Source organism: Apteryx mantelli, chromosome 23 (genome assembly GCF_036417845.1).
Source record: "Apteryx mantelli isolate bAptMan1 chromosome 23, bAptMan1.hap1, whole genome shotgun sequence".
NCBI classification, from domain to species: Eukaryota; Metazoa; Chordata; class Aves; order Apterygiformes; family Apterygidae; genus Apteryx; species Apteryx mantelli.
In genome coordinates, this window is record NC_090000.1 from 823,928 (window position 1) to 1,112,285 (window position 288,358).

Sequence of the window (288,358 nt, forward strand, 5' to 3'; positions counted from 1 at the left end):
ACGGGGCCTTAATTTTTCATTTGCAATCAAGGCCATGTACACCTTTTCTTAGTCACAGAAAAACACTGCCATTCTCCTTGTTCCTTTTCAACAGCAGCATTACCCAAAGAAGGGAAAATTATCCAGACATAATCGGGCTGATTATGAACAGGGAACAGTAGGGGAAAGAAAGCTCCTGGGGTTGCAGACAAGACACTTATGACAAACAGCTCTCTAACAGGTGGGTGCTGACAGGAATCTCAGTCAATTGTAGGTACAGGTCACTGTCAGAGTAACCCTCCCATCACTGTGTCCCCAGTGTCTGGGAACGCGTTACCTCTGGCGTTTTACAGGGGCCTGCATTAGAGCAGTACATAAGAGGAACTCCAAACTCCTCCTCCTGTAGGTAGCTGTAATGATGACGAGAGTTTGACAGCAAAGACTGCTGCTTGGTCACAGCACGTGGCCTGCCAGGCATGGAGTAAGCTGCCCCTCCTCTGCGCCTGGTGTGGAGCTGTCTAGGCTTAAGGGTGCAAGGTCAACTGCCATGCTCTTACATGGAGAGCATGGGAGCTCTGTTTTGACAAGCATGACTTGGTTTACCCAGTGCTTTTTGCAGTGAGCTGTGAGTATGGAAAGAGATTAAGTTTTCCACTGGGGCAGAGGAATGAGACATGAGTGTTGGTCATGTAGGTAGGTCTGGCTGGTACGAATGAACTATCATGATCTGTCAGTGTGTGAATGGATTTGTTTCAGTGATACAGCAGATAACCGATCGCCAAACATTAACTGTTAATGACTAACAGACAAGAAAAGCAGGATATGTGAACATAGAGTAGTCAGAGCTGAAGTGTTGGACTCTAAAAATGACTCTGCTACAAAAACATGAGCTTACCTCAGCTCCCTAAAATGCTCTATTCTGGTTGAAGAGTTCACCTATTTAAAAAGGTTGTTTTCTAATGCTGGAAAAAAAAAATCGATTCAAGTCTCACACATGAATTATGGCTCTGCTAGACTTGCTGAAAGGACTGTAGTAAGAAGTGTTGGTGCCAAACCGTGGTCTGGAACACTTTGGCCAGCCTGCAAAAAGTGAAAGCCTGGAGCATGGAATTAATAAGATACATGTCTGAAGAAACAGTCTAAAAGTTGGAGGCAAGCTTGCTTTATAAAAGCAGAACAGCCTGTCAATTCCTGAAACCTCCTCTGAGATAAGTGGCTGAATAGTTCCCGTTTCCCATGAATGAGGTGAAATACCTGGACCTGGTCTCTCTCTCTGGTATGTGGGAGAGTTGCAGAAGGATCAAATTCAGTCTGCATGAAAAATGGGAGAAGATGGGGAAGCAGTTGTGCTATGCTGTTCAGCCACACACATTGCTGGCTTCCAGCATTACACACGGGAGAGCTTGTTCAGGGATGAAAAGGGTAAGAACATCAGTGATCAAATTTCCTACCACTACTTGAGCAAGCATAGATGGTCACCAAGGTAGGTAAGGGAACTGAGAATCAGGATTTAAGGGGTTTCATTGGGCTTAGAGAAGAAAGGCCTGAGGAGACTCAGAGAAAGACTGCCCAGACCTCTTGGAGGAGTGCCAGTGGCTCTTAGGGAATATTATAGTGACTGAATGTAGTCTTCTGCAACTAGGTCGCCCCTCCTGATGATCACTGACTTTTAGAAGTGGTTTTGTTGGGTGTAGGGGGAATGTCTTGTCTGGCCAAAGGCAAGAGATGTCTCCAAGTGAACAATCCGCTTCCAGCGGTTGGCTGGTCAGCCTGCCAGGACATCTTTCCCAGTAAAGCAGACACAGTGAATGGTGACACTGGGCAGCACCTGTGTTCCTGGCGACAAGCAAAAGGATCAGACAAGTCCTGGAAGAAGGAAATAGAAAGCTCATTATGGGAATACAAATACAAAGCAGTGAAGAGGAGATGGAAATATAGAGAGGATGTAAAGGAAAAAAGAAAGGAAAACATGCAGAGACTCACAGGCTTGAGGTTACCTTCTCTACCTTATTGATATTCTTCTGCAGCTGCCATTTTGAGTAGCTGTTGCCAAGCCTGTCGTCTCTGTGCAGACAAGAGTAAGGTTGCAGCACTCACAGGCAGTGAGGTGCCAGCCCCGAGGGAGGCTGGAGAGCAGAGTACAGAGAAAGAGGAGGGCGTGTGATCAAATATTCCTTTTACTCCTGGCAGCCTTCATATCTCCTGGTTGCTTGTTTTATGTGTGCCTGATCTGATTGCTCTCAGGCAGGTGAGATGACTCCAGTGCTGCTCACCCTGCTTGCTGCAGCAAGGAGGCAGTGGCAAGGGCTCCCAGAGCAAAGAATGTGCCATGGTGCTCTGGAGAAAAGGAGAGATTAGCTGATGGGACCCTTAACCCAAGGTATCCAAGCAGCAGGCTGTATAACCAAATACCAACTGTTAATAACCAGCCATCAGCATCCAGACCAATTAGGTAGCATTGCAGAGAGCCAAAGGCAGCAAGGGAATCACATTTTTCATCTAAGGAGAGTACTTTGTTGAGAAAGGGGAAGGAACCCAGCTCATCCCAAAGGGTGTTGAGAGCAAATATGTAGGAACTCAGTGGAAATGTGAAGGGCTACACTGTTAGTGGTTGGACTTGAAGTAAGTCCTTGTTTGAGCTATTCAGGGGAAAACAGGATTTCCAGAAAGCAATCAAGGAGGTTACGATGGAGCATTCCAAATGTCTAGCAGATCTTTTAAAAAGATACAGAAATAGTCCCTGTTTTTATCTAGCACTTGGTATCTCAGAATCTTTTTAACCATCAGGCACTCCTTCCCGCTTTGTACTCTGAGATAGAGAAAATGTTCCATATTTCACAGGAAGAGAAGCGGAAAGAGAAGTGAAAGACTCCAGTCCAGCAAAGTATTTAAGTGCATGAAGAATCTCTGTGCCTACTTAGATATTTAAAGTGGAGTATGTGCTTACCTGTTTTCTGGGGACAGGGCACAGGACAGCCTCAAACAGCTCTGCAAAGCAATTAACTGAGAACAAAATGGGGTAAAGGCAGAAGTGTGTCTCATTCTGTAGTAAAGTCATGGGACAGGAATGATACCCTAGGGAGCTGTTCAATACCCTCACTTTTCTGAAGGTACACCACTCCCTTTTAATCTGGAGGTCAAAGTTCCCCAGACTAAACCTAGGCTGTCAGGTACTGATGGTTACTTGCCTGCCTTTGATCTTCTTCCACTACTGGTTGAGGAACTGCTAAATTGTATCTTTCTGTATCCATTCTATCTATATTACTCCTGTCTATATTCTATCCTGCTATTCTATCTATACTACTTTTAGTACCCCGCTACTATTCTGCAAAACAGGATCAGAAACTGGAGCGAGACATCATGGGTTGTGAAGTAGATGCACAGACACACGCAGGTTAAAACCGATATTAATTTAGCTACACCTTAGCTGACAGGAAAAACAGAAGTGCTTTGTAGTCAACGTCTATATGTCTATACGAGAGAAAGACTGACAAGTTCTTAGGAACAAAGCAAGGGATTCAATCAGTCTAACCGTGCCCTGGTGAACAGCATGGCAAGGCAATTAAATGAGAGTGAAATGGTGTAAAGGAGAGGGAGAAAAGGTAAGGAGGGGTGAATAAGGAGCAGACATTACACAGGACAGGAAAAAATTGTAAGCAGATTGAATACAAGGTCCATCTGTTCACCATCCCACTCATTCTCTATAGGCAGCAGTAATGCAGGCAGCTGCGATAGGAATAGGGGAGGCGATGTTCCTAGTCTCATAGCTTTTCCGAGGGGTTTGTCACTAAGAGAATATACAAAGGAAGGGATTGCTCTGCTCTCGTCCTCTTTCTTGTATTTTTTGCACATTATCAGCAGTAAAGCTGGCGTCCCACTGGTGTACATAAGCATGCCTCCATTGATGCCAGGGCAGCTGTACTGATTTTACACTTGTAAAGCATCTGGCTGTCCAAATTTGAAGCAATTGCCTCCCTCTCACCCCCCACCATCTGCAAGCATGATGGATCTAGGTTGCTCTTATCCTCCCGTTTCCAGTGCTGCAGATGTTTGGAATACTTTGCTCAAGAAGTTCAAATGAGGCATCTGCTAACTCTGCCTTGCCACGGGCACCGGTGCCAGTCAGGTGAGAGTTAAACACTGAACTGAACAAATCTCCAGACACCAGTGCAATTCAAGCAGTTTGTCAATAGGCTGGAATTAGGCTATTGGTGCTTAACAGTTAAAAACTGAATGGAATTTCTCCAGAGTCTGGGGAAACTATATTACTGTTTGGAGGGGCCACTGCCATAATTGATTAAGCACCAGTCATGCTTACCCCTGCCCCTCTAAAGCTGGAGACAGCTGATCAATATGAATCCTGCCGTATGGTTCAGCAGCAGCCAGCCGTAATAGGGAAGAGCTTAGAGGGAAGCTGGGCTTGTTATCTGTACCTCTCCGTTTAGGTGGCAGAGCTTTAATTTCTGCGTGCTTATTTATTTATTTAATTGTGCCAAAAGTTCACCAAGAAACTTCTCCAGTTTGCAAGACAGCGGCAGGGCATGCAGAGCTTTGCCTGTGTGCATCTTTCCTTCCAGGGGAGGCCCTCAAACCTTGCAGTTACTGATCTGAAGGACTTAAGATTAGTCCTGCTGATCAGAATCACTTTTCCTGTACTTTTGTTACAAACGGTGACATTGGTGAGAAACTTACCACTCTAACTCTGCTAACTATATATTGATATTCTTCTGGAAAAGCCTGAGACGTACAATAGAAAATGTCTCTGCTACTGCCATTTGAAATAGGACAAGGCTAGTTTAAAACTCCTCTTGGCTATTAGACTTAAGTTATTTTCTCTGTTATACTAACTTAGATGTTGAAGTATTGGCCTAAGCTTTGCCTTCTAAGTTGGAAACTTGTTTTTTTTTCCCCTTCACTGAAATTATGCATCCAGATAAAGCAGCATTTGTTTAAGGAAGATCAAAGAGGATAATATTTGCAAGATAGATAATCTTTTGCAAATGGTTGGTGACTTGGAACTACCACAATTATGATCTTGTTCAGTACTTGTTCTTACTGCCCCACTGCTGCAGAAAAGCACTAGTTCTTTCCCTTTTGCCTGTGTCTTCCCCTTGGTGGCCCACCTGAGGAACACTGAAAACCTATGATAGTTAAAAATTCATCTTCATACAGGTTATATGCTACTTAGCATAGTTGATCCAGAGTCAAATAATTAGAGTTTTTCTATCATTGAAATGATGCAGGGAGATAAAGCTTCATGTTTAAGCTGAACTTTGCTGTTGCTGCACACTTCCTGGTAAGAGTCAACATGCAGTCAGGCAGTTGAAAAAAACCTTACAGTTCTGATCTCTAAAGAATGATAGTGCTGCCACACCACTGCATCATTTAGTTGGTCAGGGCCTCCTTTGAGCTTCTTCAGTAAAGTTATCTGAAATGTTAGGACATTTTTGGAAAAAAAAGGACTCCTGAAAACCAACCATACACCAATACTCACCACCCAGACACCTTTTTCAGAGGAATAAAAAGCTAAAGAAGTCTTTGAGAAATACATGAGAACCAACAGGGCATGTTAGGATTCTGTATAGTCATCACACTGAACTTGAAACCCCTCAGGAGTATGACGTTTGTTTCATTTCACATACATATTGCAATTGCTTCCGTTTCAGTGGCAGCGATGCTGCTTCAGTTCCTGTAACATCTTTGCAAAGAGATCTCAGAGGACCCTTCAAACACCACATCTCACTGTTATTGCAAAGGTACGTTTATAAATGGGGATGACCGAGGAAGGAGGAGTTAGTGACTTGTGTCTATCATGCAATCAGGAGGGAGTACTAGACATGCAACTGGGCTAATTGAAGCCATGCTGGCATTGCTTGTATGCTGCTACTTCCTGGGCCTGGGCTTGTTCTGGGCACCTCTAGGGCCCTCTCTAAGTCTGCAGGCTCTGAGGCACAAACCGTTCCTTCTTTTGTGTCCAAACAGCTCCAAGCATGAGAATCCCTACCCCGTGCTTCCTCTTGTATCACAGCACTATTCCAGCATCAGCCTCATGAACCCATAAATTTTTAGTGCAAAGGGCTAGCACAGTACTGCCCACTCCCCCAGAAACTTGCAAACCTGCAGGGCAGCCTCATTTGCCAAGAACGTTGCTTCTATCCAGTATTTGCAGCCTCTCTTCTTCTAATCCAAATCCTTCTGCAACCTTAATAAGGGGAGAGGAGAGCTTCTTAAAATACTAAATGCAATGTTGCAGTCTTAAAAGGATAGTGCAGCGTCAGTTTCTGAACATATAACTTCTCTTCATTTTTGTTACTGAGTTTGCAAAGGCATTAGCAATGGAAGTTCCTCTCTTACTCTGGGAATTGCTTTTTTTTTTTTTTTTCCTTTTGATATTTATAGCAAACTAAAGCTCTTTCATGGTATCTTTTGTTCTCTAGAGCTGCATGTATTGGAATATAAAGCAAGAAAAACAGGAAGCCATTAGGTATGGCATTAACAATAGCTAAACAAATAAGCACACCAAAACAGAGAACAGAATCTGTCACTAATGGGGGAATGGGGAACACAGTTCAGAGTATCTTCTTTGTTAAGAGTTGAACAGAATCATGGAAGAATAAGGAACTGAAGTCAAAGGGGGAGGGGAAAAAAAAAAAAAGAGTGTGTCACAGTCAAATCAATACAGTATGGAACAGATATTATCCCATGTGGAACACCTCAAGCCACTGCCTAGAAAATTTGATTGGATCTTCAGAAAAACCTATTAGTCTGTTGTCAAGACCTTCTGATGATAACTGACTGGCCAGCTCAAATCAATGCCTTTGAGTTTACAGTGCCACCTCTCCCACTTTTTTTTTTTTTTTTTTTTAAACAGAAGTATATTTCAATCACAGACCTTAAAATTCAGGTACATTTTACTTAACATAATTTGTCATTTATCACAAATTACTTTACGTAGTGTAAGGGTTCAAGGTCTTGACTTCTAGCAACATCAACGTGGCAGCAAGGGCAGTAATTACAGAAGTCACAATTGTTTACTCAGTAAAAGTAATTCCTCACTATACTTGGTAAAGGTTTTATGAATTCTGTTACTTACCTCATAAAATAATTGTGCAATTAGTATCAAATTACTTATGTGACTTTTGAAAATGTTAAATTCAGGGCAAACACTACATTTTTATTTAAAGTAATGATCATTCTCTTCAATTTAATGAAATCTAGAAGTATCCTTAGATCCTTTTAATTAAAAAGACTCAACAGATACAGGGTTACATCCAAAGAGAAAGAAATTTCTGTAGTTGGTTTCTAGGGATATTAGATTCATTAAGTCTAGTTTTTAAATGTTATTCTTTTCAGCTTTATCAACTTTTTTACATCTTGAGTTATCTTGAATGTTTGAAAAGTTAATGCAAAGCATTTCATCAAGAAACTGGTTTTGAACATTACATTTACAATTTCTTTTTAAGTATTTGTATTGTCTAAATAGGGACAGAAGAGTAGAGAACCCTTCCCAAACTGAGCATGTCAAAACAGGAAGCAGGAACAAAGAAAAGTGATACTAAATAGCTTAACACCCCCCCCCCCCACATACACATAAAACCGAAACAGATCCTTGCAACCAAAAATGCCATTTTCCTCCTCTTTGAAACAAGACCAGGTAAGCTAGAATAATCACACACCGAGGCTAAAAATAATAGTCTGAAGCTGGAAATAAGTTCCAAATCCTTCATTGGAATAGGTCATCAGTGGCCTATTCACTGGCGTATGGAGAACGGATGGGTTTTTGACTCAAATGCTCTTGTTCAGCTGCTGATTACTGTCTTGTAGCACTTGGTTTTTTCACACTAGAGGCCTTTTCCTGGAGTCCTACTGCTGTGGCAGGCCCCAGAGAACACGGCCCACCAAGCAAATGCTCATTGCCAGTCCAAATAGAGCAGAAATACAACTACAGAGAGGAACCACTACCAGAAGTCTATTGCAGAAGTTTATTAGTGATGGAGGTCAGTAGAGGCAAAGGAGAGCCGAGAGACATGGAACACTCGGGCTAGAAGTGAGAAGAAAATAATCATGGAAGATTTGTGGATAAGATCACTGATGATACATTATAGGCTTTATTTTTGTTTCCGAAAGCAACTGAGGCAGTAAGAGGCTTGTTGGAAGCTATTTGCTTGGATGTTCAGCAGCAAACTGTGTTTGGCTTGCAAGGCCTAAGTAGCAAAGAGTAAAGGAGAGATATTTAATGTGCAATCCAGGAAGTGTGGAAAATTGCTTCAACTTTTTAAGCCTTAGCAAATGAAATCATGAAGGTTTCTGAGCAGATTTAGTTCTCTGCATGACACTAAATGGCCAGACAAATGAATAATGCAATCATTTGCAATATAACTTTAAAGTAAGATACTAGATGTTGACATAAGTATGTTTCAGTCATCCAAGAGACAGGGTTAAGCTCCAGTTGTCCCAGGCAGACCTTCTTATTCCCTGGGATGTAATGAGGTATAAATAAGAACCTTTTGAAGTTGCAACTGAGTAAATCTGTGATCATTTCAAGCAGCACTTTCTGTTTGGGTTTCTTTTTCCAAACAGATGGATACTGCAGCATGAAATTGCCAAGATTAAAGGGAGCAGTAGTTTAATACACATGACTGGGGAAATAGCTGGGCCATTTGAGGAGTTGAATCCAAAGTCTTGGCAAAGGCCCTGCTCAACATTCACAGAAGGTAAACAGCCCAAGAGCAAAGCAACTGCATTTCCTTCACAGCACAGAAGAGTTGGCAAATGCAAAAATAATGAGAAAAGCTCTGATTTGGGGAATGGTATGAATGAGCCACACATGTCCATAAATAAATCATGAACTCTCCAACACGCAGCTTGTTTGTTCTCACAAAAGCTGTGGCTGGCAGCATTTTCACTAAGCAGCGTTCACAACTGGATTCTTAATAGGCTATTAATGTACAATCAAACTTTTATCAGTTTTACTCTGGAAATTGAGAAGTGGCCATAACCAAATGGCTCTTTGTCCTTTCCCCATCTCCTGCAGCAGCCTTGCTATGCTCACGCAGGCTTGGCTTTTCTAAACCATTCACTAGATCGCTTTTGAGCGCACCAAATTATTGAGAAGCTTAGCAGCAGCAGCAGGACTGTGTTTAAAGACAGGCCATAGCATTAATCACAGCTCAAAGCTCTCAGGGAAGAGTGCGGACTTTAGCAAGTTGGTAGCCAGAACAACACATCAGGTTAGGAACTAAGAAAAAAACTCCCCTCATTCCAATATGCAGAGATAGACATTTAAGGCATTTCACAACAAAACAAGTGCAGAATAAATCAGGTTGTGCTATTCATGAAATGTCCACCTATTGGAATATTATGCGCATCACCGAGAGAAGAGCTGCAGGCCAGCTGTAGTTACCAAGGTATTGAGAAACTCTCTAGATTCTTTGCAATGACAAACAGTGGATACTAGCCTTTTCTCCCTGTAGGTGTTTGCATCATCTGGCTAACAATACAGCTCAAAATAGTACATGAATGAATCCATGCGGTCCCAGTCAGATACAGGGAATCAGGGCATCTGAAACATTAACATGTTAGCTGCTTCACTTCTCAGCAGAGTGAGAATGTCTGGGCAGCCGCAACCTAGGAACTGCACATCTGCCATCTATGAGGGAATTTTATCTGGCACAAAATGCCATCCCTCTTTCCCCAACTGATGTTCTTTTCAGGCAAAATAAATAAGATGCCATTATTGAATACAGCTAAACAATAATCTGGTAAATTCATGAGATAATAGTGTCGCTCTGTGTTTTGTTATTTTTACAATCTTTATAGTATTTGATGGAGTTATTCTGCCCTATGGAGAACTCTCTAGACAGAATAGGACTAGAAGATGATAGCGCTTAGGTCACTCTGACTTGGCAGTTGGGTATGCATTAGGTATTTCTGAGTTGATGGGCTTGTAATAAAATATATCATGAATGTCTGCCAAGGAGCTTTATAGCGCAAACATGAAGGGCAGCAATATAAATGCAGCTCTGGTGGTTTGGAAATCAGTATTTCCAGTGTAGCGTCTCAGATGGCTTATGTAGAGCTTTCAAGTCCTCCTTTTTGGAAGCAATGCTGATCTCATTTGTCATTTTTTTCACGTTTCTCTTGCACCTTCTTCTCTCACTCCACAGATTTTTTTTCTTCCATGGAATCAAGATCCCTGAATTTTTCTTTCATCTGTTCTGCTCAAGTTGCATCACACACATGCTACTAACCTGAATCGTAATGACTGTAAAGCATTCAAAGTCAAGGGCAACAAGGAACAGATAGGAAAGGAATCCAATTGCATACCTAACACTATAACCTTGCTTTTATGCAAGCGTGCAATGCAGTTATGGTTTTGGCTTGAAGAGAACAAAAGCATCATGAGCCAGCACCTGATCTGTGATTTTGAGATCTCATGTAAATTTAAATAAATAGCTGTGTTAATGATCAAAAAACTTACATTCACATGCATTTCTTATATCGGAAAAGGAACATCTCACTTGTTCTACTTTGCCCTGAAGTTTTTTTCCACAGTGTCATAGTTTCTCTGACGAAAACTTTGTTTCCCAAAGGCCAGCATTTGAGGACCAACTGCTGCTTGAGAGCTCCAAATACCAGCCTTCTAGCATCAGCAGCAACAGCCTTTGGTGCATGAGCCAAGTAAATAAAGCCTCTGACTTGAATATAGTTCAGTTTGTTTACATATGGACATTATGATGATGTACCTCTCAGTAGTATCAATTCACCAAAAAGAATTGTTTTTCCTCTTCATTCTTTGTCCAAAATACAAAAGATCGATGCTTCTAATTTCAGTACTATGGCTGCCTCTTAGCCACATCTCCTGAAATCAGGAGAAGGGAAATGTTCAGGGAGAAATGAACACTGGATTTATCACCTGCTATACTGAGACTGATTAGTGCTGAAAAGAATTCTTGATGGCAGTACTTTAATTCAGGCTTGGTGTTTCAAGGCAAATGGGCTTTACATCTTACAGTGCTGAAATCCTGAGCATTTTAAAGGGAGGAGTAAGAAAATTTGGAAATAATCAGAACTGAATTTGAGTTAGGTATAGGGTGAAGAAAGCCACATATTTCAGCATTCACCTACCTTTCTAGGATTTAAATACTTGCCTACTATAAAAGCCTTTTGCAGTGGGCTCCCCCAACATCAGCTCTGGAAGATTGAAATATCAATTACAGATCAATTTTCTCCGTAAGTAAACACTAATGCAGGATAAACAGTATTAGAAGATGCAATCGTAACATTGGTGACTTCAGGCTGGACTTCCTGCTGCTCACAGCAAGTTTAAGCCTACAGATTAATTAACCTGAGAAGATATCACTTAAGGAAGATTTAAGGCTATCATGTTGGGAATATGAGTGAATGAGAAGTTGTGCATGCTAACAGGAAGGCAGCAGAGCCCTAGAAAGGCATAACATGCTTTGATTTTTCCCATGGTTACCTTTGGTTTTCCTCAGCACTGACTGTGTGGCTTTACAGATTAGGTTTGTGAGACTGGGCGAACTTTCTTTTCATGGCTAAATGATTGTAAAACCACAGGCTGCTGAAGTAATTCCCAGTCACGACTGAAATAATTGTGCAATTCTGAGTGCTGGTACACCTGTGACATCACCTCTGTGCAGGCACTTAATGCTAACAAATCCCTAGTGTTTTTGATATCATTTGTTTCATTCGTTACAGACTGTATTCTATTGCTTTTACTCCTCAGTGCCTTTATTTATCTTGCTATTCTAAAGAAATACCTACAATTTGTAAAATAGTGCAGTGACGCATTGGAAGCTTTTAAGCGAGGCCTGGTGAGCCTAAGCAAGGCCAGAAATCCATTTCATACTCTGCATGCGACTTGTGTCATTCCATGGGGATCACGCAGCATGAGGCATAGCACATTTCTCAACCTCAGACATTTAAAATTGTGGGTTCTCCATCCCCCAGTACTGCATAGCAGAGAAAATGAATGATAGCTACTCCGACAGCTTAGGAAACCTGCAGTGGACTTCCTTGTGCAAGACACCCTCCTCTGTATCCTGCTTCCTCCTTGGGATATAGAAAAACAGCACTTCCCAGGTGTTGTTTGTGAGGATTATTGTAAGGAAATAGACCTCTTATAACAGGGGTTTGGTTGTAATTCCTGTAATTCTAATAGAAAGAAAATAGGTTGTGAGGCAGAGGTGGGAAAAGGCTGATACTGAACCATAAGGTGAGAGGCATATGACAAGGGAACGATGTCATTCATAGACCTGAATAACTAGAACTACTTAATGTTGATGATAAAAATCTCGCCTTAAGGGATTCCAAAGCATCTTTCAAACTGTTCAAGGCATCAGGGTCATTCAACCAGTAATAAAATGCAATTGCAAGAGCCATTAAAAGGGTGAGACTATTAGAAAAGAACATATCCAGGTGAACTATAGGGAAAATATAGGTAAGGGTTAGAATTTGGCCAGCACCACAGGTTAATTTGGCTCAGAAGACAGTTTGAGAGATTTTTACCTAACTGCTCACGTTTCCCAGTTTGTTCTGTTTCCCAGTTGTCATACTATGGATATTTTTGCAACCAAAATTTACAGACTCACACAGAACAAGGTATCTTTCAGGAAAACAGTCTAAGAAATACTCCCCATTTTCAAAGGCGTGGCCCATCTTTGTTTCCAAGACCCCTACGTACCTCAGTGACCTTTTTTTTCCCCCCACAAAGAGGGTCAACTTTAACTTTTTATAATGCAGTGGCAAAGAAACCTTTGTTGTGTTTCTTTTTTGCTACAGCTCCTTTCTCTATGGGTTCTTAGTTGCAGTTTCATTGGCATTCTTTACACTTACAGGTCTCAAAGTCTGTCTTCTAGTTCTGAATTTCAATTTTTACAGAAATTCTTCAGTTCAGCATGGTCTTAAGCTTAACATAACTTAAAGCTCCCAAGGTTGTCATTTCACAATTACCTGTTACATCCCAGTCCTTATCTTCTGTGAATGTTTTTGTCTTAGGAAGTATGCTGGACTTGTTCTCCAGGACAAAGGATTGTACTTTGTGTTTGGGAAGCGTATATTCCTTAGCAAACACTATCATAAATAAACATGAATATTTTGTAACCCTGTGGCTACCTTTACTTAGGGAAAAAAAGTGCTGTGGGACTTGACCTCTGTTTCTGAATATCTAAAAGTCACCTAAAAGACAACATCCTATATAAATCCTGGAAATCTGAACTCAGATGTGAGGAACTGTGCAACTAAATTGCCAGCTCCATTTTCTCCAACACTTGGAGCTTGATTTAAAGGCAAGCTCCACTTGTTACTCTGAGCTATTGTGATCTGCAAAGATCAGTCTCAGAATTAGTTTGACTGCAAAATCATATGGTTTTTTTCTAGGCTTTTCTTAATCCCTGAAATCCAGGATTCCATGACTGAGAATAAAAATTCAATTTCATTGACAACTAGAAATCTCTCTATGCAACATAGCCTCTTGCATTTATAGTATGTTCTATCCCAACAGACTTTGTCTGTCAAGAAAGATCACATCACTCATACCAATGAAATGTAATCAGCACCCAAGCAGAAGACAACAGTTTAGCATGAAGTACAACATTGTATGACAGCTTTGGACAGAAAGTGAAGAACATGGCTATTCACAGTGGAACACCAACAGGAATCTGAAAGACTGAACACAGGTACACAAATTACTCTGCCAAATATTTCTCATCTGGGGATTAATCCTCCTCAATCTGTGAGCTGTAAAACACAAACAGACCTTTCACAGCAAGGCCTTTCATGCATGCATCAGTCCAGCATTAGGATGGTGTTTAGAAAATAACTAAATTAAATAGAAACTCAATTTAAAAACTTTACTTATGCAAGACATTGAGCCTTCCTTAAAACAATTCATGTTTTTTAATGTCAACTACCATCTTAAGGAAGCAACTAGAAACAGTCAGCCTTAGCTGTTCTGGTGCCTTGAAGCTTTCTCCTCCTTTGGCCCCTCTTTAGAAAATACCAAGTTGCCAAAATGGTGTAGGTACAAGAGTTCAACGTGTGCTGCTGTTCCTTATATGCTCAAAAAAATCCCACTTTTACAGTTACACAGGCCAATTTTGATTTACAGCATTTGCTGAGTTTCTGAAGAAATATTGCTTGGAAAAGGGAAAGTCACTGTAGAACTCCAAAGCACTTCTCTCTTGCAAGCAATTTAAAAACAAAAACCAACGTATATTCCCTTTTGAAAGGAAAACTGTAGCAACAATACTGTGGATTTAATGCTCTGGAAGAATGCATCAGCGATTTCTCAAAGGAGCGAAATGAGCAAGGTTCCTTTTTCAGACTTGTAGAGGATACCGAAAGATAGCATCAGCAAAGGCTTACGAGTCACCTCAGGGCTCTATCCATCATACTGGGAAAACTCATCAGCCAAAACAAGAATGAAGATGGACAATTCCCTTCTCCCCACAAAACATTTTATTCCTGTGCTAAAAAAGGGGAACAACTGGCTGGAGGCTTTAAGAGGGCTTAAAAAAAAGATTTGAGAGCACATATTCAGAAATAATTTAGAATAATAACAGCTTTAGAAATCTTTTCCCTGTTTTGGGAACAAGGAGTTTGCTTCTGCGTATTGTAAAGTTAAGAGCAATTTTCCTGAATCTTCAGGGTTTTTTGGTTTTGACATGTTGTCATCTACTGCTCTCACTGTAACAGTAGCTCTTCCAGGCTAATCTGGAATGAAAGGGTTACCTATTTAACCAGCAATGCTTAGGTCAGCTTTGTAGGAAATGGGTTTTAAAAAATAAAACATAAAACCTACAGGTGGCTTGTCTCTGCCCCTGTCAAATAGCAGTTAGGAAAAAGGAGATAGGCTGTTGTTAGTGAACACCTAATTGAGAAGGATTTCTTCATCGTAAAGATTAAAATGAGCTTTAAAGTATCCAAAATAATAAAAATCCAAACTAATAAAAGACAGGTGACTTTACAAATGTAGATCTTTTCATTATAGTGTTCTGTTGTACTTGGAACATCATCTTCCTTGCCTGACTTGGAAAGGAGCAAGGCTTTCCTGCCAACAGCTCTTTTTGATAAAGAATAGCACAGAATTGGACTATAGCATCCACCAACTCAAATCGGCTGTCAGAGCAGGGGAAAAGATGATGATAAAACACACAAGGAAAGTAGATCAAACCTGAGAGTTTAACTGTTTGTCACAGTTTCCTTTTTTGGTAATTTCACCAATCAGTAAGCCTAGAATGAACTTCACTATGATTATGGTCTCCATAACAGCAGGAGATAAAGAGTGCAAATGAGATTTAAAAATAGTTTTGTAACATTAATTTTTTTTTATTAAGAAGACAGATACTTTATAGTACTTTTTTCTTTGTAAAAATGGTATACATGAACCAATACAAAATGTGAATGGGAACATATGGATATGTATTTTCTTACATTGTAACATCGTCCATGGACACCTTAAAACATAACTGACCTAAGGGGAAAAAATAAAAAGGCTAGGTGAACAAAGAACAAGATTGTTTAGCATCAGTTACGCATCCTTCATTTTTAATATTCCTTTAAACAAGTTTGTTCTTCCTTCACACTTAAAAATCCTAATGATCTAAAGCTGTACAAAGTAATACTCAACAATACATTTCAAACAGTGCACTGTATACTGAAGAAAAAATACATAAACCAATATACAACTAAAATTCATAATTTCCTGTTTTTTTATTCCGTTTTTTCCAATGTGTGGGGCCGAAATTTTGCAATCTACCTGAGACGGAAAACACCAATCAAAACACATGAACCTGAGACATGTCAACATTTTAAGTCAAAGTTACATCGGTAACACTGCACTACTGTACACTTTCAAAACAGAAAGATGGGCTGTTCAAAAACAGTATGCCAATTCTGTGATCAATGAGTAAAAAAGCCCCCCCCCAAACTCTAACATGCTGAATGCTTTTCACCATGATGTGATTTGGCAATGGTGCTGAAGGCTCAGAAAAGAGCTGCACTTGACAAAATTTGCTCAGAAAAAAAATTCTTTGTGATTTTCTTCTTGTATAAAGGGGAAGGACAGAATACTGCTCAAGAACGGATTTATTTTCTGTTTTCATGCCATCCCGTTCCCAAAAGACTCCTGCATTGTAATGGTTCTGCCAAAAACAGTAATTAAAAAAAAAAAAAACACACAAAAATGCTCCCCAAACCCTAAAAAACATTGACACTTAGATTACGATGTTTCCTTTAAATAAGTCAGCAAACATTTTCCACATAACCACAGTAAAAAAAAAAAAGTATCTTTCAAAAATCCAAGATTACTCAACCAAAAAAATCTCATTATATAATTTTAATACCATCTTCTCTTTGTGATCTGCTATCTGTCACTTAGAATTCTAATATACCTAAATTCTTTTCACCTATGGCTTTATAAGTCAGTTAGCATTGTATTTTTAATGCAAATTCCCACATTTAATTTATCAGATAAAAAGGCAGTTGTCCAGTTTCTCTCAAGGTTTTGGATCTAAAACATGCTCAAGGTAACTTATTTTTAGTTGCTATGTACTATGGCTGCCATCATGCAAGGATCAGTAATTTGTTGGCAGATGGCTCTTAAGGCTGAGGAAAGAGGCCAAGGCTAGAGCAGGAAAAGTAGAGATTAAGAAAAGCAACACTCAACATTTGAGTTTTGATTAAGTAACTGAAAAAGCCTACATGCTGTTTTTTCCACCTCTGCTCTGACCTTTCCAGAACCAAGATACAGGGCAGGCCAGTATGAAAACAATATCAGACCTACTTCGCCCCTCCTGCCTTCGTCAAATTCAAATCTGAAGGAATGAAAGTTTCACCACGCCTCTTACTGGTTCTCTCAGCATGACAAATATCTGTAATGTACAGTACTTGCAGGCCACGTCCTACTGCCTTCCCTAGCAAAGCACAAAAGAAGGGGAAAAAAAAAGAATGTAAAAACTGCTCATTTGCAGCCTTTTGCACCCCACGAAGGCTTCCTTTCTCTAGCAAATTAGGGAGAAGGCCAATTGGGAAAGCATAACAGAATTGTTTGCAACAAAAATAATCGGAGCAGAACTACCTTCCCCCCTCTTCGCCCCCTCCTGTGGCAAGTCAAATTTGTCCACTTGCATAAAAGGAAGAGCCCTCATCTGTCAGGTTTGTTTAGGTAACAGTAAGGAGGTTTCCTGCGTGCTCCAAACCTGTCCAGACAGCACGAGGTGCCCTGTATTGAGAGCAGTCTACAGACACAGAATTAAAGACAGATTCAATCACATAGTGACATGCCTCACTTGCAGATAACCCTGTGAAGTAATGTTTCTCTGCAGCTAAAGAGTGCATTTTCTGAGTTGCAGCCTATTTTCTAGTCTCCACCATCTAAAGCATTTGAAACACGGGCAGCCACAAACAGGTTCTCATTGTTTGTTTATCCAAGCCTTTACGACAATAGAGAAAATGGAATATGGATACACTGAATTGCAAACTATGAAATCTAAAATGTGCTGGTTCTCCTCTGATGAGATTGAGTTTTGAACAGAAAACAGTGAAGATAAAACTAAAGGAAAAAAAATTGTAAACCAACCTACTCCAAGGGGTCCCAGCAGGCAATTCCAGAAACAGAATACAAAAGGGGAAACAAGAAAAAAACAGAAAAACAAAAAGAAAGAATGCGTACAAGCCCCTCTTCCTTCCCCATCCTCCCCCCACAAGAAAAACCCAAACAAAAATAAAACAAGGCACAGAATTTTCTGCGAATGACTTCACTAAACTAAATCCAAGCTGGACTTGGCCAAAAAAATAAAACCCAAACAAATTGAGGTGTCGAACAGCAGAGTGTACTTTACGAAGAATATTTTTTACACAGCAAATCCCGGACCCTCCCAGTCTCACAACTCTCCACCCTTTTTTCTCTTTAAAAAAAGACACAAGCTGGTTGCAACTTCCAATATCACTGTCTCTTTATCGTTTAAATTGGGCCAGTAACTGTCCACGGTTGGACACCTCATTGAAACCAAGGCTGTTCTAGATGAAGTACTCTTTCTTTTCTTCAGAGTTGTTTTGTCCTCCTTCTGCATTGATGATAGCTGTGTCTGCGTCAGCCGCATCATCTGCTCCTTTGGCTTCATGAGTGAAGTACGTACCTGAAAATGAAGTGGTAAGGTTCTGTGACTCATTGAAGGTCTCTGTAAATTGCTAGAGAGTTAGCAACAAAGTCACAAGCAGAAAGGGAAATAAATGCCACCAGGAAAGAAATGAAATCTGAATCCAAGGCCTATGCAGCTGTTACTCAGGACTAAACAGCTGTGACACTAATCAATCACCAAGGCAACACAACAGACCCTAAGACATCAGGGCAGAAATTTTCCAGTCTTGCCTGGGGCATTCAGATGCACAACTCCTGTTTATTTGAATAAGAATTGGGCATTCAGCCTTCTAAAATTCCAGGCTAGAGGCCTGAAAAATAAGGCTGGGTTAACAAAGCAAGCAAGGCTGATCCCATCAGATCTGGGAATGCCATTTCCAAGCCTTGTCACGTTGCCAACCCCAAATCAACGATGTGTTTGCGCCAGCAGCTGAAGCCCCAAGCAGCAGCAGTATTGGCCGTTGTGTTCAGCACAGGCAAATGCTTTCTAGAGCGTCTAGGCAAGGTCATTGCTGGCAGTTCTCACAGGACACAGGGCCTCAATGGTTATCCGTGGATTGGGCTTCCATGCCCCTACTCTGAAATTGTTGGGTAGTTGTTTTTATAATGTTTTAGTGCACAAAAGAAAATAGGCCACAGAGCTATTTTCCCTCCCCAAACACGAAAGCAAACAAATACGGTAAAATTCTTTTGTGCACTTTAAAGGGGACAAACCTTTTATCTACACTTTCTCTCCTAACATGCTTTAGTTTATCTCCCTTTCTCCTCTCTTCTCAGCATTATTCTCTTTGCCATAAGCAGTCTCCCATTCTTCTGTCAGATTTTCTAAACACGCCAACTAAATGCAGAGTAACATTAAATTTTTTGTACAAGTAGTCACACATACATATACACACAGGCTGGAACAGTCATACTACTTGTGGGTTTTGACTTGTTCTCCAAGTTGTAAAAAGTTGCTGAAATGGGCCATTGTACAATGTAAACCACTGACCAAAACAATAAATGACACTTCTGTATGAGCGCAGGACAATTAGGTTTTGTAGTGGTGCAAAGTGCTGCGAAGGCTGCAGAAATGCTGACTGCAAGCTTCAGGAATTAGTTGCGTTTGTGTACCTCTGCACACCATTATACCCCACAGTTGCCTGTAACACCTTGGACTGTAACAAAAGGTACTATGAGTGATGGAGTTCCTTGTGAAGAACTCAGTATATCTCAAGCCAGCTGAAGAACAGATGCTCAGTGTCAGTTCAGAAACAGAATGTACCTCATTTGTCGGGTATTCTGTTGTACCCTCATACTAAGACGGACTAGAAGGGATAGTGCCTCACAACTGGTATGAACATCTAGAAGTCTACTAAAGGTATCACAGGTAAAGTCTGGATCTTGGGCAAACCGCTGTTCCTTATCTTGAAGTCCTAATGCTCAAGCCCCAGGTACACAGAAAATTCATCACCTACTGTAGTCTTCCTGTTTTTTCATTTGGAAGGCCTTTTAAGAGACTTTCCAGAGCAACTAAAAGGTCTCTCGTATTAGACAGAACAACATCACAAGCAAGGTGAAACATGACAAGTCCTTTGATTTTCTAGTTGCAGTCTTTGTCTTACCTTTATGTCTTGCAAAATATCGCCCTAAAATGATGAGCAGGCAAAGCATTGCAAATACGACCACGGCCACAACACCACCAACCACTGCATGGTCCACAGTCCTTATTGACCCTTCCTCACCTGCACGAGAATCTGTTGAGATTAGAAGAGGAATAAGAATTTGGGACTTATTATGATGTAATTTGAAGGTTTTGGCTGCAGCTGCCCTCAGGATTGGAAAAGCCACCCTTTTGCTTTCAAAAGGAAAAGGGATAAAGCACTGAGCTATCTAGACAGATGAGTTCAAGCAAAGGAGCAGGCAGGCCCGTCCAATGTAGAACTGATCTGGCTAATCAACTTGCAAGGTATTTTCTGCTACAAGCAGCAGCAGCACTATGCTATGCATGTGGAACAAGCTAGGACAGGGAAAGAAAGAGGAAAGGAGACATGGAATCATTGGTGGATATATATTTTTGAAAATTTCCCTATATATTGCTCCTTAGATTTAAAGGGAGGAATAGCAATACAATATATAAATATTAATCATTAGCTGTAGAAATGACAATAACAACCACCCTGTTGCTAACGTTTTACTCCAGCCCAAGGAACTGCATGACCAAAAATTAATCAGCCAGGCTTTCTAAATGCATTTACAACCATTCTTTCCCCCCACCAAAGAAACCCTGAACCCAAGATTAAGTAATTAAATACAACCTTTTCTGTTCAATACAATTAATGATGTGTGAAAAGAAAAAACTCTTAATCCAAACCATAAAAACCTCTTCAAAAACAGATAGTGAGCAATAATTGCACATTGCCTCCAACTGCTTTATTTTATTTAACACCTCACCGTGCGATTAATTTTCTTTTATAAGCATCTCTCCCTTAGGATGCCATCACCCAGGAGAGGAATGACTTATTTGGCTGAGGAACAACTCCAAAATGAACCCAGAATGAGCTATTGCCATGTAAAATGAATGTATAGCAGTGTAAACAATTTTAATTTAAGAAAGCAACTACATCAACCCTCACTGCAATTCTAGTGGCAACTGAGATTTATAACGTAGTAAAAAACAATTATTCTCCCCTTGATTAATACATTAACATTTTGGAATAGAAGCTAAACCATTGTCTCTCTTTTTTTTGTTGAGTCAAGCGTGACACCTCCATTAAAATGATTTACTAGCCATACCTTACAATTTAAGCACAGCAGCAACAGAAACGGTAAAAATCTTTTAACTTTACATGATTTGTGAAGTCATATGTGAAGGATTTACCATTTAAATCTTTCACTACAAGAAGCACATGGCCTATAAATCTGTCCTGCATGCAGTTGCCCAGACACCTAAGAGAAATGCATTTCACCAGGAAGACTGAGAGTGCAAATTCAAGTCAATTTTTAAGAAAGATTTATCTCCGTCTCTCTCCAAAGAACAGAGCAAATCTCTGAAGCCTCCACCTCTAATAATATTTGAAGTTTATCGATCAAGCGTACAGATCCGTGACAGCTAAAGGTAATGGTGCTCTTTTGAGCCAAAACCTGATACAATGCTTTCAAGCAGGAGCCCAGGATTTATAATTTCTATTGATATTTCCAATTCTGTTCTAAGATTAAGTACTAAGGGATGTAAGTAAATAACTTGTGACCAAGAGCCCTATAAAGTGCATTTTAATTAAAACAATTTAACTCCAAAAAAAAAAAATTCACGTATTTCTTCAAATAACCTTTTAAAAGCAGTAGCTTTGGCAAAGGCTAGGGATGGCAGGGTTTAATTAGGTCAAAGTTAGGTGCACATTAAGCAACAAAACAACAGCCTATTAACACCGGATTAAATGAATCCCCTTCAGCAATTTATCCAATAAGCTAAACTAAGTGTGGCAAAAAAAGATTCCCTTGTAAGCCAAAAATATTTGCTTCCACATAATCTAAATAAGAGTCATTTAACTGTGGTAAGAACATGCCAGGAAAATGCGAAAGCACATTAAAGCCTTGTGATCAATCCCCTGCAATAAAATGTCTCCCAACAGCACATACATCACAGCCAAGTTGTTCCTTAGAAATTCATGATTAGAAAAAACAAAATGCAAAAAATGAAATGCAGAATTCTCTCTTACATTATAATGACAAGTGCCCTCAAAGGACAAACCTATCAGGACAGCAACCCATAAAATATTTTACTCACTTGAAAAAGCATAAACACAGATCTCTCAATAAGGAGAATTAACTAATCTTGAGCTATCAGACAGCTTCAACTCCAATGAAAATTACTGTCTCTCAAGTCAGTTTTTCACAGCATTCTAAAGGAGACAGATAACTAAAAGCAGTTAAGAAAATGGTGTGCATCCTGGTAAGAGCATGGAAGGATTCCTAGTTACTGTTTGAAACCACCAAAAAAAGCCTCCTCTACAAAGGGAATTTTTCTATAAACTAGTAGAAACCGACTGTGTCGTAAATACTTCCCAGCATTTGCAGCTTTGCAAGAAGCAGAATATCCCTGCGAGTTGATAGGAAAGCTGCCCCACAGATATGCAGCTGTTTGACAAGGGTAGACTACCCTGCCGCACAGTAGACTTGGTCATCTTTGTCTGGAACAGCAGCTGAGGATACCAGCTGCTTTAGGTGATCCAGGTAGCTCACGCTCAAAGTGAAATCTTCTCATCATGACTTTTAGCACAACTAATCAAGGCCTTTAAAGATTTGCTTTCCATAAAGCAAGCAAATCTGGCTCATCCACTGCAGTAGCTGCTTTAGACAAATTCCATTTTATTTACCAGCACAACAAAAATTTCAATTTATCTTCAAATGAAGCATTCAGTGCACACACTGCTCAGTAACTTGCCAATAGTAAAAAGTATACTGGGTCCAAGAAGTGTCTCTTTGATCTGATGTTTGACTAACCTACCACACCGAAGTCCCTTGGCTGTGTTCACTGCAGCTACAGCTATCGCATTTTTAGACATTTAACACCACATTATGCTCACGTGCTCTAAATTAAAGACAGAGGTATCCCAAACTAGGTTGAATATCTTGTTGACATTTGGAACAGCTGAGGAGAATAAACACACCATATTGACTCTCTAACATGTTCAGAGCAAGATTTTACATCAAGATGCTTTTTTTTTTATTATTAATCACCATTAATTTAAAAAGTTCTGGGAACACAAAACCTGAACTTTTCATTTGGTGCACCTCATCCTAGCAACAGCAGCCTCAATACAGTTGTACCAAATCACAGTTGCAGAGAATCAGGTCTGTATTATTTAGAATGCTGTGCTGAAAGCTGTAAGTTTGACAGATCTTTTTATGGTTTCTGCTCAATTTACAATTAAGGCAACAGTACGGAGTCAGTGTTTCCCTGAGAAGGGATTTTTGCACAAAGCATGAGAAACAGTTCTGGCCAGAAGAGTTTATTAAATATGATTTCTTCCACTAGGACATGCACTACCATTATTTCTATTAAAACAGAGCTTTGCAAAGTGCAAGCTGCAAGTTTATTTCATTATGTGCATAGCTAAATAATTCACCTTCAAGTTTATATATTAAATAAAAATTAAATGTCATATGCTGAGGACGTCTAGTAGTTGCAAACCATCTAATATCAACTCTGTGAGGCAGTCAACAGCATACTTTTGCCTTAAAAGATAGTAGGTTCATTTTTAGCTTAGATTATCAACTGAAAGGAATGGTTCATGTCCAACTGCAAATGCCCTCAATATTTAATCCCTGGAAGTGCCGTACATATTAGTCAAATCTAACAGCAAAATATATTCATACACCTGCTTCTACTTTACTGCTTGAACTCATAAAATTTTTTCACCTGAAGGATAGTATATTGGCCAAAGTAACACTGCCAATGCACTTGCACCTTATCTGCCAAGTCTCCCACAAAACTGCCATCCCTTGGCCTGCGATGTACTCATCTGTATCTTGCAGCTTGGCAGGGAGGGAGGGAGGGGGTCTGTTTTCACTGGGACAGTGGTATCGTGATACAGACTGTTAGGAATAGTGAATGCCTGGTGACTCCTGCAACCCAAAGAGACAGAAGCTGTCTTTACAATAAATGTGTCATTAAAATACTTGCACTCATCAGATCTTCCTCATATTTTTTGTATGTTGCATCAATTTGGTCACTGTTGGCATCAACTGGAACTATCTGCAGCTTGTTTTAAAAAAATTATATTTTTTTGAAAATTCATGACTTGGGAGTCTCAGGGTTTTTTTTTTTTTTTTTTTTTTTTTTAAACAGAAAAATAAGATAGTAGAAATCCTCATTAGCCCACAAGCTCTGGGACTCCCAGGAACTTTTATTGTCTTGTTTTTACTTTTTCAGCATGGTGCTTACCATGTAAGGCCACTAATCTAAGACAACCCCTTACCAAATCAGAAGGCTGCTGTGATAGCAATCTGAAGTTGTAAGATTACATAGCCAGAAATTTTAGATAGTCCTGCAGAGGAATCAGTCCCTTCTGCTTTTGTTTCCAGAGTGTATTTATGAATGAGGTTTTCCAGAAGAAAAATCCCTGTCTAGTGGCAGGACTGGTTTCTGTTTAGTTACTTGACTATCTAAAGGTCATGATCTTTTTCTGTTTTCCTCTTTTGTCACATCTTCATCTGCTTCAATTATTCCTCTTTCATATACAGCCACATTTACACATCACTGTTCTCCCCTATCCACTTTTAACAGCAACTCACAAATGTCAAGTGCCTGATGTAATGGTAAAAAACCCACTGGCTGCATCAGGTCACAGAAACACAAAAAGCAGTGTCTGAAGATGCTTTGAGGCGCCAGGTACTGCAATCCTCATGGCAAGGGCAACTATGTCTACATCATTCTTAACAGTGGTTTGTTAATCTAACTCTTAAAAGTTTCCCAGTGATGGAGATTTTGCACCTTCCCTAATCAAGTTATTCTGGTGTTACACCATTCCTTTTGCTAGATACTTTGCCTTTACTGTCCATCTAATTTCCACACGCTTTATTTATTCCCATGATGACTCCGTCACAGGAGACTTTGTAGCTAACATGAATGGAAGTTCTGACTTTCCATGCAGAAGGCAAGCTAAAGCCAATAGCTGACTGTTACTCTTAGATATAACCAATCTCCAACAATTCTGGACACCTCTAGAAGCAAATCAGCATGCGCCACAAACAGTAGACTGGGCTATTTCATTTTCTGTAAGCACCCCATTTCAGAAGAAAACAATATTCCCATGCGAGGTGGGAATGCAGCCAGCCTTTTGATATGTATAAGCTTTGTCAATAAGGACCTGTAGCCCCAACCCATGCAAACTCCACCACCCCATTTTTGCATGTAATGGCTGCTGTAACAGAACCCAAAATGTGTAAATTGCACACAGAATCCTAAAAATGCCCCAGCTGACAGTGGTGACTGCTGGGCTGCAGTGGCTTCCTTACTTTAACAGCTCCATTACAAACTCTGAAAAAGGGGTCTTATTTCAGCAGTAACACTAAAGGCTCAAGTGGAAGATTATTTGATACTGGATAACAATTAATAATTGATGTCATACACCGTTTCTTTGGTAACTGTTAGGCCTGTGAAGCAGGGAGTAATTCCCCAAATTTGTGCCAGGAAAGAGAGACTTGACCTTAAAAACAGGCATCTGCTTTAAAATGCTGTTGCCTATTCACTAAAGCTATTCCCGCTTCATATCTATGATTAAAAAAAGAAATCATAACTTTATTACTGAAGAGGGAACAGACTAGATGGCAGGAGCTGACAAAATGCCACATTATTTGCTAATCCTAATATGTTATTCTTCTTTAAGATTTGCTTTTCTCAGCACCAATTCAATTATAGATGCTACAAATCCTTCTGACATTTAATTCCCTCTCGTCAGAGAGTAGTAAATGTATACATGCAGAGCTTTCCCATTAAGATGTTAATATATACTGGAGCATGCTAGCCTTTAAATCGAATATTTGGGTTTTTCTGTTATGGTCTTATTTTTTGGTTTACTTTTTTGTTTTTTAAAGGGAGGGAGTAGAAGAAGGGAAGATATGCAAGAAGGTAAGAAACAAGTAAACATACAGACATTGCTGCATGTTGTGAACCACATGCAGACCTATTTTGCTACTCTGCACCTCAGTCAAATCAAATTTCATAGGGTGGTCCTTTGGATTATATCAAAGCACCTTAAAGGAAAACTCCAGTGATCTGGTACAGCCCACTTCGGATAACTGAATATATGTGGAAAAAAGCAATTTTGTTTTTAAACTGTTGTACTGTTTCCCTTGAGCAAATACCGTGATTGTGCCTTGAATTAGGGGGATGTCGTAATCTTATCTAATGCAGCAGTGTACTTCTCCGCATGAGATGCGGAGCAATATAAAGCAGCAGAGCACACTATGATCCCATTTAAAATTGTGACCAATAAAAGACTTTGGTAGCTTTAAATTAGGTTTAGTTTATTATTTTAAACCAACTGCTATCTTAATCAACAAAAAGAAATTATAGCACTCAAGCAAAAAACCCTGAAGTTTTCCTTTAAACAAAAAGGTGTAATTCGTGAAACATTACATACACAGCAAATAAATGCATTTTTGACTAGTTCCTGTATGACACCATTCTAAGTCAGGTAACTTATTTTTAGAATCCTGAGCAGAATAGATTAAATACTTAACAGCATACACACAGCAGACTCCAGTCTGTCCAATTTCATCACTTCGCCTACCTGTTTTCCTGGCTTAAGGAAAAAATCCATAGTGGTCTCACTTTTACCTCCTGCGAGAAGGAGGGCAGACAACAAGAAACAATAGTTGTAAGCACCGATATCTGATTATGCAAAATGACTCAGGGAAATCATACTGAGGAACACATGGCAGACATGCATGCTGGTTATTTTTTCCATGTAGATACCATACCCAACTAACACCTGGATTTTAGACCTGCAGGTTCTTAGTTTTGCTTTTATGTTTTTTTTCTTGCCTTTCTTTTTTAAAAAGAAAGGTATAAGTGAAATCAAGTTTTATAAAAAATTTTGCAGTTGTAAATGTTTATAAATAACTAGTTTATTGCAGACTGTCTCAAGAGTATGAAAAAAGGCTGGCAGATTTTAATAGCAAAGTTCTAACGATGTGGGTCAAACACTTAAAAAGCAAGGTTTAGATGTGGAAGATATTTTTTTCCTCCCAACTACTCAATAAAAAGGTTGCTTGATTGTTTTTAATGGGGCTTTATATATGTGTACATATATGCACACATTTTATATACCTGATATACATTTTTTTATATATACATAATTCTATATATAAATATATAAAAAATGTTCTAGCTCTCAATTTTGTAAGTGGCAGCATGTCAAGATTCAGAGAAAGACTAGATTGGATGAAGCTTACTTTACTTGCTAGTATTTTAAACCTCATTCATATCTGATTTAAAAGCTTCAGACCTATTAAGAACAAATCAGTTTATTTTTAAAGCCTGCAGCAGAGCTGAAAAACTCCAGACTGACCAACTTCAATCCTCAATGAGTTTCCGGACCAGGTCATTTAAAGCTCAAAAAGCCAGATTTATAATGAGCTTTGTCAAAAAAAGCTCCATGCACACAGAATCATCCTCAAGTGCTTCAAGGCAATAGCTGGACAGTGGAGAAAGAAGTGAGGTTGGTTCCTTCCCACAGGATCTGAGGTTGACCTCCAGCATGGACCCCTTGGGTCAGGTTCATCTTTAGGACAACTTCTGGTATTATTATTACTTCAAACAATATATCTCACCCTTTTCCCTTTGTGCTCCCACACTGTTTCTGACTAAGGCTCTATTTTTAAACACCTGAGGCATGATACAAACAAAGCACTTAGAGACATAACCTATTCCATATTGACACAGGAAACAGTGTTTTGATCTAACAGTTTAATGGACCTGCTGTGTGGGAGTTCCTGTCTCCCTCCTCTCTCATCTTCCTTCCTACTTTATATTTTGTAGACTAACATTTTACAGCATTTTGGGGTATCTGTGACAGCTCTGAAGCTTATTCTATGCACGTTTGCACTGTAAAAGCAGAAAATTGATGGAGCTTTTTGTGAACATGTAGAATGGCCGTTAATTCTGACATACTTGAATTTATTGCTGCACGTCCACAAAATTTTTGTGGACTAGGTCTTCCGTTTCTTGGGGAAAATTATTTTAAGCTATGGATGTAGGACAATGTCAGTATGTACATGCATACCCATTAACTCCATTGATAACTACAGTGCTTCTCAGATGGTAATGCAATATTTGGATCATGTGAGGGAAAAGAAAAGCTAAATACATTTCTTTGAAGAATTTTTAACTTAGCAATCTTTTTTCTCATGCTAAAGTTTTAAACAGTTAAAATATGAAAATGACTTAGGCTCCCACATCTCATTATTGGCCATGATTTAGGTGCTAATGACATTAAGTCACTTGTGTGCTTCTAAAATACTGGTAAGCCAACTTTTCCCTCTGCTAATCATGAGGAAACTTAAGAAAGCTAGCACCAACATTTTCACAATGAACCTTATTTTTAAGATTTTCTGGCTAAATTTATTTTGTGGAAAGAAGTTTTAGAAATCACCTAAGGTGGCCAGTAAATGGAGCAGTACTAGAATACATGTGTTGAGGGTTTTTTGGTGGGCAGAGCAGAGGGAAGAGGGGGTTGTCATTATTTCAGAAACTATAAAATATTTATCTACAACCAGGGAGGACAGAAACCACTACCCTGTATATGACAGGAGGAATGATAATATTATTCATTACTGTAGTTCAGCATTAAGCGTGCTACCCCTACTCTAATTTATTGATGGACTGTTAAAGAGTAGTGTTAACCTGTTTGTCATACTATAATTGAATTTGGTCTAATTTAAGCTAGAGAAATTCAAGGAGTTCATCCTTCTTCAATCAATACGCTCCCCTTCAGTGACCCATTTCAAGATCACTTCATAAAAAAGAATGCATTTTGTTTTAATAAATTTTATCACTATGACAGGTGCTCAATGTTTATTGGTTGTTTCTTCAGACTTCTCTCTGCTAGAAAATGGAGCCACACTTCAGTCAATAGTAATCGATTAATCAGCATCCCACTTGAACAAAGGTGCTAATCAGGTTTTGATTAGTTAATCAAACCAGATGTAAAGGCTACACAGGTCTTTCTTGATTGTTCAGTGTTTTACAAGATGTGTATCAACACTGTTGAGCAAAACAGAAAGACCATAATGCACCCAAGGGAAGTGCGTGTGTGCATACACACGCATGCACATCCATCACCGTGGCCTAGGATGTGGGACTGAGCACTGCGGGTATATCTGTAACCCTGTACTGGGCTGAAAAAATGCTGAAGAAGAAATCGCTCTGTGTTGCAGAAGTGCAGGACAAACCATTTCTATACAGTAGGATCTTTCTGTTACGAACAAAACATTTGAGTGGTATGGACATACACAGCTCAATCGGCAAAAATTAATACACCGCTGGAAACTAGCTACCTGGATATAAGGCAATAGATGCATTACTTAATTGTACAGTTGGCAGAGCCTCCGTTGAACCATTTAGCAGGATACGAGCACCTGAAATGAACAGCACACTGAGCAAACACTGCAGCAGGACGGACACATTTAATTATACTACATTTCAACAGTGATTCACAGTTAGGAAGGCATTCCTGGACAGTTCCTGGGGCAATCTAAGGTGGGAGCATACATCTTTGAAGCCTCACGTGCTGAATGCTGGTTCCCAACTATTCCCAACACCCATACGTATGGCAGATGTGACTGAACTTATTCCAGGAGTGGAGCTTCAGGGGAGCGGGAAGGGGTGGTATTTCTGACAAATAGCTTAGCTGCATAACTCACCTGTACTACTAGTCTGACAGCTCAAATTTGCTGACATCAGTTCACAAATAGGATCTTATTTCAGTTTCTCAAAAGTTTGGGCATGAGTTATCTGATGGAGGACAGAGTTCTGTTCATAGTAGAGAATGCTGCGGGGCTGTTTCTCTGCTTTCCAGCAACACTGGCATATCTGACTTGGTATAATTCCCTTTTGGGCATAGATAGCAACAAACAAAATTTTGAAACTCTTAGGAAACAAAAATCAGTATTCAGAACCGATGCTCCAAAATGGGTGTATGTTAGTGCGCAAAGGATGCTTGCTCACCTGCTTGATAGGGACAGCAGATGTGCTTGCACAACATTGTGTAAAATTTTAAAGAAATTCTGCCATACATTTAATATTCACAAAAATAACAAAAATGAAAAAGTTAAAAAAATATTTTCAGAGAAACATGCTAGCCATTCAACACATCCACAACCTTTTGAGAAAAGAGAATGTGTCACTGACTGCAGCAAAAGTGTTATAGCAAAATTAAACAATATAATCCCCCCGCCCATGCCCCAGGCAGTCAGTACTATCCATTTCTCAATGGCATGCTACACTTAACTTGTGCTGCTACCACAAAGTTGAGAAAGATTCACTTAAGGGAAAGACAGGACTGCTAGCAGACACCCATTTTGAGGAATTCCTTTGTGGAATTGTTTCCCGTTCTTCTGTTCATTCACCAAAATGTGTATTTTCTTTAAAAAAATACAAATAAAAAAATAAAGCTTATCAGAGCAAAACAATTATTTTCCGTCCACATAGTGATATTTAACAGACACCTAATGCTTCTTACCTACGAGGTCTGGCCCAGGCCTGCAATAATAATCATTAGTATTGCTCAGGTGTTAGAATACATACTAAATCAATCAATCATTTCTAACCTCTTGGCCAAAGCATACCTATAGTAGCTCACGGAAAGAGATGCTGCTGATTAGATTAGAAGAAAAAAGCATTCCATGAAAAAGCATTCTTTTTGTTTTTCTTCACTTTTTAAACTAGAAAAAGGAGTAGCATTGGATTAAAGATGTTCTTTGGTAGGGCTCTTCTCTGTGCTCCCTTTGCTCATTAAGGGCAAGGAGTCTCTCAAGGAGAGGGACGAGTGTTACTTCTTTGCGACTCTGTCGCAGGCAAGGCCCTGTCCCCACTGCCTGAAGGGGGACTTGCGCAGCCCACTTCTTGGGTTATTTAAAAGTCCCACGTGATTAAGTTGGCAGACATTTAGCCTCAGAATATGCATGTTGTTAAGCCTCGCAGCCAGACAAAGGTTACACCGGGTCTGCAGAGACAATAAAAAGTGGAAAGCACAACACGAAGGGCTAATTTCTAAAAGTACTTATGAAGAGAGCTTCTGACAACATTGGAGGACCAGATGTATACAATGTCTGCACCACAGTTATAACCCATATTTTGAATAATTCATCCCCAAATCATCCACTCAAGATGTATTTATTTCTTAATCTGAATTAATGCTTATTTTCAAGGACCAACCATAAAGATCTATTTATGTAACTTTCAGTCTACTGTGGATAAAAAAGGTTCATTTAATTGATTTTGCCTCAGATGACAGAACTATTGCATCCTTTTTATCCCCATTCTGATATTCATGTTATGAAAAGTTACCAAGCAGCCTTGATTTAGTGTAGGCTGTATTTTTATGGACAGTTGCACAGATTACAGCATCCTTGTGTTTTACAAACATAAAATTTCAACTCAACCATTCTCTAAATTAGCATTCAAAAAATTATCTCAAGCCACTGAAGTCACAGTAGCTGGTAGACAACCCAAAATATAAATCATTGTTTTGCATACCTCCCACTCAATTTTCAAGTATGTTTTTTATATAAAGAGTGCCAATATCAAGAAGGGGAGGAAAATCCCAACAGAGTAGTAGTATACTAAGTGGAAAGACTTAACATTTAAGTAATAACTACACCATAGCAACTATATAATGCAAAATGGCCAAGATGCAGAAATTAAAGTGGAACCAGTATCTAGATTTAATAGTAGTGCTTTACCTAATTACTAGCCCTTACCTGAGAGATCCCCATAGTCCAGCTCCTCTGCGGAATTTGGCAACTGAGTAAAGCCTTACAAGTAAAAACAAACTCATTTTTCTTTGTATTCCTCAAGTGACAAAAACAACACACTTAAGAACTGAGGATGAATTTTTTGGGGAAAAAAAATGCGTCAAACACTTGCCATCTTCTGATGGTTTGAGCAGATTAACTTGTAATACAGTTCTCCAATCATTTACTTTTATTACTGATAGACTGTCAGAAACATTCCTCAGTCTACACTGTTAACACATGAAACATGTAGATGAATTAAAATCACTCATCCATAACAGCATGCAAAAATCCCTAAATTCAGTCTTTAAACTGTCAAATGAGGACAATTTCTCAACTTATTCCAGATCTATTTAGTATGTACATATAAATATATATGTATTAATGTAAAACTTTCTTCCAATTTTCAACACAAATTGAATTTTTTTTGGCAGTGTTAACAAGCATCTAATTTATCGATTAATGAGTATTGTGGATCACTTTTCAAAACTGTAAGGCATGTGCAAATGCAAGTTGCAGGCTATATCTTCTGTGAATAAATCTGACAAAAACGTTTGTTTCATCTCCCAAATTTGATGTATTTGCGGAAGAAGTATCTATCCTCAAGGCTGATAAAGCAGTTGGACAAGGAAAAACTTGCGACAACGAAAGGCAACTAACATTGTAAAGACGTTATCTGTTATATTTTGTTTGAAAAACGCTGTCAGGGGTCCATAGGAGGACAGAACATTTAGTGAGGACAGTCTTACCATTTACTACTTTATTTACACTGACACTTTTCAAAGGTTACAAGGCAAAACAAAGTGCCTGAAGGTCAGAGAAATCTATTTAATTAAGGGATAATATGCAGGGTTACTAAAGAAAACTGGTGCTTGCAATAAATTACCCTTGCAGCTGCCTGGATGCTAAAGCTCCAATGCCAAACATGTTACTGAAGAAAAAAATATTTTCATGACTAGACACTCCTCTCAATACTCATTTGGAAAACTGACATCGGAAGCTTGATGACTGGTTAAAATCCTCAAGTGCTGGGTCAAAAATTAGGGAAAGTTTTAGAAGGGGAGCAGGTATACAGTCAGTTATCAGTTAATATATCAAGTGGCAGCTAAATATTAACTCCATACTAGCAAAATATCTGTAAAATGGATCAAATGAGTGCTACTGGATGTTGATCTGAATTTTGGACTTATTTATGATGTGTGGTAAATACACTCAGGTGTTCAGTTGTTATAAACTGGCAACAAAATGCCTAACGTAGTTTTAATGTGCTGAGGGATAAAGCCAGAGAATGAGCTCTCACAGCTACAGGGGCTGCGGAGCACAGAGACAATTTACCTGCAACCTAAAAAAACGAACGGGCACCGAGGAACAACAGTCTCTCCCCCCTCCTTTGCTTGTTACATTTGGGAAGGGGGCCAGCAGTAGGGGTTAGAGAGATGCAACTTTGCTAGGCTTTCCTTTAAATAACAACTATGTTAACATGCAAATTTGTCACCCACTGGAAGGCAGCAAGCAATATATATAGCTTGTTAAAAAATAAAACTCATTTTCAGTGACAGTGTTTAAAATACATCAAGTCACCTGGAATCTTATCTGAATTATCTTCTACAGTGGGAAGCCATTTAGATTACCGGCAATAAATTTGGTTTTGCACCACTACTGGATTTCAGGGAGCCACCCATTTTTGCCATAACATAATATATAAATGTAGCTAGGGTTGACTCACATAAGCATTGGACATGAAAACCTGTGCTCTGAAGAGGAGCCATTCAATTTTTATCTCCCTAAAATTGCTTCTGTACAGTCTTCCCTTTCACTTAAAAGAAACTACATTTTCTCAATAACGAAAAAGGGCAACGTTGCATTTTTTATGAAGCAAAAAAATCTTTTTTTCCAAGAGAAAATTTAACAATTCAGCAATTCAGTTTCTACCTGCACCTGGTATACTTAAAAATGTCACTGAACAGTATTAAAACGTGTTGTGAGGCATTTTAAGTATGTGGTAAATTACTTCTTGATTTTTCTCATTAAACTTTCATATCAGCTATTAAAGTCCCTTCTTTTCACTTCTGATCAGAATGTATTCGAAGTCGGCTGCAACTTCTTTTATATAAAGGAAAGCTAACTTTTCACTCAGATACAATTTCTCTGTCAAATAATAAATCTTAAAAGGGTGCAATCAACAAGCTGCAAGTTGCATCTCCTACAGACTGATACAGATATTTAAACAATTAAATGAACACACCATTTATTTACACAGATTTATTGACAGAGTAAGGCCCTGTACTTCTTCCAAAGTTATCTCTAATTTTAAAGCAAAATGTAATTTCTCTTTTGTATGAAACTGTAAATACTGATTATGAATTCTGTTTTGTTATGTATTTTACAATACTAAACAGAGATCTTAAAATGTGCACAGATTGTGATGTTTTATTCAACTGCCCCAAGGATTAGGTCTGTAAAATATATTTAGAAATATTTTCACTATTAGTTGCACTTTTAAGTAGGACATTTTTTAAAAGGAAAAAAGGCAGTTGGACAGTCACGACTGCTTGATAATGTTCACGTACTGAGGCATTTTTTCCTTGCATGCTGTATAATTTGGCAAGATTTGAAAAATGACTAGTGCTCTGGCATGGCTGAGCTTTTGGCTTCAGCCTGAGACAAGGTAAAACTAACTTTCAGAGACAGCACTATTAGAAAAAGAAACAAGAGCTTAAAACAGTAGTGTTAAATACATTATACAAAACTTTAAGATCATAATTAAAAATCCACGTGGGCTTTCTGGAAAGTATTTCCTGCTTATAAGATGATAATTTCTCTGTGTTATGCTATGGACAACATATTTTCTTGTCACTCTTCATTCCTGTTTTGCATATTTTCATAATATTAATCTTTACTACAGACTTCCTGCTTTGCCAGCTTCAGAGGACTTTTTTTCACCCTATCTTTTCATTAGTATTAGCAGAAATTCTGCCCATGCTGAAACAGCAAGATCTTGTTCCTGCCTCAGTGAGGGAGCTGAAGTACAATTTTATGCTCCCCCTGTCATCCAAACACTGAGTTAAGGTGCGTCTTTGCAACACGTATGTTTTCAGCAGGAATCTTCAGCTGAAGGTCATTTTAGTGTATGCATATATAGATGCCCAAAAACATACACACATAATGTATGTAGCAAGTGTAATTAATTGCAGTGTGCATTGTTTGTGGTTTTTCAAAAACATTAAAAAGCCATTTAAGGTCTTTGCTTATAATAGGCTGGGGTCAACTTGGAAAAAAGTTATGAAATTATTTCATTACTTTTGCTGTAGTAAAGAAATCAGCATGTATAAGGTCATGGCTTTTTATACATGTTTCTTATACAGGAGACAAAAAAATGAATTGGATAGTCCCATGAAAAAAATCCTTAAAGGGCCGGGACCCTATAAGACTAAGCTCCACAGCCTGCTAAGGAGTAATAATGTTTGAGCAATTCAGCACTTACATTTTGATTTTTAGCAGGGAAGGGGCAGGAGAGAAGAAAAGAAAGGGAACCAGGGAAAAAAGAAATTCTGAATTCAGCGGTGGTAGGCGTTCAGAGGCATCACTGTCATTGCTACACCAAGTTCAGCCCTTGCATTGACTGCACAAAGGCAGGGAACCGAGATTTCAAAATGCACCAGTGCTTCAGCCTCACTGGCGCTCTGACACCATGAAGTACAAAATAAAAGGAAAGACGGGTTTTAAGTTCAGTAAACCCAGTTTACTGCAGTGCAGCAGAAGCACAAGCCTTCCTGCTGGCCATGACCATGCTGTTATTGGAGTTCTGGCAATGAACAGTGCAGAGAAAGGAGAAAGTGCATCAGAAAATTTAGTTAAGCTCTCATTTTTAAACAAAAGAGTTAACAATGTTCGTGCTTTAAGTCACTCATGCATTGCTGCTGTTAATTCCATTCCATAAGGAAACAGGAATGGCAGGGATTTTGCTACCGTTTTTTCATGCATACACATACAGGACTCCTTTTCCCCCAGTCCTCTAGGATACACTCCAAAAAATTCAGTTACTCAAAAATCCTTTCCCAGATTGAAGTATTGTGCTGGTTCCACACTAGCCTTACATTTCATTTTCTTTGCTATCAAACTGTTGTGTCCCCCCACCTCCCTCCCTCCAATTCATTTAAAATTGTTTTTGGAGAAAATCCATTTGGCTTTAGTTCATGCCCATGCATTTCTAGTCATTCACATACATGCTCACTCCGATTGGTAAGAACAAATGGCCAACATACATAAACACCTGGTATACTCCATACACACTCCAGCAACACAAGCTTGGAAAGAAATCAAAGTCTTCATGGGAAAAGAACCCCAAGAGGACAAATGCAGTGGAGTTTAGAACAAAACAGACTGGTTTTTAAGGCAGAAAAGTTTGTCACAGCTAATTTGACTAGCATTGCTTGTCATTTAAGTTGTCAGCCTCATCACAGAAGCAGTCCTCCCACACAGAGGTTAAAATACTCAGATAGAGGTCTTCCTTGAATTAAATACATGCTTTTTGTTGCTTTCCTCAATATAAGGAAAACTGATCAAACCCATCAGGAATTGCATTAAAAGTATGGACAACTTGGCTGCAATGTTGTGTTTTCCCCTTTTGCATCATCCTGTGTGAGCACTTCACTGTTATGGCTACAGGGACAATTCTGATCCAAGTTTTTCTTCATGCCCAGTCTAGGTTCTTCCAAAGGTTAAAGGAAATTTTGTGGCAGAAAAGGGTTGCTGAAACATTACACAGAAGTCACATTAGCATCAGAACTGTCTGAGCTTTCCCAAGTTTGGGAACTAACATCTATCTGTGCATTTCTAGGGTTATCTGATAAAAACAGAAAAAGATGGGATTGTGCCATCTTCTGATGTTGCAGTGTGCTTTGTTCTTCTAACTGGATACCTCTACCTGCTCTTTGCAAATTCTAGCACAACAGGCACAGCATCTCAGCCAAACTGAAATACTACGGTGGCAAAGACTCTGGCCTGACAACTCTCTGCCTTAAAGTGCTGATGGATTTCAGTGATGCCTCGTAAACAAATCTGTATGGCACAAAGTATCCACAAGAATTAGTATTACAGGGGCTACTGACAAAAACGGAGACCATTTGGCTTACTTTCAAACTACGCCCTGTCTCTTTCCTGAGCTTCCTTTTTCAGATACTTGTAAGCAAGCAAAAGTGCTCATCTGTGACCTCCAAGAGCAGTCAGACTCTTACCACCTGAAGCAGTGAAATTGAGAATACCCGTCTCCTTGTTTCAGCTACAGCTCAGGGGACCACTCGCAAAATTTGCGCAGCCTCTGATAAGAACTTGTAATGCCCCATGTATTTGCTGTAGGCCTTCACTTATTCCGGGATCAGTATGCCCCCATCCTAAAGAGACATGTTCTGTGCAACAGCCTCATCATGAAATCAGGAAAGGAAGAGGAAAAAAAATAAAGGGGGAAGGAGGGAGGGGAAGACGTGCACAGGACTGCAAATTTCTTCGGAATAGAGCAGCAAAGCCAACACTAACTCTGCTCAAAAACATCACCTTACTCAAGTGCCAGCTCAGGGTGTTTCCAAACCCTAAAACTCCTACTAAAGTTTTCAGGGGAACTGCAAAGGCCTAAATCAAAAGACAATCTAAGCAGTTCGGCTGCATGGCAACATCCCCAATGGCCTGGGAGAAATTCTAAATCCAGCTGATTTAGTCACTGCATTTAGTTAGTACAGCGGGATCTTGGACTACTGGGATAAGTGCTTAATGAATCATCCATCTTTAATTACATTACATGTCATGGAAAATAGTGTCACCTCCTTGAAAAACGCTAAATATTTTATCTGTATTTTCCTGTGATTTTATTCCTAGTGATCAACCCTTTGCATGTTCCAAAACAATAATCTACTGTGGTTTTAATGATTACCCCAAGCTACCAAGTTCTCTTTTCAGCTGCTACTTAACTAAACTATGCTACCGTATTCATATTCAGTTCTTTAAGGATTTCCCCATGGGTTGATAGTTGGGCAATTCACATTTTAGCTTCACCTGACTGTTACAGTTGTTAATGTAGTGCATGATGAGATGTCATTTGGACTTTAGTTATTACTTTGCAGTGACATCCACTGCAGTAGCTATGAAATTATTTGCTTTGAATCTTGACAATCTACAACATAATATACATGGGGAGATCAGCAATGTATAGAAAACATAAGTGTGCCTGAATGCTTTGATTTTTTTTAAATGCATCCAGGCAGACAAGTTATTTGGTACAGGAACTGCTTTCCCCTCCTTTTGATATGCAGCAGCTCTACTTAACCATTGCCTTACTCAGTCTTCCCTTCTGTCTATAATCAAAGATACATCTTGATAGGAGTAGGCAGAAAAAAAAAGTCTGCATTATAGATGAGCATGAAATATAGCTTGGTATTAATTAAAATTATCAGAGGTTTTGGTTATTTAGCTTAAAAGTAAGTTTGTGCCAAAAATCTGTATGCTCAACTTTCAGCCTGAAGTGATTATTTAAGCTTGCTTTAAAAACATAGGAAGCTATGGAAGCTGTCAAGCTGTTAGCTAGACTTACTTGAGCAGACGAGAAGGGTTAGTTTGCTAGACTGCTATACTGATAAGAAAGTGTTGCTATTTGTTTTTAAAATCTCCTTCTGCAGTGCAATAATGAAAACTTCACTCCTGACCTATGAGATGAGAGGTTCTTCTGTGGAACAGCTACAGAATACGAAAAATACTACTCATCTCCAACAGCTGAAGGATTCAATTTCTTATAAACTTAAAGAGAAATGCTGAAAATTTCATGCATCTCTTAAAAAATTAAATTTGAACTCATATTTTCAAAAGCCAAATTTCTTTTTAATGTTTGTTTTTGCTGGGGTAATCATTTCGATTACTGAAAAAAATCTTTTGCTTCCTTTGTGCTACTCTTCTATGCACATGGTTTCCATTGGGTTTGGGAAATTGGTACTTGCCTAGAACTGTAACAGTTGGCTGTGAAACTTGCAACAGAAATGACAAGACTAAGCATCCTTTCAAGCCTTAAAAACTATGTTATATTTATGAGATCAGTCCACTTGAAACATGAATTTCCCTTGAAGACTACATTTTCCTTTTTTTCCTTCCCCTTCCCAGGCTTGTCTTGCCACTCAGCAGTGCTGAGAAATAAGATAAACAGGAATGTGATACCAACCGTGAACTGCCGGTTCTGTCGTCGCCGTTGTGTCTACACACGGGAACAGAGGATTGGAGGAAGGGAAGAAACAGGAGGAACAGCATGCAAAAAAAGGGAAAATGGAAAAAATGGAACAGATAATATATGAGCAAGCTTTCAAAGAACATTGCGTGACAAGCAATAATAAAATGAAAGGCAAAAAGCATTTGAAGTGAGTTGCACTGTTTAGAAGACATGCCTCGAGTTCAAAAGCTATAAGCCTGAGGAAAACAGTAAATTTTGCATTTTTTCCAGGAGCCTTGGCAGCAGAACAATTACTGGTGGTTGCAGAGTTAGGGAAACACGAGATGGGGCAGGGACACACCAAAGCCAGCTCTTTAGCTGGTAAGTACCAAACAGAGGCTCAAGACTAGGACAAGAGAGCTAACACTGGAAAAATAGTTTTTACACATTCAAACATTGCCTTCACCAGAATGTTCCCTCCAGTGTCTGCTCCAGTTACCTGATTATTAGTTAGAGGTCACTGAATGAATCAGTTTCAGATTTCTCCTCCTTCATTCAATGCAGGAAACTTCCAAGCACTTTAATACATGGCGTAACTTCTGCATCCAGACCATTTTAGAGTTGGGAAGCAGATGATAAAAATGAAAAGACTCTTAGAACTCACACATCTAGTATTCTCATAGCATGCTAAACGTATAAGTGGCCTTTTTGCCTTGGCTATACTGAATCACACACCAACAAGATGCCTGATTTTTCAAGGTAGAATAAAGTTATTTTAGAAGTGCAAGTAGCTATCATCAGTCTTTCTGCTGAGAAAGACTTCGTGAATTCTGGACACTAGTTTCAGTTTTCTGTGCTAAATCCTCAAGTGAACGTGCATGTGTGCATTTTAGGTGGCTAATATATTTGAATTACAAATCACTTCTAGGGTTGTTAATCTGAAGCTGACTTTACTTCCTATTTATTGCCTGCCACAGGTCACTTCTTGGAGTTGCTACCTTGCCAACTGAGAGACATTTCATCTCTTCACAGGCTTTAGGAACAGGCAGTTTTAGAGACTGACCCGAATTCAAAGGTCCTTCTGAACAGCTCTATTCTGACAGCACCCTATATTATTTTCAAACTCTTCTATACCAATGGGTCCAATCACATTTCATTCCCATTCTCTATCATACTGACTTATTTATTGACAAATTTATTTCTTAGTTTTAATCTGGCTCTACATATCTTTGTTTCTATGATGGACACAGCATTTCCTTTTATCACACGCACGTGCTGGGCTGCCTCTTAAGAACATAACCGTAACTTTGCAAATGCCTACAGATACTCTGAAGCTGTCAGTAAAGCCTAGATGTGCTCATTCACATCAAAGGCAGGGTTTCACAGAACTCTGCTTGGCTCCATGCAGGCAATGTTTAAATGAATAAAACTGTAAGAGTAAACGTAGAGAAGCACTCTACAACATATTTCCGCAAACTAGCCTAGAATTTTAGTTTTGTAGCAACAAAAGGCACTTCGCATGGCATTTCCCTTCAGTTAACGTGCTGTCCAGAGAACCGCAGGAATGGCAGACTTTCTGTACATTCAGAAGCAGCAGCAGAAAAATGAGGGCCCGTTCCTTTGTAATTTAGCTGAGGACAGCCTGAGTCTGAATTTCTGGAGCACCAATGAAGACAAGAATCATACAAAGAATACACAATACTTACAAAGTCTGCATGCTTTAAATATCAAAACAAATAAACCCTGCACAATTTAACAAATTGCACCAAGATTTGCATAACAGATTATCAAGGCATCATTAGTCTGTTCCCACTGCCAACATATACTGTTCTCATCTTGGCAATCAAATCTAACACATACTTAAATATGCTAGCGCTTGTTCTCCTGCTGGGAACTCTGGTGAAGGCAGTAAGAAAAGCCTTCCAAAACAAAAACGGGAACAAGAGGACGACTTTTTTTTTTTTTTGGTAGCACTACCAAAATAATGCCTCATTTCAACCAAGCAAATGGTGGTGGGGGGAAATGGTGGTGAAGGCAGGGGGGAGTTGTGTTTAAAAAGAACTATAAAACTGAGTATTAATTCCTGAGATAGCATCTTGGCATCTATAAATAGTCTCAATTTACTGTCTTCCTGAAATAAAAAAGTTATGTCAGCTTTTACACTAAATAGAAAATCTGCTGAAAGCAAACTTGTATTCACATGCTGGAAGAGATATTAGTCAAGAAACAGTGCAAACTGGACAGTGCATCTCGCTTCCCCATCTGGGGACAGAGACCAACAGGTTACAAAAATAAAGTTCTCAAGCGGTTATAAGTGCGAACAAATATCCAAGTCAAACAACATGTTGGCTGCAGCTGGAATGACAAAGTTATGATTAGCAAATGGTTTGGATGATCGCAATAGGAAACACAGACCAGTTAAAGTTTAGAATGAATTTTCTGGAAGTCCATTTCAATCCCAGAGTCTTCTTTGAGAAGAAGGATTGTATATACACAGTGCACCAAAGAGGAATAATCTCATGTTAAAAGACTTTCAATAAAGCAAAGAATCCCCACCACCACCACACACACACACTACTACAAAGGAGAGAAAAATTGTCACTGTTGCTTTGGTATGAAATTAATGAATATAGGTAAAACTGCACAAATCACTTAAACTCCACCACTGTTCTGCTTTACGTAAGGAGGAATATCCCAGACCCTACAGAAGTCAGTGCTAAGACACCCTATAATTTTAACAGAGATTGGCTAACTTGAAAAGCACTTTTTTGAATTCCAGGTAAACGCACTGACGTTTACTTCATTTTCAAGAATAATCACCTTTATATGTCAAACTAGAAATATGGAATGCCAGAGATTAGATTTCTGTCCCTGAATCTGGGAGAAAAATCATGTCCCCCCTCCTCCTCAAATGCAGAGTGACAAGAAAGTATTTGCTATGTTTCTGCCTTAACTAAGGTTCAGCAAAGCCAGTGAAAGACTTTGCTGTCATCGAAAAGCACGGTCCTGGTCCCTAGCGATAGGTGTGAACAGCAGCCACACAGCGTTTATGCTTATCATTTAAAATGATTAGTTGGTGCTAAACAAGGGTCATTTTATGAGATGAGGCAAAGCAGAGAGGAAGTAGAAAGTCCATAAACAAAGAGGTTCAATGTGGTACTTTCCATCTTAAGATAAAAGAAAGATGAGGCTTCTTTGCTTGATTTTAATCAATAAGGCTCAACAAAATTTACTTTATGCCAAAAAGTAAAAACAATGCAGTCGTCTCAAAATCTACATGTGCGTAAATAGTTTTCACTAGATGATTGTTTTATACTGAAAGAAAGACAAGATTGTTGGCCTCTATAAAGCTCCATGTTTCACTTAGTCATTTCTTTTTAATATTGATCATAAGGACTCGGTTTACTGCGGCCAGTTCTTGAGTAAAGGCACTAACATACGATGTGTTGCGATAGAGATGTTATCTGCCAACTAAGAAAATTCTGGCAACACCCAAGTTTTTAGGCACCCACCACTGCATGAAATATTTACACACACACACACACACCCTTTTCTATAAATATATGTGTGTGTATAAAAATTATTATAATACAATTATTTATAATACATATAAAAAAATTACTGCATGAAGGCATCAGTGTAAGAGTTGCGTTACAAGCTCCACCTCTGCGCCTTTTTTCATTTGGATTCTCTCCATCATAAAACTGTTCACTGAGTGACAGACTCGGCCTTTTAAACTAATCCACGAATTCGTTCACAATCTCAAACTGAATGTGCACTATAGAGGAAAATTAAAATCCTAGTAACAAAATTAAATTCACAAAATTGCTTATTTCTTTCTTCAGTTGAACTGCAGTTCTCCCACCTTATACAAATACACTGGCACTTAAAAATTCACCAGTGTGGTAGAGCATTAGAATAGCACCTAATCATCAAAATGGCAAAATACACATTTCATATTTAAAATTTTTCATTTAAGGAGGTATAAATAAGTATAGATATCCACTCAATATATTGCTTTCTTAACTAAAGACAAAAGCCAATCTGATAACTGATTTGTGGAGCTCAATTCTTCCCAATTTTCTAGACTATTTCTTATTTACTGACCAGGACAAGCATGAATTCCTTAATGTTACTGTTTTCATAGCAGCCTTAAGTATCAGTGTTCAGCATTATAAACAGAAGATTATTACTGCTTTATTTCAAATCCTTAAGGGTACTAAAAAAATTACAAAAATCCTCTTCATTTCCATTGAACTAACACCTGTTAGGTATGAACTTAACAGATATGTTACACTTCAATTACGCTGCAAGCGGAGAGAGGCAAAGCAGCTCAAAAAAACACAGATCACACAAAACTGCAGCAGTCCCTTCCCTCTCTGAATATTCCTCCGAAGAATGGATGAAAATGTACTTGGCGTTGGGATAGTACAGGAGGATTCTCTGCAAGTGATTCCAACCTGGGCTGAAAGCTTTTGTGCACGGGCATGTTGCAATGCACCCCAGAGACTGCCTGATTTGCAGACCAGATGTTTCACAAAAATAATCACAATCTGTACAGAAGTTTGGTGTGACAAGAACAAAAATATTTCTAGATTAGTGCTGCACTTCAGGCTATGATTTTTAATGCTTTTTTCCATAAAGCTCTGTAATGATTGCATGCTTATTTAGATCCCAACCTTGTAAATACAGCCATAAGCAAACACTGTACCTATCCAAAATTTCATGGAAAAGTCCACAAGGTGCTATAGAGGCATGGTACTCATTCACACCATTCTCATTGCTTAAACTGGACTGCAAGTACCTTGTGATTTTGAGTGATGGCTCCAACACAACACCAGGAGTCTTACAAAAGCCTTGCAGACATTGACCTCTGCTCCCCTGTATGCCAATGCTCAGATCGCCTCTTCTCTGAGAGGGGACGGGGTCCTCTCCACAGCTCCCTCTAGCCCTCTTCTTTCAAAACATGCAAGTTTCCAGCAGAAATCACCATTTTATTATACAGCCCTTGCACTTCCTCTTCAGGGACACCACCACACGTGACAGTACTGTGCCTGCTATTGACTGAAAGAGGTACTACAAGACTGACCTAGTATTTCTTTACGGGCCTGTCAGTTCTTCCCTCCTCCTTTATTCCCTTTAATGTGGGCACATACTGGATGAAAAGCGTCAGAAGAGCACAGTGTCATCTGTAAATTAACTTGACATTTTACCAGGGACACACAGAAGCTTCAACTGAAAGCAAGATTTTAATAATAAATAATTTGGGAAAACAAGTAGCTAAGCTGAGTCTCTGCGCGGCATGAAACGCCTGGACACGGTGCAAGCTCACAGCACAACACGAGCGCCTGGCGGCTCTTCCTCGCGATTCTTGTATCCTGTCCTGCAAGTCTTGCCCTGTGCATGCATTTTTAACGTGCCATTAAGAAAAGGAGGGCGAGAAAGCCATAAAAAGGGGATAGGTATGGCACAGAGCCAGGTTGGAACTGACCGCAACTATCCATGTTTAATTTGACTGGGGAACAAACACATTTTCTATTTATGATTAAATTCTATGTGAACAGCAACACCAGTAGCAAATATCAGCAACCATACCTGATTAGATATAAAGCCTATGATTCCACTAGGACATATGTACTTTAGTAATCCCCACACTGCCTCTTCTCCTCCCACAAACCTGCTGCAAGGTAATTTGAGCAAAGAATGATTTTTATTGCATTCTTCCCACCCACCACCTTTTCAGATTACTGCTGGAATAAATCCCATATAACTGTAGTTTGTCACACAACCAGCTGTAATCAGAAAAGAACAAACTTCTACTGAGAATAAAATTGTTTTCATCATTTTAAGGAAGTTTTCTGGCATGTGATTCATGGTTTGAAAACATGTTACACCATTTCTTCTCAATAATCCATTTTCCATGCCTTTTTTTTTTTTAAGTAGCTAAGGAGATATAAAAACATGTTTTTTAATAAACCATACACACTTGGCATCTACACAGTCTTTCTCAAGTAAACTTGAAAGACCTTTGCCCTCCTCATTCAGAGCCACTAGGATACTGCATGGCTCACGCTGGCAGAAAGGTGAGCTCAGCTAGGACATGCTTCTCCCAAGATCTGGTTTTCAGACTCGGCATCACTTAACAATTCCTGCTTTGGAGCTCATTTGTTTCCGAACAGCTTTGAGTGGAATAAAGCTTGCTTAGGCCTGCTTGCAAAAAACCCAACCTCAAGAAGGAACTTGCAGTGTTTCTACAGCAAGAGCTTCACGCTTTCCAAACATTCCTTGCAATTTTTAAGCTAAAAACCACTAAAAACACTGCCTACGATATCTCAAAGTCTCACCCGCGCCTAAACACACACATCTGCTACACTGTATACACTTTAAAGAATTAGTTGATTTTAAAATATAGTCTAAAATTGCTTTAAAGTCATGCAATGGTTCAGACTGCCACTTGGCATTGATATTGTTGCAAGATGGACAGTAGGGGTCCTTGAAGAATCAATAACATCCCATGCAAGGCAAACAGAAGCACGTAACTTAAATAGTAGGTAATGTACGTGTGTGTCACCCCCCGGGTCTCCGCTGAACTTGTTGCCAAGACACCGGCAAACTCTAGCTGCAGAGAAAAAGTGTAATAAATGCAAATTTCCATATACAAATAATTCTATAGATACTAGGATGTGAGGGTGTATGTGCTAAGCGAGTCCAGCAGGCAGCAAAATGATGTTTAAAAAGGTAGGCAAAAATGCTCCACTCAATATTATGTCCGAAGAGGAGGGTTTTGTTATTATTAAGAACCTTCATCTCCCAGGAAACAACAGCTGACCAAAACCTGTGTTTCAAGTAAGGACTCTAGGGGTAATTCAAATTATGCAGTTTGCTCTGCTGTATCATATCGTACATCTTAATGAACAAAGCCACAAGGACAATTTGAACTGATTAAAAAAAAGGGGGGGGGGCTTGCCAGTGATAACAGCTGAAACACCAAAGGATGGTCAGAATACCAATGCAGTTGGAGGATATATGAAAAAGAGCAAACTGTCATGCAGGAAACCTTTACAAGCACCTACACTGAAGCAAAGCAACAGTGACAGAGGAAAAGCTTTAAAGGTCGTGCTGTTTTGGAAACTTCACTGTTCAGCTTCTCCTTTTCCTGCAAAAAAAAAGTATGTTAGCTCTGCAGAGTTTTGCCATAGTCTTCCCCCAACACCTCTGTGCCATTAAACCACTATCAACTCAGCACGTCTTTGTAGGTCAAGTTTATAGCAGCAGTGATGCAGGATTTCGATTTGTCAAGCAAGAGTGGCTGAGAAAGGGACACTCGACTCTAGACACGGGACCTCAGTGGGTCTGGGGAGGGAGCCTAAGCATCTCGGGGAGTACACTGCACAACAAGCTTTGGGAATAATGATCAGATTATCATGCACCTAAATATATATAGGTGTGTCTGTACACATACATATAGATGCATGCATATATATACAGACACACCCCTAGCTATATATACACCTCCCATACCACCTATATAAACCTGTCCTCTCCTACTTGCTGCACTGACTACTCTGGCTCTTACTTGCTGAGCAGTATCTATCATTATTCAAAGGTAACTCTTTGAGGCAGGAATGCATCTTCATGTCATGTCTGAACACATTTTGAGTAGAAATACTTTATGTAAGCAAGTAAAAATGTCTTACATTTGAATCTGCACAAAATGAATAACTTACCATGCGTGCAGAAGTGCAAATGGAGCCCTTTTAACTAGTTCTATTAGTTTTGATAGGGAAAAATGAATCCAGAACAAACTATCTCCAATCACTCAGTAAGAATACTTCCAATAAGAACACTTTATATGGGGCAGCTCCCAAAGATGGCAGCATAAACACAGACATAAGCTTTGGACATGTAAAACTAGTTTAAATGCAGGTTGGTCTCCTTTTATTTTATTTTATTTTTATTTTTTTAAAACGAAGGACATTGTTTTTTGGTTGGTACACTCCCCCACGGCTTCAGGGGACGCCAACTGGGCCAGCGTTATACAAGAAAGAGAGGGGAAGAGAGGTGAAATAACATAGGGTTAAAATCCTCCTCATCCTAAGCAAATGTTTTCAGCATGGCTGGCTAGAAGACTACTCACACCTAACCTGATCATGGAAACAAGAAACATTCCCATCTGCCAACCAAGTAATTATGTCACAGCAGACGAATATTTCAACATTTTGGTGATGACAAGAATTAAGTTATCAATTGCCTCTTGAGGCTTTAAAAAGTGTTTCAACATGCCTATGCTACGTAATTCTAGAGATTATGTTAATTTGACCTAATTTTTTTCAGATACAAAACCTCTTAACTACTAAAAACCAAAAGTAAGTTTACGCAGCTTTCTACTGTTTGCTTTTGAAGCTTTTATGACCAACAATAGCTAGTAACTGTGAATTAATCAATGCCAGCCAGAAGTAGGAATCAATTTTGCTATCCATTTGTCAGACTTGGCTATCAAGTTACATTTAGCAGATTGCCTGGTCTCTGCAGAAACTCAGATTGAAAATGTGTTGTTCTATAACCTTTAATCTGCAGCAGGAGGAGCAAATGTTAAATTCCACAACTGCAACCTTCAGGATGAGATAAATACATATATAGCTGCTTGCCAAACACACAATAGCTTCCATCAAAGACAGGGATTTTCTAAAGCAGGTCTGGCAGCAATTTTGGTTCAAAAACTGCCCTAGTGCTAATTCATTCATTAGTGCAAAGCCATTTTGTGCAGAGAGGGAATACAGCTCCCAAGATCAAGAGGTTAAAGCGGTTGTGAGATTTCTTCAAATCATAAGCCAGGAGTCCCATAGTGAAACATTCTGAAAATAGATACCCGGGCCACAGAGCTGGACATGCCCTTAGAGTCAAAGAAAAAAAACTACCAGCAACTACTAAAAACCTAAATCAAACAACAGCTTCTCTCCCAGCTTGGCTGCATTCACACTGACAAGTTGCACCAGATTTGTTGACAAGGATAATGACAGCGCATAAACAGTGTTCGAATACTATTTTGTGAATATCAGCATAGAATCAGCCTTTTTAATATGACTATTAAAAAGGTAAAATTCTATACTGGACCATCCATTTTACTGGACGACAGACAATCATGTCACTTGGTTAACGCAGAAAACAAATACACACATTTATACACAAAGAAATGAGACTAAGCCTTAGTCATTCTTTTGAGGGAAAAGCATGCTGAACTTGTGGGCAGAACGTGTAAGGCCACATGTCAAGAAGATCCAGTGTTAAATCAGTGTCAGGAAAGCGAATACATAGATTTCTCTTACAGCTTCTTATTAACAAAGCTTCTTCCTACAAATCACAAGCCCTAACTGCTGGTATCAGTGAAAAATATTACTTTTTCATTACATTTCTGTCCTCCTCAGCAGTTCAAAGCCAACACAGAAACGCATCAGGGAGGAGAAGGAATCCTGCCCATGCTTTGTCAACAGGGTGGCAACAAGCTTGGCATTGTAGATTCTCCATTGCTGAGGAGAGAGAAAGGCGTGAGAAAAGCAGTCTGGCCACATGCTTCTGATTCCACCATTCTGCTTGTGAAGGAAATAAATTAAGAATTGCCCATCAGTGAACCTTTGTACGTGCCTGCAATCATTTTTTCAATTTATTCATACTTCCAATCACTTCAGAAATGGTAGTCCTGATCCTCTATTCAAGGAAACAGCTCATTCTGATGGAAAGTTATTGAGAAGAAATAGCTGCAAAAATTTTATGTCAGAAGGCCCTCAGTTCCTGAAGGACCTTCATCAGCATGGGGTCAATTCTTCTCAGTAGCCAGAACCCACTAAGCTCAGTGGGATAAAAAGTAAGGAGCAGGGATTTCACCTTAATGAACATAAATGTCCTGGTGTTTGAGCACGGGGAATTATTAGATGGTGATAACTCACCTACTGCATGTGGGAATGTCATGTTGATAACTCTCACATGCTAAGGAAATCCTGTGATCCTCACATGTCTCTCAAGAAGCTCTAGGAGCCAAATTTGTATTACCAGGGTTAAGGTTTGAACACTGCCTGTGATATGTTCCTCAGCATAAGGGGAGATAGGCTAGAGAGGGGAGGGAGGAAGAAATTGCTTGGAGGGAGACAAAAACTGAGTTTCTTCACATCCTAAGGAAAAGCCAGCAGTGCTCTGGTGCGCTGGGAAGAGTCACCAACACACAGGATGGGGGAAACAGCCTGCATAAAGATGGAGATTGGGAAGATCAATCTGCATCTGTCCACATTCAAAGCAAACTTGTGTAGGAGGACTTTGAAAGTGGTTTATTATTGCTAGAAGTATGGACTCAGAGGCACCCTCCTTTAATTACAAGGGCATTGAGCCAGCTCCTCCATAGGTAACGGACACCACTGACTAATCAGCAGGGCAGAAACACTGCTGGGCCCAGCATCAAAACCAAGACACACAAATATAATGGTTGGAATATAATTATGTTTTAAATCAACTCAGAAGGAGGAAATTCATAAACAAATTTCAGCGTTTGCAGCAGTAGAGCAAACAATACTGCTATTTATTATTAACAGCCACTGCTTCAGAGTTTGAAATAGCAGGTGAGTATAGTATGCACCTTTAAAGGAAGTGTGAGGGTGATCCCTAAAACAACATGCTGATAACAATCGAGTTCCAGGGAAAAGGACAATTATTAACAGCAGTGGGCAACTGCCATAACCATAATGGGGTCAAACAAGCATAAAGACAAATTCTTCCTTCAGCTTTCTATAATACACTGAAAGCATTAATAAATTATTGTAAAACAGAACTGTGCATGTTCATTTACCCTGAGGCACACTGGACCAAGTTTCTCTGCAAAAGGCTCTTAAGGAGACTTTGAAACAGTAAGGTAAAAGCTTAAAACACATTCTGAAACAAAAACTGGTTAAGAGATTAAAAACAGAATTGAAATAAAATGACCACATCACAAAATAGGAAGACATTCACTGTAGAGTGCCCCAAGTATCAGAACTTGGGTGCCTGGAGTTCAATATATTAATGACCACCTGGAAAGAGGAAGACAGAAAATGGCAAAGTCTGGACAACACAGTGGTGGATGGAGGACAGTACACAAAGTGCATATTAAGGCACATTGGAAGAAAAAGACTTCAATTGCTTGTCCATGCTAGTAGAGTCTGATCTGGTTGTAAAAGTCTCAGAAGGAAAAAAGCCACACAACACCCCGAACAGGACAGTTAGAATCAGCTGAGCAAAGTCATAAAAACAAATAAAGTGTAACCTATTTATAAAGGGGATGGTGTACAGCATCAATAAACATTATGCCATTAGATACTCAATGGTCCATTCGCACCTTCAGTTTGTCACACCTCTACCTCAAAAAAAAAAAAGAAAAGAAAAAAAGTAGCAAAAGCAGCAGTTGAAATAGAAAAGATCAGAAAGTGACAATGAAAATGATTAGAGAGAACTCAGAAAGGCCTTCCTTATGAGTGGACAGAATCAGGTCTAGCGAGGAAATATGATGGATGTGTGTAAAATAGTAAGAGGTGTCTCATGATCAGCTGAGTTTTTATTCATCTTTTCTTAGAATACAGGGGAAAAAATCAAAATTCTAAAAGCCAACGCTTCAAAAATGGTCATATAGATCTTTTTTGATTCAGTGTAAAATGACTGGTGGAATTCATCTTTCTAGGAGTGAAGTAGACAGCTTATTACAGTGATTCAGAAAAAGACCAAACATCTACATATGAGAATAAGCATCTACAGTCATAGTAGGTGGAGTAAATTACTAAAGACCAAACTTCATACTTCCAAGTATAAATTGCTCAGAAATTGCTACTGATGGGGTTGAGAATGAAATTTATGACCCACTCGCCATATTAAATGAGTTTTAAGGCTGTTTATACCCTTCATTTCAAAGTACCCAATATTTGCCACCAGTAACTGCATTAATAGCTTTTTCTGACATGGCAATTTCCATGTTTCAGAAACACCTGCAGTCAGGATGATCCAACTTGAACTGCCAGATCAGGACTCATGCAGTACAGTGAGTGCATTTGAGAAAAAAATTCAACTGATTTGTTTGTTGTTTTTCCCCAGGCTTCAAGCTCTGCTTATAAACATAAAAAGACAATACGCATTCAGGACATTTCCAATGGTTATGAAGGTACCATACCTGTGATGGTGGTAGGGATGGTGGTGGTAGTGGTGGTGGTTGTTGTGGGAGGAGGGATAGTTGTGGGGGGATCTGGATAAAATATAAAAAGGAAAATAATAAAAAAGCAAATTAAGAAAAAACAAGCAGAACACAACAGCGATCAATAATGATCAGAGAAAAACAAGGACACTAAGAAGCAGCATGGCTGTCAGAAGCCTTTCCTCCTCTAAAACCAGGTGGTGACTTTCCAGCTGGCTTTAAAGATCAAGGGCCAGATCCTCAGCAGCTGTAAATTGTTTGAGCTCAATTCACATCAAAGGAGCTCTGCACAGACTTACTCTAGCTAGAAAATCTGGCCCAGAAACTCTCTCCCCCTTTTGCCTTCTGCAATGCTTAAAAAATAAATAAATAAATAAATAAATAAATAAAACCCAGCATAAATTAGTCAATGAGAAAGAGAGAGATGGAATGGGAGAGCCATAAGAAAAATAAACTGCACACTTTCCATGACAGGAAAAGAAAAAAAAAAACCAGTTTACCATGTACGGAGACAGACAATGGTGCTTTGTTGTTTTTCTACAAATACATTTGAAAATCCAGGTGGGAGGTTTGTGCGAGGGGCCCTGCTGTGCTCAACAGACTAAATATCAACAGCACATGAATATATCTCACTTTTTTCCCAGGGCTGTTAACTTTACACTATTCTTCCTCAATGAATACACGTCAGCAGGATGTTAAAAGCTACTTCTAAGATAGTAATAAATAAAAAGAAATGAGAATGTCATTACTAAATATCAATTTCAAGGCATGGAAAATTTCACCACGATCTTTTTTATAAAAAAGCCAATATTTTTCTGACAATTTTAACACAGTTGCTTTTGTTAATAGAGCATCCTTAGTGTAAAACACAAGATACTGAGATATTTCTTTGTAACTAGCAACTATTTCTACAGAAGACTTGACCTGTTAAAACTGATAAACACTGCCACTCTCTTTACAGTATTTATATTATGTACAGGGGCACATCCTCATCAAAACTACTGAGCAGGAGAAGGCAGATATGAGAAGATGCAAAAGAAAACACATATATCAATGCCCAAATGATCAAACTGAATGTGTTAAGTAGTCAGGAAGACTTTGAACTAAGGATTCATTCTGCAATAATAGAGCATGAAACAGTTCTTAGGCTTTTGATTTTAAATTTCCTCTAAAGTATGTCAACTTTTCATCACTAACCCATCTGCTTCTCTTTTATCTCCAAGTGAGCTCTCAGATTCCCTAATTAATATATCTGAACTTGAATTACCTGCTGCACCTTTGTGCTCCATGCAGCTTCCTGAAAGTTAAGAGACATTACCTTGGAGTTTGCTTCACTGTGAAGGCAACTGCAAGAAAGGGGTCATTCATGAGGAGTGCCGCTTTGGCCTACTATATTCAAAACATTTCAGCCTCTGTATTTACCACAGAGAACTTCTTAGTTGCTTCTTTGCCCAGGGCTAAGCCGACAAGATACCGTAGGGTCTCCTTACTAGCAAGGGATAATGAAACAACTTAAGTGCAGGAAGAAAGACCCTATCCTTGTCTACATCCATTGGCATGGTGAAAACTCATCTCACTTCCAAACTGTACTAGGGGAAAATGCTATACAGCAGACTATACGTTGGTAATAGCAAAAAATGACTGTGCGCTAATTGTGCTAGAAGTTTCCAGAATATGCGTCTGCCTGCTCCCACTGGGAGGAAAAGCGTGAAACAAGTTTAAAAAATAAACATGTTTTCGGTTTCTGTCAATGTGATTAGACATGCTTATACCATGTGTGCAACAGAGGAAGGTGTGTTAAGCACAGATCAGCAGCAGTTATTTCGCAAGCCCTGGCCCCTGGAAACCATTTGCACTTAATACCATTTAACTGTAGATGTATTAGTTTTATATGGAGGCTAGTCAATCCTCCTCCTCATGGAGAGGTGCCAGACCCCGAAGCTCTGCTGTAGTTACTGTCACTCCATCGCAACACCTCAGGTGTTGAAAGGCCATACACATCATTCCACCCCACCCGCCGCCAAAATTAATTTGATATGGGTGGAGAGTACAGCACTGACAACTGATAAGTAGTCCTATCTGTGGATTCAGTAAAGGGTGACCATCTAGGCACATCCTCCCATTAATTTTCACACTATCCCTATGGAGACATTTTGGCAGGGATACAGACTGCACTGCCTACATAATATTCCTTGTCTTCTGGCAGGGAGAGGTGCCAAACTTAGTAAAAGATGGAGAAGTAAATGCTTCCCATTGACAAGTGGAGTGAGCTCGTCAGCTCATTTCCACAGAGTGATGTTCATTTTCCTTCAGACAACTTAAGTTAGACTCTGTACCTGAGCGCTTCAAGATGCTAACCACAGCCCAACCACTGCCACTAGACCAACATCTCTGAATTTGGGTCTTAAATTCAGGGTTAAAGTCTTTATGCTGTCCAGAAGTGCTGAATCCTAGTGGGACACCCCCAATTTTGCAGAAATATGACACAATGGGATGTGAAACAATTTGTGACCATGACTTCCTGAGAGACCATGACAAGTCCTCCTACATGCCAAAATGTCAGATGCTGCAGTAGAGTCCACAGGTTACCATGCCTTGGGAATTTGTATTACTTTTAAAATAACACTGTCTCAAATGTTCTCTGGTGAATTTAATCTTGAAGGGGAGAAGTGGTGTTTAATTTCTGTATAGTCTAGTTCTTGTCCACATCACAAATGCAGAATAATTAACAAACATATGAGTTAACATGAGCTCAAAATGGTTTATTCAGACCACGTTTAAAGGTCAGAATGGAGTTCTGTCCCCAGGGCCCACTGAGTCTGCAGGAACAGACACATTTCAGCCAGATCCTTTATAATGGTTGTTCCCAAGCCTTATGCGAACTGGACTAAGACCAGTTCATTTAACATTGGTGAGGTTTAATTTAGCATTCACTCGAAACAAAATAGGTATGTAAAACTAGGCAAGGAATAAAAAACCCAATTCCTCTATGACTGCTTTACTCCAGTAGCTTGCTATAGTTCTAATCTCATGTGGAGTCATGTTTCCTATACACTCTAGGTGCTTTATAGTTTCTCCACAACATTAGCTGTTTCTTTAAACACTTCCATAAATTATTTTTTAATACCATGAGTATATGAATTATTCCATCATAAAAGTACATCTTGTATTTCATTACACAAACTGGAGTCTTTTGGTGCTACCAACACTAGAAAACTACTCAAATGATGCAGTATACAAAGTTCACTTTCAGCTTGATATTACAATTTTGATGTTAGTTTTGGTCTTTGGGCAAGTTTCCAAAACCGGGCCAAAAACTGGTCATGTGTAAGTGGCATTTGGATAAGCGAGCAGGATGTTAGGTTCTCGATTATTTATCTGGATCGGTGCGAACGCAAAAGAATTTGGACTGCAGAGCTCCCAGGGGCTGTTGCATGAAATGAACCTCAAACCAAAGCAAGTTACTGTCCCTTCTGAATAACAGGCAATACCCACCACAAGCTTAGCTCAGCCATGCAGTAACCACCCTAACGGATAAGCAAGGTTGCTAACGGATAAGTTTTTAAATACATAGCCCAAGGGAATTATTCATAATTAAACTAGGGGATCACTCTTCAAGTGCCTACTGAATCTTCATTATATGCAAGACCTCTGTGACAAGAGCACAACAAGGTTTAAAGCGATGGTGAAATAATGCAGAGGAACTGAAGAATTAAAGTAGGTACTTAATAGCACTTAAAAAGATGCCGAGACATGTTTTAGTGTCTGCTCAGCAGCCAAAGATAGGCTTAAGACATCTCATTCCTCCAGTTTATTTACTGGTTTGTAATTATCTGAGTATGCCGGCTGATTCTTCAGTAATTTAACTTGCTATTAAAAGACCTGAAAAAACAAACCCATACCATTGCTGCGGATACTGAAAAAGGGATCAGATGAAACACAAAGGAAAATGAGCTACTGGAGCAAGTCCTATAAAGACTGTTAGGCTACAGAACTTCAAAGTTCTCCCCACGCCTCTGTTCTGATCTTTCTGTATGCTTCAGCTGACATTTTACAACTGTCAGGGTCAGCCCACAATGACAGCACGAGAGAAAGGAACTTACTGGACACTAAGATAGGTTCTGCACCTGATGCAAGACACCAAGAGTTACAGAAGCAAAGGAAATGCTTTTCCAGCCCCTACCCCCTCCCAGTATAATGTAGATGTGTTGGGTGCTGTCTGAAATTCTTGCATTAAGCAAAATGGTAACTTCTTTAAAAGCTTTTAGAGAGCGGTATGCAGCAATTATGTGTAAATGAGTCTAGAAGAACGGTGGTTTTTCTCACGTACCGTATACAAACAGCATGTAATCCGCATGTGATTTCCCCACCGCGTTTGAAGCCTCACAGCGGTATGTACCATTATCTGTTTTGTTTAGGTTACTAATGAGAAGGTTTGAACCAGACACTACAACGTGTTGAGGCATCTCATCATCTACTCTTAACCACCTCATGTCCGTAGGCCTACAGAGGAGGGAGAAAAAGAAACAGTCACATTACTATTTTCCTACGGTAAAGATGGCATCTTCAAAAGTTCATCCACAGACAGAAAGCCCAAACCAAGAAAAACTGTAAAGAAATAACACATACTTTTGTACTACTCAAGCCCAGATGCTGTTGGGCTTCCTGAATTTAAGTGCATTTTAACCCAACTGGAAACTGTATCCAGTCCTTAAGCTTTCTGAAAACACTAATGCAAACAGGAAGAAAGTTCATTAGTGGTTAATCATTTACTTAATCAGTAAACCTGGAATCTTTAAGATCTATGGACTAAACGTGCATCCACCCGGTGCTCTGAGTGCAGATCTGGACAACATGTAACGGAACAAGTACATTTTTATCAACTTCAAACCATTTTACAAAGAGACATGATGGACCTATTTACCTCAATTTTGACTGTGCTGCTTATTAGTAACGTTTTAGCTGCTAGAAAACAGGAACGCCTTTCTTCTCTCCCCATTATGTTTTTCCAATTGGCAGCCTGTTTCCTGCATTCTTTTGCTAATGGAACCAAAATGAGCATCATGTTTACATGATTTAGGGAATGAAATTAGCATGTTTTGTTAGAGCTAGTAAAGAAAACAACCACTGGGGGGGTTGTTTGGTTTTGTTTTTAAGTCTCTGAACAGCAGTAAGGACAAACCAGCTACTCCCGAGACGGCCTTCATCCGTAAGAGAGAGACTGCACCTTTTAGGGTGGCTCAACACTGAGCTCTTAAAAGGGTGGAGATGGGGGGTGTTTGTGCAGTAACACATTCTCCAAACTGCCTGGCTCCAAGGACAGAGCTTGCAAGCCATTTTTTTGCTGGGAGCTAATATGGCTGAAGGCATCAGAATACTTTGGGCTTCTCAGTGTCCAAACAGTAGAGTGCTGTTATGAAATAAAAGCACCTGCAGTTTTGCTATCCCAGCCACACAACTGGAACGGCTACAACACCGAACAAAACCAGCTGTGATTTCAGAGTCCCAACCTTTCAGACGCTGTTTGCTGTACAGTGGTGCTTTTTTCAAAGATGTGTCTTGCACTGGATGTTCTACAAGTGACAATTCCAGTATCTTCCCACTTTTGTCATAGTCCTGATTTTTTGTGCGATCTTAGACAATGAAAATATCTATTATTAACAAAGTTTCTACTTTCTGGTCTTTCATTTTTCTCTAAGCTTTTTGTCACAATGTTTGTGTTGCAAAATTTTGCAGAGAAATGATTTTCACTCAAGAATCATCCCTGTGAATCTTAAACCTCTGTAAGGGATTTTATGAAATCTGTTTGTCATAAGGAGTAGAAGTAAATACAGTCCATTATTTTACTGTGTATTTGCTTAGGTTTGAGACACAGGTGAAGTGAACTACATAAGCGTATTCCTAGCACATCACCAGCATCACCATAATATTAAGTGGCATACTGCCTGGGAGATGCGTCTGTCTTATTTAACACGTATATGTCTTATTCATAGCTGGGGGGTGGGGAGTGAAGAAGCCTATTCATTAAATTCCCACATGATACAAATGGGAGGAACGGCAGCTACCTGTGAGAGGAGAGAAATGCAAAGAGGCTTTGACAGATTCTGAACAGGGAATAGATATTAAACTGGAATTCAGCAGGGGATGTACAAGTCTCTAACGTATGGGGAAGGAATCACCCACATGCTGAATAGAGGAAGCTGGGAAGCAGTAATAAACAAAGTAATTCAGCTGCAGTAGGACACTACAGTGGCAGATGACAGTATCACAGCCTTCGCACTTCTGAGCTGCAGCTACCCTTCCTGTCATTGCCCCCAGAAGCAGAACTGTCAAACTCGATGACTTCAAGTGCAGACTACACCTGCAGTAACTCTTCAGTTCTGGGCACACTACCAAGGAGACACTGACAGTTTTCAGGGATGTTTGCAGAAATCTTATGAACATGATGAAAATAAAAAAGGATAGGAGGTAAATACTTGACAGCCATAAATCCAAATGGAAAAGGAAGTATTTAAGAAAGTCAACAAAACTTGGACAAGAAAATGAAAATGCAGAGGAAAATCTAACCTTCCTCGTCAGGATTTTTCCTGATGCATCAATTTATTAAACTATTTAAGAAAGCCTCAAGGGCAGGGCAAGAAGAGGAGAAAGAATAAAACTTGCATTTCATTTAAAAAACACCACCACCACAAAGAAGAAAGAATCATACGGTCAATACAAGCTGAAAGACAGACTGCCTTACCTTACAGATCCATTCCACTCTTACATGTGTTCAGTTCTTTGGTGCCATTCTTACGCCTGCATACTCGTACATTATTAGGATTGAATATGCAGGCCACTGACCTTGCTTTTGCAGATTAATTGCAACCAGTTGCCACCTAAGCCATTCCCTGGGGGAAGAGATGTACAGTTGCGTGGTACCCATACTACAGTCTTCCCCTTCTGCACTAGTGGGCTTGTTGACAGCAACGCTGTGTGGTGACCATGAAAAGCTCTCCTTGGAGCTTTAAAAGTAGCAATTCCTCAGCCATTATTTACATCATGACAAATGCAATTTAAAATAGATGTCTTAATACTGTAGCTTAGGCTCAGGTGCAGGAAGTATCTCTCCTCATATTCTTTTTTCATACTCCTACATTGTCTTCTCAGCAGAGAATGGCATATGAAATTTCTGCAATAGCAAAGAGGCCAAAAAGTGTCCGCACACTTTTGTAGCGGGACCCAGTCACCGCTGGACCACCTGTACCATCCTTTGGAAGTTTCAGACTTACTGTGGTTTTCCAAAAGCTGCACATGTCAGTTCAAGTGGCTCCCCTTCTCTCGTTAGACCTTGCACTGGATAATTCTGAGAAACCCGCACTTGAGGCTTATCTGCATGAGAGAAACAGTATTTCATAAATTATCTTGTCAAACAGAATCAGATTTGTATGCACCCAGAACCAGAAGTCAGTCACCAGCACTGCTTTCCTCTCTGCCCCTTCTATGCTATTCATCTAATCAGTAAGTGAACTTGGTATTTTCTTCAAACTAAACTGATTAGTAAGAGCAAAATGTGAAACAGAGATAGGAGATTCACACTCCAACGGAAGCACCACTGTTTCCTGGGAAATGCATTTTGCTACACTAGAGTTTATCTCTGAACTCACTCAAGCTAAAAGGAACTCATTTGCCTTCATGCTGAGGTGAAACCAGAGATATTTGTGGCACTCAGAATTGATATGTTTTATCATGTATCATATATTACTGTATGACAATATTAATACGCTTGGGCATAAAGTATATGTTGGGCTTTACAAGAGCCACTTGTTAGAAACAAAAAGAAATCACAGACACTGCTACTTTTCTTTAAACAATGGAAGATTTTAGTCAGCCCAAATGAATCTCTTCTAAATCCTAAAATAAACATAGAATTAAAGCATTTATAGTTAGCGAGCCAGCTCAGAAACATTTTTAGTAAGCCCCTGCAGGGAAGAAGGGGACATGGGGAACAACCCAAAACAACAACATCCACTCCCCCCCAAAATGGAGTCCACAATTACGAAATTTATTACCTCCTACAACCGAAACCCAGATTAAAAATGCGATCTAAGCTGTAGCTAAAATGTTATCAATGCAAAAATCAATTCAATGCTACAAATGCTATTAAGCCATATATATTTTTCAGGAACTTACTCAACTGTAAGGAATAAAGGAAGGCAAAAAAATCAGTATGCATAAAGGTTGAGACAACTTAAATGTTTCTATTTCCTTTGAGAGTAACTGCTAGCAAAACTATTGGCTTGTTGCATTTTATTAACTGTGTTTAACTCATTAACATGCTTCCTATGGAATAATAGAGATTAGAAAAAAAATCCATGTTAGGCTTCAACCAATTTAAACTCTCATAATTTTCAGTAATGGAATAAGCTACACTAGTAAATCCTCTCCTGAGATGCCTATACCACAAACACATTTTGCAAACTAATCCCCATTACAGATGCTTCTTGCAGCTTCATGTCTTCAGGCTTAAAAAAATGGCAGCCACATACAAGTTACCAGGTTATGTGTGTTTTATATTTCTGTGTCATATTCTACTGGAAAAATACGAGACTTTCATGTGCTTGAAAACACAAGCTGACCTCCCTCCTAGAGACGCTGCTTAACGCTAAAGGAGCATGTGGAAGTAGCCAGTATATTCCTGACATGCTTTGAGGAAAAACGGTCACTCTTAGGAGGACTGAAATACCCCAACAAGCCCTTGGACTAAGTCACAAAATGCAGGCCTGGGCCTAGCTAAACCTGGACTCTCCCATTACAGCGGGGTACAGATATGCTCCACCTGGGAAGGCCAAAGGGGTCCACATCTCAGAGCTACAACCCCATCCCAAGAGGGCTGCAGCACAAGCGTAAACAAGAGAGCACAGGAAGGCAAAAGTCATGTCGAAACACCGTAGCGAGCCTGGTGCGTAGTGCTGGGGTCTGCAGCACAAGCACTGAGCAATACGTACACACAGGAAGACAAGTTAAACCAAGCATTATGCAGCAAGTAAATCACAACCAAGATTTTGCGTGCTGTGCTCATGCTTACCATTCTCATTCACAATTTTTTCCCCCCCTTGGCCATCTGCTCACTATTATTTGCTTTCCAACAGTAACTAAGAGTCCACGCCAGAAACATGGATGCTATTATAGTGTGCGTTGTTGGAGTAGAAGCCTTTTCAGCCCAATTTACACGGAAACGCGAAGACTATCTTGTTAGCATACCATGCTGAGAAACTTAGATATGTACAAGATCTTCTGCAGCTTGCCTCTGCTGTTGCTCCAATCCTGTTTTCATTAGATAAATTTTAGTATTTCTAATGAGCTGTTTACCAGCTGTCAATTACTTATGCAAATCAATAGGAATACACTGAAGGCTTGTTGTACTGAGAACGAACTGCAAACTAAGCTTCCCCAAAATGACATGAGAGGAGCCTTTCCCTTTCAGCTTTCTACCTCCACAGTCTTCATTAAATAAATGAAGGAAGCAAACTGAACCCTATACCATTTCAATTTGAAACCGTAGAGATGTCACATGCAATATAAACCCAAATTTTATTAGTACAACATGCATATACTTGCGAAGACAAGAACATTCCCGGAGTCATCACAGTGAATGTCTCCTCTAAGCAGGATCACCAGCATGTGAGTAATTACTGAAGGCACTTAGGAAAATAGGAAGTGCTTCACAATTCTGAAGGATTCAGAAGGATGGCTGGGCACTCAGGAGAACTGACATTTTAATTAGGCTTGTAGTACACAATAACTTATCCTTAAAAACAAAAATTTCACTTGCTTTGGCCAATAACTTTTTTTTTTAATATAGGGTTTGGGAAATTTTTTTTTTTTTTTTTTTTTTTAAGGATGCACATTTAAGTAATCTTTAGCTCTACTTCCACTAGTAAGCATCCTGCCTCTAAGTTAGTCTATTTTCTTGAGATTAGATTCTTAGTAAATGTTTGCACAGTGCCGAGCATCGTGGGATGCTGAGCTCAGTTCCTACATGCAATCCTGACACTCAGCAAACCTACTGCTAAACCGTTAGAGTGCTTTTCAAGGTCTGCAGTAATAGTTTGCTACCTATTAGCCACTTTATTAAAAAGGCCACGTTTCAGTAACGTCTGTGGTAGTATATTCTGGGGCAATTACCATCTCAGACGGCATTCGAGGGCACAAGGCAAGCAGCAGAAGAGTTTTTACTACCATGTGCCTTCCAACAGCCTGAACCACTCGACATGGAACTTCATAATGTCATACTGCTGGATTGCTACATAAAAACAAACACTTGGACCTAGGCATCTAGGCCACAATAAACTCCATTGGCAGCCAATTAGATCTAACAACCTAAAGCTATTTCCTAGTATGCCTATTTCTAGTGGCTTTAAAAAAACGCCTAGTAATTTAATAAGGCACCTTTATTAAGCTAAATTCATTCAAAAGCTAAGAGTGATATACAAGGTTAAATACCAGTAGTCTAAAGGTTACTCTGTAGCAGCAACCAATTTGAAAAACTTATTACAAAATCATTCTGCATTTGATGAGATTTCTTCTAGAACACACATATCGCGTGCCTATAAAAGACATGAAAAGCAGCCTTTAAAGAGGCGACAGCAGAGGCTGCTCTTTGCCCCGTTGGCCAATTACAGCGTACGCGAGCCAACCTCTCGCAGCCTTCCGCCGGCTCCAAGTCAGCTGGAAAATGAAAAACGCTCCTTCTCCCCTTCTCAGCCTCACAACCTATGCTTTAATTTCCCAAGCAACTGGAATGCTAAAGAGACCGCTGGCTGACACATCGCACTGAGATGTTAAACCTGTACCCCACTGGCCAGCACATCTCCCCTCCCGATTTCAGCACCACACCTGGGGCTACACGCTCCATCAGGAGGGCCTGTCTCTCCTGGCCGGACCTGGAGCTTCAGGTCTTCCTCGAGAACAGGGTCAGTAGCATCATTTTGGCAGACAGCCACAGCAGGACTTCTCCTTCAGACAGCCCCTGTTCCAAACAGCAAGCGCTAAGAAACAGATTCTGTCCCCCTCGCCATCACAACAGAGGTCAGAAGACATTTGTACCTTCTAAAAGCTTAGGGGGGAGAAGCTAGAGCCTACCAGGTCACTATTCCTCTGTTACATTACCTAATAATAAATATACGATGTCCTTATATCATGATATTATTCCATCAGGCTGACAACACCTGTATTTCAGCCAGGCTCCATGTTAAGCCCAATTGTCCATGATCAACTAATACCCAAATAGGGCATCCTATCTTAACAACAGGCTGGGAGAGAGAGAACCCACTACCTCCCTTAAACATTTAATTGCAACAAACTTATGTCTTCCTTTCCTTTTGATCTCATCCAATTTAACTTTTGTCCATAGATTTCTATTATGCCTTACACTGCTAGATTATAGACCTCTTTTGCACTCCGTATGCTCTCCCCATGGCTGTCCTGCCATCCCGGGAACAAATCACTTCTTGATTTTTTTTCAGTAGGATAGGTTTGGACTAAGCTTGCCAAATCTCCTCCTGTATGGTCTTCCATGGCATCAAGTCTTTTTTGTCATTCTTCACCATTTTGCCAGCATCCTTTAAAGTCTATGTACCAGGATGCTGTGAACAATTGCAGGACTAGTCTCATCAACACCACAGAGAAAAAAAGGGAGAAAAAAACAAAACAAAACACCACCACCTTCCTTCAGCTGTTCAGTTCATACCTGCAAGGAGGCACTGGATCTTTTATGCCAATTTCTCAGTGAAAACTTATGTTGGGCTTTTTGCCCCCATAGCATTTTAAATATTGTTTTCCAGGATGCAGTCTCACTTCTGTGAATAAGGGATATAGGCCACCCTTAAACACTTTTAATAATTTTAAAATGCTGTGGGTTAGAAGCGCCCAGGCCAGCACACTCTCAAAACACCATGAATTGCTGATTAGTCCCTAATGACAACTCTGAGATCTGCCAGTTAGTGATTTCTTAATCCATTTAAACAGGTGCTCTATTGATAATGCTATCTTATTAATAAATCAAGACATCACGTTATACAGAGTTCAGTGTCTTATGAAAGCCTGAGCCTATTATTTCTGCCCATTTACTTTCATCAGACAAACCTATGATCTTAAAGATGAGCAAGCTCATCATCTCAAAGAACATCACTGGGTTGGTTTCGTAAGCCTTATTTCCTGATGCGTCCCAGCATGAGATCTGACCACACGTGTACTCAGGACACCACGCCGTTCTCGATGAGTCAGAATACGGCCTCAGCTACACATCCCCTTCCCATCCAGTGGCTTAACAGACTGTTCTGGCTTGTTGTCAGCCAGGCTGCATGAAAAACAAATGAAGCCAAGGAAAACTTTCCATCCTCCTTCTAAGCACCTATCTTCAAACGGCTGTCCTTAACCCCTGAAAAATGCACATAGGCTCTCACCTCAATTTCTTCCTCAAAGTGATTCTCAAGCTCTAGGCCTGCTTTTGGTCAGGCAGGTAGCCCTAATTAACTTCACCTTAATGCACAAAACAGGAGAATGCAGCAGAGCCCAAAGCTCCACTGAAGAAAATTTACCATTTTTGCGAACAGACTAAAACCAGCTGCAACACTACTGGAGACAGACCCCTCTGCATGCAATAAGCACTGGGTAGCTGACAGCAGGACAGCTTTCTTCCTAACCACTCATATATTCCCAACTTGGGCACATTCCTTCTCCCCCAGTGCAGTCACCTTTTCAGATGGGATGACTCCATGGCTGAATTCTCAGATAATGCAGCCAATAAGGATGTTAACACACACTAAACATGACTAATATTTGGAAATATGACTGTGTATTTTAAATACAAGGCCATTTTTCTTGGTAAATGCAAGAGGGCAGGTGAAAGTGTGGTCATGTTCTTGCTGATATTATTTCAGAGGAGAGACGTGAGGGCGTCTGCATAACGAGGAAAATGTGTTCAATAAGCTTAATTCTGTGGCTGTAATTTCACCATCCACAAGAACTACTATAAGCTGCAGCAAGAAAAACCCTGCATTACACTCAAGGCACAGTACATGCTCTTTGGGGCCATGCCAATCATGTCAGCGTTGAATCATCACACTCCAACAATCTCCGTTGTAAATGATACGGTTTATACAACGGATGCCACTGCAGCAATTTGTCCACTCTGAACACAAAAATTGCACTGGAAAAGTCACAGTAAAAACATTGTGAAGCAGTTCCTCAACTGGCAAGAGGCTTTTTTGCAACTCAGCTGACTCCTAACCTTTGCCAGCCACCAACAGCAACAAACCAGCGGGCCCCTCCTGGCCAAGACGGTCGCCCCTGCGAGGTCAGGGCACAGCACGGAGCAGGTACTGCAGCGGGTGGCCAGGCTGCCTCATCCTGCCAGGCTGCTGGCCAGCTGAGAACATTACAAAATGGATTCACCCAACGATTCAGCTGAAAACTCGTCTGTTTTGTGAAATTAGTTACTGAATCCAAGTTTTAAAATCCATTTTATGACAACTGTATTAATTTCTAGTGTGCACCTCTGCAAAAATTACAACAGATGGTATACTCAGGAGAAGGTATTTCCAGGTCAACAGGAGTTTTTGCCCACTTTAGTTAATTTTAGCTTCAATATCAGCCAGGATACACTCTATACATCCTTCTTCAGACAGGCACAAACTTGTAAACAGATCCTCATCTCTGCTGTTCTGTGGCCCAAACTAGCATGCTTTTTGCTTCAATAAGTAACAGTGATAAACTTTTCAAAAAATTTGGACTTCTGGCAGCTTCTGTACCTTATCACACTTACATGCTACAGAAAGTTCAAAAGGGATCTATTTTTGACTATTAAAGTCAGAAAAGTTAACATTTATACACAGGTTATTATACAGCTGTCACCTTTATCTTAAAATCAAGTAGGTTTGCTTATCAGCAAATGAAGTCTGCATCAGACAGCAGAAACCTGACAATCTAGTATCTTCTCCTCAGTTTTCACAAGGACAGAATTACTGATTTTCAGCCAAAGAAACCTATTAAACAAATAGATCTCATATTTAAAATAACAATTAAGGACACAACTGGCAGTTCACAATTTGTCTGGAAGAGCCTCACTGACCTCAAATATGACTTTGCAAAAATTACCCTCAAGTAACAGAATTTAAACATTTACATTGTAATAGTAATGCAACTGAAAGAAAAGTCAAAGTCAAGACACTCTCCTTCCACTTCTTGTATTCTTTTTTACACAGTGATGCCTATTCAGAAATGAATGTGATGTTTTGTCAGCCTTGCCCTGCATTTCCACTGCGATCTTCCATGGGAAGTTACCTTTCGTTTAAGAAGCACCTCCTCAGAGGGGAAGCTCCACCACCTTTGGACATCCAGTTGCCATCCACAACATAAGAAGAGTAAACCACCCAAACCACAGGCACATACAAAACAAATGGCTGGTTATCTGGCTTCTGGGGGCAACATATACTAAAGCAAGACTTCAGGCTCAGGCACACTGAGGAGAACAGACAGGTAGCATTTTGAATATTTAACTGCATGCTACTGCTATGATGTGTGCTAAATGTATAGGCCAGCCCTTACTGTATGCTCTTCTTTCCCAACAACATTCCTTTGAGGAAACTTTATTAATGAGCTTGCAAACGAGCACCCAACTGGGAAATGTCACAAATGAGTGGCTAACGCCCCAGAAAATCAAACAACTGAACACTTGGCTGATTGTGGTGCTTTCCATATTTACAAAAAAAAAAAAAAAGCTTTAAATGAAAGTTTCTGAAAGGGTCAACACCTCACTGAACAAAACAACTCATTTATTCATTTTCAGAAATCTCCAGATGATAAATTACATTGATGTTAATCACTTCACTGCATACTATGCAATTAGTGTTTGCACTCAACAGAAATATAAAGATTACTGAAGATATGACAGCATATGTATATGGACACTTTTTAACATAATTGGGTGCAAAAACTCTCCTGTTGTAAGAACAGAGGCCTTAACAGATTCTATGGGGGCATATTTTAGAAGTATACATGCAGACATAAAAACGAATGTGTAATTAATTAGAGCCTAAAAAACCCCCAAAGAACAAAAATGACAAAATGCCAAATCTAGACTTCCACACTTTCATTTCCAGTATCACATAAGAAGATAAGGAAAAGTACCAAAAGACTGAACTTAAATGTCTCTGAGAATATCTGGTTCCATTCAATTCCTTAATGATATTTTAATGCATTTTGTTGCTTCATTTCCTTTCTAAAATTACACTCAACATACTGCTCTTCCATCCCTCTTGAATGATCTGAATCACAAAGAGAAAGCAACTCTAGCCAGAATGAACAGATATTTTCACACCAATACCATGCAACATATTGTGTCCATCCATTGCACAGGGTTATATATTCACTGCGGTGGCTATTAATCAAGCATGAAAGTGTTATTGTTACCGTGAGCACACGGCACCATTTGTCAAACTCTGTTTGCTTATAAAAAACATTACCAGGAGATTTTAATTCATATTACAGGATGCTTCTTTGCAGAGATTTCTTTTTAACAACATGCCTTACATTCATATGGAAGCATTTATCTCAAAACTTCACAAAGGGCCAGATTGTGCCACACTTTACATGCAATAAATAGCTTACTCCGAGTAGGACAAATAAATACTCAGCATGAACAAGTCTTACTCATAGTTTTGCTGACTATGGAAAAACATTCTTTTCCCAAATTCTGAATTGTAGAACTCTGAAAATGAGTACTCATACATAATTTGAGAAAAATTATGCATCAGTATATGCATTGTTCAGCTCCATGTGAACTCTCCATTTATTTTCAGAATTTACTCTATGATATAGTAATGAGTTAACACTATTTTTTTTAATGGAAGCTTATCAGATAACGCAACGGCTCTATTATTTTGCCCTTTGTGGAACCCCTGCATGCATAAAAGGAGGAGCAGGAGATCCATTCTTAACTCTCACTTAACAGCAAAAGATTGTGCTTGTCCTTAAAGATTTTACAGTCCCCGCACTTGAGGAGATGCTTGGAAATAATCAGGGAGAGAACAAGGAAATAATAAATCCAATTTGGTACAACAAGCAACTACCTTATTAAATCTTGGCTAAGACGATACAGGGTTCAGTGCTGCATGTGCATGGGGTACACTGGTGCTAAAAGATTAAACATTATAACAAACCCCATACTTTTTGTCTGTGAAGAGAGTCTGAAGTTATTCCACCTGTCCTCTTCAAGACCATTATATGCTTCCCTCTTCCCAGTTTAGGAAATCTGGAACAACCACAGCCCAAGGTGGTAAAGCCAACAGCCATTCGGAAGTATGTTCTTGAAGTATTGAGAAACTTAAACACCCTGAAGTCTGCAATTTTCTTTGAACTATAACACACAAGAAAATGTTCAAATTAATTGTTTTTAAAATGGAGTGAAGTAGGTCACTTTGCAGACTTCAATTTCTACTTTTTTTTTTTTAAGCAGATGAAAACATTTCAGTAAAATACATATTTATTTTAAGTAACATCTCCAAAAGCACTTAAAGAAGCTGAAGTAGAAATGCTTTAGATTTTCAATGACACTTATGGTCCTAATTTACCAAGAGACATTTAACATACCTAGCTTTACCAAAATAGTTTTAAAAGAGAAAAGGTAAACATTTTGAAGGGAGAGTTGGAGGAAGAAACATCTACCTCCTCTCTGCAGTCTACTACTATTGACCCCGCCCCCGGCAAGCTCACCCTTCAGTGCCTGGAATTTGCACTGTGCATGCTGGATAACATACGGCTTGGCTTCTTTTTCAGGGGAATGTTACAAAAGCCATCACCGTGGCTGCTAAGAACCATGTGGGGAATAACATAAGTATTTTTTTCTTGGAAAATGACCGAACTGTGGGAGAATAACCTGTACAAGTACCTCTTCCATTTCAAGAGCACCTTCCTCCAAAGGCACACGCTGCACTAAGTTCATTCTGCCTGTTCCCTTTTGCAGGTTGCATTTTGAATAATTTCCTATAATGGCAAACACCCCCTTCTTCCCCTCCCCACTTTGCAAACTACGCTATATTTTTGTGTGTGCTGGTGTTTTTTGTTTTGTCTTGTTTTTAACTTTTGAACCACATCTTACAAAACATCTCCATATTCTGAAATTTAGTCAGACAAAAAATACCTCATTAGCTTAGAAGGCTCCATCCATCATCCTTCTGCCCTTCCCCAATGCATTTCATGCTTGAGTTGGATGTGTCATGTGCAGAGAAATACAACATAAGCTGAGAAAATATTTTACTATGCCCTGCTGATGCTCTGAAGAGGTGAATCTGCTGTGCCCTTGGTGCAAGTGGGGAAAACTTGAGAGAATGCAACAGCAGCCACTTAAACACCACACAGCTAACTGATCTCGAGTTATGCCTCTTCATGGCTGCAGCAAGAGCAACTAAAACCACATGCACTAACACAGCATGATCACTGAATGCTAATCGCTGCTTCTTTGGAGATTTCGCATTTCATGCACCGGAAAGGTAACAAAATGGTCAGCATAAATGCATAAACAGCAATTTGAAGAACTTTTTTGCTCTAATTGCAAATCCTGTATCTAAAAAAGCAATTGCAAAATTATCAATTAGGCCTGATTTTCAGAGTACAAGTTCCCCAAGAGGCTAGGTCTATGCCAGCAGAAGCTCTGATCTAGATGTCAAGTCAGTGAAGACAAGCAAATTTTCCAAATGCTCATGATCTCCCCCTATTTGTAACTCCAGTCAAAAATCAGGCAAAGAACTGAGCTGCAGTCATCAGCTTGAAGCAGGAGAACCTCCTAGGGTAACAGCTGGCTTCTTAACTACCTTTTCTTGAGGTCAGGTCCAACAGCAGGTATTAAATGCACACATCTCAACACACTCTCCAGTGTTTGAAGTCCTGGAGCGGCTAATTGCTGGGAGCTGCAAGGTTATCAGTCACTACACGTCTGAAAGAACTAACTGGACTAACGTGGGCCAAGCTCCCATGTTCTTAGGTCTCAGAGAGATTTACCATTAACCTCATTCTAGGAATCGGAAAACTGATGCCTGAAGGAAAATACATGTGATCGCTGCCTCTCTAGGTTCATTGTCGCAAGGAAACGCTACAAGTCAGATCTACCTCAGTACAGAAAAAAACTCACTTCCAAGTGAAAAAGTTTCAAGATTTAGGTCAGGAAAAGGTATGCAGTTCCCCATAGCTCAGATGAAAAAGCATCTTACAGAACACGGAAAGGAAACGCAGCACACCTTCTCCTTCCTTGCTGCACCATCAGCAACGCTCCCAGTGTTCCCAGTAACAGCTCTGAGGACTAGTACTCCGTGTTTTGCTCCAACTATCAAAACACACTGGTTTCTTTTCTGTATATTTTGTACAGACAAAATTCCAGTTCTGGACACTGCTTTTGGGGAAGCCCCTTAGGAGGATTCTGCTGGATAGTCCGGATCCTCTTTGTTCTTTCCGGGCACACACACACTTGTCTATTGATATTGTTTCCAAAAGCTCATTAAAAATAGAAATGAAACTAGATTCAGGATTTGGAAACAGCTAGAGACTCCTGTGCTTCTACAACATCCTTTCCAAAAAAGACTGCAGGTTGTTACCAACTAGAATACGCGTCCATGTGATGATTCCCTTTGGCTATTGACATGCAGATGAAAATAAAACTTATTCTGAGGTATAAGCTTCTCCCTGTCGCTAATGAAACTAAGACAGACCTGCTGGTGTCAAAAGTCAAGCAAGGGACTGAGGCATGACAGAGATTCAGCATGAGCTGAGAACAGCCGTAACAGGGAGGAAAAAAGATCAAGTGATAACTCATTTTATAGCTACCTGGACTAAAACTATCCTGTTGGAACATGAGCATGGAGGCTGTTATCTGATACAGATGTAAGAGTGAGTGTGTATATGTATAAAAAATTATTACTTTTAACAAGCTCAGAGTTCAGTTCAGACCAGAGCATAAAAACAAATCAGAAAGACCCTTTTGTATTTATTCCCTTTCCTTTCCAAGGAGCTTCTGCATTAACTGCATTCCAACAATCATATGCATTGAGCTCCAGAGAACAACCAAAGGGAACACCAAAATTAGCGATAAGCGTAAAAAATTTTGCAACAGATAAAGCCTACAGTGCATTGTCTGAAGGTTGTGCGTGTCCCACAGGACATCCAGATAACTGTAGTTTATATGCAACTTTGCCTTCATTATGTGTGGAACCCTTTGTGTGTAAAGGCCAGAAATGAAAGCAGTCAAGAAGGGATTTCTTTCCTATTCCATATGAAAATACAGAAAACTCCTAAATGCACATGGTAAATTTTTTTCCTAAAACATTGACCCTCCCCATCACATCAGAAAAAACAGGATTGCAATGGGATTTCTAAAAGGAATCCTTAAGATAATCTGACCCCCTTGCAAACAAGTATAAGAAAGCCTGCAAGATTTCAATTTCTCCACCTAATCAGAGATGGGATTTTTTTCCCCAGTTAAGTATTTGATCAAGCCTCACAAAGGTGCTAATGTATTATTAAAGCTAATGAAGCTCTACAAGAAAATGTTAATGGACATTAAGTTTGCATAAATGAATTACACATTAGCACAGTCACAAGAAATCTAGTATCTGCCAATTTAGGTAGTATCTGATCATTTCTGTTTTCCTCATTACAGGAACATTACGCTAGTTTCAGAGATATAAGAATTGTAACCAAGATGTTCATAATGAAACTACATAACGAAGAAGATGAAATAAATTAATATAACCTCCCCTTCCCCTGAATATACAGTTGAGGTGAACCTGCACAAATAGGCACTCTAGCACCCCTCTGAGGCACCAAAGCCACGTTGTGATGACTGCGTGATTTTGGAAGCCATTTTCTGACTGCAAGTGAGTGCGTACTGCAGCCATTAGCTCCATCAAGATGGAAGCCAGGCATGGCTGCACTTGGGACCACAGGTATTTTCAGGTGCCTGCTCATGAACGCTGTTAACATCCCGTACAGGAGAGCAGTTTCTTAACAAAATGAGATGCACTACCTTGTGCTAACACTGAACAAGTTAGGACGCATTACAACAAAAAATGGTTAGCCATAATCTGTGGTATCACTGTGGATTCCACATAATTCACATTGCTCTAATTTAGAAAGAGTTAGTGCTGTAGGCGCACAAAGCCCAAAACAAGCATTTCTTTTCCACAGTGTCAAGTTTTTACCAGTAAGCTTGCAATAGTGGCCAGTTGCTTTACTCTGGTAGTACAGCTACATTTTCAGAGAGAGAAGTACATTGCTAAAAAAACAAACAAACACCTCACACTCAGAATTTAATCTGTTCTGACAACTATAAAAACCCAGCCAGGAACAAATTGGTACAAATTCTAGGTACAGAAAGTTATTCCTTAAGAGAATAAAAGCACATATTGCTTTGTTGCAAAAGGGCTGGGAAAAGTCATGGCTTAATCCATTAAATAGGACCCAACATTTTTATTTTATTTTTTTAGATAACAGGATATAAACTCTGTCTACACTGTAATAAAATCTAATCATATAATCCATGGTTTCCGAACACTTCAAGTGTGTGACTTCATACACCTGAAGATTTAAAAGTTCTGCTACTCACACATGACTTCTAGGTAACGCTGTGTCTGTAAGTCTTTGACCGCAGGGTGATCCACCAAACAGATGACAGGGACCCCATCATCTTCCCGTCCCACTTTCAGCAAAAGCTGACTGGTCACCGTGTACATATCGGACCACTGCTCCACTTCGGATTTGCCTGGTAGGGAGATGAGAGAGAGAAAAACAAAGTGACCATGGGAAGGCACGTCTGTATCTCCCAGATACGTTCACCTGATTGCTTCTGCGCCCAGCAAACACATCCCCCTTCAATATCCAATTTCCCCATTCTACAGCCACTAAAGGTTATGGGAGGGAAGTACGTGTGTAAGAAGTAACACACATCTCTCCATGAAGCTCTTCCAATTAAAATCTACACTACATTACCACAATGATTAATAAACCCATTACACCGTCCCCAAATCCCCAAACTCTTAAATCAATGGAGCTACAAATCCCCTCCCACACTCCAATCAACAATTAGCTAGAAAAGTGATTAAACCAGTTTAATTAAAAGTATTATCGATAGGCTGAAGTGTTTCAGCAGTACTCCTCTTGAAGGTCTATGCAGAGCGTATCAGTGGTGGTTGGAGCAAAGCATAGTTCAGGACTCGCTGCCTGAAAGATGGCGTTAACACACACGGACAAGAAAAAGTTTTCATGAACTCTGTGAACACTTGCTGACAGTGCCTCTCCACTTTGTTTTCAAATATGGTCTTCTGTGGCTTTTTAAGAATTCAGATCGTACAGTCAAAATGTCAAGAGTAACTTGAAACAGAGGTCTTTCAAACACAGACATATTTCCACGTAATATATTAAAGTAAAACATGCAGGCAGCTGCAAAAAAAGCCATCCCTTTAGAGGAAAGACTTTCTGATCAGAAGCTACACATCCACTCTATTCACAACCCACACAATATAAAGAAAATAACCAAGTATTTCAGTATCCCCACTTCTGTTAAAAAAAAAATCCAAAGAATGAGCAGGGTGAACTGATATTTCAAGAAGCTACTACTTGGCTCAGCAGTCTTCAGAGATATAGGAAAGTTGGAATTCAATTGCCAATGCAAGAAAACTCAATCAAGAAGGCAGATAGGTCAAGCAAGAAGGGTCAAATACTATTGCACTGCTGCCCTCCAGAATGGAAAAGGAAGCCAAGGAAGAGATCATCTGAAGATCTGCACAACATTTAGATGGCAACAGGTGCTGGAAGTCGCTGGGACACCACTACCAGTGGCAGCACGTTTTGCAGTCCATCTTTATCAGCATAAGCTCAGCATGTCTCCTTGAACTCGGATACCTACAGATGCTGTATACAAATGGAGGATTTTATTTTGCCCTTGTAGGGATTTAGATTTGAAGTAATGAGTCTGACTTCTGTATAAAGCCCTTTACTGTCCCAGACTGGGTAAAGCACAAAGATGTTGTCAACCAAGCTCACAGCTATGTGCAGACTTAAACTAACAGCATGTCACATGCAATAAGTGTGACTTGTATGCACAAATACTATGAGCAACCAGATTTAAGAGAGTGGGGGATGCCCATCTTGTAGGAATATTCAACTGAACATGTAAAAAAAATGCCCTATAAACAACATATCTAGATATAAAGAAGAATTGAAAAATCTTTACAGCTCAAAAAGCAGATCTTACTCATACCTAAAACAGGGTAGAAAGCTACATAAACCACCACAGAAATAAATTCTCTGCACAGCTTTAGGGTTCCTCAAGGTCACCTGCAATTACAGAAGAAGATCCAGAACGCTGAACTCAAGTCTGGCAAGCAGGCAGAGGACAAAATGAAGTTTAGCCCTTCTGTGTTAAAGAAAGTTGTCATTTATGGCTGCGCACATGCTCCTTTGTTCCTGAGCCAGGCTTTAAAGCAGCTTACTCCACTTTTTTTTCAAGTGGCAATGGAGGACAAATACACAATACTGCAGAAATCATTTCAGCTGTCTGAAAAAGGACAGAGAGGATACATCTATACCAGTCAGCTCCTTGTTTCCTTTGAACCATCTGATTGTGGTGGCTGGTCTGCTGGCCATGGCAGTGCAGTTCAGCTCAATCTCTTCTCCCTCAACGGCAATTTCTTTCTGGATATCAATTACCAAATTGCGTGGTGGGACTAAAAGGAAAAAAAGATAATACAACACACACTTGATGAAAAAACAAGTCAGTCATTTTTTGACCACTAACATAGGACAAGACCTTCTGGAAAGCCCATAAAATATACTACAGAAAACTAGCCACCAGCATTTATTTGATCTTTCAATTGATCAAATCTTTTTAACAGGTAGTTTCATAATAACCATAAGCACTCTCACTCACCACCTAATCATAATAATAGTTTCACAAACTATTACTTATCAAATTGTTAACTTTCAGTTTGCTCTCCTAGGTAGGCACCATTACAAGCAAAAGTTTTACAAATTTGGTTGTGTATGTTGCTATTTAAAAATACCATTTGACTTCATACACATTTCTTGGCTCCTTTTGGCAGGGAGAAGGGGAACAAAAGTTGACATTTCGAAGTGCATTGCTTCCCGTGGTTCCAGCTCTCAGAAGGCAATTTTTCCCTCGTGCTGTTCAGTTTCAAGCCTCAGCCGTAAGGAGTGGAGGCAGGCCAGCAAACATCAGGCTCATTTAAGACTCAAAAAGGCCACTGAGCACAAGACCACAGTGGAATGCCATCACCTTTTAAACACCACTGCCTCTCCCATCAACATAAACCGCAAAGTAAATACAAAACCATCCCAGAGAGAATAGAGGCAACTTTACATGCACCGACAGATACTCGCATCACATGGCAATTCCTTTAGGAGGGTAATTTGCCACTCTCCCCAGAAAAATACCCTCTGCAGATCAAGATTCTTGAAAACAACAAAGCTAGAAGACTATAATCTTCAATGAAAAATAATCCAATAATATTGAGAAATAGCCTAGAGCTTCAGGGGGGATAACCACTATTACTGCACAAGCCAGAGATGTGATGAAAAAGCTTAAAAATTATGACAGAAACTAGATTTTATTTTATTTTTTTAAAAACATGAAAGCACCAGTAGCTAGTGAGGCAAAAAACAGAGAAAAAGTGAACATCAACAGTTAATACAGCAGGGAGTTGCACTCGCAGAGGAAACCTAAAATTTAAAAGGAAACTTAACTTTTTGTTCTGATCAATATGATTAAGCAACCATATAGTTCAAATGTGACTAACATGTTTTTTAGCTAATGAAGAACAAATAAGTATAAATACCATCCAGATGATCAAATGGACTAATTAGTCACTTGTGGTTTTTCCTCTAAAAAGAACAGAATAGACCACATATTTGGGATTTTCACATGTTCCAATTAAGCATGAATAAATCTACATATAGTGTCACTGAAGACATTAAAATACACAGAAAAAGGAGGCAGGGGAAAGAGAACACTATTACAGAAGAAAAATGTGACAGGGTTTAGCAAGCTCTTTTCTAACACTGGCTACAAAGAAGGATGTCTCAAAGCTTTGCTCTGCTCTCCTAACCAAGTATCATTAGAAGCAGGCCAGCAATTCCACTCCTTCCCATTACTTAAAACATAAAGAAGTCTGATTAATGACAGAGATCTTTGATGGAAAATGGATTCCTAGCAGGACCAATGATATACTGACACTGAAAATTACCCCCTTTCCCCCATTTTTTTCTCCTACTTAGGGAGTCAATACTATGGAAGGCGAGACATGTTATCCTCGGCTTCTCAGCACCTTACAGCTAAGTACAAATGCTGGAGAAGACAGACACTCCCCTCCCTAGACTTCTAATAATAGACATCTATCTTTGCTGCCTGCTCTGCGAACTAAGGTTTTGCTCAAGTATGTGATGAAGGTAAAGAGAAAACACTCACTCCTTTATTAGTGTCAGGCAGAGGCAGGCACACGCTGGCCATGCTCCAAATTTTTCTAACAAGAAACTGAAGCACAAAACAAGAAAACAGACTTTTCCCTGAATTCTGAAATACAGTTTATGTTAAAAACAAACAAAAAAACCTCTCCTACAATTGCATTAGTCTCCCGCTTGGAAGACATGCAGTACTTGCTTATAGGTGAATAAAGTAAACGCTTGCACTACAAACACATTGGTAATAGTGAAATTAAAACTAAAAATTTTTGTGCATGTAGGATTACAGTAACAAAGCTGGAAGCAAGCTTCATGTTCATATGAATACTGGAAACTACACTAAAACTCTCAAGTTGTTGGTAAATGTAACAGCTATACTAGAGCTGATTATAAACATTATTTAAACCGTGCATAAAAACCTAAGAAGCAAATCTCATTAAATAAAAGAAGAAAGAGATTTAAACTAATCAGCAAGCGAGATCTTACATTAAGTCATCCACTGTGATTCAGGTTCTCCTATTAATAGGATCTTAAAAGCCACTGCTAATCTGTAGAAATAGCTCTAATAGTATTAGCTACTATTATTGGTAACCACATCAATCATGCAGCTGCACACATACCACAGTCTAGCAAAGCATAAGCAAGTGAAGGAAAGGCAAGAACTCAGCAGGGCTGTTTGGGGAACATATTTCTGTAGCACCTGGGGAAGGGGCCTGGAAATCAACTTCAACTCTGAAAATGGGAATTCCTAAACAAACAACTGTAAGATGTCAGAAGACAGACCTTATGTTCTTTACATGTTAAAACAACAGCTTTCAGTAAAATTAATAGGAAGCTATCGCTTTCCGTTAGTCAAACTTAAGATTTTGCAGAATATATGTCAACCAAGAAACATTCAAAAACTTGCACATCTTCACAATGCCAGAAGATTCACCATCTATGTATGTTTGTAACACTTACCCTTAAGGTATATAAACAGACAGAAGATAGACAAAGATGCTGTCATTCTTCATTATAATCTTCTAAAACTCCAAGTCTCAGAAGAAAATATTTAGTGTATGATCACAGTAGTCTGATTATTGAAAAGAAAATTCATAAACTGAAAAGTTCTACCCTGCTACAAAATATTAAATTTATTTTTCTTCCACATATCAGACACTTATCGAAAGAAATCTATAGCTTTTCCATTCTGGCTGCTTTCATTCCCTTCTCTCCTCACTGAATGAGATGCTACAACCACCACAACTTAACTTCTCTTGCCTATGAGAAATACACTTTCTACAGACCTGTAGAAAAACAAGATACATGATCTAGGAAAGCTCATCTTACACAGTGCACACACTTCTCCAAAGCCATTGACTGGACAGATTTCCATTCCAAGATGTCAGCAGGTTCCAGCTTGCCCCAAAAGCCAAATGATTCATTCATATATTTTAACAGACAGTATGCTACAATTAATCATTGCAGACTGTCTGCAAAAGACAGCTGGTATTAAACCCACTTCACAATGGCAGGAAAACTTGGCAGCATTTAAGTGACTTAATCAAGAGAAAGGCTTAGAAGTGGAAAACACCTCACTCTTACACCTCTGCTTATTCCTTGAAACCAAAACATCCTGGGAACAAAAAGGGCAAGTCCCAGCAATCACCCTGTAAATAAAACATAAGTTACAAAGAGAGGTTCAGGGTTTAATCATAGAAGTGCTGCAAGACAGGCAGAACAGGCAACGGCTATGGCACTCCACTGGACAATTTGCTTGATATTTGCTGGCCACCCATAAAAATTTTGTGCCTGCAGGCTGAAGTATACAACTGAGTTGACCTATGGAAGAGCTGGTCTTCAGTGGGAGAGCACTCAGCATTTAAATACTTGTTTACCACCCTCCCCTCAAAAAAAAAAAATCACTGGTGAGTTATGGCTTTTATTTTGCATGGCTCAAAGAATTATAAAACAATTCTCAAAATAGAGCGTACAAGGCCCACGCCACTGCCTTCTCCACTCAGACCTCATGCACTGAGTGATTGAAAAGTTCACAGCAAGCACCTATTCAGTTCTTACCAAGCACTGTAATAGTGGTATAAATTTCCTGGGGGGGATCAGTGTAGAGCTGGCAGAAGTATCTTCCTTCATCGGAAATAGAGACGTTTGTCAATGACACTCTGAGTTCACTATTGGAGAAATTCACTAGCTGAAACCTGCTGTCCTTCAGCGCTGTGGAGCAAACAGATCATGAGTGATGGCAATGACCACAACAGATGCAGCATCCCCTCCCTCAACACAACAGCAAAGTCAGAAACCTAAAAAAACAGTAGTAGAACCTGGACAATAATCCTATCGGTTCCTGACTGCAACTTCAATCATGTTTCTCACATTTCAGTTTGGGTCTACAAAATACTTGTGTTCTCAAATCATTACAAAGAATCAACATAAGCAAATGCCCTTAGCACAGTACCAAACCTTTGGGTGTGGTGCTCGTTTTCAGAAGATTTAGGGATGTTTAGACAAGCAGTTTACTGTGAAAATCTATTTCCATATGTATTTATTTCTGACTGCAGACTATAGATTTGACAGGTGAGCGGACATGGAGCAGCATGAAACATACATAAGAATCAGCAAAAAGAGAATTTAAAGTTTATTTCCTGAGCAGTAATGTCTGTCCATATTCTTTCAGAAATTCTAAAAGCAAGCATTTTAAATCTTACCAGTGGAAAGCATTTCCGAAGCACCTGTCCTAGGTTTATCTTTTCAGAAAACACCTGTGCTGAACATTGCGCGAGAACATTGAATGTTAGCTCAATGGGAATGAATCACAATCTCTTTTGGCCTTCCACACTTCTAGATACTTAGATCATAAAACGTCTGGAAAATGAACACGATCTGCTATGTGTTTTCCTAATGCTTAGCCCAATGGTTCAGTGTGCCCATGCCCAGCACTGACAGTAACGCAAACAATTTAACATGTTTCATTTCAGCTACTAGGTTTCACAGTATTGTCATAACAAGCAGCAAAGCCAGTCTCATTCACTGGACACTGCAGTGACAGATTTTGTTTTGATTATAAAGAGGCATAGATTGTGTCAAAAATCTCAGTCTTCAAACTAAACATATTACCTCTGAGAACATTGCACTCTCTCTACTTTGCCCTATTCAATTTGTTTGTGTCAGCTAAATATTTGGCACTCAATTGCAATTCACCCTGAATTACTGCAATCAATTCCTATTGCAAAGTAAGACAGTCTGACTTTTAAAAGGGACCATCAAGGTTTCCATTAAGGAGAAAGATTATGATTGCCTGTCTCATCTACCCTCTAAAGAATTGACTAAACTTTAAGTGTCTAACATTAAATTAAGAGAAGAGATCTTAGCAATTGCCTTATCCAGAGAGCAAGCGAGGTGGAGGAAAAGTTGCTACCAAACACCACCGAGATGAAACTTACGTCTGAAATCTCTGAAATAAATCGTCTGTCTGTTGGGATTCAGGAGCTGAATCACTGAGTCATCACTGTTTTTCACTCGACAGCTGATGGTGGCAACATCTCCCTCCACTACTGTCACATCTTCCGTAACCAAATTCTGTCCATCACCTTAAGAAGAAAGCAAAGAAAATATCAGCATCATAAATGACACCGACGAGTTTCATTTGAGATACACAGCACTGCATATGAACAAAAAGAACAAGCTTCTGTCTGCTCCCGCACAAGAAAGGCAGAATTGCCTCAAGTATGAAAAAATTACTGCGCAAGGTGTTGGAGGCTTGTATCTATATGCAGCAGCATCCCAGCTCAACAGGGGTATTTCAAACAGATCTGATCTATTCCAAGCAAGAAAAACTTCCAAGTTTGTTATTATGTTCAGTAACAGTATTTGTCCACAGATACAGAGCAGAAACACATCAAATTTGTGAGGTTTTTATAGTTAAGCAAAGTCTTCTTTTATTTAACACAGAACTAAATGTAGTAGACATCATGCTAGTTACAAACCTGTGTAGAAAAAAATACAATTACAGTCTGTTAACAAGTTAGATAATTTTAAAAGCTTGATCAAACAACTTCTATTGTTCTGATTTATGTGAGTAGTATACTACAAATATTCCAAATTGTAGTCTAATTACTATGAAATTAATCCCTCCAGGCAACCCTCTTACTGGTACGCACCCCCCATCCCTATATTTATTTCATCATCCAGTAGTGTCAAAGTGTTATTATTGGTAAGAAACATACGAAAAAACAGAAGTACTCCCACATCTACAAAGGATATGTTAAAGCGTTCCCTGACAACTGAACCAGATTAGCTTTCAGGGATAAAATGTTACCATCTAAAAAGCTACGCACCACAAAAACAACGAAAGTATCAGCTAAAAAAGTATTAGTTATTTTTCAAGTAAATGATAGACATGGACAGAATTTCTTTTCCTTCCTTTGAAAAGAAAATGGCTTAATTTTAAAAGCATCAAATTGAGCTGGGGGAGAAGATGAACAAGTTTCCAATTTTTTTTTTCCCCCATGGAAAAGTATCAGTTTTTACAAAAACTATACAAGTGCATATATTTTTTGAAGAAAATTCTGAGGTCCAGGACAGTGTTTCTGTAAGACATCTAAAAATACCCTAGAAAAGCCTCAAGGAGTCAGAAGACTGCCTATAGCTTCAAGTGAAGCATAAGGGAAGACTCAAACTTCTACTTTCCAGATACCAAAGTGCTTTCAGCAGCTACCACGTTACTGAGATTTTGGGAGGGATGAGCTTAGGAAGGCAAGGCCTTTTCTTCAAGGCAATACAGGTTCATTCTGATGCAGAACAAAAAAATTCCAAAATACAAAGAGTCCTTTAAGATAACACCCATGTCCTGTCCAGTGCTAACAAGAATCACATGCATATGAAACAGCAACATTTTTCCAAGAGGTCAAGAAGCAGCTCAAGTCTGAAAGCCAGGCACAGAACAGCTTCCTTAAAGGACTTATTATGGTTTGAAGCACTTCTCACACCAACTTTTCTCCACGGAAGTACTGAACTTAAATAAATACAAAGGAGGCAAACATGAAATGAAACATAATATATTTTAATAAAGCTTTCTCCTTCATGCAATCTGGACACCTGTGATAGTAGGCACGCTCCTCAAGAACGTGATTACATTGCAACGCTGATCTCTTACTGCATAAGGAATAGTCTGCCTGGGTGTATTTATCTACCTACGCTTTTTAAGTTAGGCTTTTTACTAGTAAATGTGACTTGTAAACAGAGGCTGTAACAATGAACTACTCTAATTTTTTAATTTGTTGAGGGAAGAGGGATTGGGAGATGGTGGGGGCCTTCTTTTTACTGAACTTAGACTTTGGCTTCATTATGAAGCATAATCTTTTTATTGCAAAGCAGTTATTTTATATTGGGTACATTCTCTTTTAGATGCCTACTGTTGCATTTCACAGACCGACCAAAAGCTGCAGGACTAGGGAGGACTCTCACTGAACTTCAAAGACCCCTCCACATCCTTTAATGCTCATTATCACTTAGCCTCAGGAGAACAAGGTGCATGCCGCACGCAACAACGGAGGAATTTATTTCCTTCTCTCAAAAGATGAGTATTGTTAAATTGCTTTGAAAGAACAATCTGCTGTAAAAAAGTGAGATTATAGCATTTATCCTTTGACTTTATGAGATATACTTTTGGGAACTAGTTTTCACTTACCATGTCTAATCAGCAGGTGCTGTTAATGTCCAGAGGCAGGAAAACAGAACTCAATGCAATTATGCTGTGGGAGTCGTGCAATCACTTACAAGTCATCACCTCAAAAACTCCTCTCTAATGAATCGAGCCATTACATCACATGCACACTGTGAAATTTAGCTCAAGTCTTAAAGAACACAGAGGATCACAATTTGAAAAAAACCACCTTACGTTTCAATTTCTCATAACTAATACAAGTCCTGTCAGGTTAGGAAGAAAGATGAAGAAACACCGAGCAAAGTCAGAACAGCAGCTAACAGATTAAGGGGCCCGAACTTGAGAGGGTTTCTAGCCAACAGAGAAATACTGACCGAGGTCCTTTTAGGTCACGACTTGCATCTTCTTCTGCTTTCCAACTACACAAACATTATGGACAAGGGGCAACTCTAAATAAGCTTCACTTGTTGATGGCATAAAAAGCAAAACAAAGTAGGAGAAATTCTAAACTTTTGATTTATCAAATTAAATTAAAGGGCATCTGATTAAGGACTACAAAATGAACGGAATTGAACCAAAGGAGACATGGGAAGCACCAGAGGAGCCCTCTACTGAATGATGGCTGTATTTACACAGAGACTAGGAGGCAGACAGCCCCGTTGTTAGCTACTATGGGGAGAAAAAAAAAAAAAACACCCAAAACGCACGCCCAAGATTTTGATGAAAACTCAGAATAGGGTTTGCATTTTGGACACCAGCATTAAAAGAAGTCCACAAATAATAAATACAGGGATACTGTTTACACTCTAGTTTCTCTCTCCTTCCCCCCCCCCCCTTTTTTTTTTTTTTTAAAGAAAAAAGGATTTTGCTCATTATTACTTAGCCTGCCTTAGAAAGAAAAGTGTTTAGTAAAGGAAGTTTGGATTGTTTGGAAAGAAAGAGAATGATAAATTGTCAGATACCTTCGAGTGTGTGCAGTCCCTGATTTGAAGTCTGGGCACAGTTTTCTACGCTATTGGCATAAATTTTGTTTCTCTAGATTGAAGAGTGTTAAGCAATGGAGAAAGACATTATCAAACAAAATAAAATTTATATTAGAGTCCCCAAAGCTCACTGGAAGAGCTGCAAAGAGCATGTGGCAGACATTTTACTCTCCCCTACTCCAATTTCTGCAAGATCGCAGTCAAATCTCCCAAATCAGGAGACGAACATCTAGCTATGCTGTATCAGTAATACAGCTTTCTTGAACATTTCTAACCACTATATTGCACTAGTTTGTCACGTATTATGATCTACCTAATCAAACTTAGGAAAAATACAGCTTCCTTCATTGCTTATAGAGTAAAATAAACAAACAAATTCTTCCACTGTCCCAATTAAGTCTTTATATCCCATAAAGTGGGTTTAAAATTGGTTAATTTAATTGTGGGTAGGACAAGCCATTAAAATATTGCCATATGTTGTTGTTGTACTTGCTAGTGCTGAATCTTTATTGAATCAAACACCACTCAACGTCTCCTGCAGCGACGGGACGAGGCGCACATTGCCGCTTCTGCGTTTGGAGACCAGTCTCCAGAAACATTAATTCAACACCACATTGCCCCACACGCCTTATACGGACTGAGGAGACTCCCCAAGAGTTTCTGAACAGAAAAGCAACCGCCCCCACGCGCACTACATCTCGCTGCCCGAAAGAACAACCACTGCAAGGGCAGGGGCGCGTCACACCAGCACAGAACCAGTCCTTAGCACACACTTCTCCCACAGACCGTTTCAAGGGGGGATCTAAAGGAGGCTATGTTTAAATATTTGAAAAAAGGGCAAAGCCAGTCACTAGCCACGCAGATGGCAACAAAAATATTAATCGCTAACTGTTCCTAAGGAACAATTCTATCAATCAAACCCATTTAAAAAAAGCTCCTTGCACAAGGATCAGCTGGATATATTCTCTATATTTTTTCACAAACACAGTATTCACTACAATCATTAACAAAGCTATTAAGACTTGATTTCCATCTAAGCAATTATTGCAGGCGTATTTTTTTTTTTACATTAACTTTAAAAGACTCAATCCTATCTTTCAGTTCATTAAACTGTTCCTTGCACTTACTGAGTTTTACATCAACTTGGAAGCCTATTTGAATTAATAAGAATTACAGTAGAAGTAATTTAGAAATAAATTATTTGAAGTCCAAGCCACTGAAGCTTTTCATGGTGAAATGTTGTTACATTCAGCCAGCTGACTGCTCGCTTTAGGAGTCCGGTGTCTAGGTCCAATCTGGCACCAGATCTGCTCAAAAATATTTATTCTCCTTTCGGTTTGGGGTTAACGATAGGCACAGTGCGCATAAGGACAACGCTGCCTGTTCTGAAACAACCAGCATCTCAACCAATACTTGAATATTTATTCTGAATCAAAGGACGTCTAACCCATCCCTTGTTTGCAAAGATCCTCTTGCCTTGATGACCTATATTTGCTTAAGTAAAAGCACCAGACAGTACAAGTTAACACTTTGTCATCTGTATTCATACTTGCTCCCAATTAACAAGCCAATATATTATTTCTGTGAACAATATCAATTATGAGCTTCAAATTAAAGTACAACATGAAACAAGAGCTCTCTAGACCCATTTGCAGGCCAGCATCAAGTTACTTGCTAAATATTTACTGGCAGTGTATACGCACTCTCAAGAGTAGCACAATTTCATTAGAATAGGTGGTTTACAGCATCACAACATGTTGCCACTGAGAAAAAAGATGGGGGGGGTGGCAGTGGTGGCGGCAAGTTTTAGGGACTCAGTGCAGAATCACAGAAGCTGACAGAAAAAAGGAAAAATCATACTGATGGAAAAGAATTTCTAAAAATATCCTCCAATTAGCAACACCTTTTTGGGGGTGTGCAGTAGGGGTAGGGAACAGGGCAGGGGGCAAATGGAGGGGGGGAAATGAACTCAATTGGATTATACTGGATCGATTTTCATCGACTAAATTCAAACGAAATAAGAGGCTCCATGCATTGCTTTTGCATCAGACCACACACCATTTCCTGCAGCTGTGCCGAATCCTAGGTTAAAGGTCAGTCCTCAGCATTAGCTAGGTATTATATGGGCAGACTCAGCAGCTTCAAAGACCTGACTTCCAATTCCACACAGGGCACAGGATTGCTTCATTAACTTGTCATTTGCTCCTTATAATTCACCCTCCTTTTGCCCTCAGTGTTTATAAAATTATGAAGAAAATAGAGTCTCTACTCACCAGGTGATCTGATCTCCTAACAACAGGGAGCATGCAAGACGAGAGACTTCAGAGTCCAGCATGAAAGAAGAAAAACCCCCAACCTAATATTCAAATTATTGTAAACATACTCCATTTTTAAGTCAGTAGGGCTCTGGAAATGGTAGGAAATAAAAGTCTGTTCATTCTTTAAGTCCTACCAGCACTTCAGCAATAAATCATTTTGTCTGTACGCACACATAACCTGCGCTCACAGGTAGGCCGATTTTCAAAACACGCTTTCTTGGATTGAGCTTTTCATCACTGTCTACAAAAACCGGATGACTTACACTTTACCTAAGAGGCAAGAATGTCCTTGATCTAAAGCGTGAATGCATCTCTACTGAGGGAGCAAAAAGGAACATGAAAGCAGCTCACCTGCAGGGGTGGGCTTCAGGGGGACCTGCCATATATATGCAATATACATACATATATATATAATATTTATGAGAAAGTATAATAGCTGAAATAGATATCTACAATGTAACAGGAAGGAGAAAAAAATGCTATGCATGCTTCATTACCTGAAGGAGCTGTCTGGCCTCATTTACTGAATCTCTGTGCAATGTAAAAACTGACGTATTTTATACTTACTGGAAGGGAGAGAAGATGGAGGGATGCAAGACTTAAGGAAAAGCTTTGGCTATAATCTATGCAATTAATTTTTGCACCTATATTTCTACCTGAGGCCACAGCAATATTTGTTTTTAAGACTGCAAAGTAAGACACAGTCCAGTAAACTGCATTTAAAACACGTTTCTATTATGTGGACACAGCACAGGGACCTTGGCTCATATGCAGTGGTAACATTTAAAATTAATTCTTTTTCTACTTGCAGCACTTCAGGATAGAGCGAGGAGTAGTGGAGAAGAGAAGATCAGAGATACGTGCTTGTGAGAATCATTCTTCAATTTGCAACCAAACACTAGCCAGGGGCACTTCATCATGACCAACGGGGCTGCTGAGTCAGTACACAGAATACAGACACAAATGCTTTCAAAGAAAGAGTAATTTTCATGATACTTGAACTATGTAAACCCATAACTTTAAACAAAATTCCTCTTGATAAATTGAATCAAAGGAAATAACCCTCACACAGACTACTTGTTCATGGCTTTGAGGGGGAAAAAAGGACATGATGATCAACCCACAAAATTAAAGCAATGTTAACATCAAAACTTATCTATCAATTTCAGGTATCTTAAAAAGCCTGTAGTAGTTAGAGACCCAACAAAACTTAAGATAAATATTAAGCGAGTTTTGTACACATCTGGCAAGCTATTTACTCTAAGGGCTTTGCTTCTTTGTTACTTCTTTTAAAGAAGAAATTTCTATGCTTTTTCCATCCATCAAGACGACAGTATCTCTTTAAAATAAGCATCACAAACCATCTTTTCTGAAAGACTACTGTAACTGAGCAGACGTTCTGCTGCGATCATATATATGACCTTACAGAGCAGGAAAGGTAAGGAAAGAAAAATCACCTTTTTCTGCAAGTTTGCTTTAAGGAAGGAAACCAAAATTTACAACCATGTGCTGAAAGAAGTTGCTGAAGCTCAGTGCATCTGGTCTTGAAGTCTTAAGAGACCATTTTAAAAAGCTTGAATTGTCACACTTGAACTTCTGAGCAGACCGGACAATCCCTGCTAATTGTGCTGGCAAAGAAAGGCAATTGCTTTCTGTGGAGTTAATTTCACAACATCTCTTCATGGGCAAAACGATGATAGCCGTCTGAGATTAGGCTGTCAGCAAAACACGCATACAGGCGCACTACATGACATCCAGCATGCGCAACAGCTCGTGCTGCTGAAGAGGTCCTGCACCGGTGATAAAAAGGATTGGCTCGGGATAGCAATGCTTAAAAAGTCAACAAGAAACAGACTGTATTCCTCAGGATGATGTATTCAAAGTACACGGAAATAGGTATGTTGTAACCCACTTGTATAAAACAAGCTTATTGTGAAAAACTTCAGAACGAAGGTACAGAAGGAGCAAAGGCAGCACGCTGCTATTTATACCTACACATAAAATCTACTGGCTTTTACAATCCGGCCCTGGTAGGAGGCTTACTGGCACGCTCAGAACGCTTTCACCAGTCTTCAGATATTGCAGCGCTAACAACAGACCTTTACGCCACTCATGTACCTCAGGACTGTAAAGCAGTAACAAGACTTAGATCTTCTGATCCCTCAGTAGCTTCTAAGATGCAGCACGGCCAGAATTAGCTCTGGGAACAGATCCTAAATCAGGGTCTTGCTATTTAATAGGGGTCCTTTGCATTAAGCCGCATGATCCTCCCTGCATGGCAGCTGAACTCCAGCTGCAGACGTTTACAATACCTGCTTCAAGGGCATTCATTAGCCCTGACAGTCCAAGTGAGTAAAATTGCACTGTAATATTAGTCTCGGCATCTCCCAGCCCGTTTTTCCTGCTAACGAGAGATGCTGAAAGTCTTCTGAATTTAAAGCTTAAACCTGACACACTGAGCAGTAAGAATAAGTGCCAAAGCACGCTGGACACCAACTCTGCGCGAGTGTCAGCATCCATTGACGTCACTGAAGAAGCAGAAAAGCGAGACACAGGCGAGGAGATGCCCAGTGCTCGCGCTGTTATTCCAAGGAGAATGCTGAGCGGGTGGGAGGAATACATTTTCTTCAAGAGACAGCAGTAAACAAATGATGATAATCATGCTGAATAATACTGCAATGTGAAAACTACTCATATTTCTCATGAAGCTGCCAAGTGGTTTTGGACTGCAATATAAAAGGGTAATTTCTTCGCAGAAAATTGTGTTTTTGTGACTCAGACTCACAAAGTCCGTTGTGATGGTTTGCTCACTTCATCAGCTGTCAGTCACTTACCTGATACCTTTCTACCCTGAAGTATCTCTTCTATGCTAAACCCAGGAAAAAATAAACAGCAGCAGAAACCCTCGAGGCCACAGAATTTAAAGGTGAACAATATCAGAACTGGTGAACAAGCCCAAAATTGTTTAGGGTATCAGGAAAGAAAATTGTGCAGGAAGGGAAAAAGCCAAACCAACTGTTTCAATTACTTGAAGACTAGGGTCCTCTCAACAAGGGTTTTGAGAGCTAAAAGGGGATGGTCCTGGGCAATTTGTCTTTCAATTAAATCTTCACTCTGAGGAAAAAAAAAAAATAGTTTTCAACTAAGATTTGCAACTAGCATTCTGAAATAGCAACTTTCTCTCCTCATAAGTTCTAATTACCAGTTTTGTGACCTTGATTCAAATATCTGAGATGTGTCAACATTCAATGAGCTCTTACTCTCTCCTCAAAATCTTCTCCCTGGCTAGTCAACAACTTATTTTGGACAAATTGGAATTCTATTTCCCATGAGAAAAAGTTCTTGAAAATGAGATTTTTCTAGAATTGTTTACTGCCCTTAAAAAAAAAAGAAAAAAAAAAACGCCTGCCCTGCTATAGAACTCTCATCTTCAGTAAGCTGACATCAAGTTTTGCCCCGTGAAAACCCCTTCCTTACTGTGTACCAAGAGGGATGGCTACTTTCTAGAAAGGCACCACACTCCAACAGCAATTAGGGACATTCCAGGCATTACCTTTCCGATACGTAGCAGCTACACATCCAAAGGTGTCTTTCAAAGACCTGACCTTACCACCTCTGCATCCCCAGGATCAGCATCAAGCCAAAAGTGAGCTCTTCAGACTCCTTTGAAGACAATACAAGCTGACGGTTTGTGTTGATCTTAAATACGGGGGTCAGAAAAGCCTGGATGTATTCTCCAAAGCTTCCATCATCAGATTGAAACTCCAGAGAATCTTTCTGGACCTGAAATTGCTCCCACTGAAGTCCGGGAGGGTGCTGCCCCCCAAAGTACTAGGCAAAGGAGTAAGTCTTCACTGTTTAATGACATCGCACAGTCCTAAGTTTGCACCTGTCTGGCTACTCAAAATCTTTATATGCTGTCATTTTCATATGAATTTTGGTGAGTTTCCCAGACGTTTTCTGCAGGCACAAAAACCTCCCACCATTCAGCATCCCCGGGTGCAAGTTATTTCATTTTCTTGTTTTACTCAGCCTCTGTAATTGCAGGAAGCCTCTCCTCTCAATACATATTTTAGCAAGCGTATACACGTGTGAATGCTTTCAACACCTCTCATCACTGATTCACCCAGCAAGGCAGAGAACTCTTTTGCCTCGTTCTCACTAAACTGCAGCCAACATTTCTTTGCTGGGTTCCTCTGCTAGTTTCAGAGAGAATATGCTAACTTGAGCTAAAAAAATTTATTATGGGGAACATGTTTATGTTATGAATTAGATACTTCAGAGGAATATACTGCAAATTCCAGTGATTAAATTTCTGGAAAAAAGAAAAAAGTGCTATCACAACCTTTACTGTTTTTCTTGCTTAAAGAGTAAGAATAAAAGATGACAATAGCTCCAAACTGATACTTGGGGTTTTATTTACTTTAACTAGTTGTGAATTTCTCTATGATGAAATTGGGGAAATCGTTGTAATAGTAGGTAACCAAAATAGTATAAGGATAGAAAACAGATCTGAAATACTGCTAAAGCAACACAGACAGCTAAGGATTGTTATTCCAAAGGAGAGCAGCTCCTTTGCTGAATCATGTGCCATCCGAGTTATTAAAATTCTTAGCGTTATTTACTCCTCAGGCTGCCAGGCACCGGGAGCGCCTCATTTCTAACTGACGCCTCAAGAAAAGTAACCCTTCACATCCAGGCATTTTCTGGATTGCTAATTGAAAAGAAAGCACTGAAGGAGGTTCAGCCTGCACCACTGTATGCCTGCAATATTCAGGGTCTGAGAGAGAAATTATTTCCAAAAGTGAATCCAGCCTGACCTAAACAACTAGAGGAAGGGGAACCAGTCCAGGACAACCCCATGCAACCGACATGCAGTAAGATCTACCTTTTATACTATAGCACTTGATAAGAACAACATAACAGTTGGTCCAAATCAAATCTAAAAGACTGACTTAAAATATTTCCTTTAATCTTACCTATTGCAATTGTAAATACATACCTTTTTCTGTGATGAAAGCCTATGCTTTTTTTTTGGTCAAAAGATCTTTCACAGTCTAAAGCATTTCCTGATTTTGTGTTAATCAACATCCCTTCACCCCCCCCCCACCTTCTCCCATTACCAGGAACCGCAACAGCAGATTTATGATCCGTCAGCTGTGTTGGGATTAGATGTCATGCTTGTCTTTCTATTACTCAGATATTGATAGATAAAATTCCATGGCCATACATCGCCTGTCCCTTCAAAGGTTACTGTCAGTAGATGCTCAGAATCAATATGGATCTTATCTGTCACTGACCTCGAGAAAGGCACGGAAAACAACACTCACGGGAACGAGTCAAACAGAAGAATCTGGCGTGGCTCACAGGATTACAATTTCCTCACAGCAAAGCCTATTGTTCTGTAAATCTGATCAGTTAGTATTTTATTCCATATTTCTAACAGACTAAAGTCTGGTGAGAGAAGATAATTTATATCAACTGCCAGATATTCAGTCTTTTAGTATATTGTCATATTCCAGTTGAGTGGGTTTTTCCCCTTTGAAGAAAGGATCCTACAAGTCATGCTTGCAATGGACCCTCTGATGCAGAAAAGTAGAATTTACAAGTTCTGCTTCCATGGCTAAGTGGGAAACCTATGTGTTAAGTATTTCCTTTTTACAACTACTTTCTTAACCCATCTGAGAGTCCTTAAATAAGAGATGTGGCTACTGCAGCACATTATTTCTGTTATGAGATTATGGTAACACCGTATGCACACAGATTTAAAAATGTACTTCTCCAAGAATGCGGAGGGATATCCAAACGGTTTAACCAACTTGAAGAATTGCTTTCAAGAAATGGGAACAAACTGGTCTGTTGCTTTTATTCTGGAAGTAGACGGACAGCACACTGTAAGACAACAGAAGGCTCAACTTATTAAAAAGACTATCTTGCACTGGTAAGGTCAGAGGTTTATCAGAGCACTGTCTCTAAAGGACAGCTCTGTGAATAAGTCCTTGGCTGCTGTACATGGAAGACAGAGCCAGGCTGCACATATTTCCAGCGCTGCTTGTGCAGTGTGGCTCCCAGCCCTTGCCAAGCCCCAAGCACTCTGCTGTTCTTCACAGAAGTCTTTCTATTCTAGGCTGTAGGACCTAGCACAACGTGGTCTTGGTCTCTAGGTGCTTTGCTAGTATGATACCAATAAACTTATGAGGATTAAAATGTAATTAAAGTAGTGTCAGTTTCTCTCATCCCTCCCTATAAAACGGTAATAATCCCTCCCTATTTCACATGGTGCTGTGAAGTTATAATTCACTTGTGACTGAGCTACTTAACACAGATTGGGGTCACAGAAGTACTTGGCAAAAATTAAAAGAGAGAGAGAAGAATACCACAGAAGAACAAAAGTGAATCTTGATTCCAGTGTATGTAATTCCTAACACGCAGAGGAAGAAAATAAAGCAATGCAAACACAGAATGGGAGTGGAGAGGGGAGCCAAACCAGAAAGCACACCAAGAAATCACAAGGAATTAACTCCCGTAGTGCCTGTTTTGGGTTAGTGTTTCTTGTGCTTGGGTATTATAAGGAAGGAGGCATAAACAGTTTCTGTTTCTGCCAGAGAAGGAGAACCTTCAAGGAGGAAGCACATCCTTGAACGCCCACATGGACCACTCTGCATACGTGGAAGCCTCTGCTCCAAGATGCTTCCGCTCACGAACAAAGCCATTTAGAAACATTTCAGGTAACAGAAGATGCTCAATTCATACTGATATCATTCACTACATGTCTCAAATATGTGTGTTATGAGAAGAGATTTGAGAAAGGGTATGTATTGGGGAAGCAGGATGAGGAAGTCATTTGCTACTCAGAAGGAAGAATCTAGTAATCCCACTGAGAGATGCCTGTTATCTGAATTGGGCTGTCAAGTGAAAACTAAAGGGAGAAGTGAGGAAGAGTGTGGAAGTGAAAGCAAAAATGCTTTAAAGAGCAAAAGTATGCAGAGCATCAAAAGAAATGCAACATAAGTACCTTTCATAGGTGCTTTGTGCGTATTCCTCCTCAGACTCAGCTGTCATGCTGCAGACTTCATCCCTCAAGGACACTACCTAAAATCTAACAACTCAGTCCTCCCACCAAAGGCAGCTGCTCAGATGCAGCACCAGCAAGGGAGAAAAGTAGTCTGACAACATAAGAAGGTCCCAGCAGACTGCTGCCTCCATTCAGTATGTTTAAATAATACTCAATTAGGATCAACATTCATTTATTATTAATGCTGTTCTAATACAGAATTTCTTATCTGCATTTTATCTGCCAGCTACATCACCATCAAGGACACACACAGCTTAGATCTGAGGAAGGAGACCTTGATTAATCTGTAGTTTGAAATACACATGGTATTTCCTCTGTCTGCCATGACTTGTTCTATTAGTAACTTAAGTCTGATTTACAGCAGGTTGCTGCAGGTAGGAAGAGGAAGCATTAATGAGATGCTCAGTTTTCACAGACAATAAGTGCATTCAGTACCTTTACATTATTAAAACATTATTTAATAGCACATTCTGCCTTACATTCATTTCTGTCACAGTGGGCTAAAGCTGTTGCAGCCTTTGTTCAAAGCCTAGAGCATGAAAGGAAAGAATTTATGGATTTGCAGGTTTGCCACCTGCATCGTCACCTCAGTTTTTGTATCGTGAAGGTTGGCAGCAGCACCAGGCTTCAGATTTACCATAGCACTGGTCACATTCTGAACCGGGGAACACAACTTCTGAGGAATTTCACCCGTCTGCCCTCACCTCCTCCCTTTCCTATGTCCCTCTAACCTACACTACCCCAAACGTAAGTCAGCTAACATAGCAGGAGGGATGATACGGCACGGCAAGATTTTCCTTTTGTATCTTGTCCTCTGCAAATAGGCAAGAGGGGGAAGCACTGGTATGGATGTAGAACACCCAAACCTACGTCCTTCGCCTCCGAGACGGTACTTGTGATTTCCAAGCATTTTATAAAGATACTATCACTATTAATGCCCATTTCTGTAAACTCTCAATTATTAGACTTTACGGTACGTGATCTAGGCACAACACCCACACCCCAACAAAAACCTAACACAGATTTGAAGGATATGATTTTCCCTGAGCAAAAATGTTTTAAGTCAGATAATGGGTATCATTTTATTCCAACTACCAGGTAATTCTTAGAAGCACACCCATAGCCTACTACTTACAGACTTTAACATCTATAACTTTTTTCTGTCAGTAGCATCTGTCACAATGTGCAGTTTAATAATCTCTTTTAAACCCAAAATATCTTTATTTCCATACAGTATCCTAGATGAATTTTGATCAACATCAGCTTGATCTCTTTCATAAAAAAGGATCTCCCTTAACTACCTGCATATGCAAGTAAAAATCATTAGTTCTGCCACTGCAATATGCAGGAAGTAAATGACAAGATTAATAGCATAAACGTGCAAACCTGTAGAAAACTTCCTGAAGCACAATGTGATAATAGATAATAAATTGGAGTACAGTATTTTTCTTTGGGCATCCTGAGCAATTTCCATTCTTTGGCTAAGACAGCATGCAGTCAACTTTAAACCTGCAATGCTGTACTTGCTATATTATATACAGAAGATTTTTGTAAGCATTCAATAAAACACCCCCAGAACTTTTATCCAAAGTATTTACTGTTACATAAAATGGGAAGACAAAAATATTCACCAACTAAAGCAATCCAGAGCTTGAACATCTAAATTATCCTTCCAAGTGTAAATACATCCGATATTGAACGCACAAGGATGAGTTCTGTGCTGTGGATTAAATTCAGTATATATTTCACTCTTCAAAGCTAATCCACAGTATATAATCACGGAAGAAAACCTGATCTCAACTCAGCCAGAAACACTATCTTTTTGAGTTGCTCTGCTAGCATGCATATCTGCCTGCTCGTCTTCATCTTTTTGGACAAGAGTACACACTTTAAATGTCATGATCTTGGATTTCAGTCACCCTGCTATCGTGTCTAAGGACATGCTAAGGACAAGGAACTGCTCTAACTGCACTTTTCTGCACAATGTTTTTAGTTACCTTGTGAAAGAGCAAGCATTCACTTTCCTGATCTCTTAATTTGGGAAGCTACTTTCCCATAAAGTCAGCGCCACAGCAACAGATATTGCCTGTTCCATTTCACAACCAAATGCTTTCTACTGGTTTGCAGATAAAACATTCAAATTCTATATGCAGGATATAAGCATTTTCCATACCTTGGAAAGAGAGAATAAAAATTGCCTATGCCTTCAAGCTTCCACCATTGCACAATGTTGGTGCTCTCAACTCAGGTCTGAGTGTTTCAGATTCACCTATTCCCCTAAGCTCAAGGTGCGGACCTTTCTTTCTGAGAACCTTTGCCCAACTCTATAGCTTAATTTGAACCCAGAGTAGAAAAAAAAATCCAGTTACAAGAGCTGTCTCATTCAGGTCTGCGCTGTTTTGTATCTGCTATTGGGAAGCACCTATACTGCACAGAAAACCACCATTTCTGGGTTCAAACTGGAGGAGGTACTATAACTCCTCCGAAATCACCTGTAGTCGCAGGAGTAGCAACCCCACTCTGCAGCTTCTGGCCCGCAGGGAAGGACAGCACTTCTGTTGCACGATGCCGGCAGATTTTCTAGTCCCGATACAACTGCTGATCTTTCCCAAAGGTGTTTGGAGAGCCTCAGACAGACCACTTTGCTGACGAAGCACGCCAAAACCTCCTGGCCTCCCTCCCCTTGTTGCCTATGGGTGCCAGCCAGACTCTTGCAGCAGCAAGTGTAATTTTCCATTTTGGTGGTCTTTATCTCCTAGCACAGATCAAAACTCTGCTACCTCGACCCATCTTCCAGGAGCTTCTTCCTTTAGTACACTTCATTACTTACAGACTTGAGAAAGGTCATACTGACGTGCATTTGTAAAAAGCATTAACATACATTTTTATCAATTCTTATGCAGTACAATGAATCCAATCTCACTTTAACTACTGCAGTATTTGCAACCTCAAGCATTTAGAAATGGCAACATTATAAGTCCTAAAAATTAAGATGCTCTGTGCCCTCCTGTTTTTGTCAGCCTCTAGAATTCACTTTGTATGTTTTCCAGGCCTCTCTTGGCCATGACAAGGCCAAAAATGCTGCTATCTTTTAAAATAAAGGCTGAGATTCTAATGGAAGCTATTGATTTCAGTTGCTGGAGGCTTAAGTGAAATGACAAATATAACAAGATTCAATAAAACAGTGCAGGATGGAAACAGCATTAGTGTGAAAAGCAAAATATAATTTTAAGATGCTCTGGTCTTCTCAAATACACAGCATAATTCTGAAAACCTAAACTACTCTCTGATGTGCCTATCCAAGGATTACTGAGAGCTTAATCTGATGGAGCTAACCAACAGTGTTATCAACTGTACATGATATAACAGCTAATACAACCAACAGATCCTGCTGCTTCCTTCCCAGAGCAGCTCCCTGCCAGCAACATACCAAAGCCAAATGGGCAGCATGTCAAACTGCAGCAAGATTCATAATGCCGCCTTTGTGAATTTTTAGTATATAACATCAGAGCCTCCAAGCTTGCCAAACGGTTCAAGGGCAGAGCAAGGTTTACACTTACGATTAGTCATTCTTACAACCCGGAGTTTTACCACACATTAGAAAACCTTGAGCAGTGCTGCAGGCCCTTACAGATTTTACATACATGCTTGCAAAACCTACATTTACGGAGGGGAATTAAGGACAGATCCATAGCCTCAACTTCAGGGGTTAAGATGCATCTTCAAAAACAACAGAATCAGCCAGCACTGATTTTGTTTGTCTTTTCTCAATATTTGCATATTCCTCTAAAAGGAGTGGAAAAAGCTTAACCTTACTCAAAGATATTAAGTGAATTCTAGTTCTTTTCAATGTCCTGGAAATCCAGCTAAATGTGCCAGACAGGTCACTTAAATATCTGTGCATCACCTACGCGCCCACAAATTGAAGGGGAAGAAGGGAGAGATTAGAGACAGGATCCATGGCAAAGTGAAAGAAAGATAGAATCAGCTAGTTCCCCCCCCCCCCAAAAAAAAAAATCAAGGGGAAAAAATCTCGGAAGCAGCATTACAATCAAAGTGAGAATTCCCTCCAATTTATGCTCCCAAGAACACACAGGTATATAATAACAAAAGCCTTTAGTCTAGGTTTCCCCTCAGACACAGTGATGGATACCAGCCTAAAGGGCAACGTATTTGTAAGTTTTAAGTCTCTTGCAACACCAACTGTCCTGATTCATCCCTCTGATAAAGGCAGTTCCAAGAGCTATTTTAACATATTTATTATTTTACAGAAGATTAAAAAAATGGAATTGGCCCTCAATCTGCCACCCATCAGATTTATAAACATTAGTGAAAGACTGATGCTACTGTCTATAAACATTAATCTACTCCCTGCACATTTTATGCGTCCTCCCCTTCCGCCCCCGCCCGGCAGTTCCCTCGGGTTTGGGAGGGGGAAACAGCGGGGACGCGACTTCTTTCTGCGTTTACAGGATTTGCTTTGACTAAAACCATGAAAAGAACAGAAAGGGCAGATGGTCCTGAACACATTACTGCCTGCTGTCATTGCTTTGCTAGCTCACTAGAAGCTCAAAGCTCTGATCCAGTGTTTATTTTTATAGAGGCAGCTCACTTGATACATGTTCTTCCTAAGTTATTTTTTAATTAGAGAAGCTGTGTGCATTTCCTGGCTAACATGAGAAAGGTAAAGTTGGAAGGAAAGGAAAAAACATATCTGCACACAGAAATAAAACTATGATTTTATAAAACTATATTAGTCCTATCTCCTTACTGCATCTGGAGTTACAGCAATGGAATCATAAAATAAATATATAAATAATGAGAAAGAAAACATTATCGAAGGTGGCCCTCATCCTATCTTGCTCAAATTAGCAGGCAAAATTTGCACCTAAAAACCTGTCTAACGCTTGATCTACCCCAAAGCAGATAAATTGAGTATCACACTTTTTCTGTGCAAGAAATCTAAAGTTATCAGAAATCAAACAGCACTTCTGTCCTATTTTCACAGATACTTAAGGTCTGCTTCTTCAAATGGTTGGTAGTTTGTCCAAAGTCTGCCAGCTAGAAGACTCCCTTTACTACTAGAAGTTATTGTAACAGGGGTGAACCACTGTGGATTCTTCCAAAGGTGGGAGAATCAAGCCGTCCCACCCCAAACCTCAGGCAGCCTCGGAGACATTGCTGCTGCCTTGGCTGGAGTCTGTACTAACTCATTACACCTACTCAGGGAAACAGAAAAACACGGCTAGCTTCCTTCTGAAGTGAAGGGATTTGGTGCCTCTATTCTTGAGCATAGTCAGGCTAGGGAAACCATGGGCTAATAAATCCATCATAATTAATAAATAAGCCATTTTCATCGAATTTCCAACCCAAAGGCCTAGCACCTTGCTGAATCTTTTATTATTTTATAAATCGCACAACATACCTTTTATTCTGCTGTTGCTTCCAAAAACCAGCCCATTTCACTATTTAAAAACACCACCCTCTGTATGCTTACAAATATAAAAGTCAGTTATTGATGATGATTAAGAAATGCAGTAATATGCTCCTTAAAAACCATCAACTTAGAAAAATACTGTTTCAGTCTCAAAGAGGCATGACATTTTTTTCTAAAAATTTGCAAAAAACCTGCAACAAGAATAGCAATATCAAGACGAGAAGAAGCGACGTGGTACTGGCAACAGTTCAGCAGTAGGGTGATGCGGTGCAAAGACCAAGCAGCACCTAAGCATCAAAAAGCATCACCACAGACTTGTGCTTAGTGCCAGAAAGGTTCTGAATGACTCTAAACAGTGTTTCACTAATATGTTTATTTACTTTAAAGTAAGAACCCAAAACATGTTGAAACTAATTCAGGCAGATAGCTACATAAGTGCCACTGGCTAAGCCCGACACACAGGATTGATAGGTTCCTCTAGAAAACAATTTCAGCTTTTAACGTTAAGTACATTGCTCCACAGAGTGGTAACTACCTTACAGTTAACCCTTAATGGGCCCCGACTATGAGGCTGCCCCATGGGATTCATCCGGCTCTGAGAAGAGCACGGTAAAGGACAGTTTCTAAGATGTTTAGTGCTTTTGCCAGTTAAGTGCAGGCCAAGAGAAAGTAAACCTTAGGAGTTTGAGTTATCCACTAGACTCTCCCCCTGCTGTTCCTTCAAAGAAACTTTAAGAACAAAACAATTTGACAATATTTCTAACAATATTGACCAGTCCAGGCCTGGACTCACCAATATTAAAAGCCTGGATAGTGAGACACCCTGCTGGTCCCCTGCCAAGCAATGGATGCCACCCCAACTCAAATTTGAGCCTAAGTCAGTAATGGAGAATATTGCTTAGCACTACCCTAGAGTGGCAATATAAAGAGATGAGGAGAAAAAGGGTGAATCTTAGGAAGACCAGGTGAATAAGGAAATTATTCAAACATGAGCCCAATACTTCAGAATTCAAAGCATGTAATCTCTCATCAAGCACACTTATTTTTATCACATATTTCATACAAAATTGCATTTACCTTTTAAAAATACATTGCATTTAGTTTTTAAGTCTTCATCTTTGTATAAAAACCATAGGCCTTAAGGTTCAGATTGTCATTTTAAACAAAAGTAAAATGGTAGATGACTTTTACATGCAACACCATTAGATATAATTAAGCAATGGGTAAAGCATGCATTGTGCTATAAATGTCATTTAGTTTTACAGTTAAACTCATCAACATTTATCAAAACACTGCCTTAAGAAAGAACGCGACAGCTACAGCTAGTGACTTCAATTCACCACTGTCTTTGAAGCAGCACGCTCTAAGGCAAAACTACAGCAAAAAGCCTTCACATTTCGTATTTTCATCTTTTTGACTGAACTGTTAATTTTCTCATTTCTGTACACAGTAAGATGGACAATGTTTTACTACTGCACACAAGCACCAACTGAATGGGGTAGGGGCTGAAAGACAGAGGTCAGAGGAAAAACCCCTATGTTTAATTACACCTTCTGGAAGTTATATTCTGAGCATTGGTGCACGATGAGCTGATGACATGTAAACAGAAAGAAAGCCAAAGACTGACTTTGAGAGCAGGTGATAGCCACATACACACTGGACAAGGCTTTCAGCGTCATCTCACGTTAGCAGAAAAAAGGTGCTCTGCAATCTTTGCTGGTTTGGGGTCACTGATCAACTGCACTGCCTTTACCTAACAGCTCAGTGTTTCAATTCTTATTTCAAGCTTAAAAAAGGGGTGGGGGGATTTAAGTGTGGTCACATGCAGAGCTCTAGTTTGTATGTGTTCTTTATTATTTTGCTTTACCCAAATTTTGTTCAGAGCAACTTAATACAAAACCTTGACAATGGTCCAAAGTAACAGCTATCAGTCACGTTTCTGCCAGATTAACACCTGCCATGTCTAATGCTGCTCCTATAAGCTGGTCAGAAAAGATGCAGAAATTATTTACTGGACTTCAAAGGGGTGCAGAAAGTGTCAGCAGAATCCAACGTATTTTGCTTTTATGTTCATTATGACCATGTTTTGTTCTAGCACCTGTTTTGCTTTTAGATTCTTAAGCTAGATATCTCTAGCTCCCAATACTGAATGTAAAGTAAAACCAGAGACCAGCCAAGTACCTTTGTACAGGGGACAGGGTTGCCATTGCTCTTGGATCTAATGCCACAGTCCTACTTACAAAAATGAAGCATAAAAAAAACAAAACAAAACCCAAACCACACAAGCATGTTGCCAGCTCTTCCTGCCTCCCAAAATGGCCAAATCTCCCCCCTCCCCCCCCAGCAACCTTATTAGCACACGGATCGGTCTGATGGCAGGACCATGCCACTGCCTTCTCCCTAAGGAGAAGGTGACTGTCATATCTCTGCAGTGCATCGGGCTGCCCATTTTGTATGAACAGAGCTACATAATGGATTTACACTGCAATCCCCACAGTCCTGCGTATGCACAGTGTTCCCGTTACAGCAGATAGGAAGTCTAAGATAAAACGAGGGGTTTTTTTGCGGATGCTTTCTGGTTAAGGGTACATTTTAGCTAGTACAAAAGGGAAGCAAACCATAAAGAAAAGAAAACACAAGCAATGTACGTTAGAAGATACTGGTGTGCCTGTTCTATTTAAAATCTCAACATCTCTTGTTTTCTCCTGGGAAGCATTAAAACATGCGAACTGAACCCATTAGAAGCAATTTTTAGTATACTGCTCCTCCTTGATATTCACATGGTAAACACTGGCAGGTATAAGATCCATTAATAAGGAGAACAGGCACCTAGTTATCTGTAAACTGTGTCAAGCTTTCTGACTTGGCAGCTTTAGACAGACGGAAAGGCAAGAAGCAGATTTGAAATTGATGCGTTTCATCATTACCCATCATTAAAAAATTATGCTGTTGTACAATTTCAGAAGTAGCAGGGAGTGAATATTTAATGTTTCTGCAAGTATTTCTTAATTCCCCATTTCTACAGTTCTTTAAATGAGTATTTCTAAATTACTGAAATTCTCTTCCTTCTCTCCCCCTTTCCCCATTGACCTAATCTGCTTGGCATTAAATTTCTACTGTAAAAGCAACTGTGCCTTTGCTCAAAAGTCTCCTTTACACCCACAAATCCTGCAGAGTGTTGGCAAGGCAACAGGCACTGCAGGACTTCTAGGAAGCGAGTCCCGTGTGCAGGCCTGGATAGGAAAGAATGGCAGGACACAGCATCAGTGAGAAAAACAGCACTTCTAATGGTGTTCCCAAAACTACCCTTTCCTGGCATAAATTCTGTGCCTGCCCCTACAGCACAGGCATACGCAAACGGAAGAGAGGCAGCGAGTACTGAATAAAGAAAACTGAGCAGGAGTAAACTGCCTGCACGTGCGCTGGGGGTTACATTAAAGCGTGCTTCGGGACAGCGCGCTGCCGGGGCTGCGGGCCGGCCTGCGAGGCCTTGCTCTTGGGGAGCCACCGCCACGCTCCCAGCAGCGCAGCAGCAACCAGTATGGCACCAGCTCCACTACCGGACAGTTTGCCAAGACAAAATACTGTCAGAAATGACAGGCCTGCTGCACAGATTCTTCAGGGCAAGAGAAGAAGAAAGGTCATGATTAGATGAAACTGTAGGGATGATTAGAAAGGGGTAAAAGATTTTTGCCCATGCTGGAACCCTGCCAGGGCACTGTACCTTGCTCCCCTGGTCTGCTAAAGATTATTAGAGTGGAATAATTTACACAAAATTAATCAAGAGCTAATGCTTTAAATACCTGACTTTAATCTTGTTTTGCATTTGTACCTTTTCCGAAAGATTTCAAGTCATTCCCAGCACAGCTCTGCCATGATGCTTACAAGGAACAATCTGACAAACTGACCATTCGGAGGAGCTGTGGGAAACTGTTTGCAGCCCTTATTTCAATTCACAAACACCAGTATCAAAATAGGCTTGTTACCAGGACTAGAGCAATTACCACCTCAGCCATTCTGCTTCTGCATTTGCCTGCTTCACCTACCTTTAAGCATTTTCATTTCTGATGGGAATGCATATCGGGACAGCAATGGACATGAAACAAGTGTCTGATATTAAAAGAGTCGAGAACAGTGAAAGCTGTTAGGTGCTTGCCATCTTTAGAAAAATAAAAATAATCTGTGAAAGTATCCAAGACACTCCTTTTTCCTCTGGAGCTTTTTGCCCTTTTGTTTCTCCACAACATTTTTTCAATTTCTTATCGCAGTTTTTTCCCGGAGATTCTCTGCTTGCGAGCAGCACTGCACCGACGCTCCGCCAAGGGGCTACGCTTTAGCCAGCCGCAGAAGAGCCACAGCAAGGGGCGGCAGTGCACGCTCTGTGTCGCACCGCGCCCAAAGCCCAGGCTTCAGAGATGCAAGAGAAGTTTGGTCAGTGTTTGTACCCCTGCCCAGCAACCCTCCTCTTCCCCACCCCATGGGACAAGAACAAGTTTGGACAACCTCCCCCTCCCCCCCAAAGGCTCACTGCTACGTCTAGGCAGAAGTAAGGCAGAGATCTTCGAGACAGACGCTGTATCCCAGCACCAGTCCTCTGGGCCACCTCATTTGACAGTTATGGGCAAACGAGGAGTTGGAGCACTCCACCAGAAGTCTGTTGTCTTAACTGCTTGAAACCGAATTTAAAATGCACATATGCAGCATTCCTGTCTGTTCGCTAGCCTGAGTTTCTCCTTTGGCCTTGTGATAAAAGCATGCAGGAAATTAGCCAACCACCAGCCTTGAAAAAGGGAATTAATTACTACGAGCACAAAGTGAGCGTTATTGCAATAAACCAGCGCAATCCATTCAAGCACAGAAAGTGTGGAAAAAAAATTTATTAGAGGCTTGATACCTTTCTAGTCATTCATATTGTGTACCAAAATGGATATTATGGAACAGCTGTGCCTGAGACTATGATAAAACCAACATTATCTCCAGCATTGTTAGAACTAAATAAAGCTCCTCTTCCCAAGCATATACAGTGCCACCGTGGTCAGGATAACAAAGCCATGTCAAAAACCCCGCATCTTCTTTCAACACCTGGCTTTATCACAGACTTTACTCTTTTACCTAGGATGGAGGATCTCGGAGAACAGCAACAGGAGTTCCTCAAAGCGACAGGACAAACGTGCTCAAAGCAAGCCATCTAAAGCTGTTTGCCTGATGCTGCCGATCAGTTTTGTGAAAGCACCGTCAACTTCAGGTGCCCGAGATTGTACCAAGACAGCGACACTGTGCATCCCTCCTGCAGGTACCGGCTAACGTGGCTTTTGGAACCGGGGTCGCTCTGCCTCGCTCTCTCCTCACCACCCGCCTTTCTCTTCCTCCCTGTAAATTCCCATCTTCTCTTTGGCGCAAACCTGGGTGATGGCAGCCACCAGAAGAACTCTGATAAATATACTCGGACAGCTAAACAAGACAGAACAAACCCCACCGCCTCACGCCAGGCCTGCCCAGCGGTGAGCAGCCTCTCCGAAGCGCCGCGGGGTTCGTGAATCCCCCAGCCAAGCTCTGCTTCGATAACGCAGCACAAAGCTTCAGCCGAACGCAGCTCTTGGGGGAGATTCTACGCAGATGTCTGGGAAAGAGAAGAATTTCCAGAAATAAGTCATCTAAAAAGGAGTATGCAGGTATTTAGTAAATAGATAGCATACCTCCTTATTTGTAAATAAAATAACTGAATTTCAAAATCGGATTCTCTGTTGCAGTTTATCCTTGTGCTCCCGTTATCACTGCTAAGCACACAAATCTTTCTGCTGACATGCCACAAGAGAAACACGAGACCTTTTACAGATGTTGCTAACAGAGCAGCTGAGAATCTACTAGACATTTGCTTAGCATTTCTTCAAATTATACACAGTCTTCAATTCTTTTCTCAAACCCCAACTGTCTGAAGAGGCCTGCTTATTTTTGCTGGCTTTTAAGGATTTGAAAGATCAGCCTGCCTAATACTAGGCACATGAAGGGCAGAATATTTAAAGGCAAAAGAGTAATTTGTAAAGGAAGCACTCTGCAGTAAGTAACACTCAGCAGCACAATCATGAAATTTTAGTTTTCAGCAGTTGACTCTTATTCAGGAGTTGCATTTGCATTCCTTGCAGAATTAATGACGTTCTATGCAATGTCACACAGTGCCCTTACAACAGCAGTGCTTCCCATGGAAGCTCTTCCTTCCTTAAGCCAATAACACGCACTTTTTGTTGCAATTTTGCACAATCCATCCATAGTAAAATGGTCAGATACAGTAATGGACAAACACCATACAAAGAATTTTTAAGTGTTGATTAGCAAAATGTTTGTAGGTAATATAAAAAAATCAAGCCAGCACTCCTGCACAGCTGTTTTAATACATACATTTGTAGACAGTGTTTTCTTCTTTAAAGCATAATTTCTAATTTTTATTTTCTTACCATCTTGGGAATTTACCCATCCCTTTTTAAGGTTAAATAGCTAACAGGCAGGTTCAAAAATGCTAAAGAGCACTCAGGTTTCCTAGGCGTTCAGTCCTGGGAGTCTGAAGCTGGACGGCACTGTTTTACTACTCCAACCAGAACGTTAACTGATTAAAATGCAAGTGACCTGTTTTTGAGAGCTTTATTAAGAAACTCTGAATTATACTCAAGTACTTGTCAAAAATACCTTTTCTTAAAGCTAGAAACCCAGACCTTTCAATAACACTGTTGTAAACGAACTGTATGATGCATCATATTTTGGAGCTACAAATATTAAGTACAATTCATCATGGGCATTTTCCTAGTAGGTCACTGAAATTACAGTCCGGATCAATCTGGCTTTTAAAAGCCATTTATAAGCTTTAAAATAGCTTTTGCTGAAATGCCACTTGGGTAACTGGTATTTCTGTACCAAACATATGGGTGTTTTTGTTTGTTTTTCAAATTGTCAGTGCTGCATACACAGCTAAAGGATAGCCTACACCATACTTACAAAAGATGAAAAACTGGCTTAAAAAAAATCATTTCAGTAAAAAACAAAACAAAACAAAAAACAGGTTCGGCCTGTCAGCTGGAACAGTTACACTGGTTTACAGGTAACTTAGTCACTTCTGCAAGGCACTCATGAGATTTCCATCTACAAAGTTACATTAATAACTTTCCAGATTTGAAAAACAACATGCTTTCTGCAACAAGTATAATGTGCAAGTACAAGCAATCTTAACAGCTAACCTCCCCAGGTTGCAACTTGAAATTCATTACAATGGAATAAAGATCCTGTGAATGGAATTTATTAAGCTCAGCTGACGAGATAAAACACTCAGGTTTTGTGGAAAAACACTTTGACATAGACACCATATGCTTAACACTGAAAACGAGCTAAGTTACTTCAACCAGGGAAATTTCCTTTTCTACTGCATATATTTAATTTGGTAGCAGCTCGTCCTCCTGTCACAACCCTGAATAGGGAATCTAAGCAGCAGGCCTGGAAATGGATCAACGAACATGTGCTTTTATTCAGTTTGGGATGAATTATCCCTCGCATGCTATCCTGAGACAGCCACGAACAGCCTTTACAGCTTTGATGAATGGCTTTTTAGTTTAGGTTGCATTATGAGAACAAAACAAACGATCATGAATCATAAGATTTTATGGGTATGCTGTTTCTTATAATTTCCTAAAAAATGAATTACATTCTGCTCATTAACAAACCTTGCTGCATATAGCTAGGTATTTTGAGAACGCACAAGCCGATTATAGGGAGGTAGTGTGGGGGACAACGGATAATGAGTTAAGTCAAATTCTATTTTAATATGCCCAGAGAAACAACAGTGTAATCAAACGGGGGTAGGGAATTAGAAAAGAAAGTAGTTTAGCTGCCTTACTCTTCATTTCATTCTGAAATGCAATATAATGAATTAAACTTGTCACTCCAACTGTAAACTGCCAGAAGCCACTTAATATAATCAAGTTGCAGGCTGGGACAACAGATCTGTAAGAGGCTGATTTTGACTACTGACACATTGAACCAAGCAGGCCTTTCTGTGCTGCAATTTCACAAAAGCAAGGTTCAATGACCAAGGCATTTATAAATGCTGGTTTTGAAGATGGGAAATATTGATTCCTCCTCATACCAAGAGCAGAAGACAACACTGTCATCTCACTTGCCAGCAAGTTTATTTAAAATTCCAGTTTCACCATCCACACAAACTAGGACAGGCCTAGCCTTGCAGCTGATGCACGCGACATTTGCTGTCATGCAGGCAGCGGCCAAGCTCCACGCTGCCCTCGCTGCGAGGAAGCCACCTGCCCACCATGGCAGGGCAGTAGCGCCCACCCGGCAGGAACTCCGTGCTCTCTGCGGTGCTGCACAGGGGCACGGGGCACCTGGCAATTTGTTGAAAATACACCCAACTGGAGGTGGGGGGGAAGAGCTGTAGTTTTTCAGTGTAATATTGAGAATTTGCATTCAGTTATACAGGCTTTTCAACGGCCAATAAAGCTACGCAGACATACAACATTATTAAGGAAACAGCAGTCCTGCTATACTTCAGATTGAATTGCAATATATACTATACCTGTCATCCTATTCAAATTCCTTGAAGGATGAATTTTGCATGTTAGCTCAGAGGGTTTTTTCGTTTGTTTTCTAAAAAACATCAGCAAAATTTATGCTGCATTGAGAGATACACATATAGACACAAACACGCCCTGTCTCTGCACAGAACCATCCATAATTAACTGAAGAAGCCAAACTGATTTTTATTCAAACTTGACTTTTTGTTTGGTACCTGCCAAACTCCAAAGAAAATGTTCAAAAGCAGCAAGCTTTAAAATGCTGAAATAACATGATCCAGGTTTTCAATAGGTACGTACAAAAGAGTTTTTATTTAGAAAGTCTGCATTTTAATATGCACAATTTCTCATCTAAAAATATTCCATTGTTGCATCTTCCACATAGGATTATATGAACTTTACATTTCTGTTTGGGATTATGTTCAAATAGGAGTTTAAACCCAGTTAACTGCAGACCTTGCCATTTTCAAAGCTCCCTTGTTACTCTAAAAGAGAGGATTTTCCCCAAACTACCCCTACTGATTTGAAACAACAAGGTTTTGCTGCTTCGTGAATGGACTCCAGCCAAGAATGTCATTCAAGGCAAAGCTTTTGTACAGTTCAGTAGTTCAACCCCGTGGCACATTTCCCCTAAGCATTTGACAGCCACATCCCAATGCTTTCTGACAATACGGAGAACAGGTAGTTTCTTATACGCTGATAGGCCAAACGGGACCTTTGCCATGAGCCACAGAAATAGTTGCCAGCCCTACGTGACCCAGCTCCAATCACCAGCCTCAGGCAATGATCTAGCACAGGTCCAACCACTGCCCTTCTCCACTGGCCACCTGAGTCCACCCTCCGCTTCCAGGCAGCTCACTACAGCCAGCCTGAAGACATGAAAAAGGCTATGAAATTTAAAAAAAAGGAATATAATTTGTGCCAAATAAAAATGCAGGCCTCCTCTGTAAAAGAAACCTTATATTCTGTATGGTAACATTGCTGGGGAGTAGAGAGGGCCAATATACCCTAGCCAGCCTGTCACGTCACTGCCTGCCTCGGAGCTGCTCGTGCTACAGGAGCTTCTCTGATCTAGTTTTTCGATTCATGTTAGTGCTCAAGCAGAAGCAGCTCCCTCACTCCAGTTCTACACAGCCTCAACGTTACGATTTTACAGCTCTCTTTTTGCTAGCAATAGAGTACAAGCTACTGCCAAACCTGTACATAATCAAGTATTCCCGATTTCTTTTCGCAGCCTTCCCTGCACTCCAACTGGTCGTTATTTTGACCGTAAGTTTCTAAGAGAGGGACCTACGGGGGAAACCGTGACCGCGAATGACAAGCACTGCCAACAAAGCTTCCCCATCTCCTGTCGTGTCACTGCTAATTAACATGGTGGTGAAGGTAGAGAGAGCAAAGCAGGGTCCAAAATACAGTGTCATCTTTCTCCTAGAATGATACTCACTTAGTTGAGAAAACTCCTTGGAGTACACGCTGTAATCTGAAAAATGCTCCTATTGCCAAAAAAATCAGTAACAGCAAACTCAAAAAAGCTTTTCAGTCATATTTTCCTTGCTAACGCCACCCTCCCCCACTCCTGAAGCTTGGGACACATAACCAAAGCTAAAAGGAACGTTATTCTAAAAGGCTATCCCAATTAACAAGCACACATCTATTCAAGTTAAAGGGTTGGTAGCTTTCATTCAAAGTCCTCTTTTTTTTTTTTTTTGTCTTCCCGCCATCCCTTCCCAAAGTAAGGGCTCATTATTGATGTAGACGAGTTTTATAATTGGTTGGGAATGTGTCTCTTAACACAATACCCTGGAGAGGCCGTTTTATTAGGTTTTCTAATACTACTGAAGAACGCAATAAAAAACCCAAACCCAGATGTCTGGCTCAAAACCAGGAAACTTGGCTGGTCCAGTGAGATTTCCATTATACTGATATTGTACTGCTACAGCATTGCCAAACTATCATACTTATGTAAAGAAAGCATTCACAAATGAATACTGTAAAATAGAGCGCGTAATCACTACTGCTTTATGCTCGCTTTCGTTGCAGAAAACAAAAGATAGTTTAGCTCTTGGCAACAGTATTTTACTAGCACTGCACAGCAACTTTCTGCAGGTGAGGCTATGCCACATTAAAGTGGAAGGGAGACTAAGCTTCATAAGAAACATAAGATAATACAGATGATGTATAAATTTGCACCTCCTCATGTCACTGATATATCAGACCTCAATGCACTATTTAGTTAAACAGAGGATGCTCCAAGGCTCTCTATTACTGCCCAAAGAATATGTTTTTACAGTTTGAAGACTGCATCCTTTACTACTTCATAATTCATATACTAATTCTCAAGAAATTTAAAAAAGTTTTGCACAAGTGTGATGTTATCTTTGGTCCAAAGACAAAGAACAGTCAAAGCATCCTAAATAAAGATAGTCAGTAAAATAATTTCTAAGGGAAGCTGTCTGTTGAAAAAGAAAACACAGATGAAGCCTAAATTTAAAGTGAGACTATATTAGCCAGTATAATACCTCTCCTCTCCTTTGTGGAAGTCAGAATCATTGGAGTTGCACTGACCTAAACAGTAGCTCATCAGCTGCTCACTATGGGAGACCAGTACATATTACAGCAGTCCCAAATGAGAGGAAAACAGTATTAGGGGCAAGAGCTTCAGGACCAGGAAGATGAGTAATGATTAAGTTTGCAAACCAGAGACAGTTCAGAAAACTGTCTCAGAGGTGAGGTGACAATTGTGCATCAACATCGTTCCCCCAGAAAATGCAAACAAAACAATACAGTGAAATTATCCAAATTAATCTTAGGTCATGTGGAACATAATCACGGTAGAACCCAAGCTGCTCAAACAGAAAGAGAAGGCATGAAAAAACAAGGGCAATGAAAGGAGAAACTACCAGAAAGCACCCTTCTACCACGTGAAACAAGTCTTCACCCTTTAAAAAACACATTCCTTTCTAATTTTCAAGGACAGCTGCAAATTTACTACACAATAGTATGGGCATTCTCTCCAGTAAAATGAACGAGAATATTAGAGTCCTGTTACAGGAATTTAAATACTACTGTTGTCTACAGTCACTTCACTTCACTTGCCAAAAGCACTCTAGGAACATAAAATAAATGTACGAAAGCTTCCGAGTGGGATTGCCAACCTTGCAAAGCAAGTCTTCCATTGAACTAACAGAGCAGAGCCATGCAGTACTAGGGACTTTCCTCTGCACATCCTAAAGCTCTATCAACACACCTGAAGCAAATGCAATTTTGCTCTACAGGTGAAAGGATTTTGCTTATTTCAGCCTGTCTTCTACTCCCATTATTTTTGCCATTCGAGTTATAGTTCCTGAAATCTCCCGGTCTCCAGAGTCCCTCTGCCCACAAGGCAAACAGAACTTTCCCCCAGTCCTCAAGAAAAAGATTTCACTTGGAATGAGAGGACTCTTGGAAAAGCCTCCTCCTACTCCGGGAAGCAGGAAGCACAGGAGGTGGAAATGCAACCAGATCTCTGGGGAGCTTTTCCTGCTGCCACCTGACAAAAGCTGTGAGAAGGCAGCCTGGGGAAGAGGCAGATCAGAGAAAAAAACAAAACTGTGTATTTAGCAAAAAACCATCCTGAAATACAGTGAAACTCAGAAATCTGATAGAACATATGGCAATTCACATTTGCAATATACATAGCAAAATTCAAAGCAACAAATGGAAGCAGACAGTCATATAGTATAAAACAAGACAGCCTACAGAGAATGTGCTAATGTCACACATGCAACACACTGTTTGCAACCAGCACCCATCCTTTGGATCTGCTACCATAAGTCTCAAAATATACCTCATCACGGACAAGAGAGGCTAAATAACATCCTGCTGTTCAATGCGCACGGTAAGTCAACCCTCCTGAGGTTACTATCGCACCGGATAGGAACGCTTCAAGCCTGGAATCAAAATGCAAAAACAACACAGCAGAGTACCTGGAAAAATAAGGTACAGAAACTCCGTAGGCTGAACAATTTGCCCTGAGAAGGCCTCTAATGAGAATGCTAATTCCGTATAGTGTACTAGATCACAGGAAATTTGCCTTTTTATAGATTTAAAGCAAATCTTTGTATATCAGCTAAGATGTAATCATTGCGTTCCTTTCCCTAGAGGCTTTATAGAAAAGCATGTTTTGTGGAAATAATATCCATGGTGTTTGAAAGATAGTCTTTTTATAAGAAACAAATTTTGGATTGGGTTACTAAAAGCATCAGCCTGCTTATCAATCTAAGAGCAGCATCTTTAAAGGTCACAAGCGAAGGAAAATCAGATACTCAATCTAAATCCTAGCAAACAGGAGCTCATTTTTCACAAATCCACCCTGCAGTGCTCAGTAACATGACCTTTCACTTACAAAGAGAACAGCAGATTTCTGTCTCTCATGTGTTAACCTCCCTTTTTTTCCATAAATTAAATGCAGTTTTGATAGCATCATAACATACTTCTCCAACAGTCCCCTTAAATTTTCCACATTCCAACTGTTTAACTTTTGGACTTACAGTGGGTTTGTAATATCTCTTGAGCCCATGGAAGCATGGGTAAAAAAAGCAAAATACAAAATTGAAATGAAAAATTCTCTCACACAAAATCTGTTGGGAAAATCTGACTATTAGCCCCAAAGCTATTATATAGCATGGATAAACAGCAAGGTGCTTTTATTTACGCAAGCTATTTCCTTCTTGGACCTGAAGCACAGGTGGTCTCAAAGATGATCCAAACCACTTCAAATTTGGTAACACATTATCAGCATGACATGGGCTTCTCAGAATATGATTTTTTTTTTTTAAATTATACCTAGTATTTATGAAGACAATACAAGGCAAGGAAACTTGACAATGAAAATAAGACCTGTCCTTTGAAGCTGTTACTTGTTTAACATCTCCTAAAAAAATAAATAAAAAAATTTTTTTAAATCAAAATGAAATTTAACACACACTTGGAAGGCAGGGGTTCTCACTTGTGTCCTTAGACAGTGAAGCAAAGGAACAGCTATTACCTCACACAGAATAACTCACAGAAATATACCCAGAGACAGGCTTAAAATGATTTGATTAGAAAACCACGTTTAATATAATTACTATATTTTGGCAGCTAAAACAGTCCGTCATACTAAGATAGGTTGATCTTATACTTCCGTACTTACTCATAATCATCTTTATCAGTTGCATGATCTTTGCCTACTTGTTTGCACTACTTCATCTCTTTTACAGAAGCAGAACATATGACATTTACCACTACTGCTTTGTAATTATCTCTTTAGTTAGAGGTATCTAAAATGTCAGCATGGGATTCTGCCCACACCCATTGCTGGCCAATTCGCTTTTGGCCAGAAGTCTTCACACATCCCCATCCTGTGTTGCAATTTCTCCTCCATGACACATTAGCTTGAAAAGGAGTTCACACTGTCCTAAAAAATGTCATTCTGAATAGAGACGATCAAAAGTATGTTCTTGAGGGACAAGATAACCTTCACCATTCAAAGGAGGACACGTCCCCAGCATTGAGCTGTTTTTGCATGCCAGATTGTTAGTATTACTGCTCATCCAAGAGAGCCAGATTCTACCAGCAAACTTTTTATTCAAGGTCATGCCAGGCTGGACACTGGGCGAGTTCTAGAAGTGAATCTTCTCCAACTGTTAATCTCACACAACGTTTATAATGGAGACTGAAACGAAAAACTGCCATGCTATCATTTATGCTCTCCTAGGTCTCTTCTGAATACTGTATATGCTTTTCTCTATTAAATGTACTATCATCAGGTGACTAATAGAAGTATGATTTGCCAATTTGTAATGCATTTTAGTAGCAGCACATAGGACTGCTGACTTCCGATTACTGTCACTATTGTGTAAACAGGATGTGACTATTATCTACGACATGAATTGGCTTTCCAGGAGCTGAGTCAGATCTTTTCCATCATGTAAACCTAAAAAAAGAGCCCCCCGGTGCTAATTTTTTAATGCAAGACTTCCACAAAGTTACAGGAACTTCAGATTTGCTCAGCCTGACTACAATTCTGCTGTATCCCTACTATGAAAACAGAAATGCTGTAGTAACGAAGATAAATTCACAAACACAACTATTCCAACAAAGATCTATTTGCATTAAATGAATATGCTTCTCCATGTCTGGCTCCCCCCTTGTGCTCTACAGTTTTTGAGTTACCTGAAAGGAATGAGAGGAACGAGTTTCTCTTCACTGTAGACACAGCAGTCAATTAGTGCCTCACGGACATGAGACGGAAGCAAAGACCCCATTGTGCATATCGGTCCCACAGAAGAGTCTGTTACCATTGATCAGCAAGGATAAATGGCAAAGCTGCACAGACAAAACCACCTATGATCACAGGTATCTGTGAATCAAGATGAAGCAACAGGCATACAGACAGACAAACGTTCAGCTCCACAGTAAGGAGCAAGAGAGTATGAAAAGATTGCTTTGATCCTTTTACAGATTGATTTAATAAAGCCCTAAGTAACCATGACTGCATCTGTCAGCTCCCATCTCCAGCAAATGTTTTATGTGGGGTGAGGTGGGGAACAGAGATATAAAATGCCAGCTAGAGAATGGTGCACAAGTGCACTGACTGGCCCACAGCACACATGTGGGTCCAGCATTGTCTTCGTCTCTCCCGGATCTGCTGACAGATTCTTAAAAGGGAGAAATGAGGGAAGAAAAAAAAGAAAGAAAAAAAAAAGTATTCCATATCCATCCTCACTACCGAAAACATAAAACTAGTAAATAGAAACTAGCAGCAATCTTCACTATATTACCCTTACTAAAGAGGGCGAGTGAGTGGGCTCTACCAAACTATCAGGACCAACATTATTTGAGTGTTTGCGAGTGACTACATTAAAGCTAAAGGCAGTGTGTAGGGAGTCTGAGGGAGGTGAATAGCTAGCATTTGCATCAAATTTTACCAGTTCTGGAGAGACATCTAGCAGATGAATATAAGCTCTCCACCTCCAACCTACTAAAAATCCTTGCACAGCTTTGGTAAAAGGTGAGCATCTAGCATAATGACCACGCTAAAGGAGATGAACCAGTCTAGCTAAAATCCTTCTTCCAGAGTCAACAAGTTACCTCATCTTAAGAGTAAATTCAGTTCCGTATGTTCATGAATTATTGATCTCTGCCATTGTAGCAATAAGCAGCAGGCAAATCAAATCACAGGCAATTCACACTTTACAACAGGGAGAAAGCAACACTGAAAAGCTCAAAACAAGAACAAAAAAAAGTCTTGTTTTAAGAAGTTTGGTTTAGTTATATAATTCCAACAACTCTCCATCACTATCTTTACCATCATGATCTTATATTAACTCCATGCTTTTAATTCTACTTTGTCTAGAAAATATTTCTCAGAACATTCTTTGTTCAACACCCACCCCTGTAAGGCTGTTGCCAGCTCTCATAGCTGTATCACAGACAGCGTGTGCCAGATGAAGAGAATGGCATGTACCTGTCAGTCTTTGTGAGAGCAGCTATTTCTGGATTGGATTTACATGAGCAGTCTCCTGCACGTTGCTCAAAATCTCCATTTTATAGAAAAATTTGATTGTTACCTGAATCCTGTCAGGTCAGACTGCATCAGAATACTAATAGCAAGCGGACACCACCGTGGCACCTATCGGTTGAGTTTAAAGGGGCTAACTATAACGCTTAGCTCTTGTCTCATTTCTTTATGGATTTAACCAACTCAGATGACTTTAGTCTTAGCATTTTCAAAGCATTTCCTACCTCAGACTAAGAATAAGGGCAGCAGAGCTAAACCTCCAGCCAATTTAGAGACACTACAACGCCAATAGATTAAAAAAAATGCTGTTTTGTGCTCAAACCTTTTATGCTCAGATGTTTTGCATCTGTTTCGTACTTAAGAGCTCCAAGAAAATAATCTGTCCTATGGAAGCCTTTTGGACAAGCCTTTTTGATTCAGCTTTCTGAACAGGGGCCTTGAATGACTAAATACTGCACAAAAAAACACTTACCCATGCCTGTTCAGAGAATGTTTCAGAATGAAAATTTACTGCAAACTCTGCTCAATTTACACCAAGATTCAGCTTTCTCCCATTACTAAAAACAAAAAGGACAAAGATTCTGAAAATGGTAAGGGCCAAAAGTGAGCAAAGAAAGGCTCCGTAAACACTTTAAGGCAGAACAGAATACTAACAAACAGGTTCTTTCATTTAAAATCCAGGCGCAGTTCAGAGCGCCTGTCCACTAGCACTTAAGGCTTCGTTATTTTATAATTCAGTGCTATATTCCTGCACTTCTGCTGTTTGACATACTTCTCCTGAGGTTGGACTGCATTATACAGTCCTATTGAGCAGGAGCAAGCACGAGATGGCCTTGGAAATCATCACAAACATTGTAATCAGTCTTTCTGATAGAGGTGATACTGAGCACTGTGACATGCTAGCCACCGTTTTCCCCTAAAACGATTCTCATTCTTATGAGAATGGAAACAAGAACTCTGTCTCGAATTAGCAATGGTTTAACAAAGGCAAAAGAAAAATTTGTTTTCACAATATTCACAAAGTGTGCAAAAGAAATCAAAATTGGCAAAAAGAGTAAACACTTGACAGTAGCCTTTGTATAGAAGCAGCCAAAACTCTTTTGACAGAAAACCACAGTTTCAGATTAGCTACTTTAAATGTATGGTAGAGGCAAATATAACCATTTTATTTTTATCCAGTCTAAATTAGGTTCTAAACAGGGATGCTAACATCTCAATTGATCCAAGAAGAAAAGTATCACTTTTGTATCATGTGAATGAGCTGCATTTCACTCACTGGATTCTTAACAGAAACATGAGCTTCATGGTAGTATTCTTCTTCCCTGCCTGAACATTTTTTTCATGTAGATACCCTTGACTCATTTTATATTTGATCATTTTTTCTATTGGATATATTCACTCAGGCTATTTTAAAAACTAATTATACACTTAACATATGAAGATATGGGTAAATGCTCAGAATAAACTTCCTATGGTCACAGATTTTGAAAGCATGTAAGGTAAAACAAGGTGGGGCTTTACATTCATTTGTCACAGTATATTGGCAAATCTTTTAGGGCTGCAGAGTCATCTCCAGTAATTTTCTGTCAGCTCCCTGACAGATGCACCCCCCTCCTGTCTCCTCTGTACACAGCAGGATTTCTTAGCAAAATACCCCATTTACTCTTTCAGTACTTGTGATGTCCTACTTCTCCCTAGGATAGTAAAGCTACAAGGATGCATCTCCAGGATGCTAGATCAGGGGAGGAGCAGTCAAGAGCCAGATATATACTAATGGACACAACAAAAATCTTGACCAAGTGACCTTGAGCAGGAGGGAAAAGAGTAACTTAATGCCTGTGCTATTAGAAGATGATCTAGAGCTCAGTCATAAGGAATACATGGCAGAGAAACAAGAAAGAGCCAGGAAGGTTATGGCCATCCTATAATTAATTAAACCACCAAGATGTCTAGTGGCAAGGGGCCCAGGAGGGCTCCAGGAGTCATCCTTAATAATAGGAGTGGATGGGTCTGTAAACATCCTCTTATCTCCAAATCTTACCTAGTGACAAAACTGACCACAGGGCCTTTGCACTCCTACAGATTTGGCAATCCATAACTGCAGAGCTTGTAGCTATTTTCACAGTCCTTGGCCAGCTAATACAACTCTAAAGATACAGAGCAGAGGAAGAGTACGAGCCAGCCTGTTGGGAGCTATCGATAAGGCCCTGTAGAGGAAAAAGGTCTTCTGGTCACCAGTATGGACCAGAAAATTCCTGCGCACTTAGGAAAGAGGTGTCTGAACCCTAAAGGCAGTCAGCAACTATTTTTGAAAACGAAGATTATAAAGTCACTCTACATACTCTCTGAAAACGTAACACCACATTTAGATAACTTTGCTAGTAACCCATGTCCTTTCCAGTCCTTGGTCATTCAGTATGACATAGAATTCTTCTTTTTTTAAGTTCTAAAGTATATTCAATGATAACAGACTCTGCTCTTACTTGGCTTGTAATTTGACAATAGTGTAAAATACACTGAAAAGGGTAGCTTCACATTTCTATTCTTGCCCGCCTCGAGGAGGCTCCAACGGACATTTGTAAAGACCAGACTATCATGCTGAAATTGCAACTCAATTTTGGGATTAGCCACTGTCATAGAAGAGTACACAAATGTGATGCCTTGCTTGGCCTTTGCTAGCCCAGGGCGGAATCACTTCAAGGGCTAAGGTTTCCCAAGCACTATAATGCAAGCAATGAAAACAGATGATGTTATTTTACATTTAGCTATCATTTGAAGCCTTTCTGACACTCAGGAAAATAGTCTTCAGCTCCCAAAGCAAATGCTAGCAGTTATCCAACCAAAAGCACGGATGGGAAGAGGTCAGACATGAATGCCTTACCAGGTATCTCATCACTTTCTATCACAGGCCTCCAGTCAAGACATTTCAGCTGCAAAGCACCGTATTACAACACAGGTCACCATAGGCTGCAATGCAGACTCTTCCTAATAAAACAAATAAAACCAGCACAGTAATGCAAAACCACACCACCAACCTCAGTGCAACTTGGATATCCCACCAATAACTCAAGTTTTGTATGCACAAGTGAAGCTATGAAGAATCATGCCACTCAAATTAGAAAAAAAGTCTATGCAAATTTACCATGAAACTGTAGTCTCCCTTTGCAATCAAGAGGTTAGAAAGGAGGACTTTATGGCCCTGCACGTACAGAGTAAAGGCTTTCCAAAAGAACATCCTGAGGTTAACAGGTAGGCAGACCTGAGAAAAATCAAGAACACGGGTGGTGGCGAGGCACAACTTGGGCAGTCCAGGGACTGAGGAGACATGATGATCGTTGCTAGGAAGCCTGAATGCGCAGGGAAGAGCTATAGATCTTGAAAGCTGCCTTGCTCCCTCTGCTCTCCGTTGTCCTCTGCGCCCACCAGTCTCTCAAAAATACTTCCCCAGCTGCTCCTGCAACTCCACCACCTTGTTTGTTCAGCCTATGCAACCTACTCTCATAGTGTCAGGTTCTTTGGGAGCAGGCTTCCTCACCGCCAAGCAACAGCATGACCACTCGTAAGAGATAATAGTGCTAGTGCTACATTTTTTGACTTTTTAGTCTGCTCCCTGCTCTGCATCACCCTCCCTGTGTACAAAGTGAGGAGTCTCAGCTGGAAGATGAGAAGTTCAAACGTAAGCAGCTGGAGAAAAAATTCCAGGGGAGACTGCTCCATTGCATAACTCTTTGGCCCTTCTCTGAAGAAGGAAAGTGGAGATTGTGCTTTAGCTTCTACAGGAATGAGTGTGAAATGCCAACTCACAGGCACTGAGAACCTGGACTGAGAAAGAAACACATTATAGATAGCAGAAACAAAAAAAATCCTCACTCTGCTAACCTTTAACACTTACACTAAGAATCACCACAACAGGCAAGCAGGAGAGCTGTAAGAAAAGGAGATAACTGTCAGAAATCTAAAGACATAGCTCACGTGATCAATTCCATTGGTTCTCCTTGGAAGAGGAGAAATAGCGTAGCATGAATTAAAAAGCTAACAGCATTTGAAAGTGTTTCCTATACACAGGATGCTGTGTAATCCTTCCCCTTTAATGATGGAAAGGATGGAAATGCATTTTTTCATGCTAAAACTAGATGCAGAGATAGAATGTAATCTTGAACAGGCTAAGATGCCTTTATAGCACTGTCATAACCTTGAGTCCTCTAAAGCAGAGTCACATGCCTCACTTATGGCCCTGGAGGGCAATATGTCAATTCTTATTTTGAAAAAGATTCCTGCACTGATACAGAAGACGACACATGCATAACAGTCAAGAAAAATATCCCCTCCTACAGAGTTTCCTTGGTAGCATTCTGGAACACATGGTCTAAGAAAGCCCTTAGGAAAACACAGATGAACAACAGTGAATGAAACATTGCTTTGAAGACTGCCTCCATTTATGATGGCATCCAGCTGGCAACACTGAGCAAATGTATCAGGAGATCTCAAAGTAGCAGCCTAATGTATCTTGGATTAAGGCTTTTCATAAAGTAGCTACAACTCCAAGGGGAAAGGCTGCCAACAGCTCCTTACAAAGATCTCCCTTTAATCTCGGAAGATTACGAAATGTAGGAAGGGATCCATCTGGCAGCCGGTGCTCACGGCAGGTAAGCCTCTCGCTGCTTCACACAACAGCAGCTTTGCACAACTGCTTCCTCCTCTCTCAGTACTCTCTTCCCTCAGCTTCCTTAGAGATGCTTATGTTTCACTGGACTTCATCAGCATAACGAACAGAACAGGTGTTTAAAAAAACCCTCTTCCAATGTAAAAGAGAAGTTGTTAGCATTTCTGAGGTTATGTGGGTTATGGGTTAAAACAGACCACTATAAAAAGTACTTCAGGTTGCTTCACATTGCAATTGGGCAAATTCCTTCAAAAAGTTTCCATCCAAGGAAGGGGAATGAATTCTAGTTTTCTTAATATGGTAATAATTTTCCACTCCATTTGCACAATATGTATTTCTTCTTAGTAATTATTGTAAACTCTGATCATTACCAGAATTCTCTGGTTTGCCTGCACTAACTTCATTTCAGGAGGAAGGCCACTTTCCCAACTGAAATCATGAGACCAGTCTCAAAAATAACATTTGTGTTAACTTCAGTCATCAGTGTAAATTCTTAAAAGCAATTTGGTTTATATGATCTCTTTGAATCAAATGGCTTCAGTGTTTATAATTTCAAGGAGTAGCAACAGAAAAGTCTTTCAAATGCAATGAAAAAAATCCATGCTAAGATTCTGGATGGTTTTTAGACCATCTAATCCAAATTAAGAGCACTAACACCAGAGCTGGATCATTCTTAAAACTAATTGGGAGAGTCTTTCCTCCCTTTATAAAAAGGGAAAAAGAATGCAGCAATCAAAACAGGAGAAGGGTTAAACAGAGGGCACTTTATATATGATTACAAAACTTAACTATGAAAGTTACAGTTGTGTCCACAAGTGCTGTGCTTACTATAATTAAACAAAATGCTGTCACAACAGAAATGAACACAGTAATACTATCCTGGCTCAAGCGTACTCATTTCCTGTGTGACAGCGCTTTTTGTGTAGTTGGTTTTATTTTTCCTTACAGATTCAGCTTGCAAGTTCCTGAAAAGACCATCAGGCAATTGCAGAGGAGCACAACTCGCATTCTTCAAAGCACAAGCCCATTTTGTTTTTTTAATTATTACATAAAGCTAATAATACTTTGAACTCTAGCTCTACATTTAGAAGTTACTTTCAAAATTCTGGGACTTGCAGACTTTTCCTAGAGGAGAGCATCAACACATGCCTTCACAAAAGTGATCTGCTTACATGCAGCACCCGTAACACGAGGGGCACCTTGACACCAGGCAGCCGTTTTGTTCTACAGCTACCACGTAGCCGCACAGCGTTCAGCTACTGGAACGGTCAAACCTGCAAACGCCTACAGCTCACGCAGCAACATATTTTATGCTTTCTTCTATTCCTGTTGGGACTGCCGTTTTAGCCTTTGACAGCACAAAATGTTTACGGGTTAGGAAAGGAACCATCTACCAGTTCTGAACTAGAAAACAGCAACTAAAAACCCCACGCTCTTGCTGCTGGGGCACAAGTTGGTGTTAAATAACCAGAGAAATGCTGCATGGAGAATGCAGAGGTTGTAGATTACTTTGTTCTTCGCTGCCAGCAGAGAACAGCCCTGGAGCAAGCTCCAAACAGTACGCTTCCAGAACAAGTCATTAGGTTTGTAAATGCCTTCCTGTACAGCAGCTCAAAACCCCGATCCCGTGTAGGAAAATAACAGTAACCGTAGCACCCTGGCAAGCGGTCCTTACTCGCCGCACCCGCCCTTCCCGGACAGTGGGAGCACGCAGCTTTTGTAGAATTACGCGGCACAGAGCTGCTTTAGGAAGGCTTTCATTACGGATATGCGAGATAAAGCTGTTGGTTTCTATAGGATACTGACCAAATCTACAGGGATATTACGTACAAATTGTCTGGTTAGAATAATAAATACAGGGTTCACTTTATAATGTCAGACATGCACAACGCATTCATTTGTGATCCAAGCCTCAGATTCAAAAGAGGAAGAAAGGATCCTTGCCTGCCTGGAGATAAACTTAAGTAAATAATGTTTGCCATCAACTCTAAATGAAGAATGACAGTTAAATTTTATAATCATCTTCACAGCTTCAGGACTTACTTTGTATTTTCTCAGGCTCATGACCCAGGGGTTGTCATAGCAACTAGGAAATCCTACCTTATCAGACTCTTACATTTACATTCCTCACGGCTGCTTCCCTTTATGAATTAAATCCATCATGGGCTTCTATTCTCAAAATAAGAAGTTCTTAGGATTATCTCACAGAAACAAGGATCAAATGCTTTGATTGAAACACAACGCAAAAGCTAATTCAGTGGTGGTTTTCTTTAAGGAAAGATTGACTGTGCTACAAATAAATGGCTCCCATCCAAGTTTGCAGTTGGCAGGTTTTCCTCAAAGAAAGTTAGGACAGCAAACATGGATGTTGCAGTACGTTCATGTTAGCAGGAAGCATTTTTACAATTGGACTGCAAGAAGAGTACTTGATTGGCCACCAGGAAGTCTACAGATAAATAGCTTAAAAAGCAACAGATATGGACACTGTAAGCAGAAGTTAATGTGCAATTATTACACATACAGAAATGTACAAAACAAATTATAATTCATCTTCTCAAAAGCCTGTGCAATCTTCCCTGTTGTGCTCAAGTCACCACTGGATGGAGCAGGTGCCGAGTCCTGGAAACAGGGTCACTGCTGCTCAGAGAGGATCTAGCCAGGAGCAGGAAGCTCTGCTGTCCACACAGATCACAGATGAGGCTGTTACTAAGCAGGAAAGAGGGCAAATCTTGCAGTTTTCCCCTCTTCTGAGTGTATTTAATAAATAAAACCTAGGTTGCATGGTTACCAAAGGAGAACTTGTGATTCAGTTTGCTACATTATTCCCCGTACCTTGATTATGTGGATTTTTTTAATTTAAAAGAATTACATAGCTGTTTCTCAAGCATAAAGAAAATGAATCCCTGAAATCCAATTAGCTGTCAGCCAGAGAAGCATATACATACCTGCAACCTATTTACAGAAGGGATCCTAATTTGTGGCTTATTCCTGTTAGTGACCCACCTCTGTCTTTAATTTGCAGAAAGTGATGCAAATCCAGTGCTCCAGAGCAAAAGTAGAAATCTAAACAAATCAAAGGTATGTCCATCTAGCACAGGATCAATCTGGGACACTTACCAGAGCACATCTGTCCACCAGCACTTATTAATATAAATTTCATTGCATACATCTTTTAAGCTTACAGATCCTAACACAATCGGCCAGGATACTTGTAAAATTACACTAAACATACAACTAAATACAGCACTTAAATTCAAAGACAAGATGTCATTAAACAGCAGGAATTCCAGAACCGTTAAGCACCTGGGCATGAAGAAGTTTGTTTCGGATGTGAGACTGTTTAACTGTTTAAATTAAGTTCCCCATTTGATGGGTCCAGAGTCAGAACACAGTTAAGCATTCAGGCAGAACAGCAACAACGCTCATCTCTGTCCTAAACAATACAGAATTAAAACAAATCTTTAATTCCCAGAATGTTTTGATTAACAGAATTCTTATAACCTCTAATAGAATTCATAAAGGCCACTCTACAGTTAGAGACCTACAGGCATCAGGAGTTTAATTTGGTTAACATACTTTTTATTCATTATTGGCCCTCCATAAGAAGCTGATCACCAACTTGTAGAGCACATTGCTTAATTATCCATGCTGCACTTCCTAAAATGAGAAGTATTTAAGTTGTCCATCAATACAGCACGCAGGGCAGCAGCTATGATCGATTTATGCAGTGAGAGCAATGCAGTTAGAATGTCAAAGAACAGCAGCAGCACACTGTTGAGCTAAAAGACCTAAAGAGTATATATTAAGCAAAACAGTCAGAAACTCAAAGACATTTTAAATCCTGTTTCCAGCGATACGATCTTTCTTCTGCATTTGCAGATGGTGAGTAGACTTCAGAACTCCTCTCGCATGCACTGTACGTATCTCAGTTTCACTGCAAACAGCTCCTGAACATCTTGCCTGGGCAGCTTTAAGCAAGAAGTATGCATGTTTTCTGCTTTCTCTCTTTCCTCCATATTGCTATAGGGAGGTGCAACAGTGTGCTCCTTCCCCTGCCGATGTGCTCTCTCCCCTTCAACCTGACCTCCCCGTAAACAGCACACAGACAGGGGCTAACTGAGCATGCGCCAACTAAGACCCATCTAGCATGCAAATATGACCGAGGCAATCACCCCCCCCCCACCCCCCAATAAACAGGGGGCAGCCCAGAGCCCCTTGAGCTCTCCTGCACAGCAGCGGGCTGCACTGCAGAACCTCCTCTCGAGCAGGGACACCTCGCAAGGCTACTCCTCAAGGTTGAGAGATTCCTTTACCCGCAACAGATCCTCGGTAGGCGATCAATAGCACGCTGAATCTTTGCAAAACTTTGCTAAGTTATATCTCTGATTGTTTGTGCACATAATCCCTTAGACATAAACCGTTGACCAAGTCTGAGACTAAGACTGGATCCAGCTGCACCCAGGCTCCTCTCAGGAGTTTGAAAAGCAAGGAGGACCCTTCTGAACCTCGTGACTCAACGGGAGGGTCTCCTTGACACTGTTATCTGACCCTGTCCTCTATGCAGTAAATAACTGAGTGAACCCTGCCATCAAACCTCGTTAAATCACTGTCTTATTTACAATTGAACTTTGTTAAATTGCTATCTTACCGCAATAAAACACAGTGCTGCTTCTCTCTCACGAGTGAAGTGCATTACTCTCCACTCATCCGCGACAGGAGGACAATGAAAATGTGCTTCTAGTCTTCTGTCTGTGCTCAGGCCCTCAGCAAACACATGCTGAAATCAGGACTAGTCTCTCAACAGCACCGTTTACCTTCACACACTTAATGAAGTTTAGACTTAGAACGAATAGCAAACCGATACCAATACCGCCTCAAAGTCAGCAATTCAATAAACACAAATTATGTTCCCTTTATCATAAGTGAACACAAAGATGATGTATTTAAAGAGAAGTAAAAAAGAAAGCCGTAAGACTGACCTACAAGACCAGGCTGTAAAGACCACTCTACGCTAAGGACTAACATTCTGCCCTTTGATGTCTTCATCAACAGCAGAATTTGACCCCCTTATTTTTCCCTTCTCAGTAACACAAGTGATGCTTCATTATGAGTATATTCTTCCATAGTATTTTAACTGATGCTTCATCCCCTTCCACCCCTTTTCAGTCCAGTCTGGGTATACAGTTGAATACAAATAGGAAGTAAGCTTTTGCTAAAGGAAAGCAGGTTTAAGTGTCAGAATAAAAGGCTGCAACTTTCTGGTAAGCAAGAGCATGAAAGTGGTAATTGCAAAACATTACCGAGTTGCCCAGCTTCCAAAGAAAGGCATTACAATTTAATAGAAGAACATTTGTGGATTTTGAGCAATGCCTGTAGGAACAGTGCAAAACAATCTGAGCTCTCTCTGGCCTGACATAAGGGCAGTTTCAGCCTGGAAATGGCACAGCTGCACTAGCCTGGTAGTCTGGACACAGAACTAGGGATTCTCTTTATCTGATCAATTCAAAACAAGGGCAGAACAAGCACGGGATTTGTGTATGCCAGTCTTTGTTGATATGCCTTTACTGAAATATTCAAAATCAATGGATCAATTATTCATTATACAATGTGATCAAAATTAATCCACTGTCTGAAGTCAAAGCTTAAACTCCACTTCAGTTGCAGCACTACAAGGTCTTACCAAATTTCAAGATACTTAGTGCAATCATGAAAGACAAAAATATAATCTGTAGCAATGAGCACATTCGTGCTCCACTGTTCTGAAACCTTCCAATCCGTGTTGGAATGAAAACTATTTACAGTTAGGAGTTAAAATCAAAAGCCCCTTGCAAAGCAAAACTAATTCAATATTAAGTAACATAAGTCAATATTCTTGGTTCCCCTTTCATCCCTTTCAGCCAATATAAACTAATACAAATGATAATGACATGTTACCCATGACCTCTTAAATACGCTCCTGTGTTAGCACTCTAATATTTATTCTCTCCTTCAAGTAGATGACTCAAGTTTAGTGGAAATTTACCTTGGGTAAAGGAACACAAACTGCATTAATGCAATCCTCCTACCATGTCAAAAAACAGCAGAAGCATATTTAATGCACCATTTTAAAATTATATTATGAGATTTGCTATAAAAATCTGTGTTTTACTTTAACAGTCCACGCTATAACTCAGAATGTATTTATCTATAGCATTTTCCACCAACAGTTTCAAGTTCTTAGAAAAAATTTAGTTCAAGTGAACACTGCACTAACAGTACACCGCAGAACTCGCCCTGCCCAATACACATCCTCCTTACTGGAGACGTGCCAGCTCAAGAAAAAGGAGGGCATTTTCAACTAAAAGGAGCGAGTCGAGGACACAGAAGAAAAGCTGTAAAGCAGTTCAGTTTTAAGCAAATCCACACCTTGCAGTTCTCTGCAGACCATAAAGCTCTCTTCCACCCCAGCAAAGCTGCTGAACTCTTGCTTGTGTCAACTCTTCCTTCATGGCTCACTGTTGCACGGAGGGAAGAGCACGCAGGGTCGAAACGCGGAATGATGACTGCAGGCCATTCAGTGGACTGATGCCCTACTCCAAAAACCCGAGCTCAATGAGATTGGATCAGCCTTATCGTCATTCACAAACTATTTTTCAAAGGTGTCACTGTTTACAGAGGCACCCAGAGCTGGAAACATGCAGGACACTAGCAAACAGACACTGAATTTTCAGAATTAAGAGGCAAACTTAGCCTGCACTTTATTCGACTCCCTGCCTGCCTGAAGTTATTTATATGACTATCTACGCTCACAAAAACCTAGTAAGGCATAGTAAGTGTCAACTGGGCAATGCATCTGAAATGCAAAAATTGTGTATCCCCTCGCTTCTTCAAAATCCACTAAATATCATGAAAATTTTCATGCAAAACCCACAGCCACAATGGCTGCTTGTTCTTAGCATAAAAGGCCACAACAGCACACAAGAAACCCTGCTGATACTTAAAAAGCACAGACCCAAGGTCAGTCAGGCTCAGAGCCAAGACTTCAGCAATAAACCATCAGATCTGTTCCGAAGTGGAGAAAGTAAAAGATCTTTTAATCATAGAATGTAGAAGTCTTTCATATTAATTTAATGTTCACCTTGCAACTTTAGCTTTCTTGAGAACCTAGGCACGCAGAGTGATGGCAATCTACCAGGCTGAAGAGGTGGTAGAGATCCCCTTGAGAAAAGTACAGCAATTTTTTTTCCAACATTTAACTGAATGCTAGTCAAGATCATTAAAGAAAGGCAACAAAACCACCACCTCTATTTCTTACAAAGCAAAACTGAAGGAAACTTCACAGCATGTTCCAAGAAAAGAAGACAGTGTTCTGCCACCTTACCTTCTTACCATGCCTTGTTGTAAAAGGGACCAGAATGGAGGAGGCATCAAATGAACAACAGAACTGCATATCAAAACCTTCTGCTCTGAGTACCTGAAGACTTATACCACAAAGCTTCATAAAACTGAGGAACAGCAATTCCCAGACAGGAGACAGCACAGCCTTCACAGAGGGACCACTACTCTTCTGTGCAATGGGATTCAATGAGCTCAGCCCCTACCAAGTCCCAGGGCATTTTCTGTTGGCCTTAGCAGACGCTGCTCACTCTACTTCCTCTCTACAGCAGCAAAGGACTCAAACTTCAGCTGTGAAAGGGAAATTGCCACAACCTGGCTAACCCAGTATTTTTTTTTTTTTAATTACATTTAACATCATTATTCTGGACTTGCATTAAGGGAGACATCTAGCATAGCAGAAGCATTTAAGAATGATTTTACTTCAAGCAACATAGAGAGATCACCAGCTTTAAAAGGAGTTTTCCTGAGAATGTCTTCACTATTGTGACCAACAATAACACTTAGTATAAAAAATGGGGCAGGGAGTATTTTCCAGCTGACTCCTTGTGCCTGTTCTGCAGCACTGTGGCAGGTCACCTTCTTTTCTCTTTTAGGAAATTACCATTTTTCTACAGGCCTTTCACATATGCCAGCAGCAGCAGTGGAGGGTGTGCAGGCACACAGACACACGCTTAGATCAACAGGGAAATTCATGAACAGGGCTAAGCTTAAACACCCTCTTAGCTACTGCAAATTGGTTAGTTTTCAAGTTCACATCACTCATTTCTACATCAAAAAGAACAAAATAATACACAGCAGACCAGCAGTGAGCACACACCTCCAAGAACTTCTGAAACGGACTGGCATTTCTTACGAAAGCCAAACTGAAACACCTCACAGAGATCTTGCTATGCTTTCAGAGCGCTTACAACAGCGCTAGACTTCCACGCAGCAGTAGCTTCCCAACACGCTGAAGTGCAAAACGCTCCCTGCTCCTGCAACCTGCAGCAAGAACAACTTTGCACATTGTCCATAACAAACAGCCAGTGCTGGAAAGCTCTCCAGGTCAGAGGACGTGTCTCTGTGACAGCTCCTTCAGGCTGAAACCAAACAGAGGCGAGACTCCCGTTAGAGCCTGGAGAACACCTCTAGTCTATACAACCCATAAATCGCGCTGCTGTTAATAGGCTTCAGGTAAGTACTCCCCTGCAATACAGCCAGCGACATCCTGTTCAACACCAGCATCAGGCAATAAAATACCAGATACTGTCATCTTACAGCATCGAGTTAAAACCTGATGTATGATACAAGTCCTGCAAAGACAGCTCCGTTTTGCTAAGTTGTAGTATCATCACAAGAGTGCAATGTGTCAGATCACAGACCTTCACTCAAAACTTTGCTCATACAAAGACTACTTCTCTCCCCAAGAGAGTTTATTATTTGTATTAGTGGTAAGAAGGTTCATAAAAGCACAGGATTAGAAAAAAAAAGAACATTTATTTTTAAATAGCAAAAACCATTAAAAAACATTCCAAGTTGTCAGATTGGTGGCAGAAATGTAAAACTGGTCTGTTGAAAATGCCATCGTCCTGTCCCTCTAGCAGCCCCAGAGGCAGAGCTGTTCATCTGCTCAGGCATCAAATCCTAACCCCCTGCAATATTCATGAGCTGAGCTTATTAAGGTAAGCCAGCTCTGATTCTGTTTACCTTTGTATATAAGCATGGGAACTGTGCACCGTTCTCAGATCATCTCTTTGCCACAGGGGCAGCAACACCCCTCAGAGGTGCGGCAGAGCGCCAGGGGCAGTAACAGCGTCAGCTCTCTGATTTGACGCTCCTGCACTTCTATCAGTGCCTTGAAACCATGTCCTATCCCTTCTGACAGCAAAGCATCGAACCTGTACCTGCAAATCTATACACGCTACAAAAATAGTCGCTGTAGGAGAGACTTTGTTCGTAAATTGAGTGAGAAAGTTCATTAAATGATAAAAATTCCAACCAATCTACTGGGATGTAAATCGCATTCATATCCAGAGTTGACACATTAAACAGTTTAATTTAGGTACAGCTCTTAGCAGCATTGGGTGTCTGCAACAGAAACAGATGCGTTGAATCATTTCAAAGTATGCTCCTGTCAGAAATGTCCTTTGTGACACCAAAATCAATTTCCTTCTCCTTTACTAACTACTTTTCCAAAAACAGAAGAGAAAAAGTTGCTTTAATTTTATAACTAGTATAAAATGTGCTTTTAAGCTACTAAAGAACATGGTAGCGTGTAACATGTGCAACTGCTGTAATTAGTACTATTTTGATAGAGTAACTGGCAATAAGAATGAACCTGATCCATCTTCATTATGGAGATCTATAAAACCTTTGACAAGCCTTGTATAAAAGGAAGACAGGCTGCTTCCTTGTATTTACACTGGTGTTTCTATGAAAGACAGCACTAACCATGAAGGCTCTCAAAAACAGCAGGGACAAAACACACACATGCAAGCCCTCGCCTCCTCCTGCATATTTCTCCCTCCCTCTCTCCACGCACACACTTACTTCACAGAGCTTTAACTATTTGAACAAACTGAATATACACGGAGCCGGAATTATTTCATGCTGATGGTCAGCTGAACACCTCAGCAGTTCCAAAGACCCTGCTATGCATATTTAAGCAGACCTTGTAAATTATGCCTTTTCAGTATGTTTGCAAATCCAATTAAAACAAAAGACACTGCGATATAGTGTTGCAGTTTAAAAAAAAATCTGAATATGGAACTTTAAATATTAGGTCAAACATTCAGATGCTGCCTAGTCATTTCACTCCCTCCCTTCAATCTCTGAAATGACTCACCAACTAAAGCATTTTTTCTTCTAAAAACATCATTTTTATTGTGAAAATCCCCTCCTGTTCAGATCATTGTGGAGTAAAAGCAATAGGAAAAGGTTTTGTGTTTTTTTTTTTTTTTAACCTCCCTCCTAGACTCTAGTAAAAAAGCAAAACACCACAATGCATATAGTTAGACTCAAGATTTACTGATGAGCAAAGCTTTCTTGAAGGCTTAGCTCAATAGGCAGCTGTGGACAAAATCCTATGTGCTGGTTAAAACCTGTGCCCCATTTCCCTCTTTCCCACCATTTTCTTCACACTTTGATTCCACCTGTAAAAGGCGGACAACAATACTGACCTTCTTGTGTAAAGCACATTAACAGCTCTGAAAAGAGGTATCGAGAACTAGTTAGTTATTACTAACCAAATTCTAAAACCAGAAGGAAAGATGGAGCAGGAGCAAACAGAAGAATGCAAAGAGGTAAGGTATTTTGGGTGCCTCTTGCACATAAAAGCGCACTGCTTTTCACAGACTTGAAGATCAGCTCAGAACCCACCCGATCCTGCAAAACAGGAGATCTACCCATCAAAGAACTGTCCTTGGATTTGCAGGATCTGCAGGAAGCTACAAAAAACATTGGAGACTCCTGAACATTACTTGCCCAATACCAGTATTGGCATCATTACAGTCTGACAAGGTCACTGGCTTCCTCCATCCAGTACTTTAAGATGTTTGGTCATTTTAACTATTACACCCTGAACACATTAGAAATTTTTCAAGACTTCTTACCTACAAAGACACAACATCGCCAGCTCTTACAGTCAACAGATACCCTGAAACATGCAAACAGGTAAACGTTTTGTAATTTTCTTTACCAATGCAATGGAAAAACTCATCAAGTTTTGTGTTCTGGAAGGAAAAGAGCACATAGGGAAATAAGTTTAAAACAAGTAAAGCTCCAAAAATATAGCCCAAACAGATCCATGGTCCTGAGAAATAAATTCGAACAGAAGTTCGCAGCTGAACAATGAATGAGCTGGCTAAGGGCATCTGCACTTCAAATTAAGATGGTTGAAAAAGGGGAGTTTTAAAGCCATAAGCAATAACATTCACCATCATATTTTAAGTTTATTTTTCCTTGTCTGACCAGTTCCCATAGGGCAGAAGGCTAATGATTGCACTTCATCACAAGTAGCACTGAATATTTACATCCATCCTGTAACTGTGACAGCTGTGTCACTAATTCCCTAACCATTTCCACCACATGAACCAATCATCTGGTATGAAGCTGCAAGATGGAGTGCCCTGAAGTCATTATTCACCAAGCACTTTCATTAACAAACTGCCCTTAATTACAGTGGTAATTGCAAAATTATTTCATAGCAGCAATTATTCTTCTCAGCCCAATCTAAGCTATTTAAGTGGGACATTGTCTCTGAAAATGGCACAAAGCCAACTAATCTACAACCAAGAATTTGCTGTGTTGCACAGTTTCAAAATAGTGCATTCAAAATGGCAGCTTTTGAGAGACCTTGTCTGAGCACACCAGGCAGATACAGCACTAACATTAACCTTCCCTGAAGCAGTATCATTGCAGATGGGCTTCATTCTTTACATGCCAAATGCCTAAACCCTGCCGTAGATTTGAGCAGTGCCTAAACACCTTAACAGTTGGAAGTTCAGATGTTCCAGGGAAAGATCAAGAAACCAAAACAGCAGCAGACACACAGCTACCCCCCCCCTTTTTTTGAGAGAGGGGAAAGGAAAAACCTTTCAATAGTTTCACTTAAAACATAATCAGATCAGAAGAGACCCATGTTTTACACAGGTATTTTCAGTTTGGCCACTGGTAGTTAAAAGGGAGCTACTTTTGTCATTCCCTGGACTCCTCACCATCCTCACGCGTTGCAGCATTCCACAGTAAAAGCAGCTGTAGGAACAACCCCCCAGATTGACATGCCTCTGCCAGACAAGTACTTTCTTCCCGTTCACTAAAGACACTCGCGCCAAGCTTTTAATTGCATGCTCCACCGAAACAAAGTTTAATACAACTCCCAAGATTATTTACAGCAAACCCAGAACAAAACCTCTAAATGAAACACTGTACAGAGAAACTGAAGTGCCATTACGACTTTCCAAAATCTCCCCATCCCCCAAATGAGAGAGGAAAATCAAAGGACAAAAGTGGTCCAAGACGGAGTAGCAGCAAGTCACTTGCAGAAACGTTCTCATGAAGGATACACACGGTGTCCAGTGCGTTGCTGTCTAGGCCCTGCTCCCCTGTAGCACACCAGTGGCTATGGGCACCTCATCTGAGGTGGACCTCACCCCAGTGTCCAAGCATAGGAAGCTGCCACACAGGGGAACACGGAAAGCCAGTGGCTCAGGATACTGGCAGAAAACAAAACAAGAAGCCAGTCCCACACCCAGATTTACAGTTATTTTTCTTTAGCATCTTTGTACATTAAAGTTTTCTGACAATAGAGATATGGGTGCTTGGTCAGAAGCTGCCATATCTGATGCACCCTGGGTGCTTGCTCCATCCATTCTGTAGCCACGAGATAAGACCACCACCCTACAGCAACACTGCCCAGTCAACGGCAACAAATGAAGGCGCCTGCTCTCCAGGAAAGCCTAGCTTTGCAGACACACGAGACCACAATTACAATTTAATACAGGTTACAGTACAATGCATACATTGTACACAGGCCATTGTACAATGTACAGTTTAAGGAGACCACATTATTAAAAGGAAAACAACTTTTTAAGAAACAGAAAGGTCAAGAAGAGACAAAGGGCCAAAGCTGAACCTGAAAGCTTTCTTCTTTAAATATTGATTTTCAAAGTTCACAGTTTAAAATATGATCCTAGATCTCCTAATAACAGCACAAGACTGAGACAAACGGGTGATTTTATCTGAAGAAACTATCTTAAAAACTCCTCATAGATCATTCTTTTAACAACTTTACAGGCAGTAAGCGAACCTATTTCATTTTGATGATTTCAAATACTACATTAATGAGAAAAATCGAGGCACATTAGTCAATGATCTAAAATACTGTGCAAGTACAAGTTGTGTGCCAGGTTGCAAGCAATTCACATCTTTGAAGGTGTCAGGGGGCCAAAAAAGGACAGTTATTACATGCCAGTGGGAGTTACCGCAGCTCAAGTTAACAGTCTGGCAACTCTCCTTTAAGAGACACAGATTGGTGAGATTTGCTCGATTAATTCCATGCTCTTTCTTGCTTCTGCAGGTTTTTAACATCCTCCAGAGTAAATACGATAGGTGTAAGTACGCAGAGAAACACCTATCAGAAAATTTGCAAAGTGCTCTTGCAGTCAGAAAAAGCAAACACAGTAAATCAACTTGTCATCAATTCGGCCGCTCTTGGTTTCCCGAGTCCTCTTGAGTACTTGCATCATGCAAATCATGTTACATGCATCTTTAATGTTTGACCCAGTTTATGTAAGAGAATATTAGAATAATATACTGTTTAATAATCTAGATGTAGCTGAAGTTAGTTGCAACATTTTCAAGTTACTAATTTGCATTTTCTGGCCACTGTGCCTCTCAACTTTTCATCACTACACTGATGATAAAGCAATCTTATCAGGCCTATAATTCCCACAGCTAGATGGGTCTAAATCCTGAAAGATTTTTTTTGGAATCTGTGTAGTTTTAGAAATTCTAGGGCAATCTATTGGTCAATTTTATTAGAAGAATGCTTAAGGACTCATCTCAGTTTGCGGTAGTCAATAAAGCATGAGTACTTCTCCTGCAGATCTTCATATTCAAGCATTCCAGACTAAATGTGAAATGGAAGCAGATTATTCCCCTTCCACATACAGGCTGCTGAGACATAAAAGGTGGCAATTTTTCCAATGCCACACAAACCTTAGCCAAATGCAAAACTAAATACAGACTTCCAGCAGCTTTTAACGTCTCAGTCATGAGTTTGCTTACTAAACTCGATGCATGTTAAATAAAGTTTCACCATACTATGAACACAACAACCTTTATTTCAGTGTGTTGCTTTTTGCAACCTAATTCTAATGCTCTCAGGGTTTTGTTTTTGAAGTTTTTGGTTTTTTGTTTTTTAAAAAACAGACCTTGCAATTGGATTAGAGAACTGTCTGAGACTGATGAGAATTCAGACACCTGGAGAAGAAATGGAAGCAATTTGCTATTGAGGGACACATACAACAACCAGACATTTCTGCTAAACTGATCAGAACCATACTTCCCCCTCAACAGTCGCATGAGCTAAAGGAAGACAGGCTGTAGTTTCTATAGCTATCATTTCTGAGTCCGCAGAGAACCAGGAAGATAAGGTGTCTCCTTAAGGATCTGATTTGCCAAACAGCTAGGCACTTCTGGACAACAAGCAGCTGTAGCTTTGGCACTTGGTTTCAAAAAAGCTGTATTAAATTTAAGGCAAAAAAGAAAATGGTGCAGATGATTGATAACACAGCTGACAACAGATATATAGATACAGATACATTCTCAAATAACCAGATCTCAGTTAAAATACGCTTAAGATTACTGTGTTACTGCACTTCTCAGGCAAACCAGAGACATTCAATAATCTTACAGAAAAGCACCATCTGTTATGCCTTATTGCTTAATTAAACTAAAACACAGGACTCCTTAATTCTCACAGCTCATAAAGATAAAGGTCATCACACAGCTTTACTGTCAGGTATCCTGTATATAAAATGTAGAGGCTGGAATTTCTTTCGTCAAGACATCACTCAAATATTATACAATCCATCTGACATATAAAAACATAATTCTTTCAATGTGACATCGGATCGATGGTGCGACTTTCGGACTGACAGCCGGAGTGAACAGAATGGTAAATTTAAGGCATCGTTTGCTCGTCCCTTCCAGCCCAACGCCAGCACCATCCTTCCTCCCTCCTCAGGCTAGCACACGCTAGCCTTTTTCCTGGTTAGATCCCTTCACATTCCCATTACAAGCTTCGGAGAACACCTTTCCAAAGGCTTGTTCTCACACCTGCAGATGTTTTAAAACATTCTAATTAAAAGCTTTTGCCCAGTCTGTTTTACTGTTTATTTTCAAATTGTCAGGGTTATCTGCACACACAGACAACAGTCATTTGAAAGCTGTTGAGCACTTCAAGTGTGCTAAACCCTGGAAGGGAGAAGTCATTCTTACAGGGACATCCTGCTTAGAAGCTTGTTACGCTGGCTAGAGAAACACTGTCCCCAGATTTGGATCAGAACAATTTATTTGAGCCCATGCTGGAATGTCTGTTCAAATACACCGGTACAGGTGGGTCAAAAATGAGCCTAGCTGATGAAGATTACAGGAATAAAACAGGAACTTAAAGATATCCATGCTTCCTGCAGAGAAGTTAGAGGAGTTGCCCGCATTTTATTTTTTCTTCTGCATATGCATGCAGAGAAAAGAGAAACAAAACCATAAATATGGAACACGACTAAAATAGCATAGCTTAATCCAAAACACCACCAATGCCTGTCACAGGCTGCTTTTATCATCACATTCCAAAAAACAGAAGCAAAACCAATGCAAGACAGCTGCACAGTACAGTTAAAAAATAGGCCTTTAGGTAAAGTAGTAAAAGTTGGTATAAGGGCTGCAGATTCCAAAAGCTGTTATGAATGGGGAGCTGGAGCAAGAACAGCAGGCTGAGAGAAACAGGGAGACCTTCCCCGAGCAACCCGTTTTGCAGACTCAGCTGGAAGAGTGCAAGCATGAGGCATGCCAGGTGTTTCTGCACAGGACATAACTCATAGGCACCACGAAAGCAGTACCATAGGGGCTAACAGCCTAGGAGGTCCCTCAGCAGCCAGTCAACCTTCCCTCTAACCTTCCCCCAGGGCTCCCCTGGCAGCAGACAGGGCTGTGTTTCGAAGGATGTCAATATGCAGACAGCGTTAGGAGCTCTGTGGTTTAAGGGTAGTTTGAGTCAAAATTAACTTTCTAGCATTGGTTCCAGAACAGACAGGAGGGGTCCCATGTTTCCCTTTTCTAATCGTTTTTATGAGAAAAGGGCTTTCTATTGCATTCACTTCTCTGAATTTCCTGCCCAACTTGTCTGCTGTGATAGATGTGAATAATTGACCCTGGTCCTCTGTTCCGATACGCAGACAGAAGATTGAGACAGTTACTGCAACGTTCACCTTCAGACTATTCCAGCCGGACAATGCTTGATATTCCACTTTCCCCAAAGCTATTATTTTCCAAAACCTTTCAGATTATTATTGTTCTCCTCGGAAATATCTGCTTTGTCTTTCAACCAAGAACCCCAGTGGAAGCCTCGCTAATTCAATTACCAACTTGTCAGCTTTCACATTTTCTTTTTAAGGCTTGGGTTACAAGAAAAGGTGAATTAAAATCTGTCTAATGGGTAAGAAGTCTTCAGACCACCACGGTACCTTCCAGTAGCATGTCCGAGTGCTTTATGAAGCAATCAGACTGATCAGATGCTTTACTGAGCTTTTCTGAGAGATGAAGACTAACAGGAGGGATATTGCGCAGGGTGTTTCTTTTTCTTTTCCTTTTTTTTTTTTTGCCTTCTGCTTCCTGTAGGTGGAGGCAAACTCCTTGCTGAAATGAGGACATATGGAAAACAGAAAGCTAAAGGCGTACTGTAGTAGCTACAAGTCAAGTGTCAGTGAATTTTGCTATAGCATCAGTGACTTTCATTCAGAACAGACTCTTCTCTAGTGCTGATCACAGCTGTGCATTGAAACAATTCACCTACAGCCAAATTCAACACAATAATTCACAGTAGCTCCAAGAAGAATGTTTAACAGTCCTCTAATCAGATTAACTTTAAAGCATTAATTGCAGAAGGCTAAAATGACATTTTTGCCTCACAAAACTGAGGACCATTGCTTAATCTGAATAGAGGCCATTTACTGAAATATTTACCTAACCCCACAGCTCGTAGGGAACCGAGATTTTCAAGACAGACCCTAAAAATCTGTTGTCATTTCTGACAGCACACTGATTATGAGGAAATTGGGAAAAAAATCTACAGAACTTGAGATCAAATAAGCAATGTCAGGCCTGATTAGTACTGCCATTTTTGATTACAGTCTTTCCTATTCTCACAATAGTCATAACTGCACGGTTCCTACTGTAGAAAAAATTATGGCATTGGAAATGTCCCGCATCTACAAGTCCCAGCCTCTTCTCAAGACAGGCAGCAGCCTGGACTATAACACTATGAACCATATTACGGCAGCAGAGCTTGTGGATAATGGACTGATATGTAACAAAAAAGGCTCAGATACATTAATATGGTCAAATCCCTGTTATCGAAGGTCTCTTCAACCACAGAAGGAATAGTTTTTGGTTTCTGTTTTTATAATGTAGGCTCCTTCCCATCATGGAAGGTAACTCACTCCAATGCAAAACCCTCTTAGAGCAATTAAGTAGCTGTGAGTACAACTATAACACTATAATGAGCAGCCTAACCTTGCTCCTCTTCTCCACCCAGACTTTAAAATTTAAAGCTCCAGCTAACTTAACATGAATAGATGGATCAAGAACATCACATTGCTCTCAGTGTAGGTGCAGTGCTTTATATATTCATTAATATTTCAGTCTCTCCCATCTCTTCCTATTCCTGTAACTATCCTTTTATTCATATCTGCAGGATACTATTTTTACTTCTTTTGAGTTACTTGCTTGTTTAGAAACACGTTCCTTGTTGTGGGAATACACACTTTCAAAGAAATAAGCCATTCCCATTTATCTGGGGTAAACTGCTTTAATTACATCTTAAGATATTAAGAAGCATAACACATTTTAGCACAGGACTTTGGCTCACCTGCTCATTCACACCACTCTCTCCCTCTCACAGAATCACAGAATCACAGAATCACAGAATCACAGAATCACAGAATCACAGAATCACAGAATCACAGAATCACAGAATCACAGAATCACAGAATCACAGAATCACAGAATCACTGAGGTTGGAAGGGACCTCTGGAGATCATCTAGTCCAACCCCCCTGCTCCACCAGGGTCACCTAGAGCACATTGCACAGGATTGCATCCAGGCGCATTTTGAATATCTCCAGAGAAGGAGACTCCACCACCTCTCGGGGCAACCTGTTCCAGTGCTCTGTCACCCTCACAGTGAAAAAGTTTTTCCTCATGTTAAGATGGAAGTGTCTGTGTTTCAGTTTGTGCCCATTGCCTCGCGTCCTGTCGCTCGGCACCACTGAAAAGAGTCTGGCCCCATCCTCTCGACACCCTCCCTTCAGATACTTATACACATTGATAAGATCTCCTCTCAGCCTTCTCTTCTCCAAGCTAAACAGGCCAAGCTCTCTCAGCCTTTCCTCATAAGAGAGATGCTCCAGTCCCCTAATCATCTTTGTGGCCCTTCGCTGCACTTGCTCCAGTAGTGCCACATCCCTCTTGTACTGGGGAGCCCAGAACTGGACGCAGTACTCCAGATGTGGCCTCACCAGGGCTGAGTAGAGGGGGAGAATCACTTCCCTCGACCTGCTGGCAACACTCTTTCTGATGCAGCCCAGGATACCATTGGCCTTCTTGGCCACAAGGGCACATTGCTGCCTCATACTTAACTTGGTGTCCACCAGCACTCCCAGGTCCTTCTCTGCAGAGCTGCTTTCCAGCAGGTCAACCCCCAACCTGCACTGGTGCAGGGGGTTATTCCTCCCCAGGTGCAGGACCCTGCACTTCCCTTTGTTGAATTTCATGAGGTTCCTCTCTGCCCACCTCTCCAGCCTGTCCAAGTCTCTCTGAATGGCAGCACAGCCCTCTGGTGTATCGGCCACTCCTCCCAGTTTTGTATCGTCAGCAAACTTGCTGAGTGTGCACTCTGTGCCTTCATCCAGGTCATTGATGAAGAAGTTGAACAAGACTGGACCCAGTACTGACCCCTGGGGGACACCGCTAGCTACAGGCCTCCAACTAGACTCTGTACCACTGATCACAACTCTCTGAGCTCTGCCATTCAGCCAGTTCTCAATCCACCTCACTGTCCACTCATCTAACCCACACTTCCTGAGCTTGTCTATGAGGATGCTATGGGAGACAGTGTCAAAAGCCTTGCTGAAGTCTAGGTAGACAACATCCACTGCTCTCCCCTCATCTACCCAGCCAGTCATCCCATCATAGAAGGCTATCAGATTGGTTAAGCATGATTTCCCCTTGGTGAAGCCATGCTGACTATTCCTGATCACCTTCTTTTCCTCCACATGCGTGGAGATGGCTTCCAGGATGAGCTGCTCCATCACCTTTCCAGGGACGGAGGTGAGGCTGACTGGCCTGTAGTTCCCTGGGTCCTCCTTCTTGCCCTTTTTGAAGACTGGGGTGACATTGGCTTTCTTCCAGTCCTCGGGCACCTCTCCTGTTCTCCATGACCTTTCAAAGATGATGGAGAGTGGCTTAGCAATAACATCCGCCAGCTCCCTCAGCACTCGTGGGTGCATCCCATCAGGGCCCATGGATTTGTGGGTGTCAAGTTTGCTTAAATGATCTCTAACCCACTCCTCCTCCACCAAGGGAAAGTCTTCCTCTCTCCAGACTTTCTCTCTTGCCTCCAGGGTCTGGGGCTCCTGAGGGCTGGCCTGAGCAGTAAAGACTGAAGCAAAGAAGGCATTCAGTAACTCTGCCTTCTCTGCATCCTTCGTCACCACATGCTCTTTCAACAACAGCTTAAATTTGGGATATCTGGTATGTCTGCACTAAGACCACCTATGCAAAACTAAGAGCTACGCAAAACGAAAGCAACGACTTTTTACACAGCCACTTCTAGAAGAAGCAAACAGTAAATCAGAACAACGCATTCGACACAAAATCCATGCGTTGCTCTAGTATTTCAGGCTCTTGGATGAGAGGCAGCCTTGCTTTCCGTGCCCCCTTTCTTTTCGAGCACTAGGAAAAATCTACTGCAGTAGAGACCAAAGAGGAGTCTAGAACAGCATTAGGCAAGCACCGACGTAGAGGTCACTGCCAGGCAACCAGAGGCATTCATCAGGCACGTACGCCTCAATAGAGATGTTAATGCTACTGATAAATCAATGACATTCAAGGTGTAAAAATATGAATCCGCTTACTGAGCGTACGTCATCCTAGTAAAAGCACAATCAAATGAGGATTAAGTTATACATGTTAACGCTCAGTATACCAAGGGATATCTGGCAGACTACTCAAATTTTCAAACTCCACGGTCACTTGATAGTTTTCTGACTTGATTATGAAGAAAATTAAATTATACAAATATTTCACTAAATATCTTTTTAAGCCTATTAATATTAATATCAATTCTATCTCCTATGTGCCTGTCATTTAAAAACCCATTTTAAAATCTCAAACTAATTTAAGATTTACATTTAGAATACAAATTAGCAAGTAAGATTCTCTGCTCACTATTTTGCCTAGCACCCATAACTGTCCAGGTAGTCCTAGATGTCACTTGGTAGCACTTAAAGATGAAGAATTTTAAAAGCATGCTCTTGCCTGCTAATATATTATAGCTTTCTGAACACTGGAATTGTTTAAAGCTGCAATTGTACTGAACAAACAAGTCTCTAGAAGACCAAAGCATTTTATTTGTTTCCACATCACTGTGTAACACACAGGTATGGTTTCAAATTAATATTTACAATTCTGAACTCAAAGATTGACAGTGTGTATGTTCGTGCATATGAACTGTGCTTGCTTTTCTGTACCTATCATTTTAAATATAATCTTTAATGGACACATTCAATAAAAGATGGTTTCCATGCTATATAGCCTTTGCTTTCTTCCCTCCCCCGCTATTGAACTGCCTCTGATTTGCATGCATTTTTTTTTATTAAGAGCTGTGTTCTCATGCAAGAACTTTGAGACCCACACACATCTGGTTTTTGTGATCACAACTCTTCATCCAGAAGCATGAAGAAATGAAAACCACCTGTATCTTATGAGCCAACTATCCAACAGATGAAGGATGAACTGAAAGTTTATATAGTTTAGGAACTGGTATATCAAGAACTACAAATGGAAGAGATTCAAGTCATCTGGCCTGTCCATTTGCCTACGCAGAACTGTTCCCTACAGGATATGCTCAGCTTGCTTTGCCCAGTCCAGAAACCCAAGACATTAAATGTCCTTCATTCTTCATAGACTGATCCAGTCTAATAAAACTTTTACTCACCTTGTGTTTTACCCTGTTATTTCCAATTCTCTTCTTGGACAGAGATCTGAGCAACATTCCTGCAATACAGAGACTACAGAACTGTTCCTTCCCTTTGTCTGCAAACCCACCCCGCATCCAGAACTATGCCCGCGAGCTCTGGTTCCAGTATCTAGGCCTGCTCAGAGCAGCACCACTTCAGACACTCTTACCCAACAGCAGGGATTAGCATCCTTCCATAATGTTTTCTCCTGAAGAGACTGGGTCACAATTCCCTACGCAGATGCACATAAATATCTCTAGGTTATTTTAATTTCTCTGTCTCCTAAATAATTCTTCTAGAACTCTATGTATCATTCTGCTCTCCTGCATATACAGCACCTCCCCACCAACTTGCATGAGATTAATTAGTAGGCTACTCCCTCTCTCCCTCACTTCCTTGTATTTAAGAACCTTTACTAACAAGCCAGTTTAGCAACAATCTCTGCAGCATCTCACAGGGCTCCTCCTCTAGGCATAATAAATTCACATTTAACATTATGCCAAACTGTTTTCTAGTCTGTGTAGTAAGATCCAAAATTGAGCCAATTCAAAGTGTTATGGGATAAAACATCATCAAGTTTGACTGAAGTTCAGATATGCATTCACTTACTGAGTACTATATGACATTCAAATTTCAAAGGCTTCAATAACTTTCAAAAGACATTGCTGAAAAATACTCAAATGATATTTTTACTGTTTGCTTTATATAGCTGTAAAAACAAGACACCCCAAAGACCTAACTATGTCAGTACACTAAGTCACACATCTTCCCTCAGAACCTCTTCACAAAGTCCTCACCTGTTACACCCACTTAAACGTGAGCAAACTCCACAGCACGCAATGTTCTGTGCAAGGTCGGGAGAACATTGCTGCCAGCACCATTCCCAACCCCATTATGTCACCTTCCGTTCTGAGGTCTTGATTCTCCTTTCCAGGCCATTTTGCTAGATCAACTCATCTGCTAAGCCTACAGCTCCATGACAGATGCTCTAGATCATGCAGCTTAACTCCTAGCTTATTCACCTAGCAGAGTACCTCCCTTTCCCCCCACCAAATCCCCTCCCTATTATAAAATCAACTCCAGCAACCTTTCTCTCTTGGACTGCTTGCTCTTCCTTGTATCTGAATTACATGGCAACAAGAACCTGCCATCATAAGCTTCAGCAACTGAGTTTTACTTTATTATACCAACAAGATCAGAAAACATTTCTCTATCTTCTTGTCAGGTTAAATGTTTCAATATCTAATTCAATGTTCCCAATCTAAAAATTTATGAATTCAGAGAGAAAGCCACATAATATCTTCACTTTATATCCATCTACTATGGAAAGAAATTACACCAGCCATTTGTCATGACCGTCATTTCAAAGATAAGTAACAACTGAAATAACTTTAACTTACCTTAAGAACTATGGCTACCGTTAAATATATCTGTGTGTGCAGGTTCCGTCATACTATAATAGATTACTTTGATTTGATTTCTCAGAAACAACATTAATAGAGAATGTAAAAAACAGTCCCAATTTATCATACTGAAGAGCCACTGCTGTATTTTGCTCAAGAATGCGTTATCAGTGTAATAGCTAGAGACATGCATATCACTTGTATAAAAGAATCTATAGAAGTCATAATTTTCTTATAAATAGCAATATATGAAAATGAAGAGTTAGGTTGGAGAAATCTAGGTTTCTACCCTATAAATTGAAACATTACATATATCTCATTCCTTTCATAAGCAAAGAGCACAGGTGGTACTATAAAAAGCAAAAAGCTTAATGGCTGCACATTTCAAGTGCCATTATTTAAAGAGAAAATTTCCAGTGCATCCTTCAGCCATGGCACCTTCAATTAATGTTTTTGCTGAGCAGTTTGTACCAGCACAACATTTTACAATAGGTGACAGAGGAACTCTCACCCCATGTCTCAACAAAACCAATACACATCTCCTTAGTGTTCTACCGTTTGTCACAAGTTTCCAGAAACACCTTTTCTTGTCCAAGGAATTTATTAGCACCTAGCATGTCCTAACCTGAGACAAGGGCTGTGTGCCAGCAGTGATGGCTGTCTGAATTTTGCTTTGCATTACCAAAGGCATATAAAAATTACAATATTTACACAGGTGCCTCTTGTTCCAAAAAACACATGTGCAAGTTTAAGTGAAAATAGAAAGAGATAACATTACAGAAAGTCTCATTTTTCAGCTGTATATCTGAGCCTAATAATAGAAATGCACGCTTGCCATTTAAGCAGCATTTTAACACTCACGAGAACATAATTTCACAACTGATGGGGGTTATTTAGTCCTTAGATGTCACCAAGTTCTTTCCTTATTAAAAAGGCAAACCAACTGGCACTAAATGAAAGGCTGGAAAACAATGTAACAATCAAGATGCAGCAAATGCACCGGGAGGGCAGATGAACCAAGTTACTGGCTATTCAAGACTGGACAGAATTCATTGGTCAGCTGTGGGAAACAATTCATCAAGATCTCTTTGGATAAGATGAGCCAGCTGTGAACAAAATCTTTCATAATGCTCCCTCTCATAGAATAAGATAGCCAAATTCAAGTGTATGGTCTCGAGATATTTGAGTTTCTATTTTTAGTGATAAGAGGGGGAGCTTAGGCATGTCAGAAACACCATCTAGATGTCTTGCCTATTTATCTGCTGATTCCAGGTGCAGTTTAAGTAACTTCAATCTGTAACCCTATTCAGAATGGAGCTTGCAACTAGTAAGGGTCAGCTCTGCCTGCCCAAACGCAAAGACAAGGGTTCAAATAAAATCCTGAGGCACGATGACCTCAAAAAATTCCCTCCTCGGGGGTTCAAGCGTGAATAGCTATCACAACACAGCAAAAGAAGTCATCTTTGCTCAAACAATCACGAGCCTAAATTTGTCAGGGAATATCTGAGGAAGGGTGCCTAGAGAAACAGCAAGGCCAACTATGTGCGCAGTGTGTCAGTACTGCAACGAAGGGTTTGATATTCACGAGCATCAGTTCACAGTTACTTGTCCTGAGTCCCCGAGATCACAGTTCTATTGGGCTACGCACCGTTTTGAGATGTGCAGATAAAGCACCTCAAGTCAAAGCAACACAAAAATACTAAATACGAAGGCAGACGGACAGAGGGTGGGGAGAAGCCCAAGAGGGAAGTGTTTTGTCTGAGGATTCACAGCTGGAACAGACTAAAACAGACCTCAGTTACCTAGCTCACAAACCAAGAGTCCTGTCTACCTGTTGCACCTTTCCCAAACAGTCCACTAATGAATATACCAAGAAATCATTAAATCACACGGAACAAAAATGGACATACGCTGCAATCTCTCCGCCAGGCACACTCATATCTGTATAAGCCTCACTGTAGAATCAAGCAGTAACGACACTGCATTGATGGAGACGCACCTGAATTCCCCAGTCTCCTCTTTGCTGAATTCCACTCAAAGTTAACCTGCTGGGTATGTCCATACTGCTTTGACTTTCAAAGGTCACCTCCATCTGCAAGAAGAAAGCTTTCCCTTCTCAAGTAAAAAAAAAAAAGGTCCATCTGAACAACTCAACCCACTTAGCATATACGTAAGAATCTTCATAACATGACATCTGAGGATTTCCATTCATGCAAGGCCTCCAAGCACAAATGCTTGTTAAATTCACACCTCCAGTTAGCCATGGGACAGTTGTAATGCAGTTAAACTAAGTGCTTGCACAGAATAAAAAAATAAAAAATTAGATGTCTTGTCAAAATTGCTTTACAAAACTTCCCATCCGAAGCAGAAACCAAGGGCAGAACTAATCAAAAGAACTCAGACAGTATGACTAGAATGGGTAGCGTGGGGAGGGGGGAAGGAAGAACAGGGGACTTCTCTTATTGCTAAATTTAGTATGATTTTCATCTGCCTTGAAAATGTCAGCACTCAGCAAGGAATAAAACAAGGTTAAAGAATGTGAAGTTGAAAGCGGATGTCTGAGTGTTTATCTACAAAAGCAGCACAACTTTTAACAGCATCATCTCAAGTGAGCACGATGCAACTCTAAACTGCACATTTGCATAATAAACCTGCATGTTCTCCTTATTCCACAGAATAAAACTCAGACTCACCCTCGTGGTTATAGCTCTGCTTAATTTGTCAGGATCTCAGCAATCTACAGTTTCACTTCTTGCCAAACATTACCAGCAAGTGTTTTTGTAGTTTAAATCCCTCTGATAGTGGATGACAGCACTGTCATTACCACCAGCGCCTCTGGCTCAAGTGGAAATGCACCCTGAAGGCCTTCAGGAAAAATCTTTGTTCTGCAGGCTGTCCCCTAAACACTCGACTGCTCCTTGTCCTGACTCTGTCCTCTAATGCTGTCAACCTAAAGCACAGCCATCGCAGCAAGAATGCTGCTGCGTGCTTCTGCCACCTCAAGCACCTATTTCCAGAAAAGCTACGTTGTATAGGGAAATTACAGCAGCACCCATGGTAGCGTAGCTAGCAACAACCAGACAACATTCAGCAGGAGGAGCTGCCAAACTGCCTTCATCTCAGGCACAGGTTGTGTCTAAGGAATGGCTACACAATATTTTTGAAAAGATCAATGGTCCAGTATTCCAGCTGAGGCCTGTTAAGTATTCTTAGAGAAAACAAATGCAAGTTTCCTATCCAAAATTACTCGTCAGGATACTCACCAGACTGAAGCACCACAGATAGGAAAGAGGAGTTTTTGCTTCCCACTTCCTCTTCTAAAGGAGCTGGAATCAAACGCGGACTGCAGATACCCACAGTAAGTTGTCCCTGCTGAGGGGACAATCTTCCCAACGAGCAGATGTTTTCATGTTAAGGCACCACCTAAGTGATTTGCAATATAACCCATCTCACCCACCAACAGCCCCTCTCACCAGCACTCAGCTCAGCTGTGCTGCCTCTGAACCCAGCAGCAGCCACTGAAGCAAACCCAGCTGGCTCCTCACCGAGACACAGAACCTGCTGCTCCAAGGCCTGGGCTGTTGTGACCTCTTCAGCTACCAGACACTTCAGCACTACCTCTTGATGACAGCCTGCAACATCAGCTCCTTTTCTACAATCAGTTTGAGTACTCACATGCCTTTTACATAAGCATAGTTCATTTTAGAGTATAAATCTCATACTGCAGTTATTCAAGGCCTTCTTGTCCACAGCAATATTAACAGACTTTGCAATATTAAAATGCCTACTTCCCAGGCATGTGCACTCCAGCTATTTCCTTCCATGCCTCTACCTTCACTTCTTGGACTTTCAAATCAGTTGCCTTCCTCTCCTTTCCCACTCCTCTCAAGCTGTAAGATACATTTATGAGAATAGCAAGGATTTAAAAGCAGGTTACTTAGGATCCATCTCTTACTAATCAAACCCTCAAGCAGTGAACCTAATCATTTGATGACAGTCCATTTCGTGACCAGTGTCGGATACAGGATTTCACCCTCTCAGCACAAAGTCACTTTGGAATTTTCTGCCCTGCCAGCCAGCGTAATGGCAGTCTGTGTGCACTGCAAGAGCATGAAACGCATCTTACAGCTTCAGCTCCTCAGGAAGATGCAAGTAGATCTGCTAGATAAAAGGCAACACATGTTAAAGCATAGCAAATTCTGTGCTTAGGCTTAATGCCAACAATAAAATGAACTACTCCAGAAATTATGAAACTACAGAAAAGTTCAATCACCAGAACTGACCGGCTCCAATGTTTTCAACATGTCAGCACTGGGTATCCAGGTAAACTGGCAACAGACTTCAGAAAGCTTTGCTCTACAGCTTTTCCTAACTTTTTTACAAGGGAATAGTACAGATGGCTACAATTTTCCCAACATGTTTCTTACCACTGCCTGATAAAAAACCCGAAAAATCCTATATAAAAGCCCTAGTCAAAAACAGAGAACCCTCTCGAAAAGAAATCTTTGGAGATTTTGAACTACCAGCAATCAAAACATGTTAGTGACTCCTCTATAGCACACAACTAGAGAAAGGCACCATACAAAAATGAAATAGATCCTAAAACCTTAATAAGCTTCAGTGAAGATAAGAATACAAGGACTACTTTCCTGCAAAAATGATACCAGCTGTAATAAAGTTATATAAGAGGCTTCTAGTGTTATAGATAAGTTTTGCAAGTTTGTTAATAAAAATTGCAAATTACTGGGCTGAAACCTGTCATTTACTAATCAAACTTAATACTCATTTTCTTCCTGCAGACACAAAACAAGTGATCGATTTCTGTATATCACAATTAGTTCAGAAGCAGCCTCCAATTCCACTAAAGATTAGATTTCTACTCTTAAATCTGCAGCTCTCACGCTGGGGTAACCACAGATGAACTTTTAGGAAAATCTGGAATTCCAAATCATGGGTCATGACCCTTAAGAATTGACGTTAATTTTAATCGTAGATTTTCATATTATTTGCACCAGCTTTTTGCTAAATGCTGAAAAGAAATATCACTGCTTGAATGTTTAAACATTGTGTTATATGCTTGACAGCTTAGAAAGTCTTCAGTTTCATTTTTTATTTCACCCTCTAATGAACATCATTAATGCCTAAAAAACCTTTTGAGCTACTGATTTGGTAATGAAAGGATTAACTATCATAAGCAGATCTCCCTAAGCAGCTGATAAGGAGCCGGTTATTTACAGACATTTCTGAGACTTTTTTTTTTTTTTGGGGGGGGGGTGAGATGGTGGTATTAGACTATTACTCTGCAATATTTCTGAAAAATATATGAAAGAAAATTACTTTAACAGGACTATGCTGTAAGCAAAGTCATTGGGCTACTAAGCTTAGGAAACCCTGAACTACAGTCTCAGCGCTAGTATCTGTTTTCACTGGAACCATATTAGACTAAAAGGGACATGCTAATGTGACATTTTACTACCACAAAGAAAACCCAATACTAAAATTAGAACATAAATCAGGCACAAATATTCTTCCAGACATGCAATCAACTTTGCTTTCCACTTATCCTCCTTTATGCATCAAGGGGTTATATTAAATTCTATTATGTGTTTGTTAACCGTAAGCACTACTCCTTTATAAGTTCAACAGAGGTGCTGAAGCAGTTACAGCATTGCAAAATACATTAGGTTCACTGCAGATAAAGCAAGGTGATTAGAGTGCTTGAAAATATTATTTAAAAAAATCAAGATCGAAATATAAACGCTCCAGAGTCTGGGATATTTGTCCAAATACACTCCACCTGCAAGGTACTACAAAAAAAGAATGACTTTAAAGGCAGCTTGAGCTCATAAAAGCAATAGCATTTGCACTGAGAGTAACATTACAAGCCAAATGACCATGTGGTAAACAACAAACAGCTTGAAGTATAGACTGCACATACATAAACTTTTAATTAACAGTTGACTTGAGCCAAATTCTATAAAATATTATCTAAATGCATACAAGTATGCCCAGACCAGCTCTGCCAGCTAGTACTTTGCTTTCTCCTAGAATCTCCATTTCCTAATTGAGGAGGCAATAGGCATCACACCAAAAACTGACCCATGGTATCCACAGAACCAAAAATAGCCATATCCACTTGAAATTAAGAGCCATTCACCTGATTTTCTTAGTTGCTCCAAAGAGGGAAAAGCCCATAAAATCAGCTGAAATTTCAAGGGTATCACTGAAAGATGCTATGAGGTCTATACCAAACCTAATACAAACTTTGAACCCACATGCAGTGAAACATCAATAGGCCACAACAGGCTTTGCAAATTAAACAGTACATTTTATGGCATATCAGAATGTAGTGCATTAATAATTAACATTTCCTTTGTTCTGAATGCAATGAATTTACATAGTCCTTCAACACTGTTTAGCCAAAGCAAACAAAAAAAACCAAGAAAACCACATTGCTTTATCCAATCCATGCAAAAGGATCTGGATATTCATGTTCAAATTTGCTATCATGGATTAGCTTAAGGCAATTACTTCACTTGCTGAATTCTTTAATTTAAAAAGATAATTCAAGTCTTTTCTAATAAGAAAAATGAAATCCCATTAGTTGTGTCTCCAACATATATTAACATTCCTTTTGTTTAGAAAGGTTAATATCCCCCAAATAAAGGAGCATAGACTGCCTGTTAGAATAATTACATCATGACATTTCAGAAAGGTTGGCAGATAGACATGATTTCAAGCAGAGAAACAAATAAGTAGGCTTCTAAAAAAAATTATCCATGATTCAAAATATGAAAGGCATCGGTAACTCCATCAGACTAACAGCTTTTAGGGAGGCTTTCTCCTACTATACTTTTTGCCCTAAAGGAAACACTTTCAGATCCTGATATCTACTAATTTGCTAAAAGCCAGCCAACATTACAAACATCCATGCTGTTAGCATAGATGTACACAGGATAACCTCAATATTTGCTTTCAAATTAACAGCTTTAAATAGACGTATTAACCACACGCGAAGATCAGAAAGGTTTTCTTCTCTTTATTTTTAAAAACATCTTGGTTCCAGAAGTGCACACATCAGTAAAAAGCCTCAAGCCCACCATCAAGGCAGGTTTACATCATTACTTGAGAGAGACAAAATGGAAGATATGGCTGTGATTATGCAACAGGACTCAGATCCACAGCGCGACACCGAGTTAGATTTGACAGTTATGCTGCATAGTAATCAGAAGGTATGTGGAGAGGAAAGAGGAGGACAACTGCAGCAAGCACGCAAGTTTCAGCAACAAGAATTTAAGAATGATGATTTAAGGCATAAGCCATGAAGTGAAATGGGGAAATAAAAAGCGACTTCAAAGCTTACTTGAGCTTTTAGGATCCTTGTTCTGGCAGCTGCTAGGTTTAGAAAATTACATTCTTCTAACCGAAATCAGAATCTTATCTAGTAGCGTGATTACAGGAGATTGGACCTTCAGCAAAACATTCAGAAACACAAAGTATTCAAAAAATATTCATCCCCCCCAACACAAAGGTTCCCTTTAAAAAATCATACAAGATGCAACAGAAGACAAAGCTAAGCAGCCTGCTCCCATTTACTAGAGAAGCTAATTTTCCCCTCCCTCCCCCCACCAAATTTAGGCAGCATGAGTTAAAGGATCAATGATTAAAAACCCATACATATTTAAATTTTTGTGATTTGAGGAATTTCAACTTAAGAGATTTGAGGTTTTAGTGTTGCTAATGGTGGTACAGATTTCAGCTCCTTGCACCAATATGGAAACGTGAGGCACCTGTAGCTGCTGCAGAACATCATGAAGCAGCCAGACCATGCTGAGAAGTATCACCCTAGATCATTTCATTTTAATTGAAAATACTGCTTGGGAATCTTCCCACTGCTTGAACAACAGAAATTCCTACAGGGAACAGTGAACAAGTGTTACACCTGTTCAGTTTTCATCCGGGATTATGTATGTTAACACCAAGTAGTATGGACAGGGAATCTTCTCCTTCCTCCTCCCCTATCTTCTCAGGGAAGGGGAGGGATTTGCTTTGGGCCTCTGCTAAAATCATGTTTGCTGTAACACATTTTGTTGACTCCTACAAAAATCACTCCTCTGCATTATATGAAATGTTTGCACATTTAAAAGTGTCTCAAACGCAACAAATGTTAGTTTCAAACTAATTTTGGAACATGGACAAATAATTAGCCTTGTCTAACAAATCTGCTTATGACTGCAATAGTAAACAACTGAATTTAAGCCAAACCTGTTTCAGAGACCTCAAACATCAAGGTCCAGCTCCCACTCCAACTCCTCAGTTGAAGCCAGGCAGGTAATTTTTTCTTGGGATTTGTTTGCTTTGACTAAACAGTGTTGAAGGATAAGATGCACTGACTTCAGAACGCTATTAATTCAGCAAGTTCTTAAGTGCAGCAAAACATACTGTTTAGTTCACATAATCTATTATGGCTATTTTGTTTCAGCTTGCAACAGTCCAAAGCCCATCAAAACCAAGATTAGATAAACTTTGTAAAACGCTGTCGAAAGCTTTAGGGTCTATTCTTACCTATGGATGCCTGTATGAAGGTGGGAAGTAATTCCCATTCTAAGCTCCAGCTCAAACTGCATATATATTGATGGGAGAAATTACTGATTCATTGTCTTCTTGGCTGTAATGGAGTAAGTATTACAGCTAACCAGAGACAGACAAGTCATTAATATATTGCTATAAGTTAACTTATGCTATCAAATTTTAAAAGTTACTTAAACAAATCTGCTTATGATTATAATAGTTAGCAACTCATTTTAAGCCAAACCTGTTTTTAAGACCTCAAGTCAAGGTTCAACTCCTACTCAGTAGCACCTCAGCTGAAAGTCATTTCAATAAAAAAAATCTACTCCTACACAAAAAATATTTTATGACAGCAGGGCACACTAACACGTTGCGCTGCTACACAAATTTCTGCATTCCAAAAGAACTTGGAACTGTAAGAGTTGCAGCTCCTGAGCCAAGTGCCAGCAAATGATGGCAGTGCAACTTTGAAACCGTGACAATCTTTAAACTGAAGACACCCAAACAGCTTCAGTGAATAAAAGATGCATCTCATCATTCATAAAAAGCCAATAACGTTCAACAGCTTGCTCACAAATTTTCTTGCAGGCAGAAGCAGCTCTCCACAGTAAGTCATGCATTACATATAGGCAGCAGACCAAACCCTGTGTTTCACTTAAACAGTGGGCTCAGGAACTCCAGATCAAGCAGAATTGTTCTGCTCTGAGGGCTGGATGCTACAGAAGAGGTAAGACCCATCCACATCAAGGGTAGAACAGCTTTCCAAAAGAGAGTGAGAAGTATGGCTCAAACCAGTTTTAGACTGAGCTGGATTCTAGCTGTTTTGTTACTGCAAGAGTGTCCAGCCTTCCTGTGACATTGTTCCTCAGCCATTCACATCCTACTGCAGGCATCTTTAAAACAAAACGAAGGGGACTTCGATACTGGTAAGGTTAACGAAATAGTGAACCAAAACTGAATATAAGCCACTGAGGCAAGGGAAGTATCAGGCAATGGCAGTGTTATGCTTATTGCTCACAAAACATTACAGACTGGGGAAAAGCCAATTTGACTGTCCAAATTAGAAGCAAGTTGACAGGGAAAGGGAACAAGAAGAAAAAGAACATTCTTCAATTGTGACATGAACAAGCATTTCTGGGAAAATGATACAATTGTCACAGAACCCCACTGTTTTTACATACACTCCTTTGAAACAAAGAACACTTCAAAATGTCTTGGTTTAAGTAGAGTTCATTACAGACAGTGATGCAATGTGTGAACAGAAATGTGGAAGGCAGCCATCTTCCGCTTTGATTTTGAAATTAGTAAAGAGAAAATTGGATTTTTACAGACGTCTGTTCAACATGATTTCCACAACAGCATTATTACTTTCTACCAAAATACTAAATTGTAAGAATACTTAACACTGATGGTGAAAAATCAACTTTTTCTTATTACCTGTTCCATGAGTTTGGCATAAAGGTTGCCTTCATCCTAAAGAGATCATGTTTGCATTCCTGGTAAACACAACACTTGTTTTTTCCTTTCCATCCAATACACTGAAGTGAGTCACATCTGGCTGACTTGTCAAAAGATGGACAAAGTTTGAGGAAATGGTGTTCCACAGATGTTACTGACTAAAAATAGCCTTTCCACAAGTGATAACAATTTTCCAGCTCAGTGGCCAAATATACTGCTCAAAGATATGTATTGCCAACAGAGAGTCATTGCAGATGGCAAGCTAAGCAACTCGTTTCTTGTCCTATTAAAACTTCTCTCTACTACCATATTTTGTAAATGAGTACAACAAAATAAAATCATTTCAGAATTTCAAATCCTACCTAAAGTTTATTTTAGAACCCATCTGATATAATAATCTATCTCAATATCCTTCTTTAAAGACACCTTTTCAAACAGATGGAACATTCTTGTGCTACCCATACTAATAAATTTGTTCCTCGCTGAGAAGTAGCAACATCGCAGACTGCAAAACCTCAAGATAAATTATTCATCTCAGTCAATTCTCATCCAGAATTCCAGGCTGTCATAATATAAAATCTAACAAAATAGTACAGCTAGGTTTATTAAAACACACTTATCTGGAAAAGATACTTATGCTGACAAAATTGTTGTTTGACTAGTACAACACAGCTTTATCATGAAAGTCAAAGGTAAAAGCACCAACAAGAGGCATATACAAAAGGGAAATCCCTCACAAGGAATTTCAAGCCTACCTTCCTATATCTCTGCTACTTCAAATCTGCAGTAGCAGCTCAGCAAACTGCAGGAGATTTTGCAAAACTAATGTATTTGAAGAGTTAGAAAAACAGCCATACAGTATCTACCTTTCAAAGTAGAAAACTCCAGTCACTGTGCCAGCTGTTCCCAAGGAGGCTCAAAAGCTTTATTTTCAATGTAGAGTTAGCATGGGACCTTCCTTATGCCTCACCCCTAATCTCGCTCATTCACATAAGCCTGCTGATAGTTTCATCACGGGTTAGTGGCCACTGCTGGGACTAGGTTAATGTTCAGATGCCTCATACAGGCGCTGACAACCCATCCAGCCCCATACTGGAAGGATCTGGCATGCACCCCCACTGCAGACAGTTCTCCAGAATCTTCCCACAACTCCTCCAGTGCTGAGGAGGAGGTTGTACATTTTCCCTACAATACACTAGGAAAATAAAATGATGCAATGTCTCAGCTTCCTGTAGAACAAAGCAATGAGATATACTCTAGAAATCCAGGCAATACTTGCAGGAAATTTAACAGCAATGAATACAGAGTACTACATGTCCAACTTTACAGCGTGGCTGTTCTTACTCACCTTGAAATAAACTGTGTGTCAATCACGTTACCTCAAAAGAAATACTACTTCTGATGCCTCATGCATCTGAGATATACTTTTATAAATATAAAAGAAAATATGCAGCAGCCATTAACCTTTAACTTCCAAAGGAATAATCTTCAAATCAGCTGCCTGCAATAAAAATGCTTGTTCTCAGGCAAATTAACCAGTAGAAGAAAACTGCAGATTTTGCATCTTGGGATATCATCTTTCAAAGCTGTATCTTAATAGGGACACAGAAAAATAATCATGTTATAGTGTGAGCCAATAAATACTACAGAGGTTAAAGCACAGACAAAGCAATTTCTGCCAAACTCTGCTGGAACTGCCTCTACAATTATTGACAGCAGAAAAACTGAGTATGAACAGCATCAGACTGGTAAAAATAGGAACAATATCTTCTGGAAAAAATTTTATAAAATGAATACTGACATCCCATTGGCATCTAACTTAAAACTCTGCAGAGGATAAAAATACTTCAAAACCTGATACATTTACTGTTGAAAATTCCTTACATTCCATGACTAAATCATAAACGCTACAGTGGTATTTCAATCTCAGATTCTGCTGATGTTCACAAACTGAACTGTACTTGTGTGGTTTACGCTGTCAGCAGAACCCCTTGACTGAACACCATGTCATTCATAAGATAAAGTGTCCAAGAGGCAATTCACTGGGTCTTAAAAAGGAAAGAGTGATGACCTCAATCCCTTTAGAAAGGCCGCCTCCCTAAAATACCTTTCTAAAGGGAGAAAAAAGGGTTCTGCAGGAATCTCATCTCTTACTTAAGTAGCCAGCTTTCACATTTAGCATGCTGCATTTTTGCCCTAAATTATTCAGTATTTAAATTGATCTTTCTCCTTCACAGCAGCTACTCATGATGAGACACACAACACAGATTCAGGTAGTAAAGCAGTCAACCCAGTTATAACTCTCTTCTATTCCAGGTTACAGGCTGTTCTAAAGGTATTACTGCAGTAGGTGCATGCGTGCTTTATTTAAGCAGCTCTTCTCCGTTCTAATATACTAGTATTCACATTTATTCTTTGTGATAGCAACTACAAGCTGAGCCCCAGTTATTTACAACTTGTGCGCCTCTGCTTCTTTCAACAGGACCATGATTCAGTAGTTTTGTTTCTTAATGCGAACAATTCAGAATTAATGTTAGTTATTACACAGCCTCAAAAAGTGGACTTCCGTGTCCTTTATTCCCCCATCCACCCTCCATAATTCTGAACTAATTCAGAAATTCAAAGCATCTTTTTTGAGCGCGCAGAGGGGGCGGGGGGGGGGGGAATCAGACAACAGGTTGCTAACAAATGGTGAAATAACCAATTTGCACCACAACCACCAAGACAACTGAAACCTGAACAGAAGGGATTTCTACTCAACATGATCCTTTGTGTTTTGTTTTCTGATTACTGCTTAAATTCACAAGCCGGATAAACATTTGGAAAGAAGATATTTGTTAGATCTTTTACAAGCATCAGTTTAACTGATGGAAACAGGCAGATACTTTTGCTCACTGCTGCACTAAGAAAACACAAAAGAATAAAACACCCACAGCAGTTCCTTCCCTCCAGGGAAGATAGGTATTCAATATTCTTAGTATTTATACAGCAAAACTAAGATTTTTTTATTTTTTTGAAGGAGTTGCGTACACCATATAATGGAGAAGGAAAAAACCTTTTTTCCCTTTCCCATTCAACTTTAAAGGTCAATGGACCCCCCCCCAAAATTTGTCCCCTAACTCCTTAGTACAACTGATACAGACATCTGAATAACACAGTACTAACAGATTGAAAGGTGCAGGCTGGAACAACAGAAGCAAGAACTGAACACCGACTGCAGTCAGTTCTTTATGAAGGTTAATGATTGCTACGCTACTAGAATCTTGATAGAATATTCTACTTTACATCCTGAAGCCTTGGACAGACAACTAGCACCAAAGGAATAAAATGCCTTTATGTGACAAAACCACATTACTTATCAGATACCAGCAAAATTATGCAATTCATTTCCTGATAAACATTTCTAATAAATTGCAAAAATTCATAGTGGTTTTGGGGAGATTGTGTAGAGGTGAACGGAATCTAAAGGGGAAGGAAACAACATTCCCAGCTCTCGATAACCTCGAAAGCGTATAGGAAAACCATGGAATCCCAACCAGTTAGTGTCCGCAGCAGATGAGCTTCCAGTTTATTCTTTAAGAGCTGCAGCAGGCACAGGGACATCAACACCAGAACAAGCCACAAATAAACATCTCAAACTTTTGCAATATCTACTATGCCTGTCACATACAAGTGTTCTTTGCAGAGACAGATGGTCTACGCTTCTATTAGCGATGAATAATGAGATGTGAAGTGAAAGGTGTGAGATGCTATTTAACCTTGCTTCCCCCCAACATCGTAAGTCTTGAACTGTATAGCATTTGATATTTTTGTGGTTATAAAACACCAAGAAGAGCAATAATCACAAGTTACCTACGCACCAGTTATTTCGCTGTCTCTAAAATCAAATTTGTTCCTATTTTAGCCTTCTTCCATATTGGCAAGCTGAACTGTCTGCAATAAAATGCAATAGCCAGGTACAATTAAAAGGAGGTACCTGGTGAGTGACCCATCATCCTTTGACAAAGCAAGGCAATGCCATATCAGCCATTTCTTCACCCCTCATATATAAATTAGCTTCATTTAGTCAAAGGATCCCGGAACAGCTATTCTGACTTAACCCACAATTCCAAAGATCAGCTAAACTAGCAAGAGCTGGTAAAGCAGTCAGCTGGGAAGTCTCACTCTTCCCTCCACTTCTGTCCAGCTGTTCTACACTTGCACAGCTGCTAGCACGGGTCTGATCGCACAGTGAATCAACATCATGGACTGAAAACTAACCTGGCAAGAGCCATAAAAGCAGGTGTCTTTCAGCTGGATCAGTGCCTTGGTTTAGTTCTCTTGCAGTCATGCATTCTCTAGAATGACAAAACCTGTAAGGAAAGACTAAGGAAACTGAGCTTGTTCAGTCTGGAGAGGACATAAGAAGGATAATGGTTTTCAAATACATAAGAGGCAGCTGCAAAGAAAAAGGAAATGCATCACTGCACATACGTTACAGATCTGACAAGCTGCAACAGGTTTAAACCATAGCATGGGTAGGCTTATGCATGGGTAGGCTTATGCAGGTATAGTAGAGTTAAACACCAAAACAGATTGTTTAGGACAGTCACGGAAGTTTTAGAAACAACAGGTTGATGACTACCTGTCAGGAATGGATTGGGTATACTTGATCCCAGTCCAGGAAACAGGGGGAGGGACTAGACGACTTTTGGAGACCAAAGAGTTATCTTCTGCTTGCTACACACTGGCCTAAGCAAGACTTAAAGAGGAAAAAAAAAAAAGGAGAGTTATCTTGACATGATAGATCAAGTTCTTACCTTCATCACTAATAACTAGACAACAGTTCAACCAAGTGACAATTCCCTGCTACTCCTGCTCTCTAACAACTAACAAGATGTACTTCTGTTACATATGAAGCAGGCTATAAGCCTCAAATTAAGAAAAAGGATATGAATGTTTTAAATGGCTTCACATTTTCATCTGAAGTGGAATACTATTACATATCTGCAATAACCTACTGAACAAATAGCTCCCTTGTCTCCCAAGCCCCATCCAAAAGTCCTTTGCCATTGCTATCGTATGTCACAGGCCCATCTTTATCATCGCTGTTCTGTGTTAGCAGAACATGCTCTGTAAAATATACCAAACTGCAAGGAGGCTTTTATTGAAAACAAGTGTTTCGCAATCAAATCAAATTTGAAAAGCTGCATTTGACACACGCAAAGCTACATTCCAAGACTATTAGTCATTTTGCATCTAAGCAGTAGTTCTGTTAACCATTTACCTACTACTTTTACTTAAAAGTGGGGGTTAGAAACCAAGTTTGAGTAGTCAATCAATCCACTAAAATATGCACCTTCTAAATTCAAAACAGCCAAGGAATAGCTGTCATCTACACTGGAAGCCCAACTGATTTTGAAAAACCTAAAGAATGCCAAAATACAGCTAAGTTCTCCAGACTGCTTACTGGTTTAAGAGTGTGTTTGTTCACATATTGCACTTTCCTTTATTAGCTTATACAAATAACCTGAGTAACTCAAGTTATCAAGCCATACACATTCCCCCCTTTTTACGTATCACTAGGAAAATCAACAATTAAATACTTTAGAAAACACTGAACATACTTACACTCAGTTCTACACCCTGCTCAGGAGAGCAGCATTATGCAGACTTGGAACATCAGCGCATGCAGAGATTCCTCTCACGCCCACTACCGTACATGAGAGCAAGCACCAGCACATCTGCTAGTTTGCTACCTGTTATATCAGAGCAAGTAATCTCTCTGAAATAATCTAAAAATATTTAAAACATTTTGTTGAAATTAATGGGCTATTTTAGAGAAAGCACAGTCCCTAGAGTCACGTGGATTTGCAAATGTGCTTTCACAACTGGTTTTAATAATTTGAAGACAAAAATTTGGCAATGATATATTTATCCAGGGAATACACATTATGTTGTTACTTAGATAAACATACATAATAGCTATTCCCCATCTCTTTTCAGCAACTCCATTCCTAGTTTAATTAATAACCATAAAGGTTCCCCACCTTCACTAGGTCAAACCTGCCATGCAGGAAATGATGTTTCATCTTTCAGGTGTACAAACGCTTTACACACTGCTTCTGGGATCATCACAGACACTACTGGGATCAGACGCATACAAGCCTGTAAATAATCTAACAGTGTCACAAACCACTACTACTGTTCCCTACAGCAACCCCTCTGCTCTTTGTCTCTGAATTTCGATGACAGTAAAGATAGGGTCTGTTTTGTCTTTATTAACAAGTAGTGGTTTACAAGAGCAATTCACATTTTTATGGTAGTTCTTTCATTTTAATAGATTGTGTCAGAACTTCAGGGTTTGTGAGCAATTACTCAGGAAAAACAGCAAATTAAGTCTAGTAACACATAAGAACCTAAAGCACTGTGTATCATAAGAGAATGTTCTAGGTCTGAAAAGTTTACTTTGTCCAACTGAATAACTACGAAATAGCAAAATTTAAGTCTATATTGAAAGAAAAAGTCCACATCTGTCATAACTGCTTTATTGGCACCAAGATGTTTTGTTTCCTTCCCAGATTAGCTTTCATACTGATTTCATGCCAATGGACCAACTGGAAATCTACATAAGATCAGCAGCAAAAAACAGAATTAGCAATGCCTCTGTAAAAGTGTGTTACAACAGACTAGATGCTCGTATCCATCCATCTCCATTACCTTTGGAAGACCTGAAGGCACTGCTTGCATTGGCTAAAAGTTCATTAAAAATCAGAAAAAGGAAAGCATCACATGATCTTACTTTTAGCAAATCCTTTAAATCCAAATTCAAGGCCTCACTAAGACCTCAAATGTTAAGGAGAAATAGCCTACTTACCTAGACACAAGTCTATGCCACAATTAGCTGGGATGAGCAAGAAGATTTAATGACAGGCTGCTATCACTGGCCTTTATTCCTTGCAAATTAAAGTCAACAGCAAGAATACAAGTGCCATCCTGCAAAAGACAAGCACTATCCCTTCATCTAACAAAAACCAGAAACATATAAAACCATTTAAGGTTAGTGAAAATTACAAGAGAATATCCCAGTCTTGCTGCCAAACCACAGTCAAACAGAGCATAACTCCCATCAATTCATGAATCCATTTTGTTCAAAAGCCTTTCTCCAAATAGGAGGACAAACTTGAGCAATACTAACGCACAAATGCATGCACTCTTGCTATTTATACATATACGCATGTATGTGTGTGCATACACATACTTATTTTAACAGTGCAGGGCTCCAGCAAGTATAACAAATCCTTTCTTCAGGGTAAATAAAATACTCTTGCACAAGCAAGTTTTTTAAATCCAATTTGTCATAACAAATAGAAAGGCATGAAATACATTATTACCCTTACATAAGACATTTACATTCCTTACTGTTAATTTGAAAAGGGAAATAACATTTCTTTCCGGCAGATGAAATACAGATCTCACAATCTTGAAACGTGTTAGAGGTAGCTGTGTTTTGCATGAAATATGCTTCCTAAACACTGCAGTCAATATTAACGGGTCTGTACATTCCACAGTATTGGAAGCAAAAATTAATCCACCGTAGTTTCCTATAACTTCAGACTTTGTTAATATGTTGCTATAAACTCTTGAAAGTTCATCTAAAGACAATTAGTAAGTAAAAAAAAAAAAACCCACTTCCTACCTGTTTTGAGTTTAAGACTCTACTAGAACGTTCGGCAAACAAAATGTTTTCTTCTGTTGGATTCTTCACTGAAGCTGCTGCAAAAATATTCCATTTCCAAACAGCCTGACATTCAATACTGAGATGTTAAGATCTGACTTATCCTTTTCAAAGCAGTCTCCTTGCAAATGCATCTCTCCCCACCAGCCTTCCCTGTGGCTGATCCCTTTCCTACAAAGTTGCTCATGATTCGAGCAGATAATTTCTGTCTTTAATCTAGACTCCACTGAAAACTAAATTAACTTCTCAGTGCCTCAAATGGAAAGCACTGCATCAGAGAAGTTAAGGTTATCAGATTTACTAATATTACAACAAGGTATTTGCAGAAGCATTCAAATGCTCTCAAACAGGGTACCAAACTGATAAACAAAAATGCACAGTTCTCACATCCTACCTCTCTTTCCTATGCAAATACCATCACCAAAAAGCCAGAGAACTGGGAAATTAGAGTGGTAAAGAGAATAAAAGCAGATGCCATGCTCAGCATAATGAACAAGTTACATCAGTGGTGCTCAGTAGGCAGCTTCCAAGTCATCTGCCAATAAATTAAGTTCATATAGACAGAAACATAGAAAACGAATCATTATCTTTGCTCCAGCTCCACCTGCACTACAGAAAGAGGTTCATCTCTCCTTTCAGCGCTCCAGATATATACCCTTCCTTGCATATGGCTAACCTTCCTGCTTTGCTTCAGAGTAGGGCTGAAGGCCACATCTGCACCTTTATGCCTCCAAGCCGTACCCTGGCAAAGGTGCACGAAGCTGTACAGTTCTGTCTGAAGAGGTATATACTTCAGCTCCCACAGTGGTGGAAAACCCCACTATCTGAGGCTCATCCCTCACAAAGCATTTAAGCTCTGTAAAAGGCAAGTGTCATCCAGCCTTCAAATTCCTTGAGACAACTCACTGAAGAGCTCCCTAGACAGCTCTACACTATTACCTTGGGGAGCCCTGGTGTCCCCAAGAGTCCTGGGTAGCTCCATTTGCCGCCACTCCACCTCATGCACAAGCAGTTAAACACTGCCGACACCAGCTGGCGTTTCCAAAGGAGCCTGAGGGAATTTGTACCCATATCGCATTGTGGTGGCAGCTTGAGCACACAGTTACCTTCCTTCAGGCCCTAGGCATTTTGAAAGAAAATGCAATGCTCAACCTCATTAGCAATCTCCAAGGACTAACAGCAGCCAGTGATTTCTACATTTCACAGATAGGAAAGTAGATACAGAAACTTGACCAAAATCATCATTGGCAAGCCTAATCAAAGACTGTGGGGGTCTTAACCTCCAACCCTCTTATATAATTCTGCTTTTAAAAGATAGTCTTTCTACTGTGCTTAGAAGACCACATTTTTAAATTTGATAAACCAACTCAAAGGTACAATTGCATGTCACATTTCATGCTTGAACTAATTGCAGCTATAGAAGCACAAAACTCATGCCAAAAATTTGCACTGAGGACATTCACTAACAGCCACCATACCCCAAATATAGCGTCCAATTCAAACATCCTGAAATAATGGGAGGGAAACAAGTGTCTCCTCCTCAATATATGTATATCCATTGGCATCAAGAGAATTCATGCACACATTTTTGGGCAGCAGTGGTGGAAGAGGGGACAAAAAACTGCAGGATTAGAACAACTTCTCTTTTTGCTAAGTTGATGTTTGACAATAGCTTTTTTTTTTTAATAAGACATTTGTCATTAACAAACTTTAGACAAGGTTAATGAAAGTTCTGTCACTTTAATGTCTAGTCTGCTTTAAATTACAGATGTCATCTGCCATGACTAAAGAAAGGGCACTGTGCAATAATACCATAAACTATCATCTCCTGGGACACGCAGGTAATTGCATAGCTCATTAAAAAACTGTTTTAATTATTAATTGACCGTGTCAGAGTTGTCCTTTGAAGTCAATTTTAATTTTATTTTTTTTTTCTTCCTTACAAGCATTATGATTCCAAGCTGACCTACAGAACTTTGTCTACTACCTAAAAAAAATCAGAAGGGAAGGTCTGGGACCTGCTCAGAGCATGGTGACCATGTCTACACAGCAGAACTGTGGTACACACTCATGCATATCTAAATTGCAGCAGGAAATGAGAATTAAGCCATGAAGGGAAAAAGACTTAAAACATTTGCCAGACATTGAAACTAGAGAAAGAATAAAAAAAGAAAAATCTGAACGGTTGACAAGCTGCAGCCAAAAAGATTGCGAGACGACTTTTGCTAGCTCCTGCTGGTGCAAAATCATCTGGCCTGTCACCTCTAGGGAGCCCAGGAATCTGCACAGAAGGCCTGTTAGTGAATATCACAATAACTTGCCAGCTGAGTGACAGCAGGTCCTTCCTATTACAAGGTTAAGTCGATTGGTTATCATGAGTTTAAGGGAATAGCAACCAAAAAGCGACAGTTGTGGCTTTCCATTTTGCACTGTTCCTACCTAAGCTCAGTTATACAAGAGAAAGGTTTTGAGTTCCTAAAGCACGTTACACACAACTGAACAGGCCCAAAAACAGACGAGGAGAAAGGGCTTGCTGGATGTCCAATCTGTAAAGCAACACCTTTAGAAAATTTAAATGAGTCATTCCATATTTATAAGAGAAGACAACCTGTATTGTTAGATGACAAAGTGCTTGCAGATTTACTCACAAGCTGAATCTTCAGCAGAAAAGAGCAGAACTCCCAAGTTCACTCCCTTATAAAGTACAAGATTAGCCCACCTACTCTTGCCCACTACTGAAAAACAGTCTCCAAGTAGGGAATACTTGCTCATAGTAGGTAAAATTTAAAATCTTTCACAAGTAATAACAGATGCAGAGTTATCAACACATTGTATGTGGCTGATAAAGTCTGTCTCAAGCAATTCATAAAATAATGACCAAAAAATGGGTTGAAAACTGATACTGAGAATCCAGACTTGTCCATTAGACCATGCTTTACATGTGGCCAAGTTTTCTTCCCACTTTCTGCAAGAAAAGTGGTTTACATCCTTAAGCACGAGATTCAATTACCTTAGCTTTACATACCTATAGACATTGGAGGTCATGAAATTTTCCATGCCAGCCGCAGTATTAAACTGACCTGTTCTAGCCAGTAGCTTCCCAGGATGCCTGTAAACTGCAAACAGCTCGGTTCCTGCAGCCTCCTGCCTTTCTGCTAATCACCCTAGCACTCCTCTTTTAAGAGCAGGACATTATCCCAGTGTTAGCTTTTACTAGAAGACTGCAGCGTGCTCCCCAGAAGAGAAGAACTGGCTAAAGCCATTAAGGGAAAGATGGCTTTGCAACTACCTCGTTAGCTGTCCTGTATTCGAGACCAATGGGGTGGCTGACAGACTTCAGAACACCGAATAGGTGAATTTTAGTAACCAGCTGCAGCTTAAAGCAGAGCTTTTCTACAGCCAAGCCAAAAAGCTCTAGAAAGCCTGCATCTCAAGTCTGTCAAAAATCATTAAGAGGGGCTGCTACTTAACTGATGTAAAATTTTTATACCAAAGACAAAACTTAAGTACAACATAAGGTAAAAATATTGCAACTGACTGAATCATAACTGCACCAGCTACTTACCCTGTAGCCTGGATCTTATTTAATTTAGCCCAATACTGAACACTGAATGAGATTAGGATTACTTTTTTTCCATATTTGCCAAAATGAGGGGAAAAAATAACTGAACACACATAACAGCAATAAGCATTTAGAAAGAAAAATTTATCTACAATTAAAATAGCCACAGAGAAGACAAACATTAACCTTTCACTGTACTACAATCCCCTTTGAGAAGCACATTAGCCCAGGAATTAAGACAAGAGAGTTGTAACTTGAGTAGATTTATGGGATTTATTTTGCAAATTTGGTACCTAAGGAGTAAAATGAACACATACGACCATTCAAAATATTATCCTGACAACAAAGCGCCATACCAGCTTTTGGTCTAAGCAACAATTAATATTCTTTCCCTTCTCTGATAACACAGCAGCGCTAAAGATTCTTGAAACAGGTAGAGAAAAGGAAAGTAAGAGTATTATATGGTTTCCCACACCATAATTAAGTGCTAGACCAGGAGAAAGGTTTCAACTACCACGGGTATCTCCAGAGTGAGGAAGCATCTCACTACTACGCGCTAGCTGTAACTGTGCTCCAACCTGAAGCTGTACAGAATGAGTTTTCAGTGTTGGTAAGTTTTACTCGCAATCCACCTCAACCATTATATTGTGGCAGAAGATAGTTTCTTGATAAGATTTGTTTTAGGCACCAAAAAATTTTACAAGGAGCAATAAAACACGGCTGTTTCTCCTGCCCTCCTGCCCAGCACTGACATCCAAGTAAAAACAATACATGAGCTAGAGCACTAGGATCTGCTCCACATAAGCTTGAAAGATGGACTTTGGTAACTCTAAGGCAGCTGAATGTGCCACGCTTACCAGCCCCATGATGCTCCAGTACAAGCGGCGTCTCAACAGCTCCAATCTGATCTAAAGTAGAATTAAGTGCTGGACAGTAAATTGAATGTCTGAAACACTAAAATTGCCAAACCTGTTTAGAAAATATCTTCTGGCATCTGAAACAATCTGGTACATTTTACCATCATCAACCAAGATAACTCATCAAAATGGATATTTTCATTACACAGTATGCTGGTACAGAGGAAGAATCAGCTTAGCATAGTTAAAGATCTATGCTTCCTGCAGGGTGTGCTCTATCTCTCAGACCTTGCAGGGTTATTAAAGAGGAACATTCAGAGCTTGCAGCCAAAGATTTTGTTTTCTGCCAGATTACTGAAGATTACACTACTGCTTGCACAATTTCTTCATACCCTTAATCAACGTATCATCTGTCAGCTGTAAAACAGTCTTAAAATTGCTACAGTCTGCCACCTAAACTGTACTGTATTCTTAGATATAAGTATAGTTATGGGCAAGATCAAAACCTTAAATACTTTGAGAAGAGGGTTATTTGATGGATGTCAAACAAAATGAATGACTAAATCTCCAGTGGCAACCTGACAACCAACCAAAAGCTAATCAAAAAGAGGCATTTAGGTGCGTTATCAGCACTAGAAAAAAGAAACAGTAGTTCAATATAAAAATATCTTATTAATCTGGCCCCAAATATATTGCAAGACTAAGAAAGTGCTTTGAAAATTGAGCACCTTAACAGGATTTTTATCACTTCAATATCACATTCTACAACCCTTACTCTTTAACAGATAAGGTTTGTTAGGTACACGCTTACTTTTTTCTTCTCTCCCACCTCAAAAGTACCTTCACTGTATCAGCAGTTGGTGAACTGTAGAAAATAGTAACAACTCAGAAGACTGACCTTAAATACATATTTTAGTTTGAGGCGTAGCCAGATCTAGCTACAGTTGTTCATCACAGTATGTTACTTTCTAATGTTTTTCAATTCCAAGATTTAATGATGGACCAGTATTAGTTTAGCACAGAGCAACAGTATGTAGGCTAACTATAGTCAGTCAGGTTTTTTTCAGTGGATCCTCTAGCAAAAGCAGCATACATCTCTGTAGTAGGGCTATCCAAAAGGACAAGCTTTAGCATAAAATGAAATATAGACAAGTGAGTGAAAAGATAACTGTGACACACAGACTAGGATACAGTAAGACATGCTTCTGCAGCTAGGACCATGCAAGGTGAAAGTATGCTAATGACTAATTAAGCTCCTGTATTAATAGGCAAAAATAAAAAACACTATTATAGAATCGCTTTGCAATACTGACATTAATTTCAGCTGTCAGTGTATCATTGATTTTCTCAGAAGCCTAGTGAATGCACATTTCTCCAGCATCACATTTCCAAACGCAGACCACCTGCACTGGTATTAGTTAATTAACATGCACAGTGAAGAGAACAAATAGATCTTAATAAGGAGCAATAGTGTTTCTCCCACCAGTAGCTACAGCCCTTCTCTACAGAAAAGGAAAAAAGAAAAGGAAGAAGTAAATAGAGCATTGCAGGGATTTCAAGCTACCAAGAAGCATTTCTACTAAGATGACTTAATCTACAATGTCAAAAATAGGTGCAGAGCTACACAATTTCAACAGTGCTGCCTTTACATATTAAACCATATGTCCGTTACATATTCAGAACAAGACTGGTTTCTTCTGAAACTTTCTCAGCATGCCCATCCTCCCAATCTAGTTGGATTAAAGCATTTAAGAATACAGCTTGAGTGAAACCTAAATTATTCAAGAGTTTAGACAAGTTTCTACCCCTCCTGATTTCCTGTGTGCCCAAGATACTAAATATCAACAATCCCTTTTAGTCACCAGTTACAACTTAACAGAAGCATGCTTTAGAAAACAAATACTTAAAGACAAAAAAAAGGGGAGTTTGCTTTGAATGGACAAATGCTTTTGTTATTTTAAGCAAAACCAAGCATTGAAAGTATTTGCCTGCAACCCAGTCTATTCAGCACTGCATTTACAAATTTACTCAGCACAGGAAAAAAAGATCTCGGGTACAGAACACATAGGCAAAGCCATGCAGGACATGTTTTCCCACTTTGCAGCTCTGGAACCAAAGAGAAAAACCTTGCTTTCCCAACAGAAGTTAGAAAGACTGGTACATTACCCAAAAGGCATTGACAGATAAGCACTTCCCAACAACAACAAATAAAACCATACAATCAAAAAAATCATGAAGCACTGTATAAGTATTAATTGAAAAGGTGTGTGTAACATATGCACAAAACTTTGCATACATATGCAACATGTAAAGTAGCATAAAAATGCAGTTTCTAGCAGCTTAGAGGTATGTCTTCATTAAATACACCAAATACAAGCCATTGAATCAAAACAGCTTTTAGGAATATTATGTGAATGGGAAGGTTAATGTAAGCGTTTTTATTTTAAAACAATCGAAATCCACAACTGGCATTTCACTGTCCGATGACCTCCTTTTACCCAGTTCTTGTTCAAGCTATTTGCTAACATAATTGAATCCTTCTTTGAGAGTCCTTATATTTAATTCCATTTTGGGGACAATGCTGCTGAAAGACGTTTACCATCCATCTTTCTTAACATGCTTAATGTAAACAGAAGACCCAAATCCAAGATTGTGCTTTTGATAGATGCTCACTCTCTTTTAACAGTATAGCTTAAATACATCCTATTATTGCTCTCAGAAACCTGCATTCATAGTGATTTTAGCTTCTCCTACCAAGCTAGCTATCATACATACTTAGTACAGTACAATTAAAAATGGATAAGGTGAAAGGAGCTGCCACATATAAGAGAGGGATATGTGAACATGCTTAATAGACCCACACACACTTTGGCAAGAGATGTGCAAGAATTTCAGGTTGTAGAACTAAAACATTGTTGCAAGTCATCCAGTCAACACGAGCAGTAATTTTCATTACAATGAAGATCCTTCAGCAGATTCCTAACATGAAAGTATTTTGAACTGGTTGATCCAATTTCCTAAATCAGCAAATACAACTGTACCTCCCACACCTGCCATATAACAAAATACAACATAACCAGCACCAAAGTCCCAAGCAATTCCTCGTGGAAATGTAAGCCTAAAGTTAAAGGTAGAAAGACTGTCCTCACTATTCAGCTGTAAGCTTCTGATAGTTAAAAGAAAAAAATATATATATCATTAGTATAACCTTGCACCCAAACCACCAAAGGAGCTTGAAGCACCATAGTAACATAGCACACGTTACTAAACAAAACTCAGTCGTTCACTTAGTTTGTGGTGGAACACAGATCCACATCTATTCAGCTTTCAAAAGTAGTTTTGTATGTTATGTTGTATGCAAAAAATGGCAAAAAACAGCTATTCGGATAACAAGAATGATGTATTCTTCTGTAACAAACAGCTGGTGGTACTTCACATACAAGGGATTTACTATATAATCACTGGTCAATACTAGCCATACCCTGGTACAAAGAGTATTAAGATTACACACACAATCACATTCCAGAATAGAAAGTGTAATCTGTGGTTGCTGTGCCCTTATTCCTGACAAATCAGGTTTTAGGCTGAACCAGAAGAGTTTCCGTTTATGTTAGACGAATGTCCACCTGGGCTACTACTTTTAATGCAGTATCAACTATTTTGCTGCTGACTGCCTACTCCACACACTCCGGCAACAGCGTTCCTTCAAAGCCCAGCCAATATCATTGTTTTTATTCTAAAGGATGGACATGAGGCTGAAACATCCAAAAACTGGAAGACTGGCTCTGCTGCAGGCTTCCTGAACTTCAATTTCTCACTTGAGTACTTGAGTATCTCTGTTCGTAAAATGGCTACATATCGCTGTACAGTTGTGGGAGGAGGAAGGTTTTGCAGTGACTATTACAACGTAGTCTTACAAATCATTTATTACATGCAGCTTTCCACCTGTGAACTTCAAAGTTCAAGACATTAATATGATGCATTTTCCAGCATTCTACCAGGAATAGGCAGCTGTGCCAAGCGAGCTTCTACCCATCATACTTAACATATCTGGCAGCAGAGCAGCTGCTGAACCTTGGCCCACCAAAGGGTATAGGACATCTGCAAGCATCTCAGGAACTTAAACCAAGTGCCTTGCATCATCTGAGACTTGCTGGAACCTTCATGGAAACATTAATTGTCATTTAAAAGTGGTACCTATGTGTTTTGTTAGGCAAATGTCCACACCACCAGCAGCATTGCATTGCTTTTTTGTTTCCTTTTTAAGGAAAGAAAAGCAAACAAGGACTGTTAAAGAGGGTATAGCCAGATTAAAACTAAATACAAGCCAGACTACTGTAGGTAGCCTAGCGACTAGTAAAGTACGAAGCAGTGCACTTTGGGCAAGGGTAGGGAAGGGCAACTAGCATGCTTATTAATAGCAAAGCAAAGAGCCCCAAACCAAAAAACTCTTCTGTATGTGTTTTTGTTTTAACAGAGAAATGCCCAAATTCTAATTCCAGGTCTCCCACTGACTCAGTGCAGAACAACAAGTTGCATCTCTCCTCAGCGCCCAAGCTCCACCATCTGTGTAGATTTTCAAAAACACATTAAATTTCACATAAATATTCTTCTAACATACAAATGCTGGTCTGAGTACACTAGGGAGCATACTATGGTATACTAGTGAAGCATCTTCCAAGTCTACTGTACTGAAATCCAATACTCGCAAACCACTTCACTTACATTATGCAGGATGAGCTGAGGGGCTGCAATTCACTCTTGAACAAGCTGGTTTCTCCACAAAACTTAAGAATCTAAATGTGTCTTCTCCTGCACAGTACTCGATACACAAGCACACAGGGAGGCAGACAAAATAAAGCTTAGGACAGGGTTAATCACTCGAGCAGCTATATGCCTTTCCTACAAAAGGAAAGGCACTCCTTCCCTTAGAGCCCAAATTAAAATTACATTCTGTATTGCCAGTGCACAGAGATGTCTCCCCAGGAGCCCAAGGCACTGGAACGTCCAGAGACACCTCTCTGAAGAGGAGCAATACGATACAGAGATGGAAGGAAAAGTGCTCTGGGAAGTATCAGAAACTGTCAAATAGCCTTTCCGAGAGAAAGGAGAAATAAAGCAAGAGATCTGCAAGAACAAAGTGAAAAGGTACTTTTTCTGGGGGGTCGGGACAAATTAGATATGCCATTCTCTTCTATCCCTTTAAAAGTTCATTCCTGCTTAACTTCCACAGTATAGGAAAGACAAAAATCAATGAGGTCAACGCTTTAACAGCCTTAGTTCTATTTTCTAGCTTCTCCCAGCCAATGAAATAGTTAATTATAGTTTTTCTGTTGGTTTACTTCAGACAGAAAAGTCAAACACTTCATTTAATAATTTAGTTGAAACATGTCCACACGAGAACATACTAATTTCTCATTCAGATTTCAAATTGAATCAATTTAAAGGCTGCCAATAATACAGCAGCAGAAATGCAAAAAACCCCATAATTGACAGCAAACCAAAGTTAGTCGTTCTTTATAAATTGACAATTGTCTCAAAGCCTGTGAAAGAAATCAATATACATCACTGTCTAGAAACTATTAACCTATCTGCACTAGACTGTAATAATTGAGCACAATTAGACATACAATTTAGAGAATTCATCAAAATGAATGAACAAAAATAAAGAAGTTTTCCACTGAGTTCTTGTTCCTTTTCAGAAGTACGCTGCTTTTACTGCAGGCCAGTTTTTCACCATTTCTTCATTGCATTCACATTCTTTATCAGCAAACTGATTACAAAGGACTCTCAGAGTTAAGTGGTGCATACTGAAACGCAGCTTCGTCTGAAATACCAAGCCTCATCAACAGAGTCCTGAAAGACAAACAAACCACTTGCATTCCGCTACACTATCATATTTTAACATTCAGCTTTTAAAGTCAGATGTCAAGAACCATCAAGACCCACACCAGCAATCAGCTGATACACCTCTACTTAAAACAGGATTGGCACATACTGATTCACAGCTGGTGTCAGCCAGTCACTACATGTTTTCATCACAAGTCTTTGGAATCCAGTCTGGACACAAATCTAGATCAACTTAAACTTCAAAAGGCCTTTTTCATACATGACCATTAGCATTTATGATATTTTGAAGCAAATTGCAATACAATAGCTCAGTGTAGCAGGTCAAATCAGATTCCTTATGCACAGTAAGTCATAAATGAATCTTACTCTTTTCTAACCTCCTCCCACCTGCAGACTACCACAAATCTTCTACGGCTGCTTACACAGCTTCCCAGTGTCCCCAGAACTGGAATGGATTCAGATCCTAGTTCATTTGTCCGGACACAGACTACAGTACATATAGATATTTTATCTTAAGCAATCACTTAACCTCTGCACTTTCAGGACTTTTGAAAATATCCAAAGTCAGCTCTTTGGCAGCCTTGAAAAATGGTCTCATTTATTCACTTGGTAACAATATTCTTTTTAGCTAAAATGCATGTCAATGAAAAGTGATATTTGCACGAAATCCACTTAAAAGAGGTTTTAGACTGAATACTCCATTCCAAGGCTCAGTGCTTTTCTATCCCTTTCTTCTAGAAAGATTTTAACCTGCAACCCATTGTCCTAGAAATCAAGCTACATTGGGTTAACCTGTTATCTATACTCTCCTTCAACCAAATAACCCCAACACCAGTTTGATTTGCCCTGCTTAGCTGCTCAAGAGCTCCTTCATATTTCCTGGAGCCCAGGAATTAACACCTTGACAAAATTATTGAATTGACAAGGGAGGAAGAGAAGATAGTTAAGATAATTCATTGATAGGTGCTCAATCCAGTTACCACTGCACTGAAATTTCAGTAAATGTGCTCAGCCAATAATCTCTCCTTCACTCACCTTCATCTCTCTACTGCTATGGAGTTCAGTGACCACTAGTCAGAACACCTTAAAAATTCACTTCCAATTTAAACTGACTTCTGAAGACATCTTCTATTCAGAGGTCATAAACATGAATCTCACTAGGTTTGGATTATATTTTTAAAAGGTGGTTATTACATCATTTTTAAAGCATCATCACATTTTTGGACACAAGTGAAAGAAGAATTAAGTTAGAAGTAAAAATCATTGCTTCCCAGTTATATTTCAAATTTTTCCTCTATCTTCAGTTGAAAAAGTGCAAGATAAGATTAAAAATGGGCATACAGCACAAAAAGAAATACACCTCAATGTTTTAACTGTGACCCCATATCCTCAGGCTCTTTCCCAGGAGGTAGAAAGAGTTAAATTTACAGTTTCAAATCCTAATCTTTCAGAAGACCAACAATGCACCTGCTCAAATAGACACAGGTTAAGAGTGAACACCTACTAAGAGAGTAAAGATAAAGGGTACTTGTGATGCCAGTGCTCCTCTTCCCATAAATCTGCTTCCTTTTATATTAAAGGAAGTCATTGATAGTAAACAGATTTTTCAATATATCAGACAAATACAGAATTTCAGTGAACTCAGTCATAAATTACCCAGGAGGAGGAAGGCTCAGTGGGGAAGGGGTGGGGGGGAAGACTACAGTTACAAAACAGAAGAGGCTCTGCAAAAGACTAGAAGTGAAGATGCCCTACTTTCAAAGCATATTTTTCTGCTAACTTTGTCATTTCACTCTTCTAAAATCCACCTAGGAAGGATACTCAAAGTGGATGCACGCACCCGCACAAGTGAAAAATTTTCAAACAGCTAGAACCCTCTTCAGCAATCAAGGGAACATGTCAGTGGAGGAAGAAATATCAAAATTCATTGTAGAAAGTGTTACAGCACTAGAATTTTACAAAGCTGTCTTGTTAAGCTACTCTAGGCTGTAGTCTAAAACAAAGTTACACAGTACAAAACATTGCAAATGGAACAACAACAAAAAAAAACATGGAGGAAAAAAAACCTAGCAGACCTACTGCTATTTTCTTTTGAAGTTGCGTATTTCTTAAGGCTAAGCATGAAACAAGATACTCTGATAAGAATACTTTTCTTCATAGCCTCTTTTTTAAAGCCTATCTCCAGAGGGAAAACTCTGGTTTGTTAAAACCTAGCACATGTGAAAAGCAATAACAAAGCAAATAAAGTAAAGGTTTAAGTCACAGGCAGGACTTCATGATTTATGCTATGAAGAGATCCGTACTCTGAGCATTACCAATTGCAAGAGGAAAGTGATGCTTAAGCTCTTTGGAAGTGAGAGGACAAAGACAGTGCTTAGAAGAGAAAGGGAATGCCAAAGCGCACACTCTGCAAACCAGTCAAGCCCCTACATTTTATTTCCAGTACAAAACCCGGGGGTAAAACAGCAAGGGGATGCAATTCTTCCAAGTGCCATCTCAATATACTGCAGAAAATGCCCTCAAGCAATTTTCCATTCAGGCAGTTGCAAGTTCACCTCCCTGCCCTTGCCCCAGCCCGGCCAGCAAGGCAACTCTGGATGAGAATCTGTTTAGCTGCATTTCACTTCCTGTACCTGCCATCCTGCCCCTCCGATTGGCAAGGTAGCGAATGAAGGTATTGCCCGTCTGTGTCCATGCAGAGCATTCACAGAAACAAGTTTGCAGCTGTCTGCAAAGTGTAATGTATGCATATTCATTATTGCTGGCATGGTCAACGGCACTCATTTAAGTTCAAGCAGTGCAGAGATTTTATTAGTACTATAAAGGACTGTATCAAAAATAGGTGAAGTATGCAGACAGTCACACTTTTCTATGTGGCTTCACTGCTTAAGCACCTGCAAATGAAGATAACATTTGAGAAGCAGTAGGCTTTCTATATGCAGTTCTCCATTTTTATCTTTTTGGTTTGTTAAGGATTTACTATTTAGGAAAGGGTAGAGCTCAAAGACAATGTAATGCAAGCAGTTGCTCCAAATTCCATTCACACAGATCAATCAGCACAACTCAGTCTTCTCAGTTTTCCCCATTACAGGCCTGATTATACTTGATTACACACAGCACCTTGGATGAGACTGAGAACTTCAGTTTGGAGGCCTGTCCATAACATCGCTAGCCATAATTATTTGATAAATACCAGATTCCTGATGCCATATTTTAACTGACAGCTCAGTGAAAAGGATCATGAGGAAGTCTGTCAAATTTGCCACAAGATGGCTTCTGCACTACCGACACCAACAGATGCACTCCTATCAGGAAGTGCTGCCAGGGAGGAAAGCAACACAGAAGCCAGCAGCAGACAAAATCATCTCATGCTGACTGCAAGATAAGTGTTTAGAAGATGCTTTCAAATCTACCTGTTAAAAAAATACCTCAAACTCTAGGCAAGCAGCTCACCAAAAACAAACCCAGAAGCAACGGACATTTTTCTTCTCCAAAGGGAAAAAGGCCTACAGAGGCCTCTGTCCTGACAACAGAAGGTCTTAACCCAACTAGAATCCTACGTTATTCCTACAAAGGGAGGAATTTCTTACCTGCTCAGAGCCGAGGAAAAGAGCATCAACTCCTGCCAACGCACTTATAAGGGAAAATTCCTTTCTCAATGAAATTTTATCACATCAGTCTGGTCAGCACAAACAAGTAAAAAAGCATTACGGGTTAAGTGACATGCACAGGTCAATATCCCAGGTATGCAAGAATTTTCTATTTCATCTTATGATCCAAGACACATTATTCACCCATCTCCATGGCAGATAATCAAACATCTTCACCACCTTTCTTTATTAATCCTTGCTTAATCCTCTTCTCAAATTTTAACTTCAATTTAGTTAATGAAAGTCTGATTTCTTCAATGCATAAAGAAAGCATCATCATCTTGAAATCCATTATTCCAGGCCACCATGAACTTGCTTTCTACAGGCAAACAGTTCCACAGCAAAACTGTAGTTAGTACTGTCTCTTCATCTACATATGACAGAAATGGCAGAAAACGGATTCGAGGAGCTAACATTTCACACTATAGAAAGGTGATGTGACCATTCAACTTTCAGTCATGCTTTTCAAATCCTAAGTTTAAAGGAAATGGTCTGTTCCTCTACAAAAGTTCTTTGGCTCCACCACTGCTGCCTGGGATACCTGACACTGCCAGGAATCCCATGCAATAAATAGCATAACTGCAGCTTTAACATAGCTTTATAAGAAAGTTTCTGCAAACTAAGAGCAGAAGACTACAGAAATAACCAATAAACGTGGCTGTAAACACATATACATGTAAGGTAATAAATACACCACAACCCCATTTTCTTTTTGTCTGTTTTGTTTTGCTATATATACACACTAAGTCTTGGAGTTGTTTTTTGATCATTTTTAATATCATCTTTGAACCTGTGTTCTCCTCTTTCGCCATCCTGTTATGAGGTCAGGATACATTTGTGACAAAGTCTCCATGGCAACAGACTGATGACATAAACATAAGATTAGGCTTTCTCTGAAAAGTAGGAGAAGATGGGTTGCGAGGGAGCAGGCTGTTACTCAAACAAATCTCTTCAGTAATAGCTATGGGAATATAGAACATTACTGGCAAAGTAAATTGCTTTTTGTAAAAATGTTCTCTTTTTTGAAGTTTGCCCCCATGTGAAAGTCTCTAAGTCAGAACCTTAACATTATTTTAATGTACTATTCTGTATTTAATAATCTTTTGCTTCAGACACTAGTCTGTTACCATGGGAATGACAGCCGCACAAATACAGGATTATGGCTATCAAGCAGAAGGAGAAAAGAAATTACGAATAAGCTAGTTATGTTCAATAATTAGCAACTATATGAAAAAAACAAAATCATGAATTTAGATTGATGCATTTATCTCAGTGTTTGAATACAATGATGAGTGTGTTATTGCTCGAAATGGGATTCTAACACATTACCCATATATTTTTAACAAAATGGGTCCTACTTGGAACTATAATTTGTTTTGCTCCCATTCCCATTTTTCCCTTCTCATTAACAGACCTCTCCACACGTCTGCTATCTTGTAAGAAAGGCAGGTGTGTAATGCCTACTAAAGCTTAGCATCTGCACTTCTCCACAACGTAGTGGGCTAAGAAAAGCAATCTGTGCTTCAGTGGTCCATGATTTCACACAGCCAAAGAGCACAGCTCATTTGGGCAAGTGCATTACAGCTTCTGCCTATGGCAAGTACCAATGACTACACCAGCAAAAGCCAGCTGGCTATTTCAGGCATTTATGTTATCGCACACACACCCTGGAAAATCACTTATTAGTCTCAGAATTTGCACTACTTCATATGGAGGCTTTCACATTTGGACAAGTCTGCCCAGCTTAGAACATGAGCTACAGTTCACTATAGTAATTACAGCTTTTAATATTTTCTTTAAAAGTTGGAATTAGTTACAGTGCAACCAAATAACTGACCCTGAATGACACCAGCTCCTCAGTTGCCAGAGCATTTGCATCTTGCCAGACTGGCTCCTGCATGCACTCCAGTTTGTGATACCACATCTGAAAAGAAATCCCTGTGTTTTTCCAGGAGCACTGTCCCTAACACACAGCTGCTTAAATAACATTTCCAGGAATTGGATAAAATCCTTTGTTATTTATCTGGATTTTTAGACGCCTTCAGCATCTTTCTCTCTATCACCCTTTATAAGGTTTTGGCATTTCTTGTAACATCCCCAAGTGTTAGTAAAAGAAGGAAATTCACCACTTCATTTAGATGGCTGATCATGATTACACCTCCATTAAAATGCAACACCCTCTCTAACAACCAGCTGAAATAAAGTTAGGGAAGTACATCAATCACAGGACACTCATTCCATTTAAATTTCTTCCTTTATCACAAAGGCTATTCAAAATTAAGGGTGTCAGGTACTTAGAAGAGGGGTCGCAAAACTGACATTCGTTATACCAACAACGCCTGTACAATCAGAAGTGAGGTTGCTACAGAGAGGTTTGGGGCTCTCTACTTTCGCCTGTTTCCAGTAGGAGGCTTTTACACCAACAGGCAAGGACTATACAGTCACACAACCCCAAAAGCTCAAGAGCTGATAAATCTTCTCTAGCTTCAGTGGAAGGCCAGGTTTTATGTTCGTACCACAAAAAGCTGCACCTTTCAAGCGGGGGGGGGGGGAGGGGAGATCGGTTATTTGTCAGTCTGCATTCTTTATTCAGTTGAGATACTTCCTTCTTTGCATATCTGTTGCTATTAAAATTCTCCTTCCAGCACGTAACTCCCTCTACTAGCTTTTCTTGCTTATTAGATAAGACAAAAAGTATTCAGAGAATCTGATCAGAGAGATCTTATTTCCTCCAGGCACTCCTCTGAATTTAATTCTAGATTAAGCATTATTAAAAAACAAACAGCCCCCCCCACCTTCCTGCCTCCTACTTCATACTCCCATTCAACACTAAACTGAAGAACACTGAACCCAAAGATTCAAATTTATTTTAAAATTACCTCTTGAAGAATAATGGTCCGAAATATACTATATACTATGGAAAAATCAGAAACAAAACAAAAAATCACTAAAAGGAAAAGGCTATCTAGATTTTCATAGTAGGGGTGGGAAGGAGGAGGTGTTTGAACTCTCCTGTCCTCACCCAATGGGGAGGATCTCACAGGCACTCAAAAGCTGTTTCTGCTTTTTTGTTTTGTTTTACCAGCCAGCCATCTGAGATGAGCAGCACTTCTCAGGCAACAGGAAAGGCTTTTGCCAATCCAGAGTAGTCACTGAAAACCCCAAAGTTCAAAGGTTGAGAGCGTTCCCAACTAGCGCAAGGCTGACCACCCTGTCACTGCTCTGCAGGTACACTGCCGCTCACGCGTTCCAGTGTTTCTAGACTTACTAATGAAGCATCTCTCTCAGTTGACAAATGTCTTACAATTTCCACTGTCCTGACTCAGTAGCCGTTGAACACGGAACATGATCATTCAACTCGTGTGTCCAGATGCACTCACTTACCTAAAGAAAAAAGGAAAAAAAAATTAGGACAAATGTAATAAGTTAGATATAAAAATCTGGAAAAATGAAAGTTTCATTCTGGGTTTTGTTTTACTCTATAGTATTAAAACATAACAAATACAGACCCTAGCTCCAATCCACATCTTTAGTCTTCATACCTTTCATTTCTTCTAAGCTCTCTGTCACTTTATGCTCCACAAGAGGGGATCTATCTTATGCTTCGATATATCTGCTCTGGTGGCTGTGTGCCCACTTCACTTCAGCTGTGGCTCAATCCAGAACCAACTGCTGCTGCACACGGTACTGATGGCAATGAAACAACAAGAGAAACTGTATCTACAGCTTGCTGAAGTTGCGTGTTTCTATAAAGGTTTATGGCAACTGCCATAAATCACTGAATGGAAGCGTTCAAGACAGGACACGTTTTCTGCAAGAGAAGAGCAGAAGGAGCAGCACGAGTCAAAAGGGTGATAGTTTTTTATAGCAGGTGTTGACAGCCCTTTTTCTGGAAAATGCTTCTCTACTTCAGTACATTAGGCAACAGCACACAGATAACTAACTAGCTAAAGCATTGACCAAGCTTTGGCAGTCAAGTTAAGCCCCCAAAGAAAAGAGGTTAATAAAAACTGAAACAACCTTTGAGGCCTTTTTATTTATACCTACATACATATTAGCATAGGGATTTGATGAATAATACTTCTCAAATCACTCCTACGACATTAACGCTCTTGAGTATTAACTTCACTGTGCCTGAAGGAAATGGGTCAATTTTAATTCTTCAAACATTTCTTACTGGCACAATAACTCATTTCTTCAAGCTTCAGATAGCAAGTTGTGCTTTTGCATTAGGAATCCCAGTACAATTCTAACTGTGGGATTCAACGGGAAGGCAGCAATGAGAGGCCGCGTTTCTTCTCAGAGAGAAGCACCAAGAGAAGCCCTTTGCCGCATTACCAGCCGACCAAAAAAATCCAAACTCAAAAATCAAAAGGTAAAAAACTAAGAACACTTGAATGAAGGATGCTTTGAAAAAGCGAAGACTTTCAACTACGTGCCTTTGTCAACACGCATTTTAATTACTTAAACACCTTTAAAAACACATTTCTGCAACTGCTGACATTCAATCTTTTCTCCTGCCACAGGGATTCTGACAAACAGTAACAAAACCTTTAAAACCCTCCTAAGGCAAGAAATGGGCATCCTCAACATCTGAAAATACAGTCCATCTCAGTACTTTAATCCATTAGAAAAGCCGATTTGACTTTTTTCCAAGAGGAGAGTTTTGGCAGGTATGAACCACACGCACAGAGATTAACATAAATTAAGACATATAAGGTGCCTGGAAAAAAGTTTCTGTAAGTATATTTCAAAGGCTACACATTTCGGTGGGCAGGAGGAGAAACGCAAGTAGGAAGACTTGAAAATAATCCAAACAGACAGCAAACCAAGCTTAACCCAGCACTGCAGCTGGTGCATGGGCACTAAGCAAGGGCACATTTGTGCCCAGACTGAGCCACGTTGAGGATGTTTACACTATTCTAGTAACAAGAGAGCTGAATATATACCTAATGCATGGAGTTCCACACACTGAGGCAAAGCATATAATTTATTAATGTTTTCAAGAAGAGAGCCACTTTAATGCTTCCTCCTACCACTTTCATTATGACAAAAAAATCCTCGGAAGGCAATTTAAACTTGGCCTGCATTTCCTCAGGAACATGTCCAGTGCATCTTTGACTAACACAAACAGTACACAGATAGAGAAGCAACAACTTTACAAAGAGGTCTTTCAATAAAAAAAAGACCAGGTCAAAACGCACAAGTTTCATTTTAGTTTGAGAACTGAAAAGATGCAGTAACACCAATTCTAGTAGACCAGAATTATCACTGTTTATGAAACTACCTTTTCCACTGATCTGAAATACTGCCTTGCTTTTTCACTTGCTCCTCAGCACAGCAGGTAGGGAGATGGTTCTTGCTGGCAGATAGCCAAGACTAACAGTTGCAGCTGTACTGGCAGCCTTTTTAAAAAGCAAGTCAAGAAGCTCTCAGAGGGCAGAGTGCACCAGATAGAACGGGGTCTGTAACCACAACATGGATTGATCCCTATACATTCATAGTAGCCACACATCTGTTCTAACATCCCCCAGGAAAAGATGCCACATCAGAATTTAAGTCAACCTCCTGTGCTACAAGTTTCAGAAACATACACTTTCATTACGCAGCCCGGTTACTAGGTCCTTTGGCTCTCCCCTACATGTGGTCTCTACTAGGCAGCAGCAGGGTGCTACCAGCAAATTCTATGGCCTCAAACTTTCTTCCTTCTCCCGCCTAGGCACTAGCCTGCATCATTCCTGCTGTAAAGATCTCAGGTCTATTCTAATTGTACTAGATCTGCATTCTTCCTCAGTTACTTTTTTAGTACAGAGAAAACCTAAATTGAGGAAGTTCCTGAAGTCCCTTATTGGTATTCTTCCAGCACAAAAAGTATTAGTTTTATCTGCTTCATGGTAGTCCTCCTTCAGGACATATCCTCTAGGTATTCTTGTTACCTGGCCTACACTTCAATGGAAAGGAGCTCAAGTGATCCCCACAGCATCAGAGTAAAAACACACTGAGAAAAACAGATCTGATCTCTGCACATCTAAAGCCAACTGTCCTAAGACCAAGGTAAAACAGGTACTATCCTTAAGTCATCCTCTTCAGAGGAACTGTAAGTGACAGAACAGGGAGAAAAGCACAGTAAGCCTCAGAGGAGCCAACCCCCAAAGGAATCCCAGAGTCTCTGCGAGCACGAGGCTTCCTCCGAGTATCCTCTGTTTATCTACACAGAGGGAAGTCCACATGGGGAATGTGAAAGACACCTGTAAGCTACACACCTTCAGCCCTTCTCCACAGATGTAACAAAATCACCTTCAATGTTCAATAGAGCTAGTGAGCTGCAGGCAAGTCTGAAGCTAAAAATTAAAAAACACCCTATCTGGGCACCGAGTCCACCTCCTATCAGGAAGGATATATTCCTGAAGATATACCAGATATTTAGCTGACAATATACTCAAACTTTGCCAGCAGCCTGGCTTTATTATGCTGTTAGAGCTTCAAATATGTCAAAGCATAAAATATACATCTGAGGCATAAAATATATGTGGGCACTATATTACATAAGCGTGTCAAATCCTCTACCACCCATCGGAAGTAGGCCTACTGTTAAGGGAGATGGTACATGTCCGTTCCCTCTCACAGTGTAATCCAGGCCCATGAAATCACAGTAAATATTCCAGCACACTGCACGCGAGGCCAGATGCACACTGAGCCAGCTTTATGGAAAGCCAGCTGGGGTCACACAATCTTAAGTCCCTCCTTTGCAGCTGGCTCCTCATATGAAGAGCTGGATAAAAGGAAGGAAACTTCTCTTCATGGCCAAATCCCCTATTTGAAGGGGAAGAGGCTTCAGAGGAACACTGCCTAGGATTGCCCATGAATTGATGCAAGACATACCCAAAAGGCAGTAGCTCAGTCCACAGATGCTAAACAAGAATGTTTTTGACTATCACCACAGAACGAGTCCGAAATCCATGCCACCAGCTTCTCTTTGTGCAAGTTTGACTCCAGCGTGACCGTGCAGGCAGAGGCCTTCCCGACATTCGCCATCGACTCCTTACCTCTTCCCTTCCCCTCAGTACGCCAAGTTGTGCTCATGAAACAGATACTTGACTGGAAAACTCCTACAGGAGACCACAGATTAACCCTATATATCCCACAGCTATAAAGGCTCCCTCTGCTAAGAGCAACATACTCTCTGCCAAGAAAGTGGCTGAGGATTTGTAAGTAGGAATGTTCATACAACCAGAACTGCCTCCCCTTCTCTGGGGGACACCCAGCCCATAAGTCAGCATAGTGCACAGGCCATTACAATGAGTTTTTCAAACTGCAACTACACATAGTAATTACACATTTAATTGTTACATATTAATATCACCTCAGCCTATAATTACAGCTTAATTCATGTAAACCTAATCAAGGAAAACCAGCATATTTGCATAAAAGTTGTAATGAAAAGTATAATGATCTCACTAACAAGATGTGGATAAGAATGCATATCTGTGACAAACACTGTGTCACGAAGAACAGAAAGAGATTTTCTTTCCTGAAGATTATTTCAGGCCCATTTAACACAATCTATACCACTCCATTGATGTGCTGTATCTTACGCACATCAAGTCATATCTGGATAATGCTCCTGACTTCAAATAAAATTTCATTACTATATTTAGTTATAGAATGGTTGGAAATGGTTGCATTGTTAAACTAATAAAAATCGGAATCTGAAGTATTAGACAATCCTCAGCACCAATTTTTCTACTTGCTGTTCGAATACAATTCCATCCTAGTCTCCTCTCATTGCAGTTTACAACTTAATTTTCACCCATAAAACAAGCAATTAAAAATAAGTACAACTGCTTTGGAATTCCTGAGGCCAAAAATAAAGGAAACGGGCTTTTATAAATTCACATTTTGCAATGGTAAAACAAAAAGCAATACTAATTATCAATAATTTGTCACCTCTAATTTAGGCTGACACACTGATGAGCATGCATCTGGATTCTTCCCAGCCCTGAGTTAAAAGGTAGGTAAAAGCACAGGAAGCCGTTGTACATGTAATCAAAGCAAACTGCAGCAGAATACTTAAACTTCCAGGAGCTTAACTGTTCTTTGCTCAGAGATACAGGCAACATATACTCTTATCTTTAGATTCATGTTATTTGTAATGGATTCATGTGAAGTTTAAGCTTAAGTTAGTAGCTTTTGTTTTGATGTTCTATGGAAGAAAGCGATGATCTACTAGTAACAAAGTCAGGACACCAGAATCCTACTCCAAGGTTAGCCAGGGACCACTGGCTGCTTTACACCATGGACTGTTGTACCTCATGGTCTCTCTCACTTAAAAACAGTGAGAACTGCCCAAGTACTGGAATTACCAAAGGTAGTGTCATAAAAATTACTTAGATCCATTCATGCAAGTAAATCCTGAAATGAATGTTCTTGTAGGAACTCTAAGTTTCTGCACTTTCTCAGTATCTTCCGTACACAGCTTTTTGTTACATACATATATTACCCCACCTTTGTGACAGAGAGGAATACCACTTCTTCCCAGTCCTCCCAGCTCCCACTAGCCCACACAAGAGCAGGAATTCAATGCAACACGCCAGATACGGTCAGACCTCTGCTCATCTTTAAAGACAGCAGGAGATGGTACAGAAAAGATGCTCATACACTACCATTTCTTAACTTACCTATATCCTCTCAGCTGCAAGTAAACAAACAACATGACGAAAAGATAAGTAATAAATTAATGCTGGAAGCTGAGCCTGATTTGTATTTGGCTCTAACATAAAGACCTATCTGGCAAAATTACAAAAAAATGATTTACAGATTATTTTTCTCCCTAGAGGCAGTTAGGTAGTCCTTGGATTCAAAAGGCTGATTACATATTAATTCATAGGGAGAGCAGCTTCAATTTTTCACTTCTTTAATGTCGTTTCCTTTCTGATTACAACCTTTGCGCAACTTGTCTCATCTTACATAGTCATTATCAAGTATGGCTACTAAGAAATCTGTTATCAAGATCCCACTACAGAATTTCCTAGGAGCAAAGATAAGAAACAGGAGAACGCATCTGCTTTCTTGGCATTTAGACATGCCAGTTTGAAATCAATAAAGGCAACAGCTGCACATAACATCTTGAAAACTTCACTGAGTCAAACTGCTTGCTTCTAGAACTAAAAGTGCTAGTTTCTTCCCGAATTAAATTTCTATTAGTTCAATAGCCTTTGTCTGCTTGACAACATACAGTACAACTCAGTTATCAGGTTTCTTAGTAATTATGAATTTCATTTTGAGCAAGAGGTCAAGAAAAGGGATGTATAATTACTACCAGTATATGAATGGGTCAGAAGCTACCTATAAATCTTGGTCAGGCTGCACTTCAAGAATAGACCAATCCAGCAGTAGAATTTGCTGCATAACTGGTTCTGCTTTATTTAGCTAAAGAGATGAAGAAAGCCACAGCTGAATTTCAGACAATCTGTAGAAGTACATCTCTTGCTAAGAATTTCAGTTTAATGTTATCTATTGCTCCACCTGCCATTCTGTTTAAATACTGTAGCTCAGTCATCTTATAAAAGGCAAGTCAAGCAATTAACATAAAATATTTCCAGAGTGACATAGCTTAGAAGGTCTCACAATTACTGAAAAGCTGTAAGGAACATTGTAAAAAGTAAAAATCCTTCCAGAACTTTGCATCTTTGGTCAATTCTCTGCCGATTTCTCATTAATCTTCCAGGAACAAAATAGTATGAAATAATACAAAGCATTTCTGGTATTGTCTATCAAAATAATGAAACCTTGCTATGAGAAGGCAGCAGCAAGTATGGAATTGAATACAACAACATGAAGCAGCACGTCAGCAGTTATTTCAAGACACGTATTCAGCATTTAAGCAAGGAGGAGAACTGGCTAGCCTCAAGAGAAAGGAGAGCCCAAAGCGAGCAAACATCAGAGCACAGAGCTGGTCAGAAAGATGCCAACCATAGCACCATCATGATGATTTTCCCCTTTTGCTTATACTGAACATATACGCCAAGCAGCAAGCCCTAAATAAGGTTAAAACATGCCCTGAACCAGGACAGACTGTCCCAGATTGAGCATGGACAGTTCACAGGATTGGAGATGATGACCCAGAGTTTCCATCCAGTCTTATGTTCCTAACTGCAATTATACTTCAATCTGTTACAGATTAAGCACTTTAACCACCATATACACTCATTGTGTCTATTTTTATTTTACCCATTACTTATTATGAAACTGTGCATATGATCTAACCATTAGTTTGTCAAGAGAGAATTTAAACATGACATATTAGTAATTAAACTACAGGAGAACCTGGCTAATTCACATTAATGATTAAGAGCCACTGCAGGCTAGCAAATTTTACAAGCAAGTGAACATGCAATAAAAATCTTGCTCATTTATTTTGACAAGTGTCACTTCATATTAAAGGTATACTTCACCACGAACTCTAGTCTGCAAGGATAAGCATCTTCACAACACAGCACCTGATTAAGTCCTAGACATAGCAAAGCATTTAACTATTGGCTTAACTTTAGAGTCTGGAAGATGGTTGAGAAATGCACTGGGGGGGGGGAGGAGGGGACCCTTGTTGTTTAAGAGTGCTCACACAGTTACTGTACGGAAAAACACCATCTTATTTTCCACCTGTATATCCTGAATGGGCAACCACGCTTACAGAACTGATAACATATTGCATCTGGATTTGAAAGAACATCTCTCTCATGGGTTAATTTGAGTTATACCGTGACTGTATAGCAAACATCTCTTACTACACTGAAAGCATAATGAGCAGAGGTGTAAACAAGAATCTGGATCAACTTTCCAAACAGATAAGCTTCTGGTCACTGTTCTCACTCAGGGTTTGTCCACAGGTATTAGAGTACAAGCAGTGTCTGAACTGACAAGCCAGTTGCTTCTCTACAGACAGACATTTTAAATGCTATCTTTAATTTTTGTTCAGTTAAGCATATTTGCCTAAATTATAAGATTAGAAACAAGAACACCAAGTGTCTGCACACTCAGCGTATTTCTACACATAATTTGAACATGGCTTTCTGAAACAATGAAAGTTATATACTCACAAAAATTATGAAAATATATATACACATACATGTATAGGTGTATATGCATACACATCAGAGCTGACTTGCATACTGATGTTTATTCCCATTAACCTCTGGGAAGCTAGGGTCACTCTGAGCTCAGGTTGCACACTGTAGAGTTTGATAAGCCAAGATGAAAATAAAACTTCCTTCTAATTGTATAGCTCCAGGTTGTAGAAGCAGAGCACTCAAGCAGCTTATATTATTGCTCCTAACAAGAACAGATAGCCCATGTCCCTTTGCTTCACATGATCTATTTAAAGCCAAGACTGTTATTGAGGGTCCTACATCAGGACAAGAACCAACAAAACAAAACGACCCTGCAACCTAATGGATCCCAGAGAAAGAGCTGCCATTTGACCCAGCTTTCAGCTATTCACAGTTTACCTGCCTCCCTCCCCAAAATTTTTAAGCCTTCCTTTACACTACATTTACTGAGTCCAACTTAATCATTTCACTGTTCATACATGTTTATTCAAAGCATTATAGAGATGAAATGTCAAAGGTTACTAGCTATAAAAAGAAAAATCATTAAGCCTAGTGAAAAAAAGAGGCTACAGTGAAAGAACTCCAATGTTTCAAGAGTGGATGTTTTAAACTTAGTGTCTTGTACAGTGTCAGAGATACTCATGAGCTTGTTATACAATAACCCTCCAGGTCACTGGAGGCATACAACAACCCTCAGCACCCTTCAGGGCTATGAAGAAAAACACTGTCCATTATGTGGCCTTTGCTCCTGGACTTCCTTACAGGTAGTCAATTTTTCAAAGTCATTAATAGACAAATCGCAAATACATTTTATACAGACATTGCCTCACAAATGCAAACAAGTTACAGGCAGCAGTATAATTGCACTGACAGTGCTCGGAGAAAGCCATTACACCCATCTGCAGATAAGCACCAGGCAGGTCTTCGCCCAGCAGCAAGCACTGTATCTCCCCCCCCCCCCCCCCCCCCCGACAACCACCACAGCCAGGCCAAAGGCAAGGCCTGGAATTGCCCGGTATCTTACTGACTTCACCTGGGAAACACGTCTTGCACTTAAATGCTCACTAATTGCAATGGCTGCTGCAAAGAAAGAGATAATTGATCCAATCTGTTTTGTTTACAGTTTCCTACTAGAAAGATTGTACATTTCTGCAGAGTATAACCAATTTCAAGACATTTAATTTCTTAGCTGACGTATCCTGCTACTCTTTCTTCCTGTCCATTTGCCTTATTAGGGTCAAAAATGGACTCAACGTGATTTGAAAAAAATCTTTCAGCGTAAGTTACTCTGTGGAAAAGTCAAGTCAGAAACCAAAAGAGTTTCACTAGAGCAGTCTGATCCTTCCTCATTTATGATATATGCCACCAGTGTTTTGTTTGCCACAAAGTATTACATTTGTTAGTTCTGAATTATTTACATCAAAATTAAGTCTTGATGAACAATGCTGCTTTCTTTTTGGCAGACTGATGGAGCAACAGTATTTGACGACCTATTTCAATACAGTCCTAGTCACAGCCATAAATAAGTGGTCTTCAAAGTAATCTTTAATATTTAGAAAAAACAAGTTATGCAACCCAAAGAGGGTTCAGAAGGTCCCCTGCAAGGGACACTCAGGCTGCTCAGGTTGCTAGTTATTTCACATTTAGAAATAAGACTCAGCAATTGCGTGTATTTATTTACACTTGCATAGAAGTCTTCAGAATCTTCCTCCGCCTCCCCTCCTAATGGAAGTTCCCTTCATTTGGATTCCTAGGACAGCTTTGGAGACCATGTGTGGGAAGTGCTAACCTAACTAGTCTCATCATTTATGACTCAGCTGCAGTCTGCTATGATTTCACACATCAGGACACTCCTACTCAGTCAAAGCAACTATGGAACTAGTAGTAGCCGCCAAGAAACTCATCCACCACAATGACAAGACAAAAAAGGGGGGGTGGGGGAGAGAGACAAATTGTTAAAGAACAATTTGACATTTAAACATCTTGAAAAAAGGCCCAGATCCCTGTATTATTTTTGTGAATAAGATTTCCAGTACCAAGAAGCAAGTCCCCAAATTATACTGAAATCTGTGTTCGAATTGTATTTTTACATTGCAGTGCTCATAGGCTCATTCGGGAGAACAAGCTAATATGATGAGCTTCTATTTGTGCAAATATTTGCACGCCAAACCTTCTCTTAAATGTTGAGAGCAGTTTCAAAAAGCCAATTCAGTTGCCACTGAAAACACTCATTCTATGCTACTGTCTGAACAAACTGTACAGATTTCTGTCAAGCACTTTCATTCTTGACAAATTCAGAAATCACCTAAAAAGCAATGTGTTATAGGAGTCCTGCCAGCCACAAAAGGCCTTGTGACTCAAAAAGATCAAATTCAATAGAAAAACTACTTAAACATTTTTACGCAAAACCTTTCAAGTCAGAAGTTCAAGATTAATACATTTTTACATGCCTGTTCATAGGCAGATGCCCCAAGGTTATTCTCTCAACCTATCTACAGCTATCTTCTTGTAACACTTCATCTCCCTTGCAATATATATCTGGGCAATTAACTTGAAAATTTTGCTACAAGCACTAGGTGCTTTGAAAATAAACAAACGTTTTCAGAAATAGACACAGCTAAACTAGGGAAGGATAACACATTAACATAAGTTCACAGGTATGTCTTGTTAATGTAAATAACCTAGCTACACTACAAATTATAGGTCTTTATTCCTAGATGAGACCGGCAGAAACTCCAGAAAACAACCAGCCCTGAGCAGTGAATTACCTTAGTTAAAGTGTGTAACATCTCATTCAATCTGTTTTTACTTAAATACAGAATAGTATGATTATGTGTATAAAAATTTGCATGGTCTTATATTTAATTTTGGAAACATCTATGATTAGCCGTAGAGAATGCAAAAAATGCAGAGGTACACGAGCTTCAAGCTATGCTAACCAAACCGCAGGCTTGTTATTCTACCAGCAACTGAAGACAGATTTCATTTCAGGCAACACCTCTGAGCTCAGGGAGGAGAAAAAGAAATATCAAGGAGCCACAGGAAATGCTACATCTACACAGAGACACAAAGTGCATTTCTGGAAAGGTTATTCCAACACAGCAGCAGCGATTATCAGATAAAATAAAATCAGGAAGCATGCATAAACCACGAGGTGATTTTTTCAGTTGTGTTCTTACACAAAATGACAGTACTACAGAAGTATTTTGACCAATACACTGGACAGTTCATTGAGACAGCATCAGTAAAATTTAAAGCATCCTGGTTATACAAAATGCTGCTGTTGAGCTATTGCAATATATTCCTTTAGATTTTATAACAGACTATTCATCTGGCCATAAAACTCACTACATAAGGTTTAATGCTGCTATATGTTTTTATATTCAAATAAAGTCCACTGGCTGGTATAGAACCCAAACTGAAATTAAGATTAACCATAATGGATTAAAAAGAACAGTCCTGCTAATAAGTTTCCAACGTCTGTATTTCAAGTTGACAGTTTTGCAAAGATTAAGCTTTCCATTATTTAGTACCGTGGGTTTGGCTTACTGGCTTCCACCTACTTCAAGCAGCACTTCTGCTTCCCTCCAGCAAAAAATAAAAGCCTCCGCAGTTATTTTCTGCCTCCCCCATTAAACTTTCTGGGGCACCAGAATCCTTCCAGATTTTGTCCTGTGTCATCTGAACACTGGACAATCCCCATCCCAGGCTGGGACTCCTAAGTAGCACAACAAACAGTCATCCAGCTCAGAGGTTAAAGGGAAAAGAAAGTGCTAGAACACTGTAAGAAAGGATAAGCACTGAAAATCCTGCATATTCAAGAGACAGGACTGCGTAATAAATTTAAATTACTTCATCGTATTTCAGAGCTACAGCTGATACCCTTTCACATCACAAACCCCAGACTGCCCTATTTTGTGCCTTGTGTTTATACTGTACATCACAACACTAAGTCTTGCAAAATATTCTCAATTACTTTCAAAGTTAAATGAAAACCAAAGTAGTCATCAGAAGACAAACTTGAGATCTCTGAGAAAAATAAAACTAAAGGGATTAACCTTCAACACTGGCAATTTAAGAATATCAGTAACTGAAAAAACAAACCCTTATATTTAGTCTTTAATCCAGAAGAAATAAAAATAGGCTTGTTTTACAGCATTTTTGTTTGGCTATCCACCAAAATGGTACTTTAGAAAAAAGTCAGCAATTAGGATCACTAGCAAACACTGATTTTTAAAACCCTTTTCATGAACCTTTAGCCTTCTGTAGCTCAAATTCATTGGAAGCGTAGTAGGCATATGTATTTTATAAGAAGGTATTATGTGTATGTTACTCTCATATGACTTATTCTATGAAGCATGAAAAGCAAGCAATAGAAGAAGGTTGCCAGGTGTTGGTGGTACCCGTTCCACTGCAATGACATCCAGAACTTAAGTTTTGTCTCGCTCCAGGCTTTCTATGAATTGCAAATCTTCAGGTTGCTGCAGAAACTCTATGCACTGACACACAACCATCAGGAAGCATCACAGTCATCTTTTCCATCTTGTTTGCTTTGCATCAGAGCACTTTAAACTCCCTGTGGCATTGGTGCTCCACAGAATGATTCCCTCCATGCAGTTATTCTTGTGCAGTGTCCAAGCCGCAGTGATTAATCATTCTTGCTTCCTCAGTTGACATATCGAGGTGGGGAAACGACATCCTAAATGAGCAGAGCTGATTACCTGGGAAAGCAATTCTTCAAGATAGCACAGCTAACTAATAGCTCCATCTGCTACAAAAACACATTCCTAAGCCCCAGTAGTGGTGTCAGGATACAGCTAACAATTTTGTCGCATCTGCCAAATTTTAAATTGTCACAAGTTGCCACAAATACATAGGGAGCACTTAACAATTTCTCTCAATATTGCCTTGGAAAGCAGGGAATCTCAATCTGAAGATCTACAAAGCACAGCTTGTGACAGTGAAGTCAAAGATTAGCTCTGGATTGAAAAATAAAGTGACCAACATCATACAATTACATTTTTGCCAGAACAGTCCTTTCCCTTATTATCCTGAATGTCCCCACTGCCAAGCAGGTTTAGCAAACTTCCGTCCCCATTGAGCCACAGGAGAACTTCAGTCATAGGACAAAAGGTGGAAATTTAGGGAAGTATTAAAATATGAAATTAAAATGCCAATGCAGTACAGCTGGCACAAGATACACAAGCCTACATAACATTTGCCTAACAACCTGGCTGCAAGTGAAGCAGCCTCATCACTGGGGCTTGCTCGAAGGAGCAGCAACAGCAGCAAACTGCACCAGATCGAAGTGGAAGAGGCCACCTCCTCTTGAGAGGAAAAAAGAGCCAGAGGCCACCTCCTCTTGAGAGGAAAAAAGAGCCACAAGTTCCTCCATTACATACCCAGAAACCTCAAGCCAAAGGTGAAAACTAAGTCAAAATCCAACATGCCAAAATTATTTCACAAGTGTAACACTCCCATCTTCTACCCTGATTAGAAGTACTGCTATTGCATCAGTAAAAAGCCTGCTTGTTTTCAATTCAAACCAAATTTTAAGAAAAACAGGTGAAAAAAAGACTAGTAATGCATCTTGTACCCACTTCAGCAAGAGACAAGCACCTCTCATTCTCATCGTGATTCCACCTGTTGCTAGGTAACAGCAATATAACTTAGACAGGTCTGGGTATTATGCAAAATGTAGCCTCTGCCTCAAACTAGATGTGCACTGGGCATTAAACACTAGATTTTTACAATACCCATAAGCTCATGATTAAAAGTGCTTTCTTCTTGTTTTATTAAAAAAAAAATTCTATTCAGGAAGTTTAATTCCATGGACCATGGACTTATGATCAGATAAACAGCTTCACAAAATAATTCATCATATCAAGGAAAAATACATATGGTTACAGATAGTTTTATGGCTGCCTCTCAACAGAGGCACAAACAGAAACGCTCTGCAGGAAAGAGGAGCTGCCTCAACCCTAAACACACATACAGAGCAAGCAGCAACAAACTGCCCCGAGAGGTGGCCGGCACCGGCGACCGGCACCGCTCACACCCCAAAGCCGCCTGAGCTGCTCCAGGGGCCGCAGCGGCCGATGGAGCGCCAACGCTCCGGTCGCTGGACCAGGGGCAGACGGGAACAGAAACAAGAGCATAGAGGCACCAGAAGTTTCAGATAAAACAACCCCGAGTCTCATGCACACGCTGCCACTTGAAAAACTAACGTGTCTTTCAGTATTCCTTCCCACCAGAAACATTAACCCATTTGACTTTTCTGACCATTTCAGACTTTCAGGATATTCCGCTGAAAAGGGCCAGAAACTGGTGTTCACCTAGCTGCAAACAGAAACAAAAGCATGAACGGTTTCTGGAGGAAACCATTCTTAGTTTCTCAATAAAACTGTTGCATAACATTTTGCAACTTTTCCAAAGATAGAGTACATCATTGTCAATAAAAAACAGGTTTATTTGCAGGTTTAAGTATTTAATTGCCTACAGAAAGATTCCGACAGTTTGAAATGAATTCATTCACACACTCTATTTACATACATAACAAGCAGTAGGAAGAGTTCAAGTCAGCATTATATATTTTATGCAAATAATAAATGCAACAAAGGAGGGATATAGAAATTGTCTTACCTAAAGGTGTTTTTGAAAAGACCTGCCCGTGTTCTGCATGAGCCATCAGCAAGGAAGCTTAAGTGTTCACCTGAACATGCCATAAAAGGAGTGATCTGACTGACAGGTAAGGTTTATGTCTTGAGTGATGTGTCTGAGAAGCACGCAGTTTAGTAAAAAGCAGCAGAGCAGTATTATTTACATAGACAAATGCAGTATTTAAAGTAACAAGCCCAATTTAAACATTTTATGACAGCTCAGGCATACCACACTTCATTTTTGTGGAATCAGACAGTGCAGAATCTATCAGTACCCTTGCCAAACTAGCACAGGTCACATTACTCCAAAAGCAGACACAAACTGGAAGATCAAGAGGCTAGCAGACCGCGCTGTAAACCAATAGCCACATCCGAGAGGCGCCAATTACTGAGAAACTTGGAAAAAAAGATTCTGGACAAGAGCGCCAAACCAAACAAATATATCGCTACATCCATTTCAATGTTGTATTAAGTGTGCACAGAGGAAACCCCACAGAACTTGGAAATCAGCAATGACAACTAAAAATGCACTGAAGTACTTTGCTGAATTCAGATGGTGGGACTTGGCCCAATAAAAGCAAGTCAGTAAAGGATGCTGCACACACCAATGCTTTATATATAAAACACCAGACGATTCCTTGCTCAAACGCTGAAGCAAGCTGTGCTGTTTGTTACATAGAGGCGTTTCACAAAACTAACAATACAGCTTACTTCAGCGTTTGAGCGAACACACCTTGGGCAAGACAGGCAAGTTGTATTTTACATTAATGCTCCAATAAAGCTGTTTATGCTTGCATAGTGTCTCATCAACTGAGTCTACATCATTATAAACAAACCCATCAAAGCATTAAGATATTAAATATTTCAAACTCCCTTGCTTTCCCATTACGTCCTTAACTCTCTTCACTGAGCCTAACCAATGCATCAGTTTTCCCGATAACCGCACCGCACTTTTATAATGTGATGGGAGAAGTAAGGAGCTCTAAATTAGGATTGTTAAAGTGATCTGCAGGCATTTTATTTATTGCATTTGTAAAATAAGTTGAGTAAATTACCAGGGTATCCAGTTGAATGATAGAAGTTCAATCACTTAAGAAATTAGCCTATTAAATGGAGAACCACAAGACCACAATCCAGTGTTTACTTCTAAGTGCACTTTCAACCTGATTTAATAGCCCATGTGTTAGTCACATTCAAAGAATAGAGGGGTTATACAGTGCTTTAATTAATACATGAAAACAGTAGGTGCAAAGCCATTTTCCTAATAGTATTTTCCTTCTAAGAGGTCCTAATATTTTCTTTTATCTCAAAAGCAAAAAGAAAAATTTCCCAGGAATTTATCAGAGAATTGATAATTTCGTTCAAAAGTCACCATTCACCAGTATAGTGTGGCTGACAGCTAGTTAAGTTCTCCCAAGGTAAAATGCATTTTTACTACTTTTGCTTGCTTCGTTTTTAAAACCTTGTCTAGTGTTTCACTTAGATATTACAAGTGGAAGAAAAACAATTAAATGCAGTATTCGCATTTGAGTTGGAATCCCAAGGGAAGCTAGCAAGTCTTCTGCATCTTGTAAGTGGGTCACTGATCAGGTTTTGGTTTAATTTTGCTCAATTCCGTTTCTTGGCAGTGACAAATATCACTCCAGACACAAGCACTTACTCTGCATATTTGGCAATTAGACATAAAACTCCATTTTGCTTTGTGAGGATAAGATGTGGAAAACCGAGTTAACAAGATACAAAAATCTGGAGATACAACATGGATTTCCTATTTTACCTTTGGGTTTTTCAGCACTGCATATAATTTACCTTAAGGCCAGTGGTAAGTAACTGCCTTTCACATTAAAAGATGGTTCAAAACAATCCTTTTAGTTGTAGGGATTTTTTTATGGGTTGAGGAAAAGCCACGGGATTTGTGCTGTTATGGAAATCAATTACAAAGTCTTCCTGCAAAGTTACCACACACAAGAGACTTTTCCTGATATAAAGGTGGCTACTCCATCCTCAGGCTACAGGACAGCCACATAGAGCTATTTCCAGCAGACTGCAACATGCATTGTGAAGCCATGACAAAAATCAAATCTGTTCTCATAAGTTTATCTGAATAGCAGTCAATGTAAAGCAATTCACAAAAATTCATTTACTGCTTCATATTCCTATGACCAACACCATTTCATGCTTGATACATGGTACAGCTACTAGAACAGCTGGTGTGTATTACCAGCTAGATCCAAGTAGATTAAACTAAAATAATGATTTGAATAAACATTTCAAACCCAAATTACTGGACACCAGAAAGCAGCCTTCAAAGCACCATTTATCAAATATATCTGCCTAGCTGTTTTTAGACCCAGGAAGGAGAAAATATATTGAGCCACATCAATGTAAAAACCCCAAAGCATTATCACAACAGTATGTCCACAACAGTTACTGCAGCAAAGTGCCTTTTCTTCATCTTCTGAAAAGCCATGTAGATAATATTTCAACAATAACCACACATTTCTCCCTGTGGTATAGGCACATACAAAATGCATTAGGAGCAATGCCAATAACTGAAATGCTTTTCTCAGTAGCTCTATTCAAGTGAGTGTCTTGCAGGTGCTGCAGAGCTTCCCGAATTCCGTTCCGATGGGAGCTTCAAATCAATAAGGCTCCTCAGCTACCATCCAGCATGACTAAATCACGCCAAGGGCAAGCCTTGCTGAATTATGTGACCATTTCTTTTGCTGTTTCACCGAATGTGTCATGCCATAAACCAATTTAATTCAAGGTAACCCAAGCTTATGGATGAAATGGAATACACGCACACAAGCTACAAAACAAGATGGACAGACATTTTAGAATTACAAACACGCTACAGAGAAGGGGACTGAACAATATCACACCACATGATCATGCAGCACAGGTACAAGCAACGGGAATCACCTATGCAGCCCATCATTTCTTTCCTGCCAAATTAAGCTGTCTTTTGAGCTTGCTGGGTCCAAAGGTCAAACTAAGCAAGGAAAACATGAAGCGCACTGGCAAAAACAACTGATCTGGAAGGCATGGAAAAGCTTCAGCAAGTCAATTTATTAATGAAAATAAATTTCTATTTACTTACCCAAATCAAGGGAACTTCATATCCTGTTTGTGGTAAGCTATTTAAAAATGCTTTTCCACACAAGTCTGCCAAAGCAAGTCTGAGGTTTGTGGGTTGCATGGGGTAAGGGATTTTTTAGTTGGTTGGTGGCAGTGATGGGGAGGGACAGGGGGAGAGAATTGCTGTTTTTGAAGTACTCTGATTTTCTCAGATTTCCCTAAAAGTGACCTACAAAGATAAAGGCGAGAGGGAAGAACTTGTGCTTATTTCTTCTAGTTTACTGCTATCAAAGACTACTTAAAGCTTTCTGAGGTATTTTTCCTTGTTTTCTTTCTCTCCATGTTTCAAATTCAGGTCATATCTGCATTTGAAGATTATCAAGAGGCAAACTAGAGAAACTGTCATCTCCAAAAGCAACAGCAGCTACACTTTGTTATGGGGGGGCCTCACCAGCACTATCACCACAAGGAGTTTCCATTATTCTAATTGTGCTGAAACAACTGTTTGGGGGAACCACACTACAAAACAAAACAGATCTGACTTAAATGGAAAAAAGCACCAGAAGCAGAGATTGCGAGCACCTATTCAAAAACAACATGCCAGTAAGAATCAGAAGAAAAAAAGAAATTTGCTAAGGGTTCAGTAATCTGAAATTTAAGTCAAGTGCACAATGCATCTGGGAGTTTCATAGAAAACATCCCTAGTAGAACCAGGTCGGATTAGGTCTGACATTCCTTGCATTCCAAATATAAATGCTAGAAGGAAAGCAAAAATCTCCCATTGTAATCAAGGTGCCCATCCTAATTTAAACATGCAGCAAGGACAAAAACCCTCGTGTCACTTTCTGAAAGACAAAAATTAATCTTTCAAATAATAAAGATCACTGGAAAAAAATTTCAGTCGTAGGTATTTCAGAAGCATATAGACATTTGAAAATAAGGCTTGAAAATTCATCTCAGCTCTCTAGTGAGCATTACTGGGGAAATCAGTCCACTGCTGTGTTCCAAACATCCCGCTCTGAGATGCGGAATGAACACGCAGGGACCTTCCTAACAAAACGCACAACTAAAACAAGGTCCTCTCTAAACTGGTGCTCCAGCACAAGCTTCGTGCCCCTGCACAGTGCCGCAGCTGGCCAGGTTCTGACTGAAGGGAAGTGACACAGTACACACGGGTCCGTTCAATGTTGTTCAGAGGACGTTCCCATCTACCTTTTATGTTGTTCTTGTGTGCTGTGGACAGAAGGATAAGGGAATTCTTTACCCTGAAAATACTCAATTATTTTAATAGGATTACATTTTAGATTGACAATGTTTAGAACAGTTCCTTGAATTTATTAGCCTGCCAGCACTCCAGATAAGTAATTTGAATGCAAAGATCTTTTAAGTTTAAGTAAGTAACTGGCAAAAAGTCAACTCCCCCCTCCATAATTTCTTAGGCATAACAATAAGTGTTGAAAATGGGTTCCTCAACCAAGCAGTAAAATGCCTAACACAGCCTTATACATCTAACCTTTCCTACATATTTCTTATAAGGATTTTTTTTTAATCTATTGTTATAGGAGAGACACAAACATGAGGGCAGAAGAGCTAACAGTCACAAGTTAATCCACCCTATTTAAGGATCCTACATTAAAAGTAAGCCAAGTCATAACTAATGAAATTTACTCAGAGTCCAAGATGACATGGAATAATTTAACTATTCCTCTGTACAATAAATATTACATGGAACAAAACAGCAGTATTTTTAAATCTAGAACTGGCATTTCAGAGGGACAATCATTTTTGCACAGTCACAACAGAAACCGGAGAAAAGACAGTGTGTAACAAGCTAGCCTGCCCTGAAGGGCTACGGCCCATTTATTTAAATGTCTAGTGTTAAGTGGCTACGTTCCTACCCAATTGTTCATCTGCAATGAATTCACTTACATGCCTTATTTCCTCTCTCCTCACAAAAGCAAAGCAGCTGACAAGCACTGACCTACTCAAACACTCCCTTCAGGAAGGGAGCAAACAGGGCTGCTGCAGGCTGCTTACACAGAGCCCTGGTAAAGGAGCACCTCAACCCTTACTACACTATTTGCAGAGCAGTGGGCATCGGCAGCTTAGTGACTTCAGAGATGTCTAGCGTAAGAGGGCATTCTGCAAAACTTGGTTTGATGCGTCATCTCAGTCACGCAGTGTGCTGCAGCATTCAAAAGATCTGCTCCACCACTTTCCTTGAAACCAAAGCAGACTTGCTTTCAAGAATCCTATACATGCTGTTGGCTATTTACTTGTGTGCACACGTATGTGTGGGGGGATTACTAATAAAAAAGCCATATCAAGTATTTATATAAAGCTTGACATATTCAAAGTACTGTGTAAACATTAATCCTTAACAGCGCTCAGAGGTAGGTCAGGATTCTCCTTCTACAAAGAAATATTTGACAATTATGCTAGCAATGGCTGAACTGTCTCTAGCTCTCCCCAGCTCACTGTAAGGCAGCCAAGCAGTAATGTCTCCCAAACTCTCTTGGTAGACTGTTGCACAGTAAAAAGGACTGTTTCCTACTATAAAGTTTCCTACTTCATCTCATTAGTCCTAGCCATATCATCTTAAATTCTAAACTCTTTGACCATCCCCCTTTCAAAGATGCACATATACACTATAGGGAAGACAGAACCCAGATCATCCAACAGATCCAAGGTTGTCAGTCCCTGAAAATACAGCTTAAAATGTTGCCAAAATAACTGATCAGGCTGAAGCATTCTGCGCTTGGCTGAGTCTCAGGAGTTTGGGGGGGGGGGGGGTCTTTTTCTTAATGGGGAAGGGAACCCACTGGTGCAGAAGAGAAGAAGTTTTCAACAAAACTTAGCTTGTCTTCAGAAACAGATAGAAGGAAGCATTTTGTCCTTGCTTTTGTTGTCAACTCCAGCTGTAAGAACCTCAAGCAACTGCACATTTTGGAATGAGTCTCCAATTTTGACAAAAGTTGGGGAGAGAGGAGGGGTGAAGCAGGGAGTTCCTGTCACTTTTGCTACAGCAATTTACCATTTGCTTGTTATGGAAACATTTGTGTAAGACAGACCAGGTCTGGTCTGGCTTTACATGTTCAGGAGAGGTGCAACAGAATTTGGCAAGTAAAACATCTAAGTTGATCACAACTCATTTCTACACAGCTCCCGCTTGCGTGACTCCCTGCATGATTTTCCCACCAGTGCCCATAACCTGTGCTGCATGGCCTTCACGCAATTTTTTGTAAAGATAAACCAGAAGGGAGAGCAAGGAGGCTGCTCACCAGCACACTCACAGCTCCTGCAACCACCCACCCCCGGAATCAGAAGACAGACAAACAAAAGGTTATACAAGCTGGTAGATACCAAAAAGTAAACTGAATAGGAAACAAGATAGCCTGGGGTGAATGCACAGAAAAATCTATAAGCAGTGTGCCGCCAGAGCTCCCAAAGCAGATCCAGAGCACTACAATCCTCTACTTCTGTCAGCAAATATCTATAAAACCCTTTCACCAGTGCACATTTTATCCCTCTTCTGTTGACTGTTTCACACAGAAAATAACAGCTTACCACACTTAAGAGTTCCTCCATTAGCTCAAGAGACAGAGGTCTCTTACAGGAATCTGAAGGTTGATGATCCACATTGGAGTAAACATATTTCCCATGTGTCAGACTCTGCATTTCAAGCTTTTAAATTAGAAGATTGCCTCCAAAAACGTCAGCAGTCCTTTCTTCTTCCAGTTTATACCACCGGTAATGACAAAGTGCCTTTCCCAAGGCAGTCTCTAGAACACAAACTTTCTGAATAATGCAACCAAAGACTGCCAATTACTCCAGAAAAACATCCTTCACCTTTTTCCGTTGAAATTCAACCTTCTGTCACCTCAGGTTTCAAGATACAACTCAGGTATGGAATAAGCATGCCACCCCTTCCAAAGGCTTCAATACTTCTGAAAAGACAATTTAATGCTTGCTTTGTGTTCAAGCTGGGGGAACCAAACAGAGGAAAAGAAACATGTACAAGCATTATCACGCTGGCCAGCAACCAAAAAGGTAATTAAAAACCTCCCCCTGAACAGGTGGTCAACAAAAACCACTATTAATGTCTTTCATTGCCAAGCAAATGTCTTTTACCACACTGGCTGTCACAGTAAGTCCCTGGGATTTGAAAGCATATTTCTGTTCTTTGACATCTGGCCCATAACAAAATTACTATTGATCCATTGTGAGCTCCTAGCACAGCAGTATCAGGCAGCCTTGGTACAGAAAGCACTGGCCATCGACACAATGGACAAAGTGCTAATACTAAATTGCAGCATTCACCTTTTTAGCGATCATGTTACTTTTACTTTTCAATAGGGCAGCGGAAGGAGGAGGTTTCAGGAAGGAATTCTAAGAGCAAGGGTTTTAAATGTATTACTATTTAGGCAGTAGACGACCAATACAGCTTCACTAAGTCTTGCAGCATGATGCTGACATGCAACATGAATGTAAGGTTCAGATCAGTGCTGACTCTGTAAACTGACACTAAGAACTATTTTCAGCAGATGATGTGCTATACTGAAAGAAAATAACGAAACAAATCAGACGAACAGTGTCAGCACTGTTCGCCAAAATAAAGGAAATGCCAGCCTAGAGTCAGACTTCATGGTTACAGAGCAATAAGTAGTTTGATTTATGATGAAGCAAGTGTCATTAAAATACTTGTGCTTTTAACAAAAAGGTCTATTAAAACATTGCTTTTACTATGCAATTTAACTGAAGATACTGAAGATCTTGTCAAGTGTGGCAAACTATCCACATAATTTCAGACCTCTGTAGCAAACATCCTAAAATATAGACTTTTTCAGCAAATCACATTATCCTGAACGATGTTTGTTGAATTCTTTTGCTTCTTTGGCTGAAGTCAATGAAAGGAAAATACTCCACATCAAGCGCACCTGTGCTCCAACCCACAGCAATTTGCTGCACATGAGCTTAAATCCCACCAAGCAATTTTATAGCAGAAGCCTCTTCAGCAAGGAAGATTTAAACTCAGTGGCTAGAAAACGTAAAAATACAAAAACTATAAGTTAAGCAAATGTAAAGGCTATCAAGCAACATTACGGGATCCCTGTAGCTGGAGGACATTCAAAACTAAAGTTATCTAATATATTTGATCCTATCTCAGAAATACAGATAATCTCGTTCAGTTTCCTTTCTTATCATCTATGGTGCTTACACCTCTACTTTCTATCACTGAGCTTTTCACAAAGAATTTGGTTTCTACAGATGGATTTTTTTTAAAAAACATTTTATTCAAAAATGCCACCTTTTAAAGCTTAAGTTTTAGAAAATTGATTTAGAATATTAACCCTGTTACAAGTGTTTTAACCATTTTTTCTGCCATTTTTCAAGGGGTCCAATCTTTCCATGCAACAGGAGCTTTAATACCATCTAAAAAGAATGACATTGCCAGTTAAGCTGTAATAAACCTTTATCAAAGCTAAAAAACCTCTGCAAGTACTAGTGAGAAACAAGACCATAGCATCTAATCACTGATTATGTAGCACTGATAATGATGAAGGAAAATTATTTATTAGTATACACATTTTACATCAAAACCACATGGTAAACTACACAGCACTTTAGACAAGCAAAACTAACGATACAGCCTCAAGATTCTAGATCCAAATGTTCACAAAGCTTGGAGTTGCCCATTAGTCAAAAAACGATATCTAAAGATACCAAAAGTATTATGGTTAACACAACTTACATAATTACCACCGCATTATTACACCTAATCATCTCAACATGGTAATTTTGGTAGTGAAAGAGAGATCTGTATTCCTTTAAAGGGACTAGGGCTTTGTCTTAAAGAGCAATTTCAGCAGCTTCACAAATTCTAAATATAATTATCCTGAACCTTGAACTGCAAAGAGTAACAGTGGCACTGGCAAACAAAATTAGGTGTGAACTTTTCCACTGCAAAAATTTAAGTAAAGCAGCCTGCAATTAGATGCAGTTTCTCACTCATTCCAGATAATCAGATTATATATAGACAAGTAATCTTCAAAAAGGGCATCAACTGCTTTCTTCATGTCTAACTTAGATTTAAAAAATAGCTTGAAGATTGCAATTGAAACTTAATATCAGTAATGTTTCTACCTTGCAAAGCAAGGCTCAAACTGTACCAATGCAATGCAAAATTGCACGTTTTCTTTCACTTGGGACACTGAGGGCTAGTTTGTTATTCAATGTACATACACAGAAACACTTACCCAGACAATGCACCACCTTGCATAGGTGAACAGCCTTAACCACAAGGAGCCTAAGAGTTAAAGATGTAGTCCCAGACCTTCACTGGTTCGTGCTGAGAACATAATGCAATACAGATAGCATGAAACTGTATTCCAGCAGCTTCCCCCCCCGCCTTGTTGCTACCACATATGCTGAGCCTATTCAACCCGAGACTCATGGACAGGAAATACATCTAAATCACGTGATACAAGATGGTTTGTGAATGAGATGCCTTGGATGTTGATTTCAAGGGGATTCCCCCTCCCCCAAGTTCACTCATCAGTGCATCATTCACATGGAAAGTTGTTAAAGAGATACTACAGACCAGATATTTACCAGATTCCCTACTGAAACTTGGGAAGCTCCACATCCTAGAAGGATGTAAAGAACAAAGGCAAAGTTAGAAGACACATGGGAACACAACTGTGCTCTGAGGACTGCAGGGGAGAGGGCAAGGGCATCAAGTCATTGCAACTGGCCCTTCACATATCTAGAGAGGGCACAAATTGAGAGAAGTCAGATCCAAATAAACAGGAGTTATGGGAAAACTGCTAGGGGTCAGTCACTACTTCAGCTCACTTACTTCTTCAGAGTTATTTACTAGCAAGCTAAACTCTTCATTCTCTAAACACTTGCATTGAAAAGGATAGGTCTCTAAGATTCCAGCTCCCTCAAGAGCCACTGTTAATCTCTGATGGAAGCAAAAATAATCCAGGCAGGGCAAAGCTATGATAGTAATAAAGGTTCGTGCTTTTTTTCTTCTTTTTCTTCTACCTGCACACAAGCAGGGGCAAGTCAGTTCACTGGCCTGGACAGATGCATATGAAAAGATGCATTCAACCTAAAATAGAGTTAGTATGCCAAGAATATTCACATGGCTTTAAAGGAGATAAATTCTTAGAAAAACCTCTAGAAACAACTATAACACATGCTAATCTCCAGCATTTCCTCTGAAGAAACTACATTAACCAACTGGACCTACTTTATTACGTCAACAAGAGCAATCGAGCAACAAGTGACCAACAAGTTTAGCATGCATCTAGAAATGCAGCTACTCAGGAGCTTTGGATTTATATATATTTATATGTATATATAGATACAAGGCTATTAAAGAAACAGATCAACTTATTAAATTTCAGGAACTGGATACAAGTTCATTAAACAAAAACATTAACCACAGGAAAATGGCATACTGAACATTAAGCTTTAGTGACTCACAGTAAAATTCCTAAATTCCCTTCCTAAAATGGCTGAGGAACACTGTCTAAGAAACAGAGGCAGATGTCAAGAACACTAGTCTACCGTACCCATAAACTATATGCTTTTACCATAACAGCAGCTGCACTTGTCCTTTTTAAGAAAGTGGTTCACACCCACACTAGGATAGATTTCCCGGGAAGGGGAAAGGGGCCCTTATCAAAAATTTAAATAGTAGAAGTATGAAGTGAAGATGAAACTAACACCAAGAACAGACTTCTTCAGCTGTTCCCAAGGTAACCCGGCTTCCCTCAGAGTATCTTTAGAAATGTTGAATCATCTGCAACGCACCATAAAACTTTCTACTGGAAATTAAGCTAACAGGTTGGAAATTCTACGTCATCAGATGAGACGGCACTTTTGTTCCCCATAACTGAGGGATGGGAACACTTATAACATGACTGGAAGCACTGAAAATTTAGTTGAATACTATAGCATTCCGAAACTATGATCTGGATTGCTTTCTATTGAAAATATTAAGCAAAACTGGCAAAGCTAAGTATTGCTTAAGCCGCTACATGGTATATAAATGCTTTCAATAAAAATAATGTTCTGCCAGCCTTTAAATCACAACTGTGTTGCACAAACCACTATGTTGCCAAAAAGTTAAAAACAGAAAAACAGTCTATCACTCTAGCTCTAATCTGGTAAGTAAAACAAGCGGAGCAATGTCATGTCACTTCCATTAATCCTTTATGTCTCAGAAAAGTTTGCCTTAGTTTGAGGCTAGAAATACTGCGGGCAAGTGTTAAACATAACTACCAATTTACCAAAAAAAACAGGAAACACTAGCACAGAGCGACTGTTTGCTCCAAAATTAAGAGCTTGGCTCCAAATTTACTTAACATTTGCATCTTCCATAAACAGAGTCAACAAGCAAAGAATTAAACAGTAGTCTTGCAGAAACCTTATGAAAAATATCTACATAGAAATGCATATATAATAAGGCCACAGACTACTGGGTAGCTGCCAGAAATATGATGGAATACAGTATAGTTTACTTATTTCTTTTTAATGGCTCCAACATTGCACCTGAAAAATTGCTCCTGAAGCTGTATAATTGGGGATAAAAATTAAGTGACAGTTACCATTTGTCACTCTGAAAGCTGATCACTTATGTTTTTCATAAAACCATGAGTTCACCTGTCCAAAAAGAGAGTGAAGCAGCACTGAAGAATGTCCCCTGCCCCCCCACCTGACTCAAAACTACAAAAATAAGTGTTTCTTAAATAAAGTATAACACTAATACATTGCAGTTAAAGGTTCCTGTCTGACCATTAACATTCTAGAAAGACACCAAAAACGGAGTTTCTAGAATTTAACACATTGTCAGTTTTCCTTCATCCCAATTTTCTTGTGGTCAATAGGGGAGAATTTTATTTTAACAACATAGAACAAGCTTCTCCAGATACCATTGTGAAAGTGTATTAACATTAGTAACAGCTTTAAATGCTCATTTTGGCACACTTTGCCAGGCACTTAGTGGCAGAACAGTATACTGCTTAACAGTTGCCTCCTTATTTAACATGCAGTTTAGAAAAATCGTTCTGCAACTCCTTTTGCTGACCTAAAGACAATGCCCGAAAACATCAAGACTCTGTTTTTTCCTGCCAAATGAATTCCCACAGACTTTTTATGGAGCCGGTCTCATTAACAGATGAGGTGATTTGTTATGTCTTTCATTCCCATCACTTGATCCCACACCGAAATAAGACTACATCACCAAAGGCAGTTTAGCATCGTTGTAATACCTTAATAGACTCTTTTGTGAGAAGAGGAAAGCTGCATCTCAGGCAGCTTGAATTTGCAGTGCAACTGTCAAATGAGAGCTGAAGAGAACATCCTTTTGGATTTCCTTAAGTCTTCCAAACTCAACTGTAAGAGGCTTCCAGCCTCACTGGGGGAGGGAGGGTAGTCACCATCTAGCAGCTCTTGTTTCAAAGGAGCTGTCTTCAATCCAGGCAGACCCTGAGTTTCCACTTAAACAGAGGCTGTCATTAGTATTTAGAAGATCATGGTCAACTAGTAACATAGAGCAGAGATGTTTAGATGGTCATAAAGCCCATAGACTCTCAGGTCAGATTCAGTCAAATCAGAAAGCTCTGAGTAGCAAAGATAGAAAGTTCCAAGATATTAAAAACAGACTAACACAGGAAACCGACCTTAGAATTTCCTTGTACAAAGGCTGCAATTGCGCTCATGTCTCAGTAGGCATTAAAGAGGCTATGGAGAAGAGATGTGCTGCAAAAGCATCAGCTAAAGGAAAAATCAAAAACAGAGCTTCAAACTTGATGTGGGGAATCCATGAGATTCAAAGCCTAGAAACCCAGCTTCATTAGCTGCACTGTTCATGAAATGACTTGTGTTAGCCCCATATCAGAGCCCAACTCCAAAGCCAGAAGACAAAGTCAAGCCAGTATGGCAAGTTCTGGTGCCTAGAGCAAGAACACTTTAATGAAACAAAACTTATGGTAGAACACACTGAATTGCTGACACAGGTGGCAAATGCTGTCAGACACTTTGTAGCAGCAACATTTGTTTGTGTGCAGTTATGACCACAAGGCTATTTTGTTTTTATGTACAGAGGTTTACTACCACCTTATAAAAGGAGGATTTCCAGAAGGCAAATGGACCAATGTCTCAAAATAGAGCATTTACATTAACACTTGGCAAGCAAAGCCTTGCAAACATAGATGAATAGAGATAAGCTATAAAAACACCACGGACATTTACTTGCTAGAATAGTAGCTTGTAATCCAATTTCAGCTCATTCTGCCAAGTGTTACACACAGTGTCTTTGTATATCAAGATTTTGGTCCTCCTCCCCACTCCTCAACAAATACTAGAAACAAGAAGAAATAACAATTTGAAAGAACAGATCTATTTAAAAAGCCATTTAAGTGGGAAGTTATGATCTTAGTGTATCAGAACCCACTGTCCTTCCATTTGTGGAGGCATTAAAAGATCGGGAAAGAACAATAAATACTGTATCAGCTGCAAACAGGGATGCAGAAATAAGTGTGGAAAACAAACTGCACCTTTCTGTTCTTAATGGAAAAGAAATAGGCTCTCCCTACATTTGAAAGGCTTGCTAGAGCCTTGCAGATGGAATTACTGCTTCATAATGAAACTTGTCTGCTTGTTTCACACACAAAACAGTGTAAAGTTGCATAAAGCGAGGTAATTTGAGCAAGTTTACCCAACTTAAAATAGAGAAGCTATGGAGTTGCCAGAAAACAGATTACGAAGCAACAGGTTAACCCAGAGCAGTGCGTATATCAAAGCCAAACACATGAGCTCCACTGATAACTGATTTTTAGTACAAACTGGTAAATACAGAAGCTTTTAAAATGTTGACAGAACTATAAGCAGGAAAGGAAGACCTGAAAGCCAATGGTTTCACAAACCGGTATGCCAACCAATCATATCTGAACCAGGCTCTCAGCAGGCTGAACAATTTTCACATTTTAATACTCCCGGGCTAATTAAAAGTAGCAAAAACTCCTACAGCAAAGCACTCTGCTTCCAGAACTGACACATCTGGCCTAACGGGTAGTGTTGTACATTTCCAGGTGTCTTCGCTGCCCCAGCAGTATGAAGAGGATTTTATTGCAAGACCCAAGTCCTTTTCATGCCTGCAAATCCTAATAAGAGTCCAATAACTGAAAAACCAGAAACATTCAAAAGGGGTTCGGCACATAACTGTTAAAAACCCATACCCTGAGCTACTGCCAGAGATTACTCCAAGCTGCAGAAAGAGAACATCATGCAACTTCTATCACCATTTATTCCTTGTCAACTTTTCCTTCATATAAGACCTTGTCTCTAAACATGCTAAAAAAATATTCTTAAAAGGTTATAGTTTACAAGTTAAGGCAAAGCACACTTTCTTATGGCAAACATGCTGACCAAATGAACTAAGAAAGAAGGGTTTTTTGTGTTGTTAAGTATTAGAATTTGCACAAACTTTGTTTTTCTTGAAAGAGTCACTAATCTTTAAAGACAGAGCAAGCAGCGAAGCAATTAACATTGATTATTGCAAGTATAGCAGCTTGGAAAAACTTTTCTTTTAGCTACTACACTGGCTAGCACCAGCTAGATGTGGTAAAGCAGCATGCTTTGAAGCAAGCTGCATTTTACAGAAATAGCACAAGCTCTTCCTATCCATAGTGGGTACCTGACACAGATGAGCAGGCCCTAACAGCCTTTCAGGATGGGCTTACCCACTTTCTTCTCTTCCCTCAAACAGCTTTTCAACATTCAGCTGTAAAAATGAGTCACCCTTCTCATGCTGGCTATGACTCCCAGACCAATTCCTTTCCAAATCCACTGGGTTTGGGTTCCTCTTCAGAGATTTCTATTCAAAAGAAAGCACATCTTCAGTAACAAAAATCTCCTCTAATTCCTCTTGGGAATGAGGATGAAAATCTCTAAACAGGTGTATGAAGTGACCACCCTGAAGCTTGGAGGAAAGAAAAGCATGCAACCCTTTTCCCACTACAGTTTTGACCACTCATTTTAAACAAGCTTTTAGAATGCATCTGACTTCACCCTAATTTCACCTACTGGAAGCAGCTGCACAGCCTGGTTTTAGGTCACAGAATCATCATATTATTCACCAGCTTCATAGCATGAAGAAAATAGACAAGTCTGAAGAACCTTCCACTAGGCATTTGGCCTCTTTACAACAGACCTCCACATAACCTTTACAAAAAACACCCCACATTCTTCAGCAACTTCATTACAAAAAGTCTAGAGAAGTGAATGGAAAGCAGTAATGCGTGCAGGCTTCTGGAGCTTTGCACTTATCACTGGATGCAGCACGCAATTCTGAATGCTGAGAACACACCATTGGTGCTACAGTCACCAGAAGTAACTACTGAAAAACATACAAGCTAAGACTTTATTTTCCATGGAATTACTAACTCATTCTTCCTATAGGATTGTGCAGGCTTCAACCCATCTTTCCAAAGGCCGCCTGATCAGCAGTCTTCATTAATGGAAATATTAAAGTCAGTCCTAGACAAGCCCTACAGAAAACCCAATTGTAAGAGCCTTTAAGACCAGAACACTTTCTCTTTAGGGACTTCACCTTGTTTTATAATACATTAGCTGTTCTGCAATTCCCTGGTCCACAAGTCAGTTCTATCAAATGCATACCAAGCCAGCAGCACAACTTACTCCTCCTCCAAAGCGATGTTATAACTTTCAAAGTTTGTTCTGGAGACCTGCATAGTTCTGAAATTGGTCTTAATGACCCAGATTACTTTGTCGTCTTTTCGCTTTTTAAGTGTAGAAGTTACACTTTTAAACTTCCATTTAGTTCCATCTGATGCATGAGAAAAATCCTTCTTCCATTTGATTTTAGATTGACATAACATAGGAAAGATCCATAATTCAGTTAATCACTAATCATATAAACAAAGAAACCTCTTGAGAACCGGAGAGCAACATGTACACGTATTTGCAATGCATAAAAAGGTATTTTTTTAAATGGAAACAATGCAATCTATTCAGAGTGAAGAGTATGCGAGGCCAATTAAATACTTCAGGTTCCATAATTATAATTGCAGTAATGAATGGAAAGGAGCATTATAGCTAGCACAATGCAGTTTTTATTCAATTCAATGATTCAGCTCTTGTCTGCTTTCAACTAACCTTTTGTGTCTCTTCATATCAGATCTTCTTGCAGATTACTTTCAGAATACAATAAAAATATCCCCAACCCAGGTAATGTAATACGTTAAGTATCCTTTGATTATGCCTACATACAATCTACTGAAGGGATTATTCACTAAATGGATAATGTTAAAATTTATTAATTTTAGACATTAATGAAAATTCAGAGTGGCTCAAGCCACCATTTGAGCACTCTGGTATGCCTAAAATGGTAAAGACAAGAGCTGATCTCCTGTTCTTGGGGGTTTATTTTCCTTTAAAAAAGCTATTCAAGATCCTTTCTTCTCAGGGAACGCCGTTTTAGTGAGGGACTCTTACATTTTATTTATTTCAAGGCAGCCTAGCAGTAGCTTTTATCCATTGTTTCTCTGTAGAAATCAACCTTAAGAAACTAAAGAGTTACTCCCAAAGAAGTTAATCTAAAACTGCTCAGTTTCAACTTACAGAAATTAGAAGAATTTCTTTCCTTTTCTTCCCCCTCTCCCCCTTTTTGGAGAATGTGCTCAAGGTTTCTCTTATCTTCATGCTTATACTTTGCTGGATTCAATATACCCTGAGAAAGAAGCACCTCATAGGAACCCCACAGCATTTCCACCTTTCTGAGCACAGAGTTCAGGCAGAATGATTCCTCACAACTATCATCTTTCATTAACCTTCCCAACAATTTCTCCTAGTCAAGATACGTTATTTGGGATACAAGTGTTTTCACATTACCTGATGCTACACTGAGCTTTTCTCCACAAGGGTTGGCCCATGGGCAAGCACCAGAAGGGAATTAAGCATCACAGAAGTACCACAGAAAGGAACTTCACCCCATCCCTTTTTATATTGTTACTCTATTCCTCTAACTTTGGTAGGCAGAATCTCCCCAGCCAGCCTTAGAAAGAAGTAACTTGTAAAGAAATCTGCTTTGTGGACAGCTGCATCCATTCAACCCTCATCAGTGTACTGCTCTTACAGCTTCATACACCTTGAGGCAATTGCAACTGTTTATTCAGTCATGGTCTGTATCTTCCTCCCCCACAGGCAAGTAGGAGTGGAGCAGATAAACCTGAGCATCACTGCACACAAATTATATATTTTGAAGGCTTTAAGACAGAATGCCCAGTGTTATATAGAAGGCCAATTCACAGCCAGCACCTTACCACACATTCAATACCAAGCAAATTTTATATTCTGCAATGCATCCAATGGATTTAATTTAGATTATATGAATACATGCACTCCTTGCAAGAAAGTTTGCAAAACATTGTTTTCTCTTCTATATTTAATACTCAAAACATTAATCTTATATCCAGCTGTGCTGTGGAAAAAGCTAAATGTGGCATTTGGACTACACAAAAGAACACAAAACATAAGGAAAAATGTGGTTTGTCCAACAGCTTTCAGCATTAAGCCTAGTGACAATTAAACACCAATTTGCAAACAAGGTAACTAATCTTGAACATCAGTAAAAAGAACCTAGCCACCTCTGCATGGGGCAGGACACATGTGCATGCATACACACAAGGAAGAACTCCAATTCTGATCTCTGACATAGTTTTGCTCTAACATTAGTGATGATTTTATTAATCTGGAACAGGACAGCAACTAGAAGGCATAACAAACACGAGTTCTTCATCACACTAGGCACTGTGTAACACATGGTATGAAAGTCATTGCCATAAATATCTAGAAAGCAAAAGGACAGCAGTAGGAAAACAGAAGCAAAGCCTGTCAGCATTCGCACAGTCAATACAAAGTAGGCCTGGAAAGTAAATCACGACTCTGCACATTACCCTAGCTGTGGCATTGCACACACTGCTTCCCCTACATGCAAACCGCCCCATAAATATGTGGAGAAAATACACTAAAAACAAATGCTGCAAACCTTAGGCTTAGCAAATGCCGTACTGCATTAGACTGCACACACAGTGCGTGAGCCTATTTCTGATTTCAGTTTTAAACAGTCGAAAAAACTTCAGTTGCACATACACATTATGAGCAAGGACTGCAGCTTTTACATAAATCTTTCACTTCTGAAGGAAAGGTCTTTCCCCCTCTCCCTTCTTCCCCTGCACTCCAGCAATTTCTCTTAAGTCATCTGCAGTGCACTGCTCCCCCTACCTCCAGGATCTCAATAATGCTGACCAAAGCTATAGACAACCTGTGGCTGTTGACTTTTCCTTTACACTGAACCAATTAGCAAAGCTGAAATATTTTAACACTTTAGCCTTATGTCAGTGAACACCACATTCCCTAAGCAAGGCAGATAACTACCTAGAGACACTAGATGGAATAGAAGCATAACGATGTTGAAAAAGAAAAGATTTTAAGTTCCTCTGTTTTTTGTTGAAAAATATATTCACCTAGTCACAATTTACTAAAAAGGATTGCTTCCTCCCTCCCCACGATAGGCCACAAATCTCTTTAGAGAGAACATTAAATTACATCCATAATAGGTTTACGCAACATAGCAAGTATTTGGTATGCTAGTCATGTCTCTAAAGCATTTTTGCTTTCATTTCCTAAGCTTCAGAGAAGCTCATTTTCCCTAAAAGAGAAAAGGGTTAATGCTGGACCAGAGAGCTGTACATGCATTAATTTCCCTATTTGAAACAAGGAAACAAATACAAGAGATTTAAGTGAATTAAGTTTTGTGAATGCAAAACTTTCAAAGCTATTTGCAAGACAACAAAGCAACGCCCCTATGTATGCTCTGAAGCTTTGATAACAACCAGTAAGCAACAGGGTGCCTTGCAGAAATAAGCTTTTAATTCTTTTCTTTTTTTTGTATTAAAGAAAAATCACTATGGTTCACCTGCATAAAGCCTAACTGGACACAGTTGCCACTGCATCACAACTTGCCAATGTCATACTGAAAGCAGAACCTCATATAGCTATTACTAGCTCTGATGGATTGTCAGATTAACACAGCATGAAGTCTGCTTGCAAAACTACATACAAACTAGTCACAACGCAAAACTTTGGCACAAGATTTGTTTTTCCACAGGTAAACTATTGTAGCATAGTCTGATATTACCTGGATTCATAAAGAGAAAAAGTTAACATTTTATTGACAGAGAAGACTCACAAGGAAGAACCTAATCTGGTTGGGGGGGGGGGGAATCCTCTCCCCCACTTACAACAAATGATGCCTGAAATACAGCAACACTGCAGGCATGGATTGAAAACCTGAGGAGACAACAGAATCTACCTCCTTGCTGAGGATTAAAACCAGGACACTTTGGGACCATCACTGCTCATCTGAATCTAGTCCAAAGATCTGATCACCTTTGCCAACAAAGCCCTGTGCAATTTAGCAAATTAAATATACTATCTTAGGCTTTTACAGGATTTCTTTCTTTCCTCACAGCCACATACATATTACATACATAAACCAGCACATGTAGTAGTTTCAAAAGCAGCTGAGACTGGACTATAGGGTTTCATTCCCAGCCCTCCCAGGGTTGCTTTAGACAATTACAGCCTGCTCAGATCTCAGCTTCCCTATCATGAAAAAAGAGCCACTGGGAAACTTTCTGAAATCCCTGGCTGCCTTTGGAACTTCTTCAAAAGGCTCAATTGCATATCCTATCAAATTGACCACACCTTCCAGCTGCCTCCATTTAAAACCATTTGCATTCATCTTAGAAATCTTTCAGAATGAGACTGATTAAAAGCAGTCTCCCTTCCCTCCCCTAGTTCAGGACAGTTCATAAAAGGCCAAAAGGAACTAAAATAGCTACTTACTCAGCTTTCACACTTACCACCTTCTAAAGAATTCAATTCTTAGAATTTATCATCCAGAATTTAACAAGACTTATCAATATCCAAATGCAGCATTTATATTTGCCTTTAATATGAACCTGTACAAATTCCAACACTGCACAATCTGGTCTGAGAGCGCAAGCGTGGACATATTAGTTGACATTTCCCGTTGACTGAATTAGAGCATCTTTTAATGAGGCTCACTTCAAAATCATTTTAAATCCATTTGCTCATGTCAACATCAATGTACTCAGCATTATCTACCAATTAGTAAACCAGAAAGTATTCTTTAGATAATCTAAAATCTCAGTAAAATATTCAACATGCCATTCATTTACTACAAACAGCCCTATAAAAACAAATTACTGGAACCAGCTGTCAAAATGCAACAAGCATCTAAGGATAGAGCGCTTTTTAAACCCTTGGCTTTTTTAAATGTACCTAAGTTATCATTAAACGCTAATGCCACGTCTTTATCTCATGCAGAAATCCAGTCATTTTAAACTCTGCTCATATCTCAAAGCAGTGGACAAGGCAATTACCAGTTTTTATGATACAATTAGATAAACCCAGATAGCTCAGTCTTGGAGTACGTAAAGACAGATGCATGCTGGCCAGATACAAGAGCCAGGAAGGCTTTGCACTTCTCTTCTTTTCCATTACAAAGAACTGACACTTCTGGGCTTTTGCCTTCCAGCTTCTCTAAAGCATCAGTGATGAAGACTCAACCTTGTCAAGGACAGGCTTACAATCCGAATTAGGCATCTTCTCAGGTGTCCACTAGCTAAGCCTTGCTTGCCTTTTCCGGTTCAGTGATTGCCAGACTAAGGGATAGGAAGGTATTTTCCACTAGATCAGGTTGGCAGGTATCTTGGATGGCTCTCCACTTTCAAGCCAAATTACAGTGAAATCATTCCAGGACTGCAGCTCAGGTAGGGCGCTTTGCCAGCCTTAAACCAGCCAAGTCAACTACTGATCTAGAAGGGTTTCTAAATCAGCAACTCATCCAACAACTAGAAGAGGTGTTCAGGCTACTGACTTGCACTGAGCTCTGTCCCCCATGAGCTTACATAGCGCCTATACAGAATGCAGACATCGAAAGATCGCTTCCTCTCAAACAGCATATACTTCGATCACTAGAATCACCTATTTTACCTGGCCAATTCCCTGCCAGCATCAGGGCCATAAGCATCAAAAAAAGGAATCTTGACACCTTTAGAGAAACAGGGCAAAAACATTATTTCACCCACAAGAAAAAAGCCTTTTTTCCCCCCTACAAAAGTTCTGCAAGGGAAGGGAGGTTACATCATGCTCTGAAAAGCATCAGGTTTGGGAATCAATTAGGTCTCAAATGAAACTCCTAAACCAATGAATCTTCCTTCCACCAAGATGACTTATCAACACAGAATTTTCCCTGATTTTGGACTTTGTCCTAGATTGTATTATCAAACTTATCCTCAACCTTCCCTCAGCTGCAAGAGGCCCAGTAGGCCTACAGGTTTTTCAAATATCTATTAACCAGAGAGACCAAAAGCTCAAAAAGCAGGAACTAAGACAGGGCAAGCCATCCTTTGCAATCCATGATTTTGATACTGCAGCACTGTATTGTGCTTTTTAACTATGTTGCTTACCAGTATTACTTGTCCCTTTGCAAATCAACTTGACAAAATTGAAGTAATGTAGTATTTTGATAGTCTTCCACTTAAGATCCTTTCAGTACTTTTCATTTAACATTGCGGTTACAATCTGCAGCAGTCTTTCTTCAAGAGGTAAGATTAATGCCTTCACATTACACAAACAGAAGATTGAAAGTCTGCTCTGATCACCTCCATGGTGCACACGGTAAGCCTCTAACCTGAGTGCTGCAGTCTTCAACAGACATTCCTGAAGTAAGCTTCAGACACTACTATTGCCTCTTTCCCCAACTGGATTTGGAAGTCTAAAACCAAAGCATAAGCTAATGGTCATAAAAAGCAGCCTAAACGAGATGATGTCAGTGAGCCACACAGTTTAGGTTTAGACACTCTAGTACAGGGACTGACTTCACTAGATATGTTTAAGCTATTCAGGACAAACAGGCACCAAGTCTCCAGACACTGAAGCAACATAAAAGCCAACAGTTGAAGATCAGCAGAAAAAATACACTGACACTTGGCATACTTGAAATCATGACTCTGTTCAGAATTGAATTTGTTTACATTATACATACAACTACAAAGAGAAGAATTTAACTTTATTACTGGTTATATTGCAATATCGAGAATTCAGTCCTAAATGAACAGCAGATACATATTCCTGCACATGTTGTTTCTAGCCATGATTGTACACCTGAACTGCAGGAGATTAAGGTTGGTTAAGAGAACTTAATAGGATTCTGCAGCCTTGAAATCTCACCCATGCACTGCATTTGATAGGACACTCTACACAGGACATGTGATTAGGGGCTACATTTGAGCTGTGGTACTCTTACAACAGCTAGAACTACATCCCTGACCTAAGGGATCATCACTGCAGGAAAATATAGGTGTTTTAGTAAAAACAGCAGCCTAAGAGTTTGAATCACTTCTGTCCCAATTAGCACTCCGGCATCAGGTACAGATTAAGATCCCAGCATGAAGGCTGAATGACTCTTAAAAGGAGTGAATCTTGTGACAAGGGTCATACCTCAAGAACGCTTAAGTATTTGCCTTAGATTCAGGCTGATTAAGCCAGCCACAGCGAATTAATGATACAACAGCCAAAGAATTATATAATATCCAGAGGAAGAACATTTACATAGTCTTGAAATGCATTTCAGTAGACAGAGAAAACTATCCTTTCAGATCATATTAAAATCATGTGATCCATTAGAATCTCAAATTACAGTATGCAAATTTTGATAATTTAAATGCATTTATAAAATCCAAATAAAATAGTCCATGAATATTGAAAAATGCTTAAGCATTAAGTTAAATGACAATTTTCAAAACACACTACGGAAATCTGATCATAACAAACCGGTCCCATGAAATACCATATCTATCATCAACTTTTTAATTACCAATTGATCAACATGTAGACAGTGTAATAGCTTTCAGCTTTTAATTACTGAACTATCAAAATTCCAACCAAAAAAGGAACCTCCAGAGATGAAACTGTAATGCTTGATTATTCATTGCTACATAATGAATGATTTGTTTTTAAACAAGATGTCAAGTTCCTCATGTAATCCATCTGGATGTGTGACTCTGCAAAGCTTATACTGCCCATACTAAGTACTCAAGATTCCTATTCTCCCTTTTTCCTGACCCCACAAATGAAGATTTTTCCCCCTAAGACAAAACACTCCTGAATCAAGGTGCTGAGAGGCAAACAAACTGTCAAACTGTGCTACAAATCCAGACAAGCAACTCCATCTCCTGCTAGAGATTTGTTTTGCAGTTGCAATTTACCCCTCCTGAGAGAAAACATATTCTTTCCAACTTGTCTGTACTTCAACTGAGTAGTTCCAAACCAAAAAGCAGTAGGCCTGGAAGTCCTCCTCCTGATTTCGCATGTACGAAAGTACTCAGAGAGTGTGGAGACAGACAGATACCTTTTACTTGAGCTCTAAATTCAGCATCAAGTGCATTATAAATTGCTAGTGAACCTATTGCATCTCCATTATCCCTTTCTCACAGCATCATGCTTTCACAGGACAGTTCACAAACTTCTATTTAGCAATATGCTAATTTCAGCCACCCCCACTTGCAGGTCCAGGGTTCCAATCTCCCAGCAGCTGGCAATATAAACCCCCCCGAGGAAACCCCATAAACGCAGAAGGCAATAGAACCTCCCTGGAATCCAAGAGAGGCTTTTAGAATGAGCAAGCTTAGTGAGGTCTGCAGTAGTACAGAAACAGTTGGATCTGTACTCCTCCAACACATGCAATATAACTTGTTTTTCCCTTCCTATGTTTTTTGAGGTAACCACCACTATTACCTCCAAGTACCTCAATATCTCAAACTACACCCCAAAATTCTCATTTCCATCGGTCTAAAGCACAAGAACCAAGATCCTCTGCAACATAAAGATTTTTTTTTATGACTGCAAAAAGCCATCTAGGATTCCCCTAAGGAGTATTTTGTCAAATCCAAGATTTTTTATTTAGAGCAACACTTCCTAAAAACACTCATTTGAAAATGCAAGGGGTCGAGCCAGATGTAAGGCATTCTGGAAGTAACACTATTAAACAATGGTAGTTCAAGCAGAGCTTATTAGTCAATTAAAAAGAAACTACCAGCAAATAATGTATTTGTTCCTTCAACCCCAGTGGCAACAATTAACATCACTCATTCCAAGCCCCCTGTGTATAAACTTACAGATGTTTTCTATGCATATCCTCTCCAAACAGTTATTCCTCATAATGGCATCTGCTCCTACAAAAACAGAAAAAACAAACAAAGAGGAACAAGCACTTTTCTCCCCCTTCATTAAAACCTTGCCTCAGAAACCCAGTTGTCACCAGACAGCATTTCCCTAATAAATTAACACAATACAGTCACACCTAGGATTTCATTTGAACATGAAAACCACAAGCTTAATACTACACTTCCCTTGGAAGCTGCTAGTATGTATAGCTTGTACAGATTTTAACATAAGAAATTCAGTAATCAGTCCATTAGCTGTAAGTACTTATGACAACAACATTTATCAACACTTACCATATTTACAACTAAATCATGTAAAAACAAGTCAGTTCTCTCCATGCAGATAATCTGGACAAGCGAACAGTAGAAAAAAAACATCCACCCCAGAAGCATACAAAATCATGTGTGGAGAAGAAAAATACAAGATAGCACTCATGTGAAATTGCTAAAGACAATACGCAGTAGAAAGAAAATAACAGGAGCCATTCTTAAGATGCGGACTGAATGCAAAAAAAAAAAACACAAAGGAAACAAAGGTCTACTTTTATCACTATTCTAAACCATACAAGTAATAATTTATGTGCAGTAGTTTTGCAGAGTTTGGCTTCTATGCTACAGCATCCATATATTTTCCAGAAAAATAAGAACAAGTTGCTTCAATATCTAACCAGAGCTGTTCATTCTTTGCCTTTGAATTCCTTATAAATCCTAGGAACCAATTTAAAAATGAAAAGATACCAATTTCAGAGGTACTCTCCCCCCCCCCCCCAAGATTTACCATTTTCCTACACTTAAACTGGAAAAAATTACTCTTCATCTAGTTCATTCAAATGCAACTTTCACAGAGGTTAAGGCAAAAGATTTCCTAGACACCTTTAAATCAACGAGGCATGGAAAAAGTAATTTGATTTTCAGCACAACAAAAACCACCAAGTTATTAAAATTTTAAAATTGTTTTGGATTTCATCTTTAAGGGACACCAATTTCTTAGACTGCTACAAAGATATTTTATGCAGAGCAAAGAAAAGCTGCATTTCCAACAGTTCCTCTTGTGGATTTAGTGACAGTGAGAAGCGCAAGATTCAACATTATTCAGGCAATGAAATCCAGAAGTAGTGAACAACCTACACCACTTTTCAACAATATACTGTACATCTAAGTCTGCGTGCACCGAAAACACTTCCCCTAATTTCAGTGAAAAATCCTTTTATATATGTTTGACACAGAAAGTCAGCTCTATAAGTTAGCCCTTCTGGTTCTGCCTGGAGAGTCAGATGACCAGATTTGAAATATAGTTTACTAATCCTTACTTATTTACTGCAAAATAATTTAAGCTACTCATTTTACAACAGGATTCATACGTATTAGCACAGAGAAGAATGGGAGAACAAGATGCATCATTTGTTTAGCTTGTAACAATGCAAAACAGTAGTGTCCTGCCAGCCAATGCCCTAGGCTCCTTGGCAGTCCTTCATTAACATGCTAAACAGACCTATCAATTCCCCCAGACGAAGTTTCAAATAACCCAGCAACTCCACAAGCATAGAAATCTTCATCCCTGGCTAGTGCAGCCATCCTAACCAAGACCTGCCTCCTCCAAAGCAGGTAAGAGACAAGTCTTGCAGCACTGGGAAAGCTAGCAAACTGGAGCAGCACAGGGCCATCCGAGAAGCATGCGCTATCGGGGCTATGGGGCACCCATGATGCTTGCTGCAGCCGGCCCTGCTAGCCCTCCGGAGAGGCATCAGCTCAGACACTGGCTCAACTGCCCCTGGTAAGTATGCAGAAGACAGTGCCACTGTTCACCACTAATCCTAAAACCCTTCCAGAAACACTTCCTAATAAAGTCTGCAAGAAGAAACCAAGCTAAAGTAATTCCAAAGAAAACTAAGGGCATAGTTACCAGTGCTGTGAAATTTTATACTGAAAGACTATATAGCATAACAAAACTCAGATTACATTCCATATTAAGTCTGTTCCAGAAAGCAGATTTAACTACGCAATGCTGCTGTAACAGATTACTCATAAAAAGCCAAACTACCTCTTCACCCATTGAGTATATACAAGTAGTATTAGTTCTTAATTCTCCAGTTGTGTGTACCACAAGTTTCTTTAAACTGTTCAAGACGCATTACCCTCTAGACCTGCAACACTGTTCCACAAACACTACTTCATTGCACATGGCTGCACACTGCAGGGAGATTAATTGAAGAAATTAATAAAATGTGACGCAAACTACTAATGTGCCTATCATTCACAGCCACCTATTTCTGCTCTCTTGTCCTGCCTTGGTAGCCCTACACACAAATCTGGAAAAGGCTGAGGGTATTTGGGGGTATGAAGGAGGGCTATACAGAGAAAGAAGAGGTGGACTGAAAATGCAACAGGTAGTCCACAACAAGACATTTTAATCTTGCAAGTTAAAAAAAAAAAAGTAGTTTTATAGTAATTAAACTACTATATTTATGGGGAGCTCTTACTAAAGACCTCCTGCATGTCAAACAGGAATCAACAGACCTATCCAGCCTCAACACAAAACTGAAAATGGGAAGACTACTCAGAGACAAAGTGACAGCTTTATCTAACATACCGCGCACCTTCCAGAGCTTCATTCCACATATATCATATTGTGTTGACACACTTGAAACCTTAAGATCCAATTTACAAAAAAGCCTAGAGAAAAGAATCATCATATAATTGTGCCTTAAATTGTCCTGGAGTGATTTGAAAGCTACATCACTGAAACCCTCTGTGTACAAGGCTCAATACACATATCACAATAAATGATTTGTCTCCAAGTATTTTCTTTACTTCTTGTCCACAATTTTCTCTCTTTCCCCAAAGATGTCCAAAGGGAGGCAATGTTATTTTCTTATCTATCACACCTCAATCTTTGCTCTTACCAAAAAAGATGCAGCCACACTTGCTGAAGATGCAATAACTGGCAGTTATGGATTCAGGAAGAGTTAACAAAGTGCATACATTCTGTTAAAGGTTATATGGAACAACTAAGAGCCTAAGAACTTTAAGTCAAAGCAATTAATGTGGACAGAGTGCAAAAACCCCAGTGTAAGTCATTAACCTAGTAGACAAAACTATCAAAAATGAGGAATGTCTCCTTCAGAGCTGCTTTCAGACTAGATGCTGAGCAAGGGTGGTGGAAGAAGAGTGCTCAACTGTGATTTGGCAGAAAACAGCAATGATATAATCATGACCTTATAGATATACTTTCTTAAAGACACAGCAAAGGTCTTCAATTTGAGCAGCAGGTAAACTATCAGAAAATTAAAGTCAAAAAATTCAAGTGAAAGCAAAGGGGAAACTATATTCACTGAATTTTTACACACCAAGGAAAATCTTTTAATGCAGCCACACTTCAATGGTGAGTATGAACATAAAGAATGAAGTTAAATGGTTTCTGCCTTATTTCTACTACAAGCTACTGTAAGTGTTTAGAAGAGAGCAATTAGGAGTATGCTCCATCAGTGCGGATGGTGAAGCCAAGCCACAGAGCTTTATGACTAATCACACTGTTCTAGGCAGGCATCTCCAGTTTTCTCTCATTCACCAGCATGTACTGGGCACGTGCATCCTTTTCTGTTATGCTATCCATATCCAGGAAAAGCATAATCGCTTCCCTCAGTGTCCAGAGTATTCCTTTATTGAAGAGCTAAAGAAATACCAACTCACTCAGCGTGATGCCATATTACAACTGAGCTACTCCCACTTCTCAGCTGCAAATCAAAATACTTCCACACATCAATTTAATTCAACCCCGTCAGCTAATACGTGCTAAGGAACTGTGGATAGTTCTCCGGACTTTGCACAGCATGTTAAAAAACTAGGGTGGCAAAAAAAATTAATCTGCCTAGAGAACTGAAGTTGCTGTTAGGCTGACCTAGACTCTCAGTGAACTGACACCCCAAAAACATACCACGTAACAAGCAGGGTTCCTCACTTTTTGTTCTTGCTGCACCCATCCTGAGAAAGCACCCTTACACCAAACAATCCTAACCCCAATGTTCCTCACACAAGCTGAAGCTTGACAAAGCTGATGCTCATTTGATGACAAACATTAACAGTTTTGATGTTTGTGAATCAGCTTTCAACCCAACTCCAAGAATCCTAGTTGAACAGTAATCAGGAAATGATAACAAAAAATGGCATTGCTCTATATCTCAACACTAAGCAACATTATGAATTGCCTTCCTCCAATTAAGGCAGGAAAAGTGATGTAGGCATGAATGCTTTTAAGGAGTTGCTGACACCTAGAAAATCATAACATACTTCCTAGTTAGAAAGCACTTACAGAATGCATGGCACTGCCTATCCTTAATTCAGCTAAAAAGATCATCTAATTTTATATAGACTTGGGAAAGAAGGGGCAACTCTTAAGAGCCTCTCTGCTTCTGCTGAAAATTCTTCTTCTGACATAACTTACATCCATGTTAGCTAACACAGATTAAGTTTTCAGAGAGATAAGTAATGGGAGCACAAATCCATGGCCCAAATGTTTTCAAGCAAAATAACTTAAAAAGGAAGTCATCAAAAAAGAGAGTGCTACAGCAACAGTTCTCTAAAAGACAATATTTAGAATATTTTAGGTCTTCCTTATAATGAATCTACTTAGAATTAGCTGACCAACCTCTTCATGCAACTCCATGCAGCAACACAGTTTGTGTGTCCTTTATGTTTGCTTGAGTAACAGCAATTTTACTTACGTTTGTCTAAAGTCAACTTCACCACACCAATGGACTATCTGTGGCATAACAAAAAAAAAGCCTCACCTGAAGCAGAGTTTTAAAAGGAACAATTAGTATAATTCTTAGAACAGTACTCCTGAAAGCTAGCAACCTTATCTGCCATGTCCAGCAAGAAACTGGGAATCGCCTTCTGCTTTAGGAAAGCATGGGGAAAAAAGAATACTTGCCATTCTTCTAAAAACCTCAACCAATTGAGCTAATCCATACATAATGCTTAAACAAACAAGTGTGTAACCAAAGACATTATAGCTCTGTGACTGTAAGGGGACCATGGATAAGTGACTGTTTTGATGTTACAGAGCACTGCAAAGAATAAGAACTGGGATAAATGTCCACATGCAGGCATAACAGAAGGCGTAAGAAACAGAACTGTGTGGAAAGGAGAAAAGTCTTTGCAATTAAGCTATAAACAAGAGCTACCTGCTTTTCCTCCCCACAGTTTGACCCAGCCATCCAGTTTCAACAACTTTTAATGGATGAAGAGTAGCTGTGGCCCAGAAGTTATCCCGTGACAGATTATGGCAGGGGAGTGGGGAGGGGAATAGCTTTTAAGAAAGCCACATGCCTTTTCAAGGTCACAGATGCATCAGTGTCACAGATCACATTTAAGGGAAGTATTACTGCAATAAAACATATGAAGTGAAAGTGCCATCTCTGCAATTAGAGTTAGGGACAAATGTTCATCTTCTCAGACACAAAATAAGGGCTGGGAGAGAATGACATTCCTTTATTTTCACCTTTATCTTAGTGCATTAGCCCAGAGTTTACATAAAACACTCAGACTGCACAAAGAGAGTTTTCTTTGTAGCCTAATTTTAGCAGAGCCCTATTTAGCTGTAACCTCAACTTTAAAGCTTAACACCACTAATATTTAAAAGTGTTCCAAGAGGGAAGCTGCCTAGCAGCCTCATCTAAAAAACAGAAAAGCAGCAACAAGCAGTTTCTCATGCTTGATCCGATTACTCTGATCTCTCTTGATGCTGCAGACTCAGACTTATATTTCTATTACTGAATGGGGGGGGAGTAGGGTAGGGAGGGGAATGTCACTTTACTATTTGACATTTTCTTATTCCCTGTCACAGTCCTGAGAAGGAATATACACTGCAGGTAATTGGAATAAAGCATGAGGGGACTGAGAAGACACCTGTCTCCTGTATCTCCCAGGTAGAGATTTAACCACAAGCTGGTGGTTACCAACAGCCCTCATCTAATCACTGTTCAAATTAAAGGTGACCTTAAAACTCTCTCCCTAGAGCTTGACAAGTTCTATGCTGCTCTCAAATGCAGCACATTATCCATCAGAAGATCATAGTTATAAATAGCATCACTGCTTTAATAAAAAGCGTGTTGTTTCCGCATTAAGTTTTGAGATCTCAGGTCCAAGCTCATATCAAAAATTGTCATGTTTTATATTAGCAATTAAGTATATCTTTGTGAATGGAAGAAAACCAGCACGAGCAACCATCCCAGAGAAGACTAACTTGTGACACTTAGTGACAGCTTGGGGAATACAGTGACATTTCCAGTCTGGATACAGACCTTTGAAGAGATTATAATCAGATTCAATCATTTACAAACACTGCTAAAAAAAGGGCACAACAAGATCAAAGAGGTTCATTCATAGTCATAACCTGAACTTAATGTTTTATAAATCCAGAACTTTGAGAGTACAAGTGTAACTTCAGGAGGCAACACTGGCCTCATGGATATCCTGGGCCCCTTACAGGTATGGTAGCATCACCACTACTCCTCAAACACTCTGGAGCTAATCATTTGCCATCTCCACCCTCAGCACAGCAAGTCACCTCTAGCTACTCCCTTATCCACAGCATCTCAGACAGTCTATGCTTGAACTCCCCACCCCAAAAAATAAGCACCTGCACTTGCACATAAATATGGCAGAGCTTGCATGCTGTTTCAAGTTCTCTCAGACTTTACAGCAATACAAGTTCTACCTTCATCCAGAACATAAAATCCATAAGCATAACACACTGGAACTGCACTTGAATTCTGTAAATGAAATGATAGCCTTTCCCTTGCCACTGCTTGCAAACTGGTTAAGGAAACTGATATCCAATGCCTTCCGATAACCAGACAATCATGTTGCAGGTAACCCCTGAGAAAGAGATGACACACTGCATAGTCCCATGTACTTCCCTAAAAACTAGTGAGCTAGCTTGTCTTTTTCCTATAACAGCTTAAGCTGGTACATGGGACCAGACACCATTAAGGCAGTTATCAAATGGATTTGTCAGAGTTCCCTCATCTTCAAGATGCTGTATGTACAAGAGGTAAGAGAAGTTCACTGTCATGTAAGCTAATCAGTACTTGAACCTTTTCAGAGAATGTTAAATTAACTACCATTTCTCTTTAAGCTTCCATTGCTTAGTCAAGGATTCCAGAAAAAGTAACAAAATTTAAGCACTTTTGACATCCTAGAGAAGAATCAGGTCAGCAATATAACTGTTCAGGGTCAGCCCTTCATGCCTGGTTTTGCCAGAGAAAATAAGATTTGAACACAACTATTTCCACTGCCAAACATACCTAAGATTTGAAAATATTTTCCATCATACAGAGCCAAGAGCCTATTTTTTTCCTCAGTACTTGCACTTGACTTCTATTGCCACTAACAGGAGCTGCTAAGTGACAGTGCCTTCACTGTTTAGGTGGAACCCACAAAAATATTCATTGTTATTTTAAAAAGACATCCCCCCCAAGTCAAACAATAGTGACCAATATTGTTTCCATCTATCCTGCAGAGAAAGTCCTATTAACTGGGAAAGCTGCTTATGCAAATCCTGATAAGAGTGCTGCAATATGGAGAGGCTAAAATTATCAACACACATCCTTTAAAGGTAGCAATAAAAGTCAGAACACCACCTACATATGTCAATACTATCAAACAGCAAATAGCAACACCATGAAAATGCAAGTATTTCCAGTGAAAAAAAAATACCTGAAAAAGCAAAACCAGAGAGACCTTTTAGTTAAGCTACAACTCACAAAAGTTTCTTGTATTTCTAAGTAGACAAATGCTTAAATCTCATTTTGATCCTAAATACTAGCATCTTAAGGGGGACAGAATTTCTGAAGTAGATTCACCTTCAAAATTCAGAAAGGTCAGAACATTTCTATTATTCAAGCTTTTCAACCACACATGAATGTAAGCAATTAAAACCAACTGTAGGGTCAGCTGGCCGAATCCTACAAAGTCCTGGGCTTATGTCTGAGGCATGTCATTGATTTAAGCTAGCTAAGCACACGAGCCAATAGAAGTTCCTCGCACAATCTAGTCAAGTGTTTTAAATTAAAAAAAAAAAAAGCCACTCAGCACAGAGCAGGTAAGTGGTAGAGTTCAACACCAATTATGAGAATTATTGCTGCTCACAATATTCTCCTCATTGTTCATATTTGGAACAGATGAAACACTAATCTGAAACTCAGATTTTCAAAAACGACCCATGCAGTGTAGTATAATGCACATAGTACAGTTTCCTAATATCTAACTCCACTCCCACACAAAGACTTAGGACAACAACCTAAAGTGCAACTGAATAGGAAAATCGGCAAGTTCAGCAGCTAATGAACACACAAGGAAAGAAAAAAACTTAATACTCCAACGAAAAAGGTAGAGAACAGCACACAGATACTATTCCTATGTAGCCACGTGTCAGAACAGGAGTTAGCCTACGCCTGTGTAACTTGCAGTCCTGGTTCTCTCATGCTTACAAAGTACTGGAATATCTAAATTCAGGCACAAGGCTGAAATGCAAAAGCCAGCTCATCATCTTGGAACATGGGCCAACTACCATTCACCAAAATATGCCCCAGCTGACAAGCTCCACTGAAATACTCTGTGTCAAATCCTAAATTTGATTGAAGCCTCATTGTGTTTTTCTAAAAAATAAAAGAGCCTGATGCACATGCAAAAACATCCTGTTTTCACCAGCATACTCCCCTCACATACCATCTTGAAGCCAAGCACACCAAAGTCTCTAAGCCAGCACTGGCCGACCTTCAAAGGGTTCTGTACTGGAGCTCCCCATTAGCCACAACAGCAGCTGCTACCTGCAACACACAATTAAATCTCCAGAAAAGTAACTGATTTATGAAACAAACAAGTACATACCACTTATAAGCACAACATATCAGTTAGGTTTACTCCTTTATTACAGGTTTCCAAACAAAGTCTATTTAATGCTAGTGGTTTGACACCACTAAACACTAGCACATAGTATTCCACAAAGAAACAAATGCAGTTTTTTCCAAGTAGCATCCAGTTTCTCAGAAGACATACAGATTACATGTCCAGCTTTGCTTGCACCCTTAAACCATTGCGCAAGTATTTACTTACTGGCTGAATTCCAGCTAAACCGAATACTGTAAACTTATAGCCTGCACTACATTTAAAGCTTCAGAAGTCTGTTCAAATCATATCTCTCTGAACCACAGAAAGCAACCTCCCTTTCTGAACACACAGAGCCCCTGCGTTCAAGACAAAAGTACGGCAATACATTTTATCAGACATGGAAGATGTACAAGTTGTTAAAATCCCTTTTAAAAGTATAACAATAATCTCTAGAAAAGCTGTCACTAAGCAAAAATGGCAAGAAAAATCTGCCCAAGTATAATATCAGAAAGGGTGGTGGTGGTAAGTTTTTGCGGGGGTGGGGGGGGCACGAGTGAGCAAGCACATTAGCAGCAGCATTTAAACTGTCCTTTCAAATAACATCTAGTCTAAAACACACATTTTATTCCAGGTGGTGTTAGACAGTAAAAAAGCTGATCCAACTTTAGTCAAGCAATAGGGCAGAGACTATATCTGCATGCTGCTGCCCCACAGAACATGCTTTTAGTTCTGGCACAGACCTGAGGAAGCAACACTAAGCCATCTTCAGTTACTGAGTCAGAGTTGTTCAATTACAGCTTTCTTTATTTACACACCAAAAGCAAGCAAGCAAGCAGCAAAGTAACATCAACAAAACAGAAATTGATAAAGACTGATGTTCAAAGGGGGAACATAACTATACTTTCTAGGCTCTTGCCTATGCTGCAGCCTCAGCTACAACAGAAGAGCCTCCTCAGAGAAAAATCAGTAAAAGCAACAGCTCTTGCCAAGTTGTATAGCAATGTCCAATATTATCAGCAATTAATTTTAAAGGTGTCTGGCAAGCCAAAGGGGCTAATAACTGCCCCCCCCTTCAATTTAGATTGTGCACAGAACAGAGCTGAATATTTGCTAGTCTTCGCATCTTTAGAATCACAGGAGTCTCCTTGGCCATGTTTTCTAAGCCAGATTGTCATGCTTATAAACCTGTGTTCAACTGCCTACGTGCAAGACTTAAATGAGCCCAAGCTGCAATCCAGATGGATTATTTACCAGCCTCTTCCTTGCAATTTTCCTGAAGTGTTTGCATTTCACACAGACCACCACCAGAACAAGAATGTTAGTATATTTTTCAAATGGAAGAGCTCAGCCAAGTCTCAGCGAAGTAGATCAGAAGACTTTTGTCTTGCTTGCATACAAAAGCTCCTTAGAAATTCACCCCATATTTACAAGAGAGCCTGATTAACACAACCTCAGTGGGATTATTGACTGCATTTGAGAAGGTCTTTCTCCGGCCTGTTGCTTGGGGGGCTTCTTTGATGTTGGCAGATACACAGCACTACAATTACGACCACTTCTCGTTCTTAGACATGTCCTTATACCTTTGTATCCTTGTGGCCATTACACCCAGCGCCATGACAAGGTTTTATTTCAATGCTGACACTATTTCTCCAAATACCCCCTATGGCTTCAGTCGAAAAGTTATTCTTTCTAAACTGCTGTGCAATGTTGCTATGCACCATTAAACAGATGCTGTGTTCCACCCAATGCTGACTGCATTTCAATATTAGCTGAAATCATTCTTCAACTCTCTTCGTACTTCACAGGGGTGTTATGAAGCTTAATTAACTGTAAAGCATTGAGATCAGATAAAAAGGTGCCACAGAACCACACATTCATCTTGAGTTACTAGCTTATTTTAAACCGAGTCCTAACACTGCCTATCCCCGTTCCAATTATCCGTGCTTAAACCAGTCAGCAAAGTAATTACAACACACTCCAAAGCACACTCCAGATTTCTGCATGCAGATCACAGGATTCCACTCAAGCAGCGAGATATAGCACTAATACTACTGTACCTTGGGTAGCAACAGATAAAAGAGACAAGCAGACACAGACCCCTACAACCATTACCAGACATTTACTGCCACAACAATAATTTTCTCTTCAAAGACTCCTGGAATTAACAAACTAACTGCTTTTAAAAGACAGAGGGAAATAGGGAAAATGAAGGTTTGGGGTTTTAAGGAACTTTGTCTAAAATACAGTAAAAGCAAAACTTCTGGTATTTTATCATTTGATTCATGGCAGAACATTAAAATCCAGAGACAATTATCTTCTAACAGCAGCACATTCTCTATTCATACTGTGTGGTGCTTTTCACTGTCAGAAAAACACCAACTGCACAGGTCAGGCATAATCCTTTTAACTGCAGCATGTGAACCCTGCCTACTGCTTCAATATTCTAACTCAGGTTATGTGCATTAGCTGAGCTCCATTTTACAGGTTCACCATAACATATCATCATACGAGCCTTTCATTAAAAAACAGCCCTCAAAAAAAAAAGGCAACTCAAAACGTGAGATGAGATGTTAAGAGTTAGATAGCAAAACAAACAATGAGCACAGTTATCCTGCAACAGGGCTTTTTTCTTGTTTCAAGCTATAAATTCTCTATATCAGATAACTGGTCAATTCATTCATTTAGCATGAAACTAAAACAAAGGTATTTTCATGAGCTTAAGAAATACACCACAAAGCTCATCTCATGACAAAACATCTTAAGAACTATGAAGACAGCCCATTAATTACAAAAATGTCTGGGTGCCTGCCGCTAAGCACAGACGAGTCATACTGAAGTGACATAAGTGTTTCCCCATTTTATTATAAAAAGACCTGCCACCAGTGGCTTGTTTCCATCACTCAGAGACACTTAGGGCTGCAAAACAGCTGAATTCGGAGAACAGACTCAGTCTTCAGGACTTCCAGAAGGGGACGGAACATGCCATTAAGAAACAAAGTAATTTTCATTGTCAGAGCTGGCATTCAGGCAGAAGACATTGGCCTTATTTTGGAGGACGATGATCTCTAACAGAAGGTATGTAAAGTCAGAATAACGAGCTGAAAATGACACTAGCTTCCCCCCACACACACACATCTTGCCGAAAAGGCCATTGGGGAAAACTGGGTAAGGCATGTACAACATACATATGAATAAAGCTCTTTGTTCGGCAGAACTGCCTGCTCCTTTATTCCCCTCTTTTCGTATTAGTTAAATTCAACAGATCACTCAAAGGCTCTCTTGTTCTTCCAAAACGTCCCAGGCAAATAATGCTAGCTCCTCTTGTCGCACAAGTCGGTAAATGAAGCCTTGTGCGTCTCCAGTGACACACTGTAAATATAAAGTGGCATTAATGAGGGATATTTTATCAAAGCCATCAGACACAAGTGCAAGTCCCTCCTGCGGCTATTCAGTTCAGTGCAAGAGAAACGCAACGACGGCGAGGCGGCACTTTGTGGAGCACATCGCCGAGAATATTATCTTGTTCAAGCTGCTGCACAGAGCTTGTGCCACACGGCTGCAGAAGGCGCCCCAAACTGCCCCCGCAAATTTGTCTGCCGAGGCTCCACTTACTGCTCAATGTTATTCAGACGGTTTTATTGGATAGCAAAGGAATTTATTGTACGAGACAGGCTTGGGAAACCCTATTTAGTCATGTTTAATTAATGTCTATTTAATCCAAAGCAATCATCTCTGGCAAAAGCATCTGAACTTGATGAAATGGATCGGGTTACAGCAAAGAATGCGTTTTAAACAAGGCTCCCATTAATCACTGCGGAAAGCAGAAAATGGAAGCCCATCGGAAGTTGCACTTTGATTCCAACAGGTTTGAGCTCTCGCTCACACGCACCCTCTCCGGGCAGCTTCCCTATCCTCGCCGGGAGCAGGAGGGCTCCGAGGCGGCGGCGCTAGCAGAAGCCCGCCGTTACAGCCCACGAGCCAGGCTTACATGAGCGTGCTGCAAGCTTTCTGAATTGAAAATACTGTGAATGGAGAGATACGGGGGTGGAGGGGGACCGCACACACCAAGTACTTTTTAAATATGAAGGCTCCGCGATAAAGCCATGTCAAGCCCGTAAGACAGACAACAGTAAGAAGCTGCTTCCATGGTAACCAGCAACAGACTGCCCATATAGCTCTGACATGCACTGGTGAGCCTGGAGTCGCTCCTTCACCACCCTGCAGGTCCCCTTCGTCAAGTCGATCGTACACAGCAAAATATTTACACGTAAGAGCGTGACTACCCACTGCACCCCTCCCTTAAACGAGCTGGAAACTCGCAGGCTTTCACGCCTGGGAGTCGGAGAGCCGCGCTGGGCATCCGAGTGAGGCTCCCCGCACCTAGCATTTCTCAGCCAGCACAGCCAGCCTATTGTTCCTCTATCGATGCACCACCACAGCCTCACGTACACACTACTCGCAGTTCACCGGCAGAGCACGGGCTCTTCCACGACACAGCAGCCCCAAGACGCTTCGCAGGACTATTTTATTGAGACCATCAAACTTGGACACTAAAGAGAGGGAAGTTCCGACCGATCCAGGTCTGCCAAGCCCATTTACCTACCAGCCCGCACGTTACGTCTCGAACGATTCGCACACGAAGCTTCCAAGGGAAGAAAAACGAGACCCCAAACCCCATCTGATCCACCTGACACGCCTTCAGTGCGTAAAATAAACGGCTCTCAAAACACTGCCCTTCTTAGAGACCACTCGGCAGCAAACAGCCCTCAGGGGGCTCGGGCGGGCACGGCACCCTGCCCAGCCGCTGCTTGCACAGCCCTGCAAGGGCGCCGGAGGGGCCGCCGAGTGCCCCGCGCCCGCGCTAGGCCCCGCCGGGGGCAGGGGCCGCCCGACAGCGCCAGGCACCGCGTCCCGCCTTCGCCGCCGACCGCCAGCGCTGCCCGCCCCGCCGCGGGGCCGGCCGCTTGCCCAGGAGCGAGGGGGACGGGCAGAGCCCAGCGCGGGGAGGCGCCGGCCGCGGGCCCTCACCCCCCCCCCCCCCCACACACACACACACAGCCCCGGGGCAGGCTGCGGCCGCGCTCCGCGGCGCCCTCTGCGGGAGGGGCGGGCCGGGGGGGGCCGGCAGCGCAGCCCGCTCCTACCTCTGGGGATGAGGGCGGCGGCGGCGAGGAGCAGCAGGAGCGGCGGGAGGAGGCCGGCGCCACCGCCGCCGCGCGCCGAGGGGCCGCTGGGCTCGGCACGACTCGCCATCTCCGGGCACCTGCTTCGCTCTGGCCGCGGCGCCGGCACCTAGCGACCGAGCGCGCCGCTAATGAGATGCGCCCGCGTCACGCGCCGAGGGGCGGGGCGGCCGCCGCGGCCCAGCCCAGCCCCGCCGCGCGCCAAGGGGCCGAAGCGAAAGTGCGGCGCGCGGCGCCCAGCGCAGGTCAGCGGCGGCGGCAGCAGCAGCGCCCCCCGCCGTGCCACGGCGCCCGCTCGGCTCGCGCCCTCCCCTCACAGCAGGCCGCGCCCTAACGGCCCCTGCGCGCGCCGCCCGGGGGGCGCCCTCGTGGCAGGCCGCGCCCTAACGGCCCCTGCGCGCGCCGCCCGGGGGGCGCCCTCGCGGCGGGCCACGCCCTAACGGCACCTGCGCGCGCCGCCCGGGGGGCGCCCTCGCGGCGGGCCGCGCCCTAACGGCACCTGCGCGCGCCGCCCGGGGGGCGCCCTCGCGGCGGGCCGCGCCCTAACGGCACCTGCGCGCGCCGCCCGGGGGGCGCCCTCGCAGCGGGCCACGCCCTAACGGCACCTGCGCGCGCCGCTGCCTCGAGGCAGCCAGCAGGTAACAGCGCGTCCACCCCCCCGGGGGGGGGGGTAGTAGGGCTGCTGCCGGGCCAGGCCTCAAGCCCCATCACCGCAGGCTGGTCTGGCAGCAGCCCGACAGAGCACAGGGATGAAAGCCCACACAGGAGAGCGAGCATAACTAAAGATAAGAAAACACACCTTCTGTTTCTCACACTTGCGGTTTGGTTGCTCGGGGGAAGGAAAAAAACACAACCAGACATGCCATACGGCTGTGACAGATTAATCTGCCCATGATTCATAGTTGATACAGACTAGAATTAATGTTAAAGAATAAATTGAGAGGCATACTGGAGGTCTTTGGAGAAAGAAAAAAAAACACTGTAGTCTTGCTGCTATGGACGCCTCAAACTCAAGCCTCACATTTCCGAAGGACAGCGGAGATGCAGTGCAGCTTTCACACGCTGTAACCCTCACCTCACTACCACGCACACGAGAGCTAAAGCACATTTGACACATGGGGCTTCGCGACAGAACATTTTGGTGCCCTTAGAGATGCAAAGTCCTCACAGACAAGAGGAACAGCAGCCTTGAACAGAGGGCAGAGACTTGCCCACACTGGTGCACCTGATTAAGAACCTTAACACTACTGACACAAAAAACACCACTATGGCCTATGGTCACAAGCGCTATCAGACCTGCAGTATCAAGGCAATACCATAAGTGACCTAGAACACAGCAGAAAAGCAAAGAGGAGGCTACAGTTTCAGCAGAAAGCAGGCCTGTACCATGCGTTAGCTGTTATCTACTAAATTCCAAAACAGACTAGACCTGAGGAGCTTGCATCTTTATATGGTCAACCTAAAGCAAGGGGAAAACAGCAAGTCGCAGCCCTTGAAAGCAGGAGGGATTCGATCCCTAACCAGGTAAGCACTCGAAAGACAGTCACCATCTAGAACAAGTTTTCTGCAGCTACCCCAACAGGCAGCAATCCACCCCAGCTCCTAATGATTTCAGAACAAAAACATCTGCACCCATTTAAGGACTTGAGCAGCCTGTTCTTAATACACACCATACCCTCATGCGGTATAAACTGGTGGCATTTCAATAATGCTTCCTCACAGTTGTGAATAGCCTTGATGTGCTTTGTCTATAAATTAGACCACTTGAGGCAATGTTGAGCCTTCCAGTGCCTAGGTGAGAGGCAAAGGTGAAAGCAGAACAAGTCCCCATCTATAATGTCCCCAAATTACAGCTGCAGAGAGTGGGAGCAGAACATGACCATATGAAGTGGTAGGAATAGTGACTCATTAATTGCAGTCCTGCAAGAATTAAGCATTTCTGTAGATTTTCATCTGTGCAATGATTTTGACAGATTTTAAATTGAGTAAATTATAATTCTTCTCCCAGGTCCTTAAACCACACCAAGTCAAGAAAAGTGCTCTCTGACTGCTACATCATGCCTTAATAAATTGTGATCAGTAGGTTTCTCTCACCTGGGAAAGGGAAACGAATTCTCCCTCCCACTTACAATTCCAGAAATATTATGGGTCTGCACAAGCATTAACAGAGAAGAAATAGAAGGGATGTTAAGTATTTCTAACAACATTAATTAGGTTATTCCAAGTTAACCTGAGGCAGGTGAGTTGTCAGTTTAACTTTATCATCCTGTCTTCTGCTAAACCTAAAAGTTAAAACTGCTCAGGGCAAATGTTGAGTCACATCAGACTGGGAAGAGCTTTCACTCACCGAATTGTTTCCAGTCTGGTTTCAAACCAGCAGCTCCTGAGAAAATGCAGCATGGCTGTTCCCTCAAACTTCTGAATTCAGAGCATTCCCACCCACTCCCAACCTCTTTATATGACCCTTTATGCTATAAGGTGCCAGGCCTCCTGGGACAGCAAATTTTTTTGCCCTGTATGTGTGGCAAATGACTCATTCCTTCCTGCTCAACAAATGCCAGGTACACTCAATTTCAGGTTACCATAGTCATCACAGTTATGTAACTAGGTCAGATTTATCCCCCAGTTTATAAGGAAGCACTTGTCTTAATCTAGGACACTAAAATCCCTTCTTCTCCAAAAGGGCTTTAGTGCTCGTAAACAACTTGTTTGAGAGACTCTGCACAGGAACTCCATTTGCCTCTGTATGATTGGCACCAGACCATCATCTTTGTTTTTAGTTACTTATTTTATTCCCTTTTATACAGTATTGTGCGTTATGACCCACAGCTGCTCAAACATCAAATTGAAAGACAACCCATATTAAGTAAAAAGGTTTATAATAATTTAAGTATTCATAGGGTGCAGAACAATAAGATGTAGGAAATACAATTTGCATAATAAATATTGATATCACAACAGCTAAAACAAACCATGACAAATTATCTGCCACTAAATGACCAGAAGATTATAGAATGCAATTTGAACTCTAGGAAATGACTTCCTTAACCTAGTAGGTTTCATTCAGCAGACAAAAAGGGAGTCAAGATGAACTAAAACTGGCTATGTTCCTGCTGGAAACATCTTATTGCATTCCATTATGCATCAACTTTAATTTCAAGAGGAAAACGATTTCCTCTGTCCTGGAAGCTTAGCCTCAGATTATTTGTCACAGTGTGTTTAGCAGTTATGATATTGAAGCCTGAGCACCATTGGCAGCGATTGAAAGCTGTATTAAATCAGCAAGAGCTCACGTTACAGGCAGCTAGAGAGAGCAGCTAGCTAATATGGGAGTAGTAGGAACAAGGAACTAAAGAGGGGAAAAGAGAAAGGTCTGATGAAGGTTGACCTGACCCATGAATATAGTGGAGATAATCATTGGCATTACATGACAAGGTTGCTTCCAAAGTGACATCCAATTGACAAGCTACTACTCATGCTTTTGAAACTTGCTATGACCTGTCTGTAGCAGAAAGCAGTCAGGAGACTTAGGAACACTGTGAAAAAAAAACAGTTTGATTCAAATCCAGAAGCGAGGCTGAAAACAGGTTAAGGCCCTTTGATGGCCCTAAGTTTGAGTACCTATAGACATCTGTCCAGGACAGCATCAGGGAGAATATAGGAGTCCCACGACAGAGTAGCACCAGTGAGAACGTACTCTGGCTATACTCCCAGCGGACCCTCCATACCAGTGGTGAGGGAAAAAGACCAGCAGTCTGTGCTGCTTCAGCTTGTCTTAAGGTTCTTCTAATACCACTGAGACTGAAGTAAGGCCCCCAAGTTACTCTGAATGAAGCCCTTTGATTTTACCCCTCTCATAACATTGAGCAGCCAAAAGTGAAATTGCGCATGTTGGTGTTATGGGGTGAAGTTCATAGCACACCATAACTGAAGTCCATTCAAGGAATGAGAGGCAGGCCCCAAACCAGAGATACAGATGTGCACATGCAAAAGATGTCAGGGTTCCTGATCTGTTTGATAGGAGTTATGAGCAGCAATAATTTCTCAACAGGAACCCCATTCTGTGCCACTTTTAGAGGTTCTTCGAATAGGAACTTGCCATTGCTGCTCCCCACCACTGCAGTTTAGCTCATTTCAAAGAGCAGCTGGTGTTTTTGTATTTTGAAACTGATACTCAATTGTTTAATTCAGTTTTTAAATCAAGAACAGAAATTTAAAAATGAGCATTAGTCTGTGGTATATTACTTTTTAAAAAGAGCCAAAACCAATGTTTTTAAATATAAATATATATACACACACACATACATATATGAGAAAGGAACAAAAAGAATGAAAGGGATATTTAAGTTGTATTCTACCTTCGTACAACAAGCTCTCAAGGACTCAACATTGGCCAATATATTTTGATGTGCCTCAAATGACATTCAACAGCATAAGAAAGCTGCAGCTATTTAGATGAACATAAGCTGCTGCTAGGGATCAAACCAGTTCCTATTCAAATCAATGATAATCATCCTATTGCCACTAATGGGAACTGAATTACAGGATACAGCTTCAAGATCAAAACAGACAATACATGAATACACCAAAAGTGTTTATGCCTGACTTTCAATTAATTTTAAGCAATTGATATTCTCAGAACAGGATTACTAGTCCACATAGTTGGTTACAACACATTATATCCGTTTGAAAAGAAATTACAGTAGAAATTGTTTTCATTTTTTTTCCCCCTGGAAATGGTGCTCAATTACCTTTTCTTTAGTTTCACAAAGACTGGTAAACTAAACCAAGACTGCTCAAAACCCAGAATGGCTTTCCATCTTCTCCACTAACTTTGCCATTCCCCTTGCTATACAAGTCTAAGAGAAAAAAAAATAGCCTAAAAAGCCTCAGTTTGCCACTCTAAAAAGTGAAGATAATCCACAGTACCTGCAAAAGTTAAACACATTGTGCAACATCTCATTCTTATACAGCTCTTTGAATCTCAGATTGAAGGTGCTATAGAGACCAAGAGACCAAAAAGGTTTTTATACAAATGGCAGTGTTTGTTCATTCTACATATTCTGTCAAGAGAAATAAAACAGTTGTCGATCTTGTGAAAAGCACCAGCTCTGAAATTTTCAAAGAACTGCATGGAATTTTAGCCACACAATTCACATTAAAGTCAGCATGTGACTAAATCCTGTGTACCTCTTTGAAAATTTAGGAGTTTGTCAGAAGGAATCCAGAAAAGGAATAATCAAGTTATAGCATTTCAGATTTAGCAGCTGGTCTGAAAGACATTTGAGTGCTTCAAGGATGTGTTGTGTTTCATTCAACCAGCAGGGCTCCCCGGTGGAACCTTTGAATATCTCCTTTTTACCTGTCCGCAGACAGAAGAACTGAAATTCAGTCTGCTTAAAGATCAGGTGAGAATGCAAAGCTTAATTTCCATTCTTTCATGTACTGTGACAAAGTTGTCATTTGTTATGCTCTCCCTCTATAAGTTTAGTACTTTAGTTACAGTACTCCTCTCCTGATATATTTTGTCTGGCTTCCACTATGATGAACAACAAACTTGTTCAAAAATTTAAAATGTATAAAACAGACGCCAAAATGCACGGCAGAACTACTGCTTGCCATAACCGCTAAGAAAACAGGGAACATCTTGCAATCCAGCCGCATCAGCACTTAAGAGCTTTGTGAGGTCAATGTCAGGCAGTGGAAAACAGTAGTACCCCAAAAGTATGAGATGCTCTTTCCCTCATCAAGTATTTAGGGCTGTGCATGGCAATACACAGAAACACAAGTTGAGGATTTATCCAGCCCTAGCTCTTCAAAGAGAAACATGCAGTGCAGTAAGTATGAGATAGCAAACTGATTGCAAAACACAAAGGTGCATTTGGTGCACTGAGAGCACTCCTGTGGAAGGAAGATTGCATGCTTTAAATTCACATGATATGCTCCTAATTTAGACAAACCAGTAGCCAAACCGCAGCAAAACCCAGAGACCTTATGAAGGCCAGGAATCTAACGTGCAAGGTGCTATGCACATGAGGACACCTGCCCAAGCAGCACAACTGTGATGACTTCATTCCCTCCCAGGGGGTAAAGGAGTTATGGTTGCTGATGAGGACATTTTCAGAGGAAAAGTGTGTTGGTGCTGAAGAATTACAGCCCAACACCAAAGAGCAGAAAGCAAAGGGTGGGCTTTAACAGATTATTCTGATTCAGTGCCATGATGCTACAAGTGTTTGCAAAAGGCGAGGTTTGTTATGTAGCTGCTAGCCATTATATAACACCTCCCCTTCTCCAATCACCAGGCTCTTCAAAAGCAGCAAGTACCACCACTACCATTGTGCAGATGGGAAAGCCAAGTTACAGGAGTCAACTAACTTGCCAAGATCACTCAACAGACCACTAGTACCAGAGTTGAGAACAACACACTTCCCTCTGTAATATTTGAGTATTTCAAGTAAGAGTGGGTTTGAACTCTCAGTTTCTGAGTACTGAGAAACAGCTGCCACATTTCACTGCAGCATTCACAGTTTTTCAGTAGTAGCTAATACGGTATCAAACACAGCTTGCTGGCAGTATGGAAAGCCTTTTCTTATTACGGTGAAGGAAGCTGCAGCTCCAATTCAGCAAACAACATGTAAGCACAGGCTTAACCTAAAGTGTTTGCTGGGTGCATCCTATGCATTTCTATGCAGCTTACAGACACATTTAGATATTTTGCTGGAATGTAATTTATATTGAAAAGATACTACATTTCAAATAGATTCAAAAACTACTGGTGCCAAATTAGTAAATGAAAGCAACATATTTATACAAGTGGTGTATAATGGGTTGACTTTAATTCCCTTGTGATGTACATAAACACTGCAGGCACACACAAAGACCAGTCACACTTGCTGAGAGCAATAACAGTCTTTGTAGACGCATACGCTCAGCACCCACCGCAAATAGGATATTTTCATTTATAATTTACAAAATTTTCTTCAACACACACTTGATACGTGCATTTGCTTTGTCTTTCCCTGCCTGTGTGTGGGGGGGCTGTTTAAAATTTAATTTTTGTTTTAAGACCTAAAAGATTAAATTTAATTATTTTTTTAAGCCACAAGTGTGACAATAAAACAAAAAAAGTCTTTTGATTTCAGAGAAATCCTATTGAGGATCCGAAGGGTTGTCATCAGTGCAGCATCAGTCTTCATTATCTGATTCTTTTTTCAATTGGCAGAGCTTTACAGAGAACACCGCTCTTTCAACAAAATGATAAAGGGGTATTTGAAATAAACAGAATCCCCAGCCAGTGAATACCTTAGATTGCTATGGACTGTGACTTAATGCTAACTCCTATGAACTCTTGCTTTTTATCTTTTAATAAAAAAAGCTTTAGAGATGGGATTTTTTGCTTGGCTAAAACCTTTGTTTAAAAAAACAAAAAAAAACCCCAAACCCCCTAAGGAACAACACACATAAGTATAAAAGTTCTCTCCAAGCAGAGAATTAGTCTCTTGCATGTATTTATTCAAGACTGTCCCTCTCAAAAGAGAAGCATTTCCATGCCACCAGTGGTTGATATGCAATCACCTTCCTGTCTCCACCACTACTCTGTGCACACAGCAGCCTGGACCAGTCCAAACACATTCAAGTTTGCAACAGGTCACCTTATCCATTTCTGCTTCCGAAAGGCACACAAATATTATAATCAAGGAAACAGGTCACTGAACCAAGTTAAAGACCAGTTTTGTCCATTTGCTTGATTTTTTTTTAAAATTGCTTCTACACACCAAAAAGAGCCTTATGCCAGTAGAAAGGTGTATTGTGGCTTTCATTAAAAGAATTTCTCTTCCACACCAGACAATCGTGTCATTGATGTATAAAAGCAGAAAATGAAACGGCAGCTTAGGACTGTGGGAGGCAACTGTTGTTATGCTCTATTCTTGGCTCTCCAGTTCTGAAAGGGGAAAAAGCAGCCCTGAAAGCTGGGTCCATGCTGCTCACACTGCCAAGAATTTCAAGCCTCTGATAGAGAGTGGGGGAGAGAACCCCATTTGTTAAATTCCACACACAGGCAGTTTGGAGCAAGCCAGTACTTGAAGCCAAGCAAGAACATAAGAAAATGCTTTACCAAAATTCTGCTACCACAGCTTTTGCACAGCAGCAAACATAAGGTAGTTGCATTTCTTGCTCTAGATATATGTCAGCTATATTTATCAGTAGGCAGCCGCCATATGAAACCCTGGAGTCCTGTCGTGTCTTAAAACCCAGGAGGCAGTTCAGCTCCTTGCTTTTTGAACCCACTTCAACAAAGCACATGTTTATACATCAGTGAAACGAAAGCACATGCTGATAAGCTTTTTTCCCCTGGATTTGGGCAGCAGTGACAGTGAGGCACCTAAATGCCAGTCCTTTCACTAGGGGTTCATTAGATCTTGGCCCGACCTTCCTCAATTCCCTGCATAGCTTGTGTTCTTGATCATGTATCACAAAGCTGGGCATAAGGGAGTTTGACAGAAAAACGGTCATGAAGAGAACGTGGGGAAAAAACAGAGCACAGACTGGAGAACAGCAATGAAAAAGACAAGAGCTTATCCCAGCCGGGCAGGCACCTAATAGCACATGTAGGACTTAAATTCACACTCAACTGAGGCCGGTATCCACACATCTCTATCAATATCTGAAGTTCAGTTCTAGGTTCACTGTTTACACACACATCCTTCTGGAGGCATAAACAGGTACAAAAAAGCCCTTGTAAAGCAGCTAAGCCCACCACTATCACTGAAAACACAAACATCAAGGACATCTCTACAATCACGTCCTGCTTAGTACAGTATGCGGCCCAACCACCATTCTCTGCAGTGGTAGTAACTAGATGTTGCTACAATACAAACATGAAACTTTGGTCTACTTTTCCTGAAACACCTTATTTCTGCCAGTCCATTAAGAAATGTCTAAGTCTATCCAATAAGCATATTGATATGAAGTAGCTATTCACATCAGCCAGTATAACTGTATTATTTAGTACCTGGTAAGATGCATGCACAAAATACTGATTGGTTTGCTATCGTTTCCAATAAGCATAACCAGAAAGGTTAAACTCCCAAGTCTGCTGAAACAAATGAAATATTTTCAGATGGTTTTAAAGAAACCAGATTATTCCCTAGTGTAACAACAAAACATGAAAAATCTAGCCAGTCTGGCTCCGCTGCCAATCTAACCTTTTTACTCCTGGATAATGAGGAATAAGCTTTTTTTTTTTTTTAATATAAACAGAGCCTATTGAGAAGGGAGGGGGACAAATCATTTTATAGTCTTGCATCATCTTTTCTGCAGATGAGTCTGATGCACCCTTGCCATAAAACTCAGGAACTGTGCCCTCTGCATGTTGTTGTGACAAATTTCAAATGAAGAGGGTGCTTGAATTGGATTTATTACATTTGGAAGACAAGAAATTGTAATCTTTATGAGCCAATGACACAGAGCCTTATAATAAGAGAATGAAGTATCATTTTAAATGTAAAGTAAATTAGATTACTGGGGTCAAATCCTTCTGCAGAGACATGTCTTCAGAGTGTCTCTTGCATTTGACATCCTCTTTTCAGGTTTCACATTAGCATTTAAGTGTTTTTTAAATATGTTTAATATTCCTATAGGAGAAAAGTGCCTGTAAAAGTCAAGACATGGAGATCATGGGGAGGGGGAAGAAAGTAAGCTATCAAAATAAGTGCCAAGGGAAACTACAGACTTGTCATAAGGAGAAGGCTTTAGAGCTAATGGAGTGCTAGTGCATGTTTTACTTTGCCTACACCTGATGCTCAAGCTCTCTCCATCCTCTCATGAAACCTATTTTGCTCTTGAAGCTCCCTGGTCAGTGCTATTTTCTCTTGAAAATCATCCCCTCTTTCCCAAGCAAGATAACACATGTATTTAAATAAAAAGCCAAACACCGGTTCCCAAGGCTGAGCCAAGGAATGCATGTGTGCAGCAGGAGGTCAGGAAGAGAGAACAAGTTCCTTGTCTTCTGGCTTATCTTCCCTTTCTTGCTCTTCCCACTGTCAGATTCCCTTCCCCACTACGATTCTCAGCCTTTGCTCTGCAAAAATGCAACATGGCTGGGTCTACATCTGCTGTGCTACCCCATTGTGCAAGGCAAGCACACCCAAAGGCAGATCTCATTCTTAAGGGTAGGCTGTTTGCTGATAGATGTTTACCAAACCCCTCAGTCTGCTGAAGTGGGTATCTTGAAAGAGACTGCTCCAGACAGGAAGGAAGGTTAGATATCTGAGGAAGCTGCTGTCCCTTCTAATTCAGCAGCAGCTGATGCTCACTTGAGGCAATTAACATAGTTTTGCCACATAAGGTACTTATTCCTACAGTGCAATAAGAAGCCCAAGGGCTGAGGAAATTCTTGCATTAAGCACAATCCCAGGCCGAGTGGATGTGCTGTGGTAGCAGAGCACCTGCTGCATGCATGATGCAGAGCAGAGGGAGACTCCACCACAGCACATTGGTTTCTACAGAACAACGCTGTGATGAGGTAGGGTAGGCATCTCTCCCTGAAAATGAACTGCCAGCACAATGACTGCTACTCAGAGCAAGCCCTGGATCTCTGCACTTAGTCCAAAGAAATATAATAACATGGCAAATTTTTCCAAGCTACTAGGGGAAAAGAAAAGCTCTTTCTTTTGACTGCAAAGGCCACATCCTCTCCATGGCAGGATGCCTTGTGGTGTGTTGTCTGCCCCATCTGAATATCCAGAAAAACAGCTCTGACTGAAATGACAAGGCTTCAAACCATTTAATGCTATTTAACCTTCTTTCTCAGAAACATTCAAGAGATGTACAGTGGCACAGGTTTCCAGAGCAAGAATCATGCACGGTTTCTTAAAGCTAGCCTATTGCCTCCACAAAGTAAATTTTATAAAGCTGAGTATTGCAGAAGCTAGAAACCAGCAAATCCAGTAAAATCACGCAATATAAGTATATGCTACCAGTAAAGGACTGTTCTCCACATTTTCTGGTGTCTTGCTCATGGTTTGTTGCTCCCTTCAGCATCTCATTTGCTATGGACACCCAAAGATGCAAGAGGCAGCAAGTCCAAAACCTCGAAATCAGCCTGAAATGATTAAAATGCTGCAGGTAAACACGTGAGCACACAATGCAAAACTTTTACTGTTCCTCTGATTTAAGAGGCTTCATGTCTTAATCATCTGTCAACACACGTAATCAACCCTGGTACACAGAAAAGGGCTCCCGGAAGGGGTACAAACATCACACATGAAAGGAAAAGTCATACTTAGCCTAGAGGGAATTTCAAATTAGGTACATTACTTCTAACCATTCTTGACAGTGAAAGTTGATTTCCATTGACTTATTTTGCAACAGTAGGGTTTTCATTCGAAGAATCCATGAACATCTTCACATTCAACTCGTATTTGCTAGTTCTTGCTCATTTTTGTATTGCAATAGTACTTAAAAGCCACAGTCAGGGGCCAGGCCCCAACTGCAGTAGATGTTGTACAAACAGGAGTTTACCAGTTGCTGGCTCCCAAAAGAGCTTCCCATCACTAAATAAAACAAGAGAAGACAGCTGAATGTAGATAAGATGGCAAGACAAACATTACCAGCCAGTGTGATATGCAGCAGTCCCCAAACTGTCTCAATGTTGTCAAGGTTTTGACAGCCCCAGACTGGAGCGATTTGAAGCATCCGTATCACTGACCAAAGACACACAAGGTGTTTTGTTCCCTGACCTTACACCTAAGGCTCAGACTAAAGTCACTTTTAACAACTCCCTCAAACCAGAACCATGTAGCCCTTGATCAAGGCTTAACGTATTTAGCTTTCCTCTCCTTTGATTACCCCTGCCTCAGCTATCTCCAGAAGGATGGGTACAAACATGGGGAAAATGATTTTCACTGAGAAGCAGCATTCTTGCCCAGTGGCCAGAGATTGGAAGTGAATGTTTCTTCTGAAATTTATTACTTTTTACCATCAATAATGTTTATAAATTGTGTGCATTAAAATGAGCTTGGAAGAGAAATATCATTTGCTCATGGACAAAGAAAAAGCACAAAAAAATCTTTATGTGCAGAGAAACCACTCATCCATGCACATTTTAAAATGCTCTGCACCTTCATTGTGCAGAATGAAGTATAAACTATTCAAGAGAGTGTCAGCACTTAAAATTATCAAAAGGGACTCAAACTTATTTTTCTTAAGAAAAATGCTTTCTCTGGTTCAGAAAGAAACACTGCTTGGCTAATGCCCTGTAAGGGCACACTGTGGCAGGCTGATCTTCAGAAGCATTTGTGGACTTCAGAAAAAATAGTGGTTGTTGTGCTTTCAACTCTCCAGATGGAATGCTGCAAACGATAACATTTACAGGGTAACCTCCATCTCTAAGTTACTGCCATTTCCTGAGCACCAATTGGATGGATGAGATCCAGAAATCCCCAAGCCCGGACACCTGGTTCTCAGCATCTTTTCAATTTCATCTTTCAACTGCTTCAGTTCCTAGAAGTGCATATGCATAAGCTATAGGCATTCAGTCATACATGTACTGAACAGATACTTGTGTACATACAGTGTTTTAAACACTCATCTGAGCCCAGTAATTGGTGGGGGAGGGGGGAGATGAGGAAGGGTGTTGCAAGTTTGTCTCAACTTGCCAATAACAGAGCAAAGCATAATTTGTTAACTCTACTCGGGTATTGAGGAACAAAGCTGTAACTCCCATACAATTATATTTTATCTCAGAGCAAGGTGAAATCATTAGATATTAGTGAGGTGCAGTGGCATAAAAATGATGTGTTAGCAGGGGTTCATTACATTGTATTTTCAGAGCCAGGAAGATCAATGTGTTCATGCATCATGAATTAGTCTTATGCCTTAGTCTTCCCTGCTCTCCGGAAACCCAACATGATCTATCACCAGCCATACATCATTGTTTCAGCATTGCACATTAATGACAAAGCTACAGTTTCCACTTGTCACGCTGACCAGCTGCATTTTTCTGCACAAGAAAAAAAATCCAAAGGAGGAAGAGGGTCATTTCTGGGCCAGACTTTGCAGTAAATTTCAACCCTTCAACCCTCTTCCTTTTCTTTAGATCCATCACTTATAATCTGTGCCTTAACTTCCTCTCATTGCTTGCATCCAAAGCTTGGAAGAGCCCAGGGAAGTTAGGAGAATAAATTGAGTGATTTTGCTGAGCCCCCTTTTGCCAACACAAGGCTCCTCCTTTCTAGATATATCCCATTGATTGAGACCCATCTAGGTTTGTGCCTGAAGCAACCAGGGTCCCATCATACTACTATTAACTGGGAAAGAGTCTGTTGTTCTCTCCCCTCCCAACTCAATAGGAAGATACCATTTTTCCAAAACACCTATTACTGAGCCCTCTAGAAAAAAAATCACCTCTGTGCTTTAATTATACTCCCTTCATACCCAGGCCAGGACATGCTGCCTCTCCCTGCTGTCTTCCCCCTAAATCTTTTTCTCACTGCTTAGCAAAGCAGAATTCGACTTCTTTCCATCTAATACAATTCTGACTCCTGGAATCTAGTTACAAGTTTGAGTTTTTTCCTTTCCCCTCTCAACCACTAAATTATCTGCCACTGGATATTGCAATTATGAGATATGGTAGAAGTGGACAAGAGAGCAGTTGCTAGGCTTCCCCCCACACACACTCAAATCATTCCCAAGATGGTAGCATTAGAGCACCTTATGTCTTTTATATGCATTGACCACCCACAGAGCATCCCTGAAATGCTATTATCCCCATTTAACAGACAGGGACCTGAGCTAAAGAGATTAAATAATTTATCCAGTCCCACACAGAAGTTAAGACAATATAACAAATTGAGTCTGGGCCTCAATCACTGAAACTTGCCCTTCTCATGGACATCCACCCATTTTCCCCTCAACTTGTTCTCTGTTTCCTGTGCAAGGATTGTAACCTTGATTAAGAGCCATTTGTTATTTGATGCCACACTGTCGACCCTTTGAATACAGCCATGATGCTCCTGGGGAAAGGAGATACCATCTCCTCCAGTTGCAGTCTGAAATAAGAGCAGCGGGGGCTCTTAGTGGGGTTTAGCCAAGCATATGCAGGTGACAGACTAACCCTTTAAAATGGCAGTTGCTAGAAACTTACATAATTCGATCCTCTGCAGGACTTCTTAAAATTGCAACCTTCTACATGCTCCTGAGAACTCAGGCAAAAGAACAGGGTCCCCTTCTCTTTCCTACCACCCAGGTCCCTCCATGCTAGTCCCTCCCTCAGCTGACAAATGCACAGCAGCTGTCTCTGCTCTGTTCCTGAGCACTGTAAGGTTTGAGTTGCATAGCTAGTACAGTGCCTCTAGGTACATTTGGGTGATTTTTTTGGAACATTGATTAGCAGTATTTGAAACATGACAATGTGCCAATACTTCCCTTGTCATATGACAGATTATGACTAGGTGGATGCAGGGCTAATGCTGCTATTTCTCCTTATTCACTAATGCTCACAAAACAGCTGACAGTTGGCTGAGCTCTTCAGTGCAAATCATTTCTTTCTTGGTCTGCAATGCTTTCAAGGTAATGATCCAATTGTTGTGGGGCCAGGCCCCTTCCAGACTACACTCTAGCTTGTAGCAACTCAACCTGCCTGTGCCTGGAGATCCTGCATGATAATCAAACCTTGAGATGCACGTGCTAAGCTCCTCACTTCTTTCATATCCAGAAGTACACAAGATGCACACTTGGAAAGTCCTGTGGGTGGGAGGTTTGCCACATCCTTATAAAAGCCTGTTTCCACAAGGTTCAACTTCACTCTATCCTTCTGCCTGCACACCATGCACCCAAGAGTGGCTACACTGCTGCCAGGAATTCATAGCCTGTGTCATAAGGGTGTGCAGTATTGGATGGGTGCATGCAAGTGCAGAAGCATGCATGCATCTATCCATTTCGTAGTGTTGCGTTTAGGTCATGGTCAGCTTTGGGGGATTTTTAAAGTACAATGTCACCTCAAGCCCAGATAACCACAGCAGTCTTGCACTGACAGGGGTTTGACTACTTACCCCTCCCCAACAGGGAGGAGTTAATTCTTCTTCCATTTCTTCTCTACACTCCCAGAAAGCCTCCCCTGCCCTATTCTAGCTCCTTTAAGTGTTTGCTTCCATCAGTTTGCCACCAGCTACAAGAGCAAAACAGACCCTTCCTCTCTCCAGGCAGACCAAGCGCTTCCACTGACAGCAGGCTTTCCACAGAACGCCCTTGCTTTGGCTATTGATAGCAAAAGGGGAGTCTTTCAGTGGCTCTTTGTTAGTTTTAAACAATGACTGTTGCCAGTTCTATTTTAGCTTCCACTCCCCAGCTTTCCCCTTCAGTACAGAGTTGGGACTTTTTTTTTTTTTTTTTTTTTTTAAATCAATGGGCTCAGATAGCATCGTACTCAAAGTGACCTTTCAAATACCAACCAGAGACAGGTCATCACAAATTGTGCTCTCCACTCCACCCCCGCAGAACATGAAAGCCTTTTCATTTCCATCTGAAGGGGTGGAGAAGAACACGACTGCTTTTGAGGACATCCACTTTGAGCCTGGTCCTGGTATTAACAATAAACTGTGGCTTCCTGCCCCAAAAGGCAGAGGTAGAATCTCCCTGATGTGACTGCTAGTATTACTTGCTGCATCCTGATTTTTGGCCACCCTATTTTTGTACTTTGAAATGCAGCCACAAGACCAGACCGAAAAACTGACATCTGAAAGCGCAGCATGACTGCATTTGGAAAACCAGACAAACCTGAATTTTGAGAACAGGACATCTCTACAGGGGGTAAGACAAGCATCCCACTGAATATTCCTATCAGGAAAAGATTGAGAGACCTTTCAAAAAATCTAGAACACTCTGTAGGACACACATTATCAGGTAGGGGAGCAGTGTGCTAGGGAAACTAGAAATCCCATTTTTTTCCCAGCGGTATATAGTTCTCACATGCACCGCTAAATTCCCAGGTCTGTCACAGCTGCAGTATTACAGAGCACTATATCACGAATTACACAAGCACAACAGCATTAGGTAAGTAGTAAGGAAAAGCAGTCCTTCTAGACCCTGGCAGAACTTAAACAGAAACAATTATTAGTTTCTTCTAGCAGTACTTAACAGATACAATCAGGATCAGCGTTCTGGTTCAGACCAAGGAGCAGGTGCTGCTCTGCTGGAAGAGCTGATAGTGCAATGTAGTAGGCAGTGGTGGTGGTGGATAAGCAGTAGCAAGGAGGGGAGTAGGCTGAAGACCACCTGCATTCTTTAACAGGCCAGTTGGGACCTCCAACAATTGCCCCCCCCCCCTTAAAAATTTTTTTTGATTATGTACAAAAACAGAATCTTACAGTATAAAAAGAACCAATTCCTTCTGACAGAACCCCAATAAGTACAAGGTGTATTTCAGGGGACAGGCCAGGGACACAGGGTAAAGATTTGCTCTGCAGGCTTAAACATACTGTTTACACACCTGGCTGACAAGAATAAAGCCAGCGATCATGGGACACTTTCATCAATATCATTAGGAGTATGAAAAAAGAAACTGTGCAAGATGAACCATGCATAACTGTGCACCTCTGCATTCATAGGGCAGCAGTAACAAATGGCTTCTATTTCTTTAAATCTCTTTTCTGGTCTGCTTTGCCCTTTCAAAATGTAAAGCAGGAGTCAGCACAACACTAATGGTACTTTAAAAGTATCCTCTATTATGGCATCACAGACAGCCCATATTAAACAAATTCAACTACAAACACTTTCTGTAACAGAAATGTTCAAGTATCTGTTTCCCAGAATGCTTTTATTAGGAAGAAGCATTTCAAGAAGTACTGTTTACCACTAGTGTTGTGCTGACTTTTGCTTTCCATGTTGCTGTCTGTACCAAAGGGTCAGATAACTATTGCTACTGGAATTTTGCACTTTGAGATGAAAGCACATAAAATTAAGAGTGTATACGCTGATCAGTAACACCTCATGATACTTCTGTGCTTCTTTTCCCTATGTACACATATACTGTCCTCCTCAGCACAGAGGGGAGCCAAGCACAGCCTAACTTAATGCAGCTACCTAGCAATGCTACAGGATCTTTGAGCATGATTTAACAGTAGAACATCTGTAAGCTATCAGCATTCTTTCCTCTCCAAGCAGGAAAAAATATAATATTTTTTATATAGTTGTGGGGCTTTTTTTTTTTTTTTTTACTTCAACAAAAACTGGATATGTAACTACCTTCAACAATACCTCACTCCTTTTCTAGGGTCTAACTGCTATATCAAGGCAACTCATAACTGTGTTCTAAAATTAATCCACAGACCAAAAAAGAAAGGTAAAGTGCACACAAATATAGAAATATATTGATTCAGTTTGGAAAAGTGTTTGTTCTTCAATAGTAAGCATTCTGCTCTTATTTCCATGGAAGAAAAATTTTCTACTCTGCCCAGAGTGTTTTTTCTTTTTTCTCCCTGCCCAAAGAGATGCTCAGCCTTGAGCTTTTACTGAAATCTAAGGATTTTCTTGCTTTCTCATATACAGAGCTTAAATGAGTAACTTGCTAATTATTTATTTGATCATTTAGGCTTGTAATATCTACAAACAGGTTTCAATTTTCTCAGATTTTCTCATTATTGAGAATTATTCAAAAAGTCACTGTGTCACTACAAAGAAATCAATGGTTTTGATCATATTCCTTTGCAACCGTTCAATATTTACTATTTAAGCTGTATTAAATTACAATGGGCTTCAAAGGTTGAGCGTCTTATCTTGGCTTATTTGCTCGGAGAATTGAGGAATAGCACATTTAAACCCAAGACTTGTCCAACTTGTTACCAACCAGCTGCCAATAAAGCAAGCAAACATTTTAAGGATATGGGAAGGAGAGAAAAGTTTTTGCTTGGCAGGATAGTCAGGTTGTGAGAATATACCTGGAACTGGTCACAGCACTCCGAGACAACGCATGGTGAGGTGAAGATTCTTCTAGCAATGCTCCAAGAGCTGCACCTGCTTGCGCCTGCTAAGACTCTCCAGGTGCAAAAGGGCAAAAAAGGCATTACAGGAGTGATTATGCTTCAATGATAAGAGTTTGATGAATCCCCTCTTGCTGCCCTTTACCTACTATAAACATCCATACTTTTAAAACTCTGTTCCCTACATTTAGATGCACTCTGCAAGTATTGGACATGGCAGACAGAAAGCTACTGAGCTGTGCAGTGACAGAGGGCGCAAAGACAAAACAGGGTGAAAAACACACTGCAGTGTAAATAAATATGACATTAGCAGCTGATCTGCTAGGGAATATTTTTCATATATTTCCATTTGCTCATGAAAAATTTATTACAAAAGATGGTCTTGCTACCACATCTATTCACTGTGGGATTTGGTGGTCCTAGCTCAAATACTACTGACAAAATTCATGCAGAGTTTTCCCACAAAGCATCAAACTTTGCCACTATAAAGAAAGCACTCTTTCTCAAAGAAAAAGCAGTTGATTGAAGTAGTATTTACTTGGTAGCACTTTTCCTTCTTTCAGTATGTTAACCCTGCAGTTCTTTCTGTAGCTGCCTGCCCCATGATACACAAAACCTTCAACCTTGAATTCTTTGGGAGAATGAAAAGCCTAACCTTCCCTCTGCTAAGGGTATGGCATTTCATGAAATCTGACCTATTTCAATCTGTTGTGAAGTCACTATTTTTAACTGGTCAAAGCAGGCTTCTCTCCCACCTTCACTGGCACATGGCATTGCACATGAAATATCCATTTTTGGGTCTGGCCTCAGCAGAGATTGATTCATGCCTTCACAAACTCATGGCTCGCAGCCTGCCATACCATGCCGCCAGCTGCCCGAGACAGGATGGCACCCTGCAGGCCACAGCTGGCGGCCTCCTCCCTCTGCTACCAAGGGCTCTGGGCCTGTTCAGTTCATACCCACAGCGCATGGCATTGCGGGGCGGGAGGAACACCGCACAAAACCACCGATCAGTCAGTAAATCCAGACGACAGACAGGAGGTGAAAAATCCTCAAGGTCAGACTCTAAAGTAGCCTCTTACAGAAATGCTGTAAGCCAGTTCTGGACATCTTTTCATATTCCAAAGCCTCAGGGAACACAGGCTGTAACGCAAGGTACTACAGCACTCTATAAATATTCAATAGAACAAAAAACAGTCTTAATTTTGGCAGAGGCCTGGCTCTCATTGCGACTCAGCCCTCATCCTCTCTTTTGACTGGGCTGAGTTTCTGGCCATCCTGCATATTTTAAATTAACACACACTGCTTGCCTGCCTCCCTCACAGCGCTTAGTCTTTAAGAGCAAGTCATCACAGGCCACTAAGGAGGGATGAACTTCTACCTTTGTTTTTCAGTTCACCTCTTCAGATTTTGTTTGATTTTGCTTCCATTGCTGCATGCAATGCTTTTGTGGACAAAAGTGCACATGCTTTGCTTTCCACAAGAGAAAGCCCTGGTTTTGTGACTGAGGCTGGAAGAAACAAATTCCTTTTTCCTGGCCCTGTGTTAAAAATATCTTCACCTTCACAAGGAGAAACTTCTGTTCCTTGCTTGCATCCTTCTCTTTTAGACCCTCAGTGCTGGTAGTTAAAAGGAACAAAAGTGTAAGTATAAATTGAAGGGACACTGCAAGTGAGCTAAATATAAGTGCCCCAAGTGCAGCATTTCCCAGTTCAGTTGTTTGCTGCTAGCTCTTTCTCCTCCCCCCCAACAAAAGATCTCTTTCAAAGCCTCTTAAAAAGTTCCAGTGAGCACTCATAGCATATGGTCAAAGGGGACATAAGATGAGGACTGTCACATAGGATTTCTTTTCTTCTAAGTGCCTAAAAAAAGTTACATTGTACTGACCATGTTTCAAGAACACTGCTACACAACCTTAATGAGACTTAATGTAGGACAAAATGGATGGCCCCAAAATCACATGGAGCTAGCAAATGAGACATGATTAGCAAATTCTCAACTTGAGGGATTTTAAGCACTTTTGACTGGGCATTTTAGCACAAGATGTATCCAGGAGATCCATTATGCTCTTCAGCCAAAGCTAGGGTTGCAGAGGAAGAGTTAAGTGATGCCCAGTGACACTTCCTGTAATCAGATTTTCACATCCTTTGAAAAGATATAGTTTCTGAGCTCTCCAGCTGTCCTGCCTCATAAGAAAACAGATCTTCCTAATGCAGACAGGCTACAGCTTTAACTTAATTCCAGACAAGGCTAGGGATAGTACCATTAGCCTAAGCAAACCCACAGAGCACCCCAGGGGCAAACTTAATATTGTAATGGAAAAACAGGTCACTGAAACTGTTCCCCAGCTACTCCCCTACTCTCCTCCTCCCTGCTTTTCCCCTGCAAACTCTGGTATGTTATTCATCATTGATTTTAGTAGGGAGGTTGCAAAAAGCTATAGTTCAAAGCCAGTAGAGGCTCTTCCTAATGTAGCCAAGAGCTTTCACTACAAGGAAGAAAAGATAGATTGGTTCATAAGTGGTAAGGCCAGCTGTAGTCTTTTTCAGAACGTATGTCTCAAAGGGATCTGCTTCCCAGACACTTTCATGAAGTCAACAATTTGTAAAAAGGTTCACAGCCTAAAATCCATAAGCCTTTTGCTCATACATAGGTTACCGATTTTTCCTTCCGGTCTCCTGGACAAAAAGCACACTGGAAAATAGTATTTACTAAACACACATATTCGTTACTTAATGCATTCACATCTCCAGGAAGGCTCAGTGGCACAAAGCAAACCAAGGACTAAGTGAAAAATTCATGAGCAGTGCGTGGAACCAAAGCATAGCCCAAGAAAAAAAAGATATTCTGGCTTTACTCTGAAAACAGCAGTCAGAGAAATAGACCAAACAGAAGTAGATGGAACATTAGGCAAAGTTACATAGGGTAAAGATGATATGGTGTTTTCTAATAGTTCAGCAGGAAGCTATGTCCGGACCTGTGGACTGCAGGTCTGACCTTGTCACTGATTCACCAAGGAGGTATCTTTGTTGTTTTTAAGCTGTTAAAAATGGAAACAATAAGCACCACTCTCCATACCTGCTGGGAGTATTTAGAGGTCTAGTTTAAATGTTCAGTAGTCACCAAGAGCCTCAGGTGAAAGGTACTACAGAAGTGCTGAAGTGCACTGCATGCATCAGCTCTGAGGAAATACAGTATTTACAATGTCAGGTGGGGGCAGACATAAGGATCCATGAGGAGCTGGCAATATATCCCTGCTGCTGGTGCAATAAAGTACATAAGCCCTTATTTTTCTTAATTATTCCTGATATTTCACCTGTCATGTTGTCAGCTTCCTCCGAGAGCAACAATAAATAGTGCTTCTCATCTCACATCCTTAGGGAAAGCTTGCTATTTATTCCTGTGATGGGCAAGACATCATGACTAATTAGGAAAAATGGTAGCCTGCTTGCACCCAAGCAGAAGTGTCATCAGTTTCCTCTTTCTTAAGGAGACTTTTTTCTCCACAGACATTCAACAACTGCTCCAAAGACATGTCAGCTACAGCCTGGAGGTGGGAAGGGATGGGAAAAGGGTTCCTCTTTCGCCTGACAACTTAGTGACCCAAGGCTTAAATGAGGGAAAGATAAAATAATCTGAAGTTATACAGTAACTAGATTTCCCATCAGATAAGTTGGCGTAAGTGGTCAAATGTATTGCCAGGTCTGCCTGAGAGACAAGTTGTATTAAATAGGGGCATCCCCCTGAGCCCCAGGTTCAGACATCCCTGTAGAGCCCAGAAAAATGCAGCCTCTGTACTCCCATCTGATCCCCCCCCCATCAGAAGACATGGTAAACGGTGGGACAATTTACTCCCCTTCCACTGCCACCACCCACACTGTGATCATAAATAAAGAGATCAGCACTGGAGGGGACAGCTCTTTTGGGAGCTGCACATGATTTTGCTTACTACTTAATCTGAAGTAAGTTAGAAGTTGCTATGACCACAAAAGGAAAAAAAAACCAGACACATTTGCTGCATCTCAGAGATCTATGCTAAGCAAAAAAAAACAACCGTCTTCCCTTCCCTTCTTCCTCCTACCCAAAACAGTACGCAGATTCAACCTTACACTAATTATTTGTGAACACGGGGGCCAATTTTTTCTGTAGATGTACAAGGCCTGCATATCCCAGAATCAGTGTAGCTTGCTAGGGGAGAGAAGGGGTAGGGGGAAGGGTTCTTCACATCTCAAATTACTGAGACAGCACTTGCATGTTGCAAAGCAGTGGGGTGTTGTTGAAGTTTGCTCCTTCTGACATGCAACAAGGGTTGGGCAGAGCTGGAAGTCTTTACGTTAGGAAACTAATGAGGACAAAACTCCTATTGTCACTGTCATGCCAGAGAACATTGTCTAGAATTTTTGCAATCTATTGCGCACTGTCATGTTGGGTGAAAGTTATTTGTTTGCAAATTCTACCTCTGGGCACCAGCCCGTTCTAAATAAGCTGTCAGACTTAACCAAGGCAGCTAACAAAATGAGAGGTGTGGGGGGGGGTAACCTCCTAATAAATTGATGCAAAATAAGAAACCTCAGTTGGCAAGTCTCATAACTCAAGTAGTAAAACCACACACACACAAGCATGCAACAAAGCCACCCGTAAGCTTCAGGCTTGTCACTGGCAGATGAGCAAGCCTGGAGTAGCACTCAAACCCTGCAGAGTAACTGGTGCAACACGAGCAACGCTCGATTAACTGGAAGAATGCCAGCCACTGTTATGGGGGCAAAACAGGGCGTAGCAAGCCTTCTGCATCAGTGACTCATTTATCCAAGATTTATCTTGGATAATGTGCCAAGGCTGCCAGCTTTGCCTGTATTCCCACCCATTCTGCTTTGGGCTCATGGCCACATAGTGCTCTGATGTTACAGAGCAACACAGGGGCCAATAGATTCTTCCCACAGCTCTGAACACAGTCAGGGTTGGGAGGGGGGCTAGATGGACAAGAAAGTGCTGAAAATCACGAGACACAACAGTGGTGCAACAGTCACATTTCATCACTGGCTTTCCAAAAGCAAGTGGAATCAGTGCTCCTGCTGCTCCTACTTAGAGGCCAGCTAACTGTTCACTTTGCACAGGAGCTTCCATGAAGAGCTATTGCATTTATTGGCTCTTGGAACATTGAAAAAACCCTTATAACTTGGTTGCAATTCTCCATTATGTTCCTTTTGGGATGACCAGAGTGGAGAATGCATGTGGCTTTTCTTTCAAAGAGGAAGTTGAATTTTATCTGCTGCAATGCAACCCAAGGCTACAAACTAAGGAAGTGAGCAAAGCATCCTACACATACTAGGGCATTGGGCTGAGATACCAATAATCTGTTTTTTGATACTTTGTCCATTTAGAAGCCACAGGCTTTAAACAGATTTGCATGTGGGATCCCCCACATTAGACATTTGTCAGCCAACCTAAAGAGCAGTTCTGTTATGTGGCAGCAATCATAAGCTTTGGTCCAAAAGATCCATTCCTTACACATAGGTTCTGCAGATACCCATGCACCCATACATAGATCAATGTAGAAACTTCATTCATGCCAGCCTTCATTAGATGCCATCTCCCTCTTCCCTTTTTTTTCCCCCCTCCTAACAATGATTATAGGCTCAGTGCTGCTTCCCATATGCCACAAATACTCCCCCATCCATTAAACTCTTCCACTAATTCAAACTTCCCTGTAAACACTGTTTACATGGCAGGTACCAAGTTGTCTGCCAAATATCTTCTAGGACCCAGCAACCCTTCAAGAGTCAAGAGAGAAAATACTGAAGTAATATCTTCTGGACTAAAGACTGACAAAAAGCAGAAAGATGTCCTCTCTAGATCTGTCATCTTTAAGTTGGGCCAACAGACATATGGTTCTTATTACAGGATCAGATCACTACCTTGGATTTCTCATGGTTAAAGTGAGAATTTGTCTTGTTCAGCACCAAGCATCCAACTTAGGCTCAGAGCATACTGCAAACAGAAAGCTTTTGGAGCTTGATGAAAGCAGCATAAGGGAGGGAAACAGATTCTTCCTTAGGAAGAGAAAAAGTCAGAACAATCTGACCAGCCAGCATCCACAGACACTTCTCAGTTCAGAAGAGGCTGACAGAATTCCTGCTTGCAGATACAGTTTCTTACAGTAGCCTGGTAAATTAAATTAAAGCTATTTACTCCACAGTTACAGGCTTACAAATAAATCTCAGAAAGCATTTTACTGAAAGAGGCAGAGGGAGGAGGAGAGAAAAAAGCATTTTCTGGACCAAATATAATAAACAAGACCACAAACCTTCTCATGATTACTTATTAGCTAAGGGAAAAAGGAGCTGAGAATTGGTATGGTTAGAATAATGCTACAAGGAGTGGTGGAATGCAGCATTTCTTTCTCATTTGCAGGTAACAAGAAAAAAGCAAAATGTTCTTTTTTGTGTAAGGAAAGAGCTCTCCTGAGTCTGTCTCTCCAGCCCATATTTGCACTGCTACCTTCATTTTAACTGAGTGCTATGGGTCAATGGGAACCCTTTCAAGTTATAACTGCATGATCTGCCCAGTCTATAATGGGAAGTCAGTGGGTTTTGTTTGATTTTTTTTGTTTAAGTGGCTGATTGAGTTCTTTTTGTTTTGTTTGGTGTGTGTTGTACAATGTAGCAAGGTGCATTAGTAAGGAAAATCAATAGCAGTTTCAAATGTGAAATTTACAGGCAAACCTGAGGGCTGAGATAAGAGAGGCAGGAGAGAGAAGCAGCAAAGAAAAAACCTGAGGCCTCCAAGGAGAATGCTACAAAGAAATGGGCACTGGAGGAGCAAGATCCTTTCTGCTGAAATCTATAAAGGTGAGACCCTCCGTACAAAGCACCCAGCTGCCTTCATTAAAATGGAGAGAGCACTGTGCAGCAGTGGCTCAACGTGCAATGTCTCACAGTGGTGTTAATTATATCACAATAGTGCCTATGGCACTAGAAGACAAGGACCCACTGCATTTGGCACTGGAAAGGCAAATAGATGCATTCCCCTATCCAGAATGGCTAAACCCAAATGTTTAAAAGCCATGAACAAGTTCTGCACCTTCAAGGCAATAATTCAAAATAATTCAAAATGTATCTATTTAAATTTAGCCTGTTTGAGGCTTTAAGCTTCTCCTAGGTCATATCTGAAAGCCTTTCTCTATAAGTCAAAGGCTGAAATTTCTACTTTTACCCCCTTCTTATATATGCGTGAGACAAAGGACAGAAGCTGCCACAGTCTCTTCTTTAAAGGGGCAAGGACTGAACCAGCAAAAACACCCTATAATCAGAAAGCTAGTGCACATACTCAGGGCAGAGTAGTGAACTTTATGCCACACATCTAAACTTAGTTTGTAAATGATTAGCCCTAGTCTAATGAAGCTCTGATTTGTTAGTAATGCATTAACCAATGCGTGTTTGGCCTTGCTGACTCCAAAGCGCTCCTTCCTCTTGCATTATTTTGCTTCCCAGGAAAGCACAGATCAAAAGCAGTGCCTGCTAGTTAACAAAGCCCTTATTTTAAAGCCAACTTTCACACGGACCTCACCTAAAGTACAGGAAGGCAGGCGACCCTAGGGTCACAGAGCAAGCTGTTGTCTCAGGCCTGATTACAGTATTCTCCTGTGTCTTGACACACAACACGGGAGCAGTGTCCATCCCATCTGACAGCTGCATCCCAAGAATGTGCAAGAACACTCACAGCAGGGCTATGGGAGAATGTATCCCAGAAAGATCAGCCCTTTTCCCCTTTTAGTTTTTGCAAAATCACTTGATTTCAAGCTTTTTGTACCAGGCTACTTTCCACATCCTACTTCCTTTTGAACTTTCTTCCCCTCCCCCAAAAGAGCCCAGACTAATCTATACAAATATTTTGGATGCTGTTTTGCAGCCCTGGATTTCAGCTTTTGTCCTGCCCTCTCCAACTGACATAGACACCTAAGAAGAGGTTACATTTGATACTGGTATCATTAATAATGATGTAGCAGACACTGCTTGATTCTTCGCTGCATGCGCAGTGAGATGTTAAACCTACACTTCCTTTGTTGCAGAGCACAGAGGCTCTCCATGTGGGTTACACAGGGAGCTCTCATCTGGCTGGGGATGTTTGTTAATCAGGCTGGTGTCTGCAGTGAGGTAGTGATCCGATTTGGTGATAATTAGGCTCCAGTAGCTATGTCTTCAGGCAACTGTGGCACAGCTGAATTCTCACTGCTACTGCTGTCAGACCAGTGGTCTGAACAACAAGCCTAGCAAAACAGGGTGCAAGGAGATGAGGCCAAGGATGGAGCTGGATTTCACATCCATGCTCAGAGCAGGAGTGGATCTGCAAGTGTTTCACTAGGGGCCAGCAAGCTTCCATTGGCAACAAAGAAAATGAAAATGGTGAGCAAAGCTCTTTCAGCTTTAGGGCTGGCTGCAGTGCTGTTTGTTTAGCCTTTCCCCAAATGTAGCTAGGGAGCAGAGGGACCAGACTGACAGCTCCCCATCCTACAGTATTAAGTCTTTCAGTAAAAAAAAAAAACACTTGGTACCCAATGCTTCCCTGGATGAGCTCAGCATATTCAGTAGCATTAAAAGGCTTGTTAAGTAATCCCAAGCTTTTATGCCAACTTCTCCTACAGCTAGGCAGTGTTGGCATCCATCCTAAAAAAATCCAGCATCACTCTTGGCTTCTAACTCCATCAACAGCCATTAGCACATTTGCTTGTCATAACTCCCTTCCATGAGTCAGACACTGCATACAAGAAAGCACATCCAGAACAGTTGTGCAGCACCAAGGTCCTGGAGATGAACCCTGGGAAGATAAGGGTACGTGGGATCCTTTCCTGCCTCTCTATTGTTGTACTGCAAGGCACCAGCTTTCAAAGCTCAGGCCTGAGAATCATTTCTCAAGCAAGGGCTTGAAACATATTTGTCTTATTATTCATTCCCTGTTGTGGAGCAAATAATATGCTACAATAATGGCCAGTGTTTCCAATATGTGCATAAGGGCCTGATTGCTTATCACCTATACTAGCATTTAGATTCCACTGCAAGTAGGAAGGACAGTGACCCAAAACACTCATATCCCAGATTGAAATGCATAAGACCCATGTACCATCACAAAGGGATTTCCTGCAGAGAGACATTTCAAGTAGGAGCATGCAGAGAAAAGAAATTAACAGTTCTACAGGAGACACAGCAACAGGTCTAGAAGAAATCTCCCCCAGATTTTCATTTACATAGCTCTTTCTACACGCAGTGCATGTACACCATGGTGCAGTGAGATTCCAAGGCCCCATAGCACAAGGTGTTGTACAAAACAGTCTGTGATGAAAGGGTTGTAATCTAAGCTTAAAGACAAGCAGCTGGTGATTAAACAACAGATGGGAAGAAGCAAAAGGGGACAGATTTCTTTCCCTTTCTTCCTCTCCCCCTCTCTTTTTTAAATACATTCCCCTTTCAGAGACAGAATGCAGAGGGAGAGAAGGGAAAAACCCCAAACACTTAAAAGCAAAGAAGGGTGTTAATTTGCACAGATGTTTGGGAATAGAGAATTTCTGACAAAGTATTATAGCCTTTTGGGAAAGCATTTACCTAAAATAACTCTTCCTACCTCTTCCCCAAACTTGGAGAGAGACCAGAGGTCCCTAAATCTGTGTCAGTTCTCACAGGCCAAGATAATCTATGCTAGCAACAATATTTTGCCCCAAGAAGCCCAGCTATTTCAGCCCTGATGCCTGTAGTTCAAGAGATTTTACCTTCCCAAGAAGTACAGAAAACTTTCCTCATCTTCAAATCTATTGATGGATAGTAAATATCAGCCCTTCCCTAAGAAAAAGGGATCAAAAATTCTAGGAGAGGGAAAAATCCTTAAAATGGAAGTTGGTTCCACTCTTCCTCTCACACCCCTTCTTACCAGGAAGAAAGGAAATTTTTTCCCCTCTTTTCTTTGATTTGCACAAGAAAGGGGGAGAGTAAAGTCAGCATTAATTTTAGTTTTGTTTTTCCCCTTTTTGTAACGACCTCCTGTGAAAACAGAACACTATAATAAAGTATGCAAGACAAAGGCTTCCCTTTGGAAATGGGAGATTAAAGTACAAGCATCACATGAACACACACAGAAAGCAAGTCTACTGCTTCTTCCCCAATTATTGTGCACACACTGCTCTATTTTGTTGACCTCTCACATTTCAATCAGGTTTCAGCACATTCTGTCTTCACCTGCTATGAATCAAAACCTGGAGGGCTCGAATCTCCCTGCAAAGAAATTCTTTGATAAGCTTGTTATGGATGCTAGACAGCTCTAGTTTGGTAGGGTGCTTTTTGTAGAACACCATTTCAAATTTATGCCACCACCCAATAAAGCTGCAGGATTTACTAGGCGGCATGTGTTAAGGGAAGGAAGCTGAAGCTCTACTTAATTTGCTTCAGTGACAGAAGACTTGAGACAGGAGCGCTTCCCACCAGGAACTGGACCTGTGAGAATAGTTGCTCAAGTCTGATCTAAAATCAAAACATGGAGAAAGTGGGGCACTGTCTGGAAGGTTAAAGCCAGAAACACATGGGATTTCTACCAAATTTGTTTTGTCAAGCAGCCAAGGATCTTTTCTTCCACTGCTTGCTTTTAAGGTCTTAAAAACCCAGTCACCCATATTTAGGGCATTTACAAATTCAGCACGGAGCCTACCTTAAACACCAGCTTGGAAGCCAAGCAGATAGACACACAGACCCTCTGATCTGCGTGCATCTTAAATGCGTCTGAAGCAACCAGACCCTGAACTTAAGTCCAAATAACCATTCACCCCACTACAATAAGGGCTGCTAGTCTGCATACAGCACATGTAGATTCACTTATCCTCACACCGTAGTCCTTTGCCTATTTTCTAGGCTAGACAGGAGTTCATTTTGCCATCATTCACCGCTAACTTCCTCACTTTTCAGTAAAATACTGAATATTCAATTCATGCATTTTGTCAGCTAGCCTAACAGGAAACAATTATTGGAAGCAAATAAGCATTCCACTGTTTGTGCGACTTTTTCTTCCAAGGCTCCTGCCTTCTCAGGAGGGTTGCTAGCAACTCATTTCTTCTGCTAAGCCAGCTCTGAAGAACCAGCTCTCCTGCTCTGCTGAGTAACAAAACTCAGGAAAACACAAGCAGCATTCTAATACCCTACACCAAAACTTCTCTGCTTCTCTTAGATGCAAAGGATCATTTAATCTGGTTTCTCCATCTGTCAGCTGAGCTTTTCTTTTGACCAGAGGCAGTCTTTCATCAGGACCCACCTACTCTAGGCTTAGCAGACTTCATTTGAAAGGGTGATGGAAATAAAACAAAAACCAAGTCCCCTTTTGGAAGGGTGCAAAACTGTACTGTGACATCAACACCACAAGTATTTTAAAAGCATCAGACTCCTCCCAGGTACCAAGATTTGGATTTAAGGTGCTGAGGTCATTACATCCTTGCTTTGTTGCTCTGCTAAAAGACACCCTTGCAAATCAGCCTGGGGCCTGAACATCACAAAAAATGCTGGCTGATCACCAACAACCAAAATGCTTCCTACTGAACAAGCCACATCATTCCCCCAAGCACCCTAACTTTTCCTTGGAGGTCTCAGATTCAAGTACGTATTAGGTCTGACCCTACTTCAGCTTGCAAGATCAAGATTATAGCCTGAGGTAGCATGGCTGCAGGCCATATTATTCCTGTCACAAGGGCAGCTGGGGGCTCTCATAGCTAATACATTTCAGGAGAAATGCATGCATAATAGGCCCAGCTGTACCACCAAACTGTTTATGTAGTTTGGCAAGATTTACCTCTCTAACACCAGTTTCTACTCTCCCTACTGATGATTCTGCACTTAGAAATTTTAAGCGCGATCAGAAAAGTCAAGTTATAAAACCAGGAGTGCAGCCTAATTATACAACTCTGGGTCTCAAAGAATTTAGATAAGCAACATCCCAACAGCTGGACTGCTCTGCTTTGAACATTTGGATGGACTCTCCTAGCTCTTCCATCTGACACACATTGTAGGTGAAGTGCTCTTTTTTAAACACTCATGATAGAACATAACCTCCAGGCTGAACATTATTGCTACTGTACAAAAATATGGCATGAAAATGAGGCAGAAAAGCAAACATGCACATGGAAGGTAAAGAAGGAGCTTGAAAAATTACTATGCTTTTCAGAGCTAAAACCAAAGCATCTTGTAGGAGACAAAAATGTTTTTCATATTTCATGAGTGGGGAGGTGAGATGCAGGGAGATTAAGTGATTTTGCCTGAAGGTATTCAAGCCAAAGTCAGTACAAGTATAGAGCCCAGATCTCCCAACAAGTTTTGGGGCTTCCACGTGCCATATTCCCAGGGTGGGGATGCAGGATGCTGTCAATGCCTTTGTGCAGACTGCTCCTCCCCTCCTTTCACTGTGCCTGTTTAGCCTGCAAGACCTTTTGTGGGCACCTTACCTGTTCTGCATTTATAAAGGAAGGTGGTAGGTCCAGGAAAACACCACCTCCCCAATTAAATTAACATTTGGGAAACAGGGGCTCTCTCCTCTCCTACTGTCCTGCTAAAGCTGCCTGAAAAACACTTTGCCTATTGGTGCCCTAGTTTTCCCTCAGGACAATTTTAATTCCTGTTTCCTTCTGTAAAGTGCTTTGAAATCTACTTATGTTAAGCACTGAGTGGAAGTACTTCACTGATAACACCTAATGGTACAGGAACCACTCTTTTTGACCCAACATCCATTGACAAGAGATGTGTTACATTCTCTTACTACCAAGTAGCTCTGTAATCCAAATAAATTCAGAGCAAGGCATATTGAGTCTTGTTCCAGCTAGGCTCACTGGTCTCATCCATCTCCACAGCTCCATTAACAGCTGCCTCCTCCTTCTTTCACATGCTGCCTTCCATCTCAAAGCAAAAACCTTCCATGTATTTCAAACTGTTGCCCCACCTTTCCTTGAGATTTCTCTCTACACTACTACTCTTGCCCAACAGCAGTGTATTTAAGTGACATGACAGACACCTACCATGCTCAGGTCACCTCTTTACCCTCCCTTTGGCAAAGTGATGTGTCCACAGTTGGGTTTTGGCAAGTTTCAGTGTTAGAGCCATTCTATTCCACTTTTCTATCAGAGGCAGCAAGTCAGACAAGTAGTTTTATACACATCGAACGGCTCTCTATGCAATCGTCTTCAACTGCATAGTGCTAAGCCGTACCCCCCCTCCCTCCCAGACTCCCCACAGAGAGCTCGGTATCCTGAACGCACCTTTCATCGCTTGCCTCGCTGCTCAGATCTCTGCTCTTTTCAACCCCTCTGACACTGCTTGCTTTCTCTCTGCTGTTCTTTTCTGTGGAACATAGTTTATTTTTATGATGAAAGACAAAGCAGAATTTTGTGTTTTTACATGAATGTAGATGTCTGCTGACAGACTTTATCCACAGTAGTGAAGAAATTCAGACCCTCCGGCATCTGGTGAAATAACACAGTGCATGCAAACTCCATTTAATAATTGGAAACATTTGTTACTGCAGCTCTGTGCAGAGGCACATGGGCACCAAGGAATGTTTTCTTTCTCCAAGGTTTCTTTCATGAAGCTCCAGAATTCAAGGCTGGAAGAATTTAGCAAAGTTCATGACCTTTAAAGCCAAGCAAACACCAGCAGTTGAGGAATTTTTGTATACTGAATCAATTCTTACCTGACAAGATTTGCACCTTCCAAACCTCTGTTCAAGGAATAGCTAAATTCTTTATTTAGCTGAAACTAAAACTCCCCAGTCAAAACAATAAGTTATCCCTAGAATTAGTTGGAGTAGCTCATGCTAGTAATAAATGTAAGGATCAAATGCATAATCAAATGCTTCGCATGCAAGCCCATATTTTAGGTGGCCTGCTGGACGCAGAGAAAATGGAAAAAAATCAGTTGTATCTTACATCAAAGCTACTCCCCACTTCTGACCTGACAGTTTTCAAAGGCTACTATTTCATACCAATAACTCCATTATTAAATGGAGACAGAAATGGGACCAAACTGCTTCAGAAACACAGGACTATGAAACTTAAGTGAAAAAACACACCACTGTCAGCTGTTAAACATGTAGAATCACTTGAGACTGACTGTCCTGAACAGTCACTCTGAATGACCTACACTCAGAGTTCAAATAAAATCTGGCACAGTGATCCTGAGCAACCATATCTAGACTGTTCCTAAGGTCCCACCACACCCACAGCTCCAAAATCCAAGAGACAACCCCTAATTTCATCTAATAATAGTTTTAATCATTGTAGCCTTTGACACTCTTCTTACCCTGCAGTCTAATCTGATGGGCAGTGCAAGTTTATTTCTATCATGTAAAGATACACACTTGCACATTTTAAACCTGGCAGGCATCTTTAGATCCTATGGTCTGACCTGCTGTATTAGAGAGGCTACAGAACTGCACTTGCTCACTGCAATATGGAACACGCATGCAAACACAAATATTTAGATAAATGATGGCTCTTTTCCAAGCACAGTATTTCCTCTCTAGCCACCCCATCACTATGAACATGCAGGAACACCATCGTGGCTTAGCATTTTGTGGAGGGGAGCAGCAGAGGGTGATGGTAGAGGGGGTGGGGTGCCAGAGGCAAAGCCAGCAACTCCCTACAGCATTCCTGACCACTGTAAGTAAAAACACAAACAAAGCAAAAGGTTGTTCTGCTTCTCAGCCTCTGAGACCATATGGAGCCAAGACATGATTGCATTATTTCTACTATACCGCAGCAGAGCTAAACAGAAAGCTGTAATAAACTGCTCTCAGTATGTCCCTTAGCGCAGTGCACAGAGCAAAAAAATTCCAGTTAAAAAAAAGTGTGCTTCTGGAGCCTGTGCTTCTGAAGGCAATCTGCACTCTGGAAAGCAAAGGCTCAATCAGATTTTCACAAGGTTAGATGATGAAATTTCTATGTCCTTTCTCCCCCATCCCCCCCCCCCCAAATTTGGGATAATTAGATTTGCGTCTCGCTGCAGTTATGAACTATGATGGGTTTTAGTTTGGACAGGCTTTGGAAAGCTATTTATAGAGAAGAACGCAAAATGAATTTGTCTGGGATCAGCATAAGCATGGCCCACTGGCTCGCCTAGATACAGCTGACTGACAGCATGGATGTTCTTGTCCTCTCCCCCACAAAGGGAGTCAGTGTTAGAAGACTAATTTGTGTCCTATGTATTTAAGTAGCTTTTGGGAAAAAAAGCAGGAGAATCTTGGACCCTTATAACTTGTTGCTCTATACTACTATAACATATAGGACTTGTATAACATGGATAATTTAGCTAATACTTCACCTCTTGCCTCTGCTGAATAGGCAGTATCAGACTACAGAAGCAGTCGTCAGACCTTGAGACAGATAAAAATCATTCTTTCAAACTTCACCATAACTTTGCTTCTGCCACAAATGCTCATGCCAAAACGCCATCATACTGAATTTTAAACTTGCAAACGCCCCCTTGTGAAAGGGTTTAAAATCCTCAAAGCCCTCCCGTTCCTTCTGCCCAAAAAGCATACTCCAGGAGAAATAACATTATCAAAGCCAGTGACAAGAAGGGATGCCTCAGTAAATGGAATGCAAGAGCCAGCTGATGATTCCAAGTCTTTCCTGCAAGAAAGCAAGCTGCTTGCAAACAGATTTGCAAAGCGTGCGTGTGTGTGGGGGGGGAATGAAATCTGTCAAGTTACTCATTCTGGAGACATTCAAAACAGCCAAGATAAGGATCTCTATATGCCATAGCAGTGCCAAGATCCCCTAGTATTTCCTCTAAAAGTGGATGCAGCAGAGCTGTCAGGACCATGGTGCGTCTGAGCTAGCTAGCTTTGCCAAAACTCAGAGACCCTTAGCTCAGTCACAAGCCTTGGCTGCTGAAACTATCCCCTCTCAGGATAAATCTGGTACATAGCAAGCAGAAGGGGAAATGGTTACATCTCTACATTGCCTTCCAGTGTGTGTGTGGAGTCAGGGGGGACAGGTGCGCAGGCAGGGGTACCTGCAAGCCACTGAGTTTTGGCGCAGTATCTAAAGGAGACAGGCTCTTCAAAGTACCAGCCTAAATCTGCAGCCTGCCTGCAGTTAAGTCACCATTCATGAGGGAAGAGGATGCTGCTCTTACAGGTCCCCAGGGAGAAACAAACTTGAGTTGAAAGTCAGGTCCATTTGCTATACTTCTGGGTGTTTTAGCCTGTAGGTGGTTCTAAATCCTGAGAACTGTATCAGAAGGGGCACATGTCTCAAGGTAGGGTTCCATCATCCTGGAAACTGGAGAAATTTGAGTCATGTCCTCTGTGCCCCAGTTGTCAATTAAAAACAAAGAGCTTTGCATTCTGGAAAATCACTCCAATCTGTCTTACTGAATACTCTTAAATTTGTTGCAGTGCCTTCAAAGTCCTTGTTCAACCTTTGGAATATCTGAGCAAAGCAATCAAACCAGATACAATCTAGTGCAAGCTAGATCACCCTCCTGTCCCAAGGATGGAAGTTTATTAGGCTGTGGCCCACAGAGTTATTGTGCTGTGTTAAATTTATTGGTACTATCTCACCTCATTAAATACTTAAATAGACCTGACAAGACAGAAAAATGGGACTTTAAAAAAAACGAAAGGAAGCTGGTGCTCACATGCTTTGAGTCACCTTTAATGCAACAGCCTCCAGTTCAGGAAAGGACAGGGCGCAGGACAAAGCAAAGGATATTTTACAGCACAGCTAACTTGTACTCACTTCCTAGACAGCCCTTTCCCTAGAGGAAAAGACCATTGCATTCACTGTTTCTTAAAACCTTACTTTCCAGAGAAGCACGTGCTGTTCTAGCCAGCCTACCTGTCCAACTGAAAGGTCATCACAAGGAAGGAGAGAGAAAGGAGGAAAAGACAAAATCCATGCCGTCTCCGGTATTAAATTCTGCTTAGTGCGAGCTGAGCTTTAACACCACATGTAGTTAATAGCAGCAGATCCCTGCATCCAAGCCCCCTTACAGCTGCAGTCATACCAGTTGTCCAGTGTGGCAATTCAATAGTTTTGGGGAAGATGATTTAAAGCTTCCCTTTGCTCTGTACTCTTAATCTTCACTACAGTTATATATGCTTTATCAAAGCCTTTTCTTTGCATTCCCCACATGAAAAATCTGAATCTTCAAAGCACCTTGCTAAAGGGATGGGCCAGGGCCAGCAGCAGAAAGACAGCCAGTGCAACAACACTTCACTTCCAGTGCTCCAAACAGACATAACACTGCACTTAATTTTGATTTAGTGGGACAGCTACAATATAATGGCTGCAGAAGACCATTATCCTGTGACAATGTTCTGTTCCACTGTTATTGCTTCATTAATTAAGTACCAATTGACTATTAATTGCAGGAGATATTTATTATGGGACAGAACCAGTTACCAAGTAGTTAAAGGTCAATAAGAGGTTTAACTCATCAGCTGGCATTTATATACATTCTACACATGCACAGTATTCAGGGAAGAGTCTTTCAGAATTACTTTGCCTGTACATACAGGTGACAGTATCTTGTTCCAGGTTCCTACACTCATATTTAGGTTCATACTCAGGTGTTCTTGTTCTCAGCACACTCAGTGACAGGAGAAATCAAAAGATACAGTGAGGGCTCAGCACTCCTGAAACTCATGGCCTTAAATGTTTGCACATGGCAGAGCTTATTGGATGAAAGCGACCAGGTATTGACTAGTCATTATTTTGCCACTTCAGGATTATTATACAGAGGGAAAGATAACCATTGACAGAAGTAATGAATCCCTATCCCCTGCCCCTCCTCCACCCTCCATGAAATTGGGATCTAATCCAAAACATTCAGAAGTCAATTGGAGATGGTTCATGCATTTCAACGGACTTTGGATCCAGCTCCTGCATTCTCTAGGCTTTTCTGTGGCAAAGCATAGCAGGTTCCCTGCCCTAGCTCATGTGGAAGAACAGTATTCTTGACTCAGTGGCTCTATTTTAGAGACATACATGCTCACTAGTCTGGATGGAAACTGTCAGCAAGCACAGCACCCTATTATAGGCTCCCCCTTACACATATCAGGCCTATCATTTCTATTATTCCCAAGTATCTCACAATCTTCCTTGTACCTCTTCTCAGAATGCCTTTATTTCGCTGGAGAACTCCTGACCCTACATTGCAGACAAGGGACTGGAGCATGGGCAGATTAAGTGACTTACCCAAATCATACAAAGTTTGTAGCTGGCGAGGGTAATGAATTCAGAGTTGTGTATCCCCAGATAGTACTCAGCCCACTGGAGTCTCTTAAGAAAAAGATGCGCCTGAAATCTTAGAACTGAATTGTCACAGAAGTATTTTTATTTGCCTTCAGAGACCCATCATTCACTCATGCACGTAGACACTTCTGCAGTATCCTTCCCGATTCCAGTAAAGACAAGCGTGGCATTTTCCATGTACATAAGTTCAGCAAAATGTCTCCAATGAATGCAGACAGCATTGTCACAGGCAAAACAGCTCTGGAGCTACATTAACAAGCCATGTAAATTTCTGTTAATTAATATTAGGTCACATTTTCATTATTTAGGTTGCTCTTGGCCTTTAAAATGTACTTTAAAGTGACTCCAGGCTAATGTGTTTCAAACCTGAAAGGAGACTCAGTTAAGAATGGGCTGCTTTTTCTGCAGAAGAGCTCAACTCTTACAATGACTGTGAGATTATCTGAAGAGACCTTCGCTCTCATTTAACAAATTAAATGACTAGATTTTCAGGAGTTCAGCATCTGAAGTACTATACTGTTTTTGAAAATCTGGCTGTAAATGTCATCATGCTGGGCCCTTTAGAAAGTCTGACTGCAGTAATGGTTGGGAACATTTGAAACCCAGATCCTGTGAGCTGTTGAAGCACTGACCCTAAATCAATTCTATTCAGAACCAGACACCCATCTCTGGATTTGAAATGTACTGTCTACCTTCATTCCTATTTTAAGTGAAACCATTAGAAAAGAAGGAAAATAATCAAAGGGCTGAGCATCCCTTTCCTCTTCATTTCTGATCCTACAGCACTGAATAAACTACACCCACCTGTCCAGCTTCCCTACCTAGCACCTTGCTTTTCCTCAGGCCAAGCAACATTCATCTTTCCCAGGGCAGCCCTAACCTAGGTGAACCAAAGCTGTAATTCATCATTTAATGCCATCCTGTTCAGAAGCAGCAGCTTGTGTTACTCTCAGGAGTTCATCAATACCACCAATGGAAAGTTCAGAGCCTTATTTGGATCCATACATTGATGCCAAGCATATGCCAAGCTAGACTTCCAAGAGCTGAGCTGTTCCCTCAGAATTGAGGCTGTCTGAGCATCATTTGGAGATTAAAGACCTGGGAGGCCAGTCAAAATCCACAGCTGCACCAGATACATCAAGGCGTCATTCCCAAAGTAGTTTGCTGCAAATGGCACCAAGAATCAGCAAAACATGGCAAACCAGAGATGCACCATGAAACCAGCTTCTTCCCTGCATGAATTCAGTGCAGTGAAACAGAAGATGCCATTTCTTTTAGTGAAGTCAAAGTGATGTCTGGTGCTCTCCACCACTAAAAATGGACCTAAATAAAGATCTTGAGATAAATTTTTCCCCCTTCATAAGGGGGATGGATGGTAAGTCTGTAGGGAAAATAAGGTGCCTTGATGTAGCTCATCTCTGGCTACACACATGCCTCACAAGTCCTGTGTGCTTAGTCAACTGACAAGAACAAGTCATTAGGGCCATCAACCCTGCAAAAGAAATACAGTTGCAAAGGAGAGAGATGGAGTCTTATTACATCTTATGCATAATTCTTAATACTATACAAGCTCAGTTCCGATTCAGGAACAGGTTTTGCTGGCAGTGGAGAGAACAGAAGCAAGATCACCAGACAAAAAAGCAGAAGAGACCAGCTTGACAGATTTCAGGCTGAATTCGTAGTCTCTGCTGCAAGTTTTATAAGTGCTTGCTACAAAGACTAAGATCTTTGGCCAGAAACAAACTTCTGATTACACATGCATGATGCCTAGTGCAGCAAGGTCCTGGTCCTTTTCTGATGCCTCAAGCCTCTGAGCCCTCTATATTTGCACATACACATTTGAACACCTTATTGCCTCTGCTACACACTTTTCTACTCTTCTAGCCCTGTTTGGCTCCATTTCCAACTTAGAAATGATTCCGGGTAAGAACAGCCCTTGATGTGGGCAGGGGGAGATCTCTGAAGGCTGAACACTCACTTGCTAGAAGCAACTGTGTGACAAAACACAAAACAACCACCCTGAAACCACCCGTCCATGCTGTGCATGCTTTCCTCCTCCTTTGTTTCGCTACAGCTGCTGGACTTCCCTTTGAAAGGGCTCGAATTTCAAATTGCTCACTTCTGCCTTCTTGGAGTTTACTATTATTATCTTTTTATTTTGCAAACACTCAGATGCCTTTAGACCAGACTCAGGGAACAGCTGAACAAGACAGCTGAGAATAGTCCAGGCAGTGGAAGAGACAGGGTGCAAAGGAAATGCAATAGTTTTAGAGAACAGAGGCCTTGCATCTGTTCCTGGCTATACTGGTGACTTGATGTATAATCTTGGGCAAGTCATCTCCCCACTCGAGGTTTCATTTACCTTTTCTGTAAACCTGGCAGAAAATCTTGCAGACAAAAAGCACCACAAATTATCAGTATTACTTCTATTGTGACAGCTCTAAAGGTACCTTCGAACCTTCTACATTTTGGCAACCTATAAAACTAGAGTGGGTGACAGACTCCGTAAAGCATACCTATCGAAAAGAGGGGATGGCAGCAGAGTTATCTACTATGAGAAAGGTAAGAGGAGGAGAATGTCACAGGTCTTCCAGGCCAGTGCTTTTTCTCCCCAGCAGCAAGAATTATGGCTATCACGGGACAGGCACTTCCCTTTCTGTGCTTTCAGATCCATGAACTGCCGATTATGAGACTGAGTGCCTGGCATCATACCAATTATACCCAAGTGCACAAAGCCTGCTTTAAAATTATGATTTTAATATGCAGAGAATGAATTCTTTAAAAAGTACCTTAAAAAGTAGCTACATACTGCAGGAAAAAAGGAAGTTTCATCTATCGAACAATAATAGCAAGATATTATCAATGTAGGGCTGTGATTGTGTCATATGAAAAATAAAATACACACTGGTTAATCAAAGAACTACAGACACTTTTAAGTAATCCCAACTCTGGTTTTGCATAACTCCATATACTGCCAGCAGCACTCCTGTCAACCACAAGAGACCATCATATACATCAAAAATTCTCCTTTAAATTTATTTTCTGTAAAGGGGGGTCTTTTGAACTGCAGTGGTGGAAGCTTAAGGGTACAAAAATCTGTCTTTTTTGGTCTCTCCCTCTTGTGGAGAATGTTGATCTGTGGGGAAAGTGCTGCCACAAGTCTGTGTCTTGTCAAGATATCCATCCTTTTCATGGATCACTTCTCTTATCAGCCACTTGATTAAGACATTAAAAGAAAGAAGGTGAAGGAAGGTTGTGCAGCAGGAAGAGGCAGCAAAAGATTCCCTCCTTCTTGAAGCCTATGCAGGAACAGCCTGGTTTCTTTCAAGGAGGCCTGACTTATTCAGGAGTTGAAGCAGGGGGGGCCTGGAGCTCACAGCTCACCCTGCAGGGAAATGAGCTTTTCAGGCCACTGCCCAGCAGTGATGCTTGCCAGCTGCCCACATGGAGGCTGCAAAGGCTCCTGCTCCTGTTTAGCCCAGTACAAACTCAGCAGCTAAAACACAACTGCACTTGCTTGTCTGAGAAAAGGAAATCCCTTGGCTGCAAGGCATCACTGAGACCAAAACAAGCTGGGAAGAGCAGATCTATGACTGGAAGAGGCAGAAAATACTCAAAAATGAGGAGCTGAGAGGCAAAGCTGAACAGTCAATGCCAGATTCCAGCAAAGCGCTCCAATTTCAAAGCCAGCCCTGGGCACATACGCACGCCGTTTGTTTGAGGATGGTTAATCACTGATGGCTACATCTCTCCCTGTGCATCGATTTCTTGTCACTCCCTAGGCAAAAAATTTCATTCCAAGCTCAGTTTGCTCATGTGGCAAGGAGAGGGGGAGGGGATGTATTTATGCAGCAAGGGAGAGTCTGGGGAGGCAGGAATGCCTAGGCCAAGACTGAGCAACATCTGCCTTCCCGCTGCTGCCCAAGGGGTCCAAGAGCCTGCTGGGAGCTGCCCTACCACTTCCCAAGAGACACAGCAATCTTCCTGAAGCAGCTGCCTCCAACTTCCCATACCAGGAGGAATCCTGACTCTGCGCATGGAACAGTTACATCTTTAAAATGGGACTAAACACTGGCTATTAACATAACTGATTTCCGCTCTAGCTGAGCTGCCTTGCAGATGCAATACTACTACAGAATTAACAGTTATAAACCGACTCTGGTTTATCGTAGTGTTAAAGGGAGGGGGCTGTGGTTTTATGGCTTAAAAATAGCTAAAAATGTCAAAAAATAGTTATGGCCTCAAGGAAACAACATGGTTGGCTGGGAGCCCTGGGGTTTTGAGGGTTTGTGCTCAGATGTGCGAATTCATATCAGAGAAGTCAAACATCACGCCTCTGCTTCCCTGAAACTCTCCTTTGTATCCAATACTCTTTACATTGTCAAAGAACTTCATAAAAGTTAAATGCTTGCACTTCCCCTGTGAGACATCAAAGCATTACTTAGTGTACAAGCAGGGAAACCAGCAACTGAGGCACAGCCAAGACCAGAATTCAGAGGTGTGTTTAAGAGCATGCACTAACACATACCCATTGTAAACATCTAGTATGGATGAGGCTTTAATGTGCTGTACAAACCCTTAAGCACACTAAACTACTCAATCCCAGGGTGTTGTTACCAAAGGCATTCTAGAAAGTGTTTCAACTTTTTTGTGGAACATGCTTAGTCTGGACAAAGAGAAGAAGCAATTTTGTTTTACAATAACTCGAAGGAAAAGAAAAGATTGCAGAAACATCAGGCCTCCTGCCTGCTCAAAGCTGCCCAAGGACCAACAAGAAAAACAAGCCAACCAGGAAAGTAATAGATTTATCCAGGGAAGTTTTCTGAAAAATTAACATGCAGAGCCAAGACAAACATTTTAGGTCAAAGTACAAGACTTCCATTAGGCAATATCCAGCAGCCACAGCCAAAAAACTACTACAGTCCAACCATGAATTAAAATACAGGAAATACTAAAGTCTGCAACTCCCCCTTGTTTTTCAGCTCCTAGTGGAAGATGCAGGGAGAAGATTAAGAAGTTCACTCAGTTTATTAAAAATCTAAAAGTCAAATTCCCAGTAGAAGATCCAGACTCCCTAGTGTAACAAGTGCATTAAGGGAGAGAAAAAGCACATCCTGCCAAATGTATTTAGAGCCTTTAATAATTCATACTTGCATATGCAGCCCCAGATAGAGTGCAGTTCCTAGGAAATCAAAAGCCTTTCTGACTGCACAGGCTCAGCTAATGTCTTCATAAAAGGTTCTCAACCAAACCTTCCCTCAACATCAGCCATACCAAAGAAACTAATAGCTCCAGCTGGTAGTCATTGAAAAGTCACTTAATATTTCACAATGCAAGGAGCTATGTTTAATGGGACACATTGTTTTTCCCTAAGCAGCTGGAAACCCCCTTGACATCATATTAATAATGTCAAATTTTATTGGCTCTCTCATTTGAAATGATATTAAACTTTTCAGACTGTCTTGACTGAAGTACAAAGCTGTTAAGATGTGGACAGTTTGGATAACTGGAAAAATAATAGGTCTTGTCAGACACTTCAAGTTCTTGGACTGCAGGGGAATGACAAAAAATAAAGGAATCGGGCATTTATCTCTTTCCCTATCTAGATAAGAAATATACTTTTTGAATGTGAACACTGGCTCTACGTGAAAGATGCCATGCCTAACCTCTGGCCAAGATAATACAAGTCCTATAGGTAGCAGTTACAATGCAAGTGTGCTTGCATGTATTGAAGAAAACACTTTGTTTTTAAGCACTACAGCAGATAAGTTATTTGCAGAAGTAGATCAACAAGCCTAGCAACGCTGCCGTCTGAGTACAAGCATTTCCTTTCGATCCTCAGATACACGCATGCACTGTTGCTGGAATGTTTTTAGACACCTCATTTGCTTGTGATTTCTTACACAATCTCATTCCCTAACATGCAGTTACACTGAGTTACTTTCTATGGTAAGCAGCTATATGTGGGAAAAAATGTAAAGTCAATTAAATGCATGAAAAACTAGAAATCTTTCATGTATTATTTTCATACACATTCTCAGCTTGTCTGCTGTCAAATGAGTCTTCAACTACCAGTTTATTCTGGCCCATTGGCTTACAGAAATCCAGTTTTGACAACCAAATACTGCTCAATGCACCTACAGGATGTTATTTTAAATTGCACCTTTTCTTTTGTATGACATGAAATGGTCATATTTCAATTCAGTTTATCATCTGGAGGTTGAAGCAAGCCCCTCACCAGCTTCAGTCTATAGCTTCTAGAGCTGATGGAATATATTTTACTTCATTAAGACAGTGCATAACTTGCTGCTGCTGCATGTTAAACAGAAAGCAAGTAGAGCCACTCTTCTCTAGAAAGCATCTCTGAACACAGACTGTGCCCACTAAGCGTATTCAAGCTTAGTTGTATAACTTGTTCTTTAATCATCTAGTTGAAAGACTGCTCTTCCAAGAAGAAATTTTCAAATCCTTTCATTAAGGTTCAGAAAACAAAAGTAGTTCCTCTACAAAGACCAAGTGGTCAGATCACACACATCCTAGAGGAAGCACCCCTTATCAAGTGCATATTTCCAATCTAATTCTTAAGGACTTTGTTTTTTAAATAATATTACAACCACAGATACTTTACCGATCAGGGGTATTTCTGCTGCTGTTTGAACATTCCCAAGATACTGCTCTGCTTCACCATTCCCTTTGCCTGAAGCTGAGTGCATACCCATTTATAGGGAGCTACCGAAATAGATGCACATGCAACACTCCCTACAATCCTTCCCCTTCAACTCCGCTCCCACATCCCACCCTTCACACATGCTCCAACCAAGCTGTAGAGGTGTGCTTGGATATTCTGGACCTAGAAGCTATCACTCTTGAGACTTCACTTGTGTTTGGCTGCCTCTCTGCTTAGAGATAGCCAGCATTTAGCAATTTGAAAAAGCAGCCTCTTTCATTTTTATTATTTCCCACAACTGTGCTCTAAATCTCATTTTGATCATGGTTTTCCACTTTAACAGGTGAATAGAGCCATTCTTGCTGAAAGAATAGCTAGGAATGAAACTCTAGGGCTATTTGGTTAATTTACAAGACTAGCTTAACTTCCCTCATGCAGACTTAGGCCTTTACTGTTTCAGATTTTATCATTTAGCAATTAACAGTATAATGGTCATCTCAAAGCTTTTTCAAGTGATGTCTATTTAAAAACCCTGAACAGGTTTGCTCACCAATGTGATGAAACCACTGCCTTTCACTCACTCTAGTATCACCTCATTGTTTCCTTGCATCTCTGTATCTGAATCACTCCTCTATTGTCACCTTCTCCTCTTTGGGGTAGGGTTGCATGCTTTTTTCCTACTTTGTACCTCCCCTGAGCACAGTGGGGCTCTGGTCTGCAGCTGGGCACTCTAAGCATTGTGACAATATAAGCAAATAAGAATGATAATCTGTAAGGACCCCCTCTTGTTCTGATGGTTGCTGACCTCCTTTTTTATATTAAAATGATTCAAAAAAATAAAGCATTTTTTTAAAGATTATCTGGTGCTATTCCTCTGAGGTTAATGGTAACAAACATATATTTCAGTGTCAGGCATCTACGTAGTGGAAAAGTCTGAAAAAATCTTCCCTGTGTGAAAGTCACAAAGCCCTTGGAGCATTTGAGTAAGAACAATTCATTCTAGCTAGTGACCCTCACATCTCCGGGCTGGCTCATCCCTCATCTCAGGCCACTGCCTACCTTACTCTCCCTGTGAGCACGTGCCTCCATACTCATCAAGAGTCTGTACAGTTGTAAGACAGTGTCCCATGCAGACGTACCCTACTTGCTTCAGCAGGAATTTCACAGGCTGCAAAACTGAACTGGATGCAAGTACCAGCTGTTACCAAAGGCCACGCCGGGTGCACAGGGGATAGCTCCATCCAACGTGCACCTGGCACCATAATAAAGAGAATGTCTGCTTCTTAATGCTACATTGGTGTTAAGGAGTTTTTCTGTTGATTTCAGTGACACAGCTGTAAAAGGACAAGGGTCAGGGCTGTGCAGGTCTAAGCACATCATGCAGCACTAAAAAGCAACTGCAGAAGACAAGACTAAGCAGTATTTAAAAAGTTCCAATTATATTTATTAAGCTATATATGGGATGGAGGCATAACTATTGTTCCTGCTATGATTTTCAGGACTAATAGGACCAGCAGCAAGCTAAGATCACAGATTACCAATGAGATGCCATATATCATACATCATCCTGTTAATTTGGATGCACTGTGGACTGCAGTGTCTTTGGGTTTATATATAGTCACAGGCTATTGTTAGTAAATGCATACAGCCATATTCACAAACACAGTGCTGCTCCAGAAAATTAAACTAACTAAAGCACAGTGGGAGAGTTATAAATGATTCGCCCACTCAAGAGGTTGATCCTGATCCTCTTTTAGGCATCAAACATATGGAACTTTTCTAGCTTTTTCCATATGGGATTTTAACTGGAGGATTACACAGATACATCTCAGCTTTTGGCATGGACAGAGGCACAGTGCAACTACCAAGGGGCGAAAGTGCTCAAACAGGCAGGAAAAGCTGCGTAGGACTCCTGGAGGCCTGCTCTGATGGCATGGTATTGTGGCCCTCAAGCCTTAGGCTAGGGCAGACCAAAGGTGTGTGTTGGTTATCCAATTTGACCAGCACACGGGTTTAAAGAGTCAGTCCAGCCCCACTCCCCCAACCCACACCAAATCCAGTCCCCGGCTTCTCTTGGGGAGACAAGCTCTACAGACCCACTGGTAGCACTATACAAAAATAGAAACCTTACAAAAAAGCTAAAAGGATTCTTCGGAGTCTGTGCTGTACCACTATGGCATCAAAAATAGGTAAATGAATAGAGGAGTATATCAGAGAGTAGTACAAAAGAGAAGTGTTATTAAGAGTCTGAGGTTAGGAGAAATTACTATTATCTGGTTAACTTAAAGCCTATTACATTGTGTTTATGGGGGTAAAAGTTAAAAGTTCATATCAGGTTGCAGTGCTGGTACTGGAACAATGGCAGGGATTTTCCTATCTGGCTTGTGAGCTTCAACATCCAAACTAAAGCACTTCCCAAACAATTTTTAGAAAGTAGCTAGCATGCAGCCTCTGAAGATCGGGCTTTGTTCAAATGACTCAGTTTTGGACATTAAACTTGATGTGACTAATCTTTGGAAAATCTTGACCTGCAGTTCTAAATGAATCATTCAGCCTAACCTCTACATCTGCCATTATTGGCATATTCAAACCTACCCATTTCTTCCATTAAAGCAGGCAAACAGTTTTAGCTGCATGAGGTTTTATCCTTAAGAGCAACCACAGGTACCAAGCTATGCATGCAAAATGGTGAAGCTGATTTCTGAAAACATCATCTGAAATTAAACCAAATGCAAATGAAGAGGATTTTGCAAGTGCTCTAAGTGCATGAAAATGCAACAGGGCCTAGGGCTGTTTGGCTTAAGAACTGAATAAAAATGCTTGACTTTCTGAAATTTGCTGTAAGCATGTAGGGGGGATAACACACCTCCCTAGGAAGATCTTAGTGGAGCTGTTATTTTTCTTCACCAGTATCAGAAAGCATACCTAATTTTCAACCTTATCACCACCATCTTTGTTGGGGAACCATATGCCATGGGCAAGGAGTTTGAGAAACAGACCACCTGCATATTCTTGTCAGCCAGAATAATTCAGATGAGCCAGGCTGGCTGATCAGACTTCTATTAAAAAGCATAGGCAAAACATTGATGCCTAATCAGAGCAGAAACCCCAGACTGCACCTTCCCATCTTGGTACCTGGTACTGACAGCTCCTTTCCAAACAGTAATGCTGTAACTGTTCTCCCATCCCTCCCCAGACAACTCCAGTGGCCTGTCAGCTCCACCAGCACACAGTACCACTCTTGAAATGCCCATGTTTTTCAACAACCTCAGCTGGCCTAATAAAAGATATTACTTCTCCCCACAAGCTTCCATCTCTATTTCTTTTGCGAACCTCCCTGTTTGACCTCTTTGCTGGCAAGATCCGTTCTGAATTCCTGTATGTGAATTAGCAGCACATCTCCTGCCAGAGCTGAATTGCAAGCTCTCTAGGGCAGCAACTCTGTCATCAAGAGTCTGGCTACACTTTTCATGCTTAGAAGGTGCAGTAAATTGTGCCTTTCCAGCATTTGTTCAAACAAGCATGTTCAAGCAGCCGCAGTCTCCCCAAACCTTATGCATGCAGCACAGCCTGCACTGCTCCTCCACAGGCTTTGTCAGGGCCCAGGAGCAGCATCAGTTTCAAGAGCCCCCGACCTTTAGTAATCATTTCTTATGTTATCTGAACACTTCCTAATTCATCCCCTTCTGTCCCTGAAAATCTAAATCCTATTTAAGTTAATGCCCTTCATTTTCATTTATAAAGACAGATACAAAATAATTATTTCCTATCTCTGCTGTTTCCTTATCTTCTGTCCTAATAATTCCTCACTGTCGCTCTTTCATCATCTGTCTTCAGTACAAGAAACTTTTCTGTTAGTTAAAATATTCTGTGTGTTCATTTTCTTCCTCTTTCATATCTCTCACTGCTGCTCTCTCCTTACCTGCCCTCACTCCCTCCCATTCCCAGGGCCTGCCAATGCTTTTCATGCTCACCCTTCACACTGATCTTCACATCTCTCTGGTGTTTGTATTTCAGTTTGCAATTTTATATGCAAATTCCAGCAGGCCACCTCTTCAGTCTCTGCCTTTGATATCTGAGTAGCCCTGCCTGGCTGAAGTGCTTTGCATAAACAGAGACATGCTCAAAAGGACTGCTCCGTCCTCACCTCTGATGAAAGTGGCAAAACAAGCAGTAACAGATGCATCTCCTGGTGACAACTTGATTAAAAGAAAATAAAGGCATTTCGCACAGGAGGCCAACCCCAATAGCTCCAGAAGAAAGACACCATGCTCTGGCAGCTACCCGTCACTGACGGGCCAGCAAGGTCACAGATATTTTGCTGTGGAGCTCACCATCCCCAGATACTACAGACAAGAGGCAGGCAGAACTTCAAAGAGATCTGGGCTTTTATGGGGACAAGCACATTCTGCTACCCACAGAAACCCTGCTGGTTACACCCACAGCTCGTTGGCTTCGTGCACTCTCCCCATGTGCCTCCGCACAATGAGCAGCAGGACAGATGCAAGGACTCTGGGCTGTGCCTCAGCATTGGAACCAGCATCTTGGGTCCCCGCTATCATCAGCCCCGTGTGCCACCGCCTCCCCCAGCCCTGCAACAGAGCTGCACACACTGCCACCGCCTGCTCCAGTCACAGGGAATAGCCATTGGCTAGAGGCAATGCATGGCACTTGTCTGCCAGAGCACACTGAAAATTGCAGTCTCTTCCAACAGGCTGACTAATTCAGGCAGCACTAGGGCTCCTCTTTTGGCACAACCCCAATCAAAAACAGCCAGGAAGCAGCCTGACCCTGACAGTGCATAGGGAAAGCAGCTATCAGGAAAAGATGATGATCTTCATTCCTTCTGCAGAGCAGCTGACTACATCCCACTGTCAATCCTTTAGTAGGCTCCTTGCCGGCACAACCATCCCTGTGCTTTCTGTGCAACCACTTTTGTCCCAGAAGCCTTTCAGGGCAGTACTGTTACCCCTGGACCTAGAAAGATCCTGCCACATTTATCTCTTCTCTTTTGCTATTCTTATAAAAAGATTTGAAATAAAGGGACACCACTTTCACCTCCCTCCAGCTCACTGCAAGGTCGTAAAACCATAGGATTGTAGACAGAAATCCAGCAGATTTTCTCCACAAATAAAATGAAGTAAAAAGTATCAAGTATGAGAGAAAAAAAATCACCTACATTAGTAATGGCACTTTGCTGAATTAAGGATAAACAGTTTAGTTACTGTTTCTCCTATTTACTACTACTTCCCCAACATTACCCTGGTTAGACTATAGCACATGTAAGCCCATTTTTAATGTACAGTCCATAAACACAGCCTTCATCTTGCTCAACACTATTTTGGTTTCCAGCACATTGGTTTTGAAGTGAATATTTTCCCAGATTTACTGTAATTACAAATATTAACTATGCTGAAGGCAAATCACAAGTACCAACACTTCTAGTCATTTTAAGTCTGTAAATTGACTTAGAAAAATACTTCAGAGCTCATTTTTGGTATATATATATTATGAACAACCTTCTTTAAAGTGTTATACTTGCTACACACCATCCATTGTTGACATAAGTAAAAGCCTATTGTGTATGCATGTCTATATATATTTTTGAATCACTTTTCTCACTGTATTCATTGTCAGTCCTTTGTATAGTCTGTTTCCTCCGCATAGCAAGTTACTCTTACATTAGCTGAAGAATGCATATGTTTGCAACCAAAAGAAATAATTTCAAAATTTGACAGCCTAGCTCAAAGCATCCGAGGTCCTTTAAATGCATTTCTAAATACATTTCTTGAGAATGGCCTAAGCTTTGCTTACTTCTTCAGACTGGAAAATACTCCATTCTTCAAGCTATGTGTGCCCTCCTGCAGAAGTCCTCTAGCTTCCCAAAAGATGTTAAAAACTGACTCAAAAATCATTTAATCATGGGCAAAACTTTAGATCCCTCATAATTGTTCACAATAACCATGTAGTTCTGGTAAGAAAAGAGCTCAGTCTTTCACTGTCTAGTAAAGAATGATCACATCTGATAAATAATTTTGACTAGTGACTCATCAGCAGCATACGCAGGAAGTATATATTTAAACCTGCACTGCTTAAACAATTGTGTAAGATGTCAGTTTATCATGCAGACAGTTTTTATTGAAAGAAAGAAAAATATCATTTTTTAAATTAATGAGAGCAGACCTTATCTCAGTTGCTTTTACTACACTGTATTTTGGTGAATATCCTTTTACTGTTCACAATTCTTCTCTTTGTTGGACCCACACAGCAACAGCCACATTTCAAAAGACTTATAAACATTAACCAACAAAACCTCAATGCTGGGAGTTGCAGAAGGAGAAAATACAGAAAGATTAATTCACTTGCCCAAAGTTATATTAAATCAAGCCAGACTTGGAAACAGAACCCAGGTATTAACTCCCATGTTTTAAGCCAAAGCAGTTCATGTACTACTGTTCCAGTTTTACCAGCCCTACATAATTCATCTGTCTCTCTCCTAGTGGGAACACAGAGTCACCAGGTCATGTAAACACTGCTCCTGATAGTTTGGGAACATGGATGCCTCCCCATTAAAAAGTATTTTGAGTATTACCATGCACATTTCACTGAGCAGCTAGAATTTTTTTTTACCACTATAATCAGATTGAGGGTCAAAGATGGAAGTTTCCCTGTTCTGTCAGACTCCCTAAATCACTCAGCCCACTACATGGAGAATCTTTAAAACCCATATGCATTCATGATTACCAGTGGGTGTACAATTACAGGCTTTGATGTGTTTTATCATCATTCCAGAAAGAGGTGAGAATAGCAAAACCACGCGGACAGGACAGCTGTCGTGGCTTGCCAGCTTCAGAGAAGACTATGAGGAGCTTCAGAGATCAGAAGAAACTCAGGTAAGAAGGCAACACCAAATGTGGGCTATCCACACAGGGAGCCATTTGTTTGGGAGGGAAAAGTCAACTCTTCCACTGTATGAGATTTTAAATTATTCTTATCAGCTCAGCCAAAGGACTTGCCAATGTTACAGACAGCTCACTGAAAAACTCTCACTCAGCAGTAAAGGGTAGCAAAACTCCTGACTGGGATGGCACCTAATGCAGAGAAAATTATCACATCACCACAAGTTACCCGCTCTCCTGAAGTCTCACCTGGAATACTGCACTTGTTCCTGGTCTCCACATCTCCAGATGGATACTGAAGAAACAGGGGGCATTCAGAGGAAAATGGTAAAGGTCCTGGAAAACTCTGAAGATATTTAAAAAAAATTGAGACTGCTGCCTTAGAATGGCAACTGATAAGAGGATACAATAAAAAGACAATGAATGATCTATAAAAAGTAGATGGGAACTTCTCCACTGCCTCTTAAGACAAGAAAACTAGGCTTTTGCTAAGTTAGACAGTAGGAAATTCCAAGCAGATAAAAAGAAATACTTTTCCCCATACTGTAATTAAGTTAGGGAACTTACTGTCACTGGAAATAAGAAAAAAGCTTAGCAAGACTCCAGAAGGGATTGCATGCTTGCACAGATATCATGAACATCCAGACTCATTGTAGCAAATGGTGAAATGTTTCTTTGTCTTTCTTGCTCAAGACCACCTTGGACTATTAAAAGACCAGGATCATCTGTGGGGCAGATAATTGTACATCTATTTATTAACTTGGCCCCAGAGGGGAAAATTTAATGACAACATCCTAACACAGACCATGAAAGCAGCACAAAATACAACAGAAACTCTGTATGTGAATCTCCTGCATGAGGAAAGATCCTGAAAAAATGGACAGGGGCAGACTTCCTGGGGAGGGGAAGGACAGGAGGACCTAGCAGGTCTCAGATCCCCTCCTCCCACCTCTGCACTATCCATCAAGTGACAGGAGGAGGTGCAAGTTCTTTGCCTTTCTTCCCACCCCATCCAGACAGCAGCTAAAATCAAGTCCTAATGGATTAGCTAGCATGAAACTGGTTGCTGATGAAAATCCAAAGCAGTGCACATTTAACGGGATAAGAGAACTTTTCAGCCAAGTCCCTGCTGTGCTCTTTTCAGGAGAGGTCCTTTAAACTTGACATTATTCCCAGACCATTGCACTGATTTAAACATTAGCATGCTTTTCAGGGTACAGGCGCCTCCCAAAAGCAGAACTGAACTATGCCAAAGGAGGCCTGAAACGACACAAGTAGGAGCAGAGTCTTTCAGAAAAGGGAACAGGCAACTATTGGTTCCCCTGTGATCCCTGTGTCTGCCAGGGATTCTCTGCTGCTGGTCTGTCCTCCCAGACAGTTTACAGGAATACAAAACATTGCCAAGGACGTAGATGTTTTGAAAAAACAAGGACTGTTGTCAACTTGCAATAAACACAGCACAGCAATGTTTCCTAAATACATTTTACAGAGTGCTACATCTCCCTAAAGCAAAGACTGAGGAAAAGACAGCCTGGAAACACAGTCTGGAAGAAAGTTTGAGAAACATACTAATGTCCACAAGGCTTAAGCTTTGCAAAAGTCTACAAATCCCTATTCATAGTTTCTTTGCCCTTAAGAATAGAGGATAAAGCCTGATACAGTTTGCCATAGTTGTGATGAAGGGATCACTGCTTAGCTCCAACTGAAGAGATGCAATCTTATTGCTGATTACCTGAGGTTGAGGCCTTGATGGCAATTGCAGAGCAGTATCAATTTGCCAATGGGTGCTATGCATTCTACCAGAGCAATAAAGGGGCAAAGAAAAGCACAGTATAATATAAGCAAGACAATACCTGAAGGGACAGGACTGTAAACTGTGCTTTCACTAACAGAAGTGGGTTTGAAAAGGGATGGGAAGGGGCAAATCCTAAATGCAGAAGCAGCAAGAGGAGGTCAGGCACAGCATGTTCATCCCAAAGCCATCAACAAGCTCAAACAGCTGAATACCAAGCAAGCCATTTGGAGAAGAATACAGTATGGCAGAAGCAAAGTGCTCGGAGGGCCAGTGACATGAATTTCCCTGCACAGAGAGAAGGTCCCATGGGAAGAGCACCCTAGCTGTTGTTCACAGTGAGCACTTAGATACAGAAAAGGCCTTTTATTCCCCCACTTCTGTCCCAGCTCCTCATACAGCCATGCTTCTGCTGAAGTAATTCATCACACTGAGCTCTGAGGCAGAATCCAGCACCTGCTGTCAGACAGATACACTGCAAGTCAGCCACCTAAATTCTGCCTGGATGATAACATGCTTCCAAGGTAGGCAAAATAACATGGGATGTAACTATCTGGAGCTGTGCAGCTTCCTTTCAGCGCAAGATTTCATCACTTCTTCCCTGCTGGTGTCTGCAACAGCTTGGAAAGCCTCCGAATAAGATGCCTTATAACCCACCAGAAGTGCTATCCCCATTCATGCTCCACAGGAGCTCCGTGTCTTCACTAAATCCCTCAAGCCAACTCCAAATCACCTAATCATTTTCACTAGTCTCCCTCTCTTCAGTGACCTCTCCCCTGATGCAATATCTGTGGGCCTCCAGATAACTCCTTTGCAACACTATCTGCTCCTGTCCTGGCATTATGCTCAAGCAGTAGTAAAGGCATGCTAAGAAAGCACCAGCAGTGTCCAAAAAGGGATGGAGGGAGGCAGCTTTCCAGCTGCTCCTTTGAAGCTTCACCATCACCATTTTGCTTCAGCATCACACAAAAAACAGCTACCAAATGGCAAACACCTGCTGCTGCAAGCTCCATCCAGCAACAGCACTAACCAGTCAATACAGATGCAGAGAAGGGGGGTGTTTGGAACAGGTCCTCTTGTTGCCCTGGAGCATGATGAGATGCCTCTTGCTTCCTTGTGTTCCTCATTTCACAGTACTCACAATCTCCCATTTGTCATGGCACGCACTGACAACCCTCCTGTTCCCCCCCTCCTCCTCTCACTGCTATGCATATAAAACTATCAGCCCTCAGGTCTCACTTTTCATGGACCCTTGCATTCTGAAGTACTCGTTCTTTTGCCAAGCAGGGAAGAGCAGGAGGAGAAGAGACAAGGACATTTAGATACAAGCACTCTAGTAAAGTGAACATGCAAGGCCTAGCAAGGAGTAGTCCTTTCCTTCAAATAGCAGAGCTGTACCAGTTTTGCAAGCTGCACATGTTGGCTTTCTGAAAGCAACTTGGAAACCAATAGTCCAACCCAGTAATATAGCTAAACTTGTGTGACCCTTACTTGGATTTGTATTTGAATCAGTGAAGCAGGGAGGCTACACTACACCCTCAGACATCCCAGCACACTGCACCTGATGCTGTCTCAGTCCTGCTCCCCCGCTATGTAACAAGGCTGTTTATGTAACATCCATTCACATGTCAGTAAAATCCACGAGGGCTGCAAGCAGGCAATCCATTACGCTTGAAAGTTCTGCAATTTTTAAATACTACAAAGCCTCATCCACAGAATTCCCAGGTCCCTTATAACCTGGCTTTTATTTTTAACAATAAAGAGCTTCCCCCAGAAGTTTCCCAATATAAACAGACACCATAAAGGAGACAGATGTGGATTCTGCAGTGCTAACGAGGAATATCAGTATTACACAGGGTGGCTGGGGCACAGAGGTGAGGGCTTATTACTCTATTGAGAGGAGATAGGGGGGGTACAAACTCACTTTTTTTGGCACTGAGGTTATTCAGAGGTTGCTCACAACCTCTGCTTAGTGCTTCAGCCTGGCCTCAATCTGTGGCTAATGAATGTTACAAAAGGAGAGGGAGGAGGAAAAGGCTGGAGGGAAATGGAGCAGAAATATAAGGCTGCCATCTCAGATATCATCTGCCATTCTCAAGACAGGCTTGCACAGAAACAAAGCAGCGGCACTGCAGCACCATGGACTCAACTGGAAGAGAGGGCAAAGGAAGAGATGGCTCCCTGCGTTGGCCCAGGCATGAGGAAGGCCAGGAGCACGTGAGACCAGCACACATCAGCATGCCCCGTAAAACTGTGTATGGGACTGGCTGGAGCACAGGAAACAATCATGGCAGAAGCAATGGAAAGCTGAATCTTCCAGCACAGCAACACTGTTTTAATGAAAAAGGTTGCAGGCTCAACTCACAGGCCTTTTCAGTTTCTAAATGGGGGCTGAGAGGGCATCAGTAAGGGGTGCCTGTCACAGCTGACTCAGAGCCTTGCATGCATGCTGCCACGTGCAGAGGCATCGGTGTTCAGCAAACAGCCACTCTTGTACCTGGAAAACAGGATGAGACTGGCTTCACTGAACTCTGCCACTCTGCTGTATGAAGAGGAAACTTCTATTGCCCTTGTTCAGTAGTCAGCTTCTAACACCATCTGTATTACCTCCCTGCCTAGAGCAACTGTAACACCATCATGCTCGGTGCTGTACACAGGTACAGCAAGAGGCTCTCTGCCCTGAAGAGTTTACAATATTAAGCAATGAATTTTTACAGCTGAGGTGCCACAGCTGAAGAAGATTAAGTGATCAGCTCAAGACTGCACAGGGAGTCTATAAACTCATTCTCTCAAGTCAACTCCAGTGCTTTATCTACAAGATCACCCTTCTCTCCCCTGGGCCAGACACCTTGCCAGTAGCATTCCCAGTGCCTGCTGCAGTTCTGCGCTGTGGAGATGGCTTTACAACAAGCAATCACATCTTAGAGGCTCTGGCATTTTCTTAGAACACCTCAAATTGCTTTTTTTACACCTCACTGCTCAGTGCCAACCCCAATTCATGTTATTTGTGCATTTGCTTAGAGAACATTATCTGATCAGTCACCCTGTAAGAGGCTGGGGGAAGAGTCTTCAGCTTCTCCTTGTCACTGAAGCAGGTCAGGCACAAAGGCACCGGTGCAACTATTTCTGTAAAAAACTGCCTCCCTGTGCATCAGCTGCTGGGTGCACAAGAAAGCCCTTGCTGGAGTCCTGAATACAAACTGCCAGTGGCCCAAGACAAGATTCAGCTGGTCCGAGAGACAACATCAGAGTGCTGCCTATCTGCCTACCCAGCTACCTGCTCTTGAGCTAAGCTACATCATTTTAATGGGAACTGACAAACAGAGGAGAAACAAGTATTTGGCACATTTATGTATATTCCCTCTGCTGGCAGAAGCTGGAAAAGGCAAAACCCAAATGTTTTCTCTCATGAAGATGCTAGGACCTGTAAGATACACCTAAAATACATATATATGTGTATATATACACACACACGTATATATTCAGGTATATCTCAAACAGCACACCATATTACCAGACATCAGCTGCTCTGTGATAACTGTCTGTTCATGCATTGCCAGCCCCAGCAAACAGAAAGACACTCAGTTTATCTCCTGTGCAGGGAAGGCAGGTTCACCTGAGCCACATCACCTTGCATATGTCTTGTCCATGGAAAGCATACAGAATAAGCTAGCATGGCTCAGTACCATGGAGTAGTTTGACTGTGACCCCAGGCCCATTGACCCTTCAAAATGGCTGAGTCCAATCAGAACTGCCACCCATTCCAGCAAGAGCCCTTGTTTGTAAAAAAGTACAAAAATTGCTACAATTAATAATTTTATATTAGCCCATCCCTCCAAGCTGTTCTTTCCTAACCATCTGCATGTCCTGAAATGTGAGGTTTTAGTCATAAATGCCAGGCCTCATTTTGGAAATTTATAAGCTGTTTTGCTTCCATTACCTGAACAGCTTCCAGATACTATATGCAGGCATTTTAATACTCTGAATTCCACCATAAAATGGCATGATAAGCTTCATAATACATAGTTTCTGTGCAACAGACACTAAATACTTCATAGCTCTGAAGAATTTCCTTCTTCCTTTGACAGAAGCCAGGTATCCAATAACTCAAAAATGGGAGTCCATCTGCTTAAGAATGTAAGGGCACAGACACTTCAACAGTAACATATTAGAAGCTGTACTTAAGAAAAGCGACATATTTCGACTCCCATATTGCAGCCACAACCCCGATGCACTATCAATTAAGAGCAGCAATAATTACAAATGGAAAACTGCAGACCTCAGAGCAGATAATGTGTTTCCATTAGATTAAGTAGTCATAGAAATCAAAAATAAAACCTATACTTCGCCTAATTAAGCCCACTCACCATCTGATTAAGATGTGTTGTGATACCATGGAAAAGTACTAAAGAGCTATTGTAAGTAAACCAACACAACTGGGTATTAATATTATATTCCTTGTCAGAAGGGATAATTGATCTGCCTAGAGGTTAACCAAGATAATTACTACGAGTTGACAATACTGTCAATGTTAGATCTCTTGCTCTACGCAGCAGCATCATAAATGGAAAAGAGGCTAAAAAATCTGGCCCCTGGACATAGTCCTCTACCTCCAATTTGTAACATGGTACTTTTGAAACACAACCACCACATTCATCTCAATATCTGACTTTAAATACAAGCAGTCAACAGTGCTTGTTAATATTCCCCCACCTCTCCTGCCAAACCTTTATTTCCATTCAAAATTCTGTTTTAAAAAAGTTGATTTGGGTATCCCAAAAATAAATCCCTGCAATTCTTTTCATTTTTTTTATTGAGGGGAGGAGAGGGACAGCAAATCATGCCTTTGCAGCTGTGAATCACACCTACAAGGCCAGGTGCTGGAACTAATCACCTTTACTTTGGAGAATTCAGGGGCCAGCTCTTTACAAGCTATTTACATGTCTACCTGCATCTTTAAAAACTTAGCCCCAAGCAACCAAATCAAATCAATGCTTTGTCCTGACGTCGTATCTGCAATACTATCCGCTGAGAATTGTGTATGGAAAGGTAAATTTGAGACAGAATTCATCACACTGAATTTTCTCATGTCTCACTCCAAAGATGCAGCTCTTGCTGGCCCCTTTTCCCTAGCGTGTAATATTTCGTGCAGAGGAATTCCCTTCAGCTTTAACAAGAACTGCAAGTAATGCTTATGACTATGATGCTCTGATTTGTTCCACATGACTTCAAGGTATATTCCCAGTGAGTAGAGTTAATGGCATAGGACTACAATTAGGAAGGCTAACTAGATCAGGTGACCCAGAATCACTAAACAGGCATGCAGTACTTGCATGGAAAAGGATTTGCAGTGCAAGCCATCCTGTTTAGGTCAGCTAACCTTTCATAAGCTATGAAGCTCCTCTGTTTGGCAGGTTAGTGGAGCTGACCAATGTTTTGAGGAGAGTTGACTTAAAGGGAATATTTTGGGAGGAATGACTTTTTGGAATGAAGCTCTAGGTACAAAAACACATCATTCAAATTCTTAACAGAGAACACATTTATATCACAGCACAAATTATTGTGTGCAAAGAGTGCTTACCAATCTCCTGTTGAAGCAGAGGGATGTATTGCTTGGGACGACACTGGGGTCTGTCTGGGGTCTAGTACTACTCGATACTTTCATTAGTGCCCTAAAAGATGGAATAGAAAGTATGCTCATCTGATCCAGAGATGACACCATGCAGGGATTGCCAGTACATTGGAGGATACGTTTAGAATCAAAAATGATCCTGACAAACTGGAAATACAATCTAAAAATCCAAGGAAGCTAGTTATCTCTAAGATACTGCTAGAAAACTGACCTAGGCATTACTGGGGGTCACAAGCTCAACATGAGCCAACAGCATCACATTGTTGTGTGAAAGAGTCGTAGTAGGACATACATACAGCAACATACTTTACAAGACATGAAGCAATTGTTGTGCTGTTAAAACAATTATGTCAGCAGACAAAGCCTCACAGTTGAGGTCTGTGTTTAGTTCTGGGTGTCTCCCATGACAAAGGATGTCCTCTATTTTCTTTAATGTTCATGTTTCTATGAAATCTATTTATGGAAGATTCACAGAAAAAAGATAAAAAAGAGTAATGACAGAGTGAATTTATTTAAATATTCAAAGAATGTTTTTGGCATTATTTATTCAAATCTGACTCCAAGCTTTGGGTTCCAGTTTTGGTTGTTACTGTGGAAACCAGCTTAACATGGGTATATAAAAAGAAAGGGCTAATCAATTAAATAATTTTAAAGTGAAATAAAACCTTGGGGAACAAAACGTGATAGGTTGTTCTGTATTTAGGATTCTCAGTTCAGCTATTCTGTACCAAGAGGCAGGAAATAATCTAACTGGCTTGGCTTGCCCAAGTTAATTGTTCAGACACTTCTGTCCTCCAGGATACCTGCAAGTGCTGAGGAGTGGCAGCTCCTTCTAATCACTACTTACAGGACAAGTGCCAGGAACACACTTTCCAAAAATCACAGCCAGGGTTAGCAGCTGGATCAGCAAGAACTGCTCTGCTTCTGACCAATGGAGTCAGTGTCACCCACGTTATCGCAAGGACAGCAAGAAATGGGTCCACATGGAGCAGGCTGCAGCATGCAGGCATCCTTCGCTTGCCGACTGGAAAGGAGCGGGGGGGGTCTCATGGCCAAAGCAGAAGTTTGGGAAGCAGGACTGCAGCATGCTAATCCTCACTCTGATATTCACTGACTGCATGACCTTGAACAGACTAATTTCTTCACAGCTTTTGGTTTATATATACACCTGTTAAACAGAAACACTAATCCTCACCTGCCGCCTTCTTTAATATTTGTAAAGGGCTTAGAAATCTTCTGGTGCAAGAAGGTATAAAATAGTTGAAAGTATTATTTAAACCCCCCAGCTTGCTGGAGGAATTGTGACTTAAACTGCTGCTCAAAACACCATATCAGAGGAAATTTAGATGAAATTTCTGAGGTCAGAACAGCATTTACACCTCATTAGCATTCAGCATAGCCAAGATCCTGCCAGTTGGAAGGATGAAGAAATAGCAAACAAAAGTTATCAACAGTTAGGAGAAAAATCCCCTTCTTCCTTCTCCTCCCTCACCATTGCACATACAGAAGGAAGGGATACCATGGCCTGCAACACTGCAGTCCCCCTTCAGGGACTTCACATCTGTCCATCTCAGAACATTTTAACCAAATCAGTTGTCACTTTCCTCTATAAAAATAGGGGGGAAAATGAAAGAAAAGAGATTAAGGAGCTCATTCCACATCAGAGGATCAGGGGACAGCTGGGATTACAACAAGCTCATGAATGAGAGCTCAACAGCTGCTCACAGCCTTTCTATACCAGTATACCAGGGCCATGCACTACTTCCAACTCCCAGAAGGAGTTCTGGAAATCCCCTTTTCTTCAGCAGGTTAAGGCCAGCTAGATCACCAACACCTGCCTTGACCTCTGAAGGACATCACATTAAGGCACTCAGTCCACACAGCATCCGGGACCCAGCTCTTGCACTGATGAAGCTGAAGAGCCCCCACTCTGACAATGCCCATTCCTGCTGCACCACCCCTCCACTCCACAGCACATTCTCTCATCTCTCCTTGGTGCAGATTTCTCCTCCAGTCCATTTCTCTTAGGACCTACTGAAGCATCTATCAAGTCCCAAATTCTGCACTGGGCCTTGACCAGTCCCGGGTCTTTGCAACCCCCGTGCTAAGGATCCTGCACCCCTGCTCCCCGCAAAACATCTCCTGCAGTGACTCCCTGAGGAATGTTTGCCATCACACTAGGACAGGCACAGAGGATACTGCACCTGCACTGGCTAAGAGGTTATTTGTCTCACCTCACAGAGGAAACTGGAGCAACAGTGTGCTCATAAGAACTAAGGGCACATTTGACAGCATCCATAAGATTTTACTGTAACATTATTCAAAGGATATTTCTTTGCTGTCTGAACAACATGATCATTATTTAACCAGTGCCAGAAGATGGATTTCCATTTTGTTTTCTCCTGTTATACTCGCTGTCCTCACCCATCATACACCAGTCAGCTTCTTGCTGTGCAGGCTGCAGGTCCAAAGTTGCATCTCTGATTCCTGAAGTGACTTTTGAACCGATATAGTTCCAATTGATATTAAGATCTGTGTCCCCTCACTGTGACCAGCTGTGTTAAACAGACCAAGAACAGAGGCAGTAGGGACACAGCTGTCAGCCAAAAGGCAGAACCTGCAG

The 288,358-nt window shown here is 40.5% G+C and overlaps 1 protein-coding gene across 5 annotated transcripts; it reads right to left on the reverse strand.

The window, feature by feature from the left end:
- Positions 1–15,306: 15,306 nt before the first annotated feature.
- Positions 15,307–228,565, reverse strand: CADM1 (cell adhesion molecule 1). Of its 5 annotated transcripts, XM_067310229.1 has the most exons (12): positions 228,455–228,565; positions 78,972–79,118; positions 77,593–77,745; positions 73,647–73,784; positions 71,666–71,821; positions 58,302–58,401; positions 55,361–55,533; positions 51,010–51,081; positions 38,844–38,876; positions 31,610–31,663; positions 19,747–19,878; positions 15,307–18,140 (listed from the first exon to the last, which is right to left on the reverse strand). In XM_067310229.1, exons 1-12 carry the CDS (start codon positions 228,561–228,563, stop codon positions 18,022–18,024), a joined length of 1,386 nt encoding a protein of 461 aa, XP_067166330.1. In that variant the 5' UTR covers positions 228,564–228,565; the 3' UTR covers positions 15,307–18,021. The 5 variants fall into 5 exon arrangements, with proteins under 5 accessions (XP_067166330.1, XP_067166331.1, XP_067166332.1 ...); XM_067310230.1 differs by lacking the exon at positions 31,610–31,663; XM_067310234.1 differs by lacking the exons at positions 15,307–18,140; positions 19,747–19,878 and adding an exon at positions 30,224–30,271.
- Positions 228,566–288,358: the final 59,793 nt, after the last annotated feature.

Coding starts and splice junctions, on each gene's coding strand:
- CADM1 (XM_067310229.1), bottom strand. CDS start 228,563: ATGGCGAGTCGTGCCGAGCCCAGCGGCCCCTCGGCGCGCGGCGGCGGT. Junction 58,402..71,665: donor GCGTTACCTAGAAGTCATGT/GTGAGTAGCAGA, acceptor TCTCTCATGCAG/ATAAGCCTCAAGTGCGGGTT. Junction 18,141..19,746: donor ATATTTTGCAAGACATAAAG/GTAAGACAAAGA, acceptor CTTCATTTTCAG/GTACGTACTTCACTCATGAA.